This window comes from Tenrec ecaudatus, chromosome 4 (assembly GCF_050624435.1).
Source record: "Tenrec ecaudatus isolate mTenEca1 chromosome 4, mTenEca1.hap1, whole genome shotgun sequence".
In the NCBI taxonomy this organism is placed as follows: domain Eukaryota; kingdom Metazoa; phylum Chordata; class Mammalia; order Afrosoricida; family Tenrecidae; genus Tenrec; species Tenrec ecaudatus.
In genome coordinates this window covers 98,970,637-99,258,994 of record NC_134533.1, presented here as the reverse complement: position 1 = coordinate 99,258,994, position 288,358 = coordinate 98,970,637, and the positions used below count along the sequence as shown (strand labels likewise).

Here is a 288,358-nt window from a genome sequence, read left to right as displayed (position 1 = left end):
ATTTTGTTTTGTTTTGCTCTGCCTTGTTTTTGTGCTTATTATTGTCTCTGCATGCCTATGTAGATAAAATAGATGGGATTAACAATCTGGAGGGGAAAACAATAGGACCCATAGTTGGGGCGGGCAGGAACATAGGACAGGGGAGGCAGGGAAAGGAAGTGGGGTTGAAGCCCAGGGACAAGGGAGCAGCCTGTGATCTAAAATCGATAGTGAGGAGGATATAAGATGCCTGGTGGGGTTTGTTCAAGGGCAATGTAACCAAGAGAAATTACTGAAACCCAAATGAAGGCCTAACATGATAGTGGGACAGGAGGAAAGTAAAAGGAAATAGAGGAAAGACCTAGGAGGCATAGGGCATTTATAGAGGTCTAAATACAGGCATGTACATATGTAAATGTATTTATATATAATGATAGGGAAATAGATCTATGTACGTATATTTATATGTTAAGTATTTAGGTAGCAGACAAACATTGAGCCTCTACTCAAGTAGTCCCTCAATGCAAGACCACTTTGTTCTAATAACCTGGCATTCTGTAATGCTCACCTTCTTGACATGATCACTGAAGACAAAATGGGTGCATAGCAAATGTGGTGAAGAGAGTGGATGGTGCCTGGCGGTCAAAACATATAGCACCCGGGGTTTTTAAAGGCTTGAAGGCAAACAAGCAGCCATCTATCTGAGGAGCAACAAAGTCCACATGGAAAAAGCACACCAACTTGTATGATCATGTGGTATAGGTGGGATCAAGTATCAGGCATCAAAGACCCAGAACAAAAAATCAAATTGATATGAATGAGGAGGAGTGCGGAGTGGAGACCCAAAGCCCATCTTTAGGCAATTGGACATCCCCTTACAGAAGGGTCACAAGGAAGAGACGAACCAGTCAGGGTGCAGTGTAGCACCAATGAAACATACACCTTTCCTCTAGTTCTTTAATGCTTCCTCTCCCCACACCACTATCTTGATTCCAATTCTACCTTACAAATCCAGCTAGATCAGAGGATGTACACTGGTACAGATGAGAGGTGTAAACACAGGGAATCTAGGACAGACGGTCTTGATCAAATGTTCTATAGAAAAGTCCTGATCAAACATGGAATAGAATTTCAAATTGTCAATGAAAACTTTGTGGAGCCACTGAGACTGGATAATCTACAAACTATTGACCTGGGATAATCTTTCAACCTAAAACCTAAAAACAACCTTCTGCAGTCTTATTTGAGCCAAACAGTGGGTTCCCGTAACAAAGTGTATGTGCCTTGAACACTGTGCTCTTAAAAAAAAAAAAGGTCTAGGGAGGATCAAATTGACAACAGTAACTCAAAAGATTAGACGAGAAGTTTTGGGGCCAGTGAACTTATGTCAATGGTGACCAAATTATTTGGGAAAGTACACTGAGGGAAAAAAAAACTACACTGAGAATGGTTGCAGAACTTGAATGTAATTACTGTATTGTCATTGAATTATACACATAGGAATTGGTAAAAATAATGTATCCTTTGCTATATATACTATCACCAAAAATTAAATTAAATTAAGAAGGAAATTAAGTATGTTTTTAAAAAAACTAATAAAAAAGAAAGTAGAAATTCCAAAACAACAAAAAAAGAAAAAGCGCAGCTAGACAGGCTAAGTGACTCTTGTTTGTGGTCTCACACAAATGTCTTTCCAAAAAGGTACCCATGCAAATTAGCAGAATATATTTGTGTTAGTCTGGGTAGACTAGAGAAACAAATTCATAGACACTCATATGTGTATAAGAAAGATCTTTATATCCACGAGCAATTGAATATTGAGAAAACATCCCAGCCCAGTCCAGATCAAGTCCCTAAGTCCCATATTGGCCCATATGTCCGATGCCAATCTATAAATTCCTCTTCAGACTCACACAACCATGCACTGACCCAAATGCAGGAAGACCACAGGTGAGTGGGTGGAAAGTCTTGTGGATCCAGTGGCAGCGGAAGCATCTCAGCACTGGTGTGGATCTGCATGTGGCTCCTTCAACTCCAGAGCTCTGGCAAAGCTCCATGTATGTTGTCTGCAGGAATGTCTCCCAGAGAGTGAGCCTGTGTCCTGACTCCAGCGAGCTATTTATCTCCTTAGAGCCTCCAAATGAGGTCATTAAGCTCTGACCTGATTGACAGACTAAACTCCACCCCTTCATTCTTAAGTCTCAAATTGACAACAGATTATGTAACTACCACAGTATTCCTTAAGTAATGGCATCTGTTAATTTTGAAAATTGCACAAAATAGTGAAGGAACTATAAATGCACCACAATTATATTTTCAAGAAAGGGAAAGAAGTAGATTCTGCAGATGGTTCAGGAGAAGCAAGTTTAGTAGTCATGTTAGCAATATCCTGTTACGAGTGAGGAAAAGGGCTGTATGTGAACTTTTAAAAAACGAAGTTGAGATCACTATGAGATGGCTTGCATTCATAAAGAACAATTTATGCCTCTCCCCACTTCCTGTTTTGATAAGCTTACGAGACTGATAGGTATGCCGCAGATGCCTGGACAATGATGTCACTAGGGAAGGGAGGGGTTGTGGGCCACACAAGGTGACACCAAAAGGCCATCTAAAAAATTCTGTGTAAAGTTTCAGCAGAAATGTACTACTTTTAACCAAAATATCCCTATAGTTAAAGTTACAATAGCAAAAATATCTTTCAAAAATATATATATATCCTTCATAAGGCCAGTTTACATGTACTGACATACTTACAAGGCAAAGCCTCTACAATAATTAGCTTTCTAATGCACTGCAATTAGAGCAGCTGCAATAATGCCTCGAGTCACATAGTTTTATCTGCATGAGCTACTACAATTCAAAAGCGAACATTTTAATTTTGCTAATTTTTTAATGCAGCGACTATTGCCAGTACACTCAGTGGTGGATGGCGATTCTGAATTCCGAGTAGCGTTCTTACAGACAACTTTACTAAGGATGCTGTGGGATGGGAGGAGCCCCTGGGGCGAGGGCCACACCAGGAGTTACTGCACTGGCTGACAACCACTTCATGGCGCATGCCTAGCAACCCCTAAGCTGTTGTCTGTTCCTGTATTTTGTCCCTTCCAGGATGTCATAGACATGAAATCAGGTCTCATCAATGCAAGACTCTGGATTCGGGCTTTAGCTTTGATGTGTCTGTTTATTCTATGACCAGCAACCATCTCACAAATTGCATGTGTTTTTTTACAATTTGGCGGAAACGAAAGGCAGTATTTTGAGCTTACTAGTCCAAATGCAAACACCACACTGTACAGTAGCTGATGTGGTTGACTTTAATTTTTTTAATATCATATTAAGAAGATCATCTGCAAGAAAAGTGGGCAATGTTTGCACAAAACAAAGAGCATGACCCAAAGGACATTTGGATTCTTAATCCACAAAAATGGACTCACTCAGGGTTCAGTGTAGCAACAATGAACCTCAAAACCTTCCTCTAGTTCCTGAACGCTTCCTCCCCTCCCAATCATCATGACCCCAATCCTACCTTGCCTTGCGGACCTGGTTGTACCAGAGGATGTACAGCAGTGCAGTGGGGATCTGGAGGCACAGGGAATCTAGGACAGATGAACCCTTCAACACCGGCGGTAGGAGTGGCCACACCAGGAGGGAAGGGGGTATAGAAAGGGAGAACCGATCTTGGAGATCTATGTGTAACCTCCTCTCTGGGAGATGGGCAATGGGAAGGTGGGTGAGGGGAGATGCTGGGCAGTGTAAGATAAGATAAAATAATTATTTATAAACTATTAAGGGAGCAGGGGGAAGGGGGGAGCGGGGAGGGAGGGGATGGGGGAAAAAAAGGAAACCGAGCTGATTCCAGGAACCCAAGTGGAAGGCAAATTTTGAGAATGACGAGGGCAACGAATGTATAAGGGTGCTTTGCTCAATTGATGTATGTTGGATTGTGATAAGAGTTGTATGTGCCCCAATAAAAAGATTTATTAAAAAAAAGTACTAAGAAGGTAGCAGTTTCAATACAACTATTACACTAGCCTAAAAAAAAAAAGAAAGAAAAGAAATAAACACTTCACCTATTTAAAAAATGGAGATAATATAAGTAAATGTTGGGTTGTCTGTTTTCTGTTTCTTTTGTAAAATGGTGGTTTGATTTAATTTTTCTCCAGCAGTTTTATTGGTATATAATTCACATATCATCCAATTCAGTAGTTCAATTGCATCACGACAAGTTGTACAATAAGCACCACAATCAGTTTTAAAACACTTTCTTCATTTTTATACTCAATATTGGCTGTCCTGCCCCCTCACCTCCCTGACATACCCTCAAGCAACCAGTGATTCAGGTACTGTCTCTATCCACTTACCTCTCCTGGATAGGCTCTCCCTGGAGTGTGATGGCTGTCACTGCTGGTGCCACTCCTACCTTGGCGCAGCCCCAGCAGTGCCTCTGCCCTACTGCTCCCTTACTGGTCCAGGTTGTGGGAAGTCCTCCACTCCCACCAGAGTGAGGACATGAGTGCATGTAGGAGAAAGGAAGGAAGTCGCTGGTCTAAAGTGCAGGGAATTGTGCAAACTCCTGCGCTGTCGGCTGATGCCTGCTGACCTAGCCCTGGGTAGCCAGGATGTTTTGACCTGGCTTAAGGTCAAAAGGATGAAGTCTGAGCCAACTCTGAATGGTTTGAGTCAGAAAGAGAATGTGCTATTGAACTGGTCACTCCTGAGAACATGTGCAAAGAAAATGAGACAGTCTCACCGTCCTAGATTTTAAGGACCGTTCTCACTGAACTTCTTCCAAGATAGATGTGTCTGTTTTTCTGGCAGTCCATGGTACTATCAACATTCCTCACCAGCACCATAATTCAAAGACATCAGTTCTTTGGTTTTTCTTATTCCTGTTCAGCTTCTGCATGAGATGACTGAAAGTACCATGTCTTGGGTTAGATGTGCACAGTTTTCAAAGTAATATCTTTGTTTTTAATACTTGTAAAAGCTCTTTTGCAGCAGATTTTCCCAATGCCCATGTAGTTGGTTTGTATTGATTTCTTGACAGCTGTGTCCAACGGTATTCATTTTATGCTACTGATCTGCATAAAATGAAATTCTTGACAATGTCAATCTTCTCTCTGTATATATGATGTTCCTTATTAGTGCAATTGTGAGGGTTATTTTTATGCTGAGATGCAATCCTTATTGAAGGCTGTAGTCTTTGACCTTCACCAGTAACTGCTTCAAGTTTTCTTTGCTTCAGCTAGCAAGGTGGTGTCAGCTGCATCTTGCAGGACGTTAACGAGTCTTCCTCCAAACTTCATATGGTCCACCCTCTCAGATCATCATCTCTGAAAGCAGATTGGATATGTACAAGCCTGATGCACACCTTTTCTGATTTCCAACCATGGAGTAGCCCCTTGTCCTGCATCTTGGTCCATGCACAGGTCCTACCTGTGCACAAGGGAGTTTTTTCAAATTCCCTCTCTCCTGCGCAGTTTCCCCTCATTTGTTACACTCTACACAAACGTTGCGTAGGCAATGAGACACAAGCAAACATCTTGCTGCTATTCTCTGCTTTCAGCCAAGATTCCATTAATATCAGCAGTGACATCTCTGATCCAATATCCTTTTCTGAATCCACTCCGAATTCCTGGCAGCTCCCTCTCTGTGTACTACGGCAACTGTTTTGGAATTATTGTCAGCAAAATTTTACTTGTGTGTGACATGAAGGATATTGTTGAAAAAGTTTCCACATTCTATCGACTTTTCTTAGGCATAGGCATGATCAAGGATCTCTCCCAGTCAGCTGGCCAGGAGACTGGCTGTCAGATTTCCTACCAGGCACACTTCCTACCTCCAGCACTGCATCTGTTCTTGGAGACATTTCAATTAATATTCCATCAGTTCTTGAAGTCTTGATTTTGATCATGTGCTGCCTCCTAAAACGGTTGAACACCAACCAATGCTTTTGAAAACAGTTGCTATGTATTTCTTCTCTCGGGTTGTGTGCACGCACATGAAATCCTTCAGTGTTATGACTTGAACTTGATTTTTTCTTCAGTTCTTTCAACTTGAGCTTGTTCTGCGGTCTTTGGTTTTCTCACTCCAGCTCTTGGCACATTTCGTTTTCATATTTTACTTTTCTTCAGTGGCCCTTTGAAATCTGTTCAGATCTTTTATGTCATCAATTTGTCCTTTCACTTGAGCTGCTCCACTTTCTTTTTTTTTAATATATTGAAAAAAATTATATTTAGCATTAGCCAGCTGGGCTCACTTTAGATGATTCCAATTTTGTTGGCAACATCTAAAGCATCAGTCAGGAGCCAGTTGAACACATGCCTTCTTCTCACCATCAGGCCTGATCAAGGTTTTGACCTTGGCTACGTCAATGTCCTAGAGCTTCTCCACAGCCTGTTTGACCTGGTGTTTGTTGCCTCTGATGTCCACAATGAACACAAGTGTTTTGTTATCTTCGATCTTCTTCATGGCAGACTCTGTGGTCAAGGGGAACTTGAAGATGGCACAATGGTCCAGCTTATTTCTCCTGGGGCGCTCTTCTGAAGGTTTTTGGGCTGCCTTCTTAGTCTCAAGGTCTTGGGCTGCCGGAAGATGGGTGACATGCAGATCTTCTTTTTGTAGCTGTGGATGCCTTTCAGCACGACCTTCTTGGCCTTTCAAGCCTTTGCTTTGGCTTCCGTTGGGGGTGGGGGGCTGGCAGGAGCTTCCTTCTTCACCTTCAGCGCCATCTTCGTGAAAGGGGAGCTGCTCTACTTTCAACAGCAAGTTCCACAGTCTCTTATGATGTCCGTATCGGTCTTTTCTTTCTTTCCTACCTTCTTAACAACCTTTTGCTGTCTGCACGTCTGGTGTCCTCAATGTCACTCCACAACTTTTCTGGTCTTCGGTCACTGGTGTTCAGTGCATCCAGTCCATTCTTGAGATGGTCTCTGAATTCAGGCTGGATGAACTCAAAGTTGTATTTTGGCTCTTGTGTATTTGGTTTTTCTTCAGCTTCAGCTTCAACTTGAACTTGTTCTGTAGTTAGCCCTGGCCTTGCTCTAACTGATATTGAACTTCCTTTTCTTCTCTTTCCACAGACTTAGTCTATTTGATCATGTCTATTTCCATCTGGTACAGTTCCATCTGGTATAGTAACTGTTCACTTAATTGGAAAAAATCACGGATATTGAGGTGAATAACTGTGTAGAGAAATTCTACCATGCAGTCTCCAGCATTGTTTCTATCACAAGGCCATCGTTTCTATCCATGTTTTGCTCTTCTTAGCTTGCAACTTTGACATCCCAACCACTAGAAATTACCAATGGGTCTTGATCGCATGTTTGATCAATTTCACACCACAGAAATTGATAATATATACATTAATTTTTAAATCTTTGGCATCAGTGGTTGGTGCATAAATTTAAATAACAGTTGTATGAACGGATATTCCTTGTAGGTGTGTAGCCACTGTCCTATCACTGGCAGCTTTGTAGTTCTGGATATATCTTGAAATATTCTTTCTTATGATAAATACAACATCCTCTTCAGCTTATCACTCAAGCAGAGAAGAAGATAAGATTATCTGATTCAAAATTACTAAAACCAGTCCATTTCAGTCACTAACGTCCAGGATTTCGATCTTGATGCAGCCCATTTTATCTCTGATGACTTCTCATTTCTAAAATCCATACTTTGTACAATCTATGTTCCAATTAGTAGTGAATGGTTGCAACTGTTTCTTCTCAATTGGAGTCACACCACATCGGCAATTGCAGGTCCCTAAAGCTTTCTCTGTCTACACTGTTAAGGGAAATTCACCTTGGAGAAGGCAGCTCTTCTCCAGTCATATTTCCAGGGTCCTCCAACCTGGGGGGTCATCTTGCTACTCTGTATCAAACAATGTTACCCTGCTGCCCATCATCTGGAGTCGCCACTGCTGCCTGTCCACCCTGGGTGGCCCTGCTGGCATGGGAAATACCAGTGACAGAGCTTCCAGCCCCACAGCAACATGCAAACTATCACCAACCATGAAATAGCAGAAAAGTAGTGGGAAAGCATAGGAGACACTGACAAATAGTTGTTAGTTGAATAAGCGAATGGTTTAATGTGCATACATTCATGGCCAAAGCAGTGCTTACATGGAAAGGGCTTTCCCAGGAAGCAGTAGGGTTTCTGTGCCTGAAGGTGCCTGCTTGCCAGGGGTAGATTCAACTACTTACCAGAAGCACAGGTGCACCCAGTAGAGATTTCTCCAGTTGCTTGAAATGGGATTGTTGTCGGATTAAAGCTTCAGGTGTGTTTTGATTTGTTATCAGCATAACCTACCCTCTTGTTCCTTCTCTTCTCATGCATGTGATATTCCACTCTCAGACACAGGGAGACATATGCATGCCGTAACTCATGCTACCTGAAGCCCCCCTTTCTCTTCACATCTAGATGTCCTTGAACCAGCGATGTCCAAAATGTTTGGAAATTTCTGGAAATGTAGGTGGTGTCCATGAGACCTCCCTCCATCAGACATGCTACACCTGCCCAGTCAGCATCAACTTCGATTTGAACTTCCGCCTCGCCATCTTTTCCTGTCAAAGGCCTTACACAGTACGGAGTCACCTGAGGGCCTCCTAATCCCTCCGGCACATCAGGAAGTGGTCATTTCTCTGATGCTCTCTGAAGATTCCTTGTCTCCAGGTGTCCGTTCTGCTGCCTTCAGTACTCTGTGCAGCATTCCCCCTCCTTCCCTCCTCCTCTTCTGTCCCTCTCATTGCCACTTCCTTCCTCTCTCATCTAGACTTCCCCCCACTTTTTTTCACTTTCCTCTTTACAATAGAATACCAAACATCCCGTTCTCCATACTGCATTAAAGCAAGCAGCACACAGCCCTTGTAGCCACCAACTATAAAAGTGCGCCTTTGTTCCAAACAAAGTGTATACATTCCCTTCTGGTGCTAAGTGTTACAATAGTTTTTGGGGTTTACTTGCCTCTTGTTACCTATTTTGAGCTTTTACTATAAGATTTATTTTTTACTCTCTAGCCTGAATTACCATCAAGGAAGCTGAGTTAGTTTATTGTGCCAACCTGGCCGATAAGCACATGTGGGATTAATTGAAGGGCAGAGAGATAAATGGCTCAGTGAGACCCGCCTTCCCAGTTCTCCTGTCTCTTGCTTTCTGATGATCGGACCAAGGTGCAGCTGCCTTAGCAGTTCCCTGCTTCATCTTGCAAGGCTCACTTCCTGCAGGACATCCCCAAGGAGAAGCCAAATGGACCTACCCCGATGCAGCCCTGGGTGCTGGAGCAGCTGTGTGGAGACCCCTGCCAGCGCTGAGATGCTTACATGTTCACTGATTCAGCTTTCCTCCTTCAGTCGGCGTCATTGCGTCTGTTTTGTGAGCTGGAGGAGGAATTTGTGGACTGGTGTCGTACATACGTGGGTTTGGGCAGCACTGGGTTGGGATGTTTTCTTGATGCTCACTTAGCCTTTATATAAAACTCTCTCTTTTACATGAGTTTCTGTGGATTTGTTTCTCTAAAGTACTCTGACTAATACAGAAGCTAATACTGAAATCAATCCATACACAAGAATGATCTGTGGGTCTTGTTAAAATGCAGATTCTGGGTATCTGGGATGTAAATGTAAATTCTTGGCAAGAGATTGATCCTAGTGAACTGGTTCAACGTCCTGATGACAATAGCCTACTGTCTCCTGTGAAGGAACAGCGGCGGTGCTATAGATTAGGCCTCGGGCTGCTAACTGCAAGGTCAGCAGTTCAAACCCAGCAGCCACCCATGGGAGGAAAATGCGGCAGGCTGCTCTGTAAAGATTTACAGTCTTGGCAGTCCCATATGGGTCGATCTGGGTCAGCATCGACTGGATGGCAGTGGGTGGTTTGTTTCTTATTGTTGTTGCTTTGTTGTTTTAATGTGTACTCAGACTCAGTGATTCTTCTTTTTATAACCTGAACCCTAGGAAAACTCAGGTACATGGGCATTATTCAAAACAATGAAACATAAGAAACGATATACATGTGTAATGAAGGGGATTGGCTATGTCATAGTTCCTTCATTTAGTTGAAGTGTTGAAAATGATCCTGCATGTGGTGGTGGGGGGTGGGGCAGGGGGCGTAAAAGGGAGGGGAAAATTATCCTGTCGCTCTGCATTTGCTGACAAGGGAAATTATAAATGCTACATGAATGAGTTATGATTAAAGGTTACAAAATAGTCTTTTAATATAATCTTACCACCCACTGACTTTGAGTCAATTCCGACTCATGGCCATCCTTTTTTCTTTTTTTAACTCAACCCCACATTATATGGGGTTTCTGAGACTGTAACTCTTTACAGGAACAAAGAAACATTTTCTCTGAAGAAGTGGCTGGTGGGCCTGAACCACCAATCTTTGAGTAAGATTTAATGATAGAAAAGATCCTGGGAAATAATTGTCTCTAGACATGATTATCTCCATTAATTTGTTGTGTGACCTTGAGAAAGAACTTGAAGTCTCTATACCTCTCAGTCTCAAGAGCCACAAGTGAAGGGCATGCTACTTCCCACCTCAGAGGTAATGCGAGGATTTAACATATGAATATGAGTAAAGCGCCTAATAAATATTCAAAATATTAATTATCACCCTCATTTTCATTGCCTGTCTTCTAATCTTTCTAAGTATGTGTAAATGCTATAATCAGTAAACACAATAAAACTATTTTGGAAAGTGCTCCAATAGATGAAGAATGGTATTAAGAAAATATAAGAAATAATATACTTAGAAAGTATATTACAGGCATCCACATATAACCTCCTCCCTGGAGGACGGACAACAGAAAAGTGGGTGAAGGGAGACATCGGACAGGGCAAGAGATGATAAAATAATAATTTATAAATTTTCAAGGGTTCATGAGGAAGAGGGGAGAGGGGAAGGAGGGAAAAAAATGAAGAGCTGATGCCAGGGGCTTAAGTGGAAAGCAAAAGTTTTGAGAATGATGAGGGCAATGAATGTACAAATGTGCTTTATACAACTGATGTATGGATTGTGATGAGAGTTATATGAGCCCCCAATACAATGATTTTTTTTAAAAAGAAATAATATACTTAGGAACCAAAAGAATAATATAAGAAAAGAATCCACTTAATCGCACTTTCCAAGACCCATGCCCCGTGGCTGCAACAGTGAGCTCAAGCCTCAGAACAGGTGTGAGGACAGTGCGGGCAGGGCGGTGCTTCACCTTGTTGTGCACAATAGGGTCACTGTGGGCCGAAGCCACCTCGACACCCAACACAACAACAGGACAGTTAAAGTGATCAGGTTACTGGTTTCATGTCTAAAAGTCTAACTAGTCTAAATATGAACATTTCCATCCTCAATAGACTGACTCAGAATTGACAGAAGTAACTCGGGGTCTTGTTAAAATGTAGATTCTGATTCAGGATATATGGGGTGGAAGAGCAAATTCTCAACAGGGAGGGTGGAATCAGTCTCGATTTTGGTATATTATGAGTAACTAAAGAGGTGTTTTCTTAAGAGAATTAAAATGGATCATTTTACTTATGTTTGCATTTATTATGGTTTTTTAATGTTATTTTCCAGATTGTAAACTAATGGCAAAATAATTTGATGTGTTCCAATAAAAGGTTAGCATAAATACAGGCCTTTAGGGTTACTAAACAGGGTGCACTGAAGAGATGCGTGTGGACCAAAGGGATCAACCTGACCTGACAGTTAAAACTCTGGTCAGTTGATCCCCTCTCAGATGTACACTGGACCCGATCTGGTTTTCAACATTTTCTATCTTTTTTTTTTTGTTCATATTAGGGTTTATCTCAAATGTGTTATGTCATTGGGGGTCACCCTCTGGAAGTTGTGTTACATGCTTTTGGTATATGAAACTCAGGATTGATGAACCTATAGGGACAGCAAATAGAATAAGGGTTTACGAGTTGGGTACAGTGGTGGGGTGGGGGCCAAGGGGATACTATGTCAAGGAGTCCAGGAAGAAAAAAGAATATTTGGAAACTGATTGTGGTGGCACTTGTACAATACTGTTTGATGTGATTGAAGTGTGGAATGATGTGATGTATGTATTAATTCCAAATTAAAATTTTTTTAAGGAAACAGGCCTTTATATGTTGTCTTTTCAAATCAAACTATTGTCAATTGTCTTTGCAAAAATAACCATCAACGCTAGCTAGACTCTACATGGCTTGTCACGAAACATTAGCCAGTGAACTTTTGGTGACTGGTGTTGTTAGCCCCATCTAGTGGTAAGAAAGCAAAAATTGGCAGTGATAGTTGGGATTTTTTTCAGGGGGGGCGGGGTGAGAAAACACAAACCATTGCTGGCTTCGTGGGCTTCTTACTTTTCCTCCCTTTTACTAACATAGCCACAAAGATGAAGAAATTCCAAAAGGCGGGGGAGTGAAAACATTTTGAAGTCAATTCCAAGCACAATTTCATCAGGTATGACATCATGTACTGAACTTTAAATTACCAAAGGTCAAAATATTTCAGGGAATTTTAGATTGGTTTTTTTTTTCTCCGGTGGTTGTTGTTAAGTTTTCACAACGTCTCAGATTGTTAAATACCTGCTGAGCCTTAATTGTCTTTCTGCTTACTCTGTAAGGTAGCTCTTGTTCAGCTTCGTGCGGAGTGGAGTGCAAACAGAAATTTAAATTTTGTTGTTCGGTGCCGCTCAGTGAGTTCCAACCCATAGCGACCCTCTCCATGTACAACAGAACGAAACCCCACCGGTCCTGCGCCGTCCTCACAATAATCCTACGTCTGAGGCCATCGCGACACCTTACCCAGTTCTTCCTCTATTTTGTGTCCCGCTACTTTAATATCCTTTAATCCTTAATTAATATGAAAGCACACTATCCTTTCCCAGGGCATGGTCTCTCGTGGTAACACGTTAAGGCATGTGTGTGGCTCTTGCTTTCCTGGCTTCCGCAGAGCATGCTGACTGGGGTTTCCCAGACAGTTGCTGGCTCTGTTGGCAGTCTGTGGGACTTCCTTCTGCTTCCCCAGCGCCACCGTCCCACTGCGTGGATTCTTCTTTTGTCTGCCCAAGTCCCTGTCCAGCTTTCACAAAGAGGAGGTGGATGAAAATACTCTGGCTGGGTAGGGCCCACCCTAGTGCTCAGTCACGTCAGCGCCTGAAAGAGGTGCGGCCAGCCAATTCACCCAATCCAAAGCCTTGTTCACTCTTGACTGGCTGCTTCCATGAACACTGATTGTGGAGCTATGCCAGAGGATCGTCTTGGCAACTTGAGTCTTTTCTCCACCCATCATGATGTTACTTATTGATCCACTTATGAAGATTTTAATGCTGTTTACATTATGTTTAACCCATATTGAAGACGGCCTTCATCAGTAAGTGCTTCACATCCTCCTGCGCAAAATTGTGTCAACCGCTAATGGAAGGTTTTTATTCAGCCTTCCTCCAATCCTGATGCCACATTCTTCTTCGTGTGATCCACACAGTCGAATGCCTTGGCTTGGTCAATAAAACACAAGTGAACATCTTTCTGGTATTCTCTGCTTTCAGTCAAGGTCTGTCTGCTGTCAGCAATGACATGCCTTGCTTCAATGGCCTCATGTGGGGAGAGGAGGGTGCCCCACAAATCACCACAGGTCCGGTAGGCGCAATTGTACAGCGATAATAAGTAAACATTAAAGTTATAGAGAGCATGAAAGGTAGAGATCGGAGTAATGGAGTCAGACACATTTCATGGTAGCATGCTCATCTCAGCCCTGGTGGGTGGTCCTCATGGGGAAAGCCTGGGCGCCAGAGTAGGAGAGAGCCCCAGGAGCAAGAGCAGGAGAGCCACCGGGTGTGAGAGCAAGAGGGAGCCTCAACTTTATTGCTAACCAAGGGTTATATTTCCTTCGGGGGGCATGGTTACAGGTAACCACACGTCACAGGAAGGGGCAGTACAATAGGCATACACATCATAGGAAGGGATGTGTGATAGGCATAAATGTGACAGGAAAAGGATGAGGTAGGGGTGTGCCCATAGGAATGGGAAGCTCCAGGGGTATACATGTGACAAGATGGGCGGACCCTAGATTCATGATGGCAGCCTAACATTGGTCATCCTTGGGTGGGTTTGACCTCTCTGGTGTCTCCTACAAGGAAACAGACAACTACTATCCTTACCAGAAGGGAGTGGGCCCTACTTGTTGTGGGATAAGCAGTGGTATCTGCTTGGTCTAGGTGGCTGATAGCTCTCCTGATGACCTCCAAGCGTATAGTCATTTGCAAGCAGCTAAGTTTGGCATATATCTGGGGGAGACAACTTGGGAGAAATCCTTCTGTTTCCCACAGCCTTGTCTGAATCTGGCCTGAGTTTCACACAGCGCCCTGCCAATGGACTGCTGCAATTGATGTTGAATGATCTTCAGCAAAAATTTACTTACATGGGATATCAATGATATTGTTCTACAGTTTGTGCATTCCGTGGTGTCACCTTTCTATGAAATGGGTACAATATGTATTTCTTCCAAATTTCTTGGTATCAATGAGTCACTGTATCCAGTGTTTCATCACTTTGTTGCAACATTTCAATTTGTATCCTGTCAATCCATGTAGCCTTGTTTTGGGCTAATCTCTTCAGGGCAGCTTAACCTTCTTCTTTCAGTGCCATTGGGTTTTGATCATATGTATCTCTGGAGATGGTGGAATGCTGACTAGTTCTTTCCATCTTTTCCATATTTTACCCATAGAATCTTTTGATATTGCAACTCAAGGCTTGATTTTTTTTCTTGAGCTCTTTCCGTATAGGATATGCTGAGGCTGTTGTTCCATTTTTGATTTCCCAACTCTAGGTCTTTGCACATTTCATTGTCCTTTGTCTTATCCAGCTGCCTTTAGGATTTCCTGTTCAGCCCATCACTCCTGGGACAGCACGTGTGCACAATCTCATCTCACCTCTCCAGTAAGGAGAATGGGGCTGTTGACATCTCAGACCTCATTAAAAAGAGAAGATATGCAGCCTTAGGTAGTCTGGAAAGTAATGAAGATCTGTCCTTCGTTCTGTTCTTCCCTGCATTGGATAGGACAGCAAGGCCCTGATCTTGTATTGTGGTAGACTGTTTGGAAAACCATTAGGAAGATGTTCTGTTTGATGTAGTTCAGAACAATAGACATAAGTAATTTAGCAAGTCCTGTATAAAGGGAGGCTCCCCCCTCAGGAGCTTAATGCTCTTGTTGTTAACTGCCATTGGGTTTATACTTAACTCAGGATGAGACCATATTCAACAGGAAAAACGAAAACAAACACATTACTGCAAGAGCTTCAATCCTTCCCGTCCTAAGTGACAGGATGACCTCTTGTGATCCATAGAGTTTTCGATGGCTAATCTTTGGAAGTAGATCACCAGGCCTCTCCTCCCTCAGGAGTTGGTTGCTGGGTGGTATTAAATCAATTATAACTCACAGGAATCCCATAGGACTGTGGTTGTTACATAATTTCATGTCAACTTGATAATTAAGTATAAAGGTGGAGTCTGTCCTGTCAGTCAGGTCACAGCCTGATGATGCCTCCTTCTCATGAGGATCCTGGGAACTTCCTCTCTTGATTCTGCCATCAAAATAGGTGGGTCTGTCTCTCTCTCTCTCTCTCTCTCTCTCTCTCTCTCTCTCTCTCTCTCTCTCTTCCTCTTCTTTTCCCTCTCCCTCTCCCTCTCTTTCTGTTTTCACCATCCTGTTGACAAGCCATGTGGCGCCACATACAGGAGCCACATGGAAACCCAAACCAGCACTGAGATGCTTCCACTGCCACTGGATCCAGAAGACTTTTCACCCACCAGTCTATGATCTTCCTGCATTCAGGATCGTTGAAGGTGGTTACATGAGTCTGAAGAGGAATTTATGAACTAGTATTGGACTTAGGGGCTAATATTTGACTTGTGGACTTGATCTGGACTGGGCTGGGATATTTTCTTAATATACAATTACTCTTTGCTATAAAGCTCTTTCTTATACACATATGAATATCCTTGGATTTGTTTCTCTAGCCAACCCAGTCTGACACAGGACAGACTAAAATAGCCTGTAGGTGTTCTTATGCTGAAATATTTGTGGGAGTCAATCACTGGGTCTTTTCTCCCAGAGTTGTCGGTGGGTTTGAATGTGGACCTTTTGGTTAACAGCACAGTGCTTAACCATCTTTTTGGGTGAAATAGAAGGTCCATGAAAAAGAGGGAGGAAGACCTTACAAAGATGGGGTGACACAAAGGCTGCAATAACGGGCTCGAACAGAACACCAATTGTGAGGATGGTGCTGGAGCAGGACTAAGTAGGGTTTGTTTCTGTTGTACATAGGGGTCACTGTGCATCTCAACCAACCCAGGAACAGTTAGCAACAAAAAGGTTAACCATTGAGAGTCGCCTCAGAAGCAGAAAGAGAGAGAACCTGGGATTACTACATGCTTATTAGTTTAATGCCCTACTTGCTTTATTATGACCTGTATTAATCTGGTAGATGTGGCTCCACTTTTGTGAATTATGTTATTGAAAGTTTGCCTTATCCAAAATTCCCCTCATTTGTGTAAATAGTGTCAAGCCACTTAAGAATTTAATGTGTAAAAGTCAACAAGTCAGGTATTGCAATTCATAGCTGGCCTATAATATCCTTTACTCAATAGTATTTCAAATTCTGTACCCATTGGCTAAATTAATCACACTATCAATAGAATGACCTATGCCTCAGGGAGATGATTGGTAATATTCTCTAATATAAAATGACAGTGATGTCTCTTAGGTGAACCAGAGACATATATAAACCATGGCTATATGAATGGATTTGGGGCTCATATTCCATTCTAGTCCCAATTGATGAATAATGTGTTCTTACGACATGGCTCTGCTTTAATGCTCTCCTCAAGAAGAGATGGGTGTTGTAGCACTGTGTGGTGAAGAAGCTAGATGGTGCCTGGCTATCAGAAGGAATAGTGTCTGGGGTCTTAAAGGCTTCTCTTCAAACAAACAGCCATCTATGCGAGTCATCAACTAAGTCCACACGGATGAAGCACAGCAGCCCATGTGATCCATGGATTGTCAGTAAGAAAATCCAAAGTCAAAGGAAGGAATGGAATCAGAGTTTGAATAGTGAGCACCTGGTTTGCAGAGGCTGTGGATGACAGTGGACACCCAAAATCCATCTGTAGGGATCACGAGTAAATTGAGTCTCAGGTGAATCCAATCTGACCATAGTTGAGGGATGTGCCTTGTTATCAAGCAGAGAGCATTGTAAAATCATGTGTGGCAGATGTAGTCAGGTTAAAACTTACTATCTTATCATTTGACCTATTTAAAAGTTGTTTCCAGTTTTTGTTTGTTTAAGTGAAGGGGCAATACACGTGGGCTAAGCCTCTGGTGGGTCCCCTCTGATCACAGACCAGAGACATGAATGGCTTGCTTTCAAGCAGAAAGCTTTGGGAAATGAACTCTTGCAAAGAATCCTATCACTGGATCACCCTTTTGACCCATTTTGATTTTTAAAAAATTATTAATATGTTCTCTCTTTTTAATGGAGGCTTTTTTCTGTTTTACTGAATTGGTTGTTGTTTGCTTCCTTTTGACATGTTTTTCTGTATATGAAATCCAAGAAAATTAATCTACAGAGAGAGTAACTGGATGAATGATTCCTTGGGGTCAGGGCAGGGGAGATGGGAGGAAACTGAGAGCTAAAACCAATGAGAACAGGACTGAAGAAGGTGTTCTTGTCCTGTTCCTAACTCCTTCTTGGGTGTTGCGAGGCCAGATGACCGCCCTCTGGGGCTTGAGTCCAGATGCAGCTCCTATGTGACTCCGCAATAAAATTGAAAAATTTAAAGAATGTTATTCAGATAATGGGGATTTCATTTGTTTGCAAAAACATGTTTATGGCTCTCGAATACTTTTTGAATTAGTGTGGGGAACAGGATTGGCTGTTCTAGCTCAAGAGTTTGCCAACCCCTCGACGCAAATGGCATCAGCCCAATTGTGTCTCGGATGGCTGCTAGCACGCTTTCGAGACCTCAAGCACCATGCAGGGAAGTGGGTTGTAGGCCAGTTAACTGGAATGTCCCGGGAAACCAAAACCTTAAACCGCCAAAGCCAGGAACTCAATCCCAGCAGTTGTTTGCTTCCACATAGCAACCTCACAGCTACATCTTTGTTGTTGCTTGTAAGTACCTCTGTCTCACAACTGTTGCCAACTCAATGTTTTCTAGGTGTGCAGCTCACAGGCAGCGCTTACAGCCCCCCTGAACCAAGGCGGTTTTTCTGTCATGGCACACTGAACATCAGCAACATCAGTAAGCAGTAACGCTTCCCTCCCCCTGCCCACAACTAGTAAGCACCTATAAACTTCACACACCATAGAGTTGCCTCTTCTTGCCTTTTGAGATAGTTGAGACAAATGTAACAGGCATTGTTTCATAACTGACTTATTTCACCTAGCCTAATATTTTCATGTTTCGTCCATATTGTAACATGCATCAATATCCCGCTTCTCCGACTGGCGAAGGAGTGTACCATTGTACGTCTCTGTACAGCAGTTCCTTTGTTTGCTCACACGTCTGTTTATGGGCATCCAGGTTGTTTGTATGCCTGGGCTCCTGTGAAGAGTCCTGCAGTGAACACTCTGGTGTACAAACCTCTGCTTTCCACTCTTTTGAAGAGGTACCTACACGTGAAGTTGCTGAGCCATGTGGCAGCTCTATATTTAGTGTCTGGAGGAACTGCTACACTACGTCCATAGAGCTGTGCCATTTGACAGTCACACCAGTCATGTTGGATGTTGTTATTGTTGCATGGCATTGCAGCCCTATGTACAACAGAATAAAACACCACCCAGTCCTTAGGGAGAGAAGGGGACACCGATCACAATGATTGACGTATACCCACCCCCAGCAGGACGAACAACAGAAACATGGGTGAAGGGACAGTGCGGATGGTGTGAGATATAAAAATAATAACAATTTATCAAGGGGTCACAAGGGTGGGAGGGAAAAAAGAGGAGCTGAAACCAAGGGCTCAAGTAGAAAGAAATGTTTTGAAAATGATGATGGCAACATATGTACAAATGTGCTTGATACAATTGATGTATGGATTGTGATAAGAGCTGTAAGAGCCCCCAATAAAATGATCTTAAAAACAAAATAAAACTATCCAGTGCTGGATAAAGGTTACAACTTCTCCACAGCCTTAGTAACATTTAGTATCTTCTCAGTGTTTGTTTTGCTGTTGTTATTTATCTTAGCCATTCTAGTGGGGTATTTCATTGAGGTTTTCATTTGCATCTGAGTGGCCACGAGTTCAGCTGCCATCCACAAATTCAGCAGTTCGAAACCATATGCTGCTCCACAGGAGAGAGATGGAACTTTCTACTCCTGTGAACAAGTACAGTCTCAGAGACCTACAAGGGGAAGTTCTACACTGTCCTATAGCATCACTATGAGTTGGCATCGACTGGATGGCAGTGAGTTTGGTTTTATTGGGGGGGAGAGGGATGGCTAATGGCATTGTACATCTTGTTTAGTGGCCACTTGAATGTCTTCAGTGAGGATATACCTGTTCAAGTCCTTTGCCCATTTTATGACTGAGTTGTTGCTTTGTTTTATACATACAGTTATTAGATTTGAAGATATTCTCCCAGTCTGTAGCTTAGCTTTTATAGCTTAGTTTTGTTTTTGTAAAGTCTTTAATTTTTTAACTTTCCTGCACTCCCACTTATTTGTTTCTTCTGCCTGTGTTTTTGTTATTATATGAGTATTAACTAATCTACTGTAACCCCAGTGTTGCCCCTGCATTTTCTTCTAAGAATCTTATGGTTCTAGTTTGCACCTTTGGGTCACTTAGCCATTGTGAATGTGTACGGTGTGAGGCCTGGGTCCTGTTCCATTGTTCTGCATGCGGAAAGCCAGCATTCCCAATGCCATTTACTGGAGACTCTTACTTCCCTTAGGGAATGGGGTGAGCACTTCTGTCAAAAGTCAGCTTGTCCGTACTTACGTAACATTATTTCAGGCTTCCTAAGTCTATTGTGTTTGCCATTCCTTATAGAACTGAGAATTGGTTTTCCAGTTCTGTGAAGAAGGCTGTTGGAGTTTATATTGGGATCATATTAAATCTACATATCACTTTAGGTGGTACTGACATTTTTAACACTATTAAATCTTCCAATCTATGAACATAGAATATTTTCCCATACACTTAAATCTTCTTTGTTCTCTTTCAACAACTGTTTTTGAAGCACACACAAAACGTGCTAGTTGCTGTGTATGTGGTATATGAAGTGGACAGTATCATGAGAAAGGAAAACAGTAAATAAATTAGCATTCAAATGTGAAGGAAAACAAGAGGGTGATGTGAGCGGAAATGAAAGGGAGAGTTGGGACCAGTAGTCATTCTCCTCAGGAAGGGACCAATAACTGAGAGAAGAACTGAGATTTCAATGGAGGGGGAGGCCCCCGGCAAAGGCAAAGTGTGGCTAGGGTGTAGTGAAGGGAGGCAGGGCAGTCATAGAAGAGCACTGGCCATAACCGGGGGGCTCAAGTGGGGCAAAGTCTAGCTGGGCATCGGGGATGCTAGTAAGGGGCCTGGGCATTGTCCTGAGTGCCCTGAAGAGGCGTAGAAAAGAGCAAACAGGAGACTTCCATGACCTGCGGGACAGGGTTATCGTGGAATGGTCCCTCCCAAGGTTATCCAACAATTGAGGTCATTAACAATTTTTTACATGTACCTGCATTCACACTCAGCCTGTGCTCCACTGCACTGAGAGCTCATCCTGGGTCTGCCCTCTGGGAAACTTCCGGATCAGACAATAGCCACTAATGACATACACATAAGCAAGGCCGCCTGGGGAGAGTGTGGACTAAACCATGCTGTGCACAGCTCCACCGAGGGACATACTGCCTCAAAAATAACATAGGATGGCTCCCAGCACTCATGCACTGGAGGGCTGCACCGGGGAGGTTGAGGCATGTGCGGTTTGATGGGCATATGCCAACCTGAGGTTGCCCTGTCACCAAGTGTCTCCCTGGGGAGCGCTGACATGGAAGCCGATTGATTGCTCCTGGATGATGGGCTACAAAAAAAAAAAACTATTGACAGGGGCCGCTGAGTGAAAAATAATTTCACCTGAAAAAAGGGTCGTAGGGCAAGTAAATTTGGGAATTCATGGTAGATACCTTAGGATTGGGAGCACCAATCCAAGTAAACATCGCCATCTAGTGGCAAATCTCTTAAATTCATCTATCTAACCACTGTGAGGGCTTCCAAAAGGTCATGGAAAATGTGTATTACACATACATTTTTTAAATTGCACCAAAAATAAGCTCAAGCTAGTGGGATTAGTCAATCTCAAATGACAAATACTGTATGAGATTACTTTTTTTAATCAAGAAAAACTTTCATACCAAAAGAAACATAATTTCAGGAATGGATGGAAAAGGGAAGGAAGGGGCAGTTAGAGGGGGTAGAAAGATGTTAACTTGGGTGAAGGGTGAGATAATGAGAGAGGCGGGGAGGGCAGGCCATTGGGAGTTCAATAGGTTGTTACATGCAAAGAGGTGGTCTTAGCTATAAACACCTGTATAATTCACAATAAAGTACTAAAAATGATAACAAACTTGCAATAAAATGTCTGAACAGAGTCTAATTTGAAGCCCTAAGAAGAGTAAGAATAACAGTTTGTAAGTGTCCCTGGTCAGGGCAACATGAATTCTCTAAAACTGAAGCAACAACAAGCATCAAATTGATCATGAAGTTTGGGTGGAAGAATAATGGAACAGTTGAGGCTGTTCACAAAATGGATGGAGCCAAGGCCCCAAATAAATTACTTTCCAATTGGGTCATTCATTTTAAGAAGAAACAAACTGATATATGGATTGTTATAAGAGCTGTAAGAGCCCCCAATAAAATGATTTATTAAAATAAAAATAAATAAATAAAAACACGACGATATTGAAGATGAAGCCTGCCGCAACAGCCTATCCACACGAATTTGTGAGAAAGCAATCGTACGTGTGCAGTAACTGACAAAGACCCACAATTAGCGGCAGAAACAATAGCCAATACACGAGACCCTTCAATTGGCAAGGATGGCTGAAAAATTCAGATTGAGCGAACTTTCCATTGGATTGGTGATTAAACGACTGTGCCCAGATCAGCTGCGGACAAGAACAGAGCCCGTATTTAAAATAGCAATGTTAAACAAGTGGGCTCAGGATCCGGACGTATTTCTTGGAAGAACTGCAGCCGGCAATGACATACATTTGACCAGCGTGTTCCTGGAGACAAGGCAGTGGCTGCCAGGAAGTGGAAGTGGTCTGGTCAGAGCAAAGGTCAGGGCAGCCATTCTGTGGAATGCTCAAGGCATCTTGCTTGTTGATGTTCTGGGGGTCCAAAGAGTGATAATAATCAGCTCAGTATGAGAGTGTTTTGAGAACGTTAGCCAAAGCCTTAGCAGTAAAACACCCAGGGAATGTTTTCACCAGCGCGTCCTCCACCATCACAAGGCTGCTGTTCACGCCTCTTCTCACACAAAGGCTGTGTGGTAAGTTTCTATGGGAAACCATTAACCATACACCTCACCGTCCGGATTTGGCTCCTTCTGAGTTCATTTCGTTTCCTACCCTTAAAAAATCTTTAAAAGGCGCCCATGCTTGCTCAGTGGATCATGTAAAAAAGGTCTGCATTGACCTGGTTCAAGTCCTTGGACTTTCAGTTCTTTCAGAGTGGACTCAATGGCCAGTAAAGGAAACAGAACTGCTCACCACTGGACTGACAGCAACATTACGATAAATGGAGAAAAAGGAAAGCTATCAGGTGTCTCATTTCACTTGGAGCCGCAATCAATGCTCATGGAAGCGACAGTCCAGAAAGCCAGCGGCCTAGGCAAGCAGCAAGTGTACAGCAAAAAACATCACTCTGAGCGTTCGGTTGCTCTTGACTCAAGCCGTGGTCCTTTCGGTTGTCTCGTATACACGGAAAATCCACCCAAGGAGTACCTGACGGTGCTGGGGAATTGACTGACGGGACCCAGCACATGTGCCTCGGGGGAAATAAAACCAGAATGCTCCCTAGAAGGAGGAGGGTAGAACTTCATCTCATCTACGTTGGGTATCTATCGGGAAGGACCGTCCCTGGAGAAGGACATCACGCTTGACACAGGAGAAGATCAGCAAAAGGAGGAAGGCCCTCCACGAGATTAGCACAGGGGCTGACCCCTGTCGACTGTGAAGATGAGAGAGGACAGCTAGAGGTGAGTCGGAATGAGTCCCCTAATAACAGGTGTGACTGGGCTGGGGCGGGGAAGGGGGACAGGGTAATCATTACATGCCCAAATTATGTAACTATAAACAATAAACAAGCAAGGCCTTCAAGCCACAGTCTTTTTGGAACTTGCTTTCCAATGACGAACTCTATTCATCCAATATAGGCACCGAATGAAACGCTGCCCAGTCTGATTCTATCACCAGCATCATGTTATGTTGACGCCCATTGTCGCAGCCCCGGTGTCAGTCCATCTTGTTGAGGGTCTTGTAGTATTTGTTGGGGGGGAGTCCCCCCACTACCCATGGTTTCAGTAAGCATGATTGTACGGTTGAGATATATAAATATTATACTAAAGTCATCGAGAGCATGAGCGATAGAAGAGACATTACAATAATGCAGTCAGACACATTTCGTGGTAGCATGCTCACCTCAGCCCCGCTTGGTGGTCCATGTGGAGAGAGGGGGAAGGGAAGGAGGACAAGGGGAAAGGGAAACAGGGGAGGAGAGGGACAAGAGAGGGGGAGAGACCAGCTAGAGAGAGCTCTCTCTTGCTAACCCAGGCCTATATATGTTTGGCGGGGAGTGCAAGCCCACTGATTACAGGTAAAGACCTACGTCACAGGAAGGGGTTGCACTATAGGTTATACAGCAAAGAGAGGGGACAATCTAGGGATATACACCCAATAGGAAGAGGAGGGATTGGGGTAAACATGTGACAAGATGGGCGGATCCTAGACTTAGGATGGCAGTCTAACTTTGGATGTCACAGAGCCGGTTTTACTTGTTCCCTGGGTCAACTGATAGAGACCATTATCGGTAGGGTGGGAATGCTTGGTCCAGGGCCTCAGGGAGAAATAGTTGACTGTCCCCAGCAGCAGGGAGCAGGGCCTACCCTGTATTCTGGTGACTAACAGCCTCAGGGAGGGTGTCTGTAAGCATCTGACCTCCCCCAACAGGGTCTTACTTTTTTTTTTTTTGCTCACCCTCTTCTTTACCACTAAAAATCTGAAAAGAAATCCAAAATGGTCTAGTCTTCACCAAAGGAGCCCTGGTGGAATAGTGGTTACTTATTTGGCTGTGATCTGAAAGAAAGATCAGTAGGTCGATTCCACCAGGTACTGTGAGAGGGAATGATGGGACAGAAAACTCCTTTAAGAGTTACAGCCTCCGTGTGCAACAGAGCAGCAAGGGGAGCAAAGCAATGAAGTCCCCGGGGAATACCAAAAATAGACTTTGGGGTTCAGGGCATGGCACACCATCAGACTCGACCAGAAAACACACCTATAGGTCAATGGGCAGAGCTGGAACTATTTATAGGCTTTTCTTTTTATTGTTTTTTGTTGTGGTGGTGGTGGTGTTGGTGTTGGTTGTTGTTTGGTTTGAAGGTTTTCTTTTGTTGTTTTGTTTTGCACTACCTTGATTTTGTGCTTACTATTGTCTCAGCAGGTCTATCTATATGAGATAGATGGGAAAAACAATTCAGAGAGGTAAACAACAGGACCGATGGTTGGGGGAGGGCAGGTATGAGGGGGGACATGGGAGAGGGGAGGTGGGGAAAGGAAGTGGAGGTTAACAAAGTGATCTAAAATTGATGGCAAGGAGGGTATAGATGGCCTAGTAGGACTTGATCAAGGGCATTGTAAGCGAGGGGAATTAGTGAAACCCAAATGAAGGCTGAATATGATAGTGGGACAAGAGGAAAGTAAAAGGAAATAGAGGAAATAACTAGGAGGCAAAGGGCATTTATAGAGGTCTAAATACAATCACATACATATGTAAATATATTTATATGTTGATGAGGAAATAGATCTATGTACATATATCTATATGTTAAGAATTAAGGTTGCAGATGGACATTGGGCCTCTATTCAAGCACTCCCTCAACACAAGAACACTTTGTTCTAATAATGCAGCATTCCATGATGCTCACCTTCCCAACATAATCGCTGAAGACAAATGTGTGCATAAGCAAATGTGAAGATAGCTGATGGTGCCTGGCTATCAAAATATATAGCATCTGGGGTCTTAAAGGCTTAGAGATAAACAAGTGGCCATCTAGCTGAGAAACAACAAAGCCCAGATGGAAGAAGCACACCAGCTTGTGTCATCATGAGCTGTCGATGGGATCAGGTATCAGACATCTAACACCCAGAAAAAAATAATGCCCAATGTGAATGGGGCGGCAGGTACATGGAGTGGAGATGGAAAGTCCATCTAGAGACAATTGAACATCCCCTTACAGAAAGGTCACAAGGAAGAGAAGAGCCAGTCAGGGTGCAGTAGAGCACCAATGAAACACACAACTTTCCTCTAGTTCCTTAATGCTTCCTTCCCCCCACTATCATGACCTCAATTCCACCTTACAAATTGGATTAGACCAGAACATGCACACTGCTACAGATAAGAGCCCAAAACACAGGGAATCCCAGATGGATAAACCCCTCAGGGCAATGAGAATAGAGATACCAGGAGGATAAGGGGAATGTTGGGGGGAAAAGGGGGGGAATTGATCACAAGGATCTATATATAACCCCTTTCCAGGGGGATGAACAACAGAAAAATGGGTGAAGGGAGACAGAGGACAATGTAAGATATGAAAATAATAATCTATAACTGATCATGAGGGAGGGTGGGTTGGGGAGGGAGGGGGAAAATGAGAAGCTGATATAAAGGGCTCAAGTAGAAAGAAGATGCTTTGAAAATGCTGATGGCAAATGTGCTTGACAGATGGCTGATTGTATGGATTGTGATAAGAGATGTAAGAGCCCCCAATAAAAGTATTTAATTTAAAAAGAAAAGACTATCTGTTGGTCACGTAAATCTTCAGGAAGTTACTGCTGTGGTTAGTGCCGTGAGTCGCTTTTTGACTCCCCACAAGCTTTTCTAGGCTGTCGGATTTCATGAGTCGGTGTTGACTCGGTGGCAGTGAGTTGAGCTTGACTTTGGGGAGCATTACAAGAGATTGCCACAGACACAGCATCAACTCTAACCACCACCCGAGAGCTGAGCGTTTGAGCCACCAGGGCTGCCTCTATAGGGAGCTGGTAGATGAGACCCGTCTTTTTTCCAGGGAAAGCCCTCACCTGAGAGTGCATGCTGTAGGAATTCCCCTCCATCAAGTCCATATGACTCACAGCAACGCTGGGGCAGGACAGAACTGCCCCCGTGGGTGTCTGAGGCTGCAAGTCTTCGGAGAGCAGAAAGCCTCAGCTCCGGGACTTGATCCCTGAAGCCCCACGCTCTTTCCGCTTGATGGTGTTCTGGGGACTGAGTGAGAGGCAAAGCTGAAAGAGAAACCAGACCTTCGAGCTCTCACGTTACATTATACTCTCCAGCAATTTGAAGTGAATGTAACCCTTTTCCGAGCACTTGGCAAACTCTACACCATCCATCTGTGAAGCTTGGTTTTTTTTCTCACTCACATTACCTTTCACCTACTTTAAAATAAATTGTTCATTGTTCAAGAAGGAAAACTCAAATTTGCTTTTCTAAAGTAACCTATAATGGAGTAAAACATTGCTGGGAGGTTCCCAAATGAAAAAAAGCAAAAAACAGGGGGAAAAAAAGCCATCCATTTCAGAGGGACTGTAAGTTAATGAGAGAATCATTTTTCTTTCTTCTTTTTATTTAAAAATATATATATATATTTAATCATTAGGGGCTCATACAACTCCTATCACAATCCATACATACATACATTAATTGTGTAAAGCACATTTGTACACTTGTTGCCCTCATGATTCTCAAAACATTTGCTCTCCACCTAAGCGCCTGGCATCAGGTCCGCATTTTCCCCTCTCTCCCCACTCCCCCTCCCTCATGTAAAAAATAATTTTATTAGGGGCTCATATAGTTCTTATCACAATCCATCCATCCATCCATTGTGTCAAGCACATTTGTACATTTGTTGCCATCATCATTCTCAAAACATTTGCTTTCTACTGGAGCCCTTGGTATCAGGTCCTCATTTTCCCCCTCCCTCCCCGCTCCCCTTCCCTCATGAACCCTTGCTAATTTATAAATTATTATTTTGTCATGTCTTTTCTGTTGTCCATCCCCCAAGGTGGAGGTTATTTGTAGGTGACCAGAAGTCTCGCTTTTGGCGGGACAGTCCCGCTTTTTAACAATTTTTCCCATGCCCTGTGGCATTTTTTAAAAGTCCCTATTTTTTGAAAGAATGCATGACAAGGTAGGGTATACGGTTTTCAGCTGCCATGTGGCTATTTCACCAGGATATGAGTTTTATCAATGGTGTCACGCTGGTGTCCCGCTTTACCAGTGTTAAAATTTGGTCACCTTAACACTCTCACCACTGGTCCTGAAAGGGTTATATGTCCTGGATTCCCTGTGTTTCCAGTTTCTGTCTGTACCAGTGTACATCCTCTGTTCTAGCCCGACTTTCAAGGTAGAATTCAGATAATGATAGTTGGGGGGAAGAAGCATTTAATAACTAGAGCAAAGTTGTATGTTTCATCATTGCTACATGGCACCCCGACTGGCTCGTCTCCTCCCCAAGACCCTTCTGTAAGGAGGTGTCCAGTTGCCTACAGATGGGCTTTGGGTCTCTACTCTGCATTCACCCTCATTCACAATGATACGATATTTTGTTCTTTGATGCCTGACACCTGATCCCTTTGATACCTTGTGGTCACACAGGCTAGTGTTCTTCTTCCATGTGGGCTTTGTTGCTTCTGAGCTAGATGGCTGTTTATTTACCTTCAAGTCCTTAAGACCCTAGACACTATATGTTTTGATAGCCGGGCACCATCAGCTTTCTTCAAAACATTTGCTTATGCACCTACTTTGTCTTGAGTGATCATGTTGGGAAGGTAAGCATCATGGAATGCCAGTTTAATAGAATGAAGTAGTCATGCATTGAGGGACTACTAGCGTGGAGGCCCATTGTCCATCTGTTACCTTAATACTAAACCTATAAATATATGCACATAAATCTATTTCTCAATCTTAATATATAAATATATTTACATATGCACATGCCTTTATTTAGACCTCTATAAATGCTCTTTGCCTCTTTTGTCTTTCCTCTATTTCCTCTGACTTTCCTCTTGTCCCACTATCATGCTTAGCCTTCATTTGGGCTTCAGTAATTCCTCTTGGTTACATTACCCTTGATCACATCCTACAGGCTTCTTACACCCTCCTGACCACTGATTTGGGTCACTTGTTGTTCCCTTGTCACTGGGTTTGTTACCAGCACTACCACTGATTTGGATCACTTGTTGTTCCCTTGTCCCTGGGTTTGTTACCAGTACTACCTTTCCGCCTATCTCCCCCTCTCCCATGTCTCCCACTGGAACTGTTGGTCCCATTGTTTTCTCCTCCAGATTGTTCATCCACCTTATCTTATTTAGACAGACCTGCAGAGATAATAACATGCACAAAAACAAGACAGAGCAAAACCAAGCAACAAAAACAAGAAGCCAATGACAAAAAAAAAAACAAACCAAAAAAACAACCCACAATACAACAACAAAAAAGAAAAACTTGTAGTTAGTTCAAGGACTGTTTGTTGGTCTTTAGGAGTATTTTCCAGTCAAGTCTGATGGGGTGCCAAACCCTGGCCCCAAAGTCTATTTTTGGTATTCCCTGGGGATTCCGTTGCTCTGTCCCCGTTGCTGTTCTGTTGCACGCCCTTAGTATTTTGCCTCGGTGTGGTGGGATGAGATCAGGCACAATTCCCACACTGTGTCTCCAGTGTTGTCCCTGTAGTGCTATGGGTCAGTGAGGGATGCCCAGAAGCTATATCTTTTGATAGTCAGGCACCATCAGCTTTCTTCACCACCTTTGCTTATGCATACATTTGTCTTTAGCATTGTGTCAGGTAGGTGAGCATCATGGAATGCCAATTTAATAAAACAAAGTGTTCCTGCATTGAGTAAGTACTTGAGCGGAGGTCAATGTCCATCTGCTACCATAATACTAAATCTATAAATAGAATGCACGTAGATCTATTTCTCCACCATCCTGTATAAATAGATTTACATATTCATGACTATATGTAGACCTCTATAAATACCATTTGCCTCCTAGTTCTTTCCTCTATTTCCTTTGACTTTCCTCTTGTCCCACTATCATGCTCAGCCTTCATTTGGGTTTCAGTAATTCCTCTAAGACCTTTCAGGCAGCACCCATGCAGCTCTACTCCTTCAACCTGCACCCACCATTGTTGAGTCCACTCTGACCCCTAGGCGCCCTGAAGACAAAGTGGAACTGCTCCCTGGGGTTCCTGTGACTGTCATATTTACGGACAGGTCCTGGCAGTGTTGTGGCTTACTCGTCAGGTGGCTAATGCCAAGGTGAGCACTTTGAACCCACCCACCTCTCCGAGGGGGAAAGAGGAGGCTTTCTGCTCCCGTAATGATTGACAGCCTCTGACACCCACTGGGGCGGTTCTACTCTGCCTGGTATGGTCACAATGCTTCTGTCTGAATCAACTTGTAGCAGTGAGTGAGTGAGTGAGTGAGTGAGTGAGTGAGTGAGTGAGTGAAGGAGAGTGGATGAGTGGGTGAATGAGTGAGTGAGTGAGTGAGTGAGTGAGTGAGTGAGTGAGAGAGTGAATGAGTGGGTGAGTGAGTGGAAGAGTGAGTGAGTTAGTGAATGAGTGGGTAAGTGAGTGAGTGAGTAAGTGAGTGAATCAGAGTGAGTGAGTGAGTGAATGAGTGGGTAAGTGAGTGAGTGAGTAAGTGAGTGAATCAGAGTGAGTGAATGAGTGAGTGAGTGAGTGAATGAAGGTAAGTGAGTGAGTGAATGAGAGACTGACTGAGTGAGAGAGTGAGAAAGTGAGTGAATGAAAGAGTGAGTGAGTGAGTGAATGAAAGAGTGAGTGGGTGAGTGAGTGAGTGAGTGAGTGAGTGGGTGAATGAGTGAGTGAGTGAGTGAGTGAGTGAGTGAGTGAGTGAGTGAGTGAGTGAAATTTTCTGGCAGCAGAAAACTCATCTTTCCCCTGACCTTGGAGTAGCTAATAGGCCCTGACTGCTGCCCTTCCGGTTAAGGCCCAAAGTGTAGTGCCAGACCCAAGGGTCCGCTTCAGCTGTGCAGAGCACATAAAAGTGTTAAAGCAATGAGCCATGGACAGAAACAAAAACGTCTGTGAATTTCATTTAACTTTCAGTTAAATTCTCTCAGATTATCTCACAGGCAACATTGATGTAAAATTCATGTAAACATGTAATATGTCGCTGAATAATAAGTATATCAAAACAATTTCACCAGGAACCTAATTTGCTGCTGTGTAAATTTTCACCAAAAGCACAATAAAAATATAAATAAATGAAAAAACTCATTTGAAAATAAATACGTAATGGTGGAGAGGTTAATGTGTCTCGGGCATGATGGTACCCGCCAGAGTTGATGTGGAATGGATAGCTCGGGATACTTGAATCTACAACACTTCATGAAATGAAAATGTCCTGTCCTGACCTCAAAGGCTTCCCCGAACCTGGCTTTCCCGACTTTCCAGGGCTCTTCATGTGCCCTTCCCTCTGGAGTCACAGGAAAGTACACGCATTTCTCAAACCCGCCTGCCCTTTCCACTCCACCCTCAGGGCTCCAGGATGACCGTAGGCGCCCCAAGTCCATAGGCAGCTCCCTACGTAGATGAAGCCTCCAGCAAGCCCGCTGACCGCCATGGAGGCATGAGAATCATCTGTATTATAAGGTCTATTACGGCAGATGAAATTAGGGTAAAATGTCATACCTGATCATTTGATCTCCCTTCTGACACATTTTCAATTTGCTGTGGATTTTAATGTTTCCTGCTTTTTTTCTCAATTGAGGTTTCTTCCTCTATTTTGATATTGTTAGTGACCTTTCTTAAAAGGAAACATATTTTCTGGGTTTTTTGTTTTCCAGTATGTGAAATCCAGGGTAGGGAAACCGCTAGAGACAGGAACTGGAGTCATGGCTTACTGGGGGTATGAGAGGAGAGGTTGGGGGGTATGGGAAGTTAATAATGAATTTAAGAAGGAAAAAATATTCTAAAACTAACTGTAATGGTGATTATGCAACTCTTTTTCATACAACTTAACTATGGAAGTGTATGATGTGTCAACTCTATCGCAATAAAACTATTTTATACAATAGATCTGCTCCCCAGGGTTTCTTACCTGTAATCTTAGGGGCACTGTGGGTAAGCATTGGACTGCTAACAGGAGCCTGAGTGATTCAAGCCCAGCAGCTACTCAGTGGGAGAAAGACAGGCTCTCAGCTCCGGCAGCGATTTACAAAGTCTCCGAACTCTTAAGTGTTCCAGGGGGCCATTCAGAGTCAGAATCAACTAGATAAGAGGGGGCTTTTCTTTCTATAGAAGCGATTGCCAGGCCTTTCCCACGGTGTCCAGTGGTGGGGCTCAAACCACCAACCTGAAGGTCCGAGACTGTTAAGTGCCACTGAGCCTATTTCAATTCACCGTGGCCCCAGTTCAGGGAAGAACTGCTCTGTTGGGGTTCTCCAAGGAGCCCCAGCACACTGTCTGCTAAGTGTTGAGTTTCTAAACAACACGTCAGCCTCTCTATGGAAGTTCGCTATGGAGTTGGAGTGTTGGATTTTATTTCAATTCGGATGATTGGTTGGCATCAGTTCAATGGCAGGTGTGTGTGTGTGTGTGTGCGTGTGTGTGCGCGCGTGCGCGCAATGCCACAGACAGACATGCCTTTCTTGGGTGATGATTATGGTTAAAACAGTTCACCAAGTGTTTCTTCCACAAAACGGCTGCAGACCACCAACCTTTAGGGCCATAGCCAAACACTTAAGAGTTAGTCGTCAAGTTCACACCGTTAAGTCCACGTAGGGACGTCTAGCGCACGGTGGGCAGTAAACAAGTGTCATATCAAAATGCTGCATCAGCACTGCGAAACCAGTGCCTTCCTCCTTCTGGGTTATTGTGGAAGGCGTCCCAGATCACCCCGCACTCGACTTTGATCAGCAGCTTCTCAGGAAATTCCAAGCAAAGGCAATAACCATATGCAGAGGCATAGAGGTATGAAGCAGATGAGGCTTTACACAAAACCCAAACCCCCAAACCAAACCACCCAGTCCGATTCAGAGTGACCTATCAGAGAACCTAGAACAGCTCCAACTCCATTGTGTGTCGAAGACTGTGTATCTGTGTGTCCTCTTTCTGCCTTGGGCGGCTTGGTGTAGTTGAACCCCTACACCGGCCGTTAATAACCCACGGCTCTCCCAGGGTGCCTGAGGCTGCACAAGTGGGTTCTGAGGGTCTTCTATGGCAAGTTGTAGCAGTTGTCAGCAGTGTGGCGGGCACAGTGGAAGGGGATATGCCTAGATAGGGAGCACTGGCAGGACACTCCAGTTCTTAAATGCTTCCTCCCCTTTCCCTCCTCCCCCACTATCATGATCCCAATTCTACCTCACAAATCCGGCTAGACCAGAGGATGTACACTGGTACAGATAGGAACTGGAAACACAGGGAATCCAGGACAGATAAACCCCTCAGGACCAATAATGAGAGTAGTGATAGCAGGAGGGGAAGGGGAAGGTGGGACAGAAAGGAGGAACTTATCACAAGGATCTACATATAATTCCCTCCCTAGGGGATAGACAACAGAAAAGTAGGTGAAGGGAGACCATGTAAGACATGGAAAAATAATAATAATTTATAAATTGTCAAGAGTTCGTGAGGAAGGGGGTACAGGGATGGAGGGGAAAAGCTGAGGAGCTGGTACTAAGGGTTGAAATAGAAAGAACATGTTTTGAGAATGATGATGGCAACAAATGTACAAATATGCTCGACACAACAGATGGATTGTGATAAGAGTTGTACACGCCCACAATAAAATGATTGTGAAAAGAAAAGAGATAATAGAAATGAGGGTAAAAAGAAACATTTGTATTAGTGGGATCTTAGAAAGTAGAACAGAGATTTGATTTGACATGAAGCTTGGGGGTTGGCCCACTGGACCATGTGACCGATGTACACTGTAGAAAGACCACAGGCCACTCCTGCCGTGTGGCGAGCAGGTGGGATGCAGGGTGCAAGCAGGGTCCAAGCTTCTTTGCGCCCTCTCTTGTCAAAGCTTATCTTTTACAACCAACAGGGTGCCGCTGCCTGGCCCATGTCAGCTACACTGTGAGGGAGAAAGACTGGCTTTGTACTCCCGTAAACAGGACCACAGGGGGTCGCTCTGAGTCCACACTGATGCCATGGCAGTGCGCTTGGTTTGGGTGGGTTACCAAGTCTTTAGGGAGCCAGCCCCCCTGACTCAACTTTCACTTATTACACTGTTTCCAAGAGAAAAAGATCTAGGTCTGAAACTGACTTTCCAACACATTTTTGGAACTTAGCCCACGTGCCGTTTAGGACTGGCTGTTCTTTGAGCCGCACAGGCAGCCAGGCTTGAGGCAACGCGAGGGCCAGTTTGGGTTAACTTCACAAGGAAGACGTAGCTGAAGAAATGACACATTCTGCTGCAGCGAAGAGCTGTACTTTTCCACTCCGATTATGTGGTTGTGACCAATTTGCTCGTTAGCAGAAACAGATCAGCTTTCACAATGCTTTCTGTGAATACCAATAAGTCCAGAAACTGTCCATTTCCAGGCAATAACAGACGTATATGATGACGGGAAGGCACTGCATGCGTGCCGTGAAAGCACACGGACGCTGAGCGGGCAAAGCCAAGCAGGTACAGACAGGTAAAAGCCAAAGCAATAGCTGGAAGGAAATGCCGTCCGCTGCCTTCAGGTGAAAAACGAAAAAGAGGAAAGGCAATTTGTCATCATTGCCTGAAACTGTCTCAGAAGAGGGAATTATAATCAGGCAGTCTCTGGCTTATGATGACTTACATTTATAGATACAAACCAACCCTTACGCCTTATCTATCAGAATTTTAGGGTACATGGATGGTTGCTCCTAACAAGCAGGTAATATGACCACATCAAAACATCATTATTCTCCCAGAAGCCCAGTGGCATGGTGGGTATGCGTTAGGCTACTAACCACAAGGCCAGCAGTTTGAAACCATGGGTGAAAGAGGAGGCTTTCTACTCCTGTAACGAATTACAGTCTTAGAAACCAACAGGGGTTAAAAAAAGCACGGACACACACACACACACACACACACAACCCATTATTATTATGACTGTATGATTGCTAAAGGTATTTTAGTGTATCTGGAAGCATTTCTTTCACTTTAATGCACAGAAAGGCATCCTATACAATCAGACAAGGGTTTGACTGACGGACACTAGATACAAATGCGCTTCGCTGTTGTGACTTCACACACAAAGTGGACTTAAAGACAGACTTGGCAAAGGGACTTGTTCACTGCTTGTTTTTAAGACCTGTGTTCTCCAAAAGACAGACACTGGCTCCACGTACGGTGCTTTGCACTGGGGGCCTTTCTGGACTGCAGAGGAGCAGGCTCCCAACCATTCCTCATCCTGCAGCTGTGTTGGGAGTGGGCATGCGCTCTGGCTCTTCGACTTGGAAGAGATGATCTGAGGAGTCCAGAGCTTCTTTGAGCCCTTCGCTGTCAGAGCTTATCTTTTACAGCAGAGGCCGACTTCGTGTCAACTCGAAGATATAAAAGTGTAGAGGTGGAATCTAGCCTGTCAATCAGGTCACAGTCACTAAGTGTGGAAGGGTTGGTTTTGCTCATGAGCTACAGAACTGAGAGCCACGGGTTGGGCAATACCCAGAAGCTGAAGCCGAGAACGAAGAAGTCCAAATGAAGTTTCAACCAAAGCGTCCAGATGGTGCTGCGGGTAAGCATTGCACTGCCAGCTCAGCAGTTCAAATGCACGAGCCGCCCTGAGGGAAACAGATGAGGCTGTCTGCTCCCTTCAAGAACAAGACGAACGGCCTCAGAAACCCTCTCCTCTGTGCAGCCAGAGTGAGGCGGAATCAACTAGACAACGGTGGATTTGGTTTGGGGTTTTGAGCACAACTGATAGAGGGGGATCCTTGACCACTGGAAGTGAAGGCAGCCCATGCTTCCTGGGCTGTCACAGCAAGGGCATTGAGCACGTTCAGCCACTGATGCCCAGTGGCCCCATTGCAGCACAGGGCCCGGGAGGAGGCAGAACAAGAGCAAACCCAGGAGGCAGAACATGAGCAAACCCAGGAGGCAGCAGTTGTCACGTGATGGGGGCTGAGGGCGGAGCAGTTTGCAGCTCTGCTGTAGCTAAGAGGGAGAGGGAGACGTTAGTCTTTAGAAACTTTGGGCTTTAATTCCAATAAACTAGAACTAAAGAAAGACAAGCAGAACTCAGCCCTCAGGACAAAGTTTATGACTCTAACATGGAGCTTTGGGCAGAGACGCATAGAAGGCTGGGCAAGGTCAAGTGCAAACACCCCAGGGGTCATCGGGAGACAGAGAAAACCTGCTGCTCCCCTGAAGAGTAAAAGCTTTAGAAGTGGGGAGCGAGGAGGGAGGGAGAGGGAAAAAAGGAAAATGAGCTGATTCCAGGAACCCAAGTGGAAGGCGAACTTTGAGAATGATGAGGGCAACGAATGTATAAAGTTACTTTACTCAATTGATGTATGTATGGATTGTGGTAAGAGTTGTAGGAGCCCCAATAAAATGATTTTTTTTAAAGCCTCAGAAACTCAAAGGGGCCTTTCTACTCTGTGCTATAGGGTCACTCTGAGTCGGAATTGACTGGATGGTAGAGAGAGTGAGCTTGTACACCCGAGCCCTGGTGGTGCAGAAGGCTAGGCATGGGCCTGCTAACTGCATGGCTTGCCCATCAACTGACTTTGAACCCATCAACTGAGAAAAATGCAGCCGTGCGATCCCATAAAGGTGTAGTCTCAGAAACCCTATAGAGAGAGGGCTGCTCGAAGTTAGAATCACCCCCATGACCGTGGGCTTGCTTGGTCAGTTGTGGCAGTTCAAGGAGTCCTAGAGATTTACTGGTTAAGCATCCTGCTGCTAATTGCAGGTCAGCTGTGTGAACCCCCTCCCTCTCCACAGAGAAAAACGTGACTGTCTGCTTCTGGAAATATTTCCAGCCTTGGAATCTCTGCGGGCGGTTCGCTTTGCCCTACAGGCTCGGCCACACTGGGATTGTGGGTGGATTCCAATCACCCTGGATAGTAGTCACATAATTTGTGTCAACTTGAAGATATAAACGTGTAGGGGTGGAGTCTAGCCTGTCAACCAGGTCACAGCCTGGTGATGCCTTCTTGTGGGCGTGGCCTTCTCTTAAGAGAGTCCTGGGAACCTCCCCTCTCTCGCTGCCTCCACTTTGCTGTTGACCAGCCATGCTGAGACCTGTGCGAACCCTGTGCTGCGCCCACCGCCATGGGATCCACAGAACCCTGCGCACACCGGCAGGTGCTCTTCTGGCATGCTGCATCATTGCATGTGGCCTCGTGAGTCTCAAGAGGGACTGTGGACTAGTATCAGCCTTATTGACTAGTGTCGGGCTTATGGACTGGAGTTGGACTAGGCTGGGATGTTTTATTGATGCACGAGTACTTCTTGATATAAAGTTCCTTCTTACATATATGAGTGTCTCTGGATTTGTTTCTCTAGCCAACCCGGCCTAACACCCGGGTCAAACCTTTGAAATGCAAAATATGCATACCATATCATGAATACGACCTCGAACTCTACTCTTGAATGAAGAACTTACTTCCATACTACGGAGTGCCCTTGCAGAAAACCTTCAGCTACTGGCCCACTTTGGGATTGCCTCAAGTCATTTCAGAGGAGTCCATCTTCCATGAGAGACCCAAGTGGGGCTCCAGGGGCTCAGGAAAGTCCCAAGGGTCACCTGAACTTCCAGGCTCCATTGAAACAGCATTGCTCCTCGGCTCCTCCCTCTGCCCAGGCCTCTTCCTCTTCCTCTCACGCGCCTGCGCTCCCACAGGCATGGACCCCCCATGAGGCTGTCTGCGGCCCGACATCGCCCTTACCGAGTGCGTGGTTCCAACAGAGCGGAGGCCACAGCGTCAGAGACACGTCCGCAGCAAGGGTCTTCGACGCCCACGTGCTTCCCAAGTTGCTCGCGAGGGGAAGCTACATGATTCCTTGAATTGGGCCATTCACAGCACAGTGTTCCAGGACGGGGACCCCGCCCCGATTCAGACCTGCAGGTGCCTCCGCACCGCCCCCTCCAAAGCTTCTTTAAAGAGTCGAAGCTGACGAAAAACAAACCCGAAAGGGGGGAGGGATGGAAATGCTTCTTTGTGGTAAATAATAACAATCGGTACCAAAGAACACCAACAAACCCGAGATAGGATTCTGGCTCAAAATGAGGGCTTGGCTCCTGGAGGCCAGGGGAGCACAGAGGTCCCCGGGCACAGGGGCGGGTGCAAGTGTGAGAATGAGCGCGGGCGTGAAACGGGTGGGTGCCCCTGGAGAAGGGTGAGCATCAGGCATGTAAGAAACATAAGGATCTTAGTTACTTGGAGGCCGTCGAATTGGGTGACACTTGCTAAGCAGGAACGAGGTGCTTGGAAAAGGAAAGACAAGACTCAGGTCTAGATCTTGGCAAAGGACTGTGCTGAGGTGACCCCTGATCTAGTCTTGCTTTGGTCTCATCGCATGGGTCACGTTAGTTTTGATGGTCTAGCTTCAGCAATGGCTTGTCAGGTGTTGGTGCAGTTAGTGCCTGACTTTGGGAACCCTATGTGCACGCAATCCAGCTGCTTCACAGGATTCCCAAGTCTGTGACCTTTGGGAAGCAGGTCAGGAGGCCTGTCTTCTAAAGTATCTCTGGGTGGGTTTGAACTGCCAACCTTTGACTATAGTCAAGTGCTTAACCATTTGAGCCACCTAGGAGTTCCTTCTCCTTCCGGGGTGCTACTAACACAAGGAGCAAGAAAACACATTGGCATTTAAAAGTTTAGGGCCTCCTTGGAAGAATAAACCCACAATCAAACCATCTCCGACTGAGTCGATTTCTATTCACTGGGGCCCCCACTAGGGATTCCAAGGCTCTATCTTTATGAGAGTAGACAGTTTCCTCTTTCACCCTCAAAGTGACTGGTGGATTTGAACTGCTGACATTGCAGTAAGCAGGCCAATGTTATCTGGGTGCCAACAGGGCTCCTTTGGGGAGAATATCAAGAGGCTCTGCTCTCTTGCCGTGGAGAAGCAGAGAAAGCCAAGTGCTACGTACAGGACTCAACCACGCAGAGAAATGAACTCTGAAACTGGTGGGAGGTGGGCTGGGGTGGGGGGGGGGAGTAGGCAAGGTAGGTCTGGCCAAGCAAGATCAGGGCTTTGACTGGGATCAGATCAACCTCTCCTCTTATAGGATGGAGGTCATCAGTTCCCCCCAAATCTTGAATCCTCCAACCTTTTACTGTCCCATGGGAGAAGTTGCACTAGACTGTAGCTGATTGGCTGACTTTCAGAAGGGTGAGGCTGTCCCCCACTGCTGTTTGGTTTTCAGAGTCCTGTTCACTGGCACCATCACTGATCAGGTAGGATAAGTCTGAACTTGGTTTGGGTGGCTTCTTGTGCTGTGACCAAAGAGGAGCTGGTCCTTTCTAAGGGATTTTCTAATTCTGATGGCTAGCACAGCCCTTGTTGACTGAGTGAAGTAAGGAAAGGTTTGGGTTTTGGTTTTTTCCCTCTCTCAATCATCTCAATCAATATGCTTAAAATGTTCAGTAGAAACTCCTAGAAACAAGCTCTTTTTAAACAAGACACTATAACCAATTCCAAGCCATCTAAATATCCAGCAATAGAACCAGCAAACGGATTCATCCAGTTACTAGAATACTCTGTAACTTCTGCAAAGTCTAATTATCAAGGCCATTCCACAAAAGAGAAACATGGTTTTTATATGCCAAAACCTGCTATAAGACAAAAAGAACAACACCCCCGCCCCCCCAAAAAAAACCACCACCAACAAAAAGCTGACAATATGGCAAAAAGCATGCAAATTTTTAAAATTAAAATACCTTTGATACCACTGGCAATGTTTTAAGGACCAAGGGTTATTAGGTGTCATTTTCTTATTGTTTATTTTTTCCCTAAGTGTTCTGTTTTTCTCTAAGTGTTCCTAAATGTGCTAATAGTACTAATTGCAATTACTTTAAAACAGTTTGCCGCTGCAAGTGTACTTTTCCCCTGCGGCATGTGAAATGGAGCAGTAGGAGTCTAAAGGCTCTGTGCCATTTATTTCTTCATCACTACCCTGTAAGATACTGCCCTGATTACCAGGAAAAGCACAAGAGAAACACATTAGACAGAAAAGGAAGACACAAAGGAAGCAATGCCACTCTTGCCTGGCTTCAATACCTGGATTCTGATTCCGGGACATGTCAGAAGACAAACATTAAGAATTTGCTGCTAGCCCTCACCCCACTGACTGGAATTAACATTCTCCCACCTCCTCATTTCCCTGCCTTTCCACGCTTGCTCAGACCTGTTCTGGTTCCCCAGCCAGGACTGGTGCCCGCTGGCCGTAAACTCTGAGCTTCCTCCACTCCCTTCCCCTCCCTTGACTTGGAAAGATTAGTTGGAATCAACTCAGCAACTGTTTTTCCTTTCTATTTTTTTACTACTTGGTGCACCGCTCACATAGGCCTGACTCGCGGTCTTCTGAGTTTCTTATCTGAGCCTCCTCCTTACCCTGGCAGTTAAGATTCTGTGCTTTCCCTTCCATCTTGGAAGTCCTCACCCCACACCCACTCCCCACCGCCTTCACCCCGATACCCCAACCCTCGCTCCAACCCCAAGATAAGATACACAAGACTGGAGATGACTGGAGTTATATGAGAGACACATGACTTCCAGCTATGATCATAATCACTAATTATGACACTAATCAAACATGATTATTTCAACTTATCATATATATGATTACAGCTATACAATTATTTATATATATGATTGTTAGCTCTCTATAATTGATATTTGTATATTTATTAAAAATAAAAGATGTAGGAAATCCATTGCCTGAACATTCTAATTTCAAGTTCTAGTCTTGCCCTCCTGATCACCTAATACAATTCTCTATCATTGCCTCTAAAAAAAAATAAAATATATAGCATATCATTTTATATGTAACTTAAATACATTTAAAATCATTCACAAATTAGAAAACAGCATACATACTGTATGATTTTTAAATAGCATTATTTAATAATGGAAGGCTATCTGTCTGTCTGTTAGGCATTGGCTTTCTAACCCCCAGGTTGGCGGTTGCAGTGGCCCAGCTGCTCCCTAGGACAAAGAGAAGGCGCTCTACTCCCATATCGCCGTACAGCTTTGAAATTCTACATACGGTTACTATGAGTTGGAGAGGCAATGGTTTTATATATATTTAGTGAAAAATTGATAACCATAACAAAAAATGAGGACTGTGGTAGATGTGGTAGGACATAGATTATTTTAATGTCAAAGGGTTTAGAAAATTCTGATATTCAACAGACTATTAGCTATCATATATCCCTTTTGATGCACAATTAAACATTAGTAAACACAGGAAGTATTGATATAAAAATCGTCAATAAAACATTTACTAGAAATTAAAAATTCAGAATAAAAAGTTTCCTTTTGAAAAACGTAATTTTAAAAATTATATCTTAGTTTATAATTGCAATGACACAAGTACTGAATTTTAAAAAATCATTTTATTGGGAGCTTTTACAGCTCTTATCACAACCCATACCTATATCCATTGTATCAAGCACATATGCACCTATGTTGCCGTCGTCGTTCTCAAAACATTTTCTTTCTATGCTTTGACTTTTATTGGCATTGCTTTTCTAATATGCTTCACTATCTTTGACTTCTGCATAGAGATGATTATTTTTCTAAAAATTGGATTGAGCTTCACCGATTTCTCGAAAGCTCCCTACTACGCCTTGGCTAATCAAGCATCTCTCCTGAAACACTTGCCTGGTCACTATCCCTGTGGATTATTTCCCTTCATTTCTAAGTTTTCTGGACTCCCTAGATCCTGATCTGTCAGAGGCTTTGCCCTCTCCAGCATCACATTCATCAACTTTAACCATGTAAATATCGACAAGATGTACGGTTGCTCAGAGCAATCATAGAGACTGGCCGGCAAAGATATTGATCTTGAAGAATCGTTGGCGAAAGAGTGTTCATTAAATTGTACAACTGACCCTTGAACAACACGGGGACTAGCAGCAGCAGCAACCTCCATGTGACTGGAAATCTGCGCGTAACTTTTGACTTACCCCACAGTTGACTACTACAGCCCACGGTGGACTAGATGCCTTACTGATCACATTAACAGTCAATTAACACTTATTTTGTATGCTATATGTGTTACATACTGCACCCACATGAAAGTGGCTTTTTTCTTTTCTTTTTTCTAATCGTTTTATTGGGGCTCTTACAGATCTTTTTAAAAAAAATCATTTTATTAGGGGCTCCTACAACTCTTATCACAATCGGGACATATATCCATTGTGTCAAGCACATTTATACAAATGTTGCCATTATCATTTTCAAAACATTTGCTTTCTACTTGAGCCCTTAGTATGGGTTCATTTCCCCCCTCCCCTCCCTCCCTCGTGAACCCTTGATAATTTATAAATTATTATTTTTTCATGTTTTACACCGACTGCTGTCTCCCTTCACCCACTTTTCTGTTGTCAGTCCCCTGGGAGGGGGTTATATGTAGATCCTTGGGATTGGTACCCCTTCCTCCCCATACCTTTCCCTTATGCTACTGGTATCACTTCTCTCATTATTGGTTCTGAGGGGTTTATTTGTCCTGGCTTCCCTGTGTTTCCAGTTCCTATCTGTACCAGTGTGCATGCTCTGGTCTAGCTGGATTTGTAAGGCAGAATTGGGGTCATGATAGTAGTGGTGGGGAACCATTAAAGAACTAGAGGAAAGTTGTATGTTTCATTGGTGTCAGGGGAAGCCAGCCCCTAACACATCATTACGGGTCCAGTAGGTGCAATTGTACAGCGATAATAAGTAAAGATTATAGTAAAGTTATAGAGAGCATGAGAGATAGAAGAGAACTATTAAAATAAATGGAGTCAGACACAATTCATGGTAGCATGTTCACCTCAGCCCCGCTTGGTGGTCCACATGGAGGGAGAGAGAGATCTTTAATGCTAGCCCAGGTTTATCTTCTCTGGGGACATGCAAGCCCCCAATTACAGGTGAGGACCTACATCACAGGAAGGGGTTGCACTATATGTAATACAGTAATGGGAGGGGGTGATCTAGGGGTATCCATGCAACAGGAAGAGGAGGGATTGGGGATATACATGTGGCAAGATGGGCGAATCCTAGATACTGGATGGCAGCCTAACTTTGGATGTCACAGAGCGGGTTTGGCCTGTTCCCTGGCTCCACCTACAAGAACCAAGCTAATGGTCGCAGGCCCCCACCCCTGTGGTGTGGGGAGACAGCAGTCTGCCAGGGACTGCCTTCAGGGAAGATGCCTGTGAGCATCTGCCCCCCCCCCCCCACAATCAGTGCTATACTGCACCTGAGTGGCTGGTCAGATGAGTAATGGGTAAGATAATAAAAAGTATTTCGCACGCAGGCACGCACAGCTTCCCATCTGCTGGCACAGGAGGCAGCAAGGTCTTCATGAATCTCCTTTTTTCTTTGGGCAACTGCCTGGTCTGGAGTCGCTCATCTTGAATGCAGGCTTCCCCCGCTGCAGACCTCAAGCTACCGGGTGGACCAAACAATTCCATTTCTTTTTTTCTTTCCATTTCTTCTTCTATTGTCATGACTTTGCTTCTTGAGAGTCCTTCCAATATCCCAGTGCCACATCGTCTGGGTCATATGGTGTCATTCAAGGGCTTTGGCACTGCCCTAAATACCATAAAAATACTCCAGAACCACGAGAGACCACTTTTTACTCTGATACTCAATGCATTGGAAGGACAAACTGCTCCCAAAGAGATGACTACCATCACACAGGCTGAAAAATCAAATGAAAAGACCAGGTACACTGGGGCCTGGCAGTTCAACCCGGTGCTACTCATGAGTCACCTGCAGTTTCACGGTGTATTTACCGGCAGAGATTAGCTGTTGACTGCCCTGTTGCCAAGGCCCCTGGAAGGGGCAAAGGGTTTGGGCTTACTACGAACCTAACCTAACGGCTTACTGTGCAAATCCACCCAACAGTGCCACAGAAAGGGCTGGCGGTTTGGTTCTGTAGAGATTGCTGCTCTTTTTCTGGCATGACCTTCTTGAATTGGCCAAGAAAACAACCCAACGGGGCAGCTCTGTTCTGTAACATCGGGGGCTCTGGTGGCGTGGTGCTCATGTGTTGGGCTATTTACAGTCTCAGAAACTCACAGGGACAGTTCCACCCTGCCCTAAAGGGTCACTGTGAGTCGGCATCAAATCGATGGCAGGGCATAAGTATTCTGTATCACCTGGGGCCCATACCACCTGGGGCCCCCATTAGTTAGAACTGACAGCCATGGATTTTTTTTCTTTTTCTTTTCTATGATAACCGTAGAAATGAAATGTCAAACATGTTGTCAAACATTCACTTTTACAGTAGGAGTCCCGGTGGCCTAGTAGTTACAATTTGGGCTGCTAACTGCAAGGTCAGCAGTTTGAAACCACCAGTGCCTCTGCAGGGGAAAGACAAGGCTTTCTACTCCTGGCAGTGCTTGTCCTATAGGGTCATTTTACCACTAAGGTTTGGAGAAGAATAGAAAAAAAAATAGAACGTATCTCTCCAACGTCGCAAAACAAATTATGGGCAGTGCAGGGCAAACTTCAAGATCAGCGCTGGGCACTGTACTGAACCCCCTGCTAGAGTCAGTTCTGTCTCACAGTGCCGCTACAGGGTGGAGGACTGCCTTGTGAGTTTCCAAGACTGTAATTCTTTTTTTAATAGTTTTATTGGCATTTTCACCACATCTCATGTAATTCAATAGTTCAACCACATGAAGAAGAGTTGCAGAATCTATACCACAATTAAGATTATAATGTTTAAAAATCATTTCATTGGGAGCTCTTACAGATATTATAGGAATTCATAATTCAATTAGATCAAGCATCATTGTACAATTGCTGGCACTATGATTCTCAAAACATTTTCTTTCTTCTTGGACTCTTGGATATCAACTTGCTAGATTGCAATTTTTTTAAGGTAGTAGAAAGCCTCATCTTTCTCTCAGGGTGTGACTGGTGGTTTGGATCTGCTCACCTTGCAGTTAGCAGCCCAACACTTAAGCAGTACACCACCAGGATCGCAGGAAAGCATTAATGCTGACAAGACTATCATAGGATGTCATCAACTCTAGGAACTCTGCGTATGAGAGTTCCCAAACCAACTCAGTCCTCCTCCCCATGTGTGGCTAGAACTTGGGACAGAGAACCGGAAGCCTGCCCTGATCACATCTGAAATGAAATCACTCTCCGCTGGGTGGAAACAGTGATGGCAGCCCAGCTATTAGCTAATCCTGCAAGTTGCTGTTGCAGTGTACAAGGGTGAATCACCGAAGTCAAAACATAACCAATTTACCAACAGGAAACCAAGGGAAAGGAACAACCCCACTAACTTGTTTAGGTCTTCTAATCCCTCAAGCCATTCTGCAAGCCTGAGCCTGAAGCCTCCGCCCGGCCCAACCCCACCTGATTCAGCTTTGTCCCCAGAACATCTGGAAGAATAACACTGATAACACTTTCCTTTGCCCCCTGGCTTCTTGAATGAGAAAGCAAGTTTCCAAAGAGGCAGTGGAACAAAGTAGGGTTGAAAGTTCCCCTCTCCTCCCCACCCCTTCATCCTCCAGCTGAGTAATAGAATTTGCTTTGCATCCAAGCCTGGCTCTTGGAGGAGAGGTTAACATCCAGGTGAATCCCTACTGAAGAGAAAGAACTTCCCATTCCTCCTAGGCATTACTAAGAGTTTAGAATTACACTGCCTGATATGAAAATCTCCTAAGTGCACTTATTTAACTCTAGAGCAGCTGTCGACCAACTTTTGAGACGGAAGAGCCAATCCTGTCCTTCCCAACAATTTAAAACTTATTCGAGACCCATGAATATATTTTTACAAATGAAATCACCATTATCTGAATAATATCCTTAAACATTTGTTTTTCGACTTTACTTCAGCGTCACATGCGAGTACCGAAGGAGCAGCATCTGGCTCTCCGGCCGCAGTTTACCGACCCTGACCTAGAGGGATTCTTCATGTGGCCTTCAAAGGAAGCTGCTTCGGGTGAGGATTTCTGCCTAACATCTATGCAATCTGGGCTCCAGGAATCTGAGCAGTGACTCCCCCTTGCTTCAGGATAGAACTATACAGCCACTAACTATTGATCACAGATCTTTCCTAATCTGGCCCAAATCTTCCCTCCAGCTTCACCTTCCAGCCAGGCTGAACTGCTTCCAGCTACGCCTCGGGTCCTTGTTCCTATCCTGCTTCTGATTTCTCTAGCTGCTACGCCCTCTTCCTCCACAGCCCAGTGACTTGCCATCTCCTTGGGATTTTCACTTTCCTTCTGGAATGCCGCTCAGACATCTGGAGACGGGCGTAAGTACCCTCCCGTACTCCTGCTTGTTAGGTGTCAGCAAGCATGCTCTGACTCAGGGAACCACGGAGACTAGAAGACGCGGTGCCCGATCCCGCGCCGATCTAATGATCACCGGTGTAGAGAACCCACTGTTGGCAGCTAGTCGGTCACTCCAATTTATGGAAGGGTTCCTTCATGTCCCGGACCTGCTTCACCATGCACAGTGACCTTCATGAACAAGCACAAAACAAAAAGCCAGTTGCTTCCCAACTGATGAAGGTGCCTGGCAACCCCACGTGTGTCAGAGCAGCTCTGCACTCCCCAGGCGTTTCCATGGCTCATATTTTGGCAGCAGGTTGCCAGGCCTTTCCTCCAAGGTGCAAATGGCTGGACTCATCTCCAGCCTTTTATTCAGCAGCTACCTGTTTATACCATCTAGGGATCTGTTCTTTTTTTAAAAAAATCATTTTCTTGGGGGCTTGTACAACTCTTATCACAATCCATCCATCCATCCATCCATTGTGTCGAGCACATTTGTACATATGTTGCCATCATCCTTCTCAAAACAATTGCTTTCTACTTGAGCCCTTGGTATCAGCCCATTTCCCTTCCCCTCCCTCCCTACTCCCCCTCCCCCACAAACACTTGATAATTTATAAATTATTATTATTTTTGTCATATCTCAACTGCCCGACATCTCCCTTCACCCACTTCTCTGCTGTCCATCCCCCAGAGAGGAGGTTATATATAAATCCTTGTGTTCTGTTCTCCCTTTCTCTCCCACCTTTTCCTTGCCCTCCTGGTATCACCACTCTCACCACTGGTCCTGAGGGGTTCATCTGTCCTGGATTCCCTGTGTTTCCAGTTCCTATCTGTACCAGTGCACATCCTCCGGTCCAGCCGGATTTGTAAGGTAGAATTGTTATCATGATAATGGGGGTAGGAATCATTTAAGAACTAGAGGAAAATTGTACGTTTTATCATTGCTACATTGCCCCGACTGGCTCATCTCCTCCCTGCAGCCCTTCTGCAAGGGGATGTCCAAATTCCCACAGATGGGCTTTGGGTCCCCACTCCTCAAGCCCCCTCATTCACAATGCTGTGATTTTATGTATTTATTTATCTATTTATTTGTTTATTTTCTGGTCTTTAATGCCTGAAACCTGATCCTTCCCATGCCTTGTGATCTCACAGGCTGATGTGCTTCTTCCATGTGGGCTTTGTTGTTTCTAAGTTAGATGGCCCCTTATTTATCTTCCAGCCTATAGGACCCCAGATTCTATATCTTTTGACAGCCAGGCACCATCAGCTTTCTTCACCACATTTGCTTATGCACCTACTTTGTCCTCAGCAATCAAGTCGGCTTGTGTGCTTCTTCCATGTGGATTTTGTGGTTTCTCAGCTACATGGCCGCGTGCTTATCTTCAGGCCTTTAAGATTTCAGATGCTATATCTTTTGGTAGCTGGGCACCATCAGCTTTCTTCACCACATTTGCTTATGCACCCATTGTCTTCAGTGATTGTGCCAGGAAGGTGAGCATCTCAGACTGCCGAATTGTGAAAACAAAGTGTTGTATTGAGGGAGTACTTGAGCAGAGACCCACTATCCATCTGTTTCCTTAATACTAACCCTATAAATATATATACATAGATCTATTTACTCCTCATCATATATAAATATATTTACATCTGTATATGCCTGTATTTAGATCTCTATAACTACCCTTTGCCTTCTAGTTCGTTCCTCTATTTCTTTGTACTTTCCTCTTGTCCCGCTATCATGTTCAGCTTTCATTTGGGTTTTAGGAATTCTTCTCGGTTACATTGCCCTTGATCCAGCCCTGCCAGACCTCTGACACCTTTCTTGCCACTGATTTTGGATCACTTGTTGTTCCCATGTCCCTGGGTTTGTTAACACCCACTTCCTTTCCCCCGCCTCTCCTTCTCCCATGTTGCTCCAGAACTGTCACCCTGTTGTTCTCTCTTCCAGCTTGTTTATCCTGCCTATCCCTTCCAGGTAGACATGCTATGCACCATCACAAGACTGAGTACGATGAAGCAACAATAGAAAGTACAACAATAGCTACAACAACAACAACACAAAAAAACCTATAAATAGTTCAGGGTCTATTTGTTATCCTTCATGAGTGCTTTCCAGTCGAGTTTGATGGGCCATGCCCTAGCCCCCCATCTATCCCTGGAGACTTCATTGCTCTGCCCCACCCTTCACAGGGGTTTCCCAATTCATAACAGTATCAAAATTACAGTTATGAAGTAGCAATGAAAATAATTAGAAGAAAATAATTTTATGGTTTAGGGGGGTCACCACAACATGAACTGTACTAAAGGGTCGCGACATTAGGAAGGTTGAGAACCACTGCTTTGAAAGCATTGAAAATTGCATTTTCCCCCTTTGGATCAAGATTCTTCTGTGGAATTTTACTCAAAAAGTTTATCAATTGTAGCCGATCTAGTCCTACTGGTCTCCAGACAAAGCAGGCGGTTGCTAAGGGAGGCCATGAACAACCCATTTCATATGCTGCTCCCACTCCTGACTTGGCCCGCCCGCCGGCCCGCCTGCCTCTGGGGCTCCTGGCACTAGAGCACACTTGGTGGGCCCTGGATGAGCGGCGGCACAACAAACTGGGAGGGAGAACAGATGAACGAAATACACCATTCGGCAACTGGAATGTTCCATGAAACCATAACCCTGAACCTCCAAAACAAGGAGCTGAGTCAAATCCCACTGGCGGTTTAGTTACAGCCCCAGCAGCTACGCTCTCCTTCGCCCACTCCGCGCTGTCATTCCTCTAGGTGTACCCATGGCACAGCTTGTCATCATTTTACAACACGCAATTTATGCACAACAGTTAGTATTGTTTGGGGGAGTTGTTTTACCCTCATGTCCCCAGTGCCTGGCAACCTCGTAGCTATCCGATGAATTAGATCGAATTTATAAAGAAAAAGACAAGAGACTCGGGATTATAAAAGCACCCCCGACTGGTAGGCACTCAGATCGCTTACGTACACCGTTCTTTCAATCCCCAAACCACTCTAAAATGCAAGGAGCACGCCTAACTTCATTCTGAGGATGAGCAATTTGAATCCTAGGCGTCCAGTAAGTTGAGAAAGGTCACCCAGGAGTTAATCAGAGGACCTCATCACTGAGTCAATTACGAATAGCCTAGCGTTGCCCCCACGGGGTTTCCAGGCACATGAAGCAGGCTGCCCCCTCTTTCCCCAGCGGCGCAGCGGTCCAACTTGCAATCTTTCACTTTGCGTCAAGCCCTTAGCCATTCCATGTTAGGGATCTTGACCTAGCGAGTGGGCACAGCGAAACACCATCCAAAGCCAAACAAGCCAAACCCTGTGCTAACACAGAGACCCTCTGTACGGTTTCAGAGATTGTCATTGGGAGCAGACAACCTCGTTTCTCTCCTCTGAAGTAGCTGGGAGGTTTGAACCTCCCTCTTACGGTTAGCTTCCAAATGTCTAACCCGCCGGGCTGCAGCCAGGCCGGTGCAATGCCCTCCTCTGCCGCTGAGTGGCGCTGTCTCCTGACTGCAGGGCTGCATGGGCCCCCGCGCCCAAACCTGAAGGCCCAGCCAAGAGGCTGTCTCAGGTGTAGGTAGATGTTGGTGTCCAGGACCCACCCAGGTCCCCCCACCGCGGCCACCTCGGTCCACCGCCCACCTTCCGGATGCTTCACCCAACCTGGTCCAGTTTGCCCTGCCTGCCCTTCCCCCTTTGCCTAGGTACTTGCCAAAACAACAGAACTTCCGCTGCACGTGGCCTGGGGGAAAGGCAAGTAAAGAAGTGTCCCCCAAATCTAGGACCCACGGTTTCCTCTCAGTCTCCCAAAGGGAAGTACAGAAACCAGACAGGCTTAGTAGCATCTCAGACTGCCTCTTAAAACCAAGAGGGAGGACCAACCCCAACAACCAAGCTGAGCTGGCTAACGCCTTCACACTGTAAACAGTGACTTTGCCTCAGAAGTTGCCGTTGAAATAGGAAGGGCTTGGAAGGGCCTTTTGAATTGAACTGCCAAGTCTGTGCTTTTGAAGCGCCTCGGCGAGCCGCATCTTTTCCACAAGGGCTGGACACGGTTCAGGAATCTGGTGCTTCCTTGGGGAATGTTTTCCTCCTCGTGAACTGCAGCCTGCTCTCTCGCTCTCCTCCTTTTTGCCCCTTCCCTTCCTTTGAGACTGACCCTTGTCTCGGCTCAGCTGTATGCCCTCTCGGTGCAATCTGTGCTTATAAAGCGCTGGACTGCTAACTGCAAGGTCAGCCGCTCGAAACCACCGGCCACTCTGGGGAGATAAACAGGTCTTTCTCCTCCCATAAAGAGGTACAGCTGCTGTGAGCCGACATCGACACAATCACTGGCAGTGAGTTTGGGTGGTTTGGCTTGTGCTCTTTCAGAAGGCCCACTGTGACCAAAGCTAGGCACACCCCCCACTTTACCCCCCCCCCCAGGGTAACTAAGTGACTCAACACTTAGCAAATTTGCCGGGGTGCCTCAAACGGCTCACTCTCCTACTAACCTTCTAAAAGGACTTCTCTCCGGAGTTCGAGGCTGGCACCAATGGTTAAGTACCGGACTAACCAAAAGGTTCACGATCCGAAAACCACCCAGGGAGCCTCAGAAGACAGACCTGGTGATTGCTTCTGAAAGGTCACAGTCCCTGGAAACCCCAGGGAGCAGCTCTGCTCTGCACATACGGTTACGATGGGTCGGCATCAGCTTCACGACACCCAACGCACACCATGCCTCAAACCCACCTGTGGCAGTTACATAATCTCCTGTCAACCCCAGCGAAGGGGCAGAGTCTAGCCTGTCAATCAGGTTGCAGCTTGATGAGCTCATTTGGAGGCCAGACCCACTGAAATAAATAGCTCGCTGGAGGCCAGACCCACTCTCCCTGCCTTCCCTTTCCTGATGTTGAGATGCTCAGAGAGCTGGAGAAGACATGTGGAGACCCGTATGAGTCTGAGATGCTTCCACTGCCACTGAATCCACAAGACTTTCTACCCACTGGCCTGTGATCTTCCTGCACTCGGCACCATTGCATGCGTTGCATGAGTCTGAAGAGGGATTTATGGACTAGTATCAGACATGTGGGCAAATACTGGATTTATGGACTTGATCTGGACTGGGCTGGAATGTTCTCTCAATATACAATTGCTCTTTTTTATAAACCTCTTTCTTATACACATATGAGTGTCTCTGGATTTGTTTCTTGCGTCAACCCAACTTAGGAGAGAGTCCTCGTGATGTGCTCTCTTTTAGAGTACAAGATGCCAGGATTTTGTGAAGAAATTGAAAAGGTAGCCAGCCTGCAGATTGGAAGAAATGTTTAGGAAACCATATGTCTGATGAGGGTGAATATCCAAAAGACAAAATACTCCTGCAACTTAACAACAAAAGAAAACCCCACCTAAAATGGGCAACGGACTTGGGCATTTCACTGGTGTGGTTATTGAGAAGACCCACAAGCACAAGATGTCAAAGTCACTAGCCATTCACTGCCAAACGGCCTGCCATCGAGCTAATTCTGAGACACAGCTACCCCGTGAGACAGAGCAGGGCCGGCAATCTTTAGGAAGCAGACTACTACATCTTGTTCCCAAACAGTGGCTGGGGGGTTCAGCCTGCCAATCTTTCTCACAGCGGCCAAGTGCTTCATCACTGTGCCACCCACCAGGGATCCTCGGGAAATATAAAGGAAGCAAAATTCTTAGGTTACCAGAGGAAAATAAGAAAGAAGGAGCTTTTGTGTAAAGTACACTGAATGTACATTCATGACGGAGGGAGCATGTCATTTGGGAAAAGGCCGTGAGAACAGTTGCACAACTGGTTGTGGAATGAATCAGCTCCTTTGCCTGTCGTGAAGAGAAGCTCCCCAGGGATGCAGATGGTCTTGTGGGCCCTGGAGGACGAGGGCAATGGACCAGCGGAGAGATCAGCTACGTGTAGTGCGAGGCATGGGAAAGCGTCAGGCAAATACTTCCGTAATTGAATCTTTTATTCAGTGTCACTAATCCTTCTGGTGGGTTTCGAAGCAGGCATCTGCAGTCTGCGTCCACCATCTCTTCTCCCCCTCTAGCCCCCGCACAGGCAGATATAACTTACTGTGGGAATTCAGGACCTGCTTACTTACCTTCAATTAAGTGATTTTTATCTTTACCCACCTCCTCCTCCATATATTTCCAGCAGGGCCATAGGGATCGGGGTAGAGTTTAAATGATCAAAGCAGGTTTTTCCTTCTTTCAAAGGAAGAACTGTATGTTCAACCTCATCTCGGACATTCATGTCATTTCAGATTTTTAAAAAGTGTTTAACTTAAATATTCAAATCAGTGTTCTTGGGAGACTTTCTGGTTATTTAATGCTGGTCTGTCATTTCTCAAAACATGTTTGACCTAGGAAAAGCACGTCAGTTTCTTGACAGGAGCACCTCAAATACTTTGGAAGCCTGAAGCTGAGATGAGCAGGCAGGCAAGGCGCAGCCCTGGAGCCCCCAGCCCCTCTTCAAGGGTCTTACATTTACTATGAATGTTCTTTCCAGGAGCTTGGGTGGGGCTGTGCTAAAGGGCTTGGCAGCTCAGCAAGAGGCTGGCACTTTGAACCAAGCAGCCATTCGGGGAGACAAAGATTTGGCTGTCTGCTCCTGTTCAGATGTTTGTTGTTCATGTTCAGCGCTGTCAAGTTGATTCCGACTCACGGCCACCATCTGCACAAACAACCCACTGCCCGGTTTGGTGCCATCCTCCCAACTGCTGTTTTGTGTGAGCCTGTTGTTGGCACCGCTGTGTTGATCCATCTCCTTGGCAGGCTTCCTCTTGTTCACAGCCCCTCCACTTGACCAGGCCCAAATAGCCTGCCCCAAATCCACAGGGTGAAGTCGGGCCATTCTCCCTTCCTTCTGAGGGGCCTTCTGGTTGTTCTTCTTTCTTTCTTTCTTTCTTTTTTAATTAGGGGCTCATACATCTCTTATCACAATCCATCCATATACATACATCAATTGTATAAAGCACATCTGTACGTTCTTTGCCCTAATCATTTTCAAAGCATTTGCTCTCCACTTAAGCCCTTTGCAGCAAGTCCTCTTTTTTCCCCTCCCTCCCTACTGCCCCCTCCCTCATGAGCCCTTGATAATTTATACATTATTATTTTGTCATATCTTGCCCTATCTGGCGTCTCCCTTCACCCCCTTTTCTGTTGTCCATCCCCCAGGGAGGAGGTCACATGTAGATCCTTGTAATCGGTTCCCCCTTTCCAACCCACTCACCCTCTACTTTCCCAGTATCGCCCCTCACAACTCTGGTCCTGAAGGTATCATCTACCCTGGATTCCCTGTGCCTCCATGTTGTACTTCTTTCAAGAGAGATTGGTTTGCTCCTCTGGCAGTCCATGATATATATACTGCCAGCACCATGATTCGAATGTGCCAATTCTTCAATGAAGATGTATGCATTGAAAGCTCAATGGGACGGTTCACTATGGGTCAGAATTGATGACCAGGCAGCAATGCTTTTGTTTGTCCTTCCATCTCGGGCAGAGTAAAATCTTTCAATTTTCTGAAGCAAAAATAACATGATTTATTGACCTTATTGCATGAGAGGAAGCGCATGGTTTGCTCACAATTAAGCCCAGATTTGGATCTAGTTTTGAGAACACACAATGCCTCTGCCTGAACTCAGCGTCTCCGCGGGCAAGAAGTCAGGCAAAACGCGGGGTGTTTAGTTGAGAACGAGGCAGGCCAATGCTGGAAATTATATTCGCTAGGTTTCCACGGGTTATTAAAATATTTGACTAAATGATTGAATACCCTTCACTCGAAATATAAAAATTTTAAAATCACAATATTTTCAGGTGCAACATTTGGAGAAAAGTTGTTTATGTGCTTTTCTTTGTTTTTATTTTTTAATAAATTATTGTATTGGGGGCTCATACAACTCTTATCACAATCCATACATCCATCCATTGGGTCAAGCACATTTGTACATTTGTGGCCATCATCATTTTCAAAGCATTTGCTTTCTACTTGAGCCCTTGCTATCAGGTTCTCAGTTTTCCCCTCCCTCCCTCCCTCAGGAATCCTGGATAATTTACAAAATCTTATTATTTTTTCATGTCTTACACTGACCAATGAATGTATCCCTTCACCCACTTTTCGGTTGTCCCTCTCAGGGATTCTCAGCATCTGGTCGATAGATTTTACACATTCATAGAATAAATGAGATGCTCTTTTTAGGAGCATCAATTTTGTTGAATGGTGATTAGTCTGAAACAGTTTGTATTTTAAAAAACACGTTATGGATCTAATGCAACATTAGTGTGAGTGTGAATTTTTAAAACAAAACGAGAAATACTCATGAAAATGTTGTTCACAGTGCCCACACCATCTCCCCAACCCCTAGAGGGCATGTGTCCACGTTCCTTTATGTGGGGCTTTTGGGAGAAGTCTGAACTACGCTGTCCTATCTAACCTGGTTGTCCTTAGGGCTCACTATATGACCTTGGCGGAAGCTTGGTGACCTTGTGTTTGGTGTTGTCATCTAGTTCCCTCCTTGCCCCTCACCTCTCTCTCACTCACTCATTTATGTAACAACCACCAAACGGAGCTCAACTAAAGTTGACACTGCCTTCCGAAGGTCATCTCCTTTCAAAGGCTGCGTGTTGCCCTGTCTCACTCTTAATGGCCTGAAATTGCTGAGTATCGAGCATTCAGGGCCCTGTAATTAGAGCCCAGCAGCGTCCCTGAGGGGGGAAGGAAGACTAAGCAGTCTGCTCCCCAAAACATTTACAGCCTTGGAAACTCAAGGGGCCATTCTCCTCTGTCCTGTTGTCCCCAGGCATCAGAGCCTCGTCTTGGCAGATGTATGTCACCTCATGCTGAAGACTTTATTGAGGAGGGAGCTGCACCCAGGCTGGTGGACCCTGTAAGCTAGAGAGGGCATGACTCTGAACTTGTCCGTAAACCCCATCATTGACTACAGCACTGATCATGCTTTCCATGCAGGCAAAGACCCTCACCTGATGTGGGGACTGCCAAGGGATGCACTTCACGCCTGCCAGCGTGGTCAGAGGCTTCAAATCAAGCGGATGAGACGTGTAGTAATGGCCTGACGTGACATCAGAGAAATCGTTGGAATGATTGCCTTTCTCCAAGTGGACTCTGGTCTGGCGTGCCCTTTCTCTGACTGCCGAGACTCGTGTGGCATCTAGAAGCCGGTATTGGAAATGGACTGTCACTCAAGGACTTGCTGGTAGCTGGGGTTGCCACTCACTGAGACCCATTTCCCCTGAGAATTGGAACCAGCAGCGGTTCTACTTGACACAAAAGAACACCGGGAACTGCTTAGCACGTGATGTGAACAGATATGGAGACCAAAATTTTCTTCAAAGCGTCTGTTTCTATTATTTTATTCTATAACTTGGCGAATTTTCAAGCATTTCAACACATGAGAAGCAAAATGCCTTTTGTATTGATCTGCATAAAATGTAAGACTTGATAATGAAGAGGTTTACTCAACCAGTAAAGTACAAAGATAAAAACAAAATACAAGGGGGCATCTGCACCCCCAAAATGAAATTTTTTTCCAAAATTCTGTATTTAATTTTTTTTTACAAAACAACCTTATCATCTTCAACATACTTTCATGACTCTGAATACATTTGTCAAATATGCGATTCCATTCTTGCCCAGTTTGGGAGGACCCCTTCATAAAACAACTTAACTCAAAGAAATCCTCTTAGCCCTTACTTGATGCAAATAAAATAATGGGACCCAAAAGAAACCCATACCACCAAGTGGATGTGGACTTTCAGCAGCCCCAGCTAGGATTTCCATGCCGTGTGTATTCACGGGAGCAGACGCAACGTTCTCCCAAAGCGCTGCTGCCCGGTTGGCATGGCCTTGCAGCTGGCAGCTCAATGCTTACCCGACGGTGCAAAGAAGCAAAGAAAGGAGATAAAAGGACACATTAGATCAGCCAATAAAATGAAGACTTTGAATGTTCTTTTGTTGATGTTGAGGTTTTTTTTGGAGGGAGAGGATCAGGGAGGGGTGTGTATGTAAATTTCAATGGCGAGTATGTTCTCAAGGAAACATCTGCCTTTTTTGACATCCTAACATCCAAGTCCACTACCCATCTGTCAGTGTGTCCTACTGGAGTGCCCGAGTTTTGCTAGGATGCTTGTGGCAACGATGCCACCAATGTTTCAACCTGGAACTGGCTCCCGCAGGGCTTTCCTGGTGCCCGCAGAGTTTCCCAAGGGAGGCAAAGTCGGAAGAGAACCCTGGCTGTCGACTTCTGAAAACTAGCCAGGGAAAATGTTCCGGAACACCAAAGACCGTTGTCCAACTCACTTGCTTTGAGTACATCACCAGACAGGCTGAATCGCTATTGGGCAAAGCACACTTGGAGGAGAGAGCCAGTCCGGCGAGGGTGAGATGGGTTGGCACAATATCTGCAGTCATGAGTGCCAACCAGCTGAGAAGTGGGACGATGTTCCTGGGCAGAGGGCACTAGTCTGTCCCTTTGCACGTGAGCTCCCCAGGAGTGGAGCTGATGGGGCAGCAGCACCCCCTCCCTCTCCTTGGAGCCTCGATTCCACCACGGAAGCTGACAATGCCAGGCTCGTGCTTTCCCAGGCCAGCCTGCATCCCAGGAAGCACGTGAATCAGTCCTCCCTTATTCAATGCACTCCGCCAAGACTTTGAATTAGAAACAAAGCCAGTAACACTCATATATATATATATTAAAGAAATTTATACCAAGAAGTAATTTTATATCAAGACGGCAGCCAGCCCAGCCCAACTCAAGCCCATGGGTCTGATGCTGGCCAGAACCCCCTTCAGACTGCCAGTGGGGGGCAGAAAGGCTAAGGGGAAGAGAGGAAGGTGGGAGAGGACAGGCCAGTGCAGACAGAGTTGTGTGGATCCGAGGGGTAAAGCAGCGTGGCAGGGTGCCCTCCCAGAGGAAGCAGGCCACGGCACGACGTGGGCTGCCAAGCCCGAGCCACTGTGCAATGCAGGCCAGCAGGAAGGCAAAGAGGAGCAAGGGAGAGCAACGTCCTCGTGCTTTTCTTATAAAAGGCTACCCCCCCACCGCCCCCAAGGAGGCGCCGTAGGCTACAACGTGACTGAGAGGCTGAACTCCACAAGGCTGCCACCATGTTGACATGAAATCTAACCATGACAAGGTCAGTGATCCCGAAAAGCAGACACCAGACTGACTCGAGGCTGGCTGCAGGGGCCTCGGTACTGACCCTTAAAACCACTTCCAGAGGCAAGACAAAGCTTTTGTGTCTTTGTGAGTCAAGTAGCCAGTGTCCTGCCCAGCAGGATGGACATGGTTTCTCCTCATGGATACTCTCGACTCGGATTCTCTGGCCTCCTTGGCAGGTACAGGGCTTGTATATGAGTCGCTAGAGATACATTTCTAAATCAGCTTTTTGGTTAACATAGCTTGAGTTTGCTTGGGTTGCTTGCAACAAAAACCTTGATTCGTATAAAAATGAAAGACAGTAGCAACTACTCCCTGGAGCAACATCTCAGGAAATAGAATCTGGGGTTCATGATTTAGACTCTTTGTCATGATCCCAGTGTAGAACCATCAAATTGTGCACGCATGCTCACACGCGTGGGTGCGTCTTGTGTGTGGGGCAGGGGTTGGGCAAAAGTGCACAGAGCAGATCAGTTTTTCATTCAACCATCTGTACACATTTTGTTCTGAAACATCAGTTCCAATTCCCTCAGTGTGAGAGCACTCTTCCCAGGTCTGCCTGGGTTCTCCATATCCATTGTCCTTCCCTGCGCCTTCCTGCCTTCTGAGCGCTGTTGGAAGTCCATCCAATAGGAAAGGCGGGAATTCTGCAAGTCGCTCCCACTCAATGGCAAAATTGTTCATTGAAATATCATCTGTTGTGTTCACTGAGGGCCAGCTGTTTGGAGAGAGAGAGGCAACTGACATAGAGCAATAGGAAAGCCATAAGGAACTGAATAGCCATCAGAGTAGGTGGCCCCCACAGAATAGCTTAAAGAAAGCTTAGAGACTACTTTTATAAAAAGACTCCCCAATGTGGTGATACAGAGTAGTAAGCACTTGACTACTAAAGGTGGTGGGGTGCACTCATCTAGCTGTGCCACAGAGGAAAGGCCTGGTGATCTGTGAAGATTACTGTCTACATAGCAGCCCTAGGGACTAGTGCTTCTTGGCACATGGGATTGTCTCGAGTCCTCATTGACTTACAAGTCACTGGCTCGAATTGGTTTAATGACGGTGCCAACAGGAGAGCATGCCTCTTTCAGCTACTGACCTCATGTTAGCTAAAGCGAAACATAAAGCTGAATCTTATTGAACGTCGAAGTATAAGATTTGTGGCATTCAAGGAACTGTAAATATGAAAAGTTGGAGGCTGGTCTGGGAAAGAACTGGGCCCAGAGGATTCAGTCAGATTGCGCCTGGAGCCATGAACGTATTCTGAGCCTTCCTTGCAGGCAGGCGCAGCCTGCGTTCCTTGCCTTAGGAAGGGATTTCCTTCACCTGGTTAACAACCTTGCTTGCAAGGGAAAGCCCAACCTCTCCTGTCCGCCACCATTGTTTCCTCAGCCTTCACTAGAATCAGAGCCCAGGGTGTCCGCCAAGCTCATCCAAGGAGAACGGCTATTGTGCTCATTCATATTGAGTGAGAGGGAATGGAGAATACATAAATTATATTCCAATGGTGCTAGAGAAAGTGAAAAACAAAACAAACTCACTGCCTTGAGTCAATTCCACCCCATGCTGACCCTGGAAATCTTTACAGGAGTAGAAAAACTCCTATCCGCCACCCCCCCACCCCCCGAGCCGTTGGTGGTTTCACACTGCTGACCTTGTGGTCCGCAGCCCACATGGCACACACTAGACGAGAGCAGGGGGCTTCCTGCCAGACCGAGTAGGAAAGAGTACGATTTTAAGGTTTAAATGTGGAAAATGATCAATGTGGTTGCAATATCCAGAGATTCTGACATCACCGGTCTAGCTCACACTGTGGGGGGCCCGTTCTAATTGCATGCCCCCTTCTTATATTTACAGCCACCCAATGTGACCCAGCCTTGGTTCAGTAAGGTTTAAGTAGGCTCATTGGTGCAGGACCTCATAAACATCACAGGAATCAGGTTATGTAACTACAGTGTAGGAGGAAGTTCTTTTCATGAAAATACAGGGGACTTGATTGACAATGTGAGCTTTCCCTTCGTTCAGAATAAAGTAACATGAAAGTCAGCCAGCCTGGGTTTCTAGACCCCACTGACCTGATGAGTTCATCATTCTGGGAGGTTTGTGGATACCACTAAACTGAGGCTGTGCCTCTGTAATTAACACAAGCAAACACTTGGGGGTGTTTGCTTATTCACACCAACATGTATTCTTGATCCTCTGTGTGTGTTCTGAAGCAAGTGTGCACCAAGGCCTTAGTAAAGTCTCCGTAGTTGCCTCTGCGTTGGGTGCAAAAGCGCCAGCCAGCCTTTGAGGTCTGCCTTAGCTTACCCGTGCTAATTGAAAGTGAAATGCCCGAAATTCCTTGGTGCAGTGTAAAAAAAAATTTTTTTTTGAATTCTTCAAGAGACAGGAAATGAGTGAACTTTATGTTTCTTTGTTTGTTTGAAGGACTCGACCATGCACTATTCACTAAGACTTTAAGACGCCATCTCGAAAGACCTCAGAGAGGGGAGCATCAGCATGCTCTCCGACCCCCAAGAGAAATGAAATCCTTGACCAACATCAATCTTTTCTCCATGTATCAGGATGTCACTTATTGGTCTAATTGTGAGGATGGTGAGGTGTGTGGGATTTCTCCCACGGTGTCTCCCCCAAATATATGCCTAACCTAAGACGCTGCTTGCTACACATGGCAAACGACTGTATGCTTGGAAGTCAATGCAAGCAGGTCAGAGGCTATTCTCCCTAAAGTTTATTAGCCATCGAGAGTGATCAGACTGTATAGTCTGTCCCACCCTAAGTAGGGCCCACTCCCTTCTGATAAGGATAGTAGATTGTTGCCCTGAGGACCCCAGGGAGGTCAAGCCCACTCAAGGATGACCAAGATTAATGGCTGCCATATTGAGTCTAGGGACTACCCATCTATTCTTGTCACATGTATATCCCTCCAGTCCCTCCCCTTCCTATGTGCACACTCCTAGCTCATCCCTTCCTGTCACACTTATGCCTGTTGTACATCCTCTTCTGGTGATGTGTATGCCTACTGTACAGCCTCTTCCTGTGACATGTGTGGTTACCTGTAATCACACCCCCGAAGTATATATGGGCCTTGGCCAGAAATAAAGAGCAGAGACCCCCTGCCCTCTCTGCCTGCGCTGTGCGTGGACCTGCCTGTTGAGATCATGGCCATCCAGGGGGTGAACATGCTACAATGAAATGTGTCTGACTCCTTTATTTTACCTTCCCCTCATCTCTCTTATTCTCCATGACTTTACTATCATCTTTATATATCTTAACTGTACAATTGCACCTATGAGACCTGTGATATAGTTGTGAGAGGCTGGTTTCCCCCACAGCGGTGCAATCCATACTAAAGGCTGTTGTCTTTGATCTTAATTAGGAAGTTCATCAATCCTCTTGGCTTTCGGTAATCAAGGCTGTGTCACCTGCACATTGAAGGTTGGTAATGCCAATTCTAATGTCACCCTCTTCCTTATGTTGTCAAACTAGTCAGATTATTTGCTCAGCATTCAGGTGGGGAAATAGATGACCAAGATGCCTTAGTAAGACGACTGTCATGCCAGAGGGAGAAGATAAACCCCACCAAACACAGGGCCTGCCACCATGTGTTGTTTCTGAGAATCACAAGGTCTGGAGAAGGTTGAGACATTGTCTCTCAGTGGGTTAAGAATGATTTATAAATGCAACTATATTTATGCAAAATATCACAACATAAGACCATAATAAAAGTCAAAAGATGAGTGACAAACTGGGAAAAGTTTTAACAACTTGGGTCACTTAGGATTAATCTCACATAAAGAATTGCTTGCTGTTCATGGAGGTGGTGGTAGTGGGGGATCCAGCAATTCCATAGTAAAATGGGCAAATGATCTGAATAGATAATTTAGAGCGAAAAAAGAAATACAAACTTGTTTTAATATATGAAAAGACATTCAGCATGACGTGTGAACACTGACATGCAAATGAACACTATTGAGATAATAAGTCTTACCAATAGAATTGGCACTATTCTAAAAGTAAGACATCACCCTCTGTTGGTAAGGTTGTAGGAGAATGGACACTCTCATAAACTAGGAGAAGTATAAAATGAAACGACCTCTGTATGTATCACATTACAAACACATGATGGCAGTGAGATTTGATGTCAACTTGAACCTATGTGAAACTGTCGGGGTGCAGTTCAATCTATTAATCAGGTCAGTCACATGATGCCTCCTTGGAATGTGGCCCTTTTATGAGACAGATACTAAGAACTTCTTCCTCCTCTTCCCCTTCAACCTCCCTCCTGCCTGGGATTCTGTATCTGCCTCCAGGAGTGACCCCACATGGGCCAAGAACCCAGGGAGCTGCTGGTACCCTGCCATGTCCCCATCGACCTTGGATCTACGTGACTGTGCACGCACTAGCCTGTGATCCCCTCCTTCTCATTTCACCTCTCAGTGTCATCCGGCTACAGCCATGTGAGTCCTAAGAGGGGCCCAGGTAGCAATGGACCTGTTGACTTATGTTGGTTTGGGCTGAGATGCCTTTTTGATGTAAAATTATTTCTCAATATAAAGGTCGTTCTTATAAATATGAGTGTCACTGGTTTTGTTTCTCTAGACAACCCAGCCTAACACAGACATGTCCCTTTGATTCAGCATTCCCGCTCTGAAATTCTACCCCACAGATACGACAGATCGAAAACCACTTGTATAAAATGACGCAAGGATATGGTTACTGCAACATTGTTTGAAATGTCAAAAGACTGGAAACAGTGCATGCTCATCGATAGGGAACTACAAAGCTATGGTACAACCACACATCAGCATGCCGTGTGTGTGTGTGTGTATAGAAGATAATGTCTAATCTTGATGCTTCTTTTCATGTAGAACAAACTAATTCAGTACAACTCTTGCCCCTACTATGCATACCCTGCCCCTTTATTCACTCTGAAGAGAGTGCAAATTTCTTGGTGAATAAATTTGGGTGGAATTAACTGGGGGATGGGGGAGAAAGAAAAGACAAAGTACAGAAGAAGGCAAAATAACAAGTCTTGGGCACAGTGTGCAGGCATTTGAACTGTCAATAAATCCAAGAGGCTGAACCTGCTCCAGGTCATGAGTCTGAGGTAATCATTTCCAGGACTGAGCCCTCTTGGTGACATGTCCAAATGATGGGGCAAAGTCTGGTCCTCTCCGCGTCTTAGGAGCAATTCAGCTCTATCTCCTCTAAGACAGATTTGTTTGTTCTTCTGGTAGGTAGCTGTGTTAGTCTGGGTACTATAGAGAAACAAATCCACAGAAACTTACGTATAAGAGAGTTTTATATAAAGGTTAAGTGCGCATCAAGAAACATCCCAACCCAGTGCTGCCCAAACCCACAAGTCCAACATTAACCACTTAACCCATATGTACGACACCAGTCCACAAATTCCTCCTCCATCTCACAAAACAGACGCAATGATGCTGACTGCAGGAGGAAAGCTGAGTCAGTGAGTGTGTAAGCATCTCAGTGCTGGCAGGGGTCTCCATAAGGCTGCTCCAGCACCCAGGGTTGCATGGGGTAGGTCCATGCGGCTTCTCCTTGAGGATATCTTGCAGGAAGTCAGCCTTGCAAGCTGAAGCAGGGAACTGCTAAGACCTGATCTGACCATCCTGATCTGACCTGATCTGACCATCAGAAAGCAAGAGACCTGAGAACTCAAAAGGCGAGGCTCACTGAGCCATTTATCCCTCTGCCCTTCAATTAACCCTACATGTGTTTATCAGCCAGGTTGGCACAATAAACTAACTCAGTAGCCTATGGTGATTTCTATAGTTGTCACCAACATCGTAATGGAAATGGCTCGATTCTTCTCTGTTCATTGTCTTCCATCTTCATTGTCCAACTCTCACAAGCTATGAAAAGATTCAAAATACCATGCCTTGGGTGAGGCACACCTTAGTCCTCAAAGTGACGTCTTCGCTCTTTAACACTTTAAAAAGGTCTTTTGCAGCAGATTTACCTCCTTTAATTTCTTGACTGCTGCTTCCATGAGTGTTGATTGTGGTCCTTGACAACGTCCATCATTTCTCCCTTCGTGGGATGTTGTCTACTGGCCCTGTGGGGTGGGGGGCGGGGGGTTGGGCCTTCTTTATATTGAGCTGCCATCCCTGCTGAAGGCTGTGGTGCCGTCCAGTGCTTGGAGTCCTTGATTTCTGCAAGCAAGTTTGTGTCATCAGCATCTCGCAGGTGGTTAACGAGCTTTCCCCCAATCCCGGCGACGTCTTCTTCATCTAGTCCATCTTCTTAACTCATTTGCTCAGGAGACAGATTTGAACCACTTATGGCGAAAGGACGCCAGGTGTACACACCCCTTTTCTGACTTTAAACTTGCAGCAGCAGCCCCTTATTCTGGTCCAATGCTGCCTCCTGGTCGGTGTCCATATTTGACACATAACTGGGGCGTGGGGTGGACCCAAGAGCTGAGTCAGGGTGAAAGGAGCAAGGATCACTTTCCCTCCCGCCCACTTACAGAACCAGAGACAGCGGCTGATTTTTCTCTTCCTCCAATTTCTCCCTTTCCATTCACTATTCAACCCACTATGGTCTGGCTCCTCCACTCCCACCTCCCCTTCCCCCCCCCCCCTGTGCTGGAACTGCTTTTGGTAATTTTCGGAGACTCTCTCCACTGCAAAACCCCAGAGAGAGTTTTTTCGTCCTCCCCCTGGAAACTCGCAGCGGTTTTGGCATCATTTTCTCCAGGTTGGTTTCCTCTCCTGACGATTCCTTCTTTCCTGCTTCTTTCACGGGAGGCCCTGGGCGAGGTGCGGGGGCCAGAGGAGAAAACACCACAGGCCCAGTGTCTTCCCACGAGTGAAAAGACAGACGCTAAATGGATCGTTATCCACGGATGACCGAGAAAGAGTGCACGGAGCTGTGAGAGCGGGTACCAGGGTGTGCCTGACACGCATGGTGCCCTGGTGGGGCGCGTGGTGAAGGGTGGGCTCCGCTGCTTCTCAGGAGGTTGGTGGTTTGAACCCACCAGCAGCTTCCCAGAGCTGGTGATCTGCTCCCAGAACAAGGGCAGGGAAAATCCCTGGGAGACAGTCACATGGGTTTGCTGTGAGTCCACACAGATTCCGGGGCTCCTAACACGAGGGGTACGGAGAAGTGACATTCAAAATAATAGTAGGGGGCATTCATGTGCCAACAAGTGAAGAATTGGGAAACCCGTCCCCTGGGCAGAGGACCCGGATTGAGAAAAGGTCCTGAGGAGAAGACAGCTCCTGCTCCAAAGACAGCGAGGCCGGCCGGCCTGGAGAGGAGGGAGGAAGGGAGAGAAGCCGGCGGAAGCCAGATTGTACAAGAACCAGGGACAACGTGATCAAATGTGTTCTCAAAGGACCTCTTCATGCTCAAATCTAGTTACCATGTCCCCAATTGGTGTCTCCTCTTCCCCTCAGGCCACACCATTATCCATTAGAACACTAGAATCAGCCTATTTTTGTGGTTAGGTGCCATTGAGCTGGTTCCGACCCACAGCAGCCTTATGCACAACGGAAAGAAACACTACCCGGTCCTGCGCCATGCTCACAATTGTTCTTCCAGCAGCACAATTCAAAGGCATCAACTCTTCACCATCGCCACCTCTACCTCCGTTACCTTTGACTTCCAATCCAGATTCTGTGGATTGCCCTCCTGGCTAGTTCTAGATATCCAAGTCCTTCTTGCCATCACTACTGCCACAGACCAAACAAGCCAAACTCGGCCCACATGCATTGCCACTGAGTCACAGAGGAACGCTGCCCCAAAGGGTTTGCCAGGCTGCAGGCAGGGTATTTCCAGAAGCAGACAGCTGCATGACATCTTGCTCCCTCCGAACAACTGGTGGCTTTGAACCAATCACGTTTTGGTTAGCAAGCACTGTGCCACAGCAGACCAACCGAGGGATTTTTTTATGACTGGATGGTTGTCTATGTAATAGCCTTGTCAATTCTTTGTCCGTAGACGACCCCTCCTCCAGGCCATCCTCCATCCTATAACCTGATGGGTACACTGAGATCGCACACCTCGTCATGAACAAATACCCCACCTGCTGCAAACGCTGCAGGCACTCTCTGGGCCTCTGTGAACACCGCAGGACTGGAAGCCGCACCTTCGGCGACCCGGCCCTGGCTCCGTCCACCTGCTGGGCTCCAGCCCTATTTAACAGCCAACGCAGGCACAGGGAAAGGCTGAGCTTCTGCTACTTCCCCAGCGCTGTGCTGCCGTCTCGGAGACGCCACAGGTGTGTGGCTGTAAAGAGGAAACATCTTCCTCGAAGTTCACGAAAGGAGCTATTCGAATTCAGGGTACTCACTTTCTACAAAGTCCTCTCTCTCCGTTGGCTCTGCGGCAGTGGTTCTCCACCTTCCGCACCCACGACCCTTGAATACAGTTCCTCGTGTGGCGGTGACCCCCCCAAACCATAAAATTATTTTCGCTGCCACTTCATCATTGTCATTTTGCTACTGTGATGAATTGGGCGACCCCTGTGAAAGGATCATTTGATCCCCCATAGGGTTCACGACCCACAGGTTGAGAAGCGCTGCTCTGCGGGAAGCTCCTTGGCTCTCCCAGCATTCCTCAGTTGCTAGGTGATCATCAGCTGGCATCTGTCCTCAGCAGTCTAATTAGGTAACCTGTGTGAGGACCATGATGGGGCTGCTTACGGCCCAGCAAGGTTCACCTGTGAGCACCCTGCACAGCCTGGCTTACCGCTCAGGGGGGGTCGGGCAGGTACTGTGGGGGTGCTGCACATCCTCTTAAAAGGAGGCAGAGACTGGGGGCCTCACCAGCTTAGAGCTAGCGTAAAATGAGCCATGGTGGCTGTTTCTTAGTATTCTTGTTTTATTAATTACTCTTTTAAAATAGTCTTTGGAATATTATTCTGGTTTTATTGCTTTAAGATATTGTAATTTTAGGAGAAGTGATCAATATGCAGATCTTGAGGTGTGGGAGCTGGATGGACTTTATGTCCACATGAATTTGTATTGAAGCGGAAGAATGGAGTCTGACCTCTCAGTCTGGTCACAGCCTGAGGATGCCTCCTGGGAGGGGTAGCCTTTTTATGAGACCCTCTGGCCTCCTCCTCCCTCTCTCTGGCCTTTCTTCTTCCTGCTTTCTGAGACTCCAACTACCTTTGAGGAGCTCTGGTGGTGTAGTGGTTACATGTTGGGCTGTGATCCACATGGTTGGCAGTTTGAAACCACCAGGAGCTCTGAGGGGAAAAGATTGCTTTCTACTCCTGCAAACCATTACAGGGGCTCACTGTGAGTCAGTATTGACTCTGTGGCAGTGAGCTTGGTTCTGGTTTGGTGATTGCCTACAGGGAGAGCCCTGTGTGTGCTGCCCAACCCTGAGAGCTGTAGGCATCCCATCATGTTTCCACTGGCCTCGGATCTACAGGACTCTGCACCCACCAGCCTGTGATCTTCCTGCATCCCACAGCAGGGATCTGGCTCCCACTGGACCCAGGGCCTGAGTTGGCCTGGGCTGGGATGCCTTCTTGATGTCAATTCTTTCATATACATAAATAGGCATCACTGGTTTTCTTCTCTCGCCAACCCCACGTAATACATTAGGAATGTGAGAATTTCTGGTTTAATGCTAAAAGCAAACACTCAGAGAAATAACAACATTGAGGTAAGTTGCTTAATGTTCCTTTTCAATACCATACACATGAATTTTCTGCATCTGTGGGGGAACAAAAGAATAAATTATACCAGAATGAACTGGCGGGGGGAGGGGGAGCAGAGGGAAAGGGCTTCTGTCATGAAGTAATGCTCATCGGACAGTGTAAGACATAATAAAATAAGAATAATTTATAAACTATCAAGGATTCACGAGGGAGGGGGGGAAAGGAGGAGCTGATACCCAGGGCTCAAGTAGAAAGAAATGTTTTGATAATGATGAGGGCAACAAATGCACACATGTGATTGACATACAATGGATGGATGGATGGGTTGTGATTAGAGTCAATAAAAGATTTTAAAAGGAAATTCATGTAAAGGCATCTCTACTGCTCTGCCGTGGAACTGACATCAAGAGATTTTGGAAGTGTGATTTTTGTAAACTCGGCTGGTGAAAAATAAAATACATTAAATAAATAAAATTAACCACAGCTCGAGTACCTTCTGATACTGTGTAAAATTAGAACAGCAAGGAGGTAGCTCCTTTGAGCCTGTGCAGAAACAAGAGAAAACAAATACTGTTTGGTTAGGGGAACTGAAGAAAATGTATTATTATTATTTTTTTTCCTTCAACAAATATTTATTGAGTGTTATTCAAATGACAACTTTTTGCAAAGCTTTAAGAAGACCCAGATGTAGAGAACACAGTCCCTGCTCACAGGAGACTCACAGATACTGCATCAGGGCATTCAGATCAGGGACACCACAGATGGATGCAGAAAGAAAAATCATTAAAAAAAATAGCAACACGCACAGAATCCAGGACAGATAAAATCCTCAGGAAAAGTAATGGGAGTAGCGATACTGTGGTAGCTTTTTAATCTCCCATCATTTTGCATAGGGGTGGAGTCCAGACTATCACTCAGGCCATAGCCAGTGAGGTCTCAATGTGGGCATGGCCTTCTCTTGAGGATTCTGGCAACTCCTGTATTCTTTCCTGGGGGTGAGAGACACCCATAACTTGATATTCCTGCTGACAAGATACATGGATCTACATTGACGGCAGCCAGAGCCTTGAACGGCGAGGAGTCATGTGGAGACCCATGCCACTTTCCACCTCCACTGGGTCCATAAGACATTCCACCGACTGCCCTGTGATCTTCCAGCACTTGGTGTCATTGCATGTGTTGCATAAGTCTGAGCCACCAGGAAGCAATTGTGAATCCTGGAGAGGAGCAAAGACTATGCTGGTGGCTCTGCAAATCTTGGGAAGCCTGGATCCGATGTGGCTGGAACTGTCCACTGCGAGGCACCAAGAATCCCGAGAGCTGTGGTTCAGGTCTCCCCCTTGCCCTGCTTGGAGTCAGGTGAATGGATTTGGTTCACGACCCAGTCAGAAGTTGAAGTCCTTCCTTGTCATGCTTCAATGTGCAAGACACTAGTACCAGATTTCTAGCTCCCTAGACTGGACTGTATTTCTCTGTGGCAAATCTTTGTTCTACTGAGGCCAGGTTTCTAAAAGTTTCCATCATCCCGTGTCTCTATAGTTTCCTCTCAGAAAGGTCCAGCAGTGCCCATTCTTCCTCGGAGAAATTCAGAGCCACCTCCTCAACAGCCACAGTGTCCTAAAACATCCTGTGTATTCTGGCTTGGCAAGGTACCATGCATTCCACTATGTGAAAGGATGAAGAAGACAGTCCTGGGGAAACAGAGACCACAGAAGCTCTTGGGCCGCACTCTTGGATCCTTCTCACTCAGAGGAAATGGGTTCAGCCGAAAATGTATTATTACAACAGAAAAAACCAGTGGCTTAACATTATTTATGATTGCAAACGTTAGACATAAATAGTGCTCAAAAGGTGATTTTGAATTAATTTTGCTTGAATTAATCACTTTGGCATATCGTTAAAGTGGCAATTATGCTCATTCAGTTAAAACTTATAATAAAAATAAATAAACTCATTTTTAACCATTAAGGGGGGGAAACGAAGGCGACATCATAATTTAATTTTGCAAAATAAAGCATTTGTAATAATTAAAACTTTCAGAAAAAGTATTTTGGCCATGAGACTCAAAAAGCAAAATATCAGTTCATGTTGTTGGGTAGAAAAGCTGAAAACACAAAAAGTAAACAAAAATCACAACCCAGAGTTATCTCCCCCCCCCCCCAGGTATCTTTTGAAATATCACCTTTTTATTGTAGAACAGTGTTTGATCTACAGAAAAATTATGAAGATAGTATTGAGAATACCCAAACACCCCAGACCTCATTTTCTGTACTGTGAACCTCTTACATTTAAAAGGTACCTTAGTCACAAATAACCACTGTCATGCAATATGATTAAGTACAGTATCTACAGGACTTTATAGGATCCCATGTGATATTTTGTCATCATGTCGCCTTAGGTTCTTCTTGGTTGGGACAGTTTCTCAGACTTTCCTCATTTTTGATGACTCTGACAGCGTCCCCCAATTAGATTTTTTTCTAATGTTTTCCTCATGATTAGGCAAGGGGTTTGGGTTTGGGGGAGGAAGACAGAGAAGCGAATAAGAGTTGAACAAGCAAGATGCAGGATCCAGCTCCCATGGAAGGCCACGGAGCAAGAGAGCTCAGGTCAGCTGGGGAGAAGGCCACCTGCAAGGAGGCATCATCACTTGTGACCAGATTGACAGGTGGGGCTCCACCCCTATCTTTAACCAAAGACAAAGAGCTGACATAAAATTTAAACATTACAAGTATGATTATCTACATAAATTATTTGGAATCTTCTGCATAGGAGATTTTTCTACCCATCTTACATATTGACTTACTTATTTTTTCATTAATTCAAACATTTATTTCTCCTAATATGCATATGATTTTATACCTTCAGTTATAATCCAGGATTTTTAAGTGTATTTTTAATTTAATTATTATTTTTAAAACATTTAATTGAGAGCTCTTAAAGATATAACACTCTATAGTTCAATCACATCAAGCAGTATTGTACAATTACTACTACAATACGTTTCAAACACATTTTCTTTCTTCTTGAACTACTTGATATCAGCTCCCCTTTACCTCCTCCCTCCCCCACCCTACCCCTCCAGGTACTCTTATTTAGTTATTTTTTGCTGTATATTAACCATCCAATATGTCATTCACATACATTTCTGTTGTCCTCTCCCTCGAGTAGTGTTATACAGTCATCAATGCCATCAGAACTCCCCCCACCCTTCTCGGGCCATCCCAACCCCCAACCCCCACAGGGAACCCTCAATTACGTTCAGAGAACCATTATTCCTAATCCAGAATTTTTAAAAAAACATTTTATTAGGGACTCAAACAACTCTTATCACAATCCATACATACATCAATTGTGTAAAGCACATCTGTACATTCTTTGCCCTCATCAATTTCAAAGCATTTGCTCTCCACTTAAGCCCTTTGCATCAGGTCCTCTTTTTTACCCCCTCCCTCCCTGCACCCCCTCCCTCATGAGCCCTTAATAATTTATAAATTATTATTTTGCCATATCTTTCCCTGTCCCACGTCTCCCTTCACCCTCTTTTCTGCTGTCCGTCCCCCAGGGAAGAGGTCACATGTAGGTCCTTGTAATGGGTTCCCTCTTTCCAACACACTCACAGAATTTTTTTTTTAATGCATTTTCTTGCTTGCAGTTTTCAACGTGGCCACTGGGAGCGCTACCAGTTGGCTCCAGTGACCCTTTCATAGACTTCCAACACGGGTGGGTTTTTTTTTGTTAGTTCAAGGATCGTTTGTTGGCCCTTAGGAGTGTTTTCCAGTCCAGCCTGTTGGGGCACCACGCCCTGGCCCCAAAGTCCACAATCAGCATTCCCTGGGGACCTTGTCATTTCATTCCCTTACTGTTCCGCTACACTCCCCCAGTGCTTTGCCTTGGTGTGGTGGGATCAGGTCAGGCGCAATTCCCACACTGTGTCTCACACGGGTGGTTTTTAAGGCAGATTGAGAAGAGGATGTGAAATGAAGGGTATAATGGCTGACATCAGCTAGATCTTGGCCAAATGCAGAAATTAACAGAAAAATGTTACTTGTTTTTAAGGCTATCCTTAACTTTCTGACACTATAAGATGCACCCAGCTCATCTGGTATATCTCCTATCTTAGTTCTAGAAGCGGCTGTTTCTCCAAGGATCCATAGTTGTTGTTCTTTCATTAGAGAATGGGCTTCCTGGCCAATTCTGGATACTAGCTATGCTTGTTGCTATTGGGGTGTCACGATTCTTAAGCAAAGAAAGATATGCGTGTGTCTTTTGAAGAGCCTTGGCAGTGTGGTGGGTTACACATTCGGCGACTCACCGCAGTGGTTCGAATTCACCAGCCAGCGGTGGGAGACAGACAGGCTTTCTCCTGCTGAACACAGTGACGGGCTGAACCCCGCAGTGGCAGTTCTGCTCTGTCCTAATGGCTTGCTACGGCAAAGGTGACTCGATGCCAGTGAGCTTGGTTTGGTTTGGTATTAATTTGTATACAGATAAATATTTATATACATGCAAGTAACATTTTTGCTGAAGATCATTCAAAGACAATTGCAGCAGGACGACAGAAAAATTCCAGGAACGCAAGTCGGACTAAAAAGGGGCCGTGGAATGACGGGTGTAACCGTGGATATCAGACAGATCTTGGTTGGAAGCAGAGAACAACAGAAAGATGATCACTTATTTGTACTGAGTTTGCCAAAGGGTTTATGTGAATAACACCATATACAAACTGGGAATTCCAGAAAGCCACCTTGTGCTACGTGGAACCTGTACTTAGACCGAGAGCCAGTTGTTACAAGAGAGCATGCAGGAACGGAACAAGGGGGTGGCTTAACGTCAGACAAGGTGTGCATCAGGCGGGCATCCTTCCCCCAGGCGGAGTCCGTCAGTAGTCTGAGCAAATAGCCCCCAAGCCCAAGCAGCTGGATGCAGTGAAGAAGAGCATGCTATCCGGATTGCAGGAAGCCTCAAACAGCCCTGTAACCTGCAGATGAAGAGACATCTTGCTGAGAGCTAGGAAGACCTGAGACCCTCACTGGGAGGGAATTGCCTTTCTTATGTTATTAAGGCAAGGTGAGTTATAAACTATAAAAGGAGTAAATTTAGGAAATGGAGAGAAGGCAGATGCCCAGCCACAGGGAGGTCTCCAAGGACCCAGAAAACAGAAGCTGAAGAGACAGGAGCCCTCCCCCAGAGCTGACAGGGAGCCAGGAGCCTGAATTTGGATTTCTCGCCTCTTATAGTGCGAGGAAATGAATTCCTGTTCATTTGTTGGACAGCTTAATCACCTCGTGCAGAACTTGTAACTGACCTTTAAATATTCGAAAATCAATAAAAATAATAGTTAAGAAGCTTAAAGTTTTAGTTCACTTGCAATTTTGTATTAAGATGTTGACTCCATCACACGTTTCTCATTTTTCATGTATCAAACAATTTTGCATGTGAAAAATTGATGTAGTTAGCCAATTATGGGAGCTTTATGTTTTATACCAACTTTCTTTAGCAACTCTGATAGATGTCTTAGATACAAATGTGCACTACCCAGGCTTGATGTGCACAGGCTGGGTGTGCTCACCAAACGGGCTGTCAGTTGGTTATTTGTAAGTAGAATAGATTCACCCAGAAACAGTAATGCTATGAACAGTTTTCAGTCCCTAAATTCACACATAAAATCCATTTGCTCTCTCATGCAGCTGTAATGTTAATCAGAAGCCCTGTGGTCAGGGCCCTCCCCATGCAGACGGTGTTGAATTACAGGGCTGTGCCACGAGAGCAATGCCAAGAATGGGAAGTTCTTCGAACAATCGCGGCCTCCTCTCCAGTGCTCAGCTCTGCACAGACCCTCTTAGAAACGAGGCTCCTGTGCTGGACCGCAGACCCCGTCAGAGAATAGGCCCCTGTTGGGTGGAGGAACCTGTGTTGGAGGAGATCCCTTACCTTCAGAGCGCTGTATTGACTTTACGTTGCTCAAGCGCTTTAAGTCGAGGGTCCAGCCTGGTCAGGGAGAAGCTGGGTAGGCGTGTGTCAAGAAGGCATGATGAAAATCAAGCCTTGTCCAGAGCCAGGCCTAAAGTGACCCGGTTTCTCATTTTACTAATTGCATGTCACCTTCACTGGGAAACTCTTTCTTCCTAAGCCTCGCATCTAGGTTAAGGGCCCCCTATGGATGCCCTTAGTACCCAGCAACAGGCCCCAGCCTGTGGCACGCTCAGCTTTCTGTCACTGAATAAATACCTCTGTCTCCTTGACGCCACTCGTTCTCAATCCTGCTACACACCTGTCATCAGCAAAACTTTTAGAAAACCCTCAAGCCCAAGCTTTCCCCCAAGCCCAGGAAAAGGGAAAGCTCACGAGGTTGGGGTGGGGGAACTCAAACATCAGGGCTTTTTAAGAGCCCCCTCTCGCCCCATGCAATTCAAATATTCCATCAGGATTTAAGCCCTCTTCTTTAGACAGGGGACTCTTAGAAACAGAGCACGTGTTCATTCGTTATTGTTACTAGATGAGCTAAGAAACCTCTTGAGAAAATGCCTGCACACAGTGATGCTCTTTTCTCATCTTAGCAAAGGTGCCCTGGTGGTGAAATTGTTAAGTGCTTGGCTCCTAACTGAAAGGTGGGCAGTTCAAAGCCACCCAAGGTCTCTGTGGGAGAAAGGCCTGGTGACCCGTTTCTGTAAAGGTTACAGCCTAGGAAAATTCTACTGGGTCACATAGGGGCACGGTGGGTCAAAAGATCACTTGACAGGGACCCACAACAACCACAATCTCCCTGCTATCATGATTGATCACTCCCCTCGGGCCAGTCCGGGTCCTGACACATAATAGGCACCTTTCCATCTGTTTAACTGACATCCACTCACCTACACCTGCTGAGGAGAAAGAAGAGCGCGATCCAGAAGCAGGATTTGCCTTCGGACTCCAGCGGCCCTTCCACGCGACAGCCCGGACAGGCTGCTAAGCAGACACAGACTGAGCAAACGGCGCCTGCCATCCCTCCCGCCCGACTTCGTTCTAAGCACCTGCCAATGTGTGAGCTTCTTGCTGCACTGTCTAGAGGCAATTCCAGATGTTTTCTCAGAGCTGTGTTGACCGTGATTTTCACCTTCTGCGCGGATCCTGGAAGAGAGAGATCAGCGATCTGGAGATGAGATTCAGCTGGAGTCACAGGTGTATGGTTCTGTTCCTGTCTCTGCCACTTGCTGGCTGCGTGCTTCTGAGCAAGACCTTTACATTGTGGGCCTCGATTCTCAGGAGGATTCTTCATGTCTCTGAATTTGCAACCTGGTTGAACCCTGTCTCACACGCCTTCTCTGCTTGTGACTCCCAAGCTATGCCTTTCGAGGCCTGATAAGTGGCCCCAGGCTGGGTGCCACAGCTCTTGCCGTCAAAGCCTCATGAACTGAAGCCCTGGTAGCCTTCACCAGGCCTGGGAGGGGGCGGGGAAGGTTCTCGCTTGTTCCGCAGCCACGTGGGTCGAGTAAGTGGTCTTTGCTGCTTACCCATCTTGGTACAGAGGGAGCTGGGTGGCAAACAAGTCTCTTCCTTCCTGGAGGCTTCTTTGGGGACTCAAAGAAAGGGGGTTAGTCACCCAGCCCTAGGATGGGGGCATTTCTTTTTTAAAAAATCATTTTATTTGGGGCTCATACAGCTCTTACCACAATCTATACATACATCCATTGCGTCAAGCACATATGTAAATATGTTTCCATCATCATGTTCAAAACATTTTCTTTCTACTTGAGCCTTTGGTATCAGATCTTCCCCCCCACCCCACCCTCTGCCCCCATCCTCCCTCCTTCATGAACCCTTGGTGATTTATCACTTTTCCCATGTCTTACACTGACCGATGTCTCCCTTCACCCACTTTTCTGTGGGAGCATTTCTTTAAGAAAAAGAAAATAAAAAATTGGTTTGTGTGACTTTTCACTCAGTCAGCCTGGCCTTTGTCCCAGTGAACCCGTACAATGGAGGTTTCTCAGCCGGCAACTCGGCTGGAAGAGCTGGGCCGAGGCCAACAGCACAGAATTCCTCAGCGACATGGGAAACAAGCCGGGAGGCACTAATCAAGCACACCTGGCATGATGGCCAATTCTGAAACACACAAAGTCAATTGAAGAAGCTGAGTCCGTGTCAGTTAGGGATGAGAGACGGGAACTGCCTCCTTTCTCCGATGATATAAACCCACCTCCATCAAGTTGATCCTGCCTCATAGCGACTCTGCAGGGTTTCTGGGACTGAACTTGTCACGGGAGCCTCATCTTTCACCTCAGAGTCTGCTGGTGGGTTTGAACTACCAACCTGGCAGGTAGCAGTCTAATGCCTACCCCACAGTGCCACCAGTGCTCCTTGTTGTTATACTTACATTATTTAGAATGAAAGAGTTGTTGGGATTTATATTTCAATCATACAAACTCAAAAGCAAAAAAACCTTATCACCATTGAGTTGATTACAGCCCACAGTCACCCTGTAGGGCAGGGAGAACTGCCGCTGTGAGATTTTGGGACCGTAACTCTTTATCACAGTAAAAAAGCCTCATCTTTTTCTGGTGGAGTGGATGATGGGTTTGAACTGCTGACTTTGCTATTAGCAGCCCAATATATAACCACTACACCACCGGGGCACTTTTTAATGGCACCTAAATATGTGTGGTTTGACCTGCATTTAGATATAGGGACTTGACCTGCATTTAGATACAGCTAAGTGGAAATTATCTATCTTTAAAATTTGCATTGTTCATTTGGAACTGTTGGGGTTTTTTGTTTGTTTGTTTTTTGTGCTTGTTTTGGATTTGTGCTGCCCTTTATTTGTGGAGTTTCTTGAATCTCCAGAGTAAAGCTCACTCACTGAGCTCAAACAAACTCTAAGAGTTGCCCATTAAGTTTAATACATGAGTAAGTTGTTTATGTTTTTCAGTAAGTTGTTTTTGATGACAACATAGGTCATTATCCACATAGCAGAGAACAAACTGTCTTAGTTATCTAGTGCTGCCATCACAAATACTTGTGTTAAATACCACAAGTATTTAACAAACTGAACTTTATTTTCTCACAGTGTTGGAGGCTAGAAGAAAAAAATTCAGTGTGCTTGTTCAAAGGTTTTCTCTCTCTGTGGGCCCTCAGGGGAGGTCCCTGTCTGCTTTCAGCATCTTTAGGTCTGGCATACCTCGAAGGGCTACATTCTCTTAGGACCAGTCTTCTCTTGGGTCTAGGAGGTTCTCAGCACTGGGATCCCTGGTTCACAGGACCCATTCTACCCCTGGCTGCTTCTTGGTGGTAGTCAGGTGCCTCCTTCTCTGCCCACCGCTCTCTCCTTTCATCACTTGTAAATAGAAGAGGTGATGCAGGTCACACCACAAGGAAACTCCTCTTTCCTTAGATCAGGGCTGAGACCTGAAGAAGGGTACTTCATGTCACCATAATCCTTCCTCATTAGCATAACACCTATCATCTAATTCTCTTTAATATACTCCAATCCTGCCCAAGTCAGCATATGCAAACTTTAGGCTTTACAGCAAATAGGACAGTTGCGTCAGTTCATAAAATAGAAGATAATCTGACAGTACTGGGAATCACGACCATATATATATATACACATACACTGGCCGGGGGGGGGGGGACACAATTCAGTGCTTGAAGCAAATTGGTATGGGATTTACAGAGCAGCAACCTCTTGTTGAGCTAGGCAGCAACTTGAACTTCTGAGCTGCCCTTAATAAACACATTTTCTTGTAAACATTTAATTAAGGACTCACAACTCTTATCACAATCCATACATACATCAATTGAATAAACACGTTTTCATGGGGAATATTTCCCCGCAGACCTGGTCATGCTGTAGCACTTCACATCCCTTACGAGTACACATCCCTGTACCCAGCGGTTCAGGTCAGGGAGGTGCCTCTGCTCTTTCCTTTTCCGCCTCCTCCGCAGCCAGGCCATCATCCGCCAGTGCCTTTTATCCCCGCACTCAGTGACCAATTTCTCCGCCTTCAGTGCTGCAACCATGGTACCATCTACCCCCTCCTCTTTCCTGGACCACCAGCTTGGTTCCCTAACTGGTCCTCTGCACCCTACTCACCCACCCCATCTGGTTAATTTGCAGCTAAGAGTAATCATTTGGGTTTTTGGTTTTTTAATTTAAATTTTATTTGTGGTGGTGGTGAAAACATGCATGCCAGAAAGTACACCTCATTTCAACAATGACCACATGGACAAGTCCCCTCCACCTGAAGCTGTGGGAAGGACCATTCACACACTGACAGGGTCTCAATTCCTGGGGCGCAGCTAGCAATGGGGAGCTGCCTCAGGGTAGCCAGATACCAGTTAGCGCTCACCAGACGGCTGGCAGTAGAGCAGTCTTTAAGCACATGCCATCCCCTAATTAAAACTCTCCAATGGTTTTCCTGTGCTCTGAGCATGAAATTCCGTCCCCGGCGTTGATGCAAGGCCTTGCCGGAGCCAGCCCGCCCACCTCAGTGCTTCTCCATGGAGTTCCAGCCACTGAGCTCCCACCCCACCCCATCCCAGTTTCTTTCTTTCCTCTGCTTCAAGGTTGCTTGAAGCTCATCTTCATCTGAAAGTTGTGGTCACATGCTGTTCCGGTGCAACACGACCAGCCCCTTGCCTGGCTCCAGTCCGCCATCTTCCCCTGAGCCTCGAGGTCTTCGTTGTAAGGCGCTCTCTTTAGAGAAGGGACCCTTTGTCTCTACATGTTCACGTGGCCCCAAACTCTTATCAGCGACACGGATCACAGTTGTCCTTAGGTACTTGTTTGTGAATGGGTTTGCATGGGCCTCTCCCTGGGGACTTAGCACCAGAGGGAGTGGGGTGAGGGGGGTTGGGGGGAGGGATGGAGAGAGGGTTCTGTTTCATTCAGTGACATAACTTCTCTTAACAAACTTTTAAAAATCATTTTATTGGGGGCTCATACAACTCTTATCACAAACCATCCATCCATCCATTGTGTGTCAAGCACATTTCTACATTTGTTTCCCTAATCATTCTCAAAACATTTCTTTCTACTTGAGCCCTTGGTATCAGCTCCTCGTTTTTCCCCTCCCTCCCGGCTGCCCCCTCCCGCATGAACCCTGGATAATTGTGGTACTCCCCTACTCTGGTGTCAATTTAAGGATTAAGAGTGTAGGGATGGAGTCTAGGCGGTTTCTGGGAAATCTGGGAATTCCTTCTTGGAGGCAGGAGACACTTTCTCTGCCACTCCCGGGGAGACATTGCAGAAGACAAGCCACATGGATGCAACCAGACCTCAGAAGCCGGAGAAGCCACAGAGAAACCCCTGCCAGTGCTGAGATGCTTACAATGCCACTGGATCCAAAGACTTTCTACCCACTGGCCTGTGGTCTTCTGCATTCAGCATCATTGCATGTGTTTCATGAGTTTGAAGAGGACTTTATAGATTGACATCGGAACTATGGGCTAATTTTGGACTTATGGACTTGATCTGAACTGGGCTGGGATGTTTTCTCAATGTTCAGTTGTTCTTGTATATAAATCTCTTTCTTATATACATATGTGTGTCCATGGATTTATTTCTCTAGTCTACCCAGACTAACACAATAATTTATAAATTATTATTTTGTCATATCTTACACTGTCTGACATTTCCCTTCACCCACGTTTCTGCTGCCCATCCCCCAGGGAGGAGGTTATATGGAGATCCTTGTAATCAGTTCTCCCTTTCTACTTCATGTTCCCTTTACCCTCCTGGTATCGCCACTCTCCCCACTGGTCCTGAAGGGTTCATCTGTTCTGGATTCCCCGTGTTTCCAGTTCCTATCTGTCCCAGTGTACACCCTCTAGTCTAGCCGGATTTGTAAGGTAACTAGAGAAACTAGAAGAAAGTTGTCTGTTTCATTGTTGCTACACTGCATGCTGACTGGCTCTTCTCCTCCTCACGAGAAGGGGATCTAAGGGGATGTGAACAGACTATTTTATGCCTCAATATATATTGATGAAATCAATGAACCGTTTCCTAAACGAGTCTTATTGCTGTTGCTAGGTGTCCTTGAGTCAGTTCCATGCATAGTGACCCCATGTACAAAGTCACTGCCTCCTCATGTGCCGTCTCCTCCAATCACAGCTCTCTGTGACCCGATCGTTGTAACCACTGTGTCAATCCAGCACATTGAGGGTTCTCCTCTATTTCCACTCCCGAGCGTAATGTCCCTCTTCAGAGGCTGGCCCTGCCTGACACAAGACCCCCAATTACACTCCTTTCTAAGGTGCATTTTGGCTGTACTTCTTTTGAGACAGATCTAGTCATTTTCTAGCTGTCTGGGGTATATTCAATGTTCTTCTTTAAAAACCATTGTTTGAACAGTTCTGTTCTTGTCAGAGCTTCCTTATTCGTGTCCAGCATCCCATGTCTATGATGAGATTGAAAATACCACAGCTTTGGACAGGAATGCCATAGTCTGTACAGCAACATCTGTGCTTTTCAACACTTCAAAAAAGGCCTTCTGCATATGTGATCCAGGCAATATGTCACTGGCCTTCTTGATTGACTGCTACCTCCATGGGCACTGATTGTGGAGTCATGCCGAATGGAATCACTGACAACTTCAATGTGTTCTCCATTTGTCATGGTGTTGCTCATTGGTCCAGTGGTGAGGATTTTGTTTGCTTCATGTTGAGGTGCAATTCATACTGAAGGCTGCAGTTGATTGATCTAAAGAAGTACATCTCTCTCTCAGTAAAACCTATTTTATTTTCAAAACAATTTAGAGAGTTAATTCAGATACATCATTGCATAGTTCAATCATATCAAGAAGTATATGGCACAATTGCTACTACAATCAGTTTCAAAACATTTTATTCCTTCCTTTAACCACCCCACCCACCACCTCCATTGTAACCCCAACCCCAGAATCCTTTCTTCTACATGCAGTCCCTATAGGTTCATCAATCTTGGGTTTCATATACTGAAAAACATTCAAACATGTAACACAAATTCAAGAGGGCGAGTCTCAATGACATAACACATCTGAAATAAAACCCAATAGGAACCAATTTTTTTTAAAGAAAATATTGAAAATCAGAGGAGGGGTAGCTATTAGTCCACAGTGACTCAATAGCATGGGTTTGTGTGGTAGTTACATAATCTGGTGTCAATTTGAGGACTCAGAGTGGAGATGGAGTCTAGCCTGTCAATCACGTCCTAGCTTGATGACCTCATTTGGGGGTGCTAAGGAGATAAATAGCTCACTGGAGGCAGGACGCAGGCTTACTCCCTGGGAGACAGAGCAGCTGACAGGACACATGGAGCTAAGCTAGTGCCCTGAGCTGGCAAAGGCACATTGAGACCCCTGCTAGCACTGAGATGCTTACAATGCCACTGGACCCACAAGACTTCCCACCCACTGGCCTGTCATCTTCCTGCATCCAGTGTCACTGCATGTGCTTTGTGAGTCTGAAGACTTTATGGATTGGTATTGGACATATAGGCGAATATCAGACTTGTAGACTTGATCTGGAATGAGATGGGATGTTTTCTCAATATTCAATTGCTCTTGTATATAAAGCTTTCTTTTTTTGTTTGTTCTTATAGTATTTTATTGAATTTTTCTAGTTTTATCTGTTTTCTTTGATTTTATCTGCAGCTTTCTTGATCTTTATTTTTATTTTTTTAAACGTTTTATTAGGGGCTCATACAACTCTTATCACAATTCATACATACATCAATTGTGTAAAGCACATCTGTACATTCTTTGCCCTCATCATTTTTCAAAGCATTTGCTCTCCACTTAAGCCCTTGGCATCAAGTCCTCTTTTTTTTCCACTCCCTCCCCGCTTCCCCCTCCCTCATGCGCCCTTGATAATTTATAGATTATTATTTTGTCGTATCTTGTCCTGTCTGACATCTCCCTTCACCCCCTTTTCTGTTGCCCATCCCCCAGGGAGGAGGTCAGATGTAGATCCTTGTAATCGGTTCCCTCTTTCCAACCCACTCTCCCTCTACCCTCCCAGTATCGCCACTCACACCCCTGGTCCTGAAGGGATCATCCACCCTGGATTCCCTGTACCTCTAGCTCTTCTATCCAGACTTGCAAGGTAGAATTCGGATCATGATAGTGTGTGTGTGTGTGTAGCATTTAGGAACTAGAGGAAAGCTGTATTCTTCATCGGTGCTACATCGCACCCTGACTGACTCATCTCCTCCCCTAGACCTCTCTGCAAGGGGATCTCCAGTGGCCTACAAATGGGCTTTGGGTCTCCATTCTGCACTTCCCCCTTCATTCACTATAGTAAGATTTTTTTTTTTGTTCTGATGATGCCTTATACCTGATCCCTTCAACACCTCGTGATCGCACAGGCTGGTGTGCTTCTTCCATGTGGGCTTTGTTGCTTCTGAGCTAGATGGCCGCTTGTTTACCTTCAAGCCTTTAAGACCCCAGATGCTATCTCTTGATAGCCAGGCACCATCAGCTTTCTTCGACACATTTGCTTATGTACCCGTTTGTCCTCAGTGATTGTATCATGGAGGTGTGCACCCAATGATATGATCTTTTGTTCTTTGAGCCTGATAACTGATCCCTTCAGAACCACGTGATCACACAGGCTGGTGTGCTTCTTCCATGTGGGCTTTTTGCTTCTGAGCTAGATGGCCACTTGTTTATCTTCAAGCCTTTAAGACCCTAGATGCTATATCTTTTGATAGCCGAGCACCATCAGCTTTCTTCACCACATTTGCTTATTCATCTGCTTTGTCTTCAGCGGTTGTGTCGGGAGGGTGAGCATCATAGAATGCCAATTTAATAGAAGAAAGTATTCTTGCATTGAGGGAGTACTTGAGTAGAGGTCCAATGTCCTTCCACCACCTCAATACTAAACCTATATAGACACATAGATCTATTTCCCCATATATAAATATATTTGCATATGTACGTCTTTATCTAGACCTCTATAAATGCTGTTTGCCTCCCAGCTCTTTCCTCTATTTCCCTTGACTTTCCTCCTGTCCCACTATCATGCTCCGTCCCCACCTGGGTTTCAGTAATACCTCTTCATTACATTACCCTTGATTATATAAATCTCATTCTTATACACATATGAGTGTCTATGAATTTGTTTCTCTAGTCTACCCAGACTAACACAGTTTGGTTCTTTATAGTTCTTTGACTTTTAATACATCTGTAGATTTGTCCAACCCCCATCAAAATCAGATGATAAAACAGCCTAATCACCATAGAAATCTTCCTCACAATGGGACCAATCGGTAAGGATTTCATCTTGCTTGGATTCACAATCAAGATGCATTGAATCAACAGTTACGAGGTCTAACAATCTATTTCATTGGGTAAATCTGGTGCACGAGACCCCTTAAAGTGTCAAAAAAGGATGTTACTTTGAGGACTAAGGTAAACCGGACTCTAGTATTTTCAATGCCTCATATACATGGGAAAGTTGGGCGTCAAATAAGGAAGACTGAAGAAGAATCAATGCATTTGAGTGTGGTGTTGGAGAATAATATTGAAAGGACTGTGGACTGCCAAAAAGACAAAGAAATCTGTCTTGGAAGGATAGCTATGATGCTCCTTAGGGGCAATGATGGAAAGACTTCATCTCACATATTTTGGACATGTTTTCAAGAGAGACCAGCCCCTGGAGAAGGACACCATGCTTGCTGAAGTAGAAGGGCAGTGAAAAAGGGGAAGAGTCCTGACACGGTGGCTCCACCAATGAGTTCAAGTGTAAGAATGGTGAAGATGGTGTAGGAGAGGGCAATGTTTCATTCTGTTGAGTTTCAGTCAACGCAATTGCACCTAACATCATCATCATCATCATGATCTTTGTAGCCACACACTCCCTTCATTGCTGCCCCTGACCATTGATCTGGTCTGTATCCCCAGAGGTTTGCCTTCTCCATCATGTCAGACATCAGGTGATCCTTTTAGTGTGGATTCCTTCACTCACTATGATGCCCTTGAGTCCATGCAAGTTGTTACCAGTAATTTTATTGCTGAGGATGTGATAAAGTTTATTGTGCCAACCTGGCCGATAAACACATGTGGGGTTAATTGAAGGGCAGAGGGATAAATGGTTCGGTGAGCCTCGTCTTTCTAGTTCTCAGGTCTCTTGCTTTCTGATAGACCAGCGTGCAGCTGCCTTAGCCAGTTCCCTGCTTCAGCTGGCAAGGCTTACTTCCTGCAAGACATCCCTGAGGAGAAGCCACATGGACCTACCCCGATGCAGTCCTGGGTGCTGGAGCACCTGTGTGGAGACCCCTGCCAGCGCTGAGATGCTTACACGTTCACTGATTCGGCTTTCCTCCTGCAGTCGGTGTCATAGTGTGTTTTGTGAGATGGAGGACTTCATTGTGAATTGACATATAAGCTGTTAGATTTGTGGGCTTGGTTAGCACTGGGTTGGATGTTTTCTTGATGTGCACTTACCCTTTATATAAAACTATCTTATACATATGGGCTTCTGTGGATTTGTTTCTCTAATGTACCCAGACTAACACGGTATGCTTATGTATTTATCCCTTCTAGGATATCTGGATTGTTTTCAGATTTTTAACAATTATGAACAGTGTTTGTGTGGATCTAAGTTTCCCTTTCTTTAGGGTAAATATCTAGAAGCAGATAGGCTGCGTCATATGGCTAAGCAGCGGCTGGATTTTTTTTTTTTTGATTTTTTTTTTAAGAGCCAAACTTTTCTCATGTTTCTATGTTCATACATATACCTTTCCCAGTGCTCATTATACTTTACATCACTTACTTCAGGTCTCTTCCCCCTAAATTTTAAGTTCCTTAATGTGAGGGTTATGCTGTTTCCCAGCCTAGCCCAGAACCGGGCATGTGCTCAAATAATACTTAATATGAAAACTGCATAGCAGAGCCGAGGCTGAGCCAATGATTTCCTCACACTTGAGTTTTGGTTTCTTTTTCTTCTATTTTCTCTAAGGAATATTTTGCTATTTTTAAATGATTATTGTACTTAAAGATGGTTATCAAATGATTTGTCTTCAGGTTTATAAATTCTGTCTTCTATTGTTCAGTTCTGCTTTGCTTTTTAAAGTAAAATTATTTTTAAAATAATTTATGATTAACTGGGAGCTAATACCTAGATCATATCATGCCATAGTTAAGTCATGATTTCAGTTTTCTTTGTATTTGGTCCCCAAACAAGCCCATAACCATTGGCCTTCTGAGTAGCTGTTTACTGTGGCCACACAAGTGAAGATTTTCCATTTTATTTGCCTCAATTTCACAAGTCAAGGATCTACTCAGACACCATTTTCTCATTGTTTTTTCTCTGTATGATAAGTTGCACACAATAATGTCTATCCTGCAGTACTGTAGCCACTACATCAGCAGACAGAGCTGATGTGTTATTGGGGAAATTAATTTAATTTCCTTTGAAATCATCACCTGCTCTTTCATTTGCCAGAGAATTCAAAACAAGTGATCTCTATTAGCATGGAAACCAGGCGCCCCAGCGCTCACCATATCTGGAAATGTGTGTACAGAGGTCTATATGCTATTCCCCACACACGTGTGTCCAGCCCTTTTGTTACTCTTAAAGTTCCAACTTAATTTCATACACTCTGATGCAACAGCCTGTGTTGTAAATCAATTTTGATAATACCATCCTCTTGCTTAAAAAGCCTTTCGAAGGCCTCCATTGCTAATATTAAAAAATTTCACCCTGATATTCAAGTCATAAGCAGCTGGCAGTGGCAAATAGGCCTAATTCTGGACCCAGTCTGTCTGGATCAACAACTCAGGGACAAGAGACGTCCATGCTGGCTGTCTAATCTGCAACTGCACAGTATCGTTTATAGGGTGGCTGTGAGGTTGTCACGGTGTCTGGTCCAAGGCGAACTCTCAAAACTATTATCATCTGGGCCTGGTCTGTCTAGAACGTCAACTTCCTAAGGGTTGGAATTTTATCTTTGTTCATTATTATATTCCCAAAAACGTACAATGGGGCAGATGACTCAAATATTTTTAAGCAAACACCCGTAATATGTTGACAGTCCAGTGAGGCTGAAATACTTCTCATTCCCCACGTTTTCTCCCCTTGTGCTTGCAACATCCTTTCTGCTGGTGAAACCATTGAGTGTTTTCTAAGTCCGAGTCATGGCAACTTAGCAACTTTCTCAATCAACACCCATCGGGTTATTACAAATTCTGTGATCACTGGGACATTGAACACGAGAGAAGTTGACTATCGTGACCGGGATGGATGGTGTCAGAGGACTCAAATGGAAGGCCTCAGAAGAATGCTCCTGGAGCAGGTGTGCAGTTGGATTCACTCTCCTACTGGTGAAAACGGAGGTGGTCCCTCCTGGCCCAACACCACTTCTCCCGCCCCATCTTACTGCGGTAGCGGTTCCCCTGCTTTGCCTATGGCACAGGGCACAGTTGCAGCTGACTTCTCCATGGACAGGAAAGCTACGAGTAGGAAAGCTCAGAAATTGAAATAATAATAATAATTTTAAAAAAGACAGCTTAAGCTTCAGTGAAGATGGTAAACTTCACAGAGAAAAGAAGTCCCACTTCTGGGCTACACAGTCTCCACTTCTCTCAGTCACCTCTCAGCCACCAACAGGGAGTGTGCACCTAGAGGGAGGAGGCACATAGCTGGCAGAACCACCTACATTTTAGAGGGTTTGCAAAGGTCAGATAGGGCAATACGTGGAAGTGTTTAGACCAATGGTTCTCAACCTGTGGGTCGTGACCCCTTTGGGGGTTTAACAACCCTTTCACAGGGCCACCCGATTCGTAACAGTAGCAAAATGACAGTTATGAAGCAGCAACGAAAGGGATTTTATGGTTGGGGGGGTCACCACAACATGAGGAACTGTGTTAAAAGGTCGCGGCCTTAGGAAAGTTGAGAACCACTGGTTTAAATAGCTATTCATTAATATTGAAGAAAATCACCTATTTTCAAATGGGGAGGAATACTATTGGCATGAATTCAATGAGTGAGGCTGAGATTCACAAGGGCCCTTGGTAAACCCACCTCGTTTGAAGGTCTATTCTGAATGACTCAGTAATAAACAAGATAGCACCAAGAAAGGCCATGCTCCCATTAAAAGCAACACTGCCGTTAAAGAATTTTTAATGGTTTACCAGTTGCTGGGTCAACTTCCGAACTCGGCACAAGCTCGGGCACTGCGGGGAGGAGGAGCTGACTCCATGGCGTCCAACAACTTCGAAGATGTGGTCTTTTTGACCAGTCTTTCAGGCTGATGGCCTACGTTTCACTTTCCCCCAGGGAGGATCAAGTGACGCGGCCACCAACTCCTGTAGGAATAAAGCATCCATGGCAGAAGGCGTTGCCATACCCAACAGGATACACCAGTGAAACCATGCGAAAAGGTGTGTTCAGTCTTTGGGACTTTTGCCTTGTTCCTGTGGTAGGTTTTGTGTCACTTTGGCTAGGTCAGGAGTCTCAGTGGTCTCGAATGTAAAGCCTAGTAATTGCTCATGATGGGACTTAACATGTAATCAAATTCATAATAGGATCTGGTATGCGTAACCTGCTTTAAGATCTGTCCTAAAATCAGGGTAGAATATAACCCTTACTCAAGTAACAGCCCTAATAAGCTTCCTTGGGCAGTGGCCTACTTCCTACGTCGAGGTGCTGTGGAAAAGCCAGCTTGCATTTTGCTGGGTCTGGAACCTGCATCTGGCTCCCCAACCTTTAGTTCTCTGGACCTGAAGCACTGGCTTGCCAAATTGCCTGCCAATCCCAGGACAGGCCATAACAAGCCTGTCATTTGATCTGCTGGGCTCAGATTCACATCTGACCTACTGACCTTGGAGTTATCGGCCTCTGCAGCCACCAATCTATGGGGATGCAGACAAGACTTGTTCACTTCTACAATTATGTGACTTATTTTCTTGACATAAATTTCTCTTTATTGATATGCCCCAACACACAAATATACAAGTGTCCTTGGTTTTATTTCTCTAGAGCAACTAGCCTAATATAATGACTTTGGGAGACTCGCAGGCACTTGATCAATAGTTCATTTTTAGTTCAAACATGAGTTAAACTTCCTAAGCAATATCCCAAACCTGGCTAGGGGTTTTACATTTGTTAAGATCAATGATGTATCCCCCAAAGAGCAGCTCTGGGCTGATTTACACACATTCCATAGTGATGCATCAGTAGTTCTTGGACTGGACAGCACCTTGCCTCATGCTGGTCTGCATATCCCACTGCATGTGACAGAATGATGTTACTATTCCCACAAAAAGTTCTCAAAATACGGAGGAGTCATATATTGTTAATCAGACAAGCTAAAGTCTCGGTTATCAGTCTGCCCAGGCATTGGGCTTCACACATTTGAGATAATCTGACTGTCGCTTGGACCTTGCTGACCTACTGCCAATGAGCTGCCTCTGTTGAACCCTGGCTGCAAAGAGGATTTGAAAGGAGGTGCTTACACAGAAGTTGCTGCCAGGTTCACTTGAGGAGCTAGTCTTCAGCCAAGTTTTCCAATCCATCAATCTTTCGGTTGGCTTCTAGTTGGCTTCAGTAGCTCATGGAGATAAGACTAAAATGTAGCAATGCTTTATTCTTAGATTCTACCACACAATCCACAGAGTGTGAACATTAATTTCTCTTTATGTGGGTTAAAGAAGTTTTCTCTAAACACCACTGACTTGATTCTTAGTTACCCTAGAGAAGTCAGAATGGCCCCTGAGTTTCCAAGGCTGTAGCTCTTCACAGGAGTAGAAGGCCATCTTTCTTCAGAGGAGTGGCTGGTGGTTTCAAACTGCTGACCTTGGTTAGCAGTCCCATGCAGAACCCTCATGCCCCAAGGGCTCCTGGGCTTGATGCCATTTTAATCCAGTGAAAACCTACTATAACTCAGCCACTTATTTGTAATTGAACCAATTCCTTAAAAGGAATGGATGTATGCCTTCTAATGCTTAAATTCATAAATTATTTCATATATTTTTATGAAGGTTATGGAAACTACACTATATCATTGTGAAATATACATGGGACGAGACATGAATATAAGGAGATGAAAATCCTAAGAAACTTTTTATTTGCAATGTAGTTACTTAATATGGGTCATAATCCATTTTGTAGTGACTTGTAAATTCTAGTTTCTATGCCTGTGGTTGTAATCTCATTTTGGAGTTCTGTTATTGTAACAGACAAGATTAAGATGGGAGATATTGCATCTTCACCTTCGTAGAGGTGGTGAATCAAGTCATCAGGCTTGGTTTTCTTGGGGATCTGGTCTATAGAGAGGCAGCCACCACAAAGCTTTCCCCTTTTGTGAGCTTCCCTCCCTGGCTGAGCATGGCTCTAAGGCCTGCTTTGACTTTCAGACATACATGGCTTCTGATCTTGACCCTGTATTTGTCTTGCTTTTCCTTGAGCTCCGTTTCTTAGGACTTGCGGTTTGATCTTTCACCTGACCTGATTTCACCAGCTCCTGCGAGGAGAGAGATGAGGCGGTGGCTCCAGGCAGATATGCAAACTTCAGGGTTTTTCACATAATGACACCCGCTAATCCCTTCGGCTTTTGTGAGTTGTGTGACTGTGTGAACCGCTGCAGAGGATTGCGGCACCCCAGGAGGTGCAGTGGTTCACTTCAAGGGAAGGAACAGCCAAGGAAAGTGGACATTCAAGACACGTTTAATCTTCACCTCTTTGGGGGTAGCCTGCTTTTAATCCCTGGAAAAGTTACCACATGTAAAATGCCAAATCACCAAGGCTCTGAAAATATCACAAAGGGATCCTTTTAGCTTAGTTCTCTGTTCATTCCTCGAAGTTCCTTTTACTAAGAAACAAACCATGTCCACTCAAGAGTCCTAAAACCAAGACTCAATTTCAGAGAGTTACAGTAACTTATTCCTTCACTTTGTAATTGTTGTTCCAGGTTTTCGAGTAGATGTTTAGAAAGACTGCAAATAGACTCTTAGCTCAGAGTTCTCCAAATACAGCTTTCCATAGCACATAGATATGTGTTTAACTGGTCGTGACAGCTTAGAAGCCTCTCCGCTTGGGAGATATTTTTACTTGCTAAACTACAACAGATTTAAATGTTCAAAATCATCCTGTTGGTTTGATTGTGAAATGGTTTTCATTGCCACCATTAAGGCTAGTTTATGGCTAGGGCATTATCTAATACTTATAAAGGCTCTTTTTATATCAAGATCGCGAAAAAATTCCATGTAGGATGCTGAGAATTGTATTGTTTCATGTCACAGAATTCGCATCTGCTTTTTTAACTTTTTAAAATTGGGAGCTACTATCATTCCATAATGCAATCACATCATCTGATTTCTCATTCAATAAAATTTTCATCCAATGACTTGCATCAAGAGTTGGTGACCCAGCTTTCCCCCAGATCCTGGATGCTTCCTCCCCCCAACTACCATGATCCGAATTCTACCTTGCAGGCCTGGATAGGACAGAGGCTGTACACTGGTACATATGAGGGCTGGAGGTACAGGGAATCCAGGGTGGATGATACCTTCAGGACCAAGGGTGTGAGGGACGATGCTGGGAGAGTGGAGGGTGAGTGGGTTGGAAAGGGGGAACTGATTACTAGGATCCACATGTGACCTCTTCCCTGGGAGAGGGACAGCAGAGAAGGGGGGAAGGGAGACTCTGGATAGGGCAAGATATGACAAAATAACGATGTATAAATTACCAAGGGCATATGTGGGAGGGGGGAAAGGGGAGGGAAGGGGAAAAAAAAGAGGAAAAAGAAAAAAAAAAGAGTTGGTGACCTCTTAACTACTATGCTTCCTAACTCGTGGGAACACTATTCCATTCCCTCCAGACGCGATTCCTAATTCCAATGCATTGGTTCGCTGAAGCTCTCAGAGCAAACGGAAGGTGGGTACATCTGGCTGCGCAGGCCCCGAGTGCAGGTGCATCACACTGCTGTTGCTGTTGGGTACCACCAAGGCCAGTGCCAACCAGAGGAGCAGCACTCGTGTAGTCACCGAAGACCATCTGTAGGAAGTCGATCGCCATGTCTTTCCCCCACAAAGCTGCTGGGTGGTCTGGACTGTGAACCGTGAACTTGGCGACTACTAAACCCTGACCAGCAGGCTCCTTGGACTTACACTGCCAAACGTCAATGAATACAATATGAATGTGCACTGTCTCTTAGATCAATCCTGTGTGCCCAGATACAGGCTGTCTTGAGGAAAGGTGTACAAACACTATATATTGAAGTAGATGATGGAAAAATCAATGTTGCACTACACCTATCCATATGAAGACTGGGGAAGGGCTCATTGTTTTGCTACATGTATTTATCACAATTTTTAAAAATCATACAGGCATTAAGTATGGGAAACTGGCAAATCCTTTAGGCTCATACTTAAGGGATCTGGGAGGCCAAGAGTCTGAAGATGAATCCTGATCACATCCTCCTAATTAAGGTGTTCTCCACACTGTCCCTAATAACACGTTTTAAGGTTGTGCTTACAAACACATGGTCGCTCACTATACTCTTGAAGGGTGAAGGCTTTTTTTCTTAAAGCTTATTTGCCATCAAAAGCAGAACATCCCTTCTGATAAGAATCACAGATTGCTTCCATGGAGAAGAGCTCAGGGACACTTAAGGTCAAGCCAGCCAGAACTGACCAAGGCTGAGCTTCCATCTTAACTCTAGACACCGCCCATCTTGTTAGGTGTACCTGCCTGTCACGTGTATGCCTCTACAGCATCCACCCCCTTCCTGTTAGCATGTGAATGACATGGCTTGCATGCCCCAAGCTGATGAGCCTGCAGGGGAACACATTAGCTTTCGCTCTTGATGCTGCCATCGGAAGAGGGGAGCCATGTCTGTTGTTTCTTTAATTTATCCTTCAATTACGCAACTGCCCTTTGGACCCATTCGGTTGTGGAAGCTGGTCCCCCACAGGTACGTAAAAAATGTTTTGCTAGAATGTCAGTTCATACATATACAAGTTCATGTCAAACTCTCTGTAATCAGTGGATGACTACACACAAACTCCCTACTGAAGTCTCATTTTGGAGGGGGGCAGGGAATCAAAAACAAGGTCCAATAAAAAAAGGGGAAATCTGGCTAGGCCTGTTAAATTCAATGCAGAAGAGGTGTGAGTTCGGTGGTTTTTCTGGAAATGATCTTTTTCTTTTAATTTTGAAAGTGTGTGTGGGAGGGTGGGGGTGTTCCCACGGGGCAATTTGACAGATTTTCTCCAAGGATACGAAACGATCAGAGAAGCTTTAAGAAAAGGGAAACTGCATTGGTGAGAAAGGTCGGGAATTTCCCCATCACACTAATGTGCCCATATGTTCTAAACGCAGCCAGGGCCGCCCTCCTCCAAGGGTCTGGTTGAAAATCCCAATGCCATCTTCCCCACAACCCTCATCTGGCCCCTGCAGACTGGTTTTCGTTTCTCAAACGCAGAGAACATTCAAGAGGAACGTGATCTGAGTCTCCGGGACGCCGACGCTGCTGATGTGCCTCGGTATGAAACAAAGAGCAGATTCTCACGGACACACAGCCTTCAGAAGTACATAGACTTCCACGGAGGCTGTCAAGAAACAGCTTCACAATTTGAAATTTTCGGTCAAGTTTTCCGTGACTTTACACCAGTCATTTTTCTCCTCACACAGCAAAATATGGTGAGCTTTCAGATGGAGGTATCAATAAATGAAGACTTTATGAATACACTAAGCCCAGGTCCTAAAACTTAGATTTTTGAACATTCTTATTCATAAAAATGATGTGGTAATTTTCACTAACATCCATGTTATTTATGTTTTAAGACCACATCAGAAAATACTTTGGAGAAATAAAACCGGAGGTTACTGGGGAATGCAGTGTCACATTCTTCTCTGCTTTTCCTGTGCCAAGGACATTTGAAAGGTACAATTCTTAAACTCCGCAACTGATGGGGTGGATGGGTCAACGGCAGATGTAGAAAGAAAGTTCAGGGATCATACCTGGATTCACAAAACAAATGCTGTGCCCAATCCAAAGAAGTAAGACTAACCTTAACTTATCTACCATTTATTACTGACGTCACCTTTCATTTTTTTATTAGTACTTTTCTACTGGAAGACCATTAGGAAGCAAAAAAAAAAACCAACCCAAACAACCCCCAAACAAAAAGCACTTTAAATACGATCAACTGTTAAAAAACAACCAAGAAGAGTTTAAAGAATATATTTGAACCACATAAACAAAAAGGTATTACATAAGAAAAATTAATGTAACAATTTATGTAAGTACCTAACATATGAGCATGCTCTTACATCTAAGACAAAAAAGGTAACATTGGTAATATATATATGTATGTATATATATATATATATTTGACAAGTGTGCATTAAAGAATTCTCTAATATAAAACATTTAAAATGTGGAGAGAGAATACTTTTCAAGATACAGAAAATCATTAAGACAGGCACCCCCACAATTCATATAAAAACATGCTTGCAAAGATAAAATTTATCGGGCACTCACTGTCAGCTGTGCAGAAGCTACGAAAACGTTAACCACTGGAAAGCGTCTCTCATTGTTGCACTGTCTGAGTTCCAACACTGACTGCTATAAATTCTGCATTACATAATGACTAGCAATCTTCAGTGTTTCTGCCACGGTTCCATAGAGAATGCATCTACTAATTTGAATGCTTAAAATAGCAATGTTATTTATATATATAAAAGGCACTATAATAATTCAAAGTTATTACAACACATGGTGCTTTGAGAGATCTGAAACTCCAAATCGACCAAAAGTAGATCTAAGAAACTAACTGAAAAGAACACAAATATAAAAAGCTGATAAATTTAAAGATTATAAAACTGGTTTATTGTAAAAGCAATTCAAGAATACCCAGTCGAAGTCTTATCCCCACACTACCCAATACAACCAAGAAGCAGTTACACTTTTACATTAGAAACAAGGACATACAATAACAAACACCGCCTCAAGGTGGTGGTTCAAACTCACAAAGAGCAGGGACCTGGAGTCCGGGGCTTCCCTTCAGGTAGAGGGGATGCTAAGATCAAAGCTCTGTGTCACGGACCACAGTGCTGTGACAACATTGAGGTATAACTGGGCAATTTAGGAGGAGGGGAAATGAAGGTATGCATACTCTCGTTCTGCGGATAAACTGAAGGGATTGAAATTTTAGCAACAGCTGCCATTAAGGACAGCAAGATCTGAGACAAAAAATCTTTATTGACGAGAAAGAAGCTTATACTCTTATCAAGGTTCCACTACATCTTCACAACCCCCTACCTTCCCACCCTCCCCATATCTAAAACTATTCTGCTGATATAAAAGATGCAATCTTAATCTGTAGCTTAATAGCAAATTGTAGGCACTCCTTCCAAGTAGCTTTGATCTTCCGCACATGAAAACAACATGCTGCACCATCCACAGATTCAACAATGCAGTCTGTGTAGAATGTCACCGCTCTCAAAATCCATCCTTCTGCACAGTGCACACGTCCCTCTACACTTCAAGCAAGATCTGATCTCTCTGATGCTCTCTTAATCAGAGTCTTAGAGTCAATTATTACGAAGATCAACCTAGAAATCATTATATACACACAGTGATTGCATTTGTCGAGAACTGAAAGTATTTAATGTAAAACTTTTAAATCTTAACTTCCACAATCCTCTAAATCCAAGGGTCAACATACTTAGGTTCTTTTTTTTTTTGGGGGGGGGGGTGTTTTGTTTTTTTAATTTGGCAAAATTTTTTTAAATCTTCCCAAGCAGAGGCTTTTCATAGCAGCTTTGGCCAGGAAGGAGATTTTATGTCTGTGATAAACCCTTGAAAATAAAGGTTTATCCTAGAAACATTGAAAGACCCTTAATCATACAGGTGTTAGCTGGTGCCACTATAATTCACAACCAACTATTACCTTATAGCTTATACTGAAGAGTTGATTCATGCTCATTTTGTTCCTTTAAAAATACTCTTTGGAAACCATTATTACTCCTGTAGACTCATACTCTAGTTATATCTCTTCCTGTAAAAATAAAGGTATAATCAAAATTATCTCTATTTCTTAGCTAAATTCAACTACCAATATACATTTTATTAATCTGATCACTTCCAGCTAATTCATGACCATACAGTATTCTGCGTGGCATCCAGGGACAATTCTCAGCATAGAGAAGCAGAGTCAGTCTCCCAAGAAAAGAACAACGCTGTAGTCAGTGTTAAAGACTTCAAGCTAGTCTTTAACGTGCTCGTTACAAATAAGGACTACAGCGCTAGATTCACTTTCAAAACTACGTGAAGGTCAACTTCCAAAGCCAAAGGAAGGTAACCAACCACAGAGATTCTTTCTGCCATGTACATTGAGCCTACTCGGTTATTTCCCGTCAAGACTTAGAATTAGTCCCAGGGAGTAACAACAAGGAAAGGCATTTTTTTTTGGCTCTGTTCAAATTCTCCAGACACTATTTCTTGGATGCCCAGAGGGCCTGGCGCATCCAGCTCTAGGCCCTCTCCGTACTAACAGCCTTCTCTGGAACACTAAACTACCTCAAACACCTGCACTCTGCCCCAACCAGATTTTAAACTATCTGTGGAAATATAGACTACTAGTCATGTATTCAAAATGCATACATTCAAAGCTATTGTTTTACAGTAAGTTGAAAATCCTAAGGAAAAAAAAGATATAAAGATATATTCTGCTATTACACTATCATAAACATTATAAGCGTGTGTGGTTATATAGAGCAGATAATCAAGATTTAAATAAAATGGTAAAAAACAAAACAAAATAAAAACAAAAAATAAGAAAATGTAGATTTCATCAAAAAGAACTATAATAATCTTCCCAAGCTACAACTATAAACAGATTCACTAATAAGGTAATTCGCCCAGGTTCTGACAAAACCAACCAACCAAAACAAAATAATAAAACAAAACACAAGACCTATACTAGAGTACGTGGCAATAATTAATGTATTTCTATGGGAAAATGTTTCATGCCTTATGAGCTCCTAAAATCAAATCAGTCACTAAGTGACTAATGATAGCACTAGGAGGAAAAAGAAAAACAAAAAAACACTGAAAGTAAAACAGTCTTTAGCCTTGGTTTCAGCTATCTCTTCAAATCAACACTAAGTCCATAATATCAGATACAACATTTTTGGCTTGTCAGACCAGAAAGTCATGTTTTTCCACTAACCAAAGGCAGCTGAAGCAACATTTGCTTGAACAAACTAGATGCTGTGACATGAAGCATTTGACTTCCCAGTCTGAGTTATTTAGTTAAAATGATCATTGAACATCCAACTGGGCAAAAGGATTGGTGCCCATCATCCAAATAGGCTCACTTTCCCCAGCCCCCAAATGAACAGTAGTTATAATAGCAAAAGAAACAAAACAAGACAAAAAAAGGGGGGGTGTTGATTCTTTAGAGCCAACTGTGAGAGGTCAGCAATATATTAACAGCAGCAATGGGCAAGGAAGAGCAAAATAGTAGATGAATGAATCTTGCTGGACATTGTTCATCTTTTTCAGTGTGAGCCAGAAGATTACAACTGCCTTATTTGGAAATTTCAGGTACGTTATGTCTCATCTCCTTAGATCCTTCACAGATGCAGAATTCAGTCTACCTGAGGGCTCTATAACCATGTAAGAAAACTTTCTTTATCTAGCTTGGTGGCAGCCAAAACGGATTCCATGTCATTCAGGATGTCAGAACTCAGAGCTTCCTGCAGACTTGGCATCAACTCTTCTCCCTCTATGTTCATTCCATCTCCTTCCAGTGTTCCAAGGTCCACATTTGTCCCAGGAATGGCTTCAAGGTAGTCTGGGAAACGGTTCTGCTGTGAGGGCAGGGTGCTTTGGTTGATAGTATCACCTAATTAGGAGAGAGAGGTAATGAGGCAATTTTTGGAGGAGAACACAGGAAGTGCATATCACATGAGCATAGAAAGAGAGAGAGAGAGAACTCCTGACATCCTAAATTGATGACCAGAGTTTGAGTCAAACAATCCAGAGATAAAAGAAAACACAATCTCAGTTTTGCGTCTGCATTTGTTCAAAGATGTGGCCAATGGCTTCATTGCTTATGACTACGTGCAACAGAGGGCCGTGAAAAGCAAATTCATTCCAATGATTATACGTACCCCAAAGTGCAAGAACAAGTACACCGCACAGTAGCAAGCCCTGTGCCACGACAGCAAGATTAAACGTAAACATAAATCACACAGGCCAGGGGTTCAAATCCACTAGCCACTCCATGAGAGGAGGAGGAGGCGGTCTGCTTCCATGAAGACATACAGCCTCCGAAAGCCTTCACAGCAGTTCCATTACGTGCCAAAGGATCGTTCTGGGTTGGAATCGGCTGAATGGCAGTGGGTTTAGTTTTGCTTTTCCCTCAGGTATACTTTTGGGAAAGACTAAAATATAAAAAATTATTTTCCACTCAAGGGATTACATTCACAATAAAACATGTCTCCCAGAAATTTGTGATTAAGTAAATTCTCACAGCTTGGCTTCCAGGTTTCCCAAACGTACCTGGCCCAGCGAGGCACAGGACAACATTAACATTCTAGAGAAATACAATGGCGACACTTTCAGAAAAGCTAACACAGACACCAAGTGCGGACAGAATCTGGAGAAAGGTGAGAGGGGAGCAGGGTAGGTTGGTAAGAGAGGGATTTGAAGTGGCTCCTCAGGATGATTATGACTTAGATAAGCAAAGGGAAAGCTCGAAGCCAAGAGCTGGACTGAGCTCAGGCACGAAACACTTGCTAAACAATTCGAGAAGAGGAGCCGACAAGTTAAAGAACTAGCTAGTTCGAGAATGGCTTCTTCCCGGGTCAATTTGGGCACTCCACAGAGCTATAAAGGCAGGGTCACCAGGTAAGCCAAATAGGAAATAGCTCCTCCATGCCTGTGAGGCAGGTTATTTCTTGGCACCTCCCCCATCACCCATCCTCTCCCACCATAAAGACTTATGCGGGAACAAAAGCTTTCACAGAAGATAGGAGCGGGCAGGGAATCACATACAGAACTCTCTCCAAAACAAAGAGGCTCACCAACTGCTAAGCAACTGACTCCTATCATCAACACCGGCCCTGGAAATACAGCCAAGGATATTTATGACGTGGAAAATTGAGAAAAGACTTTAATTATAAACCACTACACAGAGACCATGCTCCATCTGAACCGAAGTTGTAGGATGTTCTTCTGAATAGTACTGGGGAGCTATGGCTCATGCTGGTGGCTGGGTGGTGATTGCTGACAGCAGGTCTGGTTACTGACAGGAATAAGGAACACCAACCTGTGTCCATTTCATCAACGCTGTTCAGGAAGTCATCTGGAGTCCGGGGAACACTGTAGCTGCTCATGCTGAGTCCGCTGTCGGTGCTCTCATCACGAGAGTGGTAGGTGCCACTGCAAAGAACAAGATACAAATAGACTTAGGGGGGTTGGAAAAAGAACAATCCATTCAAGGTAACACAACTGTCTGATTTAGAGCAAGCTCTTTCCCCTGCAACATCTGAGACAAACCCCCTTCTTGTAAGCACACACGGCCCATGGGCAACAAGGTGCAAAAGACGTGAGTCCAAACTGAAGCTGGCAGCTTCCGGTCTGGCCACGGTGGGTGGGTGGGTGGGTGGGGAAGGGTGAATACCACAGCAGCGGACAGACATTGATTGGCACAGGTAGTCTCTGGCTTCAAGGTCTCAATTTCCCAGGTGTCAGTAACAGAAATAGAGAAGTCAAAATGCAAGCTCCACGTGGGAGGTGAGACAGGCCTGCACTAGACTTGCGTTCAATTCCTCGCTCTGGTAAGGGGACACCCTCCCCCACATAGGGCAACTCAAAATAAAAAGCCAGAATTCCTTTTGGACTGAGCCAAGAGATGAGTCACTGACGATAAGATAAGACTCCTGGCTTTTCGTTGGGGTGGGGAAGGCGGGCTCAAACATCTCACCATCTTAAGATAGGCACCTTGTAGCTCAAGTTAAAGGAGAGTTACAAACTAAACTGACAAAGGCACACCCCTGGAGTGTGTATGAGCCAAGACAAATTTTTACTTTAGGCTAAATGAACAGTTCCCCAGATTTATACACAGGTATGAGAAATAAGCATCATTAGAATATCACACTTGTAAAGAGAACGCTTTTCCTGAGCTGAGAGCACGTAGACAGCAGCTGGCATGGGCTGTAAAAGCCTGTGATCTACTAATGTTAACATTACGGAAACGTTTGGAACCAAGCAATTGTTATTGTTAATGGTATCTGAAGACAAACACGAACTTTTTAGCTTCCCCTGAACCGGACATTTAAGCAACTGTAAACTGACACTAAACAATTTACAAGAAAGTGAAAAAAAAATTAAAACAAGCTTTAACAATTGCTCAGTACTCATCATTTCTTCCCTAAGTGACGCAAATCATTTGCCTCATCTCTTCTCACATCATTTTTTCTAAACAACCACTAGTTTTGCTCTAATGGGCTGGTGGGGTCAGATTCAAAAGGCTCCCACAGACCCAAGAAAACACAAACCTGCCTCTGAGGCCAGGTGCACACAGTGTGCGGTGTCTGAGAAGGCCTTGGGACATGGCTGGTTTCTATTCGGCCAGCCCTGACCTGGACTAAGGGCCTGGTCCTACTCACCCCACCCATGCTCCCTGCTAAGCTGAGCCAGATGTCAGACACAGAACAAAAGCAGACGCCTTGAGTTGGGCAGAGTTCACACCAAGCACAGGGGAAGCACTTGAGCGCCTCTGATGACAGGGTTTACCGGGCCACTTTCCTGACCAGAACAGCTCCCTGCAGAACGCCGCTGTCTCCTGCAGCCCTCACTCTCTGATAAACACTCCAGGAGCCTCCGCTAGGCCTCCACGCCACACGCCCAGAACGACCTCTGAGGACACAGCGGCGAAGAGTAGTACCAACAGGCTGATTAGCTCCCACCCTGTAATCTTTCCAGGAAACAGGCCCTTCGAGGGGGGCCACTTCTCGTCTTAGTTTTAAGGACCAACCTCCAACAAGTAACTGTTGGAAGGATATGCAACCTGGCCCATTTTTCTAACGAGGGTCCTTTCACGCCTGGATTTTAAGATATACCATCAGTGACGGCATTACCTGGATCCCACCGAACCAGAACCAAGATTTTCCTGGTGAGAAAACTTCTGTGCTATTACAACCTTTCCTAATAAACCTCAGCTTAATTGTGCTCAGGCCTGATTCCAAGACACACATTATCAGGCGGAACTTTACCGCATACAAACATACATGCAGTGGAAAATGCTTTCAAAGCCAGGCCTCTCAACAAGGCCATCCGAACTAATCTTAAGACCGGGCAAATTATGTGAGAGTCTCTTACAGTACATGTTCTTTACAAGGATAAGCAAGTTTGTTCGTTCTTAGAATCTTACAGACCTCACTTCAACTGGGGAGAGCCGAAATGTCGTAGAATAAAATTCATTGCTATCAAGTTGATTTGACTCTTAGCAATCCTATAGGACAGGGTTAAACTGGCCTGTGGGTTTCTGAGGCGACAGATCTTCAAAGCCGCAGAAAGCCTCATCGTTCTAGCCTGGAGCAGAAGTGGGTCTCCACAACTGGCCTCCTGGTTAGCGACCTCACAGGAAGTGAGCTACGCCACCAGAGCCTCTACTGAGCAGACTAACTGCCTGCATCACTCATCCAAAACACTGGAAAACATTGTTGAGTGTGTTTACAACTGGTTGAAAAAGCAAAGCACCAAACCTAGCAAAGCACCCCCCCCAAGCCTTTTGCAATCTAGAAGAATGAAATCAATCTACCCAAATCATAATTTTAAATGGTTTCTAGGTAAAGAATACGACCTGTTTCAGCTTGTACTTTTCAACATAGCCATATATATATATAGTATATGTATGTATATATAAAACATTTTTGCAGTCTGCCTAAAACGCCAATTTTTGTGGGAATCCACTCAAAAGCATCCTTAAGCTATGCTATTTTCAAATACTATCATCAATCTTAATGTGTTTCTTGAAAAAATGCCACCTTACACTTTGTCTCCTGGAAGCACAGCTCATAAGAACAGACAGCCTGGTTGCTTACAATGTTGCTTAGCGAAAGCTCTCCAGCTGAACACCTCTGTGGAAAATTCCTCCCAATGATCTTTACAATGCTGTCCTAAGTCGGTTTTGGATGCAGTTCATTTGCTTTCAGAGAGAGGCGTTCACATGTTCCTTCATGATTCTGTCATTTTAAGTAACTGTTAGTCAACAGAAGGGCAGAGGCACGCAAGCTGGGACTCTGAATGAGTATTCCCAGGGCAAGTCTCGACAGCTCACTTCCTCCCAGGAGACGCTTTGACTCCTCAGCGTTCCGTGCACTCCCCATTCAGGAGAGATTCATTTACAGCAAGGGTGTTGTGCCCACACGGGTGTTCCAAACAACCTAGTACACGTACTCCGCGCGATGATCTCCGGCCCACAGCGTGGCCGTGCTCTCACCCACCTGTTCAGAAAGGGGTCTGAACTATTGGTCGTCATTGTTCTCAGCTCCTGAGACATCCCTGGAGAAGAGACTGGATTTTGAGTCCCGCCATCCTGCTCCAATGTTGGTAACTGGCTCCGGAGGGCTAATTCCTAGGAAAAAGAACAAACACGAGCAAACAGAATCAATGCACTGGTTTGATGAATGCACATTAAGGCAACTGTGCACATACTTGTATAGACTTGAAGAACCAACATCCGTTTTATAGTAAAAATGTACCCAAGTCAGATATAAAGTTCTGGGATGTGCAAAGGACTAAAGATGGGATTACAAAGATTTAAAGTTTATCTAGCCTTATTAAACCAGACACATACATGCTTTAAAATTTACCGTATACACTCGAGTATAAGCCAACCCGAGAATCAGCCAAGGCACCTAATTTTACCACCACAAAAACGGCATTAAAAATGTGCTGAAAAAATGCAGCTTAGGGCAATGAATGTACAGATGTGTTTTACACAATTGATGTATGCATGGATTGTGATAAGAGTTGTATCAGCCCCTAATAAAACGATTAAGAAACACGCAGTTTATACATGAGTATATATGGTAGTTTCCTTACTCTTCCTTGTAGGGGAATTCTTCTCACAGTATATTTTTACTCACCAGCCCTCCAATGGTTGTTTTGGGTGCTCAGAATCAAAGCAGTGTAGTGTAGGACTAGTAACATTTGTAGATTTAACAGAACCAACCACCCACGCATCCCGCTTGACCTTGTCATCAAGCATATTTCTTTGACTTCATACATGCTCTACTCTCACAGCAGGGAGAGGGGATCAATCCATCCACATCTCTCGATCACTTCCCTCTCTCAATCTCAAATCCCTTTGGGGGGTCCTCCAAACTTTCTCACCGGGACTCCTCATGGAAGCGTGAATACAGGCCACACCTGACAGCTCGTCTCAACAGGCTTCCATCCCGGGCCTGGAGCTTGGCTTGCCAGCACCTCCAGGCCAGGGCCGTCCTCCTCTCCTTCCACTTTCTTGCTGTGCCTTGAGAGGCACCATTTCGTCAGGAAGGTCCCTGCCTTCCCCGCAGCCTTCCTCCACCACAGCTGTGCGTCGAGACAAACTCCTGGCCTCCTCCACCCTATCTATCACCACTGGGTCCTGAGGCGGGGGCTCTGTACTGCCACTTCCAGCCTATGAGTTCTCTTCCATGCCTCTGTGCTCATGCCTCCTCCTTTTACAGGCACTCCCTGGATTACAAACCCATTCTGTTCCTAAGCCAGTCTCTTGATGGAATTTTATGTATTGAACATCAGTGAACTAAATGTCTTGTCTGTAGAGTATATCTTTCTGTGCATTAAAAAAAATTAAAGAAGCACTTACAGACACACTACTTCTAACATAATAATGTAGCAAGAATAATGCTTTGGTGTATGTTACAAAGCCTATTAGTTATTACCTACCATTGTCTGGACTTCAGATTTTTATTTTTAAAATCATTTTTACTGGGGACTCGTACAACTCTTATCACAAGCACATTTGTTGCCACCATCATTCTCAAGACATTTTCTTCCTACTTTAGCCCTTGGTACCATTTCCCCTTCCCTCACCCTTGATAATTTATAAATTATTAATTTTCATGTCTTACACTGGTCTGATGTCTCCCTTCACCCATTTTTCTGTTGTCCGTTCCCAAGGGAGGGGGTTATATGTATGTAGATCATTGTGATCAGGTCTCCCTTCCTCCCCCTTACCCTCCTGGGACCTCAGATTTTAATGCAAAAATAGGCTTTCCAATAAATAGTTGTGCAGAGCCTGGGGACAGCTAGTACCATCCTTAAAATCTGATTTTCTAACCCAGAGGGGGGAAAAACCCAGCTCGCTTGCAGTGAGTGGATTCTTATTCACAGCCCCCCTATAGGGCACATGGGCACTGCCCCATGGGTATCTGAGGCTGTAAACCTTGATGGGGGTAGGAATTCTTGTCATTAACCCAAGGAGCTACCGGGGGGGGGGGGGGGTTTGAATCATTGACCTTATGGAAAACAGGCCAACGCATAATCCACTATGCTACCAGAGCTTCTTGAACCCAGAGAATCATAATAGAATTCAGGGGTCTCTGAACTTGACTGGGAGGGGTGGTGGTGGGCATCTTTAAATTTACTAGTCTTTAACTGAAATTTAATACTTTGCTCAAATATGAATGTAGGCCACAAAGAAGTATTCACTGCACCTTTCTGACTTTTCACTGATAGAAGAATTTTCATATTACACTACAGTTGCTGCAAATATCTTGGAGAATGATTTCTGTCCATTATTTCAAATTATAATAAATGTAAAACACTGATAAGGACTCCCATGGTACAATAGTTAACTGTTTGACTGCCAACCAAAACGCCAGCAGTACAACCTGCCCAGAGGCGCCGTGACAGAAAGGATCTGTGCGTTGCTCCTGTAAGTACTACAGCCTACAATCCCCAAGGCAAAGCTCTGCGCTGTTCCTTAAGGGGTTGGTATGAGCTTGAGTCTACTCAACGGCCCATAGCAACTGAACAGAATGCCAGATCTTATACGCGAATAAAGCAGGTTACCATTACACGTGTGGACTTGATATCTGAATATGAAATAAACTTGCCCCTCTTTGTAATGGTACACATTAAAAAAAGAAACGGAAATAAACTTGCCCCTCTTTGTAATGGTACACATTAAAAAAAGAAACGGAAAATAGTCTGAGATGTGATATCTGTAGGGGCCGCGCAAGAAGGCCACAGGAGTTCAATGCTCATATTTACATGCTTCTTCGCCACCCTTTTCTTACACATGGAACTTTTAGGACCTGGTTCCGTCTCTTGCCACTCAAAGTATTTTTTCTTAGCAAGCTTCAATATTAGGGGTCAGTAGTGAGTCCTTTGACATAAAAGCTTCCCGACTCTGTCCTCCAATGATCTTCGTCTCCGCCTACGCCGATCACCCGACTCCCGACTCTGTATCCAATGATCTTCGTCTCCGCCTACGCTGATCACCCGACTCGCATGATCACCAGGATTTAGTTATTTACAACCAACCAATCTCTAAAATCCTTAGTAATTTTAGGCACAGTGAGGATCATGTTTCAGTGCACCCCAACCTCATTCAATGCCCTGGGTTATTACTATCTATACACAAGGTCATTCAATACTCTATCCTTGAAATTCCTGATACCCTTTAAACTGCACTGATATTGACTGTCTCATTATTGCACTTCAAACATGAACTAACTCAGAGGTCACGTCTTACACCTGGCTGCTTTAGAAATTTCTGCCCAAGAAGTCTTACCTGCGTGTTTATTCTACTTTCTGACCGGTTTTCCTTCCATCCAGTTCCCCTATGAGCCCATTCCTACACAACCGTTCTCTACGCTCATGCTTCCCAGAGCCTTCTCTAGTCGAACTCTTGGGCTTTATTGCTCCTTTCTGGTTTAACTGTATGTTTTTCTCCTTTTCTACCAGCTTTGACTCATGGGTTATGATTTGAAACACACGGGTTTCTTTCAGAATTCTGACACACACATGGTTTTATCTTACACTACAAATACCAGCCTGGGACCAAGGTTAACATATGCTTTCTTCAGACTGCTTCTTAGGAAAAATCATACACCTACTCAGATGGTTACCATGACAAATTAATGGTCTTTAGTATTAGCTGGTCTTCTCGAGGTAATTCTCCATGAAAAGGGTACTTCACAGCAAGTATCATGGAATGTCGTATTTTTACTTCCTCTGTGGACCTGAAGGGCAGAGCGAATGGCCAGATTGGGAGCGTCAGGCCCTACTTCAAATACCCTGAATGACGCTGCTCCCAAAAATATGACTTTATTTAGCAGTACACTTTACATTACTGGAGTAACTGAAAGAAAAAAACCAACAGGCTATTTTGTGTCCTTTAACAAACCCTTCCCAGTGTCCATAAAGGGTGTAACACCAATGAGCTATTCACAAAGAAAGGTAATTTAAGAGAGGCAATCACCTAAGGAACTAGCCAGTAACCTGAAAGGCTGTGGAAAGACTTATCATCAGTCCTATAGTTGAGCCATAATGAAAAGTCACGAAGCAAAGAATTCACTTAAATTGAACCTGCAATGATTTGAGGAATAAAATGTCACTTTAATTGAGGTATAAATATTTAGTTTGATTTTAACATGTCAAGCAACAGCAAACAGAACAGGATTGAAAAGACACCCTACGCAACATTTCATAATAGCTTGAAGTACAATAAATTCTACATGTAGGATGTATAAATTGATGAGCTTTGACACAGGTTAGTGGAGACTTCAAAAGTTTACAGAAGAACGGAGTTGAAAGATGACGGAATGTCCCATGAACTCTGAGGGCCCCACCCAACCTGCGAAACCATCACCACAATCAAGATACTAATTTCCACGCTTTCTTTTGCCCCTATGGGAAAAATGTTCTGCTGTCAGTAAAGATTGGTTTCTATGTCGAAATTTATGTCAATAGAATCACAAAGTACGAATTACTCACTTAGCATGATTTTTTTTCAGATACACTCATCTTTTATCAATAGTTCATTCCTATCTTTGACTATTATTCTAGATAGGGCTACCTACATTTATTTATCCATATGACTTGCTGGTAAATATTGAGGCTGCTTCTAAATTGGGGCTTCATGTAGACATACTTTCATTTTCTTGGATACCCTGAAATTCTAAAAGTCTAGAAAATATTTTGCTTCTAGACACCTGACTTTTACTACCTTTCTCATTTTTTTGTGCACCAACTTAATGGATTTGATATGGGGTGAACCACTGAATGCCAAATACACGTTATCTTAAAGTGTTTTGTTTTTTCATCCTATATAGAACCCTATTGCTATTTACATGAGGGAAATATTAAAAAAAAACAAAAACAAAAAGCCCAAGGCCACTGGCTTGTCAATGAGTTACAAAACTCTGTGGCCCTAAAGAGGCAAGCTCCATTTTCCTTTATGAAGCACCCAGCAAAGTTCTTGCCGAACAAGCTTGGATCATTAGTGCTACTTCTGGTCCAAGGAGCGACTCCAACCAAACACATGCCAGATTAGCTAAGATTTACAGGCTCGGTGGGAAAAGCCACCACATTTTTGTATTATTACAGAAGAAAACGAGCTAAAAATACTTGCTTCGTTTCAGGAAAGTCAAATACTCTAAAAGAACTACTTGACCTTTGAAATACAAAACAGAAGCATGATCACATTTTGGCTGAATTTCCTTAAACTTGCTTACTTCCCATTTTTGAAAGTTTGTCACACTATTTATTCTAACTACCTTTGGGAAAAGAGAGCTTAAAACATTTATATTTTTAGCTCTGCAGTCTAATTTTAGGCACTGTGTTCAGGATAAAACAAGCCAAAACCTCCTTAGAGATAGATGTAACTTTCCACATGAAATGTGCAAACTGAAATCGTTTGTTTTTTTTTTAAAGACAATCCAATTATTTCCCAACAGTTATTTTCCAAATAACTGTTCCAAATTTATCCCATTGCAAAACAGGTTCAGATTCACCCAAAATCTGTTTTGAGAAGATTATTGATGTCCATGGAACCAGCATAATGTACACACACACACACACACACAGCCAAGCTGTCACTGTGAGGACGAAGGGGCACCTGACCCGAGCAGCACTGTGGACATGGGCCAGGGAGCCGCACAGCCAGAATGCTCCTTCGAAGCGAGGCTGTGGAGACCTCGGCTCATGTACTTTGGACATGTTCATCAGAAGGAGACAGTGCCTGGAAGTCACCCTGGGTGGAGGGTCAGCAAAATGGAGGGGAACTCTCCCCGAGATGGAGGGACACAGCACCTGCCTCGCTGGGCTCAAGCGTAGCAACAACTGCGAGAATGGTGCAGGCCCAGGAAGCGTACCGCTCTGCTGAACACAGGTCACAGAGTGAGGACCTATTTGACAACATTCACAACCTGCCTTTAAAGGTTATGTGGAATCGAGTTTCTATTGATTCAGAATAAGTACCACATATACTCGGGTGTAAGCAGACCTGAATACCAGCTGAGGCACCTTAATTTTATCACAAAAAATGGCATTACAAATGTGCTGAAAACCTCGGCTAATAAACGAGTACATATGGTAACTGTATTTTGTGCTATTCTATATCAAAATGGTTTTATTTTTCAAGTCTCTAGAACATGTAACACATTTTTGGTTTTTTCACATTGAAAAGACCTGATTTCATATGGTATCATCACAGTTTCACATTTATTTTATAATTCTTGGCTCAGAGTATAAGGAATTATGAACTCATTCAAATAGGACAGCTTACAGGAGGGTTTTTTAATGAGCTGATTCCATGTTTATTCTCCCTGAAAATCACACTGGGTGAAGCATTAATTAGGCTATCTCTACAAATTTCCATTTCTTTTATCAGATCTACTCTTTAAAAATTGATTTGTGTCTCTCTATTTCTATGTGGGAAGCAGAGATGGCTGTTTTTCTCTGACTGGACTCCAATGGTGGAGGTTAAGCACAGAGGGCTGTCCTATTTTCTGATATAAAAGTGCATTAATTTCTCTCCTACTACTTATACCACTGCTTTTAAATTCTCAACAATTTCCCCCCATTTTTTATTGAAACTGATGAAACAAATTATGTTCATAACAAATGAAACTAATAATATAAAACAAATGACTTGAGGATAGTTAGCAACTAAAAATTATTATTTTAATTACTTCTTAAAGCTCTTTTTGTCTTTAGCACGTCTTAGCTATAATGGCGTACCTATTGTTGGATTATACTAGGTGATTTTAAAAAGTTCATAGAAAGTCCATTCCTTTTCAATTCCATTTTTCCATGAACATTTTCCCCTTCATCAGTTTCTTTATGTACAAGTCAGTAACACTGGTTGCATTCCTACCCCCTTCTGCCTTGTATTATTTAAATGTGGCAAACATATATGCAACAAAACATTCTCCCATTCAACCATGTTCATGTGTATAATTCAGTGTCATTGATTATACTCTTCATGTTGCATAATCATAATTGACAGCGTTTTCAAGTATTCCACAAACATTAACATAAACTCACTGTCCCCTAAGTGAAGTCTCTTCCTCCTTCACCCATGGGAACCACTGGTCAAGTTTGGTTTCTTTCTTTTTTTAAAGTAGTTTTCTTGATATAATATTCACATAGCGTACATTTCCATTCATGAACTTTTTTGAAAGCCCCTTCGTATACAACACACGGTGAAGGTTGGTTGGTTGGTTGGTTGGCTGTTTTTCTGCGGTGTTTTCGGTGAAGGTTTGCACAGCAAATTAGGTCCCAGTTGAACAATCCCTGTAAGTTGTTTGAGGCACCGGATATGTTTTTCATACCGTGTCAATATTTTCTATGAAGGTATACTTTGGGGGTGGTAATCAGTGTGTTCAAGGAAGGTTAGCTTAATGAACTTAGAGAGCCAAATTCAGAAATGGAGAATAACTAAAAATATTAATCTTACAAATAATCTGGCTTAAGGATAACAGCTTACATCAGTGATTCTAAAATGGGGGGGGGGGGGAAGAATCCTAAAACTCAAACCAAACCCACTGCCCTCTAAATCAATTCCAACTCATTATGAACCAGAGGGCTGAGCAGAAAGTTACATTTTTCTCTCACGAATGGGTGGCAGATTCGAACTGCTAAGTAATCGACTCCATACTAGCAGGGCTCTGTGTGCCAGCAAAGGCTTACTTAAGTGTCACACAGTTTTCCTAATCTGTAAAGTGATGAAAACATCCAATCCATGCTTAAAATGTTTTTGTTTTTAATGTTTGGGCGTTTACCAGGTGTCTTCAACTTCAGCCCAACTTTTGTTTACGAAAAATCTATGGACATGAATTTAGGGATAGATAATTATTACGATGAACTTAAAACGCCGAAAGCGGCATCCAATTTCCAGCCCTATTCTGCCATTGTTCAGTGCTCTTTTTACAAATCTTTTGAATTGAGGTCTTTTGTCACTTATAATAGTTAATTACGGTCTCAGTCGAAGAAATAAAATCAAGAGGGCACTGTTCAATTAAAGAAGTGCTTACACGTGCCATCCGGTCAGTCCCTCTCGAGTAACCCCGAGTACAGAGAACACCGACCAGTTGTGGCAACAGCCTCACGACAGCCCATTGTGAGAGTCACTGGTCAGTCCCCCGTCAAGGGCTTCCTCTTCTCTGCCCTCTACTTTACCAAGCAGGTTGGCCTCTCTCCAGGGATGCTCTCTCGACAATGGCGTCTCACCCGCTTTGCCTCTAGGGAGCCTTCTGGCTGTACTTCTTCCAAGACAGATTTGGTGTTCTTTTGGCAGTTAATGATAATTTTAATGTCACCAAAGTTCAAATGCTTCAATGCTTCTTAGATCTTTCTGATTCAGTGTCCAGCTTTCACATGCATGGGAAGCAACCCGAAATACCATGGCTTGGGTCAGCCTAATCTCAGTTTTCCAAGTGAGCTCTTATGGGGCAGATTCCAATTAACAGTAACACAAACGGGATATGCGCTATTAGTGCATGAAAGGAATAAGGTAGACTTTCCCTTTTTATACAAAGTTATCCACACAGTGATTTGAAAGGAAACAGATGAAGTTCATTGAAAAGGCCAGATGAAGGTGTGACTATTCAATAGGAAGACTGCAACAAGAAATAATCTTGGAACAAGTATTGCTAGGGACTTGGGAGCAGCCATTGTAGCTCTGATGACATGGAAGGAAGCCAGTTTTACGTGGGGAAGCTCAGCTCTTTGCTGTATCTCATGTTGGGGCTTCTGTGAGAAGGTTCTCAACAATTACTGTATGCATCTTCCCATGGCTGGACTCGTGGTCTCACTGTTCTTTATCGGATAAAAACTATGGCCATCCGAACCTCTTCACCACCGCCTACACGATGACTGGAACTGCCTACATGACAGACACTAACATCATAGGCTTCATTACTCAGAACACCACTGGCCGGCTCTGATGTACATTCACTGGTCTCCCCAAAGAATGCAAACCATATAACAGTCATCACAGTGACACATTTAGCAGTGTAATTTCTGTGAACTGTGAAGCACAGTGAAACTCAAGAATCCCAAATCATACCTTTGGTTCCCTAACTTTGAATGAAGTACACAGGCTGCTGGGTTAAAAGAAATCATCTAGATAGTTTAAAGAATTTTGATGAGGCTCCGTGGGAATGAATTTTGAGATAATCTTATAGAGGAAAGGCAGAAGCTTACTCGATAGAAAGGATGTTGGGGGAAGCAAGGACGAGCTGCGAGCAGAAATAAAGGCAGCGCGGCATCGAATGCACTCAGGTGAAGGGAGTGTGACAGGCAGAACCGATTTCAGTGAAAGAGACGGTTAGTGACCACAGACCAGGAGACAGGCTGCAAAGGGTAGACCTGATCCTCGCACTTATTAAGAACCATATTTTTAAGTGTAAGAGCAGACCAAATGCTCACTCAAGACATCATCTCTCAAAGTGTTTGCTCAAAGGGCCTTAAAACCAGATAGAGCGCAGCCCTGGGCCACTGGCTCAAAGGTACAACGATGTGTAAGCGTTAACTGCTTGATAATCTCAGAGAGCAAGACGATGTTTCTAGTTTCGAAGGTTTTTTCCTACAAAAATACCAAGTTGCTCTTGAAATACAAAACTAAAGAACAACCAAATGAAAATAAAAATGTTAAGCTCCATAAGGACCAACATCCCCCCAAATTCCCCAACCTCTAACAGAGTAATAAGACTGCACATCTAACCGAGAAGATCTACAGGAATGCCTCTACAACTGCCTCCGTGTTTCGGAATTTTGCATTTCATTGTCCCCAGAGTCACCTTTCTTCGGATTTTCCTCTAACTTCATAGCAAACATAAGCTTATGTAATGACAGACTCATACAACAGAAACATACTTTGTCAATCCTATTTGGAACTAATTAAGACAACTCTGAAAACTAGTAATCCATAAACACGCCATGGTTTTTGTCTACCCACAGATCACAGCATGTGAGGTACATAGTTTATAAAACAATGATGCTAATTTGGTGCTACTTGTTAATCCAGCTGTTAATTACTAATTTCCCATAGAAAATTCAAAAAAGAAAGTAATCTACCAAAAAAGTTTGAACAGCAGTGTTTGGCATGCAACAAGTATTGAACAAATCCATCTTTCTCCTCAAACATTCTGTTCCTGTAGACTACAAAGCCCTGTCAAACTCAATTGTGCATGTCCTGGTAAACCCTGTTTAAAGCCACCCCTCACCTGACAGGATGGCTACGTGTCGGAACTGGCCTGATAGCAGGGACCCTTTTTGTGATCTCCTGACACCTTCCTCAAGGTCATCCACACAATACGTATGTGGGCATGATACAAACATCACAAGAATCCATGTAACTGAGCTGTCCCATATTAAGCCTTACACTGAAATGTCATACATTTCCTGACATGCTCATCACTGGACCAGGCAAATTTCCCCGAGAGCTGGAACTTACATTGTACATCAGTCTCTTAATTTCTAGCATATGCTACACAAGTAGGTTTTAAAAAAAGGAACCTCAAGTGTTTTGCTCCGGTTTAGGCAAATCTAAGAAACAATTCTATAACTCTAATACCTTGAAGGTTATTATTATTATTATAAGCCTTATCTTACAAAGAATACAGTTTGGGTTTTTTGTTTGTTTATTGTTTACAAAGTTTTAAAGTAATCGCTACATAATTTTAGTAATGACTATTAACATTTCCATTCAAACATGAATAGAAAATTTAAGATCTGGGTAAGAAAATAGTTATTTCAACATCTACTTCTGGCACAAAAGATTTTTTTAAAGACAGGTACAGTTCAAGGGCAATGGTCCCCCATTTTATACGGTGTCACCTTTTTATTGTTTTACGTATTGTCTACCAACATGTACTTACACACTCTGCCCCATAAGGTTCCCAAGTGTACTCTGAGAGTCACTACTATGCGTTTTGATCTCATAGAGACCATTCTTTCCAAGAACATAAGAGCCACGGCAAATAGTCTCTACTAACTGAGCTAAACTGCTGTTTGGCTTAAAGATGGCTTCATGAGAGTTTCAGATCAAGGCGTAACAACTCTTTTTAGGTAAAATACTCAAGGGCACTACGTCTCGTTTGCATGAGAACTTGAAGTTCTGTTCTCCAAAAGTCCTCCTCCTAATCAGATTCTATCGGTTGGATCTTTGATCAAAAGTTCCATACTGGGAGTGGAGCACCACTCATTTCTGGTCTCAGGGCAAAGATCATGTGGCAATCAGATCTGCAGTTGGCATGGAGGATTTATTTGAATGCAAATTATAACTCGAAACTTAAATATCCTACTATGGTTTCCATTTCATTTATCATAAATAAAAAAAGAGCCTTCTTTCAGAAATTCTTCAGAGGAAAAGGCGAGAAACAAGCAAGGATGCAGTGCTGCCCGGCCCTTCACCAACATGAGAGCACCACTCATGATGGGAACGTATGTGCTGCGCACGAGGGACGACGACTTGCTATTTCCTTAGTTGGTATTTTAAGTAAATGGAGGCGATTATGAGATAGGTAAAGAATGGAGTTTTTCCTCTCGCAAAGTTTACTGCTCCCTAATACAGACTGTAACTAACACAGGGGTCCCACCGATAGAATGAGATTCTGCCAGCTCCCATTTCTACACAATGTATTCTAGCACAACAGACTTACTTAGCCTCGTGTGAAATGAGCTATTTAGAATGTGAGGTGCTTCGTGTGCACTTCTGCACACCAAGAGGCACAGAGATCCTTGATTCTCTTAAGATTCCATTCAATCTTAGGAGGTCCCAAACACACAGGCTATCTCTTTGGCTCCCAGAATGAGGTTTTTCCCATTAGTCACCTTAAGTGTTTCAGTCAGAGAAAAAAAAAATTCCATCCAACATCTTTATAACCAATCTTTTAAGGGATTCACCAGGAAAAATATTGATAAAAGTCAACAAAGAAACAGAAACTCTAAGTAGTTCCTTCTCACTTTTAATAATTCTAGTTTCCCTTTTAAATATCCATGTTCCTATCCGATGGCTCTCAGTAAGATGTTCTAAAGGAGCCTAACCAAGTAAATTGCCTGTTCTATACTTGTTCTTACTAAAATGATTAATTCTAATAAGTTATTCAAATATACTTTAAACTATACAAATGAAAACGAGGCATACCTTGAAGCGGATAAGATGAACAATTGAAATATAACACATTCCAAATGCGGAATAAAAAAAGACCTTCACGGAACCAAAATGAAAGATGTTCTTCGTTGCAGGAGGTGCAGAGAGTATAAACTTTGCTAGAACTGCAATATTAATATAAGTATTGTGGTATAAAGATGGCTAAAATGTAGGCTCTGAACTAGTCTTCGATGAGGATAGGATAGGTACCATTTCTCTCTTTCCTAATTTATTTTTTTCCCCCAAGGCTAGAACATCAGATGAGAGCCTACCTGACATTTTGGAGAATTTGCTGTGCTGGGATTGATATTCCGCATTGCCTAAGAGTAAAAAATAAGACGGATAAAAATTACTTTAAGCCACATGGTTTGGCTGTGCAGGCTGACTTACAAATTGCATCCAGTCACATCGCCATAGCACAAAACTCCCAAGCCAGCCCAAGAAGAAGCAGACTGAGGAAGGAAGACAGAGCCAACGGAGTCACCACAAAACAAAACTGGACCCTCAGAAGTAAGTCTTAGCAGCATTGAGGACAGGGAAGCAAGGTTTCAAGCATTAGACCTAAAATACAATTCGATACTGGTCAGGTAGGTCCTTTGCTCCCGAGTATCAATTAGATGAAGCAGGAGAAATACTTTGGATGTCTCCACGATGAGAGAAATTACTAACAGAGAAAGCTCACGGGAAACCAAAAGACCTGAGATGTCCTGAATTTATACCACTTGCTAAAACACAAAATGAAATCTTTAAGGAAACAGACTATTAGTATAAAGTAAGAGCAGATCATTGAATCCAGTACAGAAAAAAAGGCAACATAGTAGGCAGTACAGAAGAAACAAAGCAAGAAGTTACTTTTACTTTTACCCCAAGTAAAGCTATTCTGCCCAGGGCCCATCACCCGGAGTGAAAGTGAGGCTAAGATTCCCTAAAGAGGAAGAGCTTACAGCAGCAGGTTCTGCCTCCACCAACAAAACCACCAGGCCGATCTACGGCGTACAACACAGTGACAAATGGCTTACACCTAGACTTGTAAAAGTATCTTAAAACAGCAAGAATCTGGCTTCCCTTCTTTTTTTTAGTGGTCATGGAACTTCCCCCGTATGCGATTTTCTTGATTTTACAAGTCTTCATTCATACATGAAGTTATGAACTGTATTTATTGAAAGCATTCGGTATTCAGCAACAGCAAAATGAAGAGCAAATGATGAAAACCGTTTTGGAAAGCATGCGTCTAATAGCTACACAATTTTCTTCTTGATGGTGCTGCCTTGTTTTAGCAACACAGCCTTATGCAAGTAAAAATGTTTCCCTTTATTGTCATTTGTTAGAGTCGGGTCGAGGCACAGTAAACCATGTGAATATCTTTTATTCCTCTGTCTTCTTAATGGCAGATGAAGAAACTCTTCTTTTCAGGGCGCTGTCCTGATATCAGATATTGGCACAGGCTCCTTTGCTCCTGCCAGGGCTCACTGTGGGTACCAACCACATTAGACTCACACTGACACATTACTGACGGGGCATAAATAGTCTATAGATGAGTCTATCTGTGTCTCCAGGCTTAGTTCAGTTTACTAGTTCCTCAAATACCAAATTAGAGATCAAACATGGTATCAGTTCATATCTTTCCACTGACACTCAAGAGATCCTTGCTAAATATACCCCTATTTGTCCTGGTAACAGAAATGTAGACTGGTAACAAAAAGTGTCGATTTTTCCAGAGCTATTGTGAGTGCGCCATGATCTCTTTTATAAGGAAAACACAGCACACAGGGGGCTTCAAAAGTTCATGGCGAGCACAACTCAAAGACAATGGGCCACTGAATTGTGTGGTGTGTGAATCATATCTCATTCAAAGTTTTTTGTTCTGTTTTTAAGATAGGGGTTTTTCCATCATCGTTTAAGCCGTTGTGCACACACGGATGCTGGTTTTAAACTGATAGACCATCTCCGAAAAACAAACAAAAAAACAAGAAATGATCGGTAGTTGTTTATATTCAGGAAAGAAGAAAAAACTATTTTATTCCCACTGTTTAAATGTGGAATAATAAGCCTCGTTTGATCACTGCTCAGGAAATTTTTATATTGAAATTAAAAAAATAGGGTACTAAGACCATAACTCCAGTCTTTGAATGATATTTTAATACTCTGAAACAGGAAAACTAAAATCTCAAGTTATGAAGGGATTACCTATTCTTGGGCAACATAAAGACCAGCAGTACTTTCTGGAAGAAAACTGATGGAAATGGTTACAAAGCTCTCGAATGTTCGCTTCTGCCTTTCCCAAGGTAAAAAGACCCGTAAGCAGGTCATATGAAGGTGCTCCAGGTGGCTCTGTAGCTTGCGATAAGAACACGTTATGTTTTAAGTAAAGCCCCTTAGACGCAGCAATACTCAAAGATACTACACACTAAATAATTCACTTAAAGCAAAATATGCTTTCCTCTGAAATGATTTCTTTTGGAGAAATCCCCATAAAATGGCCATTTGAGAAAGTATCCTGATTTCCTTTGGTTCCGGTTCAATGAGATGCCTGTGCTAAAGAAAAACACGTGCTCTCTGATACACGCTTACTGGTTCCATCCCTCGTAGTGAAGGTCAGTGAAGAGACCAGGGCTTCAGTGAGATGAAATTCCTCTTTTAAATAACACATGCTAAAAGGAAACATAGAGCCCAAGAAGTGGAAGGCTGGATTCTAACCTGTGGCCTCACCTGCCGAAGCAGTTCTTGCTGTTTCAGTCTCAGTCTCTCTTTCTCCATCTGCAGCTGCTGCAGGCGCATCTGCTGCTGCTGGTTGGAGTTGTTGCCACCCATGACTCCGCCCTGTGGGCTCTGGGGGGCCAGGGGTGGAGGCTGCTTCACAGGCCCACTCTGACCGATTCTCTGGTTGATGGCTGAAACGAAACAAGAGAGTTGTCTTAAAAAAAACTACTTGGTTAAGATCAAGGGTCAACTTCGGTATTCAAAATCATGAAAGGATGTGCGACGACGCTTTGTTTATTGTAAAAGACTGAAACTAACCAAAACCTGCTGCCATTGAGTCGATTCTGACTCACAGCGACTCTCGACAGGGCTTCAGAGGGTGCTACATCTTTATGGGTGCAGCAGCAGCATTTTTCTGGAGTGGCTGGTGGATTTAAACTGCCAACCTGGTGGTTAATAGTCCAACATTCACGCAACAGCGTCACCAGGATTGAAAGCGACTTAAAAGTCCACAAGTATCAAAACAGCAATGAAATGTCATCAAATCACTGACACGGAGTTGGTTCGGACTCATAGTGACCCTGTGGGACATAGAACTGCTCCCTAGGGTATCCAAGACTGAAAATCTTGTTTTTTTAAAAAATCATTTTATTGAGGGGTTGTACAATTCTTATCACAATCCATATGTACATACATTGTGTCAAGCACATATGTACTTTTGTTGCCTTCATCATCCTCAGAACATTTGCCTTCTACTTGAGCCCTTAATATGGGCTTTTCATTTCCGCCTCACTCCCCACTCCCTCATGAACCCTTCATAATTAAAAAATTATTGTTTTGTCATATGTTACACTATCCAACGTCTGCCCCCGCCACCCTCTTCTCTGCTGTCCCTCCCCCAGGGAGGAGGCCATACGCAGATTCCGGTAATCAGTTCCCCCTTCTACCCCACATTTCCTCCACCCTCCAGGCATCACCACTCTCACCACTGGTCCTGCAGGAGGGAGTGCACATCTTTACAGGAGCAGACAGCCTCATCTGTCTTCTCTGGAGCAGCTAGTGGATTCAAACGGCTGACCAATGCAGAAGCCGCTACAGTACTTAGGCTTCCAGTAAGATAATATGTATACTAATGTGTTATTGCTGCTGTCATACAGAACGCTAGACCACCCAGGGGTGTTGGTGGGGGTGTAACTCTAAGACGCAACAAGATAGAACCACCTTTAAAATGTTTAAGTAGGGGTTGGATGGGGAAGCAAAGTGCTGAATGGAGTATAAAAAGGGAAATAAATATTGCACACAACAGGGACTATGACCTGGAGGGTACCTAAGATGCACCTATGGGAAGAAGATGAGATTTCCCTGCTCCCTAAGGAGTTACAGTCTCAAAACCCACCCGGCAGCTCTGTCCTGCCCTACAGTCCCTCTGAATCAGAAGCGATTGGATGGCCACAGTTTGGAAGACGCATCCAACTTTAGCTGGCTCTTGGGCTGAGAAAGAGTGACTAATATTTGTATTAAAACCTTTTTTGCAACTCTTTAATTCTGAATGCTGTAAACATGCATTACTTATTACAAAAATAAGATATAAATGCAATTTAAACCACGCTCTAAAATGAAAATAAAGCACTCTGAGCAGTAAAACCCATAAAACTAACCAATCCTATATACACAGCCCTAATAAAACAAATATATCAAAATGTTCGCAGGCCTGCCCAAGAAAACCAAGTAAGCGGCAAACATCTGGATGGCCCAGACCACTGTCCCCAAGCTTCCAGCCCAGGTAGCCTCTCTTTTTGTTGCTGATCTGACACCTCTGACATACAACGGCTAGACAGGGGCAGGATTCTTCAAATATACTGGAGAAGTCTGCCAACCACACCATGGATTGTGGTAACCCTGGCACAAGTTTTGAGCTTTTGTTTCTCATCTTAGTCAGATCCCTTTAGAATTTATCCTGGCATATTGCATGAATGAATGTGATTTCTTATGACTGAGTCTGCATTACATAAACACCCTCTCATCTCTCCCTCTCTCCCCACCCACTCACCTCCCCTGTCTCTCCCTTTCTATTTTCCATGGTTTATTTTCTGACCCTTTGAGATACTTTTAAAATACACCATCCTACCACCCATGTCTTTTTGGTTATCTTCTTTTAATATTTTATCTGGCAGGCAAGTGGAAGGATGTCAGATGTGACTCACTGCACATCACGATCAAAAGTCATGCTAATCTCTTACAGAGCTAATGAGGCAACCTCACATAAGAAACGATATAGATAGGGAAAAAAAGAAACGATATAGAAACTGCCACAGTGCAGTGGGAAAACGACACTGCACGCTTCCAGTCAGCGTCTAATGCGAAGACAAGAGCCCCCACAAACAGAGGCAAGTTCTGAATTGGTGGGTATTGTCTGTTTTAAAATTTCTGAGGTATCCGATGATTCAAAACCACAGAAAGGGGAAAGTGGGATCCCAAAGGATGGAGGAAGAACCAGGCCCGAAAGATGGAAAACAGAAAAATCTATAAACTATGCACCAGCATAAATAAGTCTGTGTGGACAATAATGGGGAGCACTGCTAGTTGTGTTTGCCTACCCGCTGTACCTCTGGATAGAAGCCGTGGTACAAGGGCTCTGTACAGAGTGCTCTTAAATGACCAAGCCACACAAGCCCGTGTTTCATGTCTCCAGAAGCATCCTCTTCTTTACCTTTCGCAGATCCTAAGTACACAAAGCCCATAGCAGCGCCCACATGGGGTGGAGCAGAGACCTCCCAAGCAGGCAAGACACAGAACAGGCTTTGTTCGGGGTGGGGGGCGCTGGGGGCCGGGCCGCCATAGGAGAAATGAACAGCCATACCCACTTCTTCCTCCCCGGGAGCAGCTACTGAGCCTCCATTGTTTCCAGTTGTAATATGTTTGCTAAAGGCAAATTATAACTTGCCATATTTTAGAATTCAGAGCCAGTGCTGCGTGGACTATAAAAGCGGTAACTGTTTCAAGTTTTACTCAACAAATCAGTCCTGACAGCTTTATGGTAGGAAACCAGCGACTCAGCAATTGCTGACAAGTAAGAGACCACCTTCTCAGAGAAAAGAAAGAGGGTCTTTACTACCCGTTCCCCTACCTTCCAGGCTTCATTCTGAACATCTGCACCTTGACGCTTCAGATAATTTTTAAACTTAGATCAGTTTGACCTTGAAAATGTAGAACATTACAAAAGATCAAACCTAGACCACAAACTTTGAGGTAACTTATAAAATTCAATTCTAGTAACACTACATGTAATTTTAAAACTGAAAATGAGCTTTTCATTTTTAAAGCATTAGCTTACATCATATCTCTTACAAGAACACTTCCTTCTGATAGTTTATTAAGTCTCAGACACTGATTATTTATATATTAGTGTGATTATGGCCTTAATTTGTTTATATAACATTTAGGCACAACATTTATGGTTTCCCCTATACCTACAAGTATAGTCAAGTCTATGAAATATTGGACTGTGTTAAATGTATGGTTTTTTAAACACACAGGCTCACAGACCAACTGAAAATCTTAAGAGCCGTAAAATCTCTCTCTCTCTCTCTCACACACACACACACACACACACACACACACACACACACACACACACACACACACACACCCCTAGCTTTGCTAAGCATTTACTATGCAACCTGCTGTCTGGACTCAGCAAGCCCGTCACAAAGGGCATTTTTCTACACTGTAATCTTTATAGAACAGATCCTCCTATATTTCCTCCTAAGGCTCACTGGATAGGTTTTAACAACTACAGGCTTTAATCTACAAAAAAATCTTGCTATTAACTTACTATGGGGCATAGTATAGACAAGTTCTCTGACCCCTATCTTAGTCTCCGTCATTATGGTGCCTTCAAACTAAGGTTCAATCAAGGCAGTAGCCTCCGCTTCAGTCATCTGTGAGCCAATTAGGTTTAACCTTTTGAGAGGTCAGCTCACAAGGTTAAGGCAACTGTTTTGGGGATTCCAAAAGGACAATCTTGATTGTTTGTTTTTTTTTTTTGTTAAAAAACACAGGACAAACATGGGGTTATTAAGAAAATAATAATAATTAAAAAACAAAAAACTGCACTGGTAATAAAAGGGCCAGAACATTTTTTTCTTTTATCATGACAAGGTACCCATTCCAGGAAAACTTTGTTGGCAAACCTTGTTTCATTTATTTTAACAGCCGATCTTCATCCTTCAGACTTCTTTTTGTCCCCGAAGCTCAGAGGATGACGGAAAGGAACACAATCCGAGTCTCTGGAGGATGTCATTTGGACACTGAACACGTTAGTAGCACAGATTCGGGGTCGAGGGATGGAAACATCGCCGCTAGCTGTGCGCAGACCTAACGGGGGAGCACTGAGCAGCGCCCGCTCCCTGTCAGGTATTTTTGTCCAGTCCGGGTTTCTATGATTTGGCAGCAGAACTTTGTGACTCCCAGCCATCGATTTATGGAGCTGTATAGCCACTACTACTCTTTCACTTGAGAGCACTTCCATTACCCTCACAGGAAGCTCCTTAGCAGTCGGTCACCCCCACTAGTAGTCGGCCTCATCACCCCACCGTCCACTCCTTGGCCAACATTCTTTCCCTCAGCACAGTCTCAAGCGTCTTCAGTGCTCTAGTGTGCTCTATTAGTACTTCATTCCTTTGTATTCTCCAAAACATTACTTTGTAAGGATGTTCCAGAGAGGAGCACTCTGGATGGCACAGCAGTTAAGCACTGGGCACCTAGCCACAAGGCCAGTAGTTTGAAACCACCACCCACCCTGTGGGGGGAAACTGAGGCTTTCTACTGCCATCAAGAGATACAGTACTGGACATCCACGGGGCCAGTTCGAACCTCTGTAACAGGGTCACTACGAGCTGGCCAACTTAGTGGGAGTGAGAAGTGCGTGCCACATTTCATTTATCCATTCACTGGTTCATACACCGGTTGCTTTCATTTGGGGGCTATTGTGAACAATGCTGATGTGAATATCCATATTAGAGGTTTTTACCTGAGTATGATTTTAACTATGTCGAGTGTATCTTGGTTCATCCTCTAACACTGGCATATCTACAAGGGGCACTAACTGCTGCTAATTGAATAGCTAGATCTTCGTGTTCACCCAAAGAGACCTCGGAGGAAAGGCTTGCCGAGCTGTGAAAAGCTGCAGACACACGAGGCTTCACCAGGACTCAGGATGAACTCAATGGCAAGCGGCTGGGCTCTACCGTCAGTGAGCGCTCGGAGTTCTTCCTACTTCTCTCCCTTCCGAGGCACCAACTTCTGTCCTCTCAAGACTGAGTTAAGACATTTAAATATCTTTCAATTGGTCAAAGATATTAACAACTAATATCATTTAAACTCCTTTGAATTCTTCCCCCTTTCACTATTAAAAGAAAAGTATTAAAACTTTTATAATGGTACTTTTTAATACACTGCTAATCTGCTCAAAAATCTGAAAAGATGTGCATCAAGGTGGTAGCCTCTCACCATTTAGGCAGTCGGGTTATGACTCTCTGACTGGCGTACATCCTGTAACTATGAACCAACTTGTTCATAACCCAGGGACTGCCTGTGCTATTCAATGTATGTGCTCAGCAAACAGTGTGAGATGGCTATGTGAAGAACGCAGCTTTTAGCAGAAGACACGGCTCATCAATAACCTGTGATATGCCAAAGATACTTTTGTCTGAAGACTCGAAGCACTCAGCGATCAAGATCAATAACTACAGGTGTCACTTTGTGTTATACCTCAATATGGAGAACACAAATCCTCACTGTTGGGCCAGTGAATATTATGATCAACAGAGAAAATATGAAAGTTGTCAAGGATTTTATTTTGCTCACGATCAACACACATGGAGAAGCAGCATTCAAGAAATCAAATGAAAAAAAGCAAATGACTGCACTGGGCAAATCAAAGACTTGTCATTTTGAAGACTAAGCTATGCCAAATCCAGTGATCAATCACCTCATAAGCTGAAAGCTGAACGATGAATAAGGAGGAAGGCAGGAGGCGAACAATGTTTCAGGATTAGGATATTGGAGGAGAACACCAATCGGACTCTGAGCTGCCAGAAGAATGAGCACAAATCGACCTTAGAAGACGGACAGCCAGAATGCTCCTTAGAGACGAGGACAGGGCAACTCCGTCTCGAGTACTTTGGACAAGTTATCAGGAACATGCTTGGCAGAGGGTTCAACGACAAAAGACAAATGATTGACACAGTGTCCATGACCTCGGGCTCAAAGGCGGCAGCTATGGGGAGGGTGGCCCGGGCCTCGGCCTTGTTCCCACCAGCTGTACCAAGGTTGCGAGGAGTCGGCATTGACTCCACAGCACTGAACAAACGACAAACCATTTTTCAAACGTAGTTGGGAATGTGGCTTAACATGTCTTAAAAATTTCAAAACCCAGCAGAACGCTTTCTCATCACCCCATTAAGCAGTTTGGGCAGGACAAACTGAACGAGGTGGGGAGAGAACGAAGAAAATGTTCTAACCCGCTTTCCGCTCTCCGTACCCTTGGCTTTCACCTCGACTCCGTAGACTTTAAAAATCTACAGGTATCAAGGCAACTGCTTGCAGGAGAAGGCAAATTAAATTAAAAAATATATCTGCTACTGATCTTTATTAGTATTAGATTATTAAACAGAGATCCCATTAAAATGAACTTTATTTGTAATTTCATATGATTTATTAATATTAAATCTTTTTCACTGGATGCATTTATAGCTTAGCTTTTACTAATAAGCCCCCAAATTAGCCTCTTTATATACTTTGGAGCCTGGTTGTCTTTTTTGCAGCCTTAAATACCCCCCTGCAGAAAAGCCTTCCTTGGCCACCCAACTGGGCTTGGTGGCTCAAGTCAGTCTCCCCTTCTACTTTCAGCCCCTTTCACAGTACTTAGTTTCTTATCCTTCATGGTACTTTACATATTTAATTTTGTAATTATGCACACATTTGTTAAAAGCTTCCCATACCACACCCCAATGGCTAGCCATTGTGTTGTTGATCAAATAAGCAATTTTTAAAATAGGTTCTCATCCTAGTTAACAGGATGTTGTCAGTAATACAGGACAACCTCCGAGTTGAAACCCCAAAGAGCCAGAATGGCAGATCCAAGTGAGTATAAGACAAAGCAAAAACTATGCACCACTCTCCTTACAAATCACTCCATTTCAAAATAAATCTAAGTTTTCCATCAAGAAATCTCTAATCTTGTATTTCAATCTATGCGTGGCAACAAAAGTAGTAACACCACTCAAAGAACAAAGTGCTTTTAAGTACAGTACACTTTAAATAAGTACAGTACACCTTTAAAAAATCAACTATAGAACACCTAACGGGCAAAAACTGTTTTAAAAGAAAAATGAGAAGGTAAAAGGGGTAACTAGAACAATGGAAAGAGAGTCCTCGGAACAGAAATACTGAGAATGCTAAGGGATTACAAAGAAGGTAGCGGAGTTGATGTAACTAGTGAAGAAGGCGTGGAGACATTGTTACTCAGAAACCTAAGATGCTGTGTAACCTCACCAAAACCAATGACTTACATCAACAGCAGAAGCAAAAGAGTAACGCCAAATGACTCTGTGTCCCCGTACATGTGATAAGATACCTGCTGTCAGTGCAAGGACAACTCAAAATGGTTTTCTTTTAAAAATGAATCGGGTCGGGGGAGGGAGGGAAGAGAGAGGAGCTGATACCAAGAGCTCAAGTAGACAGAAAATGTTAATTGATGCATGGATTATATAAAGAGCTGTTAACAGCCCCCAATACAATGATTTGTATTTTTAAAAATGAAGCGGGTTTCTGTTTGAAGGTAGTAGCTCTAATAACACAAATCAACAATTACTTTTCATTATTCTTCGATGACCTTGGTGCTCTTAAGTTTTAAAAAAATTCTACACAAACAGCTCATTAGGCAAACGACGCTAAGGCTGTGTGTGTTCATTGAACAATTTGTTATCTGAACGATTCCAAGAGCAGGAATCTGCTTATTAATTTAGACTGTAGCTCTCTCCACTTTTGGTGACTTTTGTCAGGGTTGTGACCCGATACACTGTTTTACCACAATCCTAGTTAGCATAAATCTTGTTAGATGAAGAAAACAGCTAAACTCATGTATTGGATCGATTTGGAAACTTATTCTAGAATCTTATGCATTAAAAATAGATCTTTGTTTCAGTGAATAATTGTTTTTGTAGTGGGGGAAAAGTCTCTAGTGGCTTGGAGCTAGGCATCGAATCCACTATCATGGAACCTTCATGGAACCTTCAAGACTTTGGAAATGAAGCATGCCCCCAAAGCACCATTTTCAAGGCAGAAAAAGCGGCTTAAAAACTGATGGTTACCAGAGTCTGAGAACATGGACGTGGCTCAACTATTCCACCCAGCAGTCCCCAACCCCCATCAGGTTTGTTGGTCTGGACATACTCACTGTATGATAAGGCTTATCCTTAGATTAGAGGTTGAAAGATTTCTCTATCTCTTCTTTGAAAGTAATTCCCAGCTGGGACAGAGAACCAAAAGATAAACTTACATGGTAGAATAAGGAAGTCTAAGGCACCAAGAAAACCTCCTGATACGCTCGAATCATTAAAGCTATTGAAAAGAAACACTGGGAGTTAAGCAATCGTCTCTAAAGAATTCATAATATAGTATATTTGTATTAAATTAATGAAGAACTGGAAATCGTCTGAAAGCATTTGGTCTAACACATTCACATTTTACAGATTAAATCAAAGGAAGTTAGGTCTCTTTTTGGATCAGCTGGTTTCTCTGCTGCCATCAGAGAAACTCTGAGGTTAATGCCCAAATAAATGTATCTCTCCTACATCACAACCCAATTAATTTGCATTTAGCTAATATGTTACTATGAAGTAGAAAAATGAATGCTACGTTTGCAGATCTGAAAGCAGAATGCTACATATTGCTATCTTTACCTCAATCGTACATGCGAATAAACTTTCATTTTTTCCAACCATGCGGCCCCTTCTCTGCACACAAACTTTGAGTGCACTAGATCACGATGCTCTTCATTATCTATTGCAAGATGTTTTTACAAAAAACAAATCAAAACTCCCAGCCACGGAGTCAATTCTGACTTCCAGGATAGAACCGTCCCTGTGGGTTTCTGAGACTAACTGTTTCAGGGAATAAGGAAGGCCTCGACTTTCTTCTTCTGAGTAGCTGGTGGCTTTGAGTTGATGACCTCTTGGTTAGCAATTTTTGGAAACAACAAAAAGTTGACCATGAATGCACTCTCCAAACTTAAAAGCTCACATACCAAATCTGCAATACAAGCAAAATAAGCAAAGTGTCACACAGCAAGTATGGTGAAAATGAAAAATGGTGATGCCTGATTTGCAGAAAACGGGGTTCATTAAAAAGTACACTGAAGGGCTTCAGTGGAGAGCAAATGTTTTCAGAATGATGAGGGCAATGAATGTACAAATGTGCTTTACACAATGGATGGATTGTGATGAGTTGTATGAGCCCCTAATAAAATGATAAAAAAAATTTTTAAACTACACTCAAGAAGGGGATTCGGATTCCACCAAGAGAGCAACATGGGAATGTTTCTGGTCCAGAGGACAGTACCGAGATAGGTAGGGCAGTTGAAACAGAACCTTGCTTAGTGTGCAGGCCTCTCAGGTGAGCATGCGGACGAAGTGTACATCCCTAACAATAGAGTCTAGGATTTGTGGAAGGCTTGAGAGGCTCTGTATGGCAGGTTGGAGCAATGCTATTTTTTCCACTGGATAATGAACATATAAAACATCCTATTTTTAAAGGAACCAAGAATATGAAAGGCATCTGGAGGGTTGGAGTGAGCTTGTAAAGAGCTGAGAAACTATGAAAAATTAAAAGAAACTCAGCTAGAAAAGGAGGTTTGGGGAATTGTAGACTTATTCATTAATAAGAAGGGAGTAAAATTCATGAAAAATGGATGGAATTTAATTTCCTCAGACCATTGACAAGAGATGAAAAACCTTGTGTTCTGACAGAGTGCCTTAGAAAGTGAATTAATGCAAAGATAGGTTAAAATTGGACATCTTATTTGTTTCCATTCTCTGACCCACTCTTAATTTGTTCTAGTTCTTCTTGTCTTTCTCGAGGTGCAGTTTGCTTGTACTTTTAGTTTTTATTGTGGGTTTTGAAAAATGATTATCTTTATATGACATTCAGGATCGGTAAATGTACAGAGACAGTAACCGTTAAAGACTTAGGTTACGTGTGACTTTTCCTAAATGAGAAAAGGGAGCAAACAGCAGTTAGTAAAAAAAAAAAAAGGAAGAAAACATTCTGTTCCTGATTGTGCTGAGGACTTCACGACTTTTTAAAATATTAAAAACACTAAACAGTATGATATACGAGCTATATGTCAATAAAACTGTGAAAAGGAAAAATGGGGGGACGGGGGACAGACCATGAGGGTTTTCCTTCACCAGAATGCACTCCCTTATTACATGGTCAACTCCCAGTTTAAGGGCAAGTTCAACACAGAGGTTGGAATATAGTCTTTACAGTATGTGACACAGGTGAGGTCTGCCTTTCAAGTCTGTTCTAATCTGACATCTTAAGGAGTTCTTTTCTGTAATTAGAAACTCATTACCTTGGAGTAATTTCCTCAAGAAGAGTCACAGTATTGGGGGTAAATGGATTAACCACTGTCTTCTTCCTCTCTCTCTAATTTGCAGTGACTGTTACTGTGAATGGCTCTGACCCCCAACACCTTACGCCCAGCGGAAGGAAACACTGCCCAGTCCCGTGTCAGCTTCACCACTGTCCCCGTGCTGGAGCCCACTGACGTAGCCACGGTGGCAACACGTCTCAGTTCCTTGAGGAACCTTCTCGCTGCCTGTCCTCTCCTGTGATGCCTCTCTACTTTTCAGGGACAGGCTTTTCCTGACAATATTCCTTACATACTTTGGAGTATGTAAGATGAAGTCTCGCCATGGTTGCCGTGAAGAGCACTCTGGCCTTCCAACACCGTCCACAGTACTTTCTATATGCTTCCAGCACCGCAATGTAAATGCATCCAGTCTTCTGTGGCCGTCTTTACTCAATGACCAACGTTCACATGCACAAGTGCACAAGATGGGTCAGGTGCACCTTATTCCTCAAAGCCACAACCTTGTTTTTCAAAGCTCTAAAGAGGTCTTATGCAGCAGCTTTACCTACTAGGTGTGTCACAAAAGATAGTACACGCAACACAAATGCTTTATAAATTCCAGTTGCCAAAAGACCAAATTCAGATTCCAGTCTGCCAATTAACCTTGGAAAGGTCATAATGTTCCCAAGTCTAAGAGGAACTCAAATTTGGGCCCACATTCCACAGACCTCTTGTGATTTTTTTAGGGGGTGGGGGACAGGGAAGAGGGTGAATAAAGCGGGTTGGTAGTTTGGGGAATCACAGTGCCTTGGCGGCATGAATGCCCTGGGTTCCAGAATACTGGAATTTTCCCAAATGAGAAATATTAAATACCTTTTCAATTTGTGGCGTGTACTTGTTAATGATTTTCCGTTAGCAATGGCTGCCCTGGTGGTGCTAAGAACCAGGTGACGGAGTGGTTACCCCTTGAGCTGTGATCAGCAATGTCAGCAGTTCAAAACTACCAGCCCCTCCTCGGGAAAAAGTTGGGCTTTCTTCTCCTGTGAACATTTCTAGTCTTGCAAACTCACAGGGGCAGATCTAATCCTGTCCCATCGGGTCACTATGAGTCAGAAATGACCCAGAGGCAGTAGGCTTGGGCTTTGATTTTGAAGAGTCCTAGTGCCACTATGGGTTTGGTGTCGGGCTGCTACTAACACGGTCTGAGAAGGAAAAGGATGGGGTGTGTGCTCCTTAAAATTTCATGTTGTATATGCAAATATATTTATATGAGGAGGGGAAACAGATCTATGTGCATATATTTATAGGTTTCGTATTAAGGTAGCAGAAGGTCATTGGGCCTCCACTCAAGTGCTGCAATTCAAGAACACTTTCTCCTATTACATTGGCATTCTATGATGCTAACCTTCCTGACACAACTGCGGAAGACAAAGCAGGTGAATAAGCAAATGTGGTGAAGAAAGCTGATGGTGCCCGGCTTTCAAAAATTATAGTGTCTGGAGTCTTAAAGAGAAACAAGCAGCCATCTAGCTCAGAAGCAACAAAGCCCACATGGAAGAACACACCAGCCTGTGTGATCACGAGGTGCTGAAGGGATCAGTTATCAGGCATCAAAGAACAAAAAACCGTATCATTGTGTGCTCACCTCCATACTATGATCACTGAAGACAAATGGGCGCATAAGCAAATGTGGCGAAGAAAGCTGATGGTGCCTGGCTATCAAAAGATATAGCGTCTGGGGTCTTAAAGGCTTGAAGGTAAACAAGCAGCCATCTAGCTCAGAAACAACAAAGCCCACATGGAAGAAGCACACCAGCCTGTGCGATCACGAGGTGTTGAAGGGATCAGGTATCAGGCATCATCAGAAAAAAAAAATCTTACCATAGTGAGTGGGGGGCAGCGGGGGAGTGCGCAGTGGAGACCCAAAGCCCATTTGCAGGTCACTGGAGATCCCCTTACAGAAGGGTCTCAGGGAGGAGATGAGCCAGTCAGGGTGTGATGTAACAACGATGAAACATACAACTTTCCTCTAGTTCCTAAATGCTTCCTTCTCCCCCACTATCATAATCCCAATTCTACCTTACAAATCTGGCTAGACCAAAGGATGTATACACTGGTACAGATAAGAACTGGAAAGAGACAGGGAATCCAGGGCGGATGATCCCTTCAGGACCAGTGGTTTGAGTGGCAATACTCAGAGGGTAGAGAGAGGGTGGGTTGGAAAGGGGGAACCAATTACAAGGATCTACATGTGACCTCCTCCCTAGGGGACAGACAAAAGAAAAGTGGGTGAAGGGAGATGGACAGGTCAAGATATGACCACATAATAATTTATAAGTTACCAAGGGTTCAAAAGGGAGGAGGGGAGCAGATAAATGAGGAGCTCATGCCAGGGGCTTAAGTGGAGAGCAAATGTTTTGAGAATGATGAGGGCAATGAATGTACAAATGGGCTGTACACAATTGATGCATGTATGGATTGTTCTAAGAGTTGTGTGAGCCCTTAATAAAATGATTATATATATAAAAATAAGAAAGCAAAAGGTCGTTAAAGAACAACAAGAATAGGGAAAAAAGACTCATGGAGGAAACCCTATGCAGGGCTGCAGTGTGCAGAACAGACTCGATGGCCATGGCGTCTTCCCTAGAGGAGCCCTGGGGGCACAATGGTGAGAGTGCTCAGCTGCCCATCACTACGTGAGCAGTTTGCACCACTCACTGCCATGAGGGACAAGGATGCGGCCAATCACTTCTGCAGAGTCCTGGGAACCCTGCTGGGCAGTTGCATTCGCTAAAGGGTCATGAAGAGTTGGAGTCAACTCCATGGTAGTGTGTCTAACACGCAGAAAACACTGAACACATCTATTTCTCAACATCCTTAGTAGTTAACGATTCAATCCACAACCAGATGTGTCTGATGAGAGAAAGGGGGGACAAAAAATCTTGAAGAAATTTGATTCATTTAAATCCACATGATTTGATGTTGACATTCTCCAATAATCAACTTACATGTTTAATTTCTACAGTATTTCATGTTTCTTTTGATAGTTAATATAAGAGAATCTTAGGACAATAAAAAATTTTATAAGAAAAACTTAGCTTTGCTGCTCTGTGTGTGTATATATACTTTTTAAATTATTTCTATTTTTTTTAATGATGCTACACACATACACAAGTTTTGGAAACTTTCAAAATAGAGCCCATTTCTGAGGCTGTAAATCTACAAGAACAAACAGCCTCATCTTTCTCCCAAAAAGCAGCTGGTGGGTTTGCGGCATCAGCCCTGTGGTTAGCGCTCAGGCACATACCCGACAGTATCACCAAGGCTCCTCAAAGAGCTCTGATGTACCAGTCCCAAAGCCCCACCGCAGCCCTCCAAATCTCTGTCCTCAGTATTTTTGTTTACACCAAACTTTAACTAAAAAGACAATCCCAATAGTGCCAGCAGCACTATTTCCAGAAGAGCAGATCGCTAACACTGTTTAATAGTCTTTTATATAAACAGAGGGACAAGAAAATAACATAAAATGTGAGGGTTTGGTGTTAATAGAATAAGTTCCTATGTATTTCGTTGGTCTTTATTCTTTCTATCTGAAAAACAGGAATTAGTTTTGTTGTGTTTTTGAGGGCTTTTACTGCAAAATAGTTATAAAACACTAGGTCTACAATGTACAGGCAATGTTTAAGACTCAAAGCTCTTCATGTTTACTAGTAAAAAAAGTGGGTCAAGAGACATGTTATATGAAATAATTTAATGATCTACATAGCACTCAAAGTACCTTATATTTTCTTTAATATAAGGTAAACATTTTATTCATATTTGCATATATGTATCCATATATACATATATACACACAAATATTTTTCAAAGTTAAAGAAACAGCAGTAAATCCTTACTGCAATTAGATTTAGAAATAATTTCACAACATGTTATAAATTACTAGTAAATTCTGTAAGACAATATAAATATCAAAGATATATAATTTTTAAAAGGTTAAAGAACATCAGAAATGTAAGAATCAATCCACAACAAATCACTATTTAATTTCCTAAATTTTTGAATACTTTAATAACTTTCTGAGGGATGTGAAGTACCGATAAATTATTCTTTGATTATCCTAAAGTGCCTGATAAAAAAACATAAACATAAAGGGAATTGATGCTGGAAGGTGAGCAATGAAATTAAGATTATGTACTGGAATCATCCATTTCAAAATATTAAAAACACAGGCCAAAAATACCCAAGACAAAAACAAAAACACAGTCCTGTTGAATTCAAGTGACCAAATGATACTATAATACAGGTTTAGAAAATACCCAAATTCATCAGCCATAAAACAGCCGCCTACCACTTGTCCATGTCTGTGTGGCTCAACGGGTCAGAAAGGAGGGCATCATTTCTATTTCTTAGGCAGAAGTAAAATGTAATCCACCAAACAAAACTTCAGATTTCAGGGAAAACTTCAAATTCAGCAGCTAACAGCTTGTCTCTATTTGCTGTCACTCAGATACGAGAAACCCACACTTTTTTCTTCCCTCCCCCTTCAGTTACACTTGAGTTCTCTGACTGAAAAGGTCTGGAACAGATTAAAAGTCGAGCCACAAAATAAAAAGCCTTGGCAGGCTGTCAAGCCTGTCTGGAATATACATACACAGTGGACCCCGAAAGGAAAACTAAAAGCAGCGACACACACACACACACACACACACACACACACACACACACACACTATGAAACTTTTTTGCCTAATTGTATCCTTGCGTATGTACATGCACACACACATGCATGCACACATGTGTTAGATGTAGGGCAGTACAGTTTTAAGTCTTTCTCCCTCTTAATATGCATGTGTGTTGAGGGGGGTGGGGAGACAGAAGAACCCCACACAACAAAACTCAAAGCATTATTTATCTAAATTTCCAAAGTGGGGAAAAATTGAGTTCATTAAACATGATTTTAAGGAAATATGGCTGGCATCTTTCCAGTCTCTACAAATATATTTATTATCTACCTTACTTGGGCTTCTGCTTCAACCATATAGCCTTATTCAAGTATTAAACAGAATCTGAAGTTTCAGTTATTAACACACATAATTACTGTTTCAGCACTCAAACCAGTCTGAAGCTCAAAAAGCTAGTGTTTAAGGCACACCGGATATCTGTCAAAATGAAGGCCTTTGCCCGGACCCCACCTTTGACTTGACTTGAACCCGGGGCTCAAAGTCTGTCAGGATGGGGGGAAAGTACGGGATTTCGTTGTTATTATTTTTAAGGTATACATAAAGACATAAGAGAAGGGTTCATAATGTCCCTGATGGGGAAGTTCCTTTATCCCACCGCAGCGAGTGGGATTTGCCTTTTTTTGTTCCTTGCCCTGGGGCTGGGTTTTGATGGCACCCAGAGAGTTAATTCCGCTTTCCCGTAAGGCCCACAGTTGTTGTTGGGTCAACCCCTGTGAAGCTTCAAAGGCCCGCGTCCCCTCGGCCTGACCTACTGGCTGATCGCACACTGTTTCCATTTCGCTGCCTCCAGCCCAAGACGAAAGCTTCAAAACCACAACGATCTGCTCCTGTTTAGATTCGTTTTTCCATGGCTTTGAAAAAATACCCCAGGAGCCCAGCTGAGGAAACTGAAAACAGCGAAGGGGAAAAAAGGCACGGAGGGACTCCGATATTCTTATCAGAGTGTACTCATTGGGGAGGAATGGATTTCTTTGGGCAAACCGTGTTTTATCCAAGCAATCAGGACAAAAATCTGGCTAGCATTTGTTTCCTACATGAAAAACAAAGAAAAGGATCTATACTCGAAGGGGGAAGGGCCAGGAGAGCGAGGAACTGCTTTCGGTAGACCCTCATGTGGGTGATGGGTTTCCCCACCCCGTCCCCCAGCTGGGAAACACTGCATTACGCAGGCATGAGAAGATATCTATCACTCCCAGAAGTTAAGCATAAGCAGACATCCGGTCACCGGTGGACAAAAGCTGGTATTACACGCGTGACAGCCTAATTATTACTGCGGCTAGAGGGATCACTTTAAACAAGACCACTGTCTCCCTCAAGATCTGAAAGCTAGCTGGCCACCCTAACACCATCCCGCCCTCGACCCAACGAGCCCAGACTGAAAAGGCTTGAATTTATCGAGTTTAAAGTGAGACCTATAAAAGAAAGTGCTGGAAAATGTTGAGTGGGGAGGCATCCTAATACTAGAAATGCAATGTAACTGTACTTAAATGTACCTTCCCAATGCACATACCAAAAAAATACTAATTAAAAATATCTAAAAAGGTTTTGAGGTGAACCTTTACCAAAACGAGGGTCAAGTCTTGGGTCTAGCCAAGAGGTGGTCTTGTTCTTATGGTTTATATAGTAAATTTCTCCATCCTGAGTCATGGCTTGTTCCCATCCATCAGGAAGAGGACCTATAATACAGAAAAAAAATCATGGTTGGTTTTTATTTGGTGCAGCCAAAAAATATGGGAAGGTACTAATTTAAAAAGAAGAGACATCTTGACATAAAGCAATCATTAAAACAGATTTAAGCACATGTTCAGAGAAGGTAACCCTATATGCCCAATTCTTCTCCACTAAAAAGAAACCATCGTGTAATAAAACTAACATTCCCAAAGACAAACATGGAGGGAAGGGGAGGGGGAGTCATTTTTTTAAAGTTTCTGATGGAAGTCATGACCTAAGCAATTACTGATATTGTTAATGTACAAGGCATGGAAGTGCCGTGGCTTAAGGACGACTCCTAATCTAATGAGTACTGTAACAGTAATTTCTTAGGGAATTAGTCCTCTTCAAATAAGACATCGTTATATACACAGTCGATTTAATATAATGCACAAATCAGGCCTGCCAAGTTCAATTTCTTTCTTTTATTTATGCAACTGGCCCACACCATGAAAACTGTGATAGAAAAATCTACACTGCAAAAAATCTTATTTTTAAGCAGCCTTGAAATTGCTAAGAGGTAGGGATGTCAGAAATGTAGAAGGGAAATGGAGGAGCAAAGGCTGCTGAGAGGCCTATTTCTCAGGAAGAAAGAAGGCCAACAGACCCTTTCAAAACTGGGGAGGAAGCGAACTTGACAACTGGCATGAAGACTAAAGACTATAGAGAGAAAATAAAAATAATTCTCCTGTCTTTATTAGATTCGCCGGACAAAGATGTGATCATGTGCTTCCTTAAAGACAGTCTTCCAAGCTCTCCGGGGGCAGGTCTATTATGTCCTATAAAGTCCAATGAGTCAGAATTGGTTAGGGATTCGAGACAATTATTTTTTTTTGAGGGGAGGGGATGTCATAGCAATGATACGTTGAGTCTTAGATTCAAATACCATACTCAAGCCTGCTTGTTGCTCATTCCCTTGTCCCCTCTCTCCTTCCTATCACCATCAGGAGTTGGGAGCAAAGGTGAGTATAAAACGAAAGTCTGTGTGCATGCCTAAAGTCTGAAGACTAACACGAACTGAGTACTTCCTATATGCCAATCACTATTTGAGTAGACCGTGTACTGTAGCTCATGCAAGTCCAACACCAACCACTCTGATGAAGAAACGGAGGGAGAATAGTTCTGTGTCGAGAGAAGCTACTCAAATCCATGCAGTCTGATTCCTACACCACTGGGCTTCACTCAGCATGCTTCCTATGTAAAAGCGGAGCAAGTTCCTTCCCTCTTTACCGGTGCGCTTCAAGGCAACCTGTACTAACTTTCCAGAACGTTACACCGTCTCATTTAGGTGCTGGTTTCATTATCGTAGACACTCTGTTCTCCCATATAAACTATTCATCCTGCAAGAGGTCAGACGTCACCTCTTCAATTCAGCCTGTTTTGATTATGCCACTCAGAAGTATGTTTGCTTTTCTATCCACAGTAACATTGAAAACAGAACTGTTAACTATTTGTTTACACGCCTCTTCTCATAAGGCAATGACCAAGTCACTCATCGCTTCAACTTTATATTCATCTGAGAGGGTGCTCAATAAATATCTAACAAGAGATTTTATTTAATGTAATACAGTAAACTTTATTTTAATAAAGTTAAAATTTACTTTCTATGTGATTTCTGCATACATCTGTAAATATCTAGAAACTTTGGTAGCAGTTGTACAATTCTAGTTTACATGACTGAACAATGAATGATATAGGTATGTATTGAATCCAAATACATGTCTATAAAACAGAACAGGCTAATGATGCTATTTACTACCCATTGCCTCTGAATTTTTACAAATTGCTTAAGTTAAAAATAAATAACTTTAAGTACAAGAAAATGTTCTAACATTGCTTGTAGTGATGATTGTACAACTCAGTATGATTGAGCTACAGAACTCCATGATAAGTGAACTATATACGATTAAAAAACATACCACTTACAATTACAGAAATCTGTAAGGGAAAAGGGAAAGATTTAGGACAAGCTATGGGAAGATGGTAAACAACTTTAGTTCTTATGACATGTTTCTGGAATTTTTTGCAAGTGCATTTTATATACATACCAATCCACTGGGGCCATACTGTACTTTTACCACAATTACTTTTACTCAGTGCTATCTTTTCATTGACACAACACATACCGTATATACTCAAGCTGAGTTTTTCAGCAGAAAAAAATGTGCTGAAAATCTGGGGTTCGGCTTATACATGAGTCAGTGGTACCCCAGCAAGGTGTAACATCCCGCTGTCCCCCCCCAGAGCTAACGGGATGAGCGCCCGATATCTCGCGTGATTGCCGCTTCTCTGCTGTTCATTCAAAGCCCCGCTGACACTGCAGGGCTTTGAATGTTTGTTTACTCACATCTAACCAATCAGAGCCATCCTATGACGTGGACGGCTCCAGTTCGCAGAAGCACCCGTAGTGATTCACTTACGCCAGCAGCTGAACTGGTAAGGATGTGTCTGCACTCTGTCTCTCTCCTCTGGTCTCTGTGTTAATTCACATCCTGCATCCCCCGCCCACATGGACTCCTCCCCTCCTCCCGGCTAACACGTGTGTGGGGGGGCGAGGGGGGTAGATTACCATGAAAGTTCTTTTTCAAAGTCTTGTTTTTTATCCTATTAGAAATGGATACTCTTGAACCAAAACAAAAACGCCGGTCATATGAGGCTGGTTTCAAAATGAAGAAGAGCAGAAGAGAGCAATAACAGTATTGCAAGTAGGGAATTCTGTGTTGACGAAAAGCAAGTGAGGAAGTGGCGGAAAATGAAGGTTGACTTGGAACAGATTCCAAAAGCTAAAAAGCACGTCGTGGTTTAACGTCTTTTTATGGGGCTCTGGATAGTGAATTTCATAAATGGGTTATGGAGTGTTGTCAAAATAGTTACTGCGTAACATGCATGGGAATCCGCATACGTGCTCTACAAATGGCTAAGGATGACAAATATAAAGCACCAGGTGTTGAAAAATTTGCTGCGTCAGCAGGATGGTGTACCAGCTTCATGAATAGGTTTGGCCTACTATGTTTAAGACAAAGATTTCCCAGAAATTGCTACAAAACCTTGAAGAAAAAATTATATCATTCCAGTCATTTATTAAAAAACAAAGGATTTATAATTATGACCTGGCAGATATTGGGAATATGGATGAAACTGCCATGACTTTTGATCTTCCAAGCAACAGAACTGTGGCAAGTTTAGGAGAAAAAACTATTTTTCTCAAAACCACAGGAAATGAAAAAACAAACAAACAAACAACCACTTTACAGTTGTTTTATCATGTTTGGCTAATAGAACTAAGCTGAGTCCTGTCATTATTTTTAAAAGAAAGACCTTGTCTAAAAAGAAAAATTTCCCACCAAGAATTACTTTGCATGCACATGTTAAAGGCTGGATGAATAAAGACGGAACAAAAAATGGCTGGAAGAAATTTGGAACCGATGACCAGGAGCAGCCTTAAAGAAAAAGCCATTGTTACTTGTTTGGGATCTGTTCAGAAACCACCTATCAGATGATATTTTAAAAAATGGCAAAATCTAGTAAACTTACTTTATCCATTATTCCAGGTGGGCTTACATCTGTACGGCAGCCTCTGTATGTATCTTTGAATAAGCCTTTTTAAAGATCGTGTGCGAAGGATGTGGCATGAATGGATGTCATCTGGTCAAGCCCGACTAACAAAAGGAGGAAATCTCATGAAGCCTGACATAGAGTTAATAGCAAAGTGGGTTCGAGATGCATGGGAAGACATTCCAGAAGACATGGTGTGACGTGCCTTCCAGAAATGTAGTATTAGTAATGCTTTGGATGGCAGTGAAGACTGTGCTTTGTATGAAAATGACAGCAGTGATGGTGATGATGGCGATCTCAGTGAGGACAGTGTCTATGATGACCTCACACCAGCTGAAGCTCTGGATTGGGATACTGATGATGATGAGGAATCCAGTTTTGAAGGATTTTAACTCTTTACATTTTAGCTTGGTTGCTGATTGAGCTCAGGGATTAGTATTCTTATGGTATCATTGCTGAACCTATTTTCCACTTACTGTGCTGGTTTACTAATGTTAACTTACTGGTGTCCTTTTATTATGTTTTAATTTAAAATAAATATTTAAATACATTACCCCACTGATGTCTCAATTTTTAGTAATTTTATTTTCATTTGTTTTAATTATTGAAACTCACCAGTAGCTTTTGCATTTTCCACCCGAGGCTTATATTCGAGTCAATCAGTTTTTCTGGTTTCCCAGGTAACAATTAGGTACCTTGGCTTATACACAGGTTGGCTTATATTCGGTAGATATTTAGGTGTGTTTGGGCATATATCTCTGGAGGCAGTGGAGAGAACAATACCTCTAACCACCATCATGTAATGGTGACACCAACCCATTTAAATTCACACATGGCGCTATGAGCTGGGCATTGTTCTCATGCCATTACACAAGTGCAGGCAATAGTGTTCAGAGGTTAACAGGCAGCTTGCTCAAGGTGGACATACATTTTCAGCCAAGATTTGAAGCCACGAGATCTGACTTGCGAGCTTCTGCCTTTCACACAAAGTTACTAGAAGTAGTTGTATACTGTATGGGCTGAAGCATACATACATTCCCCCAAAACGAATGCTGGTGCTTTTTCTCTGAGGTCAAGTTCTCATGCTGGGAGAAAACCTTTCCTTACCACTAAGTCAACTCCAGCTCACAGCAACCAGAGGGTTTCTGAGGTGGCAAATCTTCCTGTAAATCATCTAGATGGCTTCAGCTCTCTCCCACAGAGGCTGGTAGGTTTGAACTGCTGACTTTGTGGTTAGCAGTTCAGTGCTTTCTGGACAGCACTTTCAGAGAAGTGGGACAGTGTCTCAAATGCTAATCATTGCGTATTGTTATTTTTCCAGAGAAATAATTTCACAAAACACAGAAGACTTCAAAAATTCAATCTAGGGGGGCAATTCACCACTAGTACTCCTTCCTATATAGTATAAATAATCAGAAATGAATCTCTAAATTCAGGAATTTTAGATGAGTATAAAAAGCAGTGACAAGCCCAGATAAACTAATCAAAATAAAGTTCGAATGCATTCGATTTATATGCTCATTTTCTAAGACAAGCCAGTGCCACCAAGTCCACTCTGACTAAGAGAGGCTCTGTGTGGGATTCTCAAGGCTGTCGATCTTTACAGGAGAGCTGCCTAGCTCTCCCTCGGAGCAGCTGGTGGGTTTGAACCTCTGACTCTACAGTTAGAAGTCCAGTGCGTACCCCCAACAGCACCACCAGGCTCTACACATTCTCATTTATGAATGAGATAAATATTCCAACCTCTTCAATAGGCAATCTATAAAACAAAGCAAATCCAGGTGGTAAAATATCATTTACCTAAAATGATTGTACACAAAAAGATCTAAAGGAGTGCTGTTGCCCAGGTGAGCTCGTTAGAATGCATCTTGCTGAGCCTTATCTCATCCCTAGGGCTTCTGATTTAGCAAGCGCAGAGTAAGAAGATCTGAAAATGCTCAAACGATGCTGCGAAGCTGTGATCAACATGCAGAGGAATCAGGACTTCATTGGGATAAAGAACTTTATCAAGATAAAGCAGACGAAGATAAAGGATGCTGCATACCCCCACTCCACCACCACCTATTGAGTTAACATCATCATTTTTATGGAGATTAACTTCGCGTTTAATGCATCCTCTAATAAATAGGTGTAAACCCAAACTTCCCAGGCATTTAGTAGATTCTGTGTCAGAGTGACCCTATGGATAGAGCAGAAGCCCCTCCTAGGGTTTCTATGAATGCAGACTTTCCCTTCTTTCTCTCATGGAGTCGACGATGGGTTCAAACCACTCACCTTTCGGTGCCACCAGAACTCCGTCTAGACTGCTCGATAGAATCGTATTGGCAACTTCAAACCAGTTTGGGTTGAAAGCTCTCAATAAATCTGAAGAGAATCTGTGGTGCTGGCAAAGCATTTTCTTTGTAGCACAGTATTTAATTATGTGTTTTCCTCCTGGGTAGACTACGAAATTCCTTAATCCAAGGGTTGCATATTATGTAGTTTTTTTATCCTATTGTCCAGGACAATGCCCACTACTCAGAAAGGATACAAGTAAATGGTGGCTGACATAAATAGAATCAAAGTTCAGTTAGAATCCCTAATTTAAGCTTGTAACAAAATAGGTGTTGCTTCATTCTCTCAATGTTTCCATTATTTGATATCACTTAAACTAATTTTTGATCAATGAAATCCTTAAGAGGCGCGGAAGTGAAAGTGCGGGTGCCACCGGGGGCTCACAGCGGCCCCTGCCCCGGATGGCAGCAGTTGTTCTAGGGGGAGACACCATGGGCCCAGAACGCATCTTCCCGAATCATACTGAGGAACTGGGGCCTCACGTGGGCCCGGCAGAAGGCACCGGCGATTGGAGCAGCGAGGAGCATGAGGAAGAGCCTGAGGAATTGGGGGCAGGCCCCGCCCGCTACTCCTGCCAACCTCTCAACCAAGATCCTGAACCAGAGGAAACAGAGATGGCACCTGTGGGCGATGGGGAGGACGCCGTTGCTGACATCCAGGAGCGGATCCAGGCCCTGGGGCTGCATCTGCCAGACCCTCCGCCAGAGAGTGAGGATGAAGAGGAGGGGGCCACAGGCTTGAGCAGTCACAGCTCCATCCCCATGGACCCAGAACACATAGAACTGGTGAAAAGGACAATGGCCGGGATAAGTCTGCCTGCGCCAGGGGTGCCCGCCTGGGCTCGGGAGATCTCGGACGCTCAGTGGGAAGATGTGGTACAGAAGGCTCTCCAAGCCCGGCAGACGGCCCCGGCCTGGAAGTGATCACAACAGCAAGAGCTGCCTCCAGGGCCCTGCATTCCGGGCCAGGACTGAACGAACACATCCCTGGTTTTCACGTCCATCTCCATCTGCTCCATCTCTTTCCACATCAAGGCAAATCAAGACTTCTCAGAGACCCACTTTATTCAGTTCTGTACATCTGGGGACCTCGGCTCAAGCCCAACCCGCCTTAGCATGTATCGCTCTGTGGAGAATAAAGCACCCTATGTACACAGCCAAAAAAAAAGAAATCCTTAAGAGGCTCCAACTACCTCAGTGAGTTTCTGAGACTAAAGCTTTATGGGAATAGAAAGCCTCCTCTTTCTTCCCAAGGACAGCCTGGTGATTTTGAACTGCTGACCTTGCAATTAGCAATCCAAATGGATTATGAAACTTATACATTTGGCTAACAACAAGCAAAGCGGCAAGCATTCAGAGACAAAGAGGGGAAATGGTCTATTAGAAATGGGGACCAAGAAGGAATATATTGAGGAAGTTGCCTTTAAACAGAGCTGAGAAGAATATCAAGCACGTGATGGGTGATCTAACATAAGAGCTGATTCCACTCAGGGAAACGAGGAAGGTGATGTGGATGCCGCAGAAAAGGTTCACTTTGCTTTTTATGATCAAGGTACCACCAGAAAACCTCCTTGCATTTCAACCAGTTGGGTAAAAGCTTCTAAAAATTAATGATTCCCCAAATTACGGATAACCTCTAGACAAGTTGGAATATGATATACACATTGTCATCTTCAAGTTCAGTTCCATTAGAACTACACCATAAATATGGAAAAGATGGAAGTTTTCCCAAGGCTGGGCTACCAATATCAAGTGTGGTGAAAGTCTTGTGAGTAAGAACAGAAAATAAAAACAGGCCCTGTATCAATCAGAAAGGTAGGAAAAAGTGGGTAGCATTTTAATGAGCTACGAGGAGAGTGAGGCATCAGCAGTTTAGTCAGACAGCAGGAGGGAGGGGTTGCTGGTGGCCTGATGGCAAGGAGTTGGGCTGTGATGCAAAAGGTAGCAGTTTGAAACCACCACCCACTCTGCAAGAGAAAGCCAGGGCTTTCTACTCCTGTGATGTTACAGCCAGGGCTTTCTACTCCTGTGACGTTACAGCCTCCGAATCTCACGAAGGAGCTCGACCATGACCTACAGGCTTGCTGGGAGGGGCACTGACCTGATGTTAGGGAGGGTGTTTTTGTATCAGGAAGGTAGGAAAAGGGGGGTCTGCATTTTAATAGATATAAGGAGCGTGAGCTCTCAGCACAGAAGAACAAGTCTGGCTCCAACTGTAAGAATTCAAACACTTGAATTACTTAGCTTGGAGAAAATAAAGTTTTATGTAGGGTTTACTACTAGTGATTAATTGAGAACTTATCTACTCTAGCAAACAGTAGCTTCCTGCAATATTTTGAAAACAAACAAAACACTCCATATTATGATTGTGAAGGTGACTCAACATCCATTTCCTGCTCTTGCCCAAGGACCCTCTTGCCTTAGTAATGACTAACCTCGGCTATTTGCAATGTTTAACCAAACAAGAAAGGCTTGATGAACTACGTCGATCGTGATTGAGATGACCAACCTCTCCCTCTCACCTGCCCCACATTCGAGAATACGAAGTCACGCGGGACACGGAGTTTCCGAAGCACACCGCTGCCACTGAGCACTCAGCTTACAAGAGGGGCGGCTGAACAAGTATAGTCAATGAACTTGCGAAGGAATTTAATTCAAAATACTCAGCAATTTCAGTTTTGAGAAATTCTGGTCTCTTGTACTATGATAAATCACAAATTTTTCTTATACTATATACACATGAATTCATTAACAAACCAATCATATAGGTATTATTGCAGTGTGTAAGGAAGAAACCTGTCAAAAGGAAAACTCAAATATTTCCCAGTAAAACAAGACAGAAAGGTGAGAGAATTCCCCGGTCACCCCTCACAGATCTCACTGGACATTAAATCCAGGGTTCCGGTCACCCCTCACAGATCTCACTGGACATTAAATCCAGGGTTCCGGTCACCCCTCACAGATCTCACTGGACATTAAATCCAGGGTTCCGGTCACCCCTCACAGATCTCACTGGACATTAAATCCAGGGTTCTGGTAACCCCTCACAGGTCACACTGGACATTAAATCCAGGGTTCCGCCCAAGGTTGCCATTAGCGCTTGCAATTTAATGGTATGTAAATTTGCTCTTACTTGGAAAACAACCATCCTCACAACAAATTATTCATGAGCAGCCCTTTTATTTACTGCATGTGGTGATTTTAAATCAATGAGTAAGCTTCAGGCCTTTCTTACACTAAACCTACAGTGACCCAAGAACACGGAGACTGGCTCCGCGGCAGTCTTTCCAAAGTCCTCAATCTTTACTGAAGCCGGTGGCTACTTCTTCCCTAGAGCCCCCTCAACCCCAGGCTCTGCCCAAAGGTTCACGGTCAACCTCTTTTCTCTGCAATATAAATAGGAAAGACAATCCAAAAGTCTAATATTCTTTTCCCTGGAATGTTCACGAAATCCCACGGCTCTCATCAGAATCCCCAAGCTCTCACTTCTCAGGGTCAACGCCAGCCTCTCCTCTTCACCAACTGGGTCCTGACACTTTGCGAACTATCTCCCCGTATTCTGCGTAGTTTTTACTGGAAACGCCATTTGCATTGGCCTTTCATATAAAGCTCGGAGGTAGATTTTCAGTTGTGCATGACTAAATTTCAACAACAGCCTCTAAATCGGTCCTAACCAATTCCAATGTTAAAACTTTGTATGCACCCAAGGGCCACCTGGCCTCGTTTCCTTTGAGGAAGTAGTTCAACACCTCAGGGCTTTCAATGCCACCCCCACCAGCCCCAATGGCCCACAGAAAAACTTTAGCTCTTGAGTTGAGTTAGTTATTCAATGTCCTCTGAAGTCAGGTATTGCGCAGCACTGCACAGATCCTAAAAACTTCCAACATTCTAGGCTATTCCAAGATCATTTCATCCGCCTCCTTGGTCTTTCTTCAGCCCCTCCTCCCCTGACACTTCACTCCCCAGGCCTGCCTACTGGAACTCATCTCCGGAGCCACTGAGTCCCACTGTCCTGGATGGCAATACTTCAACATAAACTAGGCCTTGCCTTTCCTGTTACTTTATCAGGAGCTTTCTCTTGGGTGACTGGATTCTATCAACTTTGCTAATTACTCAGTGTCAGTCTCCCAGCCGGGTGGCTGGTTCATTCCTGTCTTTCCGGTACCTACTTAGCAGTGTCATCAGGGCTTCTAACCGGTTCATTCAGGTTTGCCCCCCTGCTGCATTTGCCTTTCCTCCCTAGATGGACTAAATTGGAATCAGCATTTTAACAAGCCGCCCAACAACCACCTGACAAGCTCTCAGCAGTGTCATGCACTTTGCTTCACCACATACGCTGCACTCACCTCCGTCTTAGCCGCTCACGTTCCATTCTTCCCGTGCTATGTCCCTGCTAAGCTTTCCTTAATTCTGTCTCACTTCTCTAAATCGTCCCTGCCTATGAACTGAAATGTCACTCCTTTTGAATTTTGAGTACTTATTGCATAGTGTTTTGTATTCACAATTTTACATTTGAGTTTACCCAAAGGGCGTGTGTCATGGGAAGAACTTACTGTGTACTAAAAACAGTTGTTTTTTTTTAATGACTGGATAAGTTGTCAATTTTTCAAGGATGCTTAGGACACAAAGGTGGTAAAACTTCTTAGTAGAAACTAACAACAGGTTAATTTGTGATACCTTGATATACACATTTGAAATTGTGGTTTTCAAATTATACACGATTCTTCTGAACTTTTGCTTCCAAAGAGACGTCTGAAATCCATATGGACTTGACCCAGGATAAGCCTAAACAATCCCTAAATCAAAGTACTTCCTATATTATTCAAATTTTTTGGTAGTCACAATGGAAAGATGATCATGTACAAGTCTGGAGTATTTTACAATATTATAGTCGGGAGAAGGAGGTCAAAAAGAGGAGCTGATACCCGAAGAAAATGTTTTGGGAGTGTTGATGGCAACATATATACAAGTGTGCTTAATACAACTGAATGCTGGATTGTTATAAGATTTGTAAGGGCACCCCAATACAATTATTTTTAAATAACTTAAATAAATAAACAATATGCAGTCTAGGCAGAGTTTAGGTGAGATTGCTCAGCAGAGAAAAAATAAGTAAAAATTAAAAAAAAATAAAAACACTTTTTTTGTTGCTTCAATTAAGTGTGTATATGTGCGCGGTAGGGGCTCAGGGAGCCCATGCGGGCATGGAAAAGAGCTCCAGCAGTACTGTCAGGTAAGCTTGGGCTGCAAACGGCAGTCTGTGGCAGGAAGATGAGATAGGTCACAGGGCAATGGGTTGGTTTTGGGATTTCTTGCTGGCTCCACTCCAGGTATAGGAGCCTCTTTGGGGCTCCACTCAAAGAGGCCCATGTTTCAAATACTACCTCCCTCCATCCCATCCTCAGCCAATCACTCTACCACCCTTAACACTTCCATTTTCTTTGCATGCTAAACTGTCACATGGTTTACTTATTATTTTATGTTCTTATTATCTAGAAGACTGTCCTATTCCTATTGAGGGAACTGATGACCGCTTGCCCTTTAAAGAAGTCTTCCACAGCCGTCTGTGCTTGCTGACTCATGTGTTTGTCCTCCCTGCTGCCGCTGCACTGGGCGCACCCTCTGCCACGAACTTTTATTGTTTTATATGGAAAAGTTTGTCTTGTCTTGACTGTGATCCCACTGGCCTTCGCTGAGCCCGTGCAAGATAGTCACTTGATATTTGATGAATGAAGGATTTCGTGCAGTTGCTAAAAGATCATTTCCCTGCTTGTCGTGTTACAGAAAAATGAAGTCCCGAGAAGAGGAGGCCAAGTATAAACTCAGAGAACTTTCTAATATGCAACTCTTCTCATTTTCTTAATTGCAACTTGAGTGTTTTACATTTTCACTTGATGAAAGCGCTTCAAGTTTTTAGTAAGTTTATTTTTTTAAGCTGAGCTTTGTGAAAAGTTCTACTGGGACAAAACAATGTAGTCCATTTACACTTGAAGTTACTCGAACAGATAAGTCACTTTCTTTTATTAACGGGGTCCTGGCGGCGGCGTGGGCTATGCTTCAGGTTGTTAACCATAAGGTCAGCAGTTCAAAACCATTAGCCACTGTAAGGGAGACAGCTAATACAAGAATTTCTACTCTAAGAGTAACTGTCTTGGAAACCTCGAGGGCCGCTCTACCCGGTCCTATGAGGTTACCATGAATCGTAAGCATTCATTGGTTAGCTCGTGTTTTAGGCCCACAGGTGCTCCTAGGACGAGGTCTCCTACGACAGTAAAGATACCACTGTCTTGAAATCTCACACTGGGTACTGGGTCTCGGTGAACTGAAAGCAACTTGTTCGCAGAAGGTTTAGTTCCTTTTAGTAAAAATTTAACCTAAAGCAAGTTTTACTACTCCATCCTGGCTGCCATGAATCAGAATTGACTTGCTGGTGGGTTCAGGGTTTTGTTTTGTTTTTTAACCCTAATAACTCTCAAAAGAAGTAACTCTGGTGGCCGAGTGCTTACTAGATGGTCTGCAGTTCTAACCCAGGAGCTGTGTGTTCCTCAAGTAAAAGACGTGGCTTTCCACTCCAGGAAAGAATTAGTCTTGGGACAGTTCTCTGTCCTGTAAGGTAGCTCTGAGTCAGAACTGACTCAAAGGCAGTGAGTATGTAATAACATCAAAAGAAAACATCATTTTGGAAAACTCCGCTGCACGGTTTATTTTGTTTCACTTACACTGTCTTTATATGGTAATCTACGGATATCAGTTTTAAAGAATGAACATCTTAATCTTTCACACAAATATTCCTCCTATGAGTCATTAAATTATTATAGCATTAGAGTAACAAGAGAATTTAGAAATCAGGGGAAAGATAACACAGCAGTCCAGCACTTATACAGAGAGGAAACAAAAGATCATTTTATTTTGTTCTCAAATGCAAGCAACTTAAACTCCTGCATACCCTTTTGACTCCAAAGTTGAGCAGTTCCCAAAAATCTACAAAATACTCACTGAAGAAAAGTTGAACACTGACATTTCTATTTTAAAACATGGCTAATAACTCCTTCTACTGAGTCAGCTGGTGGCCATGAGAGTAATGAATCTCAATTTTCACAATTATATTCCTTAACAATGTTTTCTTATAAATCTAAATTAGAGTTATTGGTTAAAACAGCAAAAATAAGTACCTTCTTATTCTACTTCATTAGATTCACACTAAAATCCTATTAACCTTCAGAATTCAAATACATTTTACTTTGTTAATGGGAGGAATTCATCCTTGGAAGAGGACATTATGCTTGGTAAAGTAAGGGGTCAGCAAAGGAGTAGCCATTCTACACCATGGACGGACACAATGGCTACAACAATGGGCTCAAACATGAAGACATCTGTGAGATGGCCGAGGCCAGGCAGGGTTCTGTTCTGTTGTACATAGGCTCCTTCAGAGTCAGAACAAACAAACATGATGGCACCTAACAACAGAGTTCAAACAAATACTTATGATTCACCCTCTAAGATCGGGTACAGCATTTTAAATCATCTCAGATGAATGCACAGCTTGGGCAAGAATGAAGTTAGACCAGAGAAGGATACATTGAATTAGTCTTGGTGAAGATTGCTGAATACATCGTTCTTGCCAGAAGAATGAAAAGTACCAGTATATTCAGAATCTCAATACAAAGGAGAATGGCAAGACTTGGTCAAAATGGTCAAGCAGAGGGTCATCAACACAGAAAACTCTCATCAAAAAGAACTGACGAGTAACTGCAAAAATACACTCAACCATCGTAACAACCATGAGGACGGTACAGGACCGGGCAATGACAGTAGAGTTTTTATGAGTCAGAACTGACTAGCCATCACTGAACAACCAGGATCCGGTGAAGGGGCTCAATAATCTTGGGTTTCAATAAATTTCTCGCTTCCAAAGAAGATACCTTCTAAAGTAATGCTAAGAGGATAAGGAAGAAATAATACTTGGGAAATTTATAACTAAACAGATGTGTACATTTGATATTTGGATAATTTTGAACACAATTCTCAAATTTAAATAATATGAAAAAGGAAACATAACACCATATATCTACTTCAAACCTGATTAATTTCTGTATTTAATAGCAGAACAAGAATAATCAGTATTTTAAAAGTTATATAAAATTCCTCAACATAGTTAAGGGCACATACACAAAACCAATGTGTGCCAATGTTATTCTCAATGTAAAAGGGTTGAGAGCATTCCCCTGAAGAAAACGAACAAGGCAAGGATGACACTATCGCACTCTTGTTCAACATTGTACTGGAGCTGAAAGTCCTCTCAGCTCTGCCTGCCATTGAGTTCATTCTGACTCATAGCAACCCTACAGTGCTAGCCAGAGCGATAAAGGAAAAAAGGAAAATAAAAGGTATGCAATTTATATTTATGGCAGGGCTGAAATAAAATTACCCTTATTTGCAGATGACATGATTATATAAGTAGAAAAATCCCAGGGTTTGCATAATTAAGTTACTGAAATTACTAGAAAAACAGCGCAAGGGCAGAATATAACACCAACATACAAACATTCAACTGGAGTACTCTCTCAAGAATTCCAAAAGGAAATCATTAAACCAATATCACTTATAATAGACTTCCCAATAGATAAAAAACCTAGGAATAAATCTACCCAGAGATGTACGACTTACATAGGGAAACAGCAAAAGACTATCACAAGAAACCAAGAGACCTAGTAAATAAAAAATACACTATGTTCATGGATACAAAGACTAACACTGCAAAATGTCAATACTACCGAGAGCAATCTGAAGTTATAACACAAAATCCCAATCCAAACCCGATTGCAGTCTTTAACAAAATGAAACAACTATTCACTAATGTCAAATAAAAAGAGGCCCTGAATAAGTAAAGCATTACTGAAGAAGAACAAACTAGAAGACTTTCTACTATTAGATAGCAGATCTAATATACAGGCCAGGTAGAGCAGATTTCTACTACAACAGATGCATAGACTAACAGAGCAGAATTGAGAATGCAACAGCAGTTAAGCCAATCAGTAACGAACAGCTAATCTGAATAAAAGATCAAAGTCCACTTAATGGGGAAGAGATGGTCTATTTAATAAATGGTGCTGGCAAGACTGGCTATCCATTCGCAAAAACATGGTGCATACCTCACATGATAGGCCACAAAAAAAACAAAACCCTTAAAATGGAATCAAAGACCTAAATGGTAAGCCTAAACTATAATATTCTTGTTATATCATAGGAGTGCAATGAATTATTTCATATGGCCTCTCAAGCTATAATCTTTATAACTCTTACCAAACAACTTTTTTTTGGTGGGTCAAGTAAGAGAAGGTGGGAGAAGATGCTGATAAAATTAAACGAGCCAGTCTTGAGCTGTGACTCCAGGTAACTATAGATGTAAAAACCTTGAAGTCCAACTAGGGTATTGCTCAATGTGTCATCCGCTGGGCTTATGATGCACTATCTCAGAATTAGGAGGGGCAGTCTCCCTACCATCCAAACCTGGATCCATCAAGACTGAAGAGACAGGACTGGAGCAGGTCCATTCAATGCCAAGACCCCTTTGCATTGAACCATATCAATGAAAGGATAGAAAGCTGTCACACCAGGGAAGCGGCAGAAGAAGCAGCAGGAAAACCAAGCACTGGAGTTCAAGAGCAATCAGTGGCTCGGGGAACACGTAAAGCTGTGTGCCATCGGGCAGGAGGCTTAGTGCTGCGCAGGTATCTCCAGGCACTCGAATGAGGAGCTAGGGTTGCTGAGACGCCAGGCGAGAGCTCGGCACCTGCTTGCTGACCCACCTGCTTGCTGACCGAGGCTTACACTAAAGAGGGGAGTGCTGTGGGCATTTATCCACAGCAGCAAAAGAGTTCTGTGCCTTGCCTGAGCAGAGCAGAAGTCAGGCTAAGCCAGGGGACCAAAGGCCAGAGAAAGGCCTGTCCTGACTGAAGAACTGTGTCCTGAGTATTTCTGATCCAGGGAGCATGTCTGACTTCACAGGACTTGGCATTGGGTTGCTCTCAAGTTTGATTCCCTACCAAGTGAAGTCAGAGGAAGCCAGACACTGCCACGCCGCAATAATGCAGGATAAAGTTATGGGTGCTAATTTATGGCACTACCAAACTACTTGAAAATACACAAACAACAGACGACAAACTAGGTTAAGTAAGCTCTCTTAGAAATTAAATACTTTTGCTCATCGAAAGACTTTTCCATCAGAGTAAAAAGGAACCTATAGACTGGGAACATTCTTTTGACAACACATCTGACAAGGATCTCTACAAATGTATAGAAAATTTTAATACCTCAACAACGAAAAGACAAACAATCCAATTTAAAAGTTGGGCAAGGGATATTTCACTTTAGGATGACAAATAGGTAGTTAATAAACACATGAAAAGCTGCTCCTGATCATTAGCCATTAAAAAGAAATCACTACTGCAGTCGATCCTGCCTTATTGCAGTCCTCTCTCACTGACCTCACTGCCATTAGGTCAACGCTGACTCCTAGTTAGCCTATGGGGAAGGGGAGAGCTGCCCCTGTGGGTTTCTGAGACAGTAAATCTGTGCCAGAGCAGAAAGCCTCATCATTCTCTTGCTCAGTTGCTAATGGTTTCAAACTGCTAACCTTAGGGTGAGCAGCCCAGTGCATACTCCACTATTCCACCTGGGCTCCAAAGCAGCCCTCTAAGCCAGACTAAAACTGTTCCTAGGGACTTTTGAGGCTGTAAATCTTTATGGGAGTAGATCATCTCATCTTTCTACCACAGAATGGCTAGTGGGTTTGAACCACTAACCTTGCAGTTAGCAGCCCATTGCTTAAGCCACTCCACCACCAAGGGACAAGACAGATACAACTCCAAACTACAAGGAGATATTATCTCATCCCTACAAAAATGGCAATGATAAGAATAATCAAAACACATATACTGTGAGTGGGATTGAAAAATGGTATATCACAGTGGGAAAAAAGTTGCCTCAAATAGCTAGAAATAGAAATTCCATATAATCCAGCCATTCCAGTCCTAGGTATATATGCTAGGGAAATCAAAACTGTGACACAAATAGGTATGCACATACCCATGTTCACTATCGTAAAGAGATCGAAGCCATCTACATGTCCATCAATGGATGCATGCATACACAAACGTGTGACACATACACACACACACACACACAACTGAAATACTGTGCAAGAATAAGGATGAGTCTAGGGACCCAAGTTTGAGGATTAAACAAAACGCTTACGCAATAAACATGGTCTCAAAGCACAGTAACACATTTAAAAAATTATTTTAAAAGGACTAACAATATTTAAAAGGACTAGCTAATAGTAAATAGATTAAAAACATAAATATCAGATCAAATCACATTTATCTTTCATCTATGCAAAATACTAGTATTAATGATTGCCAGCGATGTACCAATCACTATGTACACGCCGGCTGCATCGTGGTTCCATGCAGGCCTGCTAGCTGCCCGCTCAGGACTCTGGAACCACCACCCCGTCTGTGGGAGGGAGACGGGCTTTCGACGCCCGCTGAGAGTTACATCTCGGAAACACAGAGCGGCAGTTCTACCCTGTGCATAGGGTTGTCATGGACTTGATGGCAGTGAATTTGGTTAGATGAATTGTAGTTTTTAACCCTCCTCATATCCTTGAGTCCAGTGTTATTATTATCCCCGTTTTCCATATAAGAAACTGCAGCACGGGGAGAGAAGAGGAACTGGCCAAGCCCTCAGAGCCAAGGGTGGCAGAGCTGAGATTCAAACAGCCCGCCTCTTAGCGGCAAACGTGAAAAGGCAGAATTTCAGAACATGAAATAGAAATTATTAACTCCTAAAATGTGCTGCTAGCCTACAACTTCACTCAACCTTATACCTTTTTTTCTGTGCTTTTTGAAGTTAAAAATTGCATATGTTTTACCTATCATTTTTCTGTTTTACATCTGTTATCTACCTGTATTTTTCTTGTCAAAAATCTCCACGAAGTGCTCTGTGCTCTGGGACATACGGAACAAGGCAGGAATAAGAGAGCATGTAGATATTCTGGCTTTACACCACTCACCTTCCTTAGTCCTTCGTCCTGAACATTTCCCCTCCCTGCACCTCCGACACATTCCACTGACATGTCTCACCTTTCTCCACCCATCTTGAGGCATTTCCTAGGAATTCCATGCAGTGTTTCCTAAGAGGGGATCTAAAAGTGCTGCGCTCGGAGACTAGAGCGTTAATAATGTACACAGAAAAGCACGTCTGACTCTACAACATTAAAACAGTGAACCCATTACACATGCTAATGCAATCAAGGCACGCGGTTTTTAATGCTTCTTAAACAGTTACCGAGGGCAGGATGGTTCAGTGGTAGAATTCTTGCCTGCCATGTGGAACACCAAGGTTCAATCCCCAGCCAAGGCCTCTCATGCATTAGAAGCTCACACGTCGCTATGACGAGGAACAGGTTGCAGGGAGCGCCTGCTCTAACGGACTACAAGAAATGCTTGGTGGTCTACTTGCACAGCTGAAGCCACTGAAAACTGGTAGTGGAGGTTTTGTGTCAATTTGCTTGGGCCAAGATTCTCATTGGTTTGGCATTAAGACCTAGTAAATCCCAGGACAGGGTCTAAGACAATGCAATCAGCTCCTACAGTGGGATCTGCTCTAAGCAACCAATCAGTTAGGTGAAGATTTGGATGGGGTGGAACACCCGTAATCAGATCCCAGCCCTGAGACAATCCATGGAAGAAACGGTTCCTTGGGCATGTGGCCAGCTTCTGATAAGCAGACAGCTTGGGAACGTGCATGCTTTTTGCTGGGCCTGGTTCCTGTAGCTGGCTCATTGACCTCCAGTTCTTTGGACTCTGGGCCAGCCACCTGACCTGCCAGCCTTGGCCTTGGATACATGTGCCTCTGTAGACACCAGCCTGTTTGTTGCCTTCCTGCTGACCTTGAGTCTATCAGTTTCTGCGACAAAACCAGCCAGAAGTCTCAAACCTAACATCTAAGCCACAGATTTCAAACTTGCCTGGATTTGAACTTGCCTGCTTCTACAACGATGTGAGCCATCTTCCTGATATAAATATTTCTTTACACATACATCAGCTTCACTGGTTTTGCTTATCTCTTGAGAACCTTGCCTAAGGCAAAAGCACTCTGGATTGTCACCAAATTGCACATGTAAAATCTGAGCTGATGTGAAGTTTTGTGTGTATTCTCAAGAACAAAAAGTAAGTTTTTAAAATATACTCAATGTTACTGAATAACTTGTATAGAACTCATTAGAAGGGGGTGGTAGTGCAAGTTTATGATGTAACACTCACCAAAGACACAATGCATGATTATTTTAAGCAACAATCCACAGAGCACAGCTCTCCCTTGATACACATATGATCACCGTGGGTCAGGGGTGACTTGACAGCAGCTAACCACATGAACAAGTAACTACTGGCCCCGTTGGTACCAAGCGGTTTCTGGATCGAAACGGTATGTTTTCTTGACATACTTGTTATTTTAAGATTTGGCCATCAATGCTAACAAGCTATAATAAACATATATTTCACATAATTCAGGCCAAAGAAGTATAATTTCTCTCCCATGTCCTTATTATATTTAGGGAGTGAGTTAATCAAGGAAGAGCAAATAAAAAAGGAAGGTGAGACTAGACGCACAGTTCAAAGGGTGTGATGAAGGCGATGAGGTTGTCCAGACAGAACCAGCTTCAGCGCGGACGAGCCCTGATGGTGTAATGGGCTATGAGTGAGGTGCTTAACAACAAGGTCAGCTGTTCAAACAACCACTCCACGAGTGAAAGATGAAGCTTTCTACTCCCATAAAGGCCTACACTCTTGGAGAGTACACGGCAGCTCTACAGCGACCTATATGGATCTATCAGTTGGCTGCTACTGACTACTGTGGCCATCTATGACCTGAACCAGGCCACTCAGCAGTCGGAATGAGAGAGAGAGAGAGAGAGAGAGAGAGAGAGAGAGAGAGAGAGAGAGAGAGAGAGAGAGAGAGAGAGAGAGAGAGAGAGAGACACTGTGTTGCAGGAGTGGTACAAAGGACAAACAGGGCCAGTCAGTCCAAATGTTTAGTCCCTATGACTTGCATTCGAGAGATTGGGGGGTGGGGAGTAGAGTTTACCTATTCTCTTTAAAAAATATGTACAAAAGCACAAGGGGCTTCAAAAACCTTGTGGAAAAATCAGATTATCTTTTTAATTCCATTTCCCACAAACTTTTTGAAGCTTCTCATACTAATAGGTTCCTTATGGCTACGGTCCCAAAGAGTGGAGGTGAAAAATGTCAGATAGCATCTAACAACGCAGGAAAGAAGAATAGATATCAAACTAGATCAGATGCACTGCATTCTAATGGCCAAAGGCCAGAGGACATCAAGAAAACAAAGAATCATTAAAAAGATAGGAAAGAGAGAGCAAAGTCCTGAAACTTGCTCTTGAATGTAAAGTAGCTAAAGCAAAAGGAAGAAATAATGATGCACAAGAGCTGAGCAGATTTCAAAGGATGTACTTCTTGCTCAAGTAAAGGATTATAATGACATGTGGAAAGACCTGAAGCTAAAAGATATAAAAAATAGACTGAACATACTCAGCATTTCTCAAACTGAAAAAACTACGGAAAAATTCCAATGGCATGTTTCACCACTGGAAGATTCTATAGGCAAGACGTTAAAGGGCACGAGAAGCATCAGAAGAGCAAGAGCCCTGTACCAACATGAATTGGTCAATGTTCCAAACCACTTCACGATCAAGAACCGACTCCCTAGGAAGAAACCCACACTCTACTGAAGACTGAAGCGAAAAACGAAGCCCTGGGAACTGACACAATGCCAAGTGAGATGTTTCAACCAATGAAGGCACCACTGGAAGCTCGCTCATCAAGAAGCTTGGGAGACAGCCACCTGGCCAACTCCCTGAAAGAAATCCCTATCTGTGCCCAAATTTCAAAGGAAGATACCGAATTAAACAAGAAGACACACAAATCACGTTGAAAAATAGTTGAAGCAGTATATTAAGACAGAACTGCTAGACACTCAAGCCAGATCTGAAGAGGATGCAGAATGAAGGCTATATTGCCGACCTTCCGTGGGTCTTGGCTGAAAGCAGACAACAGCAAAATAGATCGTCGTCTATGACGTGCAAAGACATTCCACTGCGTGAAACATGAAACCTCTGGAGAGTATTAAGAAGAACGAAGTTCCAGACACGTAACTAGGCCTACAGAGAATCCGTCCCCAGACCAAGGAGCAGGCATTACAACAGAACAAGGGGACCCTGCATGGCGCAAAACCAGGAGAGGTGTGCGCCAGTTGTAGTCTTTCACCGTCCTTCTTCTGACCAAATAAGTGGAGAAGCTGGACTGTATGGGGAAGAGCGTGACAGCAGGACTACAGACAGTTTGTTAACAATGTAATAGCTGCAGAGGACCCACCTGCTTGCTGAAAGGGAAGAGGCTATCAAGAAGTACTTAGAGGTAACGAACTAAGGCTATAGCCTTCGCTACAGGTTATACCTCAACATAAAGAAAACAAATATTCTCCTAACTGGACCAGCAATTATTTAATTTTTCTGGAGTCACAATCAATACCCATAGAACTAGCAGTCAAGAAACCAAATGATGGGCATCATATCAGGCAAATCTGCTGGCTGGGACGTCTTTGACATGTTAAAGGGCAAATATGTCACACTTTGAGGACCAGGGTAGCCAGACCCAAGCCATGATGTTTTAATTGTTTCACATACGTGTGAAAAGCTGAACAATTAATACAGACCAGAGAAGAACTGCATTTGAGCTAGAGTATTGAAGAATACTGAATGAACCCTGTACTTCCAGAAGTTAAGATCAAATCGGCCTTACAAAAAGTGTGGGTGGCAAGCTTTTGTCCCACACTACATGAGAGAAACCAATCTTGGCGACAGGACCTCAGTGACAGAGATCAGAGAGCCTCCCCATGAGACGGATGACCACAGCAGCTGCAAGCATGGGCTCCCCTGGAACAACGGTGGTGTGGATGTCCCCACCCAGTCGTGCTTTATCTGTCGTACATGGGGTCCCTGAGGGCCAGAACTCACTGAAGGGCATCTGCAACTACAACGAAGGAGACGGAAGTCAACTTTGCATTAGTACCTACCCTGTCCTAGCATTGCAAAAAAAAAATTAAATAAATAAAATCTCCTCGTTCATTTCCTTGAACATTCCACCTGACTGTCAGGGGCACTGTAAGTAATGTCATCCTATCACAGTCCACCTGGCAGATGAGGAAAACAACAGGGTGGGTTTTTAATAGCTAGCCAAATACTAGGCAGAAAAACTATACTATACTACGGTTTATCTTCCGTGAAAATGGTAAGATATAAATGTTCAACATCAGTGCTGGATCTGAGAATAAGGGTATACTTCAGTTATTCTCAGGAAAGACTGAATGCTTCAGAACACGGGAAGCTTCAAAGTATTAGACACAAGAGGCCCCCAAACGCCACCATGAGTCAATATTAAGCAAGCGAGTTGCTTCAGAACTGAAGCATTAAGAAGTGCGAGCTTTTACTTACTGTCCCCTTTATGTATTAGCCACCGAACAGAGGGTAGCATTTAGCACGTTGTTTGGGAATAAAGTGCATCCCACAGGAAAAGGTATAAAAAAATAGACATCCCCCATGGCCAGTTTCCGTAAAAGCATAACTACTATTCTCCAATGGGGAAGTTTACCAAACCATCAGCATTCCTCTGAGCTCTCAGTACGGCGCCTCGCTCACCTGAGGCCGAGTTTATCATGGCCGGCTGCACGGGTGGGCTGGTGGGGGCTGTGACGCTCATCTGCGACAGCATGGCCTTCCTGGGGTCCTGCCATGTTGTTGTCTGGTCGATGTGACTGAGATAACAAAGGGGAAGAAACACAACTGCATTAGCTGTAGGAAATAATGGGCATAGCATGGTATGGAGAAACATCCAGTCATCTCCACGTTCACACCGCTAACTCTATCAGACATGTTTTCTGACTTAAATGCTCAACCTTTTCCTTTTAGACCCCAAAACTGCAAGATTTGAAAAGTTGTGCCTGAATTTTCACATGAAGGGAAATCATTTCCACCCAGAAGGTAATGATGGTTGTTTTTAGCTGGCAAGCAGTTCCCCTCAGGCAATACTGCTCAGTACATCACTCCCACAACTGGACCGTTACTGGGATCCCCTGGCTGGGTTTGGAAGTAGAGTACCAGGTCTTTCTTCCTTCTCCATCTCCGTCTGGATGCTCTGCTGAAATCTGTGCAGCACTGTAGCAACCCTCACGCCTCTAGTGACAACAGGCAGGCGCTGCATAAGAAGTGCAGTGGCCAGAAACACAGCTGGGGCTTTCAGCAGCGATTACGCCTACTCAGAGCAACCCTACAAGACAGAGAACTGTCCCTGACTGCTCCATCTTTCTTCTGCTTCAGTATTACCCACTTCTACCTCAAAGATAACGCGCATGACTAGGTCTCAAGATGAACAAGGAAGTCATCCATTTTTTTTTCTCCTAGAGATAAGAGAGAGGCCATGAATGGCCCAGACCATTAAGTACTGAAAGTCATTAAGACTGAGTTTACCCAGAGGCTCATTGGAAAGAAGACCTGATGGTCAACTTTCACAAAACCCGCCATGAAAAATCAAACCAAACCAAACCAAACCCCCGGAGCACAGGTCTCCGCTGACACACATGGGATCCCCATGAGGTGCAATGGATGCGACTGCAGCTGGGTTTTCTTTCTTCTGAGTGATAAAGATGCCAATTAATATACAACTTTAGGTCTGCAACAATCTTGACGTAGGCACGAAAAGATGAAAACAGTCAAAGGTAGTCTGAGACAGAATAGAATAAAAACTTCCCCTCTAAATTTGCATTCTCCTGAGAGTCTCTTCTTATAGAAAGGCTCTCACATTGTCTAAATATTAGCTAACTACAAACTATCTTATACAGGCATGCATATGGATTTCTTCATCTGTAAAATGGAGGATTGAAAACTACACATGCGACGAACGAAAGGCTACAGGTATTTGAACATTCGATAAATATTAAGTTTTCATCCTTCAGCAAGATTTGCTTCTGTGAAACCCAAAGAAGATTAAACACATGAAATTACCTTTAAAAGTTATCCTAACAGAGAAGTACAGTAAGATTTATGCATAAACTTTTCTTCAGTATCATTTATACCAGCAAAAATGTGAACGCTAGCTAACACTACTAATAGAAGAGTAGTTAAATAAATGTGGTTATACAAGAGGACTTCAAAAAGCTTGTGGGAAAATTCCATGGTTTTTTAACTACATTTTTTACCTACAAGTCTAGATAGAAAGGGCTTTCTACTCCCACAAAGAGTGACAGTCTCAAAAACCCATGGGGGCAGTTCTGCCCTGTCCAGATGGGTCACGAGAAGTTTCCTGGATGGCAGCGAATTTATTTGTTTCTATTTTGTTGTTTATATATGATTGAATATTATGCTGCAGTTGAAAATACTTTATATTTAATACCACGGACCTTATTCATAATAAAGTTTTTAAAGGAGTTGTGAAAACAGTAGGCATAGGCTGACTGAGAAAGAGCTAACACTGTAAGTTGGAGTAGAGTGCTGTAGATGAGAATGGGTCTATGGGAAGGATTGACATTAAGATGTTTTGGGTGTTTGTTTTTTTTAATCATTTTATCAGGGACTCATACAACTCTTATCACAATCCATCTATCCATCCATATATCCATCCAGCCATCCACTGTGTCAAGCACATTTGTACATTTGTTGTCATCATCATTCTCAAAACATTTTCTATTTTATTTGAGCCCTTGGTATCAGCTTCTCATTCCTCCCCCCTCCCTCATGAACCCTTGATAATTTATAAATTCTTATTATTTTTTCATGTCTTACACTGACCGATGTCTCCCTTCAACCACTTTTCTGTTGTCCATCCCCCTGGGTGGTGGTGAGGGGGGGGTTATAGGTAGATCATCTCTCCCCCACCTTACCTTTACCCTCCTGGTATGGCTACTCTCAATATTGGTCCTGAGGGGTTTAATCTGTCCTGGATTCCCTGTGTTTCCAGCTCTTATCTGTACCTGTGTACATGCTCTGGTCTAGCCAGATTTGTAAGGTAGAATTGGGGTCATGATAGTGGGGGGCGGGCGGGGGGAGAGCATTAATAACCCCGATGAGACATTAAGATGTTTTAACAGGGTCCACTTGCAGCTGACTTGGGATTGTCAAAATCAAAGAGCTCTGCTTTCCTTGTTTCCCCTAATCATAGATCATGAACTAACACTTACTTTGGAAACTGGAGAGAGGAGAAGAAAATACGGGTTATTTTTAAAAAGAACCCTCCAAACCAAAAATGATTTTTGGTGCACGTATTTAAAGCTCTAATTGAAGTTCTTTCTTCCTCAATCACCTCATGATAAATAGCCATTTAAGCAGTAAGGAAATGACATCCTGTCATTAATCCTCCTGCCATAGAACTAGAATGCTATCTCATCAATAATTTTATCTTATCAGCAACGCAATTCAAAGGATCACAGACAGGGCTCCAGCGACCTTTACAATCTACTGGAGATGGGAGTTCCTTAGCCCTCTAGGCAAGCCAGGAGGTTAAAAGCAGGACTAAGAATGCCTGCCTGCTGCAACCACCCAACCAGGGACGAAAATCCTGGGATAAGCATCCATCTTCTGCATCTCGCCCACCCCCCACCCCCAATAACAAGGAAGAGAAATTCACCAGCTTTTAGATAGCATGCCCTGCCCGTTCCAGTATGGGACCAGTGACACCACAGCTATGACAATACAAGGGCCCCACCAATTCGATACATGGACCACCTCCTGGAATCTTAATGCATACGAGCAAGTTGCCAACTTCTATTCCCTGCTCCCAGGATGATGGTCCAAGGGCAGCAGACAAAAAGGAGGGGACGCTGCAGAAGTGGGGCTGGAAAATCTGGTGTTGGAATCAGGACAAGCAGAGATGAAGCAGTCCAAATCCCTCTCCTTAAGATCAGAAATCACAATGGTTCTCATTCACTTCACAAAACAATCTCCTGGAGTCACTCAGGCCACAGAGACTCGGAAAACAGAGTGACTGGCCTCAGCAACCCTCTAGAAAGAGTGTCAGCTGCTGTCCCAATGCCCTTTTTACTTGTGTTAGTCTCAACGATTTTCCAAGGTGATAGTCGGCCATTTTACCAGTGAGTTTTTACAAATAATATCACTCGGAAACAGAATCAATAAGATTGACCAACCATTTCCTACAACACAGGAATATAGTGGTAATGGTATGTCGAAAGATAGAAGTTTTAAGAATAGCAAACCTATTCTTAACATAGTTACTTTACATAACAATTTTATGAAATAATTAGTATTCTTGGCTACATTATTAAAAATCTGGTTGTTGTTGGGGTCCCCCACCTAAAATATTTATTACTTTTTCTTCTACAGGTATTTTTTTTGGTTGTTTTGGAAAAGCAACAAAGGGCTCCCAAAGTACCTAATTTTTACTTAACCTTTTAAACGCCTAAATCTGTAGGGATAACCCTACCCCACCCTCGCCTTTGGAGAAGAGCAAGAAAACCAGCAGTCATCACAGTTCTGATGATGCCTGGGCGTGGTGACAGGTCATGTTACCAGTCTGGTCTGCCTTTTGTAAAACCAGTGTGACCTTTTCACTTACTTCCTAGGGTTGTGAAGATTAAATTCAATAACATACAAAACAGCAAGTAGGACTGCAGCTCTTGGTACACAAAAGGCTTTCAAACACGTGCCCTAACTTCCTTCCTGGTCTGGTCCAATGTTTAAAACAATGTGGTACATGAGCCAAGTCAAGAAAGTGGTTTTTTAAAAATCATTTTACTGGGGGTTCGTACAACTCATCACAATCCATACATCCATCCACTGTGTCAAGCATATTTGTACACTTGTTGCCATCATCATTTTCAACACATTTTGCTCTCCACTTGAGCCCTTGGTATCAGCTCTTTTTTCCCCTCCCTCCTGGCCCTCCCTCGTGAATCCTTGATAATTTATAAATCATTATTATTTCTGTCATGTCTTACACTGTCCGACAAGAGTGCTTTAAGAGTAAGATCAGACCCAGGTGAAGATGACAGAGTCAAAACTTTAAGTGCTTTGAAAAGGAGTTTGGTTTTCACCGGAAGTCCATAGTCTGGGGCCAGAGGTTTGGGGCCAGGGAAGAACACAGAGGCTGCTAAAAGAGCAGAAAAATAATCTGGGAATAAAATCTCCCCATAACCCAATATATCCAAATATAAATGATTGAAAATTTCTCTATACAACTATTTTTTACGTAAGCCATAGATGGTCAACTCTGTCGATCTAAATCCAGGCAAATTATAAGCAACACATCTAATTTGCCAACCAAAGTCTAAACTTTAAAGTCTTAAATTCCAAGATGCTCTTCCAATTTTTTGACAGTGCTTGAGTTTTATTATCAAATACAAAAAAGAAAACAGTCCAAATCTGTAGCCAATTGAAACTATTCCAGCTCAAAGGGGGAGCCGATTACAAGGAATTACATGTGGCCTCCTCCCTGGGGCATGGACAACAGAAAAGTGGGTGAAGGGAGATGTCAGACAGCGTAAGATATGACAAAATAATAATTTATAAATTATCAAGGGTTCATAAGAGAAGGGGGAGCGGGGAGGGAGGGGGAAATGAGGAACTGATGCCTAGGGCTTAACTAGAGAGCAAATGTTTTGAGAATAATGAGGGCAACAAATGTGCTTTCCACAATTGATGTATGTATGGATTGTGATAAGATTGTATAAGGCCCCAATAAAATGATTTTAAAAAAATGAGGAGCTGATGCCAAGGGCTTAAGTGGGGAGCAAATGTTTTGAGAATGATGAGAGCAACGAATGTAGAAATGTGCTTTTATACAATGGATGGATGTATGGTTCGAAACAAAGCACTTCATCAGTATACCGCTAGGTCTCCTTGATTAGTAAATATGAAAAACATAACCCTTATGTAAGCAACATAGCGGGGAACGGGTTTTACAGTGAGAAACATTGTGATGACTTCTTGGACCGACTAATAGGTTAGAGCAAGTTTATTTGTTTAATGTAATTAGTAGAATGGTTTTAGAGCTAGACATGGTGCCGTCACTGACAGAGAGTTGACCATCAAGGAAGAATGGATAACTAACACTTCACGTCTACTCCTGCATGTGGTGCACACAGGCCAGCACCACCCACCCACCACCTCGGCTGCTTTAGAAGAAGCACAGAATCTTAAATCTCACTCTAACCAGATTATCTGCATTTTAATGAAATCCACAGGTGATGTGGACATACAATAGTTTTTTTAATTAAAAACAAAACTCATTGCCATAGAGTTGGTGCTGATTCATAGCCACCTGAAGAACAGGCTAGAACTGCCTCTGTGAGTTCACAGGAACAGAAGGTCCTGTCTTTCGACTGCAGAGCAGTTGATAGGTTTGAACTGCTGACCCTGAGGATCGCAGTCCACAGCTGCCCAACCACTGCACTACCTGGGCGCCACCAAAGCTTAACGAGTACTTAAATTCAGTGTTTAGCTACCAACACAACATGCCTTTCACACTCGGTCATCATACAAATAGATCCAGTCACTTGACTACTGTACTATGGCGTGTGCTCGTCAGGCCCAGGCATTATTCCATTCGTGTGTTATTTCACAAATTACTTATATTAGGATCAATTTCTGAGTTTCTAAAATGTACTTAAATTAGGAGTCCCTGGGTGGAACAAACAGACTAAGGGTTCAACTCCTCAAGGCTGGTGATCTGAACTCGCCCAGCAGCAATCTCTGAAGCCTGGGAATCGCTTTCCAAGTGTCCGAATCCAGAAAACCACCAGGTGGTCTCTTCTGCACACGGGCTCGCAGAGAGCGGGGACAGACTTGGTGGCGGCTCGCGGCAACGAGCCACATTTCCTGTGCCTTTCACCTCGGTACAGCGAGACAACCAAATATTTATTATGCAAGGGGGTAGTGGGCCTCACCCCATCCGCAACCCCACAAAAGGCTGAGAACCACTGCTTTAAGAAACCATAAACTTATACAGAGAGCAGGTGTTCCCCCACCGGGTCCTATCCGCTCCGTTCAGCAATCCTTACACCTCCTCGCCCAGGGTTTGCTCTGGTGCTAGAATGCTGTGGCTGAAGGGAAACTTTATTCCTTAGCCACAGGTGACTGCTGTGAGCTAAATCTCCGCAGATCAATTAGCATGCACTGCAGGACACGTGGTGAGTAAAAAGCTCTTTACATTTTGAGGATAAAAACAAAATCCTGCTCCCAAGAGAAATACACACCTAACCCACGCTTCCTGCCTGAGGTGTTAAGTGTAACGATGCAGGTAGGTATCCAGAAGGGTCCAGGGGAACACAAAGGCCGTCGGACCAGGAGGGAAGCGAGGGCTAGGTGCTTACTAACTAAACTGGGTGTCCACTTGTAAAATGCTGCCACTCCTGTGTTGAAATCTAGGGCTAGTAGTTCTATCTGTGAAAGTAGATAAACTTATATCTTAACTATACCGTATGCTTTTAAGCCCGTTTCACATAATCCGCCTCTGAAAATGTTCCACTAAAGTAAAAAACTTGTAAAACGGACATCAGAAAATCCTGGCGGTAGAGTCTCGAGCTGTTTGTCTGCACACACAGCTACTTAACGCACTAGCCCTTGCCACTCTGCCCAGATTCCGTGACTGGGTCTAAAGGACTAGGCAGGCTCTGATTCATACAGACACAGAAAGCTTATTCCAAAGAAAACGTGCTGACGTATGTCTCTGAGATAACAGGGGAGCTGCAAACAGGCTCCCAGTCATAGCACCGCCTCTGACTCATGTTCCTTCGCGTCCTTTTTTATTGGGGGGGGAGGGGTGAGTGTTAGTACAACATTTGTGTTAATGAAACACACGTGGGCTCCTTCACAACATGTATGCAGGAATGCTGCCTTACATAAAACAATAATTTTTAATAATAGATCATGTATTTTAAGGAAGGTGCAGAAGACCCCTCAGGAAGGTCACAGTGACTGAGTTTTGCAATTCCAAGAGATGATCTTCATAGTTGCCCACCCCCACTTTTTAACTTGCCCACACTGATGGCGTGGCTTACGCTGCTCAGTCAAAGTCAGTATTAAGAACGATACCTATTTTAAATGCAGCTGTCTAAGGAATCTTGATCACCCTAGCAGACCTTTAGAGCACCTTTCACTGTGGTTCCAATAGAGAAAAAGCAAACATAAGTAATTTTTTTTCTTTTTTGGGCAAAAGTGACCTGTCAGGTGTTGACAAAATGTAACTTTGGGAACTCCCCCTCTGCTGTCTGGGCTTGTGACTGAAGTACATTAGGGGAAACGGCTTGAAATTGCATTATTTTTCTGTTAAAAGTAAAATAAATGACAGCGATACAAGACACAGCTGGAGAGCCTAAATCCCATCATCCGTAAACAAAGAGAAAATTTAGACTTGAATCTATGCAAGGCCAAAAAACCTCAGTATCTACTAACGAGAAAGAAACACATAACCAAGCTAAAGGATTCTTTTTATAAGGTCGCTTAACAAAATTTTTTAAGCTCACAAAAAACTGGGAAATGGAATAATGAAAAATGCGTATGAAGAACATTTTAATTTTAAACGTCTGCTGTGGCTGTCGGTCCTCAGTATACGATTATAGCAGCTAACTCGACAATTTAGAAGGGTGGGCAGTCGCCTGGATTTATTGCTCACTTATCAAGCTTACGTTTGTTGCGTGTTATTTATAGAGTCACATGCTAGAGGTTGTTCCCAAGCTAGCAAAACCTACAGGCTTAACTGACTCAAGGAACAATGCTACATTGTTCCATCTAATCCGCATTTGAGCTGCATTTCCTAAATCTCAACCATATACTTCTTATATTTATATACTTCTGCCACAGACTACTTTTAGATACCAAAGCACTGAAAAGATTTATTCACTTTGCCTCTACCATGCAGTTTTTCTATGGCCAGAAATAAGCATCTGAATTTGAAATCTAAGTGATTAGGCTATCTCTAAAGGTTGTCAAAAGAGGTTTAAAAAAGTATGATCAAGAGTGAGCAGAAACACCTAATAACAAACGTGACACTAGATTCTACTTCACTAGATTCTACTTCACAAGCTATACATCAGACTGTAATCCAGCCTGCGGCTCTAAGTTATAAAATTAAAATCACGAGTATGAAATCAACTTAGACACAATTGAACTATGTTGCCATATAAGGATGGTGTGCTTATATACAGTTCTCCCTTGGAGGTGTTTGTAAGGACGGGGTGAGAGTGGAACCACTCGGTCATGAGAATAGTGCTAAAGGTCAAGTGGAGGCTTCCGGAAACACAGTTCTTCCGATCTAGATTTCACATGGCTTTAGCTATTGGGTTATTCTTTAACTACCAATTAACGCTGTGACCTAAATCCTATACGGCTCTATATAACACGTACTGTCTGCCACAGTCAGCAATGAACAGTGAGTAACAATGTTCTTTTCATAATGCCACACGACTGGGAATATTTTCCCTCCAAAAGCTCAAAATTGGCCTATTTCATAACAAAGAAAAGGGCAGATGCCATTAATTATGTTCTTCCCTTTTTTAAGAGTATGAATTGAGACCCGTATTAATAGACAAAAAGCCAGAATTCAAGTTTCTTGATCATAACTTACATCTTCTCTCATAAAGATCAACTTAAAAATTTTTAAAGAATTGAAAAAAAATTAAATGACAGAATTGCGAAACCACCACCTCTCCCCCCAGCCAGCAAAAGAAAAATCACACTGAGAAATTTTAAGTCACACGCAATCTAGTATAAATGTTCTTCAAAACGTGGTCCTCACACCTCTTACATCAAAATTACCTAGGCCTTGGATGCGAATACCTTGCTGTCATGCAGACCGCACCGGCAAGGGGGTTGCTGCAGATGGAGTCAGGTTCAAGTTCAGCACCCTCCCATCCAATCTCCCCTGTGATCCCTTAACCTTTTTCTGGTTTTTAATGTTTTCTGATTGACATTTTTATCTGTGTTAGTTTGTTATTCTTGTAAATTGTTGTTTCTTTTTTTATATCTTTCCCTGTATATGAAATCCAGAGAGAAAGCACTTGGATTGCTAGTTCCTTGGGCCTATATGGCAAGGGAGGTTGGGGGAAATGGGAGCTAATAGCAAGGAGTATAAAAATGAAGAGACTGTTCTACACTCCTTGTGGTGATAAGTGTACAACTCTTCTTGATGTGATTGAACTACTGAACTGTATGGGCTGTGAGTTATATACCAATAAAACTGTCGGCGTTGTTAGCTCCAGAGAGATTGGTAAGCACAAGCAATGTAACATACTCTTTCACGCTCTGAACCCTTACAATAATAAAAGACACTGATGGACCCACAAGAATCCACCCTCTTTTTCTCAGGTTTTGCTTACATGAATTTAAAACTAATTGCAAACACTGTTTTAAAAATGTAACTCCTAGACATCAAATGCTACAAAGTGAACTTTCTTATGCCGGTTTAACACAAGTCTCATTTCTAACTCCCAGTCGAGAGACGGAAAACAGAACGCCAACTGTGAAGATATAGGGAACAAGATGTGCCCAGCACCACCTTCGATGTCATTTGCAATGAGGCGACTGAAGCTGGCGGTCCTTAGTGAAGGCCCAGGAAGGCAGACAAGTCTAGGCAGTGATACCAAACCTTCACCAGCTTTCGGTGACCACATTAGACACCAATGCCTTCCAAATAAGGATGTCCTTGTGCGTCTATTGGCTCATGTGTCTACAGCGAGGAAAGCACATTTAGTTACAAACTGGAACCACAGCCAATGTGTACTTATGACTGCATTCAAGTTTTCAACTGTTCCAGGGCTTCCAGTAGTCCTAACACTAATACAGGATAAATCTAACCATGTGAGAAACACTCCCAGTTACCAAGAAGGTGACAAGCAAATCCATACTGAACATTTCTGAGTAGGCTAGACAAAATGCCCTGCCAGAAACGAAACAAATCCATGGATGCAACTTTTATATAAGCAACTCAGCCCACCACCACCATTAACTGACGAGTCTCGTCTATTTTCTCTGTACTGTTTTCTCCGGCAATAGCTCAAGGGCATTCTAGATCAGTGGTTCTCAACCGTAGGTCGCGACCCCTTTAGGAGTCGACCGGCCCTTTCACATGGTCACCTGATTCATAACAGTAGCAAAACCAGAGTTATGAAGTAGCAACAAAAATAATTTTATGGTTGGGGGGGAGGGGGTCGGTCACCACAACATGAGGAACTGTATTAAAGGGTCATGTCACAGCATTAGGAAGGTTGAGGACCACTGCTCCCCATAGTCTCAATGATCTAGAAAGACTTATCTTGGAAACATTAAAATAACATAGGGTATAACAGTTATCTCTTATAATAGCATACGGATACTCAGTATTTTTCAGGATGGGTAGATACAATGTATGTCAAGCGATGAGAAGTGGTTTCTACACAAATATTAAGCATAAATGCTTGGTCTTAATTGCATTTGATTAAATAGTTCATAAAATCTGTTGTATTTTAATGTTTCATCACTTTACAGCTAAAACTGTTTAGACATTATGTGGTTAGCTTAGAAACACTGGCAGTGCCTCCAGGGTTCCACGAGCAGCACGGGGAGCACGGCGCAGGTGCAAAGGCCCAGGAGTCACAGCCTGAGAGCGTAGGTGGAGCGGATCCAACTGTGTAGGCCTTTCCAGGGCCTCGGCTTCACCAGCTCCATCACTACAGGCCTCAGCTAAAGATGTGCAAACCCCCACTGCCTGGATGCCTACTTGAAGGGCAATTTGCTAAAACCAAGCACTTTATCTCTGGGGTACCTTTTAAAAAAAACTTTTTACTGTGAACTAGGTAAAGGCTTACAAGTAAATCAGTTTTCCAGTCAATAACTCATTTTGTTTCACCTTACTGACCGCCATCTCCATACAATGACATCATTTATCCCACCTCCCATGTTCCTTGGTTGCGTTCCTGCAACTTTCCTAGTGTTCTGAGCTTGGCCCTCCTGAGCTCCAAGGGCTGGTTACCCCGAGGCCTGGGTAACTCCTTAGTGCCACTGCTCTCTTTGCAGACTTCGTATTATTTGGCAGAAAACAGAGCCCGGGTTCATTTCCAGAACTGAAGGGTCATTAAGGGCCACCATCTTAGAGGTCTTACTAGTTTCTATTGGACCACTGCCATCGGTTTGGTTCTGACCGGATATAAGGTTTCCAAGGCTGTAAATCTTCACAGGAGCCAGTGCCGTGGTTTGCAACCTTCTTATGCCACGACCCTTTAATACAGTTACTCACGTTGTCATGACCCCAAAACATGAAATTAGTTTCCCTGCTACTTCATAACTAATTTTGCTACTGTTATGAATCAGGGGACCCCTGTGAAAGGGTCATTCAACCCATAAAAAGGGTCAGGACCCACAAGTTGAGAACCGCTGAGCTGGTGGGTTCAGGCTGCTGACCGTATAGTTAGCAGCTCAACACATAAACCACTACGTCACCAGGTCTTTAGTGATTATGAATTTTGTTCCACTTGTTTCCTCCCTCGTGATCCGAACCGTCTAATCATGTGATCCCTTCCAGAACAATGGGCGGTGGTTGTTGGCCTCCTCAGTAAATCCTGTGATTGTGAATTTTGGCTATGTTCCGTGTAGCCATTGCTGTGGACATTAGAATCCAGAATCACAGAACATTACTCAGTGTAGTTACCTCAATTTCTATGCCATGATCAAACCCAACCCACTACCTAACCAAGCTGGTTCTCACTCATACCGACCCTGTAAGACACAGCAGAATGACCTCCCTCTTTGGGTTTCTGAGACTACGAATTTTATGAGAGCAGTCTCATAGTTCTCCTGAGAAGCAAATGGTGGATTTGAACTACTGCTTTCGTGCCTACTATACACCATCCAAGCACTTTAACTTTTTTTTTAACGACATCACTGCCTAGTCTTAGAGGTTCCACCAGTCTCTATTGGCCCAACAGCCCAAACTCACTGCCATCGATTTGGTTCTGAGCAGATAATGGGCAGTTATGTATTTCTAGGATCAGCTGTTTGTGTTTTAAAGAGTTCCTAAAGTAGAGAGGACCATCGTCTAGCCTCAAATTAAGATACGAAACCCCTACCAGGAGCTCACTAAGACTATATCCACGCTCTAAGAATGTAGTGTTAGAACATAAAGTCTAGAGGAACTATGATTGGGTGGTGCGAATTATTTTCTTTAAATTTATCTTTTGATAACTAACAAGATTGAAAATGGGAAAAGGTTCCAAAAGGGAAAGAGTCGATTATGTTACCTAGGGAACTCAATTCTCAATCTTGTTAAACTTTTTTAAAAAATCATTTTATTAGGTGCTCATATAACTCTTATCACAATCCATACATACATGAATTGTGTAAAGTACATTTGTACATTCATTGCCCTTGTTAAGCTTCTTACACAAAAGAGGCTTAAAATTTTCATGGATAAATGGAACTGAAAGGTAATGGACTGTTTCCATAAATTTTATGAAGCCCACATATAATGTACATACAGGAGTGACTGATCCTTTGTATTGTGCCAGGAAATACTACATGGAATTTTAGTTGAGACCAAAATATCTAAGAATGACAATAGAAAGATGATTTCTATCTTTTGAAAAACAGCCACTCAAAAAAAAAACTCACTCCAAATGTTCTCTATAAAACACTTAGTCTAATCCCCTCACAGAAGGGTCACAAGAAAGGGATGCGTCAACCAGAGTGCAGTACAGCACCGATGAAACACATAATATTCCTCTGGTTCCTTGAGGCTGCCTCACCCCTCCCACCCCCCACTATCATGACCTCAGTGCTGCCTTTCAGTTCTGGATCGACTGGAGATGTTCACTGGTACAGGTAAGTGCTCGTAACATAGGGAATCCAGGTCAGATACACGCCCCCTCAGTACAGAAGTAGGAGTAGTGAAACCAGGAGGGTAGAAAGAGGGGAGGAGCCAATTGCAATAATCGATGCAAATCCTCCACCACCCACCTAGACGAACAACAGAAATGTGGGTAAAGGGAGACAGTGGTCAGTGTAAGATATGAAAACAATTATAATTTATCAAGGGGGTCACAGGGTGGGGGGATGGGGAGGAACTGATACCAAGGGCTCAAGTAGAAAGTAAATGTTTAGAAAATGATGGCAACATATGTACAAATATGCTTGATACAATTGATGAATGGGATGTTATAATAGCTGCAAGAGCTCCCAATAAAATGATGTTTAAATGAATAAATAAATTTAGCACCCTATCATTTGATCTGCCTTATGTTCCATATAAATTTGTTCTAGTTTTTAATGTTTTCTGTTTTCTTTCTGGTTGACATTTTCATCTGTCTTACATTGTTAGTTTGTGTTCTAATTTTTTCCTGTATATGAAATCGATAGGTAAATCTGTAGAGACAATAACTGGATTAATGGTTCCTTGGAGTGTGGCAGGGGAGGTTGGGGGAAATGGGGAGCTAACAACCATGAGAACAAGAATGAAGAAGATGTTCTAAAACGGTGGTAATGATTGTAACTCTTCTTGATGTGACTGAACTACTTAATTGTAGGATATGCGAATTACATGCTAATAAAACTGTTCGGAACATATGTAATATATGAAAAAAGAATACCTCTTCCACTCTTTCTCCAGGGGACAGTTGAGAGAAACAGGGAGGGGCAGTCACGCTCGCCTGTATGAGTCACTCCTGGCTGGAAAGCTGTGGTCACTATTGCTCAAGACTGACATAATGGAGGTGCTAGACAAAGACAAATTATTAAAATGGCTGAAGGGATGGAAAAGACTAGATCTAAAGCAAAATGCCTTGGGTTATAAAAATGAAGGCCAAATGATGTGATTAAAATCACAAGTAGAAAGGAAGACTGTAAAGTTCTCAAAATATGAAAATCCCTTCATACTTAAAGGAAACCTTTAGTCATAAATCACTCTAGTCTGGGGCTGCATGCCTTTGATCATGCTGTGCCTCCATGCTCAATTCCTTTTTCTTCTCCTGTCAAGTACCTTGGAGGCCGGCTCAAATGTCCACTCTCAGGAAGGCCTCCTGAGCTGAACTGCGCCTTCCTGTGCTTTCCCGGGAATTTCTTAAGAGAGATAGATCAGACAGCTAGTGCATTCATGTCCTTAATCCACATGAGACCACAGGCTCAACTCTGCACATATAGTGTGCATTTATAAATGTTATAAAGAACAATGGTAACAATAAAGGGATATTCTTGTGGACTTATGATGGTCTATGAAAATGCAAGTCATTATTTTAAATACCACCATAGCATCGTTAACAAACAGTAAAGTCCGATACAAAAATTAAAGCACACAGTCAGATTTCAGATACAGTCCAATATACATATTTCATTATTGGGAAAATGAGAAATAAAAGGTAAAGCTGACTTGTTCTTCTATGATCAAAATGTCTGAATAAGCAACACACGATGGCTTCTGTGGTTGGAAGGCGAGGAAGGGTAGTGAAAAGAAAACAAACAATAGTTCAAGAACTCTCCAACACAATAAGAGTCCCAAGAAAGCCAAAAATACACAATCAGTATATAGATCCCAAATCAAATAAAAACTAGATAAAGATGCCAAATCTTTTCATTTTTTCCCAATCTTTTTAGGTCGGATCTGTCTCATAAAGGAAGATTCATTACTCAGGTCTTTAATGCTCTCTTCCAAACTGTGAGGTTAGTAGGCACCTTCGAGCTGGTTCAAGTCAGTGACATTTCAATCCATCCCCCGATTCCTAACACTAAGCTGGTGTAAGTGCAGGGGAATCAACAACCAACTGAAAATGTTTCACAGGTTTGAGGTATTCATAGTCTACTATGATAGAATTGTTTGGCTTAGTTTAGCTCATCAAATACATTTTAACTTTTAAACAAAAAAGTATACCGTCTTTTCATGTACATATGTGCAGGTAAAACATAGGAGCATCCATAATTGATTAGGCGGGGGTGGGAAACCAGATATGCATTATGTGCTATGTCAGTGCGATGATTAGTGTCCCTTCAACTATCCCCAAACAGCACAACATACTTCAAAGTGAAGCAAACCCTAAAAGATATTCGGATTACTCAAACTATGTTGCAAATCAAACCAAAAATCTTTTGAACGACAAATTGCTGATTAAGTCGTTACAAATAAAGAACCCCTGAAATGGAAGGGCAATCGTCTGAGTACAATGGGAGAACTAGAAGGAAGGTCGGGGTCATCCAAGTAAACAGTTTCATAAGAAATAGAGACAGAGTGGCTCATTTAACTTCGTGCTTGAGATGGGAGTAGTACACATTATCCTTGACTGAGGTGGCCTCCTTTAAGCAACACTCAGCCTGACCTCTTAAAATTCAAAGAGCCTCATCTGCCAGAGCAGAAAGCGCAGGAGTGCTGCTCTCCCAGTAATCTCCCCAACCGCACTAACATCAAGGTCAAGGGTAGAAGCAGCATCTACCACTGCGTCGATGCCAATGACTCAAGAGGTTGGAAAACAACTCACAACAACAAAGCCATTGTGTCATCATTTTGCAGGCTGCTTCATTCGCCAGGTGGAAGATGCTTACTGAAGACTCTCTGTCCATCAGGCTCAGGGTAACGCTTCACTTAGCTGGTCATCAGTCAAGAAAAGTCTACCAGGAAAGTTCCTTTAGAGATAAATGAAGTGAGCCAAGCTCTTCACTTGGATCCCAGGGCTTGGTATTCACTACCAACTACTGTTTAATTATTATGGGGGAAATCTCTGGCAGTTACATGTCTGTTCACTTTGAACACTGAGAGTGTCCAAGAAGGTTGCCTGATCTGAAGTTATACGGAGTTGCGATACACTGCATGTGGATGGCATAACCAGAGCTGGAACAAAGTTTACTGTCAATCAGTTCCTCGCTCCACAACCCCACCCCTTTCCAATAACAGAAACACTCTGAGAGAAGCCAAACAATACTATCTAAGCTACAGTTCAATAAAGACTGGGTAACCTAAGTACCAAGCACTGCTGATATCAGAAGACAAGCTTACATTGAAGGAATTACGTTCAAACGGGGAAGATCCATGAAGATAAAAAAGTGATAGAAAAATTGGAGAACGGTGATGGGTGAACAACATGAGAAACACATAATGTCACTGAACTGTACATGTAAAAGTTATTGAAATGGAAAACTATATATTTATCATGATAGTAAAAAGAGAGAGGAAGGCACACTGTTTTAGAAAAGGCTCTTAGCCCAAGAGGGACCCATAAGAGGAAGCACAGAGAGGAGATAACCCCTGACCTAAGTGTTGAAGAATCTATAAAACTAGCTAGGTGGAGAGGCTGGATAATATTCTCCAAAGTGGGGAAACCAGTTACGTCAGGGGTATAAACGTTTTACAATAATTTAAGAGCACTAAGTAGATTTCAGCTAAACCCCCCTGGCTAAAATAAACAATAAAATTCTAGCAACAACCATGTGTCCAAATAATTCGAAATACACAGCCCCACTGGGGGCAGGGGCGATGACACCCACCACCACACACAAAATCACCCTTGGTTGAGAACTACTGTTCTAGTATCGGGTGAAGAAGCGATCACGGCCATCTTTGTACCTCTTTATTCCCAAGGGATAGAGTTGCACGAACCAAGGTATTTGTTTTAAACAAAAGTGTTCTGTTACGGACTGCATAAATGAGACTACGGAAGTCAGTGGCATACTCTCTGTGTACGCATGTACTACACGCACACGCACGTGCACACGCACGCACGTTAAAAGGCACTGCCACTCAGGCTCCAGTTCACACAGGCAGAGGTGTTTAGAAACCAAACATGTCCGTGAATGGCAGCAGACAACCTCAGCAAGAAACTTATCTTGGTCTCGCATTAGGGTGCCTTCAGAAAAATGGATGGGAATTTTTTGTACCATAGGAAAAAAAAACTATTTTGAGGCCAGGAATAATATCAAATTTCTAACAAAATTCAAGTGAGCAACTTTCTAAATCACTGATGCTTTGCAAAGGGTTTATGGGAATGTTGCCCCACATAAAATAATTTTTTAGATGGCTCGAGCACTTTTTCAAAAGGTACGGAATACCTCAAAGAATAATTCATGGCAGAGAGGTCATATTAGAAGGTTAGAAAACTCTAGTTTCTTTTTTGGACTTCCAAAAGCATAACCTTGAAAGATTTCTGAAAGGACTCAATTCGATCACAGGGGCTTATTAAGAAGTTAGTTTAAGAAAACTGAAAGCCATATTGGGAAGAAAAGGCCAAGAAAGCTCCATCAAGGATTTTCTTTCTTTTTTCCATGACAACAATGCACCTGCTTATTCTTAATGTGTGAGAATGGTGTTAAGAAATTACAACTCACCAATCTCAGCCCTGGTTCTGGTCCCTACTATCTTGGTTTTCTTCCCCAAACTCAGAACACGTTGAAAAGGAACATGATTTGGGTCTCTGGGGATACCAAAATCACTGCTCTGATGTGATGCAAAACAAACAACAGACAATTTTTTAAAGAGAGTTAAGAGAAATGGAAATGCTGTCTACGGACGTAAGTACTTATTCCAAAGGCCCTACAGTGCTTTATTTTCATTCCAAGTAAAGAAGTCCCGTGATCTTCACAAGAAGGCCAAGTGGTGCAACAGATCAAAGCAGGGCTCTGTTAACCACCAGGTCAGCAGTTCAAACCCACCAACCAGCCCATCTGCAAAAGAAAAGTGAGGCTGGGGCTAGGGCAGCTGGTTAGGGAAGGCGTTCTCTCCCATCTGATGAGGGTGTGTTCACGTGACTCCAGATGTGGGGATGATGCACCCAGGCCCCAATCCACAAACAGCCAGCTCAGACTTCAGGCAAAACAGGGGATGCACAGGAAGGGTGTCACCACCCAGTGCGTGGGTGAGGCTGAGGGCTGACCATGCTTCTTGTCACCAGCAGGGCGTGGGGAACAAGCAAGCATCCCACTGCTGTCTCCATGTCAAGATGTTCCCTTGCATCACACGAGCCTTAGCCAACCATTCACCGGCCCGTCGTCTCTATCAGCACTTTTGTTCAGTTTTTCTCCTAGTCGGTTTTCACTTCTGCAGGATGCCCATTGGTATTATTTAGTTTCATGTAGTCTCCACGTCTTTGTTGTACAGGGTCTGTGTAGCATATTTACCCTCTACTCCCAACATTTCTTTTTATTTCCTTTTAAATATAGTTTTCTTGGCACACACCTCAACTATTATACAATTTAATCATTCAGTCCTATTAAGATTTGCGAATCATCACCACATCAATTTCAGAACATTTTCTTCCTGTGATCACTGTTGTTAGTTCCTCACTGCTCCCGTCCTTTTCTGCCATAAGCCGACATTAATTATCAAACCAGTTACTGTCTCTATGGATCCACCTATCCAGGATTGCACAAACAAAACCATCCTACAAAACGCGCAAACCGAAATCAAACAAACAAACAATCAACAACAATGACTAAAAACACATAGGAAAATCTCAATCTAAAAGAAAGCAGAAAATATTAAAAGTTAAAACAACTTTGTACTGGGTCAAAGGGAGATCAAACTGTCAAGCATTTTTAACTTAACTTCATCTGCCGTAACTGACTTTACAAGGCTGTTCCCCCTCCTCAACTGTGCTCAGAGGGGACCCCCGACCGGCGGCTGAACCCAGGAAGCCCCCACATTTCTTCATGAAGCTCAGCTAGTTAGGAGGTTTCGTGCCTAGGGCTTGCCAGTGGGTCAAGAGAACTTCCAGGTGTTGTTTTCAGGCCAATGCACTGAAGAATAAGTGTGAATTCTCATGTTTATTATGTGATGATGCTGAAGGCAAAATGTCAAACAAAGTCACAAGAAAGATAAAACCTGAAGCTTGAGTCATCCATAAAAAGGAAAGAGAGACCCAAAAGAGCTGCCAGAAGGTATTTTGTGGAAGAGACAAAGTCTTAAAGCTACTATGTTTTGGGGATTGTTAGCAAGTACAATTTAGTATATCCTAACATAAAGGACAACATGTTTTTTCAGGTGTTGGAAATACTAAGAATACTTTCAAAAGAATCATTCTATCCTTAAATATCACCTAGAACAAAGTAATAAGGGTTCAGACTTTTCACTGTTAATTATTGGAATATTTGTTGTTTCTTTTTCCTACAGAGCCTAAGATAGTGAAAGTTCCTCTAGACATGCTACTGAGCCATATTTTCAACCCTATCATCCAAGAATTGTAACCAACTTGAACTCAGGAAAAGTTCCCAAGTCTCTGTAACTAATTTAGTATGAAAACTTGAAAGGAAATCAAGATCTTTTTGCAGCTTGTGTCGACTTCACAAATCCACTCAACACAACTGGCAGATGTGGCCTCTGGCAGCCAGCTACTAATAATGAGTTCTCTCCATGAAACTGGGATGTCACGCAGACCCCTGTAGTATGCAATCAAGATGTAATGTGTTTGGGGCAAAGCCTTTAGACTCATTGCATCCCCAAGGAGGTATAGTTTTCATTGAACTGGCAAATAGTAGAGCTGGGTATAAGTCAAAGTCAACCATGTTGGGTACACTGTTCTAGGATACCACAATCCTCTCCCCTCTAGTCCCTACAACATCAAAATCAAGTCAATATTCTCTACATGGAATTTTAAGCCATTGAAAGTAGAAAGTGTGAGGGTAATTTTTGAGTGTTTAATAATTACATCAAGAATATAAAATTTCAGTACACTATTAGAATTATTTAAAAGAAAAAATACTGTTCAGATGCCTTCATTATTTTCATAAGCGACTGCAGACAAAAAGCTTGCAAGTGAAGACTTTTTCATCATGGTAAGCTCTGTTTTAACATAAAACATCTACTTGAGGATGCCATTAAGAGAGGATGAAACTATTAAACAATCAAATATTCAGTCACTGCCACTGAGTCGATAGCAACCCTATAGCATAGAGCAGAACTGCCCCTGTGAGCTTCCAAACTGCAACTTTTCATGAGAGTAGAAAGCCTTGCCTTTCTCACAGAGCAGCTGGTGATATCGAACTGCGGACCTTGGGCAGACCAAAGCGTAACCATCAGACAAACTCACCAACTTAAAGCTACTCATAGATTTCAACAAATCGCCGTGCACGATAACTGAGTGCTCCCAGGTGTGGAGAGCGGAATCGCTTCACGGGGTTTTCAAGACCATGACCCATTGAGGCGGATTTCCCCACCTGTTTCTGAGGCACTATGGGTGCATTTGACTCACCAACCTGCACTTGGGGACTCCCAACTGAGTATTTTAAGCCATGATTTTTAAAGTTTCCAAGATACTAACTGGCAAGATTTCATTTAGCCAAAGATCAAGACAACGAACGCCTGTTTGGGACAATGAAAGATATAAGACATTGTTATGCCATTTCTAATTTCTCTTAGCAATTAATCAAGCTAAACTAGATAAACTATTAATGGCTGGGAATTAAGCCAGGGTTTTCCTCATAGAAAACCAAGAATTTCCTACCACTGAACCACCAATGCCCCAATTAACTCTTACGGGAGTCCATGAATAAGCAGTCATGCCATCCAGACAACTTCCGTGTGTAGCAGATAGTAAACACTCAGTATTTACTGAACCAGTGTTAGACCATATAAGTCTTGGGTCTTCTTCTGTTCAGTTGTTATTTATTTGTCAACATCCTCAAGCAGGTAAACTGAATCCAAACCTGATCTCCTTTCGCAGAGACACCAGTTATCATCACTACCCATTTATTTTACCTCTCAAACCAATGTTCTTTTCTCTGCTAGGCTCCCAGAATACCTGAGCTTTTACACACATGTCAGATGCAATCAATATACAGTACGCCTCCAAACAGAAAGAAAACAGAAGTCCTCACAACCAGGACAGAAAGCAACACCATGATAGACAGAAAAAGATCAATCTTGTCAAGGATTTCATGTTCGCCCACATGGAAGAACCACATCAGCCCTGTGTGATCACGAGGTGTTGAAGGGATCAGGCATCATCAGAACAAAAAATCTTACCATAGTGAATGAGGGGGGAGGGAGTGTGCAGTGGAGACCCAAAGCCCATTTGTAGGCCACTGGACATCCCTTACAGAAGGATCATGGGGAGGAGACGAGCCAGTCAGGGTGCAGTGTGGCAATGATGAAACATACAACTTTCCTTCAGCTCCTAAATGCTTCTTCCTCCTCCACTATCATCCCAATTCTACCTTACAAATCCGGCTATACCAGAGGATGTACACTGGTACAGATAGGAGCTGGAAACACAGGGAATCCAGGACAGATGATCCATTCAGGACCCATGGTGAGAGTGGTGATACCGGGAGGAGGGTGGTGGAAAGATGGGGTACAAAGGGGAAACCGATTATAATGATCTACACATAACCTCCTCCCTGGGGGATGGACAACAGAAAAGGGGGTGAAGGGAGACACTGGACAGTGTAAGATATGACAAAACAATAATAATTTATAAATTACCATGGGTTCATGAGGAAGGGGGAGAGGGGAGGGAGGGGAAAATGAGGGGCTGATACCAAGGGCTCAAGTAGAAAGCAAATTATTTTGAGAATGATGAGGGCAACAAATGTACAAATGTGCTTGACACACAATGGATGGATGTATGGATTGTGATAAGAGTTGTACGAGCCCCCAATAGAATTTTTAAAAAGGATTTCATTTCCCTTGCATCTGTAATCAGTGCTCATGGAAGCAGCAGCCAAGAAATCAAATGATGTGTTACACACCGCTGCAAAAGATCTCTTTGAAGTGTGAAAAAGGAAAAGTTTCACGTTGAGTTCGTGGTATTTTAGATTGGCTCACTGCACACAAAAGCTGGACTGTGAGTGAGGAAGATGGGAGAATAATTGATGACTTCAAATTATGGTGTTGGTGAGGAATATTAAATATACTATGGACTGCCAAGCTTGTTCACTCTGTTGGAAGAAATACAGTGAGAAAGCTCCATAGAAATAAGGATGGTGAAACTTCAACAGACGTACTTTGGATATTTTATCAAGGGACCATTCCCTGGGAAAGGACATCACACTTCTAAGTAGGTGGTGGGGCGGGGAAGAAGATAGTCAGAGGATTGACAAGTGGCTTCAACAATGGGCTCATGCACAGGATTGACTGTGAGGATGGTGCAGAACTGAGCAGTGCGTTACTCTGTTGTGCAGGGGTCACAGTTAGAACTGGCATGACAGCACCTAACCGCCACCAGGTGTACATACATACAGCTTAGCGATCACAAAGATGACCTCTCTTACACGTGAAGTGAGAAACCCCAATGGTTCCCAAGCTTAAACTTGCTCTATCATTTTCATATGCTATAAATCATCTGGAATTTACAACAGACTAAAAGTATTCAAATCTACTAAGTTGGCAATACAGACTGGGCTGTCAAATGGACTCTGAATTACATCGAGGCCACAGGTGACAATGTGGAGCTGCCTGCCCCACGGGTTTTCTAGGTTGCGATCTCTAAAAACATCCCCAGGACTTCCTCCTGCTGAGCTCTTTTCAGCAGTCTTTCAGTTAGCAAGTAAGCTCTGAGCACTTACCCATCACACCAACGTTCCTTGTACAGAATTGTGTGCTTTCAGGCCAATTCTGACTTCCATAGACCTATTCCTATGAGGTCTCCTCAACTACAGTCTTTGTCGATCGGACTGCAAGGTCTTTTCTCACACAGAAAAAACACTGGGGAGTTTGGGACTGCTGACCTTCCAGCTAGACAGAAGCTGAGCCCTTAACTCAGCGGTTCTCAACCTCGGGGTCGAATGACCCTTTCACAGGGGCCGCCCGATTCATCACAGTAGCAAAATTACAGTGATGAAGTAGCAACAAAAATCATTTTATGGTTGAGGGGTCACCCTAACATGAGGCCCTGTGTGAAAGGGTCGTGGCATTAGGGCTTACTCACTGAGCCACCAGCGTTCCTCCATGACCCCGGATGGAGTTATACTGTCACTGCAGACTAAGAAAGTGCATAAGGTCGCTTTCAGAACTTTTCTGGAGCTTAATTTTACTGAAATTTAAATTATACTCAAGACAAAAACAAAAAACAAAACAACTAAAACAAATTATAAACCATTTTGCTTTTCATGAAATTTTTTTAAATGTTGTTTCTTTCTATAATCTTCTAGTTTTAAGTGCCCATGTTACAGCAAGCAGGGAAACTATGTGTCTCATACTAAATATAACATTAAAATATCGTACATACTCGAGTATAAGCTGACCTGAATATCCACCGAGGCACCTAATTTTACCACAAAAACTGCATTTAAAAAGTGCTGGGAAACTCGGCTTCTACACGAGTCTCTATGGCACATGATTATGCAAGCTCCGGTTAGCACAGTTGTTGACTATAATTAAGTTAAATAATAAAGGAGATGCCTAGTGAATGAGCTGCCGGCTAGTTCGCTGGTGGGTAAGAGGATGGTAGAAAGAAGACTCCCTACTAAACATAAAATGTCATTACAGAGGACTCTGGTTGTTTACAATACAGTTGGGTTGCATTAAAATATCACAACTGAACTCTGCTGGTGCGTCTCGTTCAGTGTTCACATTATAACCTCTGTGACCTTGTTTTCATACCTGTAAGTGGGAACAATACCCAACTATCTTACCAACTATCTTAAATACAGAAGGTACTAAACAGTTCCTTTAGTTACTCTGGATTATCAGCAATTGAATTTTGAAACTTCAAAGAGACCTTGATAGGCCATTTCATCAGTTAATTCTACTGAGATTGAGAAAGGGTGAGAATTCAAATATAATCAACACAAACTACATAAGCAGGAGTTGGAAATACAACAGTAAAATCCGAGGGGAGGGAGAGGCCCCTTTTTGGAAGTGTTTCATATTCCTAGCGGCCACTCCACGTGTCACTCGGCTTGGTTCCCTGAGCAGTCGCTCTCCACGACGACTCTTTTGGATTTGTTTGGTGTTGGCTTACATTTCTGGTTCCCCGATCTGGTTCACTTGTCTGCTGGCACTCACTGTACTCAGCCCTGCACTAGAACTGTTCGTAGGCTTCGTTTCTCCCTTCCTCTCTCCTCCCTGCCCCTCCAGCCAGATTGTGAGCTCTTAGAAGACAGGGCAGCCCCACCTCCATGTTCAGGTCTAGGGCGGTGTTTTTGCATCAAGTAGAATTCGATACCTACCTGTTACCATGGATTAATTTTTTAAAAGGGGGTGGGGAGACTTTCTCCAGGTCAGTGTGGGAGTCCCATGACAGAAAGTTACAAATGAATGAACAGGGGAGGTCTCTTCAGTGTCATGACTGGTGGTGCACAGTGAGGATGCCGGTGAAAGGAAGAGGAGGGAGAAACAGGAGGCTGAAAATGTGAATTCGAGCCAGGCTAGTGGTTCCATTGACTTATATACCATACATGTGATTTATCCAATTTTAAGCTAATTCCTTGACAAAACTGACCTAACCGACATGGCTTAAGTGACTTTGGAGTAAGTGACTTATCTTACCCACATGGGTTAACTTAGAAGGCATCTCTGCTAGTCCTTCTGGCAAACCATGACTTCATACCCACTTGTATGTTAATAACTGCAAAATATTCACACGGCATAAAAACTACATGCTTTTTGATGAGCAAAGGATCGGGAAATGCAAAAATACTATACAGATAGGTTAAAAAAAGGTACATACGCAGTCTGCATCTGGGAACAAGGAACTTCAATTCATATTTTATTAACCCTGTCTACAAAGAAAATCCTGAAGGCTTGTGTTTTGACTGTGAAATGTTCAGGTTCATAAGCTAAATATATTCAGTATTTTAAGGAGCTTTCATAGTTCCCAGATGAACCACTTCCTAATCGCTTTCTTTACAGTCATTGTCCCCTAGTTCAGTATTTACTGTGCTGGCTGTCTCCAAGGAATCAGACAGGTAAATGGGATACTGTTCGCATGTTTCTTTTCTTGTTAGTTATATTTGACATAAAAGTCTCTCCACATTTGATGCCATCTTGTATGAGCTAGGGCATTCTTACAGGCCTGTGGTAATACTGATGGGTCAGAATGCCCTCCCAAACTCAGAAGAAATTACTCACCTTCTCTCTCTCCTCCTCCTTACAAAAAAGGACTTGTCTACTCAAGACACATACAAAACCAACACGTGTCCGAGATGCTGAGCACCTATCGTAGGATGCCGTAAGCACTGAGCAAGGCGCCAATCATCAACTAGATCACTTCTATTCTTAGGAAATGGCAGGGTTTGGTTCAGCTGGCAACAATGCTGGCCTCAAGAGCAGGAGGTCACCATCTCACAGTTCACCAAGAACACCAATTTACAAGCCTTACAAACACTCCTGTAGAATACTTCAAGTGGCATTAAATGACAGAACCATAAAGAGCCAAGTATCTGGTCCAACGTTAAATCTTCATATGTAGAAATACGTAAATAAATGGAGTATACAAATCCTTTTAAACAAAAACTCACTGCCAATGAGTCGATGCCAATGCACAGGGACTGTTAGGACAGGGTAGAACTGCCTCTGTGAGTTTCTGAGATTGTAACTTTTTTTCTTAAATCATTTTCTTGGGGGCTCATACAATTCTTATGGCAATCCATGCAGGCATCAATTGTGTAAAGTACATTTGTACATTCGTTATGATTATAACTCTTAACTGAAGTAGAAAGCCCAGTCTTTTCTCAGAGTAGCTAGTAGTTTCAAACTGCTGATCCTGTGGCTTGCAGTCCAATGTATAGTCACTATGCCACCAGGGCTTGGAGATAAATTCATGTGTGTGTGTGTGTGTGTGTGTGTGTATGCGTGCATACATGTATGTTCATAATATATATGCCATATATATGGCAGTAGAATATAGTACCGTATATTTTGTAATTACATTCACACACACTTTTAAATATTGCCCTGTCCCCAAGAGGGTAAGGCAACATGTGCTATAAAGATTATATTAAAAGTAAGCTTTTAATCTCGAAAGATATTAACTTTGCACTAGATGGTTAGCTAAAAATAAAGAAAAATACTTTCACAGAAATGAGAAGCTGTATCAGTGGTTTCATGTAGACGATCCACAAGCACACGACTCAGACAGTGTGGCACCAAGTGATTAACAGCCCTTTACAAAAATAGATAAATAATGTTGCAATCCACGAGCTCTCATGTGAAATACCAGGTTGAATTCCTGAAAGCAGAAGCTTATTCTGCATTTTAAAAATAGGCAGTCTAGTTGAATCCGTAAGCCCCATTGAACATTCAAACAGGTGTACTCTGTTTTAGGGGTCCCTAAAAATCACACACGGTAAATTTCCTCAAGTAAAACTTTCTCCTCCCCCCTCCCCCCCCCCCAATGACTTACAATTTTAAGATATTTTATTCTCGCAGAAACAATCTGGTCCTAAGACGCTGACAGGAACTCTACAAGTTGACCTAATTCTGAATGTATTTCACCAAGGCGCCGGGGCATTCTGTGTTGGGGAGAACATAAATAATGTTTTCTCGAAGACCAGGGAGACATTTGGGAAGTCCTCCTGTCTCTTCTCACAGTGCGAAACCAAGACAAGAATGCCCTCTACTCATAACTGTCAGCCTCCACGTTTGGTCAGTCTTCTTGACACGTCTCTATGCCGAAGGCCACTGATCTTAATCAGAAACTACGAGAGTCATTCCTGTTGCTTCTCATTCCCAGAAGTGGGAAATTCCAACCGAGACAGTTCCATTAAGGAAGGTACAACAGATGATTGTCAATTTGAATTTGCTACTGTTTTCACAGGACACGGATGAAAGTGGAACCCCGCGGGCCTAAGTAAAATCCTTATCCAACTAGAGTCCCATGTGCAAAGCTCCACCACAAACTGTTCAACGTCACCGGAGGCCTCAGACAGAGCAAGAAGTCTAGTTCTACGCGACCTCTTCTCTTCTGGCGTCAGTACCACGGGACATGCTCCTAGCAAGAAACAATGCTAAGAAAAGAAGGTAACAGTACATTGAAAACCCTCTTACAATACAAAACCAAACCCACGGCCATCACGTCCCTCCAGTCTCAGAGCAACAAGTTCATCTTTCTCCAAGTAGGTTTGAACAGCTCACCTAGTAGAGAGCAGTCTATGTCTAAACCCGGAGTGTCACCAGGGCTCCTTATTTTGCTATAGATGTGCAAAAATAAAGAAAACAAATCCATCAGCAGCAGGCTAAACTCTGCTTTTTGGAATGCTTCCACATCTGTAAAAATAGAAATCCATTCCTCTCACGACTTGATGCATATGTGTAATGATATGAAAATATATAATTTGAGGACATCTTCAAACATTCAACAACTATTTACTGCCTGAATGCATACATCAAAATCACCTGTCTGAGCTTTTCAACCAGTAGTTAATGCAGCCTTACAACTGCTTCTCTTTTAAGGAACGTTGTAATGAAATTAAAGCACCAAAATTTAGTTTAACAAGTATTTATTGATTACGAAATGAGTACATCATATTGGAAGAGACATTATGAAAAATGCAATCTACATTTATCTCGGTCTATAAGAGTTCGTTATGGGGGGCGTGAAGAAAACAAAAACAACAAACATTAATAATTACAATGGTTGTTGGTAAAGAATAGAAATAGTTGGGGCTTTGGAGTGCCACAGAGCTGGATGCACGAACTATGTAGTGAGTTACTCACTTCCCCGTGGTAAACAAACAAAACCAAACCCACTGTGAGTCCGTTCAGATTCACGGCCACCCCACAGAGAGAGGAGCAATTCCACCTGGGTGAGTTTCCAAGGCTGCAAAAGAGCAGCAAGCCTGTGAAGTGCCTGGTGGTTTTGAACTAGTGACCTTGTAATTAGTAGCCTATGCCACCAAGGCTCTCTGAGTTAGATGCCCAGTTTTTAAAATAATAATTCCTATACCTCTACATTGCTGTCGAGTTGATTCCAACTCCATCAGACAGGCTACAACTGCCTGACAGGGGCTGCAAAGCGGAGTCTTTGTGGAACTGACCTTTCGCTGTAGAGCAGCTGTAGGGCTCAAGCCTTCGGCCTCGGTGGTTAGCAGACTGGCACCGTAACCACCGCATCTCACGGACTCCTAGAAAACGCCACACCCAATGTGGAGAAGGCTACGGAGGGCCGTGGGAGCCCAAAACCGATCCGAGTAGCTCGTCAGATTAAGCAACTGGCAGATTCCCTCTAACCACAGGCAAGGGTCTCACTCAAACAGGTTTATGATCAGATAGAGATCATGATCATAGTGATTCTCCTGATGGAATTGTCAGTTGACCTCCCCTCCCTCTTGACCCAACCTGAAATTGTTCTAGGCGCAAGTATCTCCTGCGGCCTCTCAGATACTGATGGTGGTCATTTTCTTCTTGCTCGTTATTTGTATTTTCATCTCTGTATTATTATTTTATCCTTACCACGTTGTTTCTGTTTTTCATTGTTTCTGTTCGGTTGTCCAGTTTGTGTCTGTGACGCACAGGAGTAGAGGCAGAGATAAGAAGTGATGTGAGTGAGGGCTCTCAGGGAGGTAAGGGGTAAGGGTGGGAGACAGGGAGGGGGAGGGGGTTGGGGGAGTAAACAATGTATATGAGAGGGGGGAGGGAGCACCAGAAGTGATTGTGATTTAACCATGAGAAAATGTCCTCTAAAATGGATTGTATCATTCTTCTTGAATTTGAACTGTATGATGTGTGGATTATGCGGCAATGAACGTGCTGCACTGAATTGATTCGGATGCACGGCAACCTCACAGGGTTTCTGAGGCTCTACATCTTTAGGAGAGCATCTTCTCCCTCGGAAGAACTGACGGGTTTGAACCCCGAACTGTGGTTAGCAATCCAATGCTTAAGCAACACCATCATCTGGGATCCTCCCGTGACTAACCCCAAAGCAAACTCACCGCCATCGAGTCTATTCCAATTCACCACGAGGGACCCTATATAGGGCTTCTGACCCTTCCCATCTCTCCATCATTTCTCCCTCACAGACGCTGGTGGGTTTGAACCATGGACCTTGCTGTGAGCAAGCAGCTCAATGCTTATCCTACACCCTCACCAGAGCTCCTTCCTATGCACTAAAACCCAAAACTCACTGCCACTGCGTCAATGCCAACTCGCAGTGACCCTATAGGGCAGGGTAGAACCGCCTGTGGGTTTCCAAGACTGTAACTCTTTTCAGGAGTAGAAAAGCACCAAGGAGCAACTGGTGGTTTCAAACTGCTGACCTTGCACATCTCAGCCCAGCATGTGTGACCACTACGCCACCAGGACAACCTCCTTTATAGACTAAGGGGATGATTAAATGAGATGAAGCATGGTATGAGATTACCATAAACACACAGTATATGAGAGATGGTGGTTATTCTTAGTTTAAACCAGTAACGTCAAATGAAGTTCATAAAATGAAGTTCACGGGTTCAAAATTATTAAAGAAATCTGGAAATATATTCCTAAAAAAACGTGTTTTTCTCTAAAATTAAATAAGTACAAATCACTACCCTAACTCACAAAAAACATTAAAACTTTCCTACACAATTGAATGAACAGCACCGATAATCATGAATAATTTGCATTATTGCCTACAAGGATTAAATGTTTCTTTAACCTGTATTGACCATCATATGAGTCTCAGAGCAGTTTTAAAACTTAACAGATTGTAAAGAACAGATTCCTGAAGACCGGGAAAGTGTCTGGGACCACTATCCCGTGGCTCTGACAAGAAAGCATAACTCTGCTCTGCTCCGGGGAGACTGCAAAGCCCTTTTCTCCCGCGCTCTCTCAGGGATGCTGGCTCTCTGGGTTTGTGCTAGAGGATGAGTAAATGAGAAACAGATGTAAAGTGGATCTCCCATTCCCTTTTATTTTCAAATCTTATTTTATAATCTAATATAAAATTAGTGATGCTATTTTCTCAATCAGAATCACTAGCTCTTAATATCTGTTTACATTCTTACCAAAACTACACCCTCAAATCTATAATGTACCGGTCCTTTTTTGCTTTTTAAATCTTAAAAGGTCAGCCCTAAAATTAATTCCACCTAAATCACACAACGTCACTATCAGGACTTGCACTTTTCATCTCCCCCCTCCCCCCAAGTATCAGAAGCCTTCTTTTATGCCTTTATTTTTATGTCCTGAAGTTACAACCCCTATGTCATAATCAACACTCATGGTAGCAGCAGTCAAGAAAACAAAAAAGAAACAAGTTAGCAAACCTACTGCAAAAAGCTTCTTTAATGTGCTAGAAAGGACTGAGGGCACCTTAACTGGGTCATGCCGACAACAGAGGGACAATGCATACGAAAGTCACATTTGGTACCTTGGAACTATGGTGCTGGCAAAGAGCACTGCATCGACCATGTAATTCCAGAAAAACGAAACCAGACTTTAGAAGTAATATAGGCAGCACGTTCCTTGAAAGTTAAGACTTGCAAGGGTTTGTCTCACATACGTTGGACATTTAATCAGAAACGAACAATTCCTGGAGAAGGCTCTCCAGTCAGGGTGCAAGCGATGAAACATACAACTTTCAAAGGAAAATGAGCTGATTCCAGGAACCCAAGCAGAAAGCAATTTTGAGAATGAGGAGGGCAACGAATGTATAAATGTGCTTTACACAATTAATGTATGTGTGGTTTGTGATAAGAATTGTATGAGCCCCAATAAAATGATTTTTTAAAAAAAGAAACACACAACTTTCCTATAGTTCCTAAATGCTTCCTCCCAACCCACTATCATGATTCCAATTCTACCTTACAAGTCTGGCTAGACCAGAGGATGTACACTGGTACAGATAGGAACTGGAAACACAGGGAATCCAAGGCAGATGATCCCTTCAGGACCAGTGGTGAGAGTGACGATACTGGGAGGGTGGTGGGAAGGTGGGATAGAAAGGGGGGACTGATTACAAGGATCTAAATATAACCTCCCCCTCGGGAATGGACAACAGGAAAGTGGTGAAGGGAAACATCGGACAGTGTAAGATATGACAAAATAATGATTTATAAATTATCAAGGGTTCAGGAGGGAGGAGGAGCGGGGAGGGGGAAAACTGAGGAGCTGATACCAAGGGCTCTAGTAGAAAGCAAATGTTTTGACAATGATGAGGGCAACAAATGTGCTTGACAGGAGAGTTGTAGGAGCCCCCAGTAAAATGATTTTAAAGAAAGAAAGAAAAAGGAGGGCTCTCAAGGAGCTAGACTGACCCAGCGGTTGCAACAATGGACTCAAACACGTACTGGACTGGGTAGTGTTATGCTCTGTTGTACACAGAGGTGCTGTGAGCGGGAACGCCACATCACCTGACAAGCATGTGCTGCAGACCAGGCTAAATGTTCCAGGTATAATGGTGAAATCAGTCAGCCTTGCAATCTGGTATGGGGAAGGGGAAGGGTGTTACGGGTGTGGGATGTGCCAGAAAACTCAAACCACTAAAACTCGAGTCAGTCAAAAATACTTCTTACAGTAATAGAATTACTGAGATCATGTTGTCAAATGTCACAAAACTGTTCACATAGTCAAAAAAGATTTTATATGAAATACAATCCTATTCTCTATCTATAATCCTAAGCAAAGACCAAAATTTTTTCCATAAAACCTTTTGAACAATTCCAACACACCTCTCATTTGCCTGAATTCCTTTGGTAAGTGCTACATAGGGTGTTCCTGGCTGCTCAGCCTTCAAAAAGATATCCCATGTCTGTGTTACCTATCACACCTCCTAACTAATTGGGTACAGGGATGCAGGCCCCATAGCACTGAACACACAGTGCTATTGTGAAGAGTTCAGAAGGCACCAAAAACAAATTAAATAACACAGCTAAACTGATGAATGCACAACTCTCTTTAACATTTTCAAGCCAGTGAACTGTATAATATGTGAATTGTTAATAAATAAATAAAAGCCTTAGAAATACTAAACACACACACACAAAATGCTTCTAAAATTATTAAGACAATTTAAAAGCAGTTCTCAACATTCTGGGTATTTGCTACAGGATGGGCACTATGCGAAGCATGAATGATACAGTATCAACAAGTCTGTACATGAAAAAATGTACATATGGCACATAGGTCCAGAGAGAGAATTGTGGGGTATATTAAGGGTTAGGAAAGAATCTGAAACTGCTCCCTAGAAGATTTAACCCAACATGAATCTTTTGTGAATTAGTAGTTCATTAAGTAGTTCCTAGAAAAGGGATGAAGGATAAAATCATCCAAATGAAAGTGATATAAATGCCTTGAATCTCAATTTAAGACATAGAGTGAAAAACTTCTCTCAACCATAAATTCCACAGTTAAAAAAACTCTTTTTCCATTCTGACCATAAAACCCAAGAAAATTATGTAATGTAACAAGAACTGCTACAAAGCCATGCACGAACCAGCTCACACACGGATGAATCCGAAAGACATTATGGTGAGTGAGATAAAGTCAACCGTAAATGGTAAGTACTGCATGAGATCACTACTTAAGAGAAAAAACAACAAAGAAATATTATGTGATGATGGTTACCAGGAAATGAGAGTTGACGGGAAGGGAAACTACTGACTAGATCGAAGCCAGGGGTTGATCATGCTGAAGGGAAAAGCAGTTCACAAGGTAGCTCAGGACCAAGGCGAAAGAAGACACCGAGAGGCACTCAGTAAAAAGCAACTATGATAATTCCAATAACAATTTATGAATGGATACATAGGTAGATATGCTTTTAAAAAGCAGGGGAAGGTGCAAGGGAATACATACATTTGCAGATGCGGGTTTGGTTGTAGATGTTTCTACATAAGTAACAGCAGTTATTGCATAAAAGGGGCTTCAAAAAGTCATGGGAAAATTACATGACCTTTTAACTCTATTTTTTCACAAACTTTAAAAAACCCTCTCATTTTAATATAGGCAAGATAATAGAACACACTAGGTACACAGTCATGAAAACTTGTCAGATATAACCCAATTTCTTGGGGGCAAATTTCCCAGGCTTGAAGACAAAGGACCATTGGCTTAGGGAGCATACATGTCAATTAGCATGACAAAATTCATGAAGGGGCAACGTTCTACATCCTACTTTTGTACAAAGCCCCTTCACCATCTAAAATACAACTATTTGTCTCTTCCCACCAAGAGCTAAGGAGTGAAGAAAACCAATGATTCGGGAAGCGTTTAGTCTGAAGGACCACTACACCACATGAACCGCAGCCTCCACAACCCAAAACCAAAGAACTAGACGAGGGTAGGTGTCCACGCCAACTACCAGCCCTAACAAGTACAAGAGGGTCCCAACCGAGTGGTAGGGGCTCAAATTCACAAGAGGGACTAGACTGACACAGGGACTGGAGGAACTCCTTTGGACCCGCAACGCAAACCATCCCCAGAGACCACTTTCAAGCCCAGAAAATAAACAGTAATATTCAATTACAAGAGGTCAAAAGGACCTCATTTGTCCAAAAGCAAAGGTGACAAGGTACAAAAGCCAAATAAAAGGAAGCAGGGGACACGGTGCAGACATTGGGAAAGGTCGGACACTGTGGGGGATGCAACCCAGGCCAGGGACACTGCATGCATAATTTCTTCTAAATTTGCACATAAGGGACAACACAGTTACACAGTGACAGTCCAAAAACAGAGGATTGCCCAGGGATGCGGGCGCCATTTCTACTGGGGCACATCCTCTAGTGACTGTGTTCTATTACGTGACCCGTTGTTTAATATCTGGGCGTTGTTTGTTGTGAAGTTAGTCTATGTTTAAAAACAGCTTTACCTTGTAATGAATGCCTATCCCACTAGAAAAAGCTATTACAATGGGCTCAAGCAAAAGAACTATTGTGAGGATGGTAGGGGGGGTGGGGCGCGGGGAGTCAAGGCAGTGCTTCTTTTCTCTGTTGTACAGGGTCCCAAGGAGTGACAACCAACCCAACAGGACCTGCCAGCAGCAGCAGATTACTACTGTCAACCAAGTATTGAGACTTCCACAGAAACTGATTTAAAAGCATTTCAAACCTGATAATCCTGTTATCAATTACTTTTTATTCTAATTAAAATGACGTCATTGAGTTGCTTCCAACACAGAGGGGCCTGTGTACAACTGACACCAAAGTAATAGTAGAAAGGCTGTAAATTAATTAGCAAGATAGAAATGCCATGTTTGGGATAAAGCTATTGTTTTATCCTGAACAAATTCAAATTCCACAGACTGCATCAAATTAAGGCTAGCTGATTTTAGCCCTTGTTGACAAAAAGCACAAGTAAAACTATTTTATTTTCCATCAGTATTTGAAACACATACCTCCAACCTACAGAGAAAACTGTGTTTTCCTAGGTAAACACAAAAGTTACCTAATCTTTGAAAAACCACCACCCACACAGCCCACCCCCGACCTACCCCCAACGGTTAGCTTTAAAGGATGTATAGCTGACGGTGGAATTCCTTTGATAGGCAACTCCCAACATCTGTTTTGCGAGCCTCAGAAAAAGTGATGGACATGTTCTGCATTTGATAAGATGACCTGGTTTTAACCACAAGGAGTAGGGGAAGGGAGATCATAAGCTTGGATAATCAATTTCTCGAAAGTTCAAAGAGCAGTCTCAGTTCTTTAGCTATTTAATAAGCTGGCTGTGAACAACAGAGATCTAGAACCCTTGCGATGCCCCAGCCTCTTAAAAGGTAAGCCGCTGACAAAAAGTTAGAAGGGCAAACTCTGCGGCTGCAGGTGGGGCCGTCCGAGCGCTGGCACGGAATCACTGACTTGCTCAGCAACTTTGCTGTCCTGGTTTCAAATTGCAGGCCTGAGGAAACGCTCCATAAATAGCTGCTCTTTTCTCTTGTAAAGCCTCTTCATAGACCCAACACAACTCCATTACCAAAAATGGAGGAGTTACCATGGAGCTAGCTTTCGTGGTTTAAGTCAAGAGAACAACTAGGGATATTCTGTTAATCAGGCAACTCATTTTGGGAGTATGAATCACAACACTGACATCTGATTCACTGCTTAAATTCAACATTTCTGTAACAAAAATGTACAATAGATTAAGTCCACTTTTTAAATCACTCTGCTTCAGGGGAGAGAGAAAAAAACTTTTCAATATGAATTTTCTTAAAAAGAAATATACTGATTTTTATATTCAATGCTGGAGAAAGTCCTCTTTGAGTGTTCATTCATAAGCACCTAAACACCGAGCGGGGTGTGGTGTGTGGCCATAGCAAACACTTTTGACAGGCCAGAACCATAGGGTCAAAGTCACTGTTAAGTTCTCCACTTCCTGCATTGCTCTATTACGTGTAAGTCCACACACAGCTATATGACTTGATAATTCAGATGCATTTTACAAATGTATTAACCCCCAAATTCAAGGAATAGCAAATTAGTATCATCAACGCATCAGCAATAAAAATATTTTTTCTCAACTTAATTGGAAAAAGGAATAAGCAAAGTGTTAAATGGTAGGTATCAAAAATGCCAAATTCTATTTCTGCTCAAAATGTCTATGAGCTGACAATAGTACTTCAGGATCATGCCTAAATGAACCGAAGGTAAATACAAATCATATAACATGATGTTTTAAAAATAAAATATCCCAAACTTTAGAGGAAAACTCCATTAAGGTCCATTTCAATCCGCTGTCTTGAACATAACTAGTGGACTGTGACTCCTACTACCCACATCCTCTGTAACCTCCTGACGGTCTGAAACGGTCATTTCATTTGATGCCACTTCAAGAAAAAAACGCATCGATTTACATAGCACTATTCATTTAAAAGGTACTTTACTTAATAGTAAAAACTTTTTTCCACGTTCTACCATGACTTTTTAAAGCCCCACAAATAAACGATCTTCAATATGTTGGCAATACTTCCGGCTGCAGTAGTTTGAAGACCATGGTCACAATCTTGAGTCTATCTCCCAGCTCCTTTAATCTAGGCAGACGATGCTCTTACCAATATAATGTGGTGGGAGTTAACATTGTGCAATGTTTTGGGAGGCCTCACAGATTCCAGCTTCTTTGGAATATTCTTATCACCACATTAAGCTAGCTGGACTGCTGAGTAAGACCATGTGGAGAGAGAGGCTCAGCCAACATCCTGAACCAAGAGGGGTCTCCCTGTGAGTCAGCTTCAACCGGATGGTATTGAATTTGGTGTTTTGTTGTTGTTTTTAATCTTACAACAATCCAGACTCAATCCAGCTGCCCGTGACTGCACCTGCTTGAGTGCAACCTCACAAGACCAGAAGAACTGCTCAGCTGAGCCCAACCCAAAGGACGGAACCATTAAAACTTAAGTGCCAGGTTAATGGATCTCAATAAATAATTAGTACATCAAAGGAGCCCCATAGGTTAAGTACTTGGTTCTTAATGGGAGGGTGGGAGGTTCAAACTTACCACCTTGGCCAGAAAAGAATTAGCCAAAAATATATCATTTGTGCTCCTATAAAGATTAAGAAAAAATAAGCGAACTCACTGCTACCGGCTCATACTGACCCTTTATTTATTAGTATCTAGGATCCTATGAAGCAGTTCTACTCCAGTGTATGGGTCACTCCACAGCATGGAAAGAAGTCAGTTAAGTCCTACTCTCTAAAGTCAGAAGTCAATTATGAAAAAAAGATGTCAATTATGAACCGTGTTAACATTTTTAGAAGATCCTTGTTATGTTAAGAACCGTGAAGACCAGTGATTGAACACTCACTCATACACCTACCCCCTAGAATCCTACCTATAGATAGCTTCCTTTATGAACACTTCCACTCATTGAGATTGTTGTTCATGAGTTTCTGTGCTAGGAGTCTTAACTTGGCAATTCACCCTTTCAGTAACTTTACAGAGGACTGAAGTTTAGAGGAATCAAATGATTCACTCAAGCTCACCAGAACCAGAACTGGGTTTCCAATCCATGTGTGGTTAGATATAAAGTCAAGGTCCTTCCTACAGGGCCATCCTTTTAACTCTAAAGGGGGAAAGGAGGCTATGGAGTATTATGTCATCTTCATAGACAAGACTGAACAGCTAAAAATGTCAATTCTCTCTCAAATGTGTCCATAGCTTCATCGGATTGTCATCATTTCAAGAGTCTCACGCAATTTGCCGGTCAGATTCTAGGATTCCTTTGAAGCGCAATGGATAAAGAATAGTAAAGACAGGACAAGAGAATAGGGCCCTCCCTACCATCAAGACAGATCGGAATGCTATAGCAATTCCCATATTAAAACTGGCACAAGAGTAGAAAGATCAAATAGGACAAAGAAACAGACTTTTGCCTATACAAATTATTTCTTTAGATTCCCTGATTTGCAAACTTAATGAAATTTATTTGTAACTCCCCCCCCCCCCAATATATAGGCAGTCATTCCCAGAGATGCGCCCAAGAGAAACAGAATGTCACAATGAGATGCACCTTCCCAAATGGGGTCTTACAAGGCAATGCTTAGTCTAATTTTTCCTCTTATATTACAAACAAGTGACCATTTCGTGGTTTATTTGGTGCTGTATTTTTCACGTTTTATGTTTTCGGTGGGTAATTTTGCTCTTTTAAATGGTCCCCAAGCAAAACGCGGAAGCACCAGCTCGTGTTCCCATACCCAGGAAAGCTGAGCTGTACCTTACAGAGAAAATCTGTGCGGCAGAGAAGCTTGAACCAGGTGTAAGCTAAAGTGCTGTTGGCAGTGAGTTCAGTGTTAATGATCAACGATGTGTATGACACCATCCGAAAAAAATGAGAGAGGAAATTCACTGTTCTGCACGTGAAGGCTGCACTGGAAAATGCCAAAATACCATCTAGAGTGAATATGGAAGATAGAAAAGTGATGGCATTTGTGGATTTAAGAGATGATGAAGGGAAAAGCAATTTTTTTAAAAGAGCAAACTAGAAAGTGCTACTGTCTAGTCAACCTGAGTCATGATAACGTCAATGTGTTCCCTGGAGTTTTTAATGGCCCAGATTTTCCCCCCTTACATCAGTAGACTATCAGGCCATTCATCTAAGGCACCAATTAGGTGGACTTGAACCTTCAACCTTCAGTTAGTAATCAGACCGTTCACTACAACTCAAGGATCTAAAAAACAAAACCAAAAAAACCTGAACAGCACTGTTGGGCTGAAAGCCAGAAACAATTTACAAATTTATGACCATGCTAACAAATATCAGGAAATGTTTAACTTTTTATAAACTAGCGCTGTATTATAAATATGCATAAAATTCACGACTGGTAAGAATTAATGTTAATTAAGGTGATTTTAAATATAAACACACATAAGACAGAGCTAGATCTTGATAAAAGCAGGCCAAAAAATGATGTGACCAGAGGTTCACAGGAACCCAGTATTTTCCTCACAGACACTATTAACTCATTCATGGCTCATGAAGGTTACAAAACACAACTACCTTTGGAAGAATTGCCTGTTATAAACTGCAAATCCGAGGAAAGGTGCTAGGAAAACAATGTTTGAGAAAAGAATCTAGCCTGCCTTGCTACCATTCACATAATTCAGTTCCCAGAGAACTGAAGATGCTTACAGGGCTTTTTGGAGTCCTGGTGGAACAAATGGTTAAGAGTTTTGCTGCCGTCTGAATGGCTGGCAAGTGGACCAGGAGAGCAGCTTCTGAGAAAGCCCAACGGGGCAGCACTGCTTGGCTTCAAAAACTGCTTCACTGCATTAGCAACAACCCAAACACTTTGAGAAGATAACACAGAAAACTAGTTCCATGTCGGCAAGGTATGGAAGGATTAGTAAACAAGACACAAAGCAAATAGATCAAACAAGGAATGGGGGAGGAGTAGCAAATGGTAATTCAAGCAGTATAAAGGAAACCCACAAAGAGGCATCAGTATAAGCCATAAAAATACCAAACACTGGAGCTGCATGTGCGCACCCCACTATCCAGCAATCCCACTCTTTGGATATATCCTTAACAAAAATCCCTTGCAGATGTACTGTGAATGTTCATTGACAAGTCTTTTACAATTGTCAAAAAGCTGTAACAAACATCATAAATGTTGGCAGTAATAAACGGTAACAAAATTCAAACCCACTGCTGTCCATTCTACTACTTTTAATTCATTGGGAGCCGCCTCAAGGACAGAGCAGACCTGTCCCACAGGATGCCAAGGCTGTCAATCTTCATGGACGGAGACTACCACATTTTCCCGTCAACGGAGTCATACAACTCTGAAAATAATTACACAGCAATGAACATGAACTACATTAGGTCTTGCAAGTCCCCGTGTTTGACCAAAAGAAACAAAGCACCAAACTAAGTGCAGTACTACTTCATTTATATTAAGCTAAAAAGAGGAAACTAAACTATGACCTAAAACTTGAGATGGATTGAAAGTAGCTACCAAATCTGTGTTTTTTCTCCCATTAAGAAATGAAGAATAGTCTTTCCCCTTGAATCTGTACTAGTCCTTGTGAACAACAGAACAGGCCATCCAAGATAACATCATAAAGAGCTCCAACTTTTACCTAGACCTCTTAAAAATCCTGTATCTGGGAATCTTCTCCAAAGAATTCACTGCCATGGAGTCAATTGACTCAGTGATCCTACAGGAAAGGAGAGAACTGCCCCTTTGGAATTCTGAAATTATCACTCAGTATTACAGTTTTATTGGCCCAGGAGGGTGGAGGGAGGGTGGGGTGGAAAGGGAGAACTGATTACAGGCATCTACATATAACCTCCTGCCAGGGGGGTGGACAACAGAAAAGTGGGTGAAGGGAGATGTCGGACAGTGTGAAACATGATAAAATAATAATTCATAAATTATCAAGGGTTCATGAGGGAGCAGGGAGATGGGAGGGAAGGGGGAAAATGAGGAGCTGATGCGAGGGGCTTACATGGAGAGCAAATGTTTTGAGAATGATGAGGGCAACGAATGTTCAAATGTGCTTTACACAATTGATGTATGTATGGTAACCCCCCAATAAGATAATTTAAAAAAAGATTAGTGTGGCAAAGATGCACTTAAAGTATTACTAACAAAATATTCTAAATAAAGTTCATCTTGGAGGCAAAAAAATAAATAAGTTTTATTGGCATATAATTCAATAGGTCAGTCACATCAAGAAGAGTTGTACAATCATCACCAGTTTTAGAGCATTTTCTTCAATCTTGTACTCATGGGTGTTAGCTCCATTTGTCTTGTTTTTCTCCCAGGCAGCAGTTAGCAGTAACCCAACCACCACTTACCACATGAACTGCAACACGGAAGAGACCATGTGTGTACGCTCTAGTAGACAGTCCCAGCTAAGCCCGGCCCCTCAGCCATCTACATACACGAAGACCTGGGAATGAGTATGTGCTCAGTCCTGAGACAGAACCATCTGCCAAGTGAATGGCATGAAGTGACCTCCATCTATGCTACAAAGAAGACTTATGAAATCAGCCTTCACTGAAATCCTGACCCGCAAATTTGTAAAATAATTTTTTTCATTTTAAGACACTAAGTTCTCAGATATTTTTTAATTCAACAATAGAGAACGAAGGCGTTCTGGTGGCATACTGGTTAAGCACTTGGATGCTATCCAAAAGGCCAGTAGTTCAAATCCACCAGCCACCCTGCAAGAGAAAAACCCGGGAGACCCACTCCAGTAAAAACTACAGCCTAAGAAAGCCTATGGACAGTTCTATTTTGCCATATACAGCGGCCTTGAGATGGCATCTAACTACAGCATCAGGTACCTGGAAGAGATAAATGAATAAATGAAAAAACAAATAAGTAGAGGCAAAAGCCAGAACAGTATTTATCGCGGGCTGTGATCAGTGAGGCAGATGGAAAGATTGGAGGGAACTAGCCAACATTCCTTTACTAACTGGGACAATTTGCTTCATAATCAGTTTTTTAAATGAGTTATATTTTATACATTCTTCTGCATATCTCTAATTTTTCATAAATAAAAAGAGAAGGAATATATATTAGGTCCATAGCAGAAGGTTGTCAAATTAAATGCTTCTAAATGATTTGGGGAAAGTCATTTGGAATTTGGGGGGGAGGGGGAGGAAGAACTCCTATATCATACCTCTGCACGTAATGTACACGCCCTGGGTATCACATCTGGATGCTTTGAATCAGTGTGAGCATGCCTCAGAGATACCAGGGGTTATTTTCAGACCCCCGCAATAAAGCACATCATACAACAAAGCCAGTGCACAATAAAAGTTATGTTTATACTACACTGTAGTCTACTAAGTGTAGAACAGTACTTTGAAAAAGTTTCAAATATTTTGAGAATTTCCAAGATATGACACAAGGACCCAAACAAGCACATGCTGTTGAAAAAATGGTGCACAAAGGCCCTCAACCCAGGGTTGTGAGAAACCTTCTGCGTTGGTGAAGCACAAAACACCAGAGAAGCACAGTAACGGAGTGTGCCTTCAGTAGCATGTGCTCCAGTCTGGCAATAGATGCTGTTCTCATAGCTTAACTGAGAAAGCGATTTCCCCAACAAGTTAATGCCAGAGAAGACAAAGAACCTTGAAAATACCACCTAACTAGTTGATGGCAAATCTCAATGCAAACTTTTCCGGTGAAATCAGCAAAAGTTAACCACAACACTTAAAGCAATTAGTTAAAAACCTTAACCTAATATGCTGTTGACTAGGTTAATTTCTTAACTACTATTATTCCTGAAAAATCTTAAATCCCCTTCCTTACAAAATCAAGGTAGGTTTTAAAGACAAAATTTGTTACCCACCACTCAAACTCACTGCCACCAAGATTCCAACTCATAGTGACACTCTAGGACCCTATAGACCTGCCCCTGTGGGTTTGAGAGTGTAAATCTTCACCAGAATAGTAGCCCTCTCTATTTTGCTTCAGAGCAGCTGATGAGTTTGAACTGGTGACCTTGCAGTTAGCAGCTATGCCACTGTGCCACTAGGGCTCTGTTTGCTTTCCATAGTAACTTTTACAGATGACAAGCAAAATGCATGTGTTTTATAATTTATTTGAATTAAATAGATCAGTTAATAAAGCTTTTATGTATTTATTTGGTTTTGGTAATGTAGAACCAACTTAAACCATTTGATTCTGTTTCTAAAACAAATTCTAAATTTGCCTAAAAAATTCTTCAGATCAATGACACCAGATGCTTCATTTATAGCAGCTTTCTTATGCTTTAAAAAGCATGAAATCATACTTTTGTCCATTTTATTATTAATTCCATTGTGCAATGATAATTATGAGCTAACAGAAATAAATCAGTGTATGAAAGGGGTTTACAATCACTGCACACAGTTCTAATAAATTAATTTACCTAACAAACACAGGAACATTATGTTAAGTTGTTAAGGAACCAGAAAGCAAACAATCCATTTAGCACTTTCTGACAAAAACGAATTTCATAAAGAATCAGGAGTGAGGGTTGTGTAAGTGTGAAATAGGCTTCAACATCAAAACAAAGCTAAGATATATACATGATACAATTATACTTGAGAACATAATTTATGATCCAACTGGCATGTTTTTAGAGTGCATGAGGGTAATAAGTATGTAGGAACTATGACTGTTCAACACCCAGGGTCACTATGAGTCAGAACTGACTTGACACCTAACACAACATGTGTGATTAATGAGCTCTGACATACAGGTGTTATAGGATGTTGTCAAAAGAAAGAAAATGATTAGGGCAAGGAATGTACAGATGTGCTTTATACAATTGACGTATGTATATGTATGGATTGTGATAAGAGTTGTATGAGCCCCTAATAAAATGTTTTTAAAAAAAATAGACGTGGAACTAGACCCCTATCTTCAAAAGAGAACTTGTTTTGAGTTTCTAGTTAGCCTCAACTTTTCCAGTGAGATAGTTACCAATCAACAGGTAAACCAGTCTATAGAAACAGTAACTGCAGTAACTGGATTAATAATTACCTAGGGGCATGGCTGGGGAAGTTGGGGGGGAAATGGGGAGTAATAATAATGAGCATGAGAAAGAAGAAAATGTGTTGATGACTGCCCAACTTTTCTTAATAGGATTGAACTATTAAATTGTATGATATGCAAATTATATGACAGAACTATTGAAGGGGGAAAAAAGAAGATGACTTATCACAGGGCCTTGAATCCAGTCAGCCCATCAAGGCTGAAATGTTAACTTCACCCCATTTCCAGAGTGGGCATGGGGTCCAGGACACCTCTAAAAGGATGTCTGCCACACAAAACCACCAAAATCCAGAGCCCCCTGGGGGCTTCAAACAGTTGGTGGGAAAACACCAGTATTTTTAATGCCATTTTTCTATGAACCTTTTAGCGCACCCCTCCCGAAGCGAGTTAAAAAGAAACAAGCGAATAGTGGTAGGGAGAAAGACATCACAGCGCAGCAAAACGGGAAACCTGACACAAACCCAGTCCCGGGTAGGTTCTTTGTTGGGAAAATCACCCTGTGCTTAATGGAGAAAGGAGGGAACACAGCCTAGTGGTAACCAAACCCAAACAAACCCAATGCCACCAAGTCCATTCCAACCCAAAGTGCCCCTTTAGGGCGGAGCAGAATTGCTCCGTTGGGCTCTGAAGTCTGCAAATCTTCCTGGGAGCAGATACCTTCTTGCTGCCATAGAGCAACTAGTAGGGTTTGAACTGCCAACCTTTTAGCTAGGAGCCCAGAGCTTAACTGGCTGTGCCACAAGAGCTCCCTAATCTGATACACTGTACAAATTCTTGTCGGTGGTATAATGGTTACTAACCAAAAATCTAAAAACAAAGGGATTGTTTTGTCCTAAAATACAGAGGACAATGGTATTATTTTATAGATCATTGTCAAGGAAGCAGCGATTATTTTCTTATCCAGAATCAGAGAGGTGTACCAGTCCTAACAGGAAAGGCTGCGCACTCCGGGCTGGGCGGGGTTATGAGTGATCCTATTACATCACCTGGAGCCCATCCAAGCTACAAGATTTCGGAAACATAACCTCTATCAGTCTGAACATGTGCAGAGGGAAAACAGAAACATCTGTATTTGGGCCAATCCCTCTTTAGTTTTTTAATCTTAAAAGAAAAAAAACGACACCCAAGAGAACTTGGTAAATTTCACAAGTGACACTATCACTGGACAGGATTGGTTCCAGACAGGGGCTCAAAAAGTTCCCCCTTATTGTTTATTTCAAACTTTATCACTTGGCTGCTTTATATGCTCACACACTTCCCCAATTCCACATCTTTAAATATGATGCACTGATTCTGCTCCATGGTTCCTCATGCTATTCTTATTTTAACACATTGTAACAACTCAGAAGTATTCTTTTTTTTTTAATCTCTTAATCTTATGGTCTGGTTTTGCACTAATGACAAAGATTGTATATAGTCTTTTTAAAAGTTTGCTTCCTCTTTTTCCCTAAAACAATTGCATATGTGACCACTTTCTACCTATTGAGGGCAGAGGCTGGCAAAAAACTGAACCTGGAACAATTCAAGATCAAAAAGCACAAAATACATCAAGGTCAACATCAAGGTCAACAACTACGGATGAATCCATGTTAATTTAAATCTTATCCTCATGAAATTCTAACATAGCCTCTAAAATACTTACACAAGGAGACTTCACAAAGTTCACGGGGAAAACGATATTAACATGGAACCACCGTGGAACGCAACATGGCACTGCCTGAAACAACCGGCAGTAGAAATTCCCTAAGACCCAGTAATACCTCTCCTGGGTATATGCCCTAAACAAGCAAGAGCCAAACACGAACAGACAGATGCGCTTCCACATTCCCTGCAGCACAATTCACAATAGCAAGGAGTGCGAAACAGCCAAAATGAGCATCAGTATAAGAAACTTTGGTACATACATAAAAGGGAATACTGTGCAATCATGAAAAAGCAATGACAACATCCAAAGCACCTCCCGACGTGGCTGGGCCTGGAGAAGATTATACCTAGTGAAGTTAGTCAACCACAAAAGGACAGATATTATATGAGACCACTACTCTAAGGATAAAAACCAAGACAAAGGCTTACATGCCAAAGGGAACAGACTCAGGAGGCTCCCAAATTGAGGGGCAAAGGTAGGAGGATGAGGCTACAAGGGAGAAGGTTGACAGGTACTGACTTGGGTGAGGATGAGGCTACAAGGGAGAAGGTTGACAGGTACTGACTTGGGTGAATGGGGGGGGGCAGGGTAGTCCATAAGACGGGGCAGAGAAATCAGGGTGAGGTGGGGGCAGGACAGCATATAGAAGGGGACAGGTTTGATGAGTGGTTTGAACTGCTGAATGTAGAGCTGATGATCTGAAGTCTAAACACTACTCCCACTAATTCACAATAAAAAATTAATCAAAAAGAAAAATAGAATTAAAAGATAATGAAATTTTCCCATGAACTTTTAAAGCCCCTTCAAATATATTAATGTTATTTTAAGAGATCTACAGTGGCCTACCTTTGTGTATTAAAAACAAAATCACTTGGGCAGGAAAGGCCCACAACCTAAACTAGCAGGTGCTATGCCTATATGCCTATCAAGGGTACGGGCCAAGTATGCTAATTACTGAAGCAATGCAGAGATGCCTAAACATTTTATCCTCTACCATCAGCTGCATTGATAAAAAGCAGATGGGAGGTAGAGGAAAGAAGAAAGGAAAGAGTAAAGAAAAAACACACAAGTTACCTGCTAATTCCATAAAGCTGATGACATTAAAGGCCTCCTTTTCAAAGCTAGTGTAGACATTAAGATTAGGAGTGTCTCCACCATCATATTAACAAAAGACACTGCCTCCACTACTGATGCCAGAGTTTCCACAAGGATTAAAGAAAATGCAACATGAAAATGTAAATGAGAAAAACTGGTAGCAAAAGGAACAAGCTGCACCATATAACTCCATTAATTGTTTTCTTAGTAAAACATTCATTTTAAAATTACCATGTAAACAACTATACTAAAAAGCCTGCTCAGGTTTTGTCCAATACAGAACTGAATTCAAAACATAATTTTATTTACAGTGTTGAATTGTCTAGTGCATGAAGAACATGGCTTCCTCTGTGTTTACTTAGATCTTCCTTATTTTGTCCCCATATTTTCTGTACTATTTCACTAGCTTTAGTTCTATATACTTAGCATTTAAAAAATGGTATTACCCAGTAGTATCTATTTGTGTGTTGCCAGTATAAAGAAACAAAACTGGTTATGTGGAAAAAAGATCTTGTAATATTTAAGTCAGATCACAGGAAATTGCCACTTTTCACTTACAAGGAGCCCTGATGGCACAGTGGTTACGCAGTGGCTCATAACCACAAGGTCGGCAGTTCGAAACCGCCAAGGACACTGAGAGAAAGATGGGCTTTCCACTCCTGTAAAGTTACAGTCTCTGGGCAGGTCTACCCTGTCCTACAGGGTAGCTGTAAGTCAGCATCCACAACGATTTCAGCCAAGAAAACCCTCTGAGACAGTTCTACTATCACTTGGGGTCAAGGTGAGTTGGTTATAAGCAAATATCACATTGTTTTATATCAGGGCCTTGTGGATGCCCAGAGTTGGTACAGGGGCGGTAGAGAGCTTCCGCCACCTCTTACTAGAAGAATATGGCTGTTTGCTCCACTTTTTCCTTATCTAAATTTCCCAATCCTCTCCAATAAATGTTTCTTCTACAATTAAAATTAAAAAGTTATCCAAATTAACCCATGAAAACTGGATAGAGGAGAAAAGAGTGAGAGAAAGCAGGTTTATACATACAGCCAAGCCCGCTCTATACACAGGGGGGAAATGCACATCCTGTTCTCACCTCCTGGATAATGTAGACTCACTGCTAAACATTGCAGTCGCTTCAAGGAGAGGCTGCATTTCCAACAAGCTCCTAGAGCACCACGTTCAATTCCGTCAGAGCACAGCAGTCCTGGAAGAAGACTGACTGCCTTCGTGCCAAGTTACAGGTCAGTCTACAGAAGTTTTCAAGCAGGCTAAAAAGCACAACTCTCTAAAGATGCTGATTAAAGACACGCAAACCCCCAACACTCCTGCCTTCAGGTTACATGTAGGCAAGAAAAACAAAGATGGAACTTTCCACAAAGTGTCCCTTTCCCTGCTAGCAAAGCAGAACCCGCTGAAGAACGTGACAGCCCAGCACTGCCCGGTGAAGAGCTAGCAAAGCTCATTAACGCGAAGAGAGGCAGCAGCCCTCACGACAAATAAAACAGCGGAAATAGAAGATGAAAACTCAAGGTTCGATTGGGTTCCATTTGCATTACTGTAGTAAGTTGCAACACCACTCAGAGCTCGGTCGCTTGATTTTTACTAAATGCCCAAGCTGCTAAGGATGATGGTGCTTTTCATGCCAAGGACCAAATGAGGATTAAACCCCTGACAACCTTTTTCTTGTCTAAACTATTAAGGAAAAAAGGAGGAGAGGGAAAACCTATTGTTATTTATCCCAAACGTCTTTGTTTGCTTTTAGGCAGTACTTGCTCCCAGGAAACTTGGTGCTACAGTCCACTTGAGTGGCCAGAGCCATGAGGCAATTCTTCTTCATAAAAACAGCAATGTGCCTTTCATGGCTTGAAGTTCTGATTAATCCTAGAATCAGAAGGCCTTTTTGTAAGAGCTGCATCACTGAGTAACCAGTCATAGAACCACACAGTGCTCTTCAGACTTCCCTTTACACAATGGTCCTCAACTATTATTAAACTTTCAAGACATAATTAATGGCTAAGTTATGCCACTAAAGAAGACAGAAAATTAGGTTGGCACATTCTTCAATTTTAACTGACTTTGAAAATGACTTCACTTTGATTTTACTAAGCCCTAAACTTTAGCATACTTTGACAACTCAAGGTTAGGCGTAGTTTACCTTTCCTAAGAAAAAGGCAACGCAGAGGCATAAAAACAATACTACTTAAGGTAATTTCATTATTTTTCTAACTGTAAATAAAATATATTTCTCCACATTACTGAGAGAAGGATGACATCATGGTTCAAAAAATATACATTATTTTTAAGTTTCAACTACATAAAAATTACGCAAGTTTTGTTGGTTGGTTTTTTTTAATATCTATCTCACAGCTTTTAAAAGAGGTGATTCTTTTAATGTTTGCTTATTTAAAAAGAAAATTAGCCTACTATCCTGCAGCCAATTGAGTTTTCAGCATTTAAATATCTAGTATCTTAATCTTGTTTAGTTCACACTAGAAATACTCGATATTTTCCCCAATGATAAATTAATCCCCATGTTCTGATGTTCTGTTTACTACTCTGTCATGCCTACTGCCTTCCAAATATTTTATCCCGTCACTTTTTCTATCTAAATCGTTGTGGTACTGGGATCCATTCTTCAATGGTCTTTTCACCCACTGAGCAGAAGCAAGCATTTTTTCAGAGTTAAGAGCATGCTTCCAAGGCTCTCTCTACTCAGTCTTAAAAGCAGGACTAATATACAGATGCTAGCTCTCCTCTCAGATATTGAGGCAACTTCTTCTGTAGACGATTTTGTTGTTGACACTACACAGCAAAACAAACACCGATTCAGGAGTGTTTATACTGATTATATTCTTCAAGCTGTGTCATCCCTCTTACCCTGCTTTCTGCCCGTATTAATATAAACCCTGGGGTCCTGTCTAATCTTTGTAGTTGCTGTAGTCAATTTGACTCCACATGAACAGTTCTTAATGTGAATACAAACTGATATAACTTAGCAGTTTAATGAAAAAAATTACAAAGTGTTATAATCATCTAAGGCACAACTTTTGGTTACCTCCCATCCTGGCAAAGAGTTTTGAAGAAAACCCGAATGGGAAAAACTGACCCCAAGGATAATTGTTTGCATAATGATCCACTCAAATCGTCATCTCAGGGATCCTGAGATCAGAAGAACTAGATGGTGCCTGGCCACCACTGCAATAAGAGGTCCTGGAGAGAATGGGAAAGAACACTGGCTCTTGACACCCTACAACACTAGAACTGAACTTACCCGGGGACTCACCTTTTAACCACACAATAGATGGGCCGAAAGGTGAACAATAACACCAGGAAGTGATACTCTGCTTACAACAGTGCACCACATGAGACCAGAAGGGCAGTGTTTGCCGAGGGCCAGCGCTCGGAAGGAAGGGGTAGGAAAGAAGCGTAAAGAGATATGGTGCACACGGGACAAGGTGGGGGTCCTGTTACATTGTGGGGAGTGGAAAACAAACAAAGGACGTTTGTCATCGGCAGTGAACTGGGCAGACGCTCTACACACATTTTCTTTCTTTCTTTTTTATTCATTTTATTGGGGGCTCTTACAGCTCTTCTAACAATCCACACATCAATTGTATCAAGCACATTTGTACACATGTTGCTATCATTACTTTCTAGAGATTTACTTTCTATTGAGCCTTTGGTGTCAGCTTCCCCCCGGCCCTCCCATGTGCACACATTTTCCAAAGTGCCTGGCACTGTCCCCTGGGAGGCACTGGAACAATTCAAGGTGTTGAAAGGGCAGGTAACCACACTTGATCCTGAATAACTGACAGGGGGCACCGAGCAACTAATTTTCTTTTTTTAATAAAAAGAGTGGGGTGGGGAGGCAAATAAGTTTGGGAAATCTCTGCACTACACAGATCCTCTATAACAGACACAAGAGACCATATGAAACCGAGGAGGAGGATGCTCCTGGAGCCCTTGGCTCTAGAGGAAAGGGCAGTGAAGCCGATGGAATTCCACTACACATTGAACCAAGGAGGCAAGGGGAAACATGAGTGAATGAACGGCCTCTGTGGCGCCCTCTTTTCACTTCTGTAAGCAGCATCCGAGACAGTGGCCTGCCTTTCGTAGACGCACACAGGTGACCGGTCGGAGAAAGGTCTGATCCTCCCTGGCTCCTCACACTTAGCTGATGAGCAGCCCCCCGTCACCTAGGGACACCAATTCTGCCCAACCCCTGCTCACCTAAGGCTGGAGGCATGCTCTTGTGAACTGGGCACTGACAGAATACGTCATCAGGTCCCCCTGAAACAGGCAATTAGGCCTTCCATAACCAGCATCCCGCCCACCAACTGCCCTCTGGGGCTTAAAGAACCCCTTCAGAAAACAAACACCCGGCCCTCAGCCATCATCTAAGGAGGCACAAACTGCCTCAAGATCAGATGCCCGGACAATATATGGACTGGCAAGAGGACCACCTAGGCCTGTGACCTATCCCTCCCGGTCCCACTGCCATCCTGTGAGCTCCCGGGCTGGCAGAGGCTCTCTACCTACATGGGGTACCCCGCTGCCCACAGTGCTTGCCTTTCTTTCCTCCCTTTTAAAAGCCATTCTTTGTCTGCTTTCCTTGTTTCTCTTTTCCTTTCCCTGTTTTTCCTCTTCCATTTCTCTTGGATTTCTTTTACTAGCTCCTTTTCTTTTCCTCCTGTTTTATTACTGTATGTTTCTTTGGTCTATTTTCAGGATCTCTTCCCTTGTTTTATCTTCCTGTCCTTTGTTGTTGTTTTTTTTCCCTGCGGTCCCCCTTTAAAAAATCTACTTATCTATTGTCTTATTACTCTTTGTTGTTCTTACTCTTTTTCCTCTTCCCCTTGAACAGGATACATGGTTTCCCACAGTCAAGCCAAATCCATACATCCTGCAGCACCACTTATTTAGTGAGGGCTTCTACCAGCTTCAGTGCCAGCTGTGATCAGGGATAGACAGCAGCCAATACCTTCCTCAACTGTGCTGTACAAACAGCAAACAGAGAACCATGCAAATACTCCCATTTTCTTTCACACCCACCAGGAGATAGGTAGTGAGTGTACACCGATATACAACCATTAATTAAATACACCACCAAAATGCCTCTTAAACAATAGGCCATTTCAATTAACGTAAAGACAAGTGATCAAAATATAAGTAGCAAAATACACCAGAAGCCTCTTTTCAGGAAGAAATAGCATACAAAAGACCACTTGTCCTGACTGTAAGTATAAGTCTCCAGAGATAATGGCAGACAACAGACTGGGTTTCCCATACATAGTAAGTCCATGCAAAAGTAGACACAGACAGGATGGTATCCAAAGCAAAACAAACCTCCAAGAATGAAAATGGGGAACCAGAGAGGATATCAATTTGTAATGAAAACAAATACAAAGTATAATGACAGATCACTGGATTTACAGAACTTACAAATGGAGAACCAAGCCAAACCTTGATCAAGTTGATTCAGATTCATAGCAACCCTACACAGGGTTTTAAAGGCTGTAAATCTTTACATTAGCAGACAGCCTCCTTTGTCTCCCATGGAGCAACTGGTAGGTTTGAACCACCAACCTTGCAGGTAGCAATACAACATGTACCCAACAATACCACCAAACAAAACAAAGCCCAAACTCTGCCACTGAGTGAATTCTGTCTCATAGTGACCATATAGGACAGAGTAGAACTGTCCCTGTGGGTTTCTGAGACTGTAACTCTTTACAGGAGTAGAAAGCTTCATCTTTCTCCCACAGCACCACCAGGGATCCTTAAAAGGAGAACAAGACAAGTAGAGTTCAAGAACTCGGTTGAATTTTACTGGGAGGAACACAAAAATTAAAGGCAACAGGAGTAAATACACTATGTCATATACACTATGCTGAAATGCTCTTGATCTATGGGCTGAGTAGATGTGGGAAAATTGGAGTCCACCCACAAAATCCACAGGTTCTTCAGAGGATGTCCGTCCATGGGCATTTGCCTTTGCTGCAACTATCGCCATGAACGCAGTGGAGCATACAGGGGTCAACCCTCTGAAAACTTCTTGCACATAGTGAGACACTGTGGAGAATCAGAACCATAGTTTCAGGGTACACCAAGGTCAACTGGCATATGATTGTCCACAAGTCTACATCCGACTCAGGTGATGGTAACTGAGGTCATACAAGCATGTGTGCAGTCATCTAAGATGCAAATATTGGCCTCTGTGCCTGGAAGTAAAAATGATGAAAATCGAAGACACGTGGAAACATTTAGCCCAATAGACCAATGAACCATGCAAACAACAGTGTCCGTGACTGATACCGAAAGAACTAGATGATGCCCAGGTACCACTATGCACTGCTCGGAGAGGGATCAAATGGAAAGGTCTAGTGACAGTGGGAGACTGATATATAACAAAACTCAAAGTCATGAAGGAGGCCAGGCTTGCTGGGCAGATAGATGGTGGAACACCCAAGAATGGAGGCCTTGGTCATTCTTCAGATCTTGGACTGAACTCATGTCTCAATTTTCAGCCAAACAAAAGCCAAATCTGTAAGGGGAAAAATTCTAGTGATATATACATACCTTACAATAATCAACAACAAAAAATAATCAACCATTCCAGATCATGGGCACAGCAATTACCCAATCGCAAGGTTCAGAAGAATTATTAAAGATGGAGGAAGGAAGATAAGAAGCAGGGAGATGAGTGGTGCTACATTGAGGGATTACAATGAGTCAGATGAAGCAATGTGTAGGAATCAACGTAAAGCAGATGATCTGCTCTGTAAACTTTCACCTACTTCATAATGAAAAAATTAAGAGAAATGGCTATGAACTGTTGAATGGAAAAGCAATTTGTTCTGCAAACTTTCACCCAAATCACAATAAAAAGCTAAATGAATAAAAGCAATACCTACCTTAAAAAAATACAGCCTTTTCATTTTTAAAAGAAAATTATTTGGGTTAAACTTGGTATGCAAGAAACCATTCTTGACAAAACAATATGCTTATTGTTTAGGGAACTATTTCTTTCTGAAACATCTGATTTTTATTGAAGTAACAACACATTGTATATGTTTAGTATTCTACTGGGCAAGTGATTAGGTAGGGAAACCTACAGTTAAATTATAACAAGAAACCCTTTAATCAGCTCCTTTAATTGATACATTTCTTAGGGAGATTTAGTTATGGAGGTAAAACATGCATTTCTGAACTATACTATGTAGTAGACAAGGCATCATCTTGTTAGCGAGAACAGTTAGAACTCACAGGCAAGTTAATTTAATGTTGAAAATGTTCAATAAATGGAAAATCTCTGAAAAAAACAAAAACCTTTTTTAAGTTTAACTTTTTTTTAGCTTAACTTTTAAAATAAATTCATGACCACAAGAAATTTTGTCCCTTCAAGGATCAAACATATAAATAGAAATAAAACTACTGTGGCTAGCTAGCTGGTTATTTACTTAGAAAAAGATAAATATCTCAAATGAAACAAAACTATTTTTAAAAATTAGAAGCGTGTTATTAAAACCCACAAATATTTTTAAAAGCAGATCTAAGGTCCTACATAAAATACACAGAAGTTCTTTGTATATAACAGTTACAAAATATTGGACTCAATAAAACAAATCTGAGAAGTAAAAATATTCCTTTTAACCAGAAATGTTATAGAAAACTAATTCAGGAAGTTATTCAGCAGCTTAGAACGAAATAGGAAGTTGTTGACCAACTACTTGAAGAACTATTTCCTGTAGAAAAAGTATAAGACAGCTGAAGAAAGCAGTAATTCTCATAGGAGTAAAGATAATGAATTCTTTTAAAATAAAGCTCACTGTAGAATGAAGAAATTCATCTCAAAAAGAAAATTCAGTAAAGTTACATGTAGTATACGCGCTAAGCCCCTCTTTTCTTGACATCACAATCATGCCACAGCTTGAAATAAGCGCCACTGATAAAATACAGCTAGTCTTATACCTCCAAGGAGCCCTAGTGAAACCCAACAGTTACAGTGCTGGCTGCAAATCAAAAAGTCAATGGTTCGAGCCCACCAGTTACTCTGCCAGCTTCGGGGGACAAAGCTGTGCCTCCATCAGCATTTAGTCTGGAACAGCCTCCTGTGCAGTTCTGCCCTGTCCTATAGTTTGCTGTGAGTTGGAATCAACCAGACTTTAGAGGTGGAGTAGGCACCGTTCATTCATCCACCATGCATGACAACAGTAGAGTCAGCAAAGAGATCTCCCCTGAGCTAGATGTTGCTCTTTAGTGGCTGCTGGGTTGCTTTGATTCCTAGCAATCCCACCTGCCAAAAGCAGAAGCACACCGTAGGGTTGGCTGGGTTGCAATTTTTACAGCACCTTTTCAGGTCTTTCTCCCTCAGAGCACCTGGATTGAATTGTCAAACTCCGGTTAGCAAGTGAGTGCTTAATCATGGTGCCACCAGGATTCCTCCTCCTGAGCTAGGTAGAGATTTTAAAATACCAATGACCACCTACCTGCCTAAAAGCCTTTGGTCATTATGCTATCTTAAAACAAGGGAATGGGCCACAGGACTTCAGCATCTACATCATCGATGGCTACCAGGCAACAATTAGTTGTTTTCAAAGTCAGCATTTCTTAGTGGTCAATGTAAGGTTATCATGCATGTTTGCGCTATACAAAGTCACATATCTTCATGCTAAATAAATTACATAATTTGCAGTTTAATAGTTCCAATAAGTATCTACCAAGGTGTACATATTATGTTAATTTCTCACTGTTGAAAGGGGTGTAACTTTGTAAACTAGATCTGGCTGGCAACAAGAGTAATCTTTAGAAGGGAAAAATGTAGAAATATTGGTTTCATAGACAGCCTGGCTTGGAAACATTAAAAGCATGATAAAAAACAACTTTGCCAATAGTAGCATGGCTCCAAAATCTTAAGACTCACAGGAGATATTAATTTCACTTAAGGAAGCCCTAGGAGTCCTGGTGGAATGGTGGTTGTGCATTGGGCTGCGACTTTCATGGTCGGCAGTTCGAAACCATCAGCTTCAAGGCAGAAAGACTGGGTTTTCTACTCCTGTAAACAGTTACAATATCCGAAACCCACAGGGGGTCACTATGAGTCAGTACAGGTTCAATGACAGTGAGTTTGGTTTGGTTTGTGGTGGCACAATGATTAAGCACTTGGCCCAAAACTCAAAGTCTGGTAGTAGTTATGTGCCGGGCTGCTGACCTCAAGGTCAGCAGTTTGAAATTACCAGTCTCTGAGAGAGAAAGAGGCAGCTCTCTAGTTCTGTAACGTTCGTCTGTGAAACCCACAGGGGCTTTCTAAAGGGTCACTCTGAGTCAAAATCAACGTGATGGCAGGGGTGAGGAAAGTGAACTCATCCAGTGGGTCAAGGGGGAGAAAGCTGGTAACCGGCTTCTATAAAGATTTCAACCAAGAAAAAAGCCTATGTTGCAGTTCTACTTTCCCTTTGGGGTTAATGTGAGCCCGTTTCAACTTGACAGCACACATTTGTGCAAAGGACAGAAATGTGCTCCGTGTGGCAGCCCATGCAGCCCTGATAACGGATTAGAACAGAATTAAAGGACAATTGGAGAAAGCTATTATCACTAATCTGATCACTTTTCTCCACACTGATCATAAAGCAGACTGGAGCCTGTGGTCCAGTGGTTGAGATGGGCTGTTAATCTTGAAGGTCAGCAGTTGGAAACCACCATTCACTCCTCCTCGGGAGAAAGAGGCGGCTTTCTTCTGCGGTGAAGAGTTACGCTCTCCGAAACCCCTAGGACCGCTAGTCCTCGTGTCCTACAGAGTCACAGGCATGCAGCAGATTCAATAGTAGTGAGTTTCGTTTGGGGCTTGCTGCACAAGCCTGCAAGGTGTGTGTATGATGAGGTGTGTGTAGTTTCCATTAATTCGTCTCTATCAAGACCTTTAGGAGGAACATTGGTTCTCGAAATCAGAGAAATCTAAATAACATATATGTAGATTTTATTTCAGTGCAAACAGTTCACTTATCCAAAATCCTGAAAGGCGGACCAATGTCATCTCTAAGCAAGACCCCAGAGGCTCAAAGGAAGAGCACAAATGTTGCTCTTTAAAACTTGCACTTTTAGACACACTCCCTACCAAAGAAAGCTGAAGGCAGGCAATGAAGCAGTTTACAAATCTCCTCAGGTCAGCACGTGACCCAGCAGGGAGAAGTTCAAAAAAAGTACAGCCTTTCTCTTCCCTCCTAACAACCGGGTCTGTTTCCCCTCCTTCCCCTTCGAGACATCCCGCCCCGCACAGCCAGCAGCTCTTGCAGTCATTACTTTGGAAGTCTGCTCTGCTCCAGAACAAACGGTCTTGCTCATGCAGATGAGTTTGCCAGACTGGTGTGTACTTTCCAGTCTCAGCTCCTTTATTGTTCTGGTTGAAACCTGACCCTTTGAAGCAGATACCAGGACACCAGAAAGTGACTTTTCAAGGAGGGGGGAAAAGATGATAGGAAGAGGGTAAAAACCTGTGGAAACAAGTGAGGATCAAGGTTTTCTCCTTGTTCTTTGCCCAAAATAATAAGCCTGTCACGAAACTTGGTATCTTAAAAGTAATAATGCACCCGGAAAAAAACAATTTCATGAATTTTTATAAGGAACAGATTGTCAAAACAGATCTCAATTTAAAAACCTGGATTGGGTTGACTTTCACACTGCAATAATTGATTTTAGACAACATTTTGCAAATAATCAATCCAAACAAGCTGGATCAAAATATTAAGCTCTTTTCTATGATTTCAAAATGAGAGAGAATAAAATTCTATTTAGAGCTTTTCAGTTTTAATACAATTTTATTTCTTAAATAAAAAAGGTTTGATGAAATAAATTATTCAATCGCCTCTTTTTTTAATCAATTTTCCTATAAACTTGAAACTGCTTAGGTCTGTTCATTTTTAATTCATTAATCACCCAAAAAACCTGTAGCTAACGTGTTTGCCATTTTTCAATTTCAAATACCACACAACTAGTGTCTTTTTGTAATTCTCTACGGATAAAATGCTTATTGTGAGAGATATTAGCATTGCCACACATATTTCATAAAACTATTGTCAATCCGGAAATTCTCAGTTTGAAAATTTTCATGATACTCTTGAATTCAGTTTTTGTGTTCATTAAATAGGTTTGGCATAAACTCAAAATAGTCAAACCGCCACAAAAGAAAAAGTAAATTCTCTGAACCATGTTCCATCAAATCTTCAAAATTTGATCAAAGCTAAGGAAAGCTCTTCGACACGCTGAAGAGCAGGAGGGGGACACACACACATATACATTTATATTCTCTCTCTCCCCCACTGTCCCCCCCCCCCTCCAAACAAGTCCAAGCTGCCTCACAGAGACACCACAGGACAGGGTAAAAGTGCCCCTGGAGTTTCAGAAACTGGTTACAGGAGTAGAAAGCCCATCTTTCTCCCTCCCTCCGAGGGACTTGTGGCTCTGAAGTATTGACCTTGCAGACACACACACACACAAATACTGAGCTTGACTTAAATATTAAGTAAATTTTAAAAATAAATAGCTTGCATATGCTTGGCACCCAAAATACACCTTTTTATTACATAATGCTATCCCACCACCCTTTTTACTTACTTTAAGAAGTATCTCTGACCAGATGATGTCTTCGCCATTTCCCAGCCTGCTGGCAGGGGTACATCGTCAGGTATCTCGAAAGAAGACTGCCGCAGATGCTGAGCAGTGGGCGCAGCTGCTGGCCCAGACACTACCCCAGTGGGGCTCAGAGTCCCAGGAGACACGGCTCCCAGCTGCAGGGACGCCGGAGAGGAATGCGCTCGGACATGCTGTGGAGCCAGCGCCCCTGCAGTTCCCGCATCAGTACTGACCTGTTAGAAATATTAAAATGAAAAAAAAATTTTTTTAAACAGGTCACAACTTTGAAAAGAGTTTTAAATTTCCCAGAGCTCATTTCGTTGCAACCAAATATCTAAGAACCAAAAGCAAATGTCAACCCTGTGTATCTGACTGAGGAAGTTTGGCAAATGTAAACTTTTGAATGGTTTATATGATTTTGAACTAAGACACCTTTTTGCATCCGGTTTGAGGAAAAAGTCTATGTGAATTTCTACCTACTGCACATTCGACAGGTGTCTTCATCTTTTGGAGGAAACTAGCAAAGAATGGGGATGGAAGTGGGTTACATCAACAGGTAGTCTTGGAAACTCGCAGGGCGTGTCTACCTTGTTCTATAAGCTCACGAGGAGTTGTCACGTGACTGAGTGAGCAAGCGGGCAAGCAAGAATGGAACACTCCTAAAATAGCAAACACTAAATTTTGAAATCTAATTTCTAAATGATCAAAGCAGTATAAAGGGGCATCCCCAAATTCCAGGGCACTTAACTCTCTGTGAACCTCAGTTTTCCCAACTGTACAATAGGTTTGGATTTTTTTTATAATGGAAAAAAAATGCAAGGATTATAGATGATGTATGAGTACTGGTGACACAGTGGTTAAATGCTCGGCTGTTAATAACCAAAAGGTCCAAGGTTGTAACACAGGGGAAAGTCCTGGCAGTCTCCTTCTGTAAAACTCAGCCTCTGAAACCCCACAGGGCCATTATACTGTATGCCCCATGGGGAGTAGGAATTGACGCCAGGTCTGGATACATGATGCATATACTCTTAGAAGAATCTGCATGCAATAGTTTGTGAACTAGCAACACCGATTCATAATATTCAAAACTGAGTCAGAATTGACTTGAAGACAGGGAGTATGTATGTGTATCATTAGAATTAAGATTTTTTAAGTTAGAATTTTCAAAATTCTTATGGTCAAGGAAAACTGCTCATAAGCTGCTAGAAATAAATTCTTGTATAATTACTTGTTAAAAGACTACGTGCACTTTTCAATTGCAGTTCTTTTGGTTTTATGGATGCCAAATGATGGGGAATTCAGTTTTCTATATGCATCATACTTACAATGAGGACACAGCAATAGTGTAGTCTCCAGGATACATGCCAACACACTTTACCCAAGGTTAAGAGGGGCAAAAGGCATACCTAAATCTATTTCTTACAAATTCAGTGTTTAGCGAGCAGCAAAATTGCTTCCCCCGCCCCTTCCCCGCCACCCCCCCCTCCCCCCGTCTTTAACCTGCGTTTCTTCAGTGGGTTGAGCTTTTGAGTTCCTAACTCCCAGAGTATACACACAAGACTAGAGTGCAGGCCTAGAAATAAGGGGGGTGGGAGAAGAGTGGAGTATAAGGCTTCTTTCCACTCAAGTTACAGCCCTAGTGGACTAACTACCCTACAGGATTTGGAAAACCAATTAACTTTTGGGCAAAGTTCCGACGCTGCAGTTTAGCCGAGAGCAACGTTTCTTTTTTTTTTTTTTTAAAGCAGAAACAAAAACACCTACAAAGCCTTCCTTTAAAAAAACCAAAAAACTACTAGAAAACTGTAACCTTTTCATGATAAAGTTTCACTTCGCTATTCAACTGAAAAGTAGTTGTTTATGTGATTAAAAAAACAAAAAAAGCCTTGTTCACATTCTCAATACTAATTAAAACGCAATGGCGATCCTAGAATTAGTCATCGCTTCCCCAACATTAACTTTTAATCACAGTTGAACTGGGCAGGATTTGGCCGATGAGTCAACCTTCAGGGCATTATCAAAGGCTGTGTGTTAAAACCTCGGAACTGTACACGGCGCAACGCAGTTCCGGGCGCAACGTGTGCAGATGTGGCGAATTTAAAGGCCTTTCAACAGTCTGTAAATAATCGCCAACAATTGGGAAACCAACACGTGAGCCCACCAAGTCGGATAAGCGCGAGCCTGCTCCCCGTTCCAAGCGCAAGGGAAGTTGCAGGGGGTGAAGGAACGAGCTCCATAAACAACTTCCAGGAAAGTCTGGGCAGGGGAAGCCTAGCTCCAGTATTCCAAAAGGGCCGGGGCGGCGAGGAAAATGAATGCTTTCGGTCGGGGGAGGGGGCGAAACGGCCCGAAAACGCGAAGGACTGGTTCCACCCCCCCCACCCCTAATCAACATTGGAAAACAAGAGGACAATTATTTGACTCCCCAGGAGACGGCAGAGGGCCGAGAGGCCCCGAAGGAAAGGGGGCCCCGGGCTCAACTTCACAAACTCGGCCGCCGCTGGCAACTCACCCACACGAATGCCAGAGGCCCCCCTCCCCCCGCCCGCCCCCCTTCCCCCCTCCGCCCGCTCCCCCCCCCCACCCCCGCCCCGGCTGCGGCGGGAGCGAAGGTGCGGAGCGCGCGGCGGCGCGCGCATTGTGCAAGCCCACCGCGGCCCGGGCCGGCGCTCCCCACCCCCTTCCTTCCTCCCCACCTCCCCCTCCTCTCCCGCCAACCTCCTGGGAACCCCGGGAAGAAAGAAAGGAAGAAAGGAAGAAGGGGGGAAGCACACCCCCCGGAGCTGCAGGCGCAGAAACTCCAAGGGGAAAAACAAATCTCGGCCCGGGACTCCGGGCGTCGGGAGCCCAGGACCGCGGCCCCGGGGGCGACCCCGGTCCTCCGTGCACTAGGACACCCCCACCCCTCGCCAGGGTGCCCGGAGCCCCCACCCCCGACCTGGGGCCCGCCCGGCGGGGAAGGGGGCGGGTTACCTGTCGGGAGTGGGACTTGGGCTCCGGAGGCTTAAAGAAGGAGTCCGGCAGCTTCCGAAGCCGCATGGGCACGGTCGGGGGCACATTGGCCGTCTTGGGGTTCATGACGGCGTTGAAGAGCGCCTCCAGGTCGGTCTCCGAGTCCCCTCGGACGTGCACGATCTGGTGCCCGGCTGGGGGGGCCTGTGGGGCCGCCTGGGACCCCGGGGGCGCCGGCTGTCCCGGCCGGGCCGCCGCGTCCTGCCCCGGCGGGGGCTGCGCGGGTGGCTGCCCTTGGCCCTGGGGGACCGGCGGCGGCGGCTGCTGCCCGGGATCCATGGCTCCTGCCTCTCCTGACGAGCACCCCTGACCAGGCGGGCGAGGGCTCCGCCCGGGCGCCCCGGCTCGACGGGCCGGGACTGGAGACGCGGCGAGGGCGGCGCTGGGCGTGCGGAGCGGGGCTCGTCTGCTCGCTCTCAGGGCCGAGGGGCTGCGCCGTGGCCCCGCATCCCCCGCCCGCGGCCCGGCTCCGCTGGCCTGGCGGCTGCGCTCGGGAGGGGCGCCCGAGAACTTCCCTTCCTTCTCGCTTCCACTCGGCGGCCGGGCAAGTCGTGGCCTCTCTCCTCTCCCCTCCCCCTCCCTCCTTTATTTCCTTTTCTCCTTCCTTCCTTCCTTTCTTCCTTCCTTCCTCCCTCGCTCTCCCCCGGCGGCGGCGGCCGACTGAGACAGAAACTCGCCGCCGACGCCAAAACTAAAGTTGCGAGAAGCGCCCGCCCGAGCGCTCCCGGGCTCCGCCTCCTCCTGGCTCTTCCTTCCTCTGCGCGCCCGCCCGCCCCGAATCCCGGGGAAACTTTTCCCTGCAAGTTACCGCATTCCTGCAAACTCCCAGCCGCTCCCGGCCGCACGTGACCACCTCGCCCCCGCCCTCGCCCTCCGCCCGGGCTCCAAGGACAGCGATGGAGGGGGCCCGTACCTCCCCGAGCACGGGCGGCGGGACCGGGGGGTTGGGGAACAGGGGGACCAAGCTGGGTCGCAACTCCGGACTCTGCAGAGAACGCGGCCGCGGGACGGCCACACTCCCGGCCCCCTCTTAGTCCCCGGGCCAAGGCATGGGAATCCATTTAAGCGCTCTCCGCCTTAGCTCGACTTAAGGAGCAGTCGTGCCAATACGGGTTAACGCCTCAAGAGTAGATTCGAGTTGCAATAGGTGCTAGGAGTAGGAGCCGGTCTTAAAAGGTCCGTTTTTTGTTGGTTTTAAACACTTTTTTCCTTCACTTGCTAGTATGCCAGAAGAAATATAAGTAATATTTACATAAGATGAGCAAGTTCTATGACTCAGTAACTTTAAGCTACTTGTCCTATCCGCTGACTTTAGGTGCACGAATTTTTAAGTGAAAATGAAAATAGCAACTTTGGTAGCATTGAAACTTACAACATGGCAAACCTTCCGGAGAAAATCCGTGTTTACGTTCCGTTAGGAACACTGCTTTGTGTACCTGCCTTTCATTTTAGGGGCTCTGTGAACCTAGCCCTTTGTTTTCCCTGGATAAGTGAGTGTTGGCTGAACGAGAAATGAGTGGGCAAGGATGTTCCCAGGCACCTGGGCCTCTTTCAAACACAGTGGACTGTATAATTCGTCCATTGAAAGCAAGGCAGTGTTTTAAAAAAAATAAATTTATAAAATAAATTTACAAGGTCGTGCAGTATTCTGTTTGAAACCACTAACCCGTTTTGAAGAAAACTGCTTGTTTTAATGATTTTGTCTACAGTGCTAGTAGTGAAAAACCAAGACCAAACCCACTTGCCCAGAGTCTCTTCTGACTCAGAGACCCTATACAGCAGAGAAGGACTGTCCTATATGGTTTCTAAAGATGTAAATGTTGACACAGTCCCTCAGAACAATTGGTGGGTTAGAACTGCCAGACTTTAATGGTTAGGGACTACATACTTTAACCACTGTGCCACCAGGGCACCTACAATGCTAGTAAAAACAGATGTATGAATAGGATTAACCAAGTAAAGGACCCCTGAGCAAGAAGATATTCTCTCCCTCTAGCAAGGTCTTGCCCATGAGCATTTTGATTAGGACTCTCATTTGGTGTGGTAGGGCAAGGTGGGGGATGAGGTCCCAGACGCTCAGATTCTCCCCACCTCTATGACTGCTTCCCCTGAAGGATGGGCTCAGTATAATTGAAGCCTCTTTTGGATTTACCTCCCCCCTCACACACATACCCCCAATGTCAAATGTCAAGTGCATTCAACCACAAACTTGTAGGCTCTAGAGTTACAGAGGTTTCAGTGGTCCTGGTCTCAGTTCTTCCGTTTATTAGCTATGAGACGTGGAGCAAGTTACTTGCTCCCTGAGATAGTTAAAGTTTATTGTGCCAACCTGGCCGATAAACACATGTGGGGTTAATTGAAAGGTGGAGGGATAAATGGCTTGGTGAGCCTCGCCTTTCGAGTTCTTGGGTCTCTTGCTTTGTGATGGTCAGACCAGGGTGCAGCTGCCTTAGCCTGTTCCCTGCTTTAGTTGGCAAGGCTGACTTCCTGTAAGACATCCCTGAGGAGAAGCCACATGGACCTACCCTGATGCAGCCCTGGGTGCTGGAGCAGCAGTGCAGCCGCCCCTGCCAGCACTGAGATGCTCACACATTCACTGACTCGGCTTTCCTCCTGCAGTCTGCATCATTGCGTGTTTTGTGAGATGGAGGAGGACTTTGTGGATTGGTGTCAGACATATGGGCTTGGGCAGCACTGGGTTGGGATGTTTTCTTGATGTGCACTTACCCTTTATATAAAACTGCCTTATACATATGAGTTTCTGTGGATTTGTTTCTCTAATGAACCCTGACTAACACACTCCCTCATCTTTAAAATGGTGTTTATACGAAGACCTACGATTATCCCGAATCATTTTCATTCTCATTCTCTCCAAACACTTCGTTTTGCAACTGTGTGGACCTACCTTCAACAGACACTCATCTTCACGCCAGGTTCCTGGGGTATTAAATGAGTGAAGAAGCATAATGTCCTGAACCCCAACGTTTGGCATGTGTTGAGTCTGTCAACTGTCATTGCTCACATGCCCGCACGACATGTTCTGTGCAATAATCCTGCTAAGCACAGCCTCGGTACCTTGTTGGTACTGCCTTCCTCTCACATCCAATCAGCCATCTACACAAAGCCTTGAGGTAAAAGCTGCATGATACTGAACACTCTTAAAGAACCAAAGTGATTAAGAACAGGCTTTCAGTGGGAGCTGCCCCTTAATGATCACTTATTACTATGCACACCATAATTAAAGGGCTTAGGGTACCTACCACAAAGGTAGCTTTGTTCAGTAGGGTTTCACCTGCTATTGAGAGCAAGGGTGTTTGGAAGGATTTTAGGCTCCGAAAGTGCCTCTGTATCCTCTAAGATCCCTAATTTACAATTCCTCATCCTTGAGTTTCCAATCACAAGTTAGAAATAGGTAAGTATTTAATCCTGAGCCTTTCCCATTCCCATGCCCCTTTTGGAACACTGATCAGTTTAAGACACCTTGAAATGGGAAGTCACCTTCTTGATACAACCAAAACCAAACCCTGCCACCGAGTCGATGCTGACCCACAGTGACCACGTAGGACAGGCCAGGAACGCCCTCTGTGAGTTTCTGGAACTGTAACTCCTTATGGGAGTAGAAAGCCCTGCCTTCCTCCTGAGGAGCGGCAGGTGGTTTTGAAGTGCTGACCTTATGGTTAGTTGCCCAATGCTTAACCACTACACCACCAGGGCTCCTTCTTGATAGAAACACCCATGGTCATCCTGGGCCTTTTTAATTGTCTATGTCGATCACACTCTCAAAACACTGATTTTGTAATTATTTGACCTCTCAACTTCAGTGAACCTCATTTCCACTCCGCTTTAGGCACACATGACCCCACTCCTAGACCTACACCGTCATCCAGAACTGTTCTGAAACTGTGACGAATGAAACATCTAATATTAGTCATTTGCTTCTCACAATTCATTTATTGACCTATTCCTGACCTCTCTCTCCTACAAATCGGCCCCCACTCCTGTTGACCGTTCCTGCCCTTCTACAGTGTACAGATCATAATCCGTTGCTCCAACCCCTCAAAAGTAATCAGCATTGCCTTCATTTCCTTCGCTTTGTATATTTCTATGAATATGGCTGTGAATTACTTAGCATGGCTCTTCTAGCCATAGTCTTTGTGACAAAAAGACTGAGCAGGGTCCTGAAGATATGATGCATTTCCTCTTTTCCTGATAACTCTGAGTAAGAGAAGGTGAGAGGAGATGCTGATGGGATTATGGTTCAGGTGTGAGTGATTGTTAGTTGTTTGTGATAGTAGACGAGAGGAACAAATCCACAGAAACTCATGTGTATAAGACAGTTTTAAAAAAGAGAAAGCTTTATATAAAGGGTAATTGTACATTAAGAAAGCATCCCAACACAGTCCAGTTCAAGTCTATAAGTCTGATATTAGCCCATATGTCCAATACTGATCCATAAAGTCCTCTTCAGACTCATGAAACACATGCAATGATGCTGAATGCAAGATGATGACAGGCCAGTGGGTAGGAAATCTTTGGATCCAGTGGCAGTGTAAGCTTCTTAGCACTGGCAGGGGTCTTCACGTGGCTTCTCCAGCACCCAGAGCTACTTCAGGATAGTCCATGTGGTTTCTCCTCAGGAATATCTCACAGGGCATCAGCCTTCTCAGTAGAAAGTCTCTAAGAGAGTAAGGAGAGAGAGAGTCTCTGGCCTTCAAGGAGGAAATTTCAGGAATTCCCAGAATCTTTAGGGGAAGGCCATGCCCACACAGAGGCCTCATTGGCTATATCCTGATTGACAGCCTAGACTTCACCTCTACACTGTTAATCCTCAAACTGACACCAGATTATGTAACTACCACAAAACCCACCATGAGGCTTGATCAAGTTTGCCTTCCCACTAGGTTTAAAACAAGTCATCTCAGAAGCAGGACAGGGGACTCTCTCTATGTGACTATTGCAGTGAATTATGAAAGAAGTAGATCATGCTGGGAGAAGGACTGTTGGTAAAGAAGGTTGGAGGGTGGGGACATCTTTGACCTCTGCCTCATAGACACTGACCTTGGGCTCATGTTGAGTTTGAACCTCCTTTCTCCCTCTGAAGTCAGAGGAGTGCAGATGCTGCACAAACTCCATCCTTCCAGCCTTGGACTACCAGAAGAATGAACAGTATTGTCCTGGAAGAAGTCTAGCCAGAATGCCCTTAGAAGGGAAGATGGCTTGCCTTGGTCTCATGCACTTTGGACCTGTTATCAGGAGGGCCTCATCCCTGGAGAAGCGCATCAAGCTTGGTAAAGTTGCTAGATAGTCAACACAAAGCAGGAATCCCCGCAGTGAGATAGACTGATAGAGTGGTTGCAACAACGGTTCAGACAGCAAAGATTGTGAGGCTGGATCGGGACTGGGCAGTGTTTTGTTCTGTTGGTTCTGTTGTTCATTGGGTCATTATGAATCCAAAGTGATTCATCATCACCTAGCAATAACAGCACACGTGTATTACAGTATAACTATGGTGTGGTAAAAGAATATTTTCTAAGGATAAACATTTGAGAAAAAAAACAGCCCGATTTTGTAACCCTCTCTTGGCATTCCAGGATGCTTAAATATTCAAAAAAAACAAACCCTCCCGGCCATGGAGTCAATGCTGACTCATAGCAACCTCTGTGGGTTTCCAAGACTGTTACAGGAATAGAAAGCTCAATCTTCCTCCCAAGGTGGTTTTGAACTGCTGACCATGCTTACTCATGGCACCACAAGGACTCCATGTGCTTGAATATACTGTGAGTTTAAAAAGAAAAAGAAAGTGCCCTGTGGGAACTCTGGCTAACCCCCAGCTTCCGGGGTGCCATTGGCGGGGATCTCACAGTCAGCGGACTGGTGCCTCTCCACATCACAATCTCCAACCGTGTTTCTAAGGAGCCCTGATGGGACTATTCAGTGAGCACTGGGCCGCTAAGCAGATCAGTCATACGAGCAAGATGAGGCTATCTGTTCACATGACGACTTACAGAAACCCTGTGGAAGGTCACTCTGAGTCAGAATCTAATTGATGGCAGGGGGTGAACTATGTTTCCATGAGTCTCCAGTCAGCCTCTCCCATTAGGATCATATGGCGATTCTGAAGCTCACCACCCTCTGCATCATGTTTTTTCATCACCCACTCCCACCCCTCTTGGTGGTGGTGGTGTTAGGTCCCATCAAGTCAGTTCACATGCAGAGAGACCCCTATGTACAGCAGGATGAAATGTTGTGGGGTCCCGCACCATCCTCATGGGTTTGCCATATGTCAACCCATTGCTGTAATCACTGGGTTAATTCATCTCATTAAGGATCTTTTTTGCTTGCTGATTCTCTACCAACATGCTGTCTTCCTGATTACATGTCCAAAGTACATGAGACAAAGGCTGACCATTCTCCTTTCTAAGAAAATGATATCATTTCCAACAGATAAGAGAAACAGAAGCCATCAGGCCCCAAAAGTTTTCCCATATTAGACCCCTCCCCAATTCCTAAAAACATTTGTATAAAAATACTAGGTTGTCGATACTAGAGTTCCATTTGTTAGTGTCTCTTTTTTTTAAAGTTGGTTTTTTTGGTGCCATTTTGTGGAATTCTAATGCAAAATTTTATTTTACTTTATTAATTCTAATGCAAAATTTTAAACAAAACTCAAATGATCATCTTCTTAAATCAGCAACAAGTTAATGGGAATGGTGCCCCACATAAAACAGCAGTCGTCAACCTTGAGAATGAAGAAACTATGGTTGAAGTACAAAACTGGGCCAGGAATTTTGTGGAATTACTATGGATCGGATAGCTGCTGAAGTTGGGCTCTCACATGGTTCAGCATTCTGATTCTAAGTGACCATTTAGGTCTCAGTAAGCTTTCAGCTCAGTGCATGCCGGGAGTGTTGTGTGAAGACCAGCTAGCACCAAGAGCTGAACTTTCCACCAGTCTGTAAAGCAAGATGGAAGCTAATGAAGGCAATTTGGGGGAGCAAATGCTAACTGGGGATGAGTCTTGGACTTTACAATGTGATCCCTAAAAATGGTCCAATGAGAATAGTGACTTCTGGGGGCATGTGCTAGGCCAGCTATGTTAGTCCAGAGAGGTTAGCGCACAAGGTCATGGTGACTGGAATTCCCAAGGGGTACTCATCACAGATTTCCTCAGAGGACATGGGATGCTCACGGGGGCTCATTAAGAAGAAGTTTTTAGGAAAATTGAAAACTGCATTGGTGAGAAAAAGGTCAGTAAAATTCTGAGGGTTTTCCTCCCCCCTGCCCCCAATCACCACTAGGCAACTACTCATTCTCAGAGTGCCAAGGGCTGTCTTATGAGAGTCACCCACCCTACAGCAGCCCTGGTCTTGCCCTTTCAGACTTCATTTTGCTTCCCAAACTCAAAGAACAGTTCTACACGGTCCTACAGGGTTTTTATGAGTCCAGATTGACTCAGTGGCATTGAGTTTGATGTCTCTTTTGTTTTGCTTTTTTGGGGGGGAGGTAAGGGGGCGTGTTTCAGGATGCCCAAACTACTACTTTGATGTGGTGTAAATTAAGGCAGAATTCTTTGTGGAGGGTTAGAGAAATGGAAACGTCACCTTCAGAAGTGGATAGACCTAGATGGAAGATATGTTGAGAAACAATAGCTTCACATTTTACTATTTTTTGTTTAGTAAAGGTTTCTAGGACTTTGTCGCTAAGAGACAGCACTGACTTGCTGGCCGGGGATTTGAGTTTGAGGATTTTAATAGTATGTTTTTCTATTTACCCCAGTCTAGCCACAGGGCACCTTCCCCAACAACCTTTTCAAAAACCGTAGTCCGTATGCCTGTTCTTCACGTCTTCAACTTTCGTTTATGTTACCCTTCAACTCAGCACATCTACAACTGAACCTTCCCCCCTGCCTCCTTCACACGTACACCCTTTCAAGACACGTCCTCCTCCTGATTCACAATCTCACCGACATCATGATCCACCCACTTGTTCAAACCAGAAAACAGAGTGTCTTCTTAACCACGTCCTTCTATCACATCCAAGCACGTACCTTTTATTTCATATCTCTGAAAGCACAGCTGTCCGACTCTGTGCCCAATTTCACTTTTATTTCACTTCCCATCATTTCTTGCAGTGCTGCCAAAACCATGCCCCTGCTTCTAGGATCATCTGGCTGTCAGACTTCTTATCTTGAGGTCAGTGTGATCTAACCAAGCAGCAGGTGTGGCCATGGTGTGGTACTATTTGGGGCAAACACAAACGGTTCCGACGTCTTAGTCTGGCATATAAGGACCTCAACTATTCTGACCTTGCTTCTCTCTCTCCAACCATCTCTTGCCACTCGCTTCATTGTTTTGACAGGCTCAATTCACTTTATTATTTTTTTATATAAAATTTCCTATGTGGTAGCCATGGCAGGAGCCTGGGTCCTCTGCACGGAGAGTCTTCACCAGATGGTCAATGAATTCCTGGTAGGGAGACTTGGTGAACACTGTCGCTTTCCTGAGGTCGGGGGTCAGGAAGCTGTAGATGGGCTTAGTGAACTTGCCCAGGGTGGCTGTGCAGCCCCTTGCAGAGGTGCAGCAGTGGTCGATCCCCACCATCAGCAGCAACTTCTGGGACACAGGGGCTGAGACACTGCCAGTGCCCCTGGAGGCAGCGGCGAGACAACACACACGCACAGACCCATAGCACCCTGTCCCCTTGCAGGGAAGCATGTGGGGCTTGCTGATCTTGTTCCCCCATTAGCCTCACCGCAGGGCGACAATAGACAGCTTGGCCTGGATGATGCCCCGCAGTGGCGACTTCCTTGGAGCACTTGACATCCAGGCCAACCTGGCTGTTGTAGTTCCCAATGGTAACACAGGCCTTGAACCGCACACGGACTGGCCGGGGTCTGCCTCTGCACAGGCCTGGTCTGTAGGGCCTCGTCCTTGAGGGCCATCCCCAGGAAGGTGTCAATGACCTCGGACTCCTTGATGGGCAGGGCGAACAGATAGATCGCCTCCAGGGGCGTGATCTTCAGGTCCTGGACCAGAGGACCCAGCTTGTTTTTCTCTAGACCATGGCAGTGTTTATCTATTTCCATACATCCCCTCAAATCCAGTTACCATTCGATAGTCACAACAATCTTTGAAAATAAATCCTTACAGTGGTTTCCACTGAACTTGGATCCACACAACCCTGCACTCACTGCCCTGTGATCTTCCTGCATCCTGTTTCACCTTTCTGTGTCATTGGCCTGCAGCTACCTGAGTCTGGAAAGGGCTTTGGCTAGCATCCGATCCACGAACGGGGCTGAGATGCCTTCTTAATATTAGATAACTTCTTGGTATATAGCTCTTAAATCATTTTATTGGGGGCTCTTACAGCTTATAACATTCCATACATCACTTGTATCAAGCATATTTGTACATATGTTGACATCATCATTTCCAAAACATTTTCTACTTCAACCCTTGGTATAAGCTCCTCTTTTTTCCCCTCTTTACCCCACCCTCCCACCCTCAAGAATCCTTGATCAATTATATAGTTATTGTCATTTCATATCTTACACTGTCCATTGTCTCCCGTCACCCACATTTCTGTTATTTGCCCCCTTTGAGGGGTGGGGGACTATATATCCAACCTTGTGATGGGTTCCCCTTTTCTCCCCCTTCCTCCTCCCTGATCATCCCCCTACCCTCATAATATTGCTACTTCCACTAGTAGTTCCTGAGGGGTTTATCTGTCCTGAATTCCATGTGTCCAGAGCTCTTATCTGTACCAATGTATGTTCTCTGGTCTAGCCAGATTTGTAAGATAGAACTGACCCATGGTAGGGGGGTTGGGGAGTGGGGTAGGGATCATGGTAGTGGGAGGAAGGAAGCATTCAGGAACTAGAGAAATGATGTGTGTTTAGTCGGTGTTATACTGCACCTTGGTTGAATCATCCCTTCCTTATAATGCTTCTTTGAGGGGATATCCAATTGTCTACAGATGGGCTTTGGGTCTCGACTCCAAATCCCCTTGTTCACATCTATATAGTTGTTTGTTCTGGATCTTTTGATACTTGATCCAATCGACACCTCATGATCACACAGGCTGGTGTGCTTCTACCATGTAGGCTTATTTGCTTACCTGCTGGATGGCTGCTTGTTTAACTTCAAACCTTTCAGACCCTAAATGCTTTATCTTCTGATAGCTGGGCACCATCTGCTCTCTTCACCACATTTGCTTATGCATCCCTTTTGTCTTCAGCGATTGTGTTGGGAAGGTGAGTATCAAAGAGTTCCAGGTTTTCAGAACAAAGAGTTCTTATGTAAAGGGAGGCCTTGAGTAGAGGTCCAAAGTCTATCTGATATCTTAACATATAAATAAATATATGTACACTTGGTCTCTATGCCTTTGATTATAAATTAGTATATTTACATATATACATGCCTGTAGCTATACCTCTATAAATAACTTTTTCCTCCTATGTCTTTCCTCTATTTCCTTTCACCTTCCTCCTATCCCATGATCATGCTCACCCTCCATTCGACTCTCAGTAATTCTCCTCGAAATCATTGCTTTGATTAAACCCCACCAGGCATTATATGCCCTCCTTGCCATCAATGTTAGATCTCTGGTTTGTTGGCTCACCACTCCCACTTCCTGCCCCCTCCTCTCCCATGTCCTCCCATAACAGCAGGTCCCGTTTTCTCCTTGGGATAGTGAATCCTGCTTATCTTATATAGACAGACATAGGGCAAAAGAAAAACAAAACAAAATGTTTTGAAATGATGACAACATGTGTACAAATGTGCTTGACACAATAGATGTATTAATTGTGATAAGAGTTGTAAGAGCCCCCAATAAAATGATTTTAAAAAACTAAAACCAACCAACCAACCAACCAAATGAACATAAGCCAGTCTCACAAGATTAATGAGGTAAAACTAGGACCATAATAGTAAAGGGGAGGAAATATTAAAGAACTAGAGGATAGTACATGTTTCATCAATGTTATACTGCACCCTGGATAAATCATCCCTTCTGTGTGGTCTTTCTAAGAGGGACTGTCCAAATATCTTACAGGTGGTTTTTGGGTCTCCACTTTGTCTATATGTTTCTTCAGTTCCATTTGATTACTTGTTTTTGAATTTCTGATACTTATTTCTGTCGACACCTCATGATCGCATAGGCTGGTGTGCTTCTTCCATGTGGGCTTTGTTGCTTTCCTACTAGATGGCCACTTGTTTAACTACAAGCCTTTAAGATACCAGAGGGTTTTTAATAGCCGGGCACCATTAGCTTTCTTCATCACATTTGTTTATGCACTCATTTTGTCTTCAATGATAATGTCAGGAAGGTGAGTATCATACATTGCCACATTATTAGAACAAACCATTCTTGTACTGAGGTAAGATTTAAGTAGAGGCCCAAAGTCCATCTGCTTCCTTACTGTGTATATATATTGACAAATATACCTATCATTATATATATACATATATATCTATGTTTATATATATGATTTTTGCTTTCTTGTTCTCTCCTCCTGCCCCACTATCATGTTAACCCATTGTTCACCTCCCAGTAATTCCTGTCAGAACGTGGAAATACTTATACCAATGGTGGGAACATAAAATTGTCACAACTTTGAAGGGCTATTTGTTAATATCTAGTAAGGCTGAATACAGTCTATCCCAAATATAAATCTTTACAGAAACAGACGTCCACATCTTTCTCCCACAGGTTTGAGTCAGGAGCTTTAATCTCTGTGCTTTAATCTCTGTGCCACCAGGGCTCCTACAACCCAAGGATCCCACAAGGATAACCCTAGAGAACACTTCACAGGGAGGCATCCATTTCAGGATTGTTCTCACAGCCAAAGGTCTAATCCATAACCTCACTGCCACCGAGTCCATTCTGACTCATAGCGGCCCTATAGGACACAGGAGAACTGCCCCTGTGGATTTCTGAGATTGTAACTCTTTACTGGAGTAGAAAGACTCACCTTTTCCCCATCTCACAATAGTAGGATGGATATGTATGATTGAGTAATCCAGTTAAGGTGGTGAGCTACTTAACGTTTATTGTGCCAACATGGCCAATGACCACATATGGGATTAATTGAATAGTGGGTAGATAAATGGCTTGATGAGCCTCGCCTCTCTTGTCTCTTGATCTTTGACCATCGGACCAGTGTGTGGCTGCCTTGCTTGTTCTGTGCCTCCAGTTGCAAGCTACACTACCTGTGGGACACCTAACCCATGGACTGTGTTGCTGTAATTTGAGGTTCCTTCAAGACCTGCTTTGCCACACTATTGGAATTTACATCTCTTGAGCTGGGGACTGTCGGATCCTGTCATCTGGCTGACTGTTGGTGACCTGCCTTCCTGTTTACTGCCTGTGCCCGGATAGCCTGAATTGCTCTACAGAGGACTATCCAGAGGCCCTCAAGACTTGAAGGACTGCCAATGTCTCACAACTGTCTCACAGAGTGAGTTGCACTGAGCCATTTGTACTGCTTTATAATTTAATTAACTGTTCATTTCTTACGTTATACATCTATCAGTATAAATATATATAAAATTATTAGTGCTCTGGTTTTGTTTCTCTAGAGAACCCTAACAGGTGGATAGAAAGGAGCTATTTGAGATATATTGGGGGTGGGGTGGGGGTGGGGAACAACCCAAGAAACTGTTTGACAAAAAAACTAAGTTTACAAAATTTTGGCACAATGTTTCCATGTATGTAAACGTTGAACTCTCAGAAAATATATTGTGAATAGAAGCATACATAGGTAGTAAAAATGTAATATGTGCTAAGAATATCCAACACCTTTAGGATATTGGTTATTTCTAGAAAAGGAAGGAGGGAATAATTTAGGAGCATGGGCTTTCGTCGTGCTTGTAACCGTTTATTTCTTAAGGGGGAATCCGGTCGAACGGGAAGGAAGTATGGCATAAAAAAGCAACACAAGGAATCTTTACGGCATTGGAATTGTTCATTAGTTTAACTGCAGTAGTGGACAGGAGACCTGTGGCATGGTGGGTCCCAAGTTGGGCTGCTAAACTCGAGGTCAGTAGTTTGGAACCACTAGTAGCTGGTTGGTAGAAAGAGGAGGCTTTCTACTCCCATAAAGAGTTCCAGTCTCAGAAATCCACACTCTCTCTGCCATTGAGTCGACGATGATGGCTCATAGCTGATCCAATGGGTCAGGGGTAGAACAGCCTCTGTGAGTGTCCGAGACTGGAACTCTTTACAGGAGTAGTCTGAAAGTAGTTTTGAAAAACTTGCCTTGGGGTTAGTAGCCCACCTCATGACCATCACTACACCGCCAGGGTTCCTGTTTGGAAACCTACCGGAGTTCTATTCTGTCCTATTGAGTTGCTTTAAGTGGTAACATGAATTTACACACACAGGTGGTAAACTTTTATCTATCAGGGTTATATTCCACCAGAGTTTTGCAAAATGTCCTTACTGGGGTGAAGGGGACAGAATATACAACGGATCTTCGTAATACTTCTGATAATTGCTTATGAATCTAAATGATTTCAGTAAGGATTTCTATTTAAAAAATTTGAATTAAATATGGCAAGATTTTATAATTGTCGTTATGCTTGGCCACTGTGGATCCCATCTTGTTGAGGCGCTTCCAGGTCTTACTTTACCAAGCATTGTGTCCTTTTTCCGGTATTGGTCGCCTCTTAAATGTCAAAATACGTGAAATGAAGTTTATCACAGTTCCCTCCTAAGCAGGCACCCAGGTGGTGCCTACGTGCTCAGCTGCTAACCAAAAAATGACGGTTCAAATCCACCAGCCACTCCAGGGAGAAGTATGTGGCAGCTTGCTTCTGTAAAGATTACAGCCTTGGGAACCTGTGAGGTGATTTCATTCTGGGTTGGAATCAACTCAAAAGTTATAGTTTTGCCTTACGGTTTGGAAGCCTCCTGATGGCAAGGCTTTTGTTTTGTTTTCTCTGCTAATAAGTAGATTAGATCGCTAACAGTTCTTGTAATCTAGTTTTCTTGACATCTAGATTTTTTTTGGACATGTAGAATATTTTCTGCTTCCATAATGGTAAGCACACTGTGGTGCTGACTAGTTTCCTCCTGTTACTTTCTTGATGGCACACATTGATGTTCATCTTACTCTGGAAACCTGCTCTCCATTTTAATTCAGGGTTCTTGCTTTCCCGGGACTCTTTCTTCTGTTGGTTGTGTTGAAGGTGACTTACCCTCTGGCCATGAAGTGGTAAGCAATAGGCCAGGCCAATCAGAATCTAGAAGGCTTGGTGAAGGGGTAGGCGTTGCACTCCACCTGAGTGACAAGGTGAAGCTTTCGTGGAGATTCCATGGCAAACCTAGGTGCTATATTTTCCACTTGCCTTGACTTTGAATTATATGCTGTGTATATATATGCTATCTACACTGGGATTTTTGCATCATGTAATCTGAGAATGGAATCAACAGAGAAAATGGGTAGAGAAACCAGGTCTTATAAAAAAAATCTGGGTCAGGTTTCAAACAACAAAGGTGGGGGGGGAGGGGGCGGAGGGTGTTGGTGGAAATATCACATGACTGTGAATGAGCGGGAGTGCGTGATGGGGACCCAATGCCCATCTGCAGACAGCTGGACATCCCTCGCAGAAGGGTAGTGGGGAGAAGATCAGTCACTCAGGGTTCAGTGTAGCAACAATGAAACTCAAAACCTCCCTCTAGTTCTTGAATGCCTCCTCCCCTCCCAATTATCATGATCCCAATTCTACCTTGTGGACCTGGTTAGACCAGAGGATGCACAGCGGTGCAGTAGGGATATGGAGACACAGGGAATCTAGGGCGGATGAACCCCTCAACACCAGCGGTGGGAGTGGCGACACCGGGAGGGAAGGGGGTGTAGAAAGGGAGAACCGATTTGGGGGATCTATGTGTAACCTTCTCTCTGGGAGATGGACAATGGGAAGATGGGTGAGGGGAGACGCCAGGCAGTGTGAGATACGATAAAATAATAATTTATAAACTATTAAGGGTTCAGGGGGGGGAGGGAGGAGGAAGGAAAAAAAGGAAAATGAGCTGATTCTAGGAACCCAAGTGGAAGGCGAATTTTGAGAACGACGAGTGCAACGAATGTATAAGGGTGCTTTACTCAATTGATGTATGTATGGATTGTGATAAGAGTTGTATGAGCCCCATTAAAAAGATTTATTAAATTAAAAAAAATCTGGCACAAAATCAGGTCAAACCTACTATTGGACTTTTAAGTTACATGAACCAATAAATTTACATTTTGCTTAAGAAATAATTTGAGGCAAGCTGTCTTTTACTTATAACCCACGAGTCTATTGAGTTAATGTCTCAAAGGGTTATGGAGAGAACTAAATAAGGCATGCAAAGCATTAACATGACTGGAAATGAACAAAACAATCATGATAATAATATTGCCATCCTCCCTTCCCCCCCCCAGAATTCTGAGGACACCCTTTGACTGCTGAGGGGTATAAATTTGTTCCTGTTCCTGTTATTTCCTTAAAGTCAGACAATGCTGCTATGGTAAAAATAGAAATAATTAAGTTACTACTTGCTAAACAATGCTTTTATCACATGGCTAACATAAAGTAGAAAGATTCAGAACCTCCTGACCAATTGAGTTGTTGGCTTCTCCGGAAAGACGCCCATCAGCTTTTCATCAGTGTTCTCGTCCTCAGTCTCTGAGCCTTCCTAAACTGCAGCTCCCTGGACTCACAGCTCCTCTGTGAACACTGTCCTCATCCTTTTCTTCCTCTGAAATCCTTTAGCGCTTATGATCTCTTTTAGCTATACGCTGCCTTGCATTGCAAGGGGGCTTCAAAAAGTTCGTGGAAAAGTGGAATCAAAAGATAATGGAATTTACCCCCATAAGCTTTTCAAAGCCCCCTCATATTAGTAGCATTAACCTTTATGAGTGTTTATGTCTCCAACAAAATTTCAAGGTTCTTGAAAATAACTGGGTAGTTCTTTCTCTCTCACATTTCACCGGATATACTTATGGGTTCCCAAATCTAGAAATAATAATCTAGAAATGATAATGCAGTATATAATAGCATCCATGCGAAATAATCATCTCATATATAATAATAAATCTGTGGAAATACTGTAGAAGGTGCTGTCTGCTTTTGCTGGTGGCTGCATGTGCAGTGCCTAGAAAATGCTCAGCACATCGGAAGTAAGCAATCAATATTTGTGAGGGAAAAATGGATATCAGTCTTGATGAAAACTTGATGATTAGATGAGTGAGAGTTCTTCAGCTAGATAATTCTCCTTAGACATCCGTCTTCAGAGCCTTCCGAGGTAGCTGCCTAAAGCTAGCTGAGAATGGGCTGGAGCAGGGATTACTGTGGATCTAAATGTCAGCACAAGCCTCAGGATGAGGGATTTCCTCTCTGCTCACAACTCTTACCAGTCTCTCTTCCCAACCCGCAATGCCTCAAACACCCCACCTGCTGACCCTTTAATCTACCCCACCTGCTGACCCTTTAGGGCAGCAACATTTGAATTTTTTTCTTAATAAGCATACCAGCATCACATATTTAATGATGGCCAGAATCATCATGGTTCCACTACTGACTCAGAAAAGATAATTGTGTGTCTTGAACAACTGTACTCACTGTCTATATCATCTTTGAACTTTCTTCCCTCAATTCATCACTGGAAGACTAGTGGTCACTTTCATGGTGTTACTTAGTTTGAGTCTTAGCAACTCCTATATATCCTACAGATATTTAAATGTCTTATCTTTTAGTATCCACAGCTCTCGGTGATCAGTATCACTTAACTGTCTTCCACTCAGAACCCCTAGTGAGGAACCTTCAGTTCTCATTAGTCAGGTATAGTCATGCATATTTTTGCTCCTGGGTCCAAATGTTCCTACATTCTTCAATTTTCAGCACTGTCCCTCTGTTTAATACCAAAATTACAGTATTTTGAGCCACCCTCCTTAAGTAGCTTTCAGAATTTCTGAAGAATGCTTTCAATTCCCAGAAAATGTTATCTTGTCACTGTGGTCAGCTGTCTCATGGCAGACAACCCTCCACCCACATCTGATCCCAGGTAGAACTTTCAAAGCTGGCTTCTACAAGCTGTTACTGCTTTCCGAGGGCAATTTTCCATCAGGCATATTCCCAGAACTCATATTTATTCCCCACACAATATAGCTAAATCCAAACCAAGAGGGGGTAACAAACAAACCAACAAACCAGAATTATGCTGAGCAGGGTGGAGCTTTTATAGTGCGCATTCCCCGCCCCACCCCCGGTGATCATTGAGCAATTTTCTCTGAGTTAGTGCACCCAGTGGCGTCACCTGGGAAGGTTCTCCCTGGTCAGTGAATTTTTTTTGTAAAAGCAGTTTCACTTGAACCTCGATTTTTGTGATGGCTGATTTAAGAGAAAAGTATGAGGCTGTGAAATCTTGTTTCCTGCTCAGGAAAAGTGCTGCAGAAACTGTTGTGATGTTGAACACAGTTTATACGGGCAGCACTATGAAAAAAACTCAAACAACTTTCTTGTTTCAGAAAAGGTGAAATGTCGATAGATGACAAACCTCTTTCTGGACATCCCTCAATGGACATCCGTAAATTGCCTGAATGGAGGAAAATTCTGATTTGGAGTTCATTCCACCAGGTCAGACTGTTCATCAAGCTTTCTATTTAGATGTTCTGAAAATACTGTATAACAGTGTATGACCAAAAGAGGCCTGATTCGTGGCCAACGAGGGACTGGTTTTGCCACCACAACAATGCACCTGCTTATGCAGCCATCTTAGTGTGCCAGTTTGGGGCAAAAAACAGCCTGCCTCTCTTGTCCCACACACTTTACTCACCTGACCGTACTCCATCTGACTTATTTTTGTTTCCATGAATGCAGAGGGACATGAAAGGACAGAGACTTGACTAGAAGGGGTGAAGGAAAAAGCGAGGGAGGTGTTGTCAGTCAGCCAAGATAGCTTTTTACATTATTTTAGTTTAGCTCCTTGTTTCTTATTACCTAAAGAGATTGAAATCAGCCAAAATCTATGTGCATTTAGTGAATGCTCCACCCCATTCTCTCTCTCTCTCTCTCTCTATATATATATATATATATATTCAATATATATATTAATTTCTATAGTCTTCACAACAACCTAAGAAGGGGATCCTACCATTTTCCTATTTTACAAATAAGGCAACTAATGCATATAAATTTTAATAACTTGCTCAAGGTCACACAGTAAGTCATAGCAGAAGAATCCAGACAATCTATGCCCTGTGTCCTGGGTATGGTCCCTAAAAGGCCACAGGATACAAGAGCTTCATTTTAGGTTTCTGATTTTAACTGCATTTTAGGTGATCTAATGATGAAAGGCAAGATGGGAGATGGATACCTCAGCAAATGTTAGTGTGATTACAAAGTATCAACAATCTGACACCTATTTTAACATCCTGGCACCATGTAATTCCTCCCCAGTACAACTTTGGGGATTGAGTTCAAGTTTACTGTGCCAACCAGGCCAATGAACATATGTGGGGTTAATTGAAGGACGGAGAGATAAATGGCTCAGTGAGCCTCGCCTTTCTAGTTCTCCGGTCTCTTGCTTTATGAGGGTCGGACCAGAGTACAGCTGCCTTAACCAGTTCCCTGCTTCAGCAGACAAGGCTCACTTCCTGCAGGACATCCAGAGGAGAAGGCACATGGACCTACCCCAATGCAGCCCTGGGTGCTGGAGCAGCTGTGTGGAGACCCCTGTCAGCACTGAGATGCTTACACATTCACTGACTCGGCTTTCCTCCTGCAGTCGGCATCATTGCGTGTGTTTTGTGAGATGGAAGAGGACTTTGTGGATTGGTGTTGGACATATGGGCTAATGTTGGACTTGTGGGCTTGGGCAGCATTAGGTTGGTATGTTTTCTTGATGTGCACCTAACCTTTATATACAACTCTCTCTTCTACATGCGTTTCTGTGGATTTGTTTCTCTACAGTACCCAGACTAGCACAGGGCTCTCAGAGGACTTGCAGTGGCACTATCAGTGTGAGCACAATGGTGACCCTAAAGACCCCACCAGGGGAAGACTACTTCTGCACAGATCACAGTCCACAACACCCTAGGGGTTGCACTCTACCACACAAGGTTGTCATGAGTTGGGATTGAATCAAAATAGTGAAAATTACATTTATTGTATACCTGAGTTTATACATTAATATCTACTCTTATTTTTCAAACTTGCGTCTACAAATTCTCTTGAGCTCTACATCCAAATTGCTAGTTGTTTTCCAGAGAGCACCACACACGTTTAAATACAAAATCAACATCTTTATCACTACAACACAGAATTTCCCACAGGCTCTCCATCCCCCATGGGATACTCGTCAATCACTTTTTCCACTAAATATCCAAGTTATAGTTTTATTCTAGTAATGTGTTAAAGGGGCAGTACTAAGAGACACCATTCCTCATGTTTCTGCCAATTTAGTAATACCAGCAAGGCAGCTCTCTGTTTATTTACAGCTCTTCTATTACCTACAGAACTAATTTTAACTTATCATATGATTTCAAAACATTTACAATTGCTTTCAGAACATTTTTTAAAATTGAGGCTTTTTAGTGATACAATGTATCCAAAGATTACTAGACTTTTCAAAGCTTTAGAACTATAAACATTTATGCAATGCAATGAAATTAAACCCATGTTTACAGAGTTAGCAGTGCACATTAATAATCAGTGGAAGAGAGGTTTAGTTTTCTGCTACAAAGTTAATTAGCTTCTGAAATAAAATACCCAAGAACTTGCTTATGAGTACAATACACATGAACTAGACGTTTAATTCCTTCTAACTTTGTAAAAATGCTACAGCTTGTATAAGTACAGATTACTTTGGAGGCAGAAGTTGGTTTCTCTGTTAGTATTTCAGGAAACTTTAAAGAAAGGTATCTTGGTGTTTGCTCTGAGCCAGCTCTTTATATTTTACCTGAGTTAAGTTGCAAAATAAATGTTTATCCAGATTTAAAATAAAAAGTGGAGGAATTTGAAAAAAAGTGCAGTAGAAAGGAAAGGGCTAATTGGAAATTGTATTAAGACATTTCTCCTACACCATAACTATGGTATAAAACATGAACATGACGCTTGATGGGGTCCACAATAAAGTAAGAGAATGTCTGTTCATGATTCTTTGTTGAAGGGTAGCACATGCCAGCAGAATCCTGAAAAAGAGAAACCTACATTATTTAGTACTCAACTACATTAAAATGAGAATATAATTGATAATCATATTTTTCTTTGGTCAAAACATCTTGAGACATATATAACACCTTTGACAATAAGTTAGTGGTTAAATAATATTACATATGTATTAATAGAAACAGTATACCTTACTAACAACACAGGTCTCACAGATCTTCCATGTATGCATATGTAATTCCTACCTCTAAAGAAATTATAATACAAAGAGAAATTCTGTCATTTAAAAAAGTGTATTTAAGGGTAGGGAGGAGGAAAAATTGAGGAGCTGATATCAAGGACTCAAGTAGAAAGAAAATGTTTCGAAAATGATGATGGAAACATGTACAAATGTGCTTGACACAATGGATGGATGTATGGATTGTGATAAGAGCTGTAAAAGCCCCCAACATAAAAGTGGGTGAAGGGAGACCTTGAACAGTGTAAGATATGACAAAATAATAATAATTTGTAAATTATCAAGGATTCACGATGGAGGGGGGTGCAGGGAGGGAGGGAGAAAAATGAGGAGCTGAAACTAAGGGTTCAAGTGGAGAGCAAATGTTTTGAGAATGATGAGGGTAATGAATGTACAAATGTGCTTGACACAACTGATGTATGTATAGATTATAAGAGTTGTTTGAGCCCCCAATAAATGATTTTTAAATTAAAACAGAAAATATTCAAAACTGAAGAAAAAAGTATATTTAAAGCTCTAAAAACAAACAAAACCCACTGTCATGGAATCGAATCCAACTTGATCCTGCAGGACAGAGCAGAACTGGGCTGTGGTTTTCATGGTTATCCATCTTTCTGGGAGTAGAAAGCCTTAAATTTCTCTCAAGAAGCGGTTGGTAGTTTCAAACTGCTGACCTGGAGGTTAGCAGTCCAAGGAGTAACCCGTCAGTGTTCCTTTGAAGTTCTAGTATTGTAAAAATGCCTATTTTCAATTTCCGGTATTCTTCGCTTCCATTAGGAACTTACCCTACATGTACTACGAGAGCAGGGAATCGGTCTTTGTTTATTAATCATAGAATGTGTTGCTTAGCTTCAAGTACTGGATACTGTGATACAAAGGCATCTTCAGCATGATTTTTTTCGGGGCCTTATAAGCTATGGTTTGACACACCACACCAGAGAACTGTGCTCTATTCCATCTGAGTCACAGATTTCATTCCAAACTAAGTAAAGAATATTTTAGATATGCACACCAGAAAGGAAGCCAGGGGAAAAGGTCCATACTGTTCTCCAAACAAATGCACACCCTATCAACTTTAAGTTTTAAGAAAAACTAAGTATCATTATCCTGTCTCTTAGGCTTACCATTTTGCTAACTCCAACACAGGGTTGCTAAGCATCAGAATCAACTCATTGGCAGCGAGTTTCTTCTTCTTTTTTTTTAACCCCAACATTATTAATAACAAGTGATTACACTGGCTGCAAATTGATGATTACCAGAGATGGGAGGGGAGGGAAGGTAAATCACTTACTAGAGGGTAGACACATATTAACTTGAGTAAAGGGAAAGGTTAAAAAAATTGGTTCATTAAACGTAACAACTTTCCCATTCTATGTAATAAGTTAACAAAAGAAACTGGTCATGCATTCTCTCTTTAATATCTTCTCAATAATCTTCTGTAAATCTAAAACAGTTCTTATTTTCCAGGTCATTAAATGAAGAGGAAAAGGGTGGGGGGAGAAGAGGAAGACCCCCACCCTAAAATTGGGGGTACAGACCCACCAGGTGCTTGATGGAGAAAGGTGCGGCAGGCTGCGCCTGTAAAGAGCGATGGTCTCAGAACCCCCGAGGGGCAGGTCCATCTGCTTTGTTCTACACAGGGTTCTCCGAGTTGGAATCTGCTCACTGGCAGTGGGAAACTACAGCTGAATGGTCCACACTGTCCTGCACAAGCATCAAAATAGGCACGGAGACCAATGCAAATAGAACTGAGAATCCAAAAGCAAACCCAAACAGCTACCATCAACTCATTTTTGGCAAGGGTGCCAAAGTCCAGGAGTGAGATAGCCTTTTTAACAAAAGGTACTAGTCGGATCTGCACATGCAACAAAGATGAAAATAAAGTGAGGAGCAGCCTATCGAATGGGAGAAAACATTGGACTCAATCTCCAGAATCTATAAAGAACTCCTGTAACAACCACAACAAAAGAGAAGCACAGTCATTTATGTCAGACTGGACACTGACTAAAGGGGCACACCCAGACACTCTGTCAAGCAGAAAACACAGGAAATGAGCTGATACTAACAACAGGAAATGCAAAACAAAGTTGTTGCTCTCTTGCTAGAGGTGGGGAGTGATGGGGAGGCACAATGAATGGAGTCCTGGCGAAAGGTGGCTTACTGATAAATCCATCGCAGCAGTGCTGTTAAGTGTTTGTTTATTAATTTCTCTAATTTCAAAGTTGAAAAAGAAAAAGTTTTCCCCTGAACACTTACATATGCTGTAACTTTAAAGACAGAAGATGTAATTTGTATTTTCTTGGTTTGAGGATTCTTCCGAACACTAAAAAAGGAAGAAAAAAAAGTACTTTTAAAATAATAATGCCTTTCATGTATTTCCTTTAAAAATTGTTTATTTTATAAATTAGATGGTGGCTTACAGAGCAGATCTGATTTACATTCAATAGTTCTTACACATTCTGATTCAACTCATCCTCTGCAACCCCTTATCCTCCTCCTTCCCCGGTGTCTTTTGTTTCCAATCTTCTTTCTTTCCTAACTCTCTGAACTTTGTCCTTGGGCAAATAATGCCCTTTTGATCTTAAATGGTTGATTATTTAAACACGGAGTGAGCTTCACTCCAGCCTTGTGAAGGGTGACTAAGGGCAATAGTTTGGGGCTCCCACCATGTGAATGTAATGCATTTTCAATAGGTTCCCTTTTTAGTATCTGTTTAGGTGTTCTGATTCATGTAGACAGGAACTCTGGTGTGGTAGTGGGTTGTGCTTTGGGCTGCCAACTGCAAAGTCAGGTGTTTGAATCTACCAGCCCTCCTATGGAGAAAGGTGAGGCTTTCTGGTTCAGTGAAGATTTACAGCCTTGGAAACTCACAGGGGCAGTGATAAAGAAGTGGAGAAGCTGTAGCCAGCGCTTTATGGCTTGCAGTTGGCCATTCTGAGGAGAAGAAGAGATGAAGTCTTCCTGAGTTGATGGATTACTATGGGTTAGATGATAAATTGCTACAGTAAAACAGAAGTAAGGAAGAGTTTATAGGTGTTGAATTAATAGTTTTTCACCTTAGAATTATCTTTTGAGAGTGACAACTTAATGAAAAGATGCTTCATATGTTTTAGACAAAAGGTATAAACCATTAGGGGTTAAGGAAGGTCTTCTAGGAAACATAAAAGTTACATAAATCCCTAATGGTTATACGCTAAGTTCTAAAATTTAATATTTGTAAAATTTGTCAAAGAAAACTTGACATTTAAAGAAAGATGAAAAAACCTTAAATTATGAAGAATTAAGTTGGGCCATTTCTGGAATCCTTTTTGATATATTGTGGCAAAAAGATTTAATTTCAAATGTTAAAATAATTAAAATATTGTGCTAATCCAATGGATGGTTATATCTGCTACAGACATTTGTATGTACCTATATGACCACTGCGGGTCCAAAACAAAACACACGTATGCTTGCAGGTTATTCTAAATCTTGGAATGGCTATATGTGTACCATCATATATATAGATAAATTAATTGAATTATAGGCTTATGATTTGTGCATAGTACTTGTGGTTGTCATTGAGTAGATCTGAATCATGGGACCCCATGTTTGTCACTGTGCTCCAGAGTGTTTTAACTGGCTGGTTTTGTGGTTCAGCAGCTGAATGTAGTAACTACTTACACTATCCAAGGGTTTCTTGTATTATAAACCAAAGCACCAAATTGGTCATCGAGCCAATTCGAACTCATGGTGACCCTATAGGACTGGGTAGAACTGCCCCCTGAATTTCCGAAACTAACTCTTAATAAAAGTAGAAGCCTCATCTTTCTCCCAAGAGCCTGGTTGTTTCGAACTGCTCACCTTGTGGTTAGCAGCCCAGTGCATACCTGCCACATCATATTGCTTGTATATCACCACTTAAGTAAATCAAAGTCGTAAAATAAACCTTATAAATATTTATGCTTATCAAATAGCATACAGCAGTATTTAGCTTTGAGACCTCACTTAATACTTACCACTCACTATTAGCACATATAATAGTAAATTTTTTTAAAAAGGAAAAAATACCATTTGTACTTCACAAAAAGTTGGTTCCTAATAGAAATAAATCATATTATTCTACTCTACTTCTGATCTTGTATTACTGTTTTTATCTTTTTCTAAAATATGTTTTATAAGTCAAGCAGAAGGCATTATTTGTCCTTTAGCTCTGAAGAAAAAAATCAAAACAAAGTAAAGTGATATTCATTAGTACCCTAGGCTGTCTCCCAATAGCGATATGATATTAACTCTCTGGTACTCACTCATTCTTCAGGTAGCTAGGTATTTGAAGGCTGCTGGAATATAATTTCTAGGTGTTTTTAGGTGCCACAGCGAAAACACTGCCTGGTCCTAGACCATCCTCACAATTATTTTGATTGAGCACATTGTGGCAAGCACTGTATCAATCCATCTCTATGAAGAACTTCTTCTTCTCCCCTGACCTACTTTACCATGTGCGATGTCCTGTTCCAGGGACTGGTTCCTCCTGATAAAATATCTATATAGTTCTTATATTAAATAGTGTGATTCTATTAATGGTTTAGAAAATTTAAAAATTGAGTAGTTACTTGTCCATACAATTTGTGCTAATTTCTGAGGATCAGTCCAATATTGATTCCCCAAGTCAAGATACAGACAGTGTTAGGTAACTGTTAATTTTAATAAGGATCCCACTGTTTAGCAACTTGAAAGCCATCATTTAAGCTTCTTGGTTCAAATCATGTAATTTCACATGTGGAGTGTTTGTCGTTTGGGGAACCTTTTCAAAATCTCTGTGAAGAGCATTCATGTCTGAAGAAGAAAAGGCAGAGGTACCTCTAGTCTAACAGCACATACAATGAAATGTAGCCAAACAAGTGATGGGTCAATCTCTAATAAAATGGTTCTGACCTCACATACTTGATGTGAAGGAGCCAGAGTATCTTTTAAAAGACAACAGTTTCTAAAACATTGAAAAGCTGTATTTCGAAGGACCCACCAGCAACTCGGCAGGAGAAAGACAGGGCTTTCTATTCCCGTAAACAGCTACAGTCTTGGAAGCCCACAGGGCAGTTCTACCCTGTCTTGTAGGGTTGCTATTAGTCGGCATGGACTTGATGGCTATGAGTTTATTTTAGCTTTTCGGTAGGAGCTCTGGTGGGGTAGTGGTTATATGTTGGGCTGCTAACTGCAAGGTCAGCAGTTTGAAATCACCAGTTTCTCAGGAGAGCAGAACCAACTTAATAGCAACTTTTTTGGTTTTGTTTTTATTGTACTGTTTCAGTTGGAGTCCACCATCTCCTTACCCACCAGCTTGCATTTAGGAAAAAAACACGCCCCAAGCAGGGCTCTGGCAGGCCACCCTAAACGATATACTGGAGGCCTTGCAACAAATGGGCCACAGGAGAGACTGTGGTCCACTGTTGTGGGATAATTTCTCCCATTTGTTTATGATGTCATGGTCTGGCCACAGAAGGGAGTGGACAAAGGCAAGGGGATGCTGGATAAGGGCCAAAGTTGATGGAAAAGTTGGTGGGGGAGATAGAGAGCAAGGAGACAGAACAGGGATGGCACAGAGCTGTGGGTCAGGGTGAACAGAGGACAATGGGAAGGAGTGGGTGGACAGCAATACATAACCACCACCACTAGCCACCTCACGCCCTGCAGGCTCCTTGGTGACAGAGAAGGTGTGGAGGAAGGACCTTGCCCACTACACCATGTGCACACCAAGATGTATGAGCAAAGGGGATAAGGCACCAAAGCTGGAAACGTCAATTTAGCTTCAGGACTCGGGTTTTGAAACTCATCAATGTGGTTAAGAAGTAGGTATATTTACATATTTCTGTGACAATTGTTATAGTAACAAACTATATCTTAACTATTAAATCACAGTAATTACATAACAACAGCTGAACCAAATCAGCATTAGTTGACTAAAATTAGGAAAGCCACAGAACATCTTGGGAAGCAAACTAACATATTTTTTTACGAGACTCTGAGGTCATTTAATCTATTCAACTGCTTTGTGCTGGCATCTAAACCATCATCACTAGATATGTATGATTTATTCTAATTATAAGTTTCTAATGAAGTTGTTTATTTCTAATAAGTTCTTTCATTATTCAACAATGAAAAAAAATTACTCAGTGCTCCTCACTCCCTGAGCAATGAAAGACTCCTATACTATAGCCCATACTTTAGGAAAAAGTATAGGCATGTTTTAATCCCCCCTTTACCCTCCCGCTGCCTCACCTGCACACACAACACATACACAGAGATCACTCCCATGCCTTCTAGAGGGCTGTATTGCTCCTCACTTTGGGAAAGACTGGTGTAACTTCTAGGTGATTCTAGATGAATAACTTCTAGAATGGGTTCTAGAGCAGTGGTTCTCAATCTTGCTACTGCTGCGACCCTTTCATACAGTTCTCATGTGGTGGTGACCCCCCCAACCATAAAATTATTTTCATTGCTACTTCATAACTGTAATTTTGCTACTGTTATAGATTGAAATGTCAGTATCTGATATGCAGGATGTATTTTCATTGTTACAAGTTGAACATAATCAAAGTATAGTGATTAATCACAAAACAATATATAATTATATATTGTGAAATATTTGTTTCCGATGGTCTAAGGCGACCTGTGAAAGGGTCGTTTGACCCCCCAAAGGGGTTGCGACCCACAGGTTGAGAACCGCTGTCCTAGATCCTAGAGGAATATTTGGTGGTTCCTGGAGAAAAGTACTGCTGCCATTAGGATGGTTTCCTCTTGGGTCTTCCCCAGAATATCAAATGTGCTGCAGTTCTCTGGAACAGGCTGCCCTCCTCTTTGCCAGCCCCCATGGGTTCAATTCTACCCAGACTGTCCTGACTGTCGACGCTCACTCTGACAACATCGGTTTGGAAAGCTGGTGTATTCATGTTATAGCTTAAATATTTGCCTAAAAAAACTGAACATTTGATTATGAAAATTTTTTACTTAAAATTTTTTACTTAAGTCCTCAGGTTACAGGTGTGTTTGGCTTAAGACTAAAATTGATGGTGTGTGAAAAGCAGAAGACAGCTATACCAAGACGATTGAACTGTTAGCAGGCAGACCAGCATTGACTGAATACAATACCCTACAATACCCTATTAAGATACATTTGTCAAAGCCTTCTGTCAAAGTTGCACGGTGAACTCCATTTTTACTGTTTACTCATTATTCTGAGCTGATTTGAAAAAAAAAAAAAGTCAGCACACCTCAGGAAACCTGTGGGCTCCCCTTTCCGCACTCCTACTCACAGCGTGCACCCAGAATGGCTACTGATTCAGGTTGTCCCCTCACCCCCCCAAACAGCCAGAGATTAACAATGCTTTAACTGACTCAAACTTTATGATCAACAAAACAATGTTCAGGGCATCTTGGAACTGTCTGGTGTCTGTCAACATAAGCCTTTGTAAAGTTCAGCCAATTGGAATCTTTTTCTTGTAAACTCCTGAATTTTCTGTACTTGAACTCCATGGAGGATGCTACTCACTGCTGGAGTACTTTTATGAATCCTCACAAAGACTCCAGTGTCGTCTTTGCCATACCTAAACATTAGGATGCTACATTTTCTTCTATAAGCCTTTGTTTACAAAAAAATACCAAATCATTTTACAACCAATATACATTCACTTCAGTTACTGTAAAAGTATACAGAGATTTATAAAGTCTTTTAATCTTTAAAAAGAAAACACTCCAGTGGGTGGGAGATGGGAAGGGTGAGGTGATTTGGGGAGAAAACAAAAAATGCAGGCGGTGGGGAGGGACCACTAGAACTGGCCGTGATTATGGATATACAACTCATTTTAAAGCAATTTAATCATGGGAATGCTATGTGAATACTCTTATCAAAAAGACCAGATGTGCACGCCTGGTTTTCTTGACAGAAATTTGGTTTCTCTGTGTGGACCTCACACACACACACACACACACACACACACACACACACACACACTCAGAGAAACCAAATGTGATCAATAGTTTCCATAGCTGAAGGGAAAGAGTTATTGCCTAGGGGGCACAGAGTTTATGTCAATGGTGGTAGAATAATTTGCACAACACAGAGAGTATAATCAATGACAATGAATTATACAAGTAGAAGTCGTGGAACTGGAGAATGTTCTGTTGTTTATCTATTTGCCACAATTAGAAAAAATTAATTACACACATACACAAAATAAAAAATTAATTATACAAGTAACAATGACTACAAGGAAGAAACAATGTTTTATAATTGAATATGGTGGCAATTGCACAACTCTTCTTGATGTGAATTATTGAATTGTATGACATGTGGATGAAATGCAAATAAAACTGTTAAAATTTTATTTAAAGAGAATATTTAAAACAAACTACATAACTTTGTCAAGGGTCACATATGATCAAGCACCAATGGTCCTGAAGGAAGGAGCCCAGGCTGCACTGAAGGCATTCGCCAAAAGCAATGCTCCCGGAACTGAGGAAATGTTTCAACAAGCTGTTGAAGAGTGCACTGGAAGAACTCACTCTTTTATTTTAAAAAATTTGGAAGACAGCAACTTGGCCAACTGACTGGAAGAGATCCAAAATTTATACTCATTCCAAAGAAGGGTGACCCAACAGAATACTCAAATTATAGAACAATATCATTGATGTTACATGCAAGTAAAATGCTGCTGCATGTGTGCAACAAAATCATTCAACAACAGCAGTACTACTGGAAGGGAGCTGCCAGAAATTAAAGGCGGTTTTAGGAGAAGATTCATAATCAGGGATATCTATCCATCAGATGAATCTTGGCTGAAATCACAGAACACCAAAAAGATGTTTACTTGTGGTTTGTTGACAATGTAAACACATTTGACTATGTGGACCATAACAAACTAAAGCAATTTGTAAATGGATCAAGAGGCAGTTGTGTTAACAGAACGAGGGAATGCAACATGCTTTAAAATCAAGAAAGGTGTGCATCAGTGTTGTGTCCTCTCAAGACTTATTCAATCTGTATGCTGAATAAATAATCAGAGAAGCTGGATTATATAAAGAACAATGAGCTATCAGAGTTGGAGGAGGGCTTATTAAAAACCTGGGGTGTGCAGATGACACAATCTTACTTGCTCAAAGTGAGGAGGACTTGAAGCACTTGCTGATGAAGATCAAGGACGCAGCTTTCTGTATGGCCCACAACTCAATGTAAAGAAGACCAAAATCCTCACAACTGGACCACTAGGTAACATCATGATAAATGCAGAGAGATGTTATGTCTTGCTTAGATCCACAATCAATGCTCAGGGGAAGCAGCAGTCAAGAGATGATGTATTGCATTGGACAAATTTACTGCTCTTTAAAGTGTTGAAAAGCAAGATGTTACTTTGAGAACTAAGGTACACCTGACCCATGCTATGATATTTTCCATGTTATCATATGCATGTTAAGGTTGGACACCGAATAAAGAGGACAGAAGAATGGTTGCATTTGAATTATGGTGCTGGCCAAGAATACTGAAAATGTCATGAGCTGTCAAAAGAACAAACCATTCTGTCTTGGAGGAAGTACAGCAAGAATGCTTCTTAGAAGCAAGGATGGTGAGACTGTCTCACACACTTTGGACATGTTGTCAAGAGAGGCCAATCCCTGGAAAAGTAGGTCATACTTGGTGAAGTGCAGAGGCTGCCAGAAAAAAAAGAACACCCGCGACAGATGGACTGACACAGTGGCTGCAACCACGGGCTCCAACAACACAGTGAGGCTGGTGGAGGACTGGAACGCTTTGTTCTGTTGCACATCAAGTCGCTGTGGGTTGGAACTGGCCTGACGGTACCTACCAGCAACATAGAACTTTGGGATTAAATTGTATATTTTATTATATATAGATGGGTACGTGTATGTGTATACACACATACATTACTAGTACATATAAATATACATTGTACTATTAGTCAAGCAAAATCAAACATCTGGAAGAATTTCTTGTTTCTTTGAGATTTCAGAGGAGGCCTGGAAGATGGCAGTTGTTAATAAGAATAGAGTAGGTAAAAGTTCTGAATGGGGAAACAAGGATAAGACACTAAGATTTAAAATAAAGGAGCCGAGGATTAAGAGAAGGTCAAGGAAATCTAGGAAGAAAGAATCCTGAAAGAAAAAAAGGAGGCTATGATCAATGTGGTGCCATTTTTATATAATTTGATTGTTGCCACGACTGGAAGCAGATGCAGTTTAATCCCACCACAGTTAAATAATTCACTCAATGAACCAAAGATTTACACGTTGTGATCTAGCAACATTACCTCACCAGATCTTTGTAGATAAGTTTTGTTGTCTCCAGATATGGATTAAGCACATCTTCATACTGACAAAGGGTTCCGCCAAGGCAAAAGTGTTTGAAAAGACAAAACAGGAACTCTTCTCTCTCTGGCTGACTGAACACCTCGTATTTTTCTGAGTCTTCCATTAGTAAAACCTATATAAAATGATAAATTCATCTTAATGTAACGTAACTTGAGGTTCTAGTATGTTTTCAGAAGAGTTTTGATTATATACTTAAGAAAATCTTAGAGTTATCTTGAGAAACACGCCAGATGCAACTGGAAAACATTTCATTAGCTTTTCATTCTATTTTTATTAGAATTTTTCTGAAACCCATCATATTTAAATTGACTGCAATTCTCTTCAGACCTTGATACCTCTTTTTAGAACACAGAATGACTGATGGGGGTATTTTCTTAAAATATTAGCCATTATGGACAGTTGATTAACTTATTGACCATAGGTGGCTGATGAATGTAAATTAGAGAAGGTATTTATTTTATTGAATTATTTATATTAACTTACTTCTAAAAATAATTTAAAATACTTGACAATAAAAATGTAGATATAATAGGAACAAAATAATAACATACAAAACTCTAACCAGGAAATAAAGTAAGAAGAGAAAATTAAAACATAACTCTAGATAGAAAAAGGTTATAGAAATTGTAAATGACATTTAACATTTAAAGGAATAGGAGGAAATCAAATTAGTTATATCCAACAATTACTGTCTAGTACAAGAAGTACACTTATTTAGGAAAATTTGGTATGGGAAACATTTTCTCTCAATCCCTAATGAAAACGTATTACAATTCACTGTACAATACCCAAACCAAACTCACTGCCACAGTTGATTTGGGCCTATAGTGGAGAACTGCCCCTGTGGGTTTCCGAGACTGTCTATCTTTACAGTAGCAGAAAGTCTTATCTTTCTCCTGCAGAGAGGCTCATAGTTTTGAACTGTTGGCTCTGGCTAGCAACTCAACTTGTACCACAGGGCCTCTTAAACTGAGATTCACTTCCAAAATAAACAGAAATGCAGAAGTAGATTATATCCTTCCTGCACAGTAGTCAATCTGATGTCAAGTGGTAGAAATTACTGTCAGATCTTCACTGTGTTGTATGTGCATTGCCTTGTATTATTCTTAAATATGCTTCATTTAACTCAATCAAAACTACAGCTTCTTCAATTGTGTGGGTTTGATTATTCTCAATTAAATGATCAAATTTGCTTCTTAACCTACAGAAAAGAGTCCTTTTGGGTTTGCTTAAGTCTAAACCAAGGTAAAGGTGAGCTGCTGGCTTAGTGGTTAAGCACTGGGCTGCTAACTGCAAGGTCAGCAGTTTGAAACCAATAGCTGCTTCACGGAGAATGACCAGGCTTTCTACTCCCACTGAGTTATAGTCTTGGAAGCACACAGGGGCAGTTCTACTCTGACGTACAGGGTTGCTGCGTTGGAACTGACTTGATGGCAGGGAGTTTTTGGAGATCAATGCATAGACTAGCTAGATGCCTTCCTATCTCCTGCAAACAAGACTGCTGTGTGCAGAGAGATGGAACAACCTCTTCCTTAGGTCGTTCCTATTTGGATTTATAATACCTTAGAATCTCCCCCATCTCTTGAGGTAAAGCAATAGTCATAGTAGCGATGAACGTTGTCTAAACTTTCTAGGTGCCACACATTGCACTAAGCATCTCAAATGAGTAATTTTACATCATTCTCACGGCACTCCTATTTTATAGTTGAAGAAACTGAGGTTTAGAGAGATTATCACTGCTAGGAAGTGGAAAACCCTGGTTTTGATCTATTTCTATTTAACGTCAAAGCCCTAATTTTCAACTCTGTAATATTCTGAAAAATTTTAACAATGATAATAATAATATATTTTATCAGCAACTCACATTTTAGATACAATACATTTGCATGTTTTCTCTTGAATTTCAGAAAGGAGACAGCATGGGCATTTAATCACCATGTTGTACAGATAAGATCTTGAAGCTCAAGAGAGTAAATGATTGTTAAAGCCATTATTTTGTACATCATGAATCAAGTGAATAATCCCTATCTTCCGATTCCTAGTTCAATAAGACATTTACCATGGCTAAGCAAATGGCCTTGTTGATATCAGTAAAAAGAAACGATTTACAGCAGCGATTTCAAAACAGTCACCTTACAGAGTCCTATAGTAAAGACATAGCTGCTTCTTAAGTAGGATAGGGTTTCTCAGTCTTGTCGCTGTTGACATTTCTGGCCAAGCAACTCTTTGAGTGGGCTGTCTTACACATTGTATGATGCATAAGATGTGTAACTGCATTTCTGACCTGTAGGTACCCTTCCCTAAATTGTGTCTCTTGGAGGGCAAAATCACAACAGGTGAAAACCACAGAAATCCATAAATAATTTAAGGTGAATATAAAATGGTTATATTACTATCACTGTAAAGTAATGACTGTCATTGATCTTTATTCATTGGCAAGAGACAATTTGTGGGTTTCAGTCAGGCAAAGGGTTTTGACATTTTGCATTTCTTGAAATAAAACTCTTGTGAAATTAAAAAAATTGCACTTACTTTTCTTAACTCATCAGCAATGAGAAAGGGATCATAGAAAGAATCTAAACACTTAACAATATGTCCACTGTGTCGTACAATATCTTCATCATATAATCGATTAAAAAATGACATTGAAAGCTGTGTACAGGGAACATTTATAGCTTCAATTGTTTTCACTTCAGTTCCTGGGAAAAGTATTTAATATATAATAGAAAAGTTAAATTGGTATTTCAATGGTTTCCAAGATAAACGTCACATATAGAGATTTTAAAAATTCAAATAAGATATATACTTTGATGTGTTTAAAATAAATATTAATAATTTTATTTTTGTTAAATTTTATTACATGTTGAAGCTTATCCATTTTTAGTAATCATTCATGATTTATAACAAAATTTGATCATTACAGGACTTGAGCAAAGAATGTGTAAATTAGAGAATGTTTAAAAAGGAAACAGCTTTTTTATACAGTAGAGAATTAGAAGTTTTCTTATATATATCAGAAGTATCCATAATAGTATAGGAATTACTTTATATGACTCCAAATTTGTATCAGGCTTCATTCTTTATCACTTCTTATTATAGAATCATATTAATTAACATTCAGTAATGAATGTTTCTGCTGTCAGGAGAGACCAGTCCTTGGAAAAGGACATCATGCTTAGCAAAGTTAAGAGTCAAGGGCAAAGAGGTTTAAGACTGAGACAGTGGCTGCAACAATGAGCTTAAACACAATTGTGGGGATGGCCCAGGCCCGGCAGCTTTTCATTCTGCTGTACATAGGGTCAGTTTGTCAGAGAACCACCTTGACAGTAACAAATGAGTGTTTCTAAAGTTTTTGAGAGTGCCTTGAAAGTGTTTTTTCTCCATTCAAAAATGTCCCTAGGCTTTCATTTAGTGATTATAAAAAACGTGTTCCAATTCAAGGTAAATTGCAAATCAGGCCCTCATCAAATTATCACAAGGTCTACCCTGAAAGAAAAGGGGACGCACTGACAGATGATAACGGCTGGCTGGTTATTTAACAGAGAGATACCCATCTACTCTGGTCAGGACAAGTTAGACTTGGAACTCTTTGTATGTTTGTTTGTTTTTTCCCCTCTTTTGGTGTCTACCTATATAAGGCAGAATAAACAATTCCAAGGAGAGAAAAGAAAGCAAATGTTTTGAAACGGATGGTGGTAACAATTGTAAAATTATACTTGATCTAACTGAATTATGGGCTGCTATAATATCATAAGAGCTCCCAATAAAATTATTAATAATAAATTAAAAATATCACAAGGTCCAAATTAGGACTTCCCCATAACCTCTCCTTCTTGGATGTTTTTCCTGAATGTGTATTTCAGAAGTGGATTTTCTGCTACTAGCAGTTTCATTGAATTATAGACATAAAGATATTTTATTACCTTAATAGATGTATCTTTCCTTTTTTTGCTTTATTATCCTTTAAAAAATCATTAAAAAAAATCATTTTATTGGGGGCTCGTACAAGTCTTATCACAATCCATACATACATCCATTGTGTCAAGCACATTTGTACATTTGTTGCTATCATCATTCTCAAAGCATTTGCTTTCTGCTTGAGCCCTTGGTATCAGCTCATTTTGTCCTCTCCCTCATGAACCCTTGATAATTTATAAATAATTATTATTTTGTCATATCTTACACTGTTTGATTTCTTTCTTTACGGACTTTTCTGTTGTCCATCCCCCTATCTCCCAGCAGGGAGGCGGCTATATGTAGATCCTTGTAATCGGTTCCCCCTTTCTACCTCACCCTCCCAGTATTGCCATTCTCAGCACTGGTCCTGAAGGGATCATCTGCCCTGGATTCCCTGTGTTTTCAGTTCCTATCTGTATCAGTGTACATCCTCTGGTCTAGCCAGATTTGTAAGGTAGAACTGGAATCATGATAGTGGTGGGGGAGGAAACATTATAGTACTAGAGTAAAGTTGTATGTTTCATCGTAGCTACACTGCACTCTGACTGGCTCCTTTCCTCTCTGCAACCAGATGTATCTCTTTCTCATATACATACAAGGAAACTTCAAAAAGTTTGTGGAAAATCCATTATCTTTTAATTCCATTTTTTCACGGACTTTTTGAAGCCTTTAACACACACACACACACACACACACACACACACACACTCATTCAGACTTAAAGGGGTTGCATTCTTGAGTTCAAAGTTCTAGGGACTCTGCAGAACTACGTGCGATGGCTCTTGGTGTGTTCTCTCCGTGGATGTATCTGTTGACTCTGTGACCTGAGAAGTATTCTCCAGAAGAGAAATACTGGCAATTTTACCTCTCCCCTCCTACTGTCCACTTGGGAGTCCAGCCAGGATCAGTTGCTCTATGTTCTAATTCTGAGCTGGGCTTGTTGGGAAGCCAAGAAGGATGCCTAAAGCCAGAAACTGTATGCTTCACTAATTTCAGAAACTATACTGCTTAAAGGGGCAAAATCCTCTGAAGAGTTAGATAAAATGAAGACCAAACCACAGAAAATGATAGAGCAGCATTCGAAGGCAGCGAAGAAGAACAGTGGAAGGTGTATCAGTCTCACAAGAGGGGCTAGTTATAGGAGGAGGCACTGACACTGGGGAAAATATCATTTGAATAAGTCTACTCTAGTTTTGATTTCGAGAGCAGCAGGGAGGTTTGGCTGATGAGAGAAGGTCATTAAATTCAAGCCACTGAATCTGAGGCAAGAACATATCATTCTTCTAGGCAACAAGTTATTTTTCAAGGACAAAATACTTGCATGTTAGTGTTTTAAATTTTTAAAAATTAGAACTGATCTTGGAGATCTATGTGTAACCTCCTCTCTGGGAGATGGGCAATGGGGGGGGGGGCGGTGAGTGCAAGATAAGATATAGTAATTATTTATAAACTATCAAGGGACCAGGTGGAAGGGGGGAGCGGGGAGGGAGAGGGAGGGGAAAAAAAAGGGAAACCGAGCTGATTCCAGGAACCCAAGTGGAAGGTGAATTATGAGAATGATGAGTGCAACGAATGTATAAGGGTGCTTTGCTCAATGGATTCATGTACGGATTGTGATAAGAGCTTTATGAGCCCCAATAAAAAGATTCATTAATTTAAACAAATTTTAAAATTATTTATAATTTTAATATAGTACTAATAGCTTTTTACTATTATTGCTGTTAGTTAGAACATCTGGTTGTTATTCTCAATTATCAGTATGAATAAATAATATGACCACAGGACAGAATATGATAGTAAAGGTTTTTTCTTTTCCATCTTTTTGATACTTAATAGTTTCTTTTCTGAAAGGATGAGTACTCATTCAGAAATCTACTTTGCTATACAATTGTGGTTAATTCTTTTAAGATGCTAATATAAATACTCATAAATTCAGCCTACTGGGACATTGATTATTTAAATGGTCTTATATAAAGTTCTGTGGTGATGTGGGCAAGGTTTGGGACTGCTAGTTGCAAGGATAGTGGTTCAAACAACCCAGCTGCTTCGCCAGAGAGCAACGAGGCTGTCTACTGTAAAGATTTAGAGCCTTAGAAACCCGACGTAGGTTTGCTATGAGTCAGAACTGACCCAATAGCATTAGATTTGGCTTTGATATGTAAAGTTGAATTATTGTTATCATAATTATAATAATTAATTTCCCACCAGAAGAAAAGGAAGTGAAAACTAAAGCATGAGAGATCTAGGTTCTATATATTTTAAATTATACTTTAAATCTGCTCTAGAATGGTCAAAACAATTAGTGAATTTATTAATTAGGGCCTTTAAAAAATTAACTACAGAATGGACAAATTTTATGACAAACTTGTAGTTCTATATTTATTTCTGAGTAAATTACATATAAAAAGCATAGTAGTAAAATAAAAATGATTGGTTATAAATTATATTATATGTAATTATTAGTCATTATATTTGGCATTTTATGTTAGATATTCTGAGACATATAAAGTAACAGTACTATTGTCAGTTATACTTATATATCAATGGGTGCTCAACCCATAAAGATCTGTCAAATTGTAAAAACTATTCTACTGTTCATAAAGTTTCTAGACTTGGGAAAATCTGAGGGATTTTAAGATGATTTTCCTTGTAGTCTTATCAAGCCCAGACATGGGCTTCCAGTAGGGGTTCAAAATATTTTTCTAAAGAACTTAAAAATTCTACAGATGGATTTGTAGGTGATACAGTCAAGTCAAAATTAGAAAAAATGGACTAAGTAATATCTTTGGGTTCCATCAAATCTTGATAGACTGCCAATGAAAGGGCATAAAAAGGAGTTACTGTACTGATTCTTATATAAAATCTGTACACATTTATAAGTTGGTAGAAGGGATGATTTACCTAATTAAAGAAAAAAACTTGAGCTCTTATAGGAAACTAACATCAAGTTGAACGAAAAATGGGAGAAGCTAGTTTTATAAACAATCACTGTGACTGAATGCAATAAATCCAGTACTAGCATAAATAAGTTAGACTGGAGACATGAAGGAAGAAAATAATCAAATTTGAAAAGAAGCAAGGTTTGATAACATGTAGCGACACTGTATATGGGCAGAGGAGAGACAGCTGGGTGGAGAAGTCAAGTGTGTACAGGAAGAAGAAATAGATCTGGCAAAGGCCGAAAAGCACCAAGGCAAGGAAAGTACTAGGTGTCCTTAAGGCTCTTTGGATTAAGGCTCATATCTAAAAATAAAGATAGGTATTTGCAAATCTATTAACTGGAGTCCTACTGAGGATTTATTATGAAGGATAATAAAAACATCCGTTGACTTTTAACTTACTATTGGAAGACATAAAGCGCTCTGGTGGCGTAGAGGGTTACGAGTTGGGTTTCAGACCACAAGGTCAGCAGTTTGAATACACTAGTTGTTCCTTGGGAGAAATATAAGGCTTTCTATTCCTTTAAAGACTTACAGCCTCTGAAACCCAAAGGGGCAGTTCTCCTGTGTCCTATGGGGTCACTATGTGTTGGCCTCCACTGACTCAATAGCAATGGGTTTTTTGCTTGTTTGTTTATTAGAAGACATGTTAGACAGAGGTCAAAACATTTCATTGTTTTTCAGAGTGTGATTCCTGAAGGAATCATCAAGGGTCCTTGTGAAAAAAAATCCAATTTAATATCTTGAACTCCAACTCAATCCCATTAAAAAAAATGTTCCAAGGCTACTGATTACTAGAAATCTATGTCCTGTTCTGATATTTAGCTCAAGCATTGGTTTGTCAGTGGATTCTTTCCTGATCCTTCTGCCTGGATAGAACTGATCACTCCTTCTTCGTTTCCACTTCTATACATTCCACCTATGATACATTAATGCATATATATTTTTCATATAGTTTGAGTTTCTTGATTCCAGTTTTTCTCTTATTCACCTTAATGTTCCCAGCATCAAAAAGTATACAAGGAAGGTGCGTAGTCTTTTCTGAATGAATAAAAACAGCTCTTGAGTTCGATGACAGGAAACCAGAACCAAACTGACTATTAATGAGTCGATGCCAACTCATATAAGACAAAGTAAAACTGCCCCACAGCGTTTCCAAGATGTGAGCTTTACAGAAGCTGACTGCCACATTTCTCTCCAGAGGACCAAACTGCTGACCTAGCGGTTAATAGCCAAGTTCTTAACTTTTGTGCCACCAGGTCTCCTAAGCAAGGATACCAAACCACCAACCAAACCCACAGCTGTGGAGTGGTTTCGGACTCCTGGAGCCCAAAAGGACAGAGTAGAAGTGTCACGGTAGGGCTGGTGGATCTGAATCGCTGACCTTGCAGTTAGCAGCCCACCACTCCCCCCACCAGAGTTCCTGGAAGGCAGACTGTTGTTAGATGCCGCAGAGTCAGGCCCGACTCACAGCAGACCTTATGTATAACAGAATGAAACATCGTGTGTCCTTATCAAGGAGTCCTAGTGGTGCAGTACTTACACGTTGGGCTGCTAAACCACAAGGTCCACGTTGGAAACTACAAACCAAACCAAGGGACAAAGACGAGGCTTCTAATTTGGCATCAGCTAGATGGCAGCGAATGTGTGCTGTCATCATCACAGTTAGGGTTGAGCACAGAGAGCAGCAGTGAGTTCCCAGAAGGGAGGGGGCAAAACTGGTCATACAAATAGAAGTCACCTTGCAAAATTTGGATTTTAATAAGAAAATTCTGGAAGTAAAATGTTGTTACAATAGTAAAATAAGACCACTATCATCCAGCCAATGCTCCCTCATAGTAAATCTATCTAGGCTTTCCGAAGCTGTACATCTTTACAGGAGCAGTCAGCCTTATCTTTCTCGCATGGAGCAGATGGCAGGTTTGAACCATCAACTTTGCAGTTAGCAGCCCAATGCGTACCCATCTTGCTAATAGCACTCCAAATAGTAAGGCATTCACCTGCAAAAATGAAAAGTCAGTTTTATTTACCTAATGTAATCCATTGTCCAGAAGAGTCGGAAAGTAATTTCAAATTGGGAATAACATTAGGGTCTTTGAAAAAATCCTAAAATGTGGAGGAAACATGTTAAGAGACTTGGTTATAGATCATTAACAACAAAATATAACTTTTTTGTATAGCTATAGTGAACTATCATTTAATTCAAACCAAATAGAATTCTAAATGGATATATTGTCTAAATAACACGTTTTATAAAGGAAATACATGTCACCTTCAAGTTGGAACAGTATTAGCATTGTGCAGAAGTATAGACATCACTAAGATTTAATTTATAGAGAAAAGTTGGTGGTTATTTGGACAAGAAGATGGATTCCAGGCTCTCACTTAACTCTAGCCCCAACCCAAGAGTAGTTCATTCTGATAACATGGCTCTATTCAATACTTGCTTCCATGAAAGGATTAATGAAGACGAGGCTGCTTTAGCATAGTATGATGAAGGAAGCAGATGGTGCCCAGCTATCAACTGAAATAGTGTCTGGAGTCTTACAAGGCTTGCATCCAAACAAGCAGTCATCTATATGAGGAGTCAAAGAAGTGCACGTGGAAGCAGGATACCAGCCGGGGTGATCCAAATATGACAATAACAAAATCCAAATATGACAAAGGAAAAAGTATCAGTTAAATTGTGAACACCCAATTAGTAGAAGGCTGTGAGGGTCAGTGGTAGCCCAAAATCCATCTGCGGCACATCCAGTTTGATTAGGCTTCTGAGCAATCCCTTCCAGCCACAGGCAAGGACTCTAAAAGCTTTACTAGCAGAGAGATTATTATAAACTTGATTATGGTAGATTGAACATGGTATAATTTGACACTTGGTCAGCTGACTTCCAGTTTGACCCAAACTGGATTTGATCTAGGCTCAAGTATTTCTCGCTTGTTCCATGACAACAATTTCTTCCTTGGCTTTTAAAATAGGACAGTGATCTTTATTTCCTTCCTCTTCACTTGTATTTTTAAATTATTATTTTATTCTTGCCATTCTGTCTTTTGTTTTTTATTGTTACTGCTGGGTTTCCCAGTTTGTGAAGCACAAAAGGAGTAGATGCATAGAGATTTTGTTAGTCTGGGTAGACTGGAGAAACAAATTCATAAGCATGCATATGTATATGAGAGCGTTTTATATAAAGGGTAATTGGACATTAAGAAAACATCCCAACCTGTGCAGTCCAAGGTCCTAAGTCCAATATTAGCCCATATGTCCGATACCAATCTATAAAGTCTTCTTCAGACTCACAAAACACATGCAATGACACCTAATGCAGGATGATCACAGGCCAGTGGGTAGAAAGTCTTTGGATCCAGTGACATTGTAAGCATCTAAGTGCTGGCAGGGGTCTCTATTTGGCTTCTCCAGATTTAGAGGTCTGGTTGCATCAGCGTAGGTCCATGTGGCTTCTCTAGTTCCGGGCACTAGCCTAGTTCCATGTGTCTTGTCAGCTGCAATGTCTCCCACGGAGTGAGCAGAGAGAAAGTGTCTCCTGCCTCCAAGGAGGAGGTACCAGATTTCCCAGAATCCTCAGAAGGCCATGCCCACACAGAGGCCTCACTGGCTATGATCTGATTTACAAGCTAGACTCCACCTCTACATTCTTAATCCTCAAACTGACAAATGATTATATAACTACCACAGAGATAATAACTGATGTAATGGTTTATTACAGATTTGGGGTGGTGGGAGATAGGGAAAGTGAGAGGATTTGGGGAGCAAACAAGAAATCTGGGAGGGGGGAGCAAGCAATGCATTGACTGTGATTATGTTTTACAACTCATTTTAAAAGGAATTTAGTCATGGATTTGTGAATAATATATGAAGAACACAACTAAAAATAAACATTATTAAAGAATGTTGATATGTGAAAAAAGTAACCAATGTCATTGAACAATATATAGATAAATTGTTTAATGGGATTCTAATTTGCTTTGTAAATTCTCACCAAAATATGTATTTTTAAAAAGCTGGTGATTATAATGAGATTATTGTTTTCCTTCAATTCCTCCCCTCCCACTTATCTAGTAACTTCCCCCTAAGTAGATCATGTGTAAAAGTAATAATTAATTTAATGTTTTCCAAGGGACACAAAGAAAATTGATTTTACTTCTTTAAAAAGGGCACCCCCCAAAAAAGGGCACCATATATGTCTGAATGGACAAAGATGGTCATTCCACAAAAATTATTTTGGTGGAGGAGGGAGCGAAGGACACTGACTTATAACCTTACAAAGACTTTAAAATACAGAGGGCTTGTGTTGGTGTGGGGTGTCTAGAGAAACAAAACCAGTGACAGGCATAGATGTATAAGAAATAACTATCAAGAAGGATTTCCTAGTCCAGTGAAACTCAAGTCCAGGGGTCCGATGCAAGCCAGGACTCTCTTCAGACTCCTGGAGTTGTAGAAAGGCGAACAGGAAGCAGGGAGGTCATCGACTGATGGGTACACAGTTGTGAGGATTCAAGGTTGATTGGAAACATGGCAGGGTGACAGCACCTAGAGTAGAACACTACTGGCCCAAGCCCTGAGGACAATATTCCTTCTCAGAGCAGCCAATGCAGAGTACCACAGGGCTGGCTCTACCACAAGACACGACGACATCCCTCACTGACCCATAGCCCTACAGGGGACAACACTGGAGACACAATGTGGGAATTGTGCCCGATCTGATCCCACCACACCGAGGCCAAACACTAAGAGTGTGCAAGAGAAAAGCAAGGGGAGCAGAGCAGAGCAAGAAAGTCCCCGGGGAATACCAAAATACGGTGGGGCCAGGGCATGGTACCCCATCAGACTCAACCGGAAAACATTCATAAATGTCAACAAACAGACATTGGTACTATTTATAGGTTTTTCTTTGTTGTTTTTTTGTTATACTTTTGTTTCTTTGTTTTGCTGTCTTGTTTGTGTGTATGTTATTACATCTGCATGTCTATCTAGGTAAAATAGGCAGGATAAACAATCTGGAGGAAAAAACAACAGGACTGATGGTTCCAGGGGGGACATGGGAGAGGGGAAGGCGTGGGGAAAGAAAGTGGGTGTTAACAAATCCAGGGACAAGAGAACAACAAGTAATCTAAAATTGATGGCGAAGAGTGTGTAGCAGGCCTGGTAGGGCTTGATCAAAGGCAATCTAACCAAGAATAATTACTGAAACCCAAATGAAGGCTGAACATGATAGTGGGACAAGAGGAAAGTAAAAGGAAATAGAGGAAAGAACTAGGAGGCAAATGGCATTTATAGAGGTTGAAATACAGGCATGTACATATGTAAATATATTTATATATGAGGATGGGGAATAGATCTATGTGCATATATTTATATGTTAAGTATTAAGGTCGCAGATGGACATTGGGCTTCGAATCAACCTGGCATCCCGTGATGCTCACCTTCCTGACACGATCGCTGATGACAAAATGGGTACATAGGAAATGTGGTGAAGAAAGGTGATGGTGCCCAGCTATCAAAAGATATAGCATCTGGGGTCTTAAAGGCTTGGGGATAAACAAGCAGCCACCTAACTGAGAAGCAACAAAGCCCACATGGAAAAAACACACCAGCCTGTGTAATCATGAGGCGTTGATATGATCAGGAATCAGGCATCAAAGACCCAGAACAAAAAAAATCATATCAATGTGAATGTGGGGGAGGGCAGAGTGGACACCCAAAGCCCATCAGTAGTCAACTGATGGGTCGTGGGGAGGAGACGAGTCAGTCAGGGTGCAGTATAGCACCGATGAAATATACAACTCTCCTCTAGTTCTTTAATGTCCCCCTACCCTGCCACCCTCCTACCCACTATCATGATCCCAGTTCTACCTTACAAATCTGGCTAGACCAGAGCATGTACACAGATACAGAAAAGTGCTGGAACACAGAGAATCCAGGGCAGATAAACCCCTCAGGACCAATATTGAGAGTAGTCACACCAGGAGGGTAAGGGGAAGGTGGGGGAAGAAGGGGGAAATGGTTTACAAGGATCTACATATAAGCCCCTCCCAGAGGGATGGACAACAGAAAAGTGGGTGAAGGGAGACATGGACAGTGCAATACATGAAAAAAATAATAATTTATAAATTATCAAGGGTTTGTAAGGGAGGGAAGGGAGGAGAAAAATGAGAAGCTGATACCAAGGGTTCAAGTAGAAAGAAAATGTTTTGAAAAAAAGTCTTGCAAATGATGATGGCAACAAATGTACAAATGTGCTTGACACAGTGGGTGGATGTATGAGCCCCCAATAAAATTGTAAAAAAATATTTCACACATTTTTTAATAAATGTGTTTCATAAAATGTGAAAGTAGAAAAACTCAGAAATTGTATGTTATTTTAAAAATATGTCTATTATATGCCATACATGTAAGGGAAAATGTAAGTATTTGACTATATGATCTACAGGGCAGCCAGCTGGTTTCCTTCCCGACATCAATTCTCTCTTTTCCTAAGTTAATGAATCCTGATGATCTTTGGCAGAGTAATGTACTCAGCGGAAAGACTGCATTTCCTAGTATTTCTGCTAATGCAATGTCCATGTTCTGGTCATGTGGTATGGCAGAGGCCTTCAGGATGAGTCTCTACAGTAGGGCTCATCATGTGGTAGACACTGTAATTGCAATCTCAGTGGGAGTGAGCCTCGTCAAAACTTATTATGGTGACACTATTGGACCCAGGGCTACATCAATACCCAAACTAGACCTTGTCTTCGGTAATCTACTGGACATAACCACCTCGTTGCACCTCAGATTTATTATGCTTAAAACTCAACTCAAGTCCCTTGCTTAGTCTTCTGCATTTTTTCACAATAAATGTTTTATTTTAATTTTCAGTTCATGTTTGGCCTTGACTTCCAAGTTGTCCTCAGTATCTTTTGTTTGCCAATTGACAATGCATATTGACAAAAAGCAATTACAAAGACCACTTATATATTTTTAGTTACAATCTAAGTAACTGTAGTTATTTTTTAAAAAAATACTTTCATTAGGGGCTCTTACATCTCTTATCACAATCCATACATTCATCCAGTGTGCCAAGCAAATTTGCACATATGCCGTCATCATCATTTTCAAAGCATTCTCTTCCCACTTGAGCCCCTGGTATCAGCTCCCCATTTCTCCCCCCTCCCTCCCTCAGAACACTTGATAAGTTATTATATATATATGTATATATATATATATATATACACACACACACACACACACACACAGATAAGAGCCTGAAACACAGGGAATCTAGGATAGATTAAACCCCTCGGCCAAGGAGAGTAGAGGTAACAGTAGGATTAGGGGATGGTGGGGGAAGGGGGATCAAGGATCAATCTAGAACCCCCTCCCAGGGGGACGAATGGAAAAGTTTTAGGTGAGGGGCGACTCTTCTGCATTTTCTACATATTTAATGGCATTATCAGCCACTTCAGTCAACCCAGCCATAATGTGGAAGTCCTTATACATGTCTCCTCTCAACTTATCAGTTCTTAAAAACTGGCTTTCTCCTAAACATTTTTCAGGCCACACTATTGAATCTGTCTTAATTGAAGAGATCATCACTATATTTTGTCTGGAAGGGAAATGGTTTCCAATGTGGTCTTCTGCTTCCAGGTTCATCTGTAATCACTGACTCTCCACAGTGCGGTCTTAAAAGGTCTTTTCAGTTATTCTTTGCTAGCTTCATAAGGCTCAAACTTCTTTGTAAAGCATAAAAGGACCTAGACATCCTCCCACCATCACCTCCCCACTTCATCTACTTCTTATCTTTCAGGCTCTCAGCTCAAGTATCTCTTCTGTAAATCCTCGTGATCGCCTAAATTAAAATGATTACTTTTATTCTATTTTGTGCCACCAAAATATATTATGCATAAAGTATGTAGGTATTCTATCACTTTTTACTCGGCAATACAATTTTTTATCTGTTTCCTTCTCTGTAAACTGAATCTGTTGCCATCAAGTTGATTTCCACGTAGGGCGATAGAGTAGAACTGCCCACAGTGTGTCTGGGGCTGTATTTACAAAAGCAAACTGTTAGATCTTTCTCCGGAGGAGTGCACGGCAGGTTTGAATCACCTACCTCCCGGTTAGCAGCCAAACATGTAACTACTTGTAACACAGGGTTCCTTTCTCTCTTTAGAAGCGTCTTATTAAACAGGAGCAGGGACTGATAAAATTATTTCTGAGTGTTTCCTTCTTTCTTTCCATTTACCACTTTCAAATGAGCTTTTGAACATAATTTGCTTTTAAATTGAGAGGGAACCTGAAATTCTAGTTTATGCAGGTCCCTCTGTTCATGCATGTTGTAGCTACATGAAATTTATTCAAATGCTGTGCTTGCACTTGGTTGTGCCATTTGGGCGATTTTGTGTGTTTTTAAAAAAAATCATTTTATTGGGGGCTCATACAACTCATCACAATTCACACATACATGAATTGTGTAAAGCACATTTGTACATTCATTGCCCTCATTTATTTGGGCATTTTTGCACAAATTACTTAACCTTCTGACCTTCAGCTTCCTCAGTAATGAATCTTATCAGATTGTTGTGCAGATTAGATCTGGCACACTGGAGTCACTATTGGTATAAAAATGCACACTTGCAATTATACAAATGCTAATAATAATCAGCCAGGTGATTCTGTCTGATAGTGACACCATGTGTGTCAGAACAGAACTGTGACAGAGAGTTTTCTCTTTTTTCCTCTCTCCCCTGCACATAGGGTTTTCAATGGATAAATTTTCAGAAGTAGATTGTCAGATACCTCATAAATGGACTCAAATCTCCAACCTTTTGGTTAGCAGCCATCAAGCAGCCAGGGCAATAACAACAGTTAACATTTATTGAGCATTCATTATGTATGAGTCAAGTACTTGGTAAAATATTTTATATTATTTCATTTAATCTTCATGTCAATTACATCAGGAAATCAGCATTATTTTTATATTCAAATATAGCTATTAAACTCTCACTATGTCCCAAGCACTCTATTTGCTGAGAGGTAAACAGAGGCCGAGGAAAGTTTAGGAACTTGGCCAAGATTTTGTATACCTTTGTAAGTGGCAGATCTGGAACTTGAACCCACGCCAAATCAGGGAAGGAATTAGCTTATCTAATTTTCAGGGTCCTAAGAATACAAATTACTTTATTTTTGGCAAAAACCCCCAAGCATATAAACACATTTGTAGGTCTCTCAGAGGGGCTTGAAAGAGGCTTTTGCAAATTAGAATGCCGGGCTAGTGAGGGACCCTGAAGTTGCATTAGCTTCAAAGTAAATCCTGTTCTAGGCTATGCTCATGGTCACAATGTTTTAGTTCCTTCTTAGTAACATGAATAAATATGATGGTTTTTTAAGCACTCTTAAAAATAATAAAATGGGAGAAGAAAAAGTTATAAGTAAATAAACATGAAGAACTTGAAAATTACTTAGAATACAACTGCCTACTGATATGGAAATTTGGTGGTATAGTGGTTACATGTTGGGCTGTGATCCATACAGTCAGCAGTTCAAAACTCTCAGCCACTCGCAGGAGAAAGATGGAGCTTTCTGTGCCTATAGAGTTAGTCTGGGCAAGTCACTGAGTCCCTACCTGCTGCACCAGGTGCTTTTCTTCCCTTTCACACTAAACTTTGCTGTCTGCTTGTAAAACAGAGTTACAGTCCCAGAAAGCCATGGGGGCAGGGTCACTGACACTGAGTTTGCATCAATTTGATAGTCAAGAAGGAGTTTGAGATGGAAATTTGGTGTGCTTTATGGATAAGCTTTAAATTTGTCGAAGAATCTGGTCTCTCAGAGCAAAATTAATTCTACACCTTCCACTGATTTTTTTCTAGACACTGTTGCCCCTCTTTTTTTTTTTTAATTTTTAAATAAATAATTTTATTGGGGGCTAGTTCAACTCTTATCACAATCCACACATACATAGTGTCAAGCACATTTGTACATTTGTTACCATTGTCATTCTCAAAACACTTGCTTTCTTTTTATTTTATTAATTATTAAAATTTTTTTCCTTTATTTAAAAAAACATTTTATTAGGGACTCATACAACTCTTATCACAATCCATACATATATCAATGTGTAAAGCACATCTGTACATTCTTTGCCCTCATCATTTTCAAAGCATTTGCTCTCCACTTAAGCCCTTTGCATCAGGTCCTTTTTCCCCCCTCCCTCTTGAGCCCTTGATAATTTATACATTATTATTTTGTCATATCTTGCCCTGTCCGACATCTCCCTTCATCCCCTTTTCTGTTGTCCGTTACCCAGGGTGGAGGTCACCTGTAGATCCTTGTAATCGGTTCCCTCTTTCCAACCCACTCTCCCTCTACCCTCCCAGTATCGCCACTCACACCCCTGGTCCTAAAGGTATCATCCGCCCTGGATTCCCTGTGCCTCCAGCTCCTATCTGCACCAGTGTACATCCTCTGCTCTATCCAGATTGGCAAGGGAGAATTCGGATCATGATAGTTTGGGGGGAGGAAGCATTTAGGAACTGGAGGAAAGCTGTATTCTTCATCGGTACTACATGGCACCCTGACTGACTCATCTCCTCCCGATTCTTTTTCCAGTGTCTAAGACATCTTGTAAGGAGCCTTGGTGGGGTAATGGTTATGCATTGGGCTGCGATATAAAAGGTCGGCAGTTTAAAACCACCAGCTACTCCTCAAGAGAAAGCCAGGGCTTCCATAAGCAAGTAGTCTCAGAAACTCCAAGGGGGCAGTTAGTTCTACCCTGTCCTATAGGGTCCCTATGAGTTGGGATGGACTTGATGGCAGTGAGTGAGAAGACATCTTGTAAGCCCTTTTATAACAGGATTATATAACAAGATTATTTATATTTACATATTACATAAGATCATTTTTACTTCTAGCTTCCCAAACTGGATGTATCACAGTGGTTAAGTTCTCAGCTGCTAAGTAAAAAGGTTGGTAGTTAAAACCTACTAGTCGTTTCAAAGGAGGAAGATGTTGACAATCGGCTTCCATAAACGATTACAGTTCAGGAAAGCCTAGGGAGTTCTATTCAGTCCTACAGGGTCATTGAGTTGAAGTCTACTGGATGTAAGTTTGTTGTTTTTTTTGTAAATGGCATGCCTTGCAAACCTGATCTCTGTGTTTTTTAATACCCTAGCATAGTAAATATCCCAGAAATATATATATTGAAGAAATTATTATTGAGAACTACCAATGGTGCAAATTTAAAGTGTTTTTAAAGAACCCATAAAAATCTGTGCTTGAGAATTAAATAGCTGCGTTATCACAGTATGAAAGAATCTTACCCAAACCCCAAACTCACTGCCATCGAGTGGCTTCTGATTCAGAGTGGTCTGATAGAGTAGAAACGCTGTAGGATTATGGGGGGATGTATCTGTAGACTATACTAGAGGGTATGACTTAATGTCACTGTCCTTTGCTTTCTGGGATGTATGAACTGGTAAAAGACAAAAACCACATTGGAGACATCGCAGAGGCAGAGAGAAAGTTCAAGATTATCTGAAGAGCACATTCCAGATCTCTGTCTGCAGTGAAGAATGAGACCACAGGCACCAGAAACTGGCACAGTGACTATGGAACAGAACAAAGGGAGAACTGCCAAGACTATGGGGGCTGTCAGAGTGACAGGTGGGCTTTCAGGTCTGTGGAGACAGAGGCCAAGAGACCCTATGATGGAGAGGCTGAGGACCAGAGGGACACTTGATTACTGGCTGAGGAGAGTAACTGTATCAGCAGTGGACCAGAAACTGTATCCTGCTTATTGATCATGGCTTGTGGTAACCTATTAATTTCCCTAATGAACCCCAACAACTGAGTATTATCTGTGAATTCTGTGTGGTGCTTGCAACGAATTTTCAAACCTAGCACAGAAGTTGCGGGCTATGGGAGGAAAAGTTGGCATCAGAGTAGATAAGAAGGATGAAACATCAAGGCATCTCTGACCTCCGCGTCTTGGCAATAAGGATGCCAGAGGAGGTCAGATATGGCCTCCCATGCATTTACTGCACCTGTCAATCATATACAATGTTCTGCCTTCTCGGTTCCCTTTTTCTTCGCTGTACTTACCACCACGTGAATTAATTAATCAACAGTCTTGCCCAATGGCCTGTAAGATCCTTGAAAGCTATGTCCCCATCTGTCTTGTTCATCTTCATATCCCTCGCACTCAGCAGCATGTGTAGCACATGGTAGGCCCTCAGAAAGGGTTTGTGAGTGAGTGAATAAACCATGCCAACTATAAAGTTCATGCTTCAATGACATGAATGGAAAAGAAGATTTCACATCATAACAATATTTCTATCTCGAAAGAAAATGAGTGGTGGGACAATGGTAGTAGGTACAATAAACACCGTGTGTCCTGTGCCGTCCTCACAATGGTTCCCATTGGAGTCCATTGTTGCAGTCACTGTCAATTCATTTTGTTGAAGGTCTTCTTTTTCACCAATCCTCTACTTACTTTAGCAAGCATGATCTCCAGGGATGGGGCCCTACTGACAACCTGTACAGGAGATGAAGTCTCGTCATCACTGCTTCTGAGCAGCATTCTGGCTGTAATTCTTTTAAGGTAGATTTGTTTTCCTCTGGCCAAACCAAAACCAAACTCGCTGCCATTGAGCTGGTGGCGCCGATTCACAGTGTGAGTTTCTGAGACTGTAACTGTTTACAGGAGCAGAAAGCCCCATCTTTCTCCCACAGAGCAGGTGACGGTTTCAAACTACAAACTCTGATCATCGCAGTGCAATGCACAACCCCTACTCCACCAAGGCTCATTTTTTGCCAATACCATAATTCAAGTCATTAATTTTCCTTCAGTCTTCCTTATTCATATGGATATGAAAGAAGTAAACACCATGACTTGAGTCAGGCACAACTTCGTTTGCAAAGTGACATTTCAGCTGATTAATACTTTAAAGAGGTCTTTTGGAGCACATGTGCCCAATGCAGTATACTGTCTGATTTCTTGATTGCTGCTTCAATGGGTATTGACTATGGATCCACATAAAATGAAATCTTTGACAGCTTCAATCTTTTATGATTATGCTGCTTATTGGCCCAATTAAGGATTTTTAAAATTGCGTTGAGGGATAATCCATACAGATGGCTGCGGTCTTTGATCTTTATCAGTGTTTCGTTCTCTTTATGTGTCATCTGCCTATTTCATAGGTTGCTAAAGAGTGTTTTCCACTCCTGCTGCTGGCTTCCTTTTCGTTCTGTCCAGCTTCTTTGATTATTTGCTAAGCGCACAGAGTAAACCCATATGGTGAAAGGATCCAACCTTGCTCCCCATATTTCCTGATTTTAAATCATGCAGCCTCCCCTTGTGTTTGAATGGCTGCCTCATAGTCTGTGTAAATGTTCCTTATGAGCACAACTAAAGTGTTCTGGAATTCCCATTCTTCATAATGTTTTCCATAATTTGTTATGAGTCAGAGTTGAATGCCTTTATGCAATTAAAAAAACACAGGTAAATTTCTGGTATCATCAGCAATGCTTTATCTTATTTCACACCTTTTTCTGAATCTGGCTTGAATTTCTAGCAGCTCCCTTTGGATGTAAAAAGGATTGGCCTACATTTATTTAACCATCTCAAGAGGTGGCATATGATTACAAGTCAATGATACTGAGGAAAGAAGTCAAACTGCAATGAAGGCATTGGTGAAAAACAAGCCTTCAATTCATTGGTAGAATATCAATTCAGATGTTTCAACAAAGAATGCAATGCAGGATGCACTTACTCATATACCAAAAAATTGGGAAGACAAAACCTGGCCAGGAGACTGGAAGAGATTCCTATTTGTGCCCATTCCAAGGAAAGGTGATCTAACAGTATTTAGAAATTATAAAATACCTCTAATATTATATGCACGTAAAATTTTGTTGAGGATAATTAAAATATGGGTACAATAAAAACGAGGTCTACCTATTAAAAAAGGAAACTCATTTTCAAGTTGTAGGTCCAGAATTAGAACCTTTACAACAGTAAAATAAGGTAGTGAAAGGAAGTGTTACCTGTGGGGCGGGGGATATGATGGTGGGAAATGTACAAGTTCCTTAAAAAATATCACCCGAATATTTTATAAGCCCCAAACTTAAGCTGTTGAGGCAGGGCATGTCCACAAACATCTGGGCAAGCGGAGGGTACGTGAGAAATGAGCAGGAACCGAAGGCACTCCCGCCCCATACCAACCATCAAGAACTCATCCCTGCGGTGGGCCTGAAAGGTCTGGTCGAACCCGAACGCCCGCGCGGCGATCCTCCCCAGCATGGACCTGGCGGAGCAGGAGAGACGGTGAGCGCGCCCGCGGCCCGATCCGCCGCGCCCACCCTCCTCAGCCGCGCGCGCTTCCGGGGGTCGCCGCGCCGGCCGGCCCGCGCCCCCGAGTCCGGGGCTTGGCGTCGCCCGCCCTTGGGCTCCTCACCACTGGCGGAGGCGGCTGACGATCTCCGGGGAGCTGAGGGACGGGAAGCTTTTCTGAGGCAGAAACCTGAAGTCGTAGCCGCCCGAGGGGCCCGGCTCGCCCGCAGCCATAGTGGTCCCCGTCTGGAGAGAGCCAGTGCCGTTTCCTAGGAGACGCGACCGCCGTCGGGGACGCCGGCGGCGTCGAGAGGGGCGGGGCCTGGGTCTAGAGGGGCGGGGCCCGGGGTCGGTGGGGCCGCGCCCCTCCTCGGGGTCACCGTGGGTGGCTGGGAACTCGGGGCATCAGCCGTCCCTCCCTCAGCCCTCTCCCCCAGTCCCCGCCCCCAATCCCCTCCCGAGCCCCCTCCCCCAGTCCCCGCCCCTAACCCCCTCCCCAGCCCCTGCCCCTAGCCTCCTCCCCCAGGCCCCGTCCCCAGCCCCTTCCCCCACGCTCAGGGCCCCCTACCCCTGGTTCAGCCAAGTGCAGAAACGTCCTTCTCAATACTTGCTGAGATTACCCCCAATAGTTATTTCTCAGCATGGGTTAGTTAGTCTCCAAGACTCAAACCCTGGAATCGTACATCTAAATTTCTCCCTTCTGAGGAAAAACCTGTTAGGCTCATGTATTTTTGAAACACATGTTCTGCGACGACTTAGGAAATGATTCTCATCTACCACCTGGCTCATTAAAAATATATAGCGTGGTAAGATATATATAGCAGAACTGCCATTCTAGCGCACAACAGGGCCTTTGGGAAAGTTCTATTATTTATCTTTTCATTCTACTTTTTCACATGTTTTGAAAAAATACAATGAAAAATGCAAATTCTGTACACAAATACAATTATGTAACATTAACGACAGTCATCATATTATGAAACCATCCCCACTAGTTCCAAAAGGCTTTATCACCCCAAGCAGAAACCCAGCCTGCCTTTAAGCATTCACTCAACATTCTAGGCCAACTCCCCTCAGCCCGTATTTGTTTATTCTATATTATGACTTTATTTATTGTGTTAATGTAATACTGTACATACTCGAGTATAAGCTGACCGGAATATCAGCCGAGGCACTTAATTGTACCACAAAAAAAAAACCATAAAGAATGTGCTGAAAAATTCAGCTTATACACAAGTATATACAGTATATAATCTTGATTGATTTTTTGACACTTAGACCAACCTTGCAAGGAGCCATAGACAACCTTTCACTGACAGGTTGCCAACTGGAACCCAGTTAGCCATTCCACAGAGAAAGCCTGGGGGATTTGCTTTCTAAGAAGACAACTAAGAAAATCTTGGAGATTTCTACTTTATTACGTGGGGTCTCTTCAACACAAACTCAACTTTGCATTTATGGTATAGACCTCACTCAGTCATATGTTTCTTTGTATAAACCACAGTATAAATAGGATAATACCTTGTTTAAGATGTTTCACCCTAGGTTGAAGAGAGAGATTGACTCACGTTTCTTATATATGGCGTTGTCAAGTTTCGGGATTAATGTTTACCGGAACTTCTGAAATGAGTTGGAAAGTTCTCTACTTTTTGGTCACTGGATAATATTTTATTGCTTAAATGAAAGGATTTACAACTGAAGATATGTAGGCTTGGAGTTTTGTTTTCTCTTAAAGAAACTTTAAAAGGACTTCAATTTATTTTATGTGTTTTCTAAGTATAACTACATTTCTAAATATATGAAAAAGAACTGTGAATAAATTGCTCTACTCCGCCAGTAACTATCAAATTTCCTTTTGGCAATTGTTAATTACTTTGACCAACATTGATACTATCTACTGAGATTGTGCTGACCTAGCTATTTCAGATGGAAGACAAATGACTTGTCAGAGAAGAGGAAGTTTCCACAAAAACAGCCTTAATGGTTTAACATTAATAGATCATTTTAATTTTGAACATTAAATTGTTTTAGAATACTAAAGAATATTTTCCCAAGATTTACCATTAAAAAGGAGATGATATCTTTAGTCTGAATTTTATTTACCTATCTTTTAAGAAGACTCAGTCAGACAAGTATATGGGATGGGGGTGGGAGGAAGGAAATGTGTTTTATACAGCAGATTGTGTTTAGTTTTTTTTTTAACATTTTATTAGGGACTCATACAACTCTTATCACAATCCATGCATATACATACATCAATTGTATAAAGCACATCTGTACATTCTTTGCTCTAATCATTTTCTTTCTTTTTTTACATTTTATTAGGGGCTCATACAACTCTTATCTCAATCCACACATATACATACATCAATTGTATAAAGCACCTCCGTACATTCTTTGCCCTAATCACTCTCAAAGTATTTGCTCTCCTCTTAAGCCCTCTGCATCAGGTCCTCGTTTTTTTTCTCCCCTCCCTCCCCGCTCCTCCCTCCCTCATGAGCCCTTGATAATCCACAGATTGTTATTTTGTCATATCTTGCCCTATCTGGAATCTCCCTTCCCCCCCCCCCCCCCCCGTCTCTGCTGTCCATCTCCCAGGGAGGAGGTCACATGTGGATCCTTTTAATCAGTTCCCCCTTTCCAACCCACTCACCCTCCACTCTCCCAGCCTCGCCCCTCACACCCCTGGTCCTGAACGTATAGTCCACCCTGGATTCCCTGTGCCTCCAGTTCCCATATGCACCAGTGCACAATCTCTGCCCTATCCAGTCCTGCAAGGTAGAATTCGGATCATGGTAGTTAGGGGGAGGAAGCATCCAGGATCTGGGGCAAAGCTGTGTTCTTCATCGGTACTACATTGCACCCTGACTGACCCGTCTCCTCTCCTAAACCCCTCTGTGAGGGGATCTCCAGTGGTCTACACTTGGGCCTCGGGTCTCCACTCTGCACTTCCCCCTTCATTCACTATGGTATACACACACACACACACACACACATATATATGTATATATATATTCTTTTTTTTTTGTGCATGATGCCTTATACCTGGTCCCTTTGGCATCTTGTGATCGTACCAGCTGGTGTGCTTCTTCCATGTGGGCTTTATTGCTTCTGAGCTAGATGGCCGCTTGTTCACCTTCAAGCCTTTAAGATCCCAGACACTATCTCTTTCGATAGCCGGGCACCATCAGCTTTCTTCGCCACATTTGCTTATGCACCCGTTTGTCTTCAGCGATTGTATCATGGAGTTGTGCAGCCAATGATATGATTTTTTGTTCTTTGATGCCTGATAACTGATCCCTTTGGGACCACGCAATCACACAGGTTGGTGTGTTCTTCCATGTGGGCTTTGTTGCTTCTGAGCTAGATGGCCACTTGTCTATCTTCAAGCCTTTAAGACCCCAGTTACTATCTCTTTTGATAGCCGGGCACCATCAGCTTTCTTCACCACATTTACTTGTTCACCCTCTTTGGCTTCAGCAGTTGTGTCGGGAGAGTGAGCATCATAGAGTGCCAATTTAATAAAAGAAAGTATTCATGCATTGAGGGAGTGCTTGAGTAGAGGCCCAAGGTCCTTCCGCCACCTTAATACTAAACCTATAATTGTATACACTTAGATCTATTTCCCCATCCTCATATATATATTTGTATGTACATGTCTTTGTCTAGACCTCCATAAATGCCCCTTGACTCCCAGCTCCTTCCTCCATCTCCCTTGACTTTCCTCCTGCCCCACTACCATGCTCTGTCCCCACCTGGGCTACAGCTATACCTCTTCTCTACACAACCTTACCCTTGATCATTCCCCACCAGGCCTGCCACTCCCCCCTCACTACCATTTTGGGTTCCATGTTGTTCCCTTGTCCCTGTGCTTGTTAACACCACTTCCTTACACCCCCCTCCCCCACCCCAAGTCTCCTCGGAACTGTCGGTCCCGTTGTTTTTCCTCCAGATAGTTCATCCAGCCTGTCCTATTCAGACAGACCTGTGGAGACACTAACATGCACGAAAACAAGACAGAGGAAAACAAAGCAACAGTATACAACCAGACAACAAAAACAAACCACTGACAAAGAACAAAACAAAACACTTCACAAAAGAAAAGCTTGTAGTTAGTTCATGGATTGTTTGCTGGCCCTTAGGAGTGTTTTCCAGTCCAGTCTGTTGGGGCACCACGCCCTGGCCCCAAAGTCCACTTTCAGCATTCCCTGGGGACCTTGCTACTCCATTCCCTTGCTGTTCCGCTACACTCCCCCAGTGATTTGCCTCGGTGTGGTGGGATCAGGTCAGGTGCAATTCCCACACTGTGTCTCCGGTGCAGTCCCCTGTATCGCCCTTAGTCACTGAGGGGCATCATTTCTCATAGTGGGGCCAGCCATGTTGTTCTCTCTGTGGACTGGCTGCTCTACTCAGGAACATCATCCTCATGGCCTGGTGGGCCAGGCTGTGTTCCACTCTTTCCTCCGGCCCCTTCATCTGCTCCCGTGTGCTCTGATCAGATATGTCCATCTCCCGGAGCTGCAGAATGTGTTTAGTTTTATATGGAGGGACTTCAAAGAGTTTTTGGAAAAATTGAATTCAAGAATAATGGAATTTTTTCATGAACTTTTTGAAGCTTCATCATACGTGTTTGTAGTTCGTTTTATCCTCACTGATGGTTGAAGTCCTCAGAGTTTTGCTATTTTCATGGTATAGCTGCAGTGTTTAAAAGCATGGACCATACAGGCAGATTAGGCATCCCATTCTAGTGGTAGTGTCTGATTTCCTTATCTGTAAATTGCAAATAAAAGTTTTTACCTTATGGGGTTCTTTTGAGGTTTAAATTGGCTAAAGTGTATGAAATACTAATACCACACATGCCATTTCACTTCTCAATGTATAACCAAAATATCAGACTCACTGAAAGTGAGTTGGATTCATCACATAAAAAACCTATGGGGCAAGGTGGAGCTGGCCTTGTGGGATTCTGCGACTGTAACTGCATGAGTAGAAAGCCTCGTCTACGGGTGGCTAGTGGTTCCAAACTGCTGACTTGTGGTAAGCAGCCCAGCATGGAACCCACCTTACCACCAGGGCTCTTCCTCAGTGGAGACTATGAGATGGACCTGTAGGAAGGAGGGCTTAATCTACAGCTTTAGTAGATAGGAAATAAGATTGGACTTGACACATCTCAATTTACGGCTATCTTCTAGAAACCAATTGAGTTAGAATGTTTTTCCTCCCACTAGTTGTGTGTGTGTGTGTGTGTGGTGTGTTAATCTATAAACCTCAGTTTATAATGCTGGCAAATAATGCTTGTCTTGACTGCCTTGTTGTGCTAAGTTTTATGACAACAATATAAATGTGCTAACTCCAACAGCTGACTCACATTCATTTAACTGTAAAATGCTGGCAAATGTAAACATTCTTATTGTTCCAATTTTGTTTGTTTGCTTTATTACTATTCTTTCAAATTTTATAATTCTTTTCTTATCCAGCTGAGGTAGTTTATTGTGCCAACCTAGCCAATAAACACATGTGGGGTTAATTGAAGGACGGAGAGATAAATGATGCAGTTGGTGAGCCTCACCTTTCTAGTTCTCAGGTCTCTAATGTATTAGTCTGGGTACTTTGGAGAAACAAATCCACAGAGACTCATGTATAAGTCAAGAGAGAGTTTTATGTAAAAGTTAAGTGTGCATCAAGAAAACATACCAACTCAGCGCTGCCCAAGCCCACAAGTCCAACATTAACCCAATCCACAAATTCCTCCTCATCTCACAAAGCAGACGCAATGCTGCCAACTGCAGGAGGAAAGTCAAGTCAGTGAATGTGTAAGCATCTCAGTGCTGGCAGGGGTCTCCACATGGCTGCTCCAGCACTCAGGGCTGCATTGAGGTAGGTCCATGTGGCTTCTCCTCAGGATGTCTTGTAGGAAGTCAGCTTTGCAATCTGAAGCAAGGAACTGGCTAAGGCAGTTGCACACTGGTGCAACCATCACAACGCAAGAAACCCACTGAGTCATTTATCTCTCCGTCCTTCAATTAACCCCACATGTGTTTATCGGCCAGGTTGGCACAATAAACTAACTACCTCACCAACCAATTGCTTGATATGGTATTGTGGGAATTCCAAAACATGTCAAATATTGACCCTGTTGGCAAAACCCTTACAAATAGTTGGAAATCACTGGAGAATTCGTGTCACCTTGCTTTCTTCATGTATTTAAACACAACTTGCTTCCCCTTCTTCTAAAATGCAAACTTTTGCTCTCATCACTGTTGAAAGCCACCACCCTACTGTTCTTATGTGATAATTTTGAATACACATCTACTTGAGCTGAAATAAGTCATGATAAAAAATACAATAATACAAAGAGGGAAGTAATCAACTCATCTTAGATCAAACACCAAAATAGCATTATTTTTCTTTCCGTGATTCTACTTGGTGTAAATTTTCTATGATTCTAATTCGCAAACTTCAAAGTTGAGATAGCATCCACTAGGTAGACTCTAGTGATTTTTTCTAAGTATCGTTCCTGTGTATGATAAATAATTATAGCATTTTGACTTAATAGAGGAATGAAATAGTGTCTGTGACCAAAACCAGCTGAAACTTGGAAAACACTGTTTTCAGTAAGTTGGTCTGTTTCGATCAGTCGCTACTCAAAAATCAGTGTATGATAAAATTTTCGCTTCATCTGCGGTGGCCAAGTGAGGGAAATAAAGGGGAGTGTACTTTTTCACAAAATTAAGCCTACTTTATTCCTCAAGCAGGCTCTTTTTTCCCAGTTAAACTTTCATTTTAAATATTGGTAAAAATAACATGCACTCAATTTCTACAGAGCCATGCCATTGGTTACCATCTGTGTAGGGTGTCAGCATTCTCTCTCTCTCTACCTTTATTGCTTCAATATCATGAACTTTTTCTATCTATGCTCTTTAGAGTTTTCATCAGTGTTTGGGGTTACTTTTTGATATGTTCTAATAGAGAGCACCCTTTAAAAGAGTGCACTGTCCAAGGCTGACATATATTCATTGAGCTAACTTGTTTTAACATAAATTCATGACATAGGTTCAATTCAAGGTTTAAGGATTATTTTAGGACAATATAGTCTCCCAGCCCTGGTGGATCCAGTAAGTTGATTTCCATAAGAGACTGATGTGCTGTGTCACATTTTCCACCTTATGATCAGATTCCAGTTGTGGGGTCCTTGATCACAGTGTAACATAATAGTAGCAGGGACCCGCCATCTGTTTTGATCTCATGGCTAAGGAAGTCAATTAGACCTGCACAACACTTCATTTTCAGGTTTCCTTCTACTGCTCCAGGAAAACAGACCAATTGCATCTTGGGCGGCCACTCAAAAGTGTTTGAGAAGCCAATTGTTTGTTACTTAACCAAACTAGAAGGTAGAATAAGAAACTCAAAACAACACTAAGTTAATTGAAGCCAGAGCCTAAAATCTTTGAACCATAAAATTCAGTTCCATGAAGTGGCTCATTGTGTACCTAGGTAGTGAGTGCAAAGAAGAAAAACTTTGCCACTTTGTCCCTCCCCTTTCCCTGATGCATATCTTATATATTTTTAAAAAATCATTTTAAAAGGATATCATTGTTATTATAATTTTAAAAATTATTCTAATTTGGCAAAATGTTTGCAGCCCTTCATGTACAGGGTTGCTATAGCACAGACTTGCTATTTATCTATAATGTAGTTTTTGGATTGGTAGAATGAACACCATCTGTGAATTTGTAGAAATAAAGAAGTCCACCCCCAGTCCCCCAGAATTGGCATTTTTAACAAGATTCTCTCAATAGTTTGCATAGACATTTCAGGGAGAAGCTCTGGTCTAGACATACACTTACCAGCCCTTTTCCTCCCATCTCCTCTACTCTTCTTTCAAGTTATTATACCTCGATCTGCCCAGTTGCCCAATTCAAAGCCTGAGGATTATTTTTGCCTTGCCTCATCCCACCCTTCCCCTTCCCTCCACTTTATCAAAGTCATCACTGTGTGATCTCACGTGACAGAGTAGAACTGCCCCACAGCATCTCCTAGGCTGTTATGTTCCCTGGGCAGGTCACCAGGTTGCTCCACCACAGAGCCACTGGCTGGGTTCAAATGACCAACCTTTTGGTTTGCAGCTGAATATTTAGCTATAGCCCTGTGTCCGCAGTGGCAAACCTTATCATCTCCTAAGTGCATGTGAAATTTGTGTGCTTCTCTGCAAGCACCATTACCACTTTAATTGGAGCCTCTCATTTTGGGGGGCATGGGCAGTAATATCTGGTCTCCCTGCTGTCATTTTTGCTTCCTTGACATACATCTGTGCATAGCAGATAGTTTGAGCTTTAAAAAGCCCAAACCAAAACAAAATACAACAAAAGCCAAACTCACTTCCATCGAGTTGATTCCAATTTCTAGTGACTCTATATGACAGAATCCAACTGCCCTTGTGGGTTTCTGAGACTATAATTCTTGACTGGAGTAGAAAGCCTCATCTTCTTCCCTCTGAGTGGCTGGTGGTTTCGAACAAATCCATTGTGTCACGAGGGATTTAGCAAATGATAAACCAGATTCTGATACTATGCAGTGGAGAATTTTCCCATGACTGTCTGCTACATTGAAAGTAAGCTCCTAAGTCCTCGTGGGCCTGCCCTGTCCTTTCCCGCCTCATTGCCTCTCTTACCTGGCTTTCCACTCAAGGCCCACTGGTCTGGAAAGAGCCCGCTGTGTCCTTATTCAGTGTCTTGGCAAAGGACACGGACTCTCTTCTGAGGACCCTCCTTCCCCGCTCTCTCAGCCTAATTACTTCTGATCCATCCTTAAGATTTCAGATGGCCAGTTATTTCCCTGGGGAAACTTTCCTGGTGGCCCAATTAATATTAGTTTTTCGGTTTTGTTTTTGTTTTTCCTCTCACAACACTGTACTTGTCCCTTACAATGCTGGGCAAATTGCAATTATTTATCAATTTGTGTTTGTATTGATGTGACTTGTTCGTCTCCCTCACGAGCTAGTAAAATGAGTGAAGTAAAAGAATGATTATTGTGTTCCGCGGCATAGTCTTTCTTAATGGCTGGGATTCCTAAAAATGTGTTGAATAAACGATCAACGCTCCCACTTCAGTGACACTACTTTGTATACGTATGTACGGAAACGGCACATCATCTGACTTAGTTACGCCGTGCTATGCTTATTGTAAGTCGTGAATGTACCCACCACAGGCACACTTGCTGCCTGAAGTGCATTTAAATGAAAGCAATCAGCTCTTCAGGGCGGAGAAGCTGAAGCTAAGGACCACATTTTCGAAGTTGGCTTTGCAGGTAGTGTAGTCAGCGCATGACGCCAGGTGCAAGCAGATGTACTTTCCCCTCACTCTGTCACTAACTGGTTGTGAGTGACATTGGAGGGAAGGCGCCACAGAACCCAACAACCCCTTTCTCGACGGCTCTGGTTCCTCAACGGCGTTGAAGGAATTAATCGAGGAAATGTATGGATGTGCTGCCCGGGGCCCTGGAGGGTAGTGCGTATGCCTTGGGCTGCTTTCCCCAGGTGCGACTGTTCAAAATCACCAGCTGCTCCCTGCTTTCCCCAGGTGCGACTGTTCAAAACCACCAGCTGATCCCTGCTTTCCCCAGGTGCGACTGTTCAAAACCACCAGCTGCTCCGTGGGCCAAAGACCAGGCTCTCCCTTCCTGCGAGGGTGACAGTCTCCGAAACCCACAAAGGCAGTCTACCCTGCCATACAGGGTCACTGTCAGTCACAACCCACTTGATGGCAGAGTTTAGCTTTTTATGTACCTGCTCAACCATGGTATGTGCCACTTGTTCACAACTTAGAGCCGCTGCCAGGTGTAAGTCCCGGTGGGGAAGGAAGGGGTTAAATCAGACGACTTTGGGTTTCTGGAAGACGTCAGGGGGGTGGGGGAGTTCTGACCTCAAGAAGGCTTAAACTTGCAGGGACTGGAATCTATCTCTCCCTGCAATCTGTGGATCCCAGACAGGACTCCTGTCTTTGTCTTTAAAGTTTTCTGGGGTTGTCAGGCCAAGCTCCCCAAGGACTGGGCACAACTTCTGTTAGTCTTTGTTTGGTTTCTGGAGAGAGGGAGAGAGAGAGAGAGAGGGAGAGAGGGAGGGAGGGAGGGAGAGAGAGAAAAAGAGAGAGAGAGAGACAGACATTGATGAGATGCTATAAAGCGAGTGGAGAGGATAGGGGAGGGGAGGAGAGGAGAGCGGGGTTGGGGTCTCCTCTGTAACCCGGGCCCTGGAGAGGAGGAAGGCGCAGAAATCAGCGTAGAGAAACGCTCTAAGCACGCAGAGGGCGTGTTTGTTCAGCGTCTGCATGTCTTGGATTATGGATAAGCCTCACTTCACAGAACTGTCTGTTGGAGCAGACTCAGGCGTTGAGCGAACACTTTGCTCTTTCACACCAGAATTCTGGTCCCAAGTCCTGCACACGAGCTGTGACGCCAGAGCAGATCCAGCCGCGCACACCCCTGCGTTGGCGCATCTTCGAGGTGGGGGGGGTGTCCCCCTCCCCGGCTGCTCATTGAGAACTCGCGGGTCTTGGAAAGGCTCCGTGGCCACTGCTTGGTGTCGCTGCCCAGAGTAGTATTTATCCGGCTTGTCAGCCAGGCAGGTACAGCCACTGTCCGGCCACAACCCAGCCTCTTTCTTTTGTGTTTTGCAAGGTCAGCGAACTCCCCAGAGTCTCGTAAGCAGGTGAATCCCTTTGAAGACTTCAGGTAATGGCGTCTGGAGGTTTAATATTTTTTTTCTTTCAGAAAGGGCTAGAATTGTTGATGATTATAGGGATTGTTAAGACGTCTAATAAACAGCTCCTCTGAAGGCGCAATGATTTTGCTGAAGCACCTCGTCATGTTCTTTGATGCATTCGTTCATCGTTATCAGGGCAGATAATTGGGAGAGGGGCTTGTGTCATCAGCTTCGCTGAATCGCTCCCGGCCCTACAGATCCGCTGCCCGTTCCTGCGCCAGCCTCACAGCTGACCTATGTTGGAGCCCATTGTTGCAGCCTCCCTGTCAATCATCTTAGAGGTGTGCAAATGTGTCCATCTGTTTTCTAGGAATAAAAGATCACATGGTTTTTATGTCCATATATACTTCTTAGCTTTGTAGCTCACTGAGAAAGTTTTGAAACTATTTGATATGAAAAAGATTGCCAAGGCCTAATGAAGCTGTACAAGTGGCATTCTGATTCTTTCCTTTCCTCTTCTTACTCGCCCCTCCTGTCACCCCCCCCCCCTCTGCACTACGAACATAGAGCAATCTCCGCAGACCCTCACGGGTCCCCAAGTTTCTATGTTCCAAATGCGTAAGCATACTTCCATTTACCCAGTCAACTGGGACGGTGGGTTGTGAGAATTAATGAGCGAATACATGGATTCCACTTAGTCCCATCTCCAGTACCTAGAAAATACGTGGGTGTTGGTGAGCAAGGTAATTATTTATTCAATGTCTACTGTTGGCTGAATAGCCCTGGTTGTGTAGGGGTTACAAGTTGGGCTGCTAACTGCAAGGTCAGCAGTTTGAAACCATCAGCTGCTCCATAAGAGAAATAAAAGGTTTCCACTCCCATCCACAGTCTTGGAAACCCAAGGGGCAGTTCTATCTTGCTAGGCTTATTGGGTCGTATGAATTGGAAGGGACTCGGTAGCAATGAGGTTATTATTGTTATCATTTTTGGTTGTTTTTTACGGTTGAATGGGTACCTTTGAACACGATATGTTTAAAAGCATTACAGAGATATCTTCTCAAAGCGTATCATATGAAAGGGAAAGACATGTATCCTGCAGCCAGAGTGATTGTTAATAAAATGATCTGATCAGGACCTTTGTTTCTGAGATCTTCAAATCCTTACCACATCAGCAGCAGTCTGGCCTCTGCCAATCTCTTTCGCCACATCTTACACTACTCTTTGCTCTCTAAAGTCTAGCAATACTGGCTTCTTTCATCAAGGAACATAAAATCATATCATTGAAAAGTTGTGTGAGTGCAGAGTGGAGACTCAAAGCCCAAAGGTAGCTAACTGGACACCCCTTGCTGAGGGGCTGTGGGGAGGAGATGAACCAGGCAGGGTGCAGGGTAGCAACAATGAAACATATAACTTTCTCTAGTTCTTAAATATCCCCCCCCCCACTATCATGATCTCAGTTCTACTTTACAAATCTGGCTAGACCAGAGGATGTACATTGGTATAGATAGCAACTGGAAACACAGGGAATCCAGGACAGATGACTCCTCTAGAATCAGTGATGAGAGTGGCGATGCCTGGAGGGTGGAGAGAATGTGGGGTAGAAAGGGGGAATTGATTACAGGAATCTACACATAGCCTCATCCCTGGGGGAGGGACAGCAGAGAAGAGGGCAGGGGGAGACGTCAGACAGTGTAATATATGACAAAAAATAATAATATATGAATGATGAAGGGTTCACGAGGTGGGGGGGAGTGGGGAGGGAGGGGGAAATGAGCAGCAGATATTAAGGGCTCAAGTAGAAGGCAAATGTTTTGAGAATGATGATGGCAACAAATGTACATATGTTCTTGACACAATGGATGTATGTATGGATTGTGATAAGAATTGTACGAGCCCCCAATAAAATGATTAAAAAAAAACACTGGCTTCTTTATTTTCTAGAATGTCAGTCCAGGAGGGAAGCAATTTTCTTTTGTTGTGCTTAGTGCTGGAGACTCAGCAGCCAGAATGAGTGCACAGGAAGGGCTTCATAGATATCGACTCAATAAATATCAGCTCTAGCATGTGGTGCACTTTCTTACTTGAACCCACTCTACTCCTTACCCCACCACTTCCCTTCACGAAATCATTGTTTGTTGCTTGATGTCGATTGAGATTCATGGTGACTCTGCGTGTATAGAGAAGAACGGTTCTTAGGGTTTTCCAAGCTGGGGTATTAAAAAATTTTTTTTATTGTGATTCTGGGGAGGGTTTACAAAGCACCATCATTTTTACATTCAACAACTCATACACATTCTGGTTGAACTCATAAGCTAGTAAGTTTTCAAAAACCAATGACTAGATCTACTAGATCTACAAGGTACTTGTGGGTGAATTTGAACCTCTGAGCTTTCATCTGGTAGTCCCTGCTTAATCATTTCCTCATTTCCTCTCTACTTGGTCTGTGTTTAAAATATCACTTTTTTTTTGAGTCATTCTCCAACTCCATCCGAATTGAATTCCCTTCCTCTGGACTTTTCTACTCTTGTGAGTGCTCTAATATCCAATTGTTTATTTAAAGTATAGAAAATATTACCATATATATTTTTGGTTCATGTTATGTCACTATGTGCCAGTTCATTGCTTGAATCATTGTAAGGGCTCTAATTACTCAAGTGAAAAATAGCTTTAATGGGGTTGGGAAGATAAATGCTGTGAGAAGAATATCAGTGAAATACTCGAGGCTTAGAAGAGAAAAACGTGATTTATAATGACCAGAATCATCAGAAAATGGATGATGGAGGATGCGTTATTTGAAGTGTCTGAAAGGATGGGTTGGACTTGGAGGTAGCCAGAACTGTCATCTTAGACAAAGTGACTGCATAGATGTGGTGTAGTCGATGCTGTGGCGTGCCACCCAGAGCCCCCCCCTAGAACGGAGGCACTCTTCCCTCAGCTGCTGGGATTGTGGAGTCACCTGATTTACCTTCCTTCCGGGGACAGTCCCTATCCAATCACTAGGCAACGCAGCTCGCTGGTTTCAATATGAGACATCCCTTTCAGGTTCAGCGCTTCATGGAAGATTAATTTAGCTTCCTTTTCTAGCTGTTCCACTGCTCATCATAAGCTCTTCCCAGTCTTACTTTCTGAATCCCTTTACAAGAAATCATGCCTACCTCTTGTTAAAAGAAATAAGAGCGTGGAGGCTGGACGTGCAGTTCCGGTCACCGTTACGTACGAGGCAGAGAGAGAAGACTCAGGTCCCCTCGGTGTCGTGTCTACGGTCCCAGCGGCTACCCATCCGCTGGTTCTGTCCTCCAATGCCGGGACAAGGAAAAAAAAAGAAATCATGCTTCAATAAATCTGTTTGCATACTTATCTCTGTCTTGAAGTCTATTTCGGGAGGAGCCTACACTATAAAAAGACACTGTTCCTCTTGCATTGGAGGACTAACTAACTGAGAGAAAGCAAACTTGCTGTGGAGCTGATTCTGATTTTATCGAGTACAGCTGCTCCGTAGGGTTTTCTTGTCTGTGATCTTTACAGAAACCAGGCTTTCCTTTTGTGGTACAATTGGGTGAGTTAACCCTATCAAACTTTAGGTTCGTAGTTGAATACAAACGGGTTGAGGCACCACAGTGCAGTGGATTATTTAACAAGATTCTCCTCGTCATTGTCTCTGCTGCACCTGTCAAGCAACACTTCCCTGACGCCTCTAGGTCAGTGAAGGTGGGGAAGACACTGATCGGCTTCAGTTGTGACTGTCGCCATCCTGATGGATATAAAATGAGCCATTTAAGAAGCGAGCAGGTGGTGGTGGGTGGAGCCTTAAGAATAGCTAAGAGTGGAATGCATCCTTTGGACTTCGAGGTCTTTGTGCATTTACTTCCTTCATCAGATACAGCCGTTACATTACCAGAGTGGCAGAGGAGCAGCAGCAGAACTGGGCGCCAGAGCGGAAGATAGAGCAATGGACTTCCCAGCCTGGGGAGCATGTACAGCTCGATTCTTCAGGCAGGAGGCTGCCTTCTGAAGTAGGGAGCCTTTGAGCTACCTTTGTTGACCCAACGACCGAGCTAGCATTGAGCATCTTTGGACTGAGGCTTATGGTGGAGTAGTGTGTTCTCTGGGTGTTCATTGGCAGCCTTTAGAGAGTTTTGTAACATTGCACAAGCAGAGCAGGGCCAACAGGCCATGGGGCTGAGAGGCCAAAGACCAAAGAGTGATCATCACTGAGAAGAGGCTGCCCGGTCTAAACAACTGCATCCTAAGCATTTATAACTTGTCAACTTCCTCAACAAACCCCGCATCATGAGTACTGTCTGTGAATTCTGTCTGGCCATTGTAGTGAGTTATTGGTCCCATTGTGGGAGAGGTAGTTGGTGTCAGAATTGGTAGAAAGGTTGGAGGGCGGGGCAAACCTGACGTCGGCTTCATAGAAATCAGCTTTGGTCAATACTGATGTGGGGCTACTTTTGCTCCCCCCTTGTGAAGCACGAGAAAGGCAGCTGTCCCCTCCCCCTGCCACATACACACCACACATGCACGTTTAAAGCAATAGAGTCCCTTCAGTATGAATTCTTACCTGGAAACGTGCGGCTCATAGCAGGTGAGACAGGCGTTCCTCTGAAGGGAGAGGGCCAGTGCTATGGTTCTCCTCTGTTTGCCTCCTGCCCCAAGTTGTTTACTTCTTCACAGCCAGCTGAGGCCCCTGAGCCCACACAAGTCTGCAGGCACCAAATGTGGATACGCCCAAGCATTTTGTTTTTAAAAAAGATTTCAAATAAGAAATTAAAAAAAAATCTCTGTAGACCCTATCTACTTTATATCCCCCTAGAAACAGCTCCCAACTTCTGGCAGCCACAGAGAAGGCAAAATCCTGTGGTTATAGGAACTCTAATGGGATGCTCTTTGGGCTCTCTGTCTCAGAGGTGCCTTTCCGTGCTGCACGAAGACCTGCCCACGGTGTGCAGGGAAGGAAGCTTCCCCGTCTCACCTCCTTGTTCCTGGGGGTGTTCCTGGTCCTGCTGCCTTCTCCAGGACCTCCTTCTGTGAGGGCCCACCTCCTACAGGCAGCTATCAATGTGTGTCGGCTCTCATTAAACGCAGCTTGTTGTGCACTGCTATCTGGTGGGCATACCTCTTTTCTCTTTTTAAAATCATTTTATCGGGGGGGAAGGCTGACAGCTATTAGAACATCCTATATATCAATTGTATCAAGCATTTTGTACATATGTTGCCATCATCATTTTCTAAACGTTTACTTTCTATTTGAGCCCTTGGTATCAGCTTCTCTTTTTCTCCTCCTTCCCACCCTCGTAACCCCTTGATAAATTATTGTTTTCATATTTCATATTTTCATATCTTACACTGCTGTCTCCCTTCACCCACGTTTCTGTTGTTTACCCCCCTGGTGGTGTGGGGAAATTATGTGTAGATCATTGTTCCCCCATCCTCCTCTCAGTCCCCCCCCTCCTTCTACTTACTCTCCTGGTTTCACTACTCCCATTTCTGTTCCTGAGGGTTTATCTGATCTGGATTCCATGTGTCGTGAGCTCTTATCTGTACCAGTGTACATGCTCCCATCTAGCCAGAAATGAAAGGCAGGACTGGGGTCATGATAGTGGCAGGTGAAGAAGCCTTAAAGAACCAGAGGAATATTGTGCATTTCATCGCACCCTGGTGGACTCATCCCTTCCTTGTGACTCTTCTGAGAGGGATGTCCCATTGTCTATAGATGGGTTTTGGGTCTTTGCTCTGACCACCCCTCATTCTCAACAGTATGTTGTATTTTTTTGGGGGGGGTCTATTTTGGGACTTCTGATGCCTCTTACTTGATTCCATTGACATCTCATGCTCACACAGGCTAGTGTGCTTCTTCCATCTGGGCTTGTTGCTTCTCTCTTAGATGGCCGCTTGCTTATCATCAAGCCTTTAAGACCCCAGACATTAGATATTTTGATAGCCAGGCACCATCAGCTCTCTTCACCACATTTGCTTATGCACCCATTTTGTCTTCAGTGATCGTGTCAAAAGATAAGTATCACAGAATGCCAGATTGTTAGAACAAAGTGTTCTTGCATTGAGGGAGAGCTTGAGCAGAGCCCCCAAATCCATCAACTTCCTCACTGTATTGCCATATAAATAAATGTACATACACCAATACCACTATTTTTATGAATTAATATATTTACGTAAGTGCACACCTATGTTTATACCTCTATCCGTAGCTTTGCTTCCCAGATCTTTCCTCTGTTTCCTTTTACCTCCTCCTGTCCCATCATCATGCTTGCCCTTTTTCTGCTTTTTAATAATTCCTCTCAACTAGATTGCTGTTGCTCCAACACCACCAGGATCTCTACATCCTCCTCATTGTTGCTTTTAATTCCCTAGTTGTTCCCCTGTCTATGGTGTTGTTTGCTCACTGATCCTCCCCCCACCCCAGCCCCTCTTCTGCCCCCCAGGTCCCTCTGGAAACTTTGGTTCTGTTGCTTTCTCCTCAGGCTTGCTTCCCATGCGTATTGTTAGACAAAACAATAATAACAGAGACAAACAAACAAACAAACAAACCTCACAAGATTGAACAAAAAGAGAAAAAAGAAAAACAAAATGAAAAAGCATACTTAATTCCAAGTTTGTCTGCTGACCTTTATAACTATCTCCTCACCTGTCCTAGGAGGTTCTGGAAACTGCCCCTCTTAGCCTGAAGTTTATTTTGCGGCCTCCTCAGGGGCTTTGTGGCTTGGCTTTGCTCTAGTTGCTGGTCTGTTATGTTTCCTTCTTGTTTTGCCCCATTGTGGGGGTGGTCAGACTGGACTCACTCCCTGCCATGTGTCCCCAGTATTGTCCTCTGTCTTGTTATGCTCCAGGGAGGGGACATCGTGTCTCAAGCAGTTGTTGGCCCTACAGTCCTCTCTGTGCCTCAGTATGGAGTCTAGTCTCTCGCTCTCTCTTTTTCCTTCTTGGTTTGCTTCTGTATGGACATGTCAGGCCAGCCCCTCTCCCCAACCTGTTGGTTTAATGTTGCCCTCTGTAGGTGGACAGTTTGGCTCTGATTGGGGCTCGTCCTATAGACCTCTCTGTTCATGAATTGCTCCACCTGGTTACATTGTCCTCAAGGATTGGTACGCCTTGGTGGGGTCTGTACTCACACTTTCATTTCTGTGGCGACATAAACAATACCCTCCCCTTGGGTGGATTAGTGCCCTACGACGCCAGTGCCATCAACTCCCTCATTTTCCCCTCCCTTTCTCCCTTCCCCACCCCCTTTCCCCTTCTTTGTGTTGGAATGGCACGTACATCCTTGGGTTTGGTTTGTGCCCCCACCCAATTGCCTGTACCTCAGCCTGTAAAGTGTGTGATAAGTGGCTTTTTTTCATATACCTACTGTACAGATTATACTTACCTCAGTGGACTCATGTTGTACTTGTCCTTTTGTGAATGGCTAACTTCACTTAGCATAATCTCCTCCATCTCTTCCCAGGAGATGATGTGCTTCATGCGATCATCAGTGCTTTTCAGTGATGTGTTGTGTTCCATTGTATGCGCAGCGGTTCTCAACCTGTGGGTTGCGACTTCTTTGGGTGTTGAATGACCCTTTCACCCAATTCATAACAGTAGTAAAATTACAGTTATGAAGTAGCAACAAAAATAATTTTATGGTTGGGGGGGTGGTCACCCCAACATGAGGAACTGCATGAAAGGGTCGCAGCATTAGGAAGGCTGAGAACCACTGTGTGAGAGTTTTCTAATCCACTCATCTATCGATGGAAATTTAGGTTGATTCCAATGCTTTGTGATTCTGAATTGTGCCACAATAAACATTGGAGCAAAGACGACCGGATCTTGGTCTATTTCTAATCCCTTTGGGTATATTCCCAGTAGAGGGAATATCTCTGTTCTTGGTCAGCCTTGAATCCCCTCAAACTCACTCCAGCCTCTCTTTGAGACTCCAGGCTTGAGTCTCTAAACGCCTGTGTGACCTCTCAAGAGGAAGTCTCCCAAGCATCCAAAATCAACATTGTCGAGCAAGTCACTTCTTGCTTACGCTCTTTTCATCTTTCTAGTTTTTCTCTTCCTAACAAATTGTTCCTTTGCGGTTTGGACCAAGGTATGAGAATTATCCTAATTTCTTTTCTTTCCCTTATCCTCCACAGCTAATCATACTCCCGAACAGATTCTACCTATTGACGCATTCCAACTCTATTTCCTAAAACATATTCCTCAATCAACCCTTTCTCTCTGTCTCTCCCATTCCCACTCCAATACTTAGATCCAAACACACTGCCATAAGTTAATGCCTACTTATAACGATCTCATGTAAGGGTTCCCAGCCTGTAAATTTTTACAGAAGCAAACAGCCTCATTTTTCTCTCAAGGACCAGATGGTGACTTTGAACCACTGGCTTTAAGATTAGCAGTCCAACAATTAACCTATAGCACCAACAGGGTCGCCTCACTCCAGTGCAAGCTTCCTTTATTTTTCATTTTGATAATAATAATTTCCCAACTGATCTTTATGATCATTGTCATCTCATTATAACCCATTCTCCTTAAAGCAGCTGCCTCACATTCTTTCTTTCTTTTTCCATACATCCATGCTTCACATTCTTAAGAAGATTTTCTTAGGCCTCTGCTTACAACTCTTGAATGGCAGATAGAAGATACTATTATTGCACAGTGTGAGGAATATAATTCATGTCACTCTATTATATGTGTAAACATGTTGAAATGGTAAATGCTTTGCTACATATATTTTTTACCAAAGTAATAATAATAAAAACACTCATGGATCATAGAGCTAGTGGTAAAATATGTTTATGTATGACTTGAATAGATATTAAAGTTATATATTGAATATATATTATTGAATTATTGAATAGATATATTGAATAGATATTAAACATGATAGTAAACAGGTGAATATATATATGAAAAATACTCAATTCATTTGTCATTAAACAAGTGCCAATTACAACCACAATGAGATCTTGTTAAACTATATATACAGGCAACAATATGGAGGAATCTCCACACTATAACCCTCCAGGGGATATCAAATGTACAAAAAAGAAAATGAGACACAGCATTATTTGAATACACGCTTCACCAGAAATGATAAATGAATGAGCACATGAAAAATCGTCAACATAATTTGTCATTAGGGAAATGCCAATTAACCCATAATGAGATCTTGTCACGCTTCTGCTTAAAACAAGTCCAACCTTTCATCATTTCTCACCTGAACCACAAATAATTTCCTGACTGATCTTGCTGCTTCCACTTTTGAGTTATTGGAATCCATAACAGCAGCTGCAGGATCTTGTTAAAGATCTTGTCACTCCTCTGCCTGAATGTACATGCAAAGGCAATGGCGAGCAAACAACTGGATCATCACATGAAGGAAGCAAAGAACAGCAGCAAGGGTTTTGAATCCCACCTTGGACCGCGTACTAAACTACCCGAAAGAAGTATAGACCTAAATGTGAAACCCAAGCTCATAAAACTGCTGGAAGAAAACATGGAAGAAAATCATTAGTACCTGAGTTTAGGCAACAGATTCTCAGATATCACATAAAGAACATGACTCGGTAAGGAAAAAAAATTTGGAAAATGGGATCTCATCAAACTGAAAAATGTGTACTCTTCAAAAGACACACCACAAGTTAAATGATGACAGTCCGTTCCTCCTCCTGGGGACCCGACATAAGACAGAACCTAGCCCGCCGGGTTCTGTGCCGTCCTCCCAGTCTTTGCCTTGTTCTTAGCAGTGCTGCGCACAGCAAGTTCAAACTGGGTCACAACACAGGTGCTCATCCATTGGGGACTGGATCAATGAATTGTGGGACATTTGCCTAATGTACAGAACATTGTATTTTATGAATATTACACCTTTCTTCTATGATTGTTTGTTAGCTGCTCCCTCCACTGGGAGATAGTTTCATAAACATACTATGCTAATGTTTTTAATAGCAACACATAAAAATTGGCATACTGGTGCCCACAAACAAATCTGGGAGCGAGGGGATGTTTTGTGGGTGGGAGGAAGCAGCTGACATACAACATAGAAGGCACATGTCATCTGCATCATGATACAGTACTAGTCAGCAAGTGAAGGAGACAGCCGACCATGTGGATGAATCTCCGTGCCAAGTTAAAGACTGGTTTCCAGTTTTCCACGAGTCAGCTCTGACTCCTGGCAAACTTGTGTGTCAGAATCACACTGTGGTCCAGAGGTTTTTCTGTGTCTTGAGTTTTCAGAAGTCGATCACCCGGCCTTTTTCCTGAGGTATCTCTGAGTGGGCTTGAACCTCCAACCTTTTGGTTAGGAAGGATCTGAATATATCAGCTGTTTCCAACACCCAGGCACTCCAAGTGAAAGAAGCCAGATGTCCCCCAAACAAGTCACATACTGCAGGCTTTCTAGCTTCGTGGGTGTGTGGCTGTGTAGTTGCAAAAGACGTTGCACCCAGAAGAGCATCACACTTGTTGCTCTCTTGAAAACACATACACACACATCCACATCCACATCCACATCCACACGTGATTTACTTTAAAATGTTATCCATTTCTTTATGTTGCTGAATGACTGTGGCTTCAGTGGCATTTACAGAGCAAAGTGGTTTTCCATGAGATGATTTGCACCCATTTTGCTTTGTGGCACCAGTTGCAT

The 288,358-nt window shown here is 42.8% G+C and overlaps 2 protein-coding genes and 3 pseudogenes across 20 annotated transcripts; 2 read left to right on the top strand and 3 right to left on the bottom strand.

The window, feature by feature from the left end:
• Nucleotides 1-93,178: 93,178 nt before the first annotated feature.
• Nucleotides 93,179-215,747, bottom strand: YAP1 (Yes1 associated transcriptional regulator). 12 transcript variants are annotated; one of them, XM_075546503.1, is made up of 9 exons: nt 215,000-215,746; nt 212,009-212,259; nt 154,576-154,691; nt 131,754-131,873; nt 114,815-115,008; nt 112,390-112,437; nt 99,948-100,078; nt 96,767-96,879; nt 93,179-95,338 (listed from the first exon to the last, which is right to left on the bottom strand). In XM_075546503.1, the coding sequence occupies exons 1-9, from the start codon at nt 215,315-215,317 to the stop codon at nt 95,100-95,102; spliced, it is 1,530 nt and encodes a 509-aa protein (XP_075402618.1). In that variant the 5' UTR covers nt 215,318-215,746; the 3' UTR covers nt 93,179-95,099. The 12 variants fall into 12 exon arrangements, with proteins under 12 accessions (XP_075402618.1, XP_075402620.1, XP_075402619.1 ...); XM_075546505.1 differs by having other exon boundaries at nt 114,827-115,008; nt 215,000-215,743; XM_075546504.1 differs by having other exon boundaries at nt 131,760-131,873; nt 215,000-215,740.
• LOC142445027 (male-enhanced antigen 1 pseudogene) lies at nt 138,151-138,967 on the top strand (annotated as a pseudogene).
• A 7,686-nt stretch (nt 215,748-223,433) lies between the features above and the next one.
• On the bottom strand, nt 223,434-224,123 carry LOC142445968 (small ribosomal subunit protein uS5 pseudogene; annotated as a pseudogene).
• A 10,224-nt stretch (nt 224,124-234,347) lies between these two features.
• CFAP300 (cilia and flagella associated protein 300) lies at nt 234,348-267,310 on the bottom strand. Of its 8 annotated transcripts, none has more exons than XM_075546498.1 (7): nt 267,133-267,310; nt 266,901-266,982; nt 254,715-254,790; nt 248,321-248,487; nt 245,728-245,900; nt 237,686-237,752; nt 234,348-235,214 (listed from the first exon to the last, which is right to left on the bottom strand). In XM_075546498.1, exons 1-7 carry the CDS (start codon nt 267,240-267,242, stop codon nt 235,086-235,088), a joined length of 804 nt encoding a protein of 267 aa, XP_075402613.1. In that variant the 5' UTR covers nt 267,243-267,310; the 3' UTR covers nt 234,348-235,085. The 8 variants fall into 8 exon arrangements, 4 of the variants coding, with proteins under 4 accessions (XP_075402613.1, XP_075402616.1, XP_075402614.1 ...); XM_075546502.1 differs by having other exon boundaries at nt 235,084-235,214; nt 245,733-245,900; XM_075546501.1 differs by lacking the exon at nt 237,686-237,752.
• Nucleotides 267,311-280,884: 13,574 nt separating this feature from the next.
• Nucleotides 280,885-281,020, top strand: LOC142447605 (small nucleolar RNA SNORA57; annotated as a pseudogene).
• Nucleotides 281,021-288,358: the final 7,338 nt, after the last annotated feature.

Coding starts and splice junctions, on each gene's coding strand:
- YAP1 (XM_075546503.1), bottom strand. CDS start 215,317: ATGGATCCCGGGCAGCAGCCGCCGCCGCCGGTCCCCCAGGGCCAAGGG. Junction 212,260..214,999: donor CCAAGTCCCACTCCCGACAG/GTAACCCGCCCC, acceptor TATTTCTAACAG/GTCAGTACTGATGCGGGAAC. Junction 112,438..114,814: donor TTCGGCAGGTGAGGCCACAG/GTTAGAATCCAG, acceptor TTTTACTCTTAG/GCAATGCGGAATATCAATCC.
- CFAP300 (XM_075546498.1), bottom strand. CDS start 267,242: ATGGCTGCGGGCGAGCCGGGCCCCTCGGGCGGCTACGACTTCAGGTTT. Junction 266,983..267,132: donor GTCAGCCGCCTCCGCCAGTG/GTGAGGAGCCCA, acceptor CTGCTCCGCCAG/GTCCATGCTGGGGAGGATCG. Junction 237,753..245,727: donor ATCTACAAAGATCTGGTGAG/GTAATGTTGCTA, acceptor TTCCTTTTTTAG/TGTTCGGAAGAATCCTCAAA.